Source organism: Macaca fascicularis, chromosome 4 (genome assembly GCF_037993035.2).
Source record: "Macaca fascicularis isolate 582-1 chromosome 4, T2T-MFA8v1.1".
NCBI lineage: Eukaryota > Metazoa > Chordata > Mammalia > Primates > Cercopithecidae > Macaca > Macaca fascicularis.
The window spans coordinates 63,015,920-63,266,410 of record NC_088378.1 but is presented as its reverse complement, the minus strand read 5'-3'; the positions used below and the strand labels follow the sequence as shown (position 1 = coordinate 63,266,410).

Below are 250,491 nucleotides of genomic sequence, written 5' to 3'. Positions count from 1 at the left end.
TGTATGGGCTTTCAAAAATTGCACTGCATATTAAAAATAAATAAAGTCCTTAAAATGGCCTATTAAAAAAGTTGCACTGTATCGTGCTGTGTCCTGGAATTCCCAAATTTCTCTGTGGAAATTGGAACCATTTATAAAAATTAAATGCAACTGTGTCCTGAATACCAATATATCTCCCACACATTGGTTTTTATACTTTCTCAGCCATCTAGTTAGTCTCTTTGTGAAAAGCTTTCATAATTACGTGAAATTAGCCATTTACCATGTGAAGAATGCACCAGAAAAAAGCAGTCAGGATTTCCATTTCACAGGAAATTTTCTGAAAGGCCTGAGATCAGAAACAGGAAATAAGTGCAATAAGGAAAGCCAAGGCGTGCCATAAGAAGGCTCTTGTGTAGCTCGTACAGTCTCCACAGTCGGAGAAGCTGCACGTTGCATCGCGTTCTAGCACTGGCATTTCCTCCTCACGGACACAACAGTTTGTCTTATGAAGTAATTATTAGTTCACATTTCTGCCAACCGTCTGTGAAAAATGTTTCAAGCTGCCCCTTTGGACAGGAGACATTCCCTCCTTCTCCTAGAGTCACATGTGTGGTTTAGCTCACTGTTAAACTTGCACTCCAAATTCTTTGGGTGGTACTCTATGCAGATAATGAAATAAAAAACAGGTTTGTTTGGAAGGTTCTAGTGATGGAGAAATGCATGTAGAAGACCAGACGGATCCTTTTAGACATAAGGAAGAGAAACAGCCGGGTGTGGTGGCTCACGCCCGTAATCCCAGCGACTGGGGAGGCTGAGGCAGGAGAATCGCTTGAACCTGGGAGGCGGAGGTTGCAGAGAGCTGAGATCACGCCACTGCACTCCAGCCTGGGTGACAGACAGAGACTTTGTTTAAAAAAACCAAAAACCAAGCATTCCCCCCTGTCATTATAGTACAAAATAAAGTTTAAGAACATTATTTTCAGAGTGTTCTTGTCAAAATCAGTGCAAAGACAATCCATCAGTTGGTCAAACCAACCAAACCCGATTCAGTGTTTGGGGTTGGGAGGCAGGTCTATGATTAATTTTACTTAGCAACATATAGTCTCTGCCCCTAAAAGGCAATAAACAATGATATGATATACCCGTTCAATGTTCAGCTGGCTGTGCCAAGGACCTTCCTCAGGTCATTGGACTGTTCTAATTTCTGCTTTCCTCATCTGCAAAATGCAGGGCTTGTCTCAATGATCTGTAAGTAGCTTTTCAGCTTAAAAAAATCATGGAACTTGACTGGGCGCAGTGGCTCATGCCTGTACTCCCAGCACTTTGGGAGGCTGAGGCGGGTGGATCACCTTAGGTCAGGAGTTCGAGACCAGCCTGGCCAACATGGTGAAAACCTGTCTAAACTAAAAATACAAAGATTAGCTGGGTGTGGTGGCAGGCGCCTGTAATCCGAGCTACTCAGGAGGCTAAGGCAGGGGAATCACTTGAACCCAGGAGGCAGAGGTTGCAGTGAGCCGAGATTAGGCCATTTCACTCCAGCCTGGGTGACCGGAGTAAAACTCTGTCTCAAAAAAAAAAAAAAAAAAAAAAAAAAAAAATCATGCAACTCATACCACCTAACTTTGTTGACACAGACTTGTTAAGCAGGTACCTGCTATGCGAGCCAGTGCTTTTATTCTTTCTTCTCTGTGCCACCCTCCCAAATATTACACAAACATTGTCTACCAGTTTAGAGGTAGAAGGAAAGAAGAAATAAGAGTAGCAAAACAGAAACATGTCTTTGGTAAATTATGTCTTTAAACTCTAGTTTTAATTATTTTTTCTTATCTTCTTCCTTCTGTTGAATAATGTTCTTCTTTCTTCTGTTACATAGTGATTGAGTCCATCATCTTTAAGGCATTTATTTATTTTTATGTATTTATTTATTTTGAGATGGACTTCTCACTCTGTCACCCAGGGGGAGTGCACTGGTGTGATCTCAGCTTACGGCAACCTCCGTCTCCTGGGTTGAAGTGATTCTCTTGCCTCAGCCTCCCAAGTAGCTGGGACTACAGGTGCACACCACCATGCCCATCTAACTTTTGTATTTTTGGTAGAGACAGGGTTTCACCGTGTTGGCCAGGCTAGTCTCGAACTACTGACCTCAGGTGATCTGCCCACCTCAGGATCCCAAAGTGCTGGGATTACAGGTGTGAGACACTGCACTCGGCCATTTGTTTATTTATTAATTCATTTATTCAACACTTAGGAGTGTGCAGTATATTTCGGGACAGGGCTGAGTGTTGAGAATGTGAAAATGTACCAACACCCTGACTTCATGTGGTTTTCCCTCTACTAAAATCTACATTTTCTCCGAAATAGTTCATTCACAGCGTTTTCTAGGCTCCTCCTCCTGAAAGGATGATGTAGAAAACATTTTAAAAACATAAAAGCCAAAAAAAAAAAAAAAAAAAAAAAAAGCCATATCTGATTGCTAAATCTCAAACCTAAATTTTTGAAGGGCAAATCTTACCCAAAGAGTATTTCAGGCCGGGTGCGGTGGCTTATGCCTGTAATCCCAGCACTTTGGGAAGCTGAGACGGGTGGATCGCCTGAGGACAGGAGTTCGAGACCAGCCTGGCCAACATGGTGAAATCCCGTCTCTACTAAAAAAAAAAAAAAAAAAAAAAGTACAAAAAAATTAGCCAGGCATGGTGGCGTGCACCTGTAATCCCAGCTACTCGGGAGGCTGAGGCAGGGGAATTGCTTGAAGCAGGGAGGTGGAGGTTGCAATGAGCTGAGATTGAGCCACTGCACTCCAGCCTGGGTGACAGAGTGAGACTCCATCTCAAAAATAAATAAATAAATAAAAGAGTATTTCAGGCTGTGTTCCGTGGCTCACACTTGTAATGCCAATATTTTAGGACGAGTAGGCAGGAGGATCACTTGAGCCCAAGAGCTTGAGACCAGCCTAGGCAACACAGCGAGACCTTGTTTCTACAATTTTTTTTTTTTTTTTTTTTGAGATGGAGTCTCACTCTGTCGTTCAGGCTGGAGTGTAGTGGCGTGATCTCGGCTCACTGCAACCTCTGCCTCCTGGGCTCCAGCGATTCTCCTGCCTCAGCCTCCCTAGTAGCTAGAATTACAGAGACGCACCACCATGCCCAGCTAATTTTTGTACTCTTTTTAGTAGAGACGGGGTTTCACCATGTTGGCCAGGCTGGTTTCAAACTCCTGACCTCAAGTGATCGGCCTGCCTCAGCCTCCCAAAGTGCTGGGATTACAGGCATGAGCCACCGCACCCAGCCTTCGTTTCTACAAAATATTTTTTTAAATAAAAATAAAATTTTTAAAAAGAACATTTCAAATTAATTTTTTCCCCTAATCACACTGGAGGGTTTTTAATAACAAAATTCATGAAAGGGTTATTATCTTTCCAAAAATTCTTCTTGTTCCATTGATATGGTTTAAATATTTTAAAGCGATTACCTGGATGTGTCAGCTTCCACCTCTATCTTGGATTTTAGCATTTGGATTTATCTTCGTGATCAAATCCATATTCAGGAAAGAGCTCTAACATAAGGTTGCTTTGCCAAACAATTGTTCATCTCACATGATTTGAATGGATTTTTAGTTAAGATTTGAAGATGAATCTCCACAAAAATGATGCAGACATTTTTTCCCCCCAAAGAAGAGCTCGTCAGACTCTGCGCTTGTTTAACATGGCGAGACCTTTAGTTAGTATTGGAAGGCCTCCCATACTAGGTGTGAGACAGGTTTTCCATGCTGTTTCTCTTCCTTATGTCTTTTTTTTTAACGGAGTCTCACTCTGTGGGCCAGGCTAGAGTGCAGTGGTGCGATCTTGGCTCACTGCAACCTCTGCCTCTTGGGTTCAAGAGATTTTCCTGCCTCAGCCTCCCAAGTAGCTGGGATTACAGGCATCTGCTACCATGCCCAGCTAATTTTTGTATTTTTAGTAGAGATGGGGTTTCACATATTGGCCACGCTGGTCTCGAACTCCTGACCTCAAGTGATCCGCCTGCCTCGGCCTCCCAAAGTGCTGGGATTACAGGTGTGAGCCACCATGCCCAGCCGGAATGCTTGTTAAAAATGCATAATTCTGGCCAGGTGTGGTGGTGGGCACGTGCAATCCCAGTTACTCAGGATGCTGAGGCACAAGAATTGCTTAAACCCAGGAGGCAGAGGTTGCAGTGAGCCCAGATTGTGCCACTGCACTCTAGCCTGGGCAACAGAGCGAGACCTTGTCTCAGATAAACAGAAAATGCATATTTCTGGCCCCACCTCCTGAGACTGTAATTCTGTGGTTCTGAAGTAAGGGTAAAGAATCTGAATCTTAACAAACACATCCAGGTGATTTGGATGCAGAAAGTGAATGTTGAGAAACAGGGTCTCAAAGCGTCTCTCCTCTACCCAAACCCACCTCCCAGGAACAGGAGTGGAAAGCACTACTGACGGATAGGCGGAGCTGCTGAAATACAGTCTGACACGTGTGAGTATCATGTGTATTATGCTTTGAAGAATACTTCTGCATCGTCGCTACTAGAATAATATATACATGATTATAAATAATGGCATGCAGGTGACAAGTGCTGTATTCAAATCATTTATTTTTCTTAAATATATCATGCTTTGTTAAAGTCAGGTTCATTTCTCAAGACCAAGCTAAATGCCAAACTCTTTTTTTTTTTTTTTTTTTTTTTTGAGACAGAGTCTCGCTGTCACCCAGGCTGGAGTGCAGTGGCCGGATCTCAGCTCCCTGCAAGCTCCGCCTCTGGGGTTCACGCCATTCTCCTGCCTCAGCCTCTTGAGTAGCTGGAACTACAGGCGCCCGCCACCTCGCCCGGCTAGTTTTTTGTATTTTTTAGCAGAGACAGAGTTTCACCATGTTAGCCAGGATGGTCTCGATCTCCTGACCTTGTGATCCGCCCGTCTCGGCCTCCCAAAGTGCTGGGATTACAGGCTTGAGCCACTGCGCCCGGCCATAAATGCCAAACTCTTAACATGACACTAGAGGCTAGGCGCAGTGGCTCATGCCTGTAATCCCAGCACTTTGGGAGGCTGAGGCAGGCAGATCACTTGAGGTCAGGAGTTCGAGAACATGTCAAAACCCCATTTCTACTAAAAATAAAAAATTAGCAGGGTGTAGTGGTGCGTGCCTGTAATTCCAGCTACTCAGGAGGCTGAGGCGGGTGAATCTCTTGAACCCAGGCAGCAGAGGTTGCAGTGAGCAGAGATCGGGCCACTGCACTCCAGCCTGGGTGACAGAGTGAGACTTGTCTCAAAAAAAAAAAAAAAAAAAAGGGCTGGGCGCGGTGGCTCACATCTGTAATCCCAGCACTTTGAGAGGCCGAGGCGGGCGGATCACGAGGGTCAGAAGATTGAGACCATCCTGGCTAACACGGTGAAACTCCCTCTCTACTAAAAACACAAAAAATTACTGGGCATGGTGGCGGGCACCTGTAGTCCCAGCTACTTGGGAGACTGAGGCAGGGCAATCACTTGAACCCAGGAGGCGGAGGTTGCGAGTGGTCTAGTTTTGCTCACAACTGTATCCCTAGCACCCACACTTGCTTTGCGCATAATCGGTCTAGGATAAATGTTTATAAATGAATTAAATACAAATAAAATGAAATAGTGTGAACATCTGGATAATGCTTCTGTGGAGGTAAATGTCAAATTCTTGCCATTATAACATTGATCAATCCTTTATTGGAAGAGTGATCATTTGTATGTTTAAGAATGAGTCAACTACAAGTCTACACAGAAATGGAAGGCAAGAAGTCCAATGCTTTAGAGGAAATTGGGCCTTTCTGTCTAGGATCAGTCTATACTTCTGAATTCCCAGTTTTTCATTACTCAAAACCACAAGTTTCTGTAAGGCTCGGTGTATTTTAATTAAACTCCAATGACAAGCACAGGCTTTCCAAACTTCTTACTGGTTTACACCATTATGCTTCAAAGCAGGCTTTAAAGAAAACAGAGAGGAGGGAATAATATTAACCCACTCATTAGAAGTTCACATTATACTTATGCAAAAAGAACCACAGAAGAGCGAGGTTGAGAGTCATCCTGAGTTCATTCAATGGCTCTTAGCAATGATCATGTCATTGCCCTTCAGGATTGGTGTTTTGTTCCTTTATTTCCCTGTTTCATATTCACAAAGTAAAGCTCTGTCTATGTGACTCAGCCTGTGAAAATGCTTAGCTTGGCAACCAACAGGGGTATTCCCCATACAGGCCTTAGCAAAAGTTCAGGAGAAACAAGAAGGCCAGCACTTGCACCCCCTTCCCTATGTGCCCTCTGTGGTGGTCCCAACAGCCCCTGCCAATGGCCACAGTGGGAGGTGGGGCTGGAAGGGAAGGTTGTGCTGAGCTAAGCCTTGCCTAGAGAAGCCGCTAGAAAACCAGATGGGATTTTCTGGGAGATTGACTTTTCTTCCCTTCCTTTCTCCCTTTTCTCCCCTTTCTCCTCTCCCTCCCTCCCTCCCTCCCTCCCTCCCTCCCTCCCTTCCTTCCTTTCTTCCTTCCTTCTCTCTTTCTTTCTTTCCTTCTTTCTTTTTCTTTCCTTCCTTCCTTCCTTCCTTCCTTCCTTCCTTCCTTCCTTCCTTCCTTCCTTCCTTCCTTTCTTTCTTTCTTTCTTTCTTTCTTTCTTTCTTTCTTTCTTTCTTTCTTTCTTTTTCTTTCATTTTGTGTGGTTTTTTGTTTGTTTTGTTTTGAGTCAGAGTCTTGCTCTGTCACCCAAGCTGGAGTGCAATGGCTTCATCTTGACTCGCTGCAACTTCTGCCTCCCAGGTTCAAGTGATTCTCCTGCCTCAGCCCCCCAAGTAACTGGGATTACAGGCGTGTGCCACCACGCCTGGCTAAGTTTTGTATTTTTAGTAGAGACGGGGTTTCACCATGTTGACCAGGTTGGTCTCAAACCCCTGACCTCGTGATCTGCCCACCTTGGCCTCCCAAAGTGCTGGGACTACAGGCGTGAGCCACCACGCCCGGCCCTCTTTCTTTCTTCCTCCCTGTCTCCTTCTACCCTCCATCCTTCCTTTCTTTCTTTTCTTTCCTTCTTTCTTCCTTTTTCTGTGGGCCTCTTGTAAGAATAACAGGATCGACAATCTCAAAGACATATTTAGCTAGCAAAGCTTTTTGTAGATAGCTTTGGCCTTCTCTTAAGTCTGTCACTGTCTCAAACTTGGCCCTTTGCAATCAATGTAAGAGATTCAGGTAAGTTACTTTAAAAAGCATAAAGAAACAAAGAGAAACTTCAACAATGAACCCTCACTAAGATAGTTGCACTTAACCGTTAATCTGAAAAGCATCACCCGACCCAATGGGAACCTGCAGAGAGTGTGACCTGCTACCCACAGTATCAGGTATTACCCTCAGCCACCAAGATAATCTTGGTTCAGGACACTGAGCCATCATTATACCTGAAATATATGCTATGGAATGACTTTTGGACTCTGAACACAATTATAACATTCACCAAGTCTGCCAAGTTTACCACAAGAAAAACATGTAGTTTAAATATTAAACAACTCAGGCCACACACAGTGGCTCATGCCTGCAATCCCAGCACTTTGGGAGACCAAGGGAGGCAGATCACCTGAGGTCAGGAGTTCAAGACCAGACTGACAAACACGGTGAAACCCCATCTCTACTAAAAATATAAAACTTAGTCAGGCGTGGTGGCTAACACCTGTAATCCCAGCTACTCAGGAGGCTGAGGCAGGAGAATCACTTGAACCTGGGAGGCAGAGGTTGCAGTGAGCCGAGATGGTGCCATTGCACTCCAGCCTGGGCGAAAAGAGCCAAACTCCGTCTCAAAAAAAAAAAAAAAGAAAAAAAATTAAACAGCTCAATTTCTTGGACAATACCCTCCTAAAGTATACCAAGAAATTCATTTGCAATCTGTAACCATTCGTTTCACAAACAAGAGTGTGTTCCCACTAAGGGGTCTTGAAGGTTATTCACCCCAGTAACGGTATGGTCCCCGTGGAAGCACCTTGAAGAACTGGATGGCTGCATTCCAGCCACAGAGCCATAAAGTTTAAAGTCCAGGAAGTGAGTTGATATCTTCATTTTAGTGTGCTATTTTCAAATTCCCAGGTCAGCATTTGCTAGTGAGTTTTAAAGGAGAATTCAAGAAGATCTGGAAGAAGCTCCAGGCTTGCTGTCTCTTGACTGTTTCAGAGTCATTCTGCTCCCAAGTGTCCAACATCTCCAGTCATCCTCAGTGTCCCCATGCTGCCATCTGTGAATAAGCGCATTGATTCGTGGTAGGTAAATGCCAAGCACTCAATCCAGGAAATTGTCATCTGAATGATTTACACACATGCCCTGAGCCCCATCGGGCACTAAAGAGATGGATGCTTTGAGCAAATCTTGCATGCATTAACATTAATTTAAAATAATCCGAGTTGGCAGTCAAAAGCATACTTTTCAATAAGTAGCCAACTTTTCTTCTGTTAAATCTTTAGGAGACTATATTACCAACTTCTGGGAAATTGTATTTGCAAGAAGCTGAGCTTGAGTAGGTTTAAGAATTTAGCAGTGTTAAGCTGCCACAAACGTGTAAAGTCCACGTATACATGTGTGATCAGCACATCGGACTGTGTCAGAGCTTCTGTGGCCCCCACAGCTGTCTCCGTTCAAACACAGCCACCAAGAGGGCTCAGGCCGCTCTCAAGATGGTGCCGTCCTGAGAGGGGGACTGAGGAGCGTGGCAGGGACAGAGGACAGGTTCAAAGTCTATGCAGAAGGAACCTGGACTGTGTGCTCTTGGAGATCGGAATCCAGTCAGGCGAGCAGATGGCTTGAGTGAGAGTGTCAAGTAACAGTGGGTGGCCAGGTGCCAAAAGATTGGACAGAGCTGTGAGGAAGGAGAGAACAACGTGATGGTGTGAACAGGGAAGGCGGGGCAGAGGTGAGCTAGGCTTACCTTGAGCCAGGCAGAGGCCCAGGACCTGGAGAGGACAGGTGGGGTGTTGAAGGGAGCAAAGGCTGGAACAGAAGTCGTGATGGGATGTGGAGTTCCCTGAAGGTCAGCTGGGACTGCCTGTTCTCTACTGGAAAGCCCAGAGATCAGAGGTCTCAGAAGAAGGAAGGAAAAGAAGCCAGTGTTTTATAGGGATGAGCACAGAGGCTGCACTCTGTAGGAAGGAGGAGCGCCAGCCTGGCAGTGGACAAAGCCTTCAGGATGCTGCTGACCTCTGGGTCCCTGGGCTCACTGATGGGTGTGTCCTCCCAGCTCTGCTCAAGGTCACCCACTGGGATATGGGAAGAAGATATCAGAATTTTGATTTGGGCCAGGTGCGGTGGCTCGTGCCTCTAATCCCAGCACTTTGGGAGGCCGAGGTAGGCAGACCACTTGAGGTCAGGAGTTCGAGACCAGCCTGGCTAACATGGTAAAACCCTGTCTCTACTAAAAATACAAAAATTAGCCAGGTGTGGTGGCATGTGCCTGTGGTCCCAGCTACTCGGGAGGCTGAGGCAGGAGAATCACTTGAGTCTGGGAGGCGGAGGTTGCAGTGAGCCAAGATTGCGCCACTGTACTCTAGCCTGGACAGCAGAGAGAGGCTCCTTCTCAAAAAAAAAAAAAAAAAAAAAAAAAAAAAAAAGAATTTTGATTTGTTTTTACTTTTAAAAATCTCAACTTTTTGAGTTTTTATTTTACATATTTATTAGGTGGATGTAAAAGTGATTGCTGTTTTCGCCATTCCTTTATTGGTAAAAACGGCAATTACTCTTGGAGCAACCTAATAAATGAACACATTAGTTTAACAGAAAGAGTATATGAGACTCGGCACGGTGGCTCATGCCTGTCATCCCAGCACGTTGTGGGGCCGAGGTGGGCAGATCACTTGAAGTCTGGAGTTTGAGACCAGCCTGGCCAACATGGTGAAACCCCGTCTCTACTAAAAATACAAATGAACAAATAAAAAAATTACCTGGGCGTGGTGGTGTGTGCTTGTAGTCCCAGCTACTCAGGAGGCTGAGGCTGGAGAATTGCTTGAACCCAGGAGGCAGAGGTTGCAGTGAGCTGAGATCATGCCACTGCACTCCAGCCTGGGCAATAGAACTAGATTCCGTCTCAAAAAAAAAGAGTATATAATGTGTAGACAATCAAAAATTGGGAGAGTGGAATATGTCTCAAATAAACACACTTTAAAACCTGGGGGAGCACATGCAAACATATTTAGTTAATGTGCATGAACAGAAGAGTTTGGGGGAAAATACTCTGCTTGTAGGGGCCTGAACTAACAATGCTGGCCAGTGAAGGGGTGACAGCTACAAGAGGAAAAAGAAACTCCACGAGCTCGGGGGTGCAGAAAATGGAAGGAAGCGTGGGATGAACCCCATCTCTCCGGCGCTTCATCTGGGAAATCAGGAGGGATATCTCTACCCCTGTCAGAGATAAGGATGGCGGGAGTTGATCCCACAAGACAGGTCGGAGACCCCCAGGACCGATGGCCCCTGTGGAAAGTCCTCCAAACCAGAAGGGAAAGTGTCAGAGAGGTGAAAGAAAAATGGGAAATTCAGCGTCCCAGACGTCGAGGGAAAAGAGACCTTCAAGGGGACAGGGTGGGCAGCAGGATGAAGGAGCTCAGATGGAATGACCCCGAGAAATGCCTCTTGGAATTCCATGACGAAGTCACTGAAGACTTTTCATAAATGGCTTCAGAAGAGGGGACAGTGTGGAGGCTGGACTGCAGGGGGTTAAGAAGGGAACGAGTGGAGAAGAAATGAAGGCACCAGGTCGTGTTTAGTTTTCAACTATTAAAATGTCAGTGTCAAAATCAGAACTGTAGGGGTGGGAGGGTATACTGTGAAGCTTTTTCCTTCATCTGGGACCCCAGAGGATTTCCTCATTACTATTTTAACAGTGGTAAGTGGTAGCTGTGGCTAGGGCAGTGGGACGCGGTGTGGGAAATGGTGAGGCCATAAAGTGCCCCGTCCTGTCCCAGAACCCTCCAGGCGGCTCAGGTTTGGTCTGTGAGTTTGTGTGTAGTAGAGAATATAAGAGAGCTCGGGCCGGGCACAGTGGCTTACGCCCATAATCCCAGCATTTTGGGAGGCCGAGGCAGGTGGATCACGAGGTCAGGAGTTCAAGACCAGCCTGGCCAACATGATGAAACCCCGTCTCTACCAAAAATATAAAAAATTAGCCGGGTGTGGTGGCATGCACCTGTAATCCTACCTACTAGGGAGGCTGAGGCAGGAGAATTGCTCGAACCCAGGAGGCGGAGGTTGCAGTGAGCCGAGATCAAGCCACTGTACTCCAGCCTGGGCGACAGGGTGAGACTTAATCTAAAAAAAAAATAAAAAAAAAATAAGAAGAGCTATAATTTTATAAAGGCAGAAGGGATATTTAATTCTCAAATCCATACATGATTAGAGGTCTGAAAACTTTTCCCAAATATCACATCCTATTTGATACTTTAATGTCAGAAGATCTGACTAGAAATAAGTGGTAGGAAGAAGTGTTAATTATTTGACGTCAGTATCAGACTCTCATCCACAAGCGGTTGGACATCTGGTCCCTCTGAGGTGAGATGTCTGCAGAGGTGACAGAGGTTTTTGACTCTTCCGATGGGTCTCTGGAAACCTGGGAGACACCACTGCAGTATTTTGGCTTTTCCCAGGTACGAAATTGTTTCCTATCCATTTGACAAGTGTGAAAATAGGTTCAAAGCCACATGTGAGAATTAATTACTGCTTATAAAATTCTTTGAGAGCTACAGATGAAAGGAGTGATTTAAGTGCAGAATATTATCATCTGCTAACGATAGAGTGCATTGAACTAACCAGTTTCTCCCAGAGAATAACCTATATCCTAGGGATAAAATCAGGAATTGTTTGGTTGGGTGTTTTTTGTCGTTTCTTTTTTTTTTCAGATAGGGTCTCGCTCTGTCGCCTAGATTGGAATGCAGTGGCATGATCACGGCTCGCTGTAGTTTCTGCGTCTTGGAATTATAAGATCCTCCTGCCTCAGCTTTCCAAGCAGCTGGGACTTACAGGTACGTGCCACCATGTTTGGCTAATTTTTGTATTCTTTGTAGAGACAAGTTCCCACTATGATGCCCAGGCTGGTCTCAAACTCCTGAGCTCAAGAGACCTGCCCATCTCAGCCTCCTAAAGTGCTGGGATTACAGGTGCAAACCACTGTGCTCTGCCAAAAGTCAGTAATTTTGGAAGCTGCATTACATATTTTAGGTGAAAAGCAATAATTACTGATGATTATTCAGTAGCTGTTCTTTCCATTTCTAGAACTATCTTAATAGTTCACATCCTTGGACACCTATGGGCCTCATAGACTCACAGCCTCTCAGGGTTGGAAAGGTCCTGGTGCTTTGCTCCTTAAACTCCCTTCATGAGTCTTCCTCCGCAGCTGCCCAGGCACGTGTGATACCTCTAGCAGAGGTCTCATTACCACCCATTCCCCTTTAACTCTGTCTAAATCAGCTTTAAAATTCTCATTTACCCTCTTCTGCATCTCTGCAAGCACAGGCATATTTTAGGCTACCGCTGTCCTAAATCTCCTCTCATATCCATCCCTGGTCATTCACGCCTCTTTTCCCAGATTTTTTGCACATCCTTTAAAAATCTTATTCCACTGGCAAGCCTCCAGATTTCCTGCAATTTTTTTTTCCACTGAGTGCTAGACTGACGAGATCCTCTTTTGATCAATGGAATCTGATGTTATAGTATCATTTTTTTTTTTTTTTTTTTTTTTTTTTGAGACGGAATCTCGCTGTGTCGCCCAGGCTGGAGTGCAGTGGCCGGATCTCAGCTCACTGCAAGCTCTGCCTCCCGGGTTTTTACGCCATTCTCCTGCCTCAGCCTCCCAAGTAGCCAGGACTACAGGCGCCCGCCACCTCGCCCGGCTAGTTTTTTGTATTTTTTAGTAGAGACGGGGTTTCACCGTGTTAGCCAGGATGGTCTCGAACTCCTGACCTCGTGATCCGCCCGTCTCGGCCTCCCAAAGTGCTGGGATTACAGGCTTGAGCCACCGCGCCCGGCCATAGTATCATTATTGACTCACGTAAATCATGAACTGCTAGTACCAGTGAGTGCAGCTGGTAAGAATAAAGTAATGATGGGGCCGAGTGTCATGGCTCAGGTCTGTAATCCCAGTACTTTGCGAGGCCGGGGCTGGTGGATCACCTGAGGTCAGGAGTTTGAGACCAGACTGGCCGACATGGCAAAACCCCATCTCTACTAAAAATACAAAAATTAGCCAGGCATGGTAGCGGGCACCTATAGTCCCAGCTACTCGGGAGGCTGAGGCAGGAGAATCACTTGTACCCAGGAGGGGGAGGTTGCAGTGAGACAAGATTGCGACACTGCACTCCAGCCTGGGTGACAGAGTGAAACCCTGTATCAAAAAAAAAAAAAAAGGAATGACGGGGTCCAGGCTGCTTGTCCAGACCTTGGCTCTCTCCTGCCAGATGGTCCAACAGACTTGCCTGTGCCTTGGGTTATGAGGAGAGGGACATAGTGTGGTTGGCTCAGCATAATCACAACATGGACCCCTGGAAAAACAGGAGCACCCACCAAAGGGACACCTGAGGCTGGAGCTCTGTCAGGGAGAAAAGGTGATGACAAGGAAATATAGGAGAGCTGGGCGTGGTGGTTCATGCCTGTAATCCTAAGGCAGAGGCAGGAGGATCACTTCAGCCCAGGAGTTCAAGACCAGCCTGGGCAACATAGCGAGACCCCATCTCTAAAAAAAAAATAAAAAAATAGCCAGGCATGGTGGCTCATGCCTGTAGTCTCAGCCACTTGGGAAGCTGAGGCTGCAATGAGCGACTGCACTCCAGCTTGGGTGACAGAGCAAGACCCTGTCTCAACAATAACAAAAGAAGAAAGGTGCCATAAGAAAGAGGGCTTCACAGAAATATGTCTCACCAGAGGGAGAAGAGGGAGAGTAAAGTGCAAAGATGAAGGAGAGAGGCCAGCATGGCTGCTCACGCCTGTAATCCCAGCACTTTGGGAGGCTGAGGCAGGTGGATCACCTGAGGTCAGGAGTTTGAAATCAGCCTGACCAACATGGAGAAACCCCATCTCCACTAAAAATACAAAATTAGCTGGGCATGGTGGCGCATGCCCGTAATCCCAGCTACTCGGGAGGCTGAGGCAGGAGAATCGTTTGAACCCGGGAGGCGGAGCTTGCAGTGAGCCATTGCACTCCAGTCTGGGTGACAAGAGCAAAACTACATTTCAAAAAAAACAAAAACAAAAACAAAAAACAAAACAAAACAAAAAAACGAAGGAGAGAATGTCCTCTGGGAATTACTCAAGGCAGCTCTTTCCCATCCTTTTTTTTGTTTTTTGAGACCAGTTCTTGTTCTGTCACCCACCCAGGCTGGAGTGCAGTGGTGTAACCATGGCTCACTGCTGCCTCAACCTCCCCAGGCTCAAGTGATCCTCCCATCTCAACCTCCCAAGCAGCTAGGACTACAGGCATGCACTACCACACCCAGCTAATTTTTGTATTTTTTGTATAGACGGGTTTTGCCATGCTGCCTAGGCTGGTCTTTAATTCCTGGGCTCAAGTGATCCTCCCACCTCTACCTCCCAACGTGCTGGGATAACAGGCATGAGCCACTGCTCCCAGCACTCCTCCCATCCTTGATCTCTCCATGTGGATCCTCAATGTGCTTTGAGGAGAGCCTCAATGTGCTCTGCAAACCCTTAAGTCTGTGAGTGCATGTGTGGCTATGGAGTAGGGGTTGCAGGCGAGTTTGCACGCCTCAGGGCAGGAAGGGGCTGGAACTTACCTACTTATTCTCCCTGGGCTCAGGTGCTCAGGTGAGGGAGAAAGCCAGGGCTGGCTGCTCTGGGGTTTGTACCTAATACTAAGGGATCTACCCCAGGTGCACACTCACAAAATCTCATTCAGAGTTCAAAGAGGTAACAAAAGGAATGTGTGTGTGTACTGCATGCGCGCCCACAGTGTGAGTTTGGCACACATGAAGACACACACCCATACGTTTACTCTCTCAAATTTTACAGTGCAAATTAGGAGGCTGGTTCTAATAACATGGCAATAAAACATCAAGGGTTTGTACTATAGTCTCTCACCAGGCATGGGAAAATGGTTTATCTTGGATCCCGAGGCAGACACTAATATAAAGAGAAAGTAATAGATGGAGGAACCATCCAGAAACAGTTCCAGGGCCACAGAATTTTTCTTCTTATCCACAACAAAGTCTCAAGAATGCAAGACCACAGGCACAGGCTGGAAAACTGCACAGAAGTGGAGTTTCCTGAAGGGAGAGATTCACATGGAAGCCTCAGTTCACAGAGGTCTCACCTGGAATTTCTCTGTGGAGGTTTGTACAGGAAGCAGCTGAGTGGCGCTCTTGAAATGAGAGAACGTCACAGAAATACTCCAAAACTATGACTGTCATCTCACCAGAAGACAACCAGTCCTTTTTCATGCATTTGACAAGACCATTTTCATATCAGTCAGGTATTTAACTTTGATGTTCATAGAAAAATTCAGTACTTTTACCAATAGCAAGAAGTTTTGGTTTCGGGGTTGTTTTTGGTATAGTTTGGGGTTTTGCTGTGTTGTCCAGACTGGTCTCAAACTCTTGACTTCACACGATCCTCTAACCTTGGCCTCCCAAAGTGCTGTGATCACAGGCGGGAGCCACCACATCTATCCTAACAAGAAGTGTTTTCGTGGGGTTTTTTTGTTTGTTTTTTTAAGACAGAATCTTGCTCTGTTGCCCACTGCCGGAGTGCAGGGGCGCTATCATAGCTCACTCCAACCTCGATCTCCTGGGCTCAAGTGATCCTCTCACCCTCAGCCTCCAAGTAGCTGGGACCACAGGCACGCACTGTCACGCCCAGCTAATTTTTCTTATTTTTAGCAGAGACAAGGTCTTGCTTTGTTGCCCAGGCTGGTCTTGAACTCCTGAGCTCAAGCAGTCCTCCTGCGATGGCCTCCCAAAGTGTTGTGATTACAGGCATGAGTCATAGTGCCCGGTCTAACAGGATGTTTGAAAAGAGCTTTTTCAAAAATAGAAATACACGCAAATTGTTACCCCCCCTCCAAATTAATGAAAAGGAGGCACCCTTTTCAACTTACCTCAAAAATCAAACTGTTTCGAGGCTGGGTACGGTGGCTAACGCCTGTAATCCCAACACTTTGGGAGGCCGAGGTGGGTGGATCACCTGAGTCCAGGAGTTTGAGACCAGTCTGGCCAGCATGGTGAAACCCTGTCCGTATTAAAAATACAAAAATTAACCAGGCGTGGTGGCGGGTGCCTGTAATCCCAGCTACTCAGGTGACTGAGGCAAGAGAATAGCTTGAACCTGGGAGGCAGAGATTGCAGTGAGCTGAGTTCACACCACTGCACTCCAGCCTGGGAAACAGCGAGACTCCATCTCAAAAAAAAAAAAAAAAACTGTTTTGAGGGAAATCGTTGTTGTTGTTGTTGTTGTTTTATTAAAAAATTTGTTTTGAATAATTTGGTACATTCTCACAAGAATTCATTGGATGTGTTGTGAGCAAAATGGCTTAAGAAACAGTTATGTTTCACGTTGATAGGATGTCACATCAAGCCACACATACGATATGTCTGAACTAATGGTCCTCTTCTCTGTGCTCCCGTGTCACATGACCTGCCTGTGACAATGCCACTTACATTGTCATTAGAGTTCCTGTGCGTAGCTACATGCCCCACCTCCAGCTTCCATCTCACTGAAAAGGTCTTGAAGGAGAAGACCAGACTTCCTCCTCCTTGATTCCCCTAGAACCTGGGCCAGTGCCTTGAAGAGAAGAGGTGTTCCAGGAATATCTGGGGAGGGTGTGGGAAATATGGTTGGACATGGGTAGGTTGGAGCCAGGTTACATAGGGCTTTAGAACCTGGACTTGACCCATCCTGGGTCAGAAGGAGCCACTTAAGGTTTTTGAGCAGAGGGTGATATGAAAACTAATTGTGGGTTGGGCGCGGTGGCACATGCCTGTAATCTCCGCACTTTGGGAGGCTGAAATGGGTGGATCACGAGGTCAGGAGTTTGAGACCAGCCTGGCCAATATGGTGAAACCCCATCTCTATTAAAAGATACAAAAATTAGCCGGGCGTGGTGGCGCAAGGCTATAGTCGCAGCTCCTCGGGAGGCTGAGGCGGGAGAATCACTTAAACCCAGGAGGTGGAGGTTGCAGTGAGTCGAGATCACACCACTGCACTCCAGCCTGGGTGACAGAGTGAGACTTCGTCTCAAAAATAAAATAAAACAAATTGTGGCACTTTGGGAGGCCGAGGCGGGCGGATCACAAGGTCAGGAGATCGAGACCACGGTGAAACCCCGTCTCTACTAAAAATACAAAAAATGAGCCGGGCGCAGTGGCGGACGCCTGTAGTCCCAGCTACTCGGGAGGCTGGGGCAGGAGAATGGCGTGAACCCAGGAGGCGGAGCTTGCAGTGAGCCAGGATCGCGCCACTGCACTCCAGCTTGGGCGACAGAGCAAGACTCCGTCTCAAAAAACAAACAAACAAACAAACAAAAAAACCCAAAAAACAAACAAACAAAAACAACAACAACAACAAAAAAAAACAAATTGTGTTGAAGTCCAGAAATGAGGCACTGGAGTGGGAGCCCAGAGCAGAAGCTATTGCCAGAGGTCACAAGGACAGAGACTAGAGGCAAATCTAAAGGATTTTCAAAGAAAAGCAGAACTTGGTGTCCCTTTCCAGGGGAAGAAGCATATGGAAGTGTCAAAGTTGGCTCTAGAGGTTGGATGGCTGAAAGAGGTGCCCTCCTCACAGAGACTAGGGCGAGGATTTGGGGCAGGGCAGAAGGTGGGGGAAATAAGTTCATTGTGGTTCATGTTCAGTGTGAATCGATCCCCCAGGGCACAATGTCCAGGCAGTAATTATAATTCAGAAGAGGAGTCAGGGCTGAAGATTGAAATCAGCAAGTCACCCTTGCTTGCAGTGACTTCTCTGAAAAGACAAAACGCTTCACCAGAAGAATAGGGGAGAGCTCTTAGGTACGTCTCCAAAATCTGCTTGCTAGGGTGGGATGAGTCACCCAGAAGGACCTGCCCAGGTGCTAAGGAAACTGGGAAGGGCTAGGTCAGGTGAGCCTGAGGGAACAGTTTCCTGATGGGGGGTGGAGGAGGAGGCAGCAGGATGTCCACAGTGACAACTTTGGAAGGAAGGAAAAGGAGAAGAAGGACCAAGGAAAGACAAGGCGGTGTTTTTAAAGGAAGTCATTCATTCATGGATGGTAGACAAGACTGCAGCAGAGCAGTTGGGGCAGATGCCAAACCACAGAGCACAGATGAAGAAGAAAGAAAATGTGAAAGAGCAGGAAGCAGTGGCTGGAGGTGACACTTCTGAGGAGGCGGTTTGCAAGCTACAGGAAGCAGTGGCTGGAGGTGACACTTCTGAGGAGGTGGTTTGGAAGCTACAGGAAGCAGTGGGATAAAGGAGGGGGTGATCTTCATCCTGAGCATGCTCGCCAAACACACTCATGCCCATTGCACACCCTGAGATGTGCACCCAGCTCTCTTCTCCAGAGGGAGGTCCACATGGCACACATCTGAATGGCCCAGACTTCTGGACATGTGGTCCTCTGTGCCCAAAGCCCCTGGGGTACCTGGGGAAACGCGCTGGCTGCCTTATGAGCGTGTGAAAGAAGTCTGGATGCCAGGCCTGAGCACTGAGCATTTCTTGGCCCACGTGCTGCTCATGGCGATTGTGTACAGAGAGCAGACTGGGCTGCAGGACCAGCAGGTGCACACAGAGGCCACCTCAAAGGGACATGGCAGCAGTACTGTGAGTCCCTCATTCTCCCTATGAGTGAATGCAGCTTTGGGCAGCATGACTGAGTCTACCCAAATTTAAGCATATCTGTGGAGACTGCTGGGGAGCCAGTCATGGAACACAGACTCTGACATCTCCTGAGTTGGAAGAGATTCAGGCTCAGAAGCTCCATCCTCAGCACCTCCTTCACACTCTGGAGGAAGCTGAGGGAATCCTCTCCCACCGCTATCTTCAGGTGGCATGGATATTACAGAGGAGTAGGAAGGGGACTCCCTGAAGGAACCTGTTCTATAGCTTTGGAAGTCTTCAAATGGCCTACAAGCTTAGAGGCATCTGGAATCAAAGCAGTAGTGACACCTTCCTGCCCTGGTGATTCTATTTAATGAAGAATAACTATAAAGAGAGCAAGATGGCCAAATAGAACCCTCTAGCTGTCATCCCTCCCTGTCCCCTCCAATCCCACCCCCCAAGAACACCAAATTGAACAATTATCCACAGAAGACAGCACCTTCATAAGAACCAAAAAATAAGGTGAGTAATCACAGTACCTGGTTTTAACATCATATAAAGGAAGAGGCACTGAAGAGGGTGGGAAAGACAGCCTTGAATTGCTTACATGACCCCTTCCCTTTCCCCTAGGAGCTCAGCATGATGCAGAGAATCTGTGTCCTTGGAAGAGGGAGAGGGAAGTGATTATGGAGCTTTGCATTGCAACTCAGTGCTGCCCTGATACAGTGGAAAGAAACAAAGGGCAGAATTAGGCTGGTGCCCATGGAGGGAGCATTTAGACCAGTCCTAGCTGGAGGAGAAGTGTTCGTCTCGGTAGTCAGAACCGGAGTTCCAGCAAGCCCTGCCACTGCAGGCTCAAGTGCTCCAGGGTACTAAATAAACTTGAAAGACAGTTTAGGCCACAAGGACTGCAATTCATGGGCAAGTCCTGGTACTGGGCCGACGTTGGAGCCAGCAGGCTTAGTGTGCATGCAACCCGGTGAAACACTAGCTGAGGTGCTCAAGGCCTGTCCCCCAACCCCAGGCAGCACAGCTCACAGTTCCAAGGGGAGAGGAAAGAGTAAAGAGGACTCTATCTTGCAACTTGGATACCAGCTTAGCCACAGTAAAATAAAGCACTAAAGTCCTGAAGCCCCCATTCGAGGCCATAGCTCCTGGGTGACATTTCTAGACCCCCCCTGGGCCAGAAGGGAACCCACTGCCCTGAAGCAAAAGACAGTCCAAGAAGAATTCACCACCGGCCATCTAAAAAGCTCTTGGGCCTTGAATAAATATCAGGTCACCACAGGCCTTGGGTGAGACCCAGTACTGTGCTGGCTTCAGGTGTGACCCAGCACACTCTCAGCAGTGATGGCCATGGAAGTGCTTGTGTCACCCCTCCCCCAAATCTAGACAGCTCAGCATGGACAGAGTGATTCCATTTGTTTGGTGGAAAGTAAGAGAAGGGTACAAGAGACTCTGCCTGGTAATCCAGGGAATTCTCTTGGATCTTATCCAAGATCACCAAGGCAACAGGTCTGCAAAAGTTATACTGTCACTGGGCTTGGGTTGCTTTGTACTGCACATATGACTGCAATGACCAAAGACTTAGATCACAACCCTCAATTCCCTTTGAATATTCGGAAAGCCTTCTCAAGAAAGACGGGTACAATGAAGTCCAAATTGTGAAGATTAGAATAAATACCTAAATCTTTAATATCTAGACATCAACAAACATCCACAAGTATCAAGACCATCCAGAAAAACATGACCTCACCAAATAAACTAAATAAGACTAATTCCAGAATGATAGCGATATATGACCTTTTAGACAGAGAATTCAAAATAGCTGTTTTGAGGAAACAGCAAAATCCAAGATAACACAGAGAAGGAATTCGGAATCCTGTCAGATAAGTTTAACAAAAAGATTGAAATAATTACAAAGAATCAAGCAGGAATTCTGGACCTAGAAAATTCAATTGATAAACTGAAGAATGCATCAGTCTCTGGACAGCAGAACTGATCAAACAGAAGAAAGAATTAGTGAGCTTCAAAACAGGCTATTTGAAAATACACAGAGGAGTCAAAAGAAAAAAGAATAAACAATAATGAAGCACACCTACAGGGGTTAGAAAATAGCCTCAAATAGGCAAATCAAAGAGTTATTGGCCTTAAAGAGGAGGTAGAGGAAATAGAGAGACTGGGATAGAAAGTTTACTTAGCAGGGTGTGGTGGCTCACGCCTGTAATCCCAAGACTTTGGGAGGACGAGGTAGGTAGATCATCTGAGGTCAGGAGTTCAAGACCAGCCTGACCAACACGGTGAAACCTCATCTCTACAAAAATTAGCCAGGCATGATGGCGTGTGCTGTAATCCCAGCTACTCAGGAGGCTGAGGTGGAAGAATCTCTTGAACCCGGGAGGCGGAGGTTGCAGTGAGCCAAGATCGTGCCGTTGCACTCCAGCCTGAGTGCCCAAGTGACAGAGCGAGACTCCATCTCAAAAAAAAAAAAAAAAATTAAAAAAAAAAAAAAGGAAAGTGGGGCCGGGTGCGGTGGCTCACGCCTGTAATCCCAGCACTTTGGGAGGCTGAGGCGGCAGGATCACCTGAGGTCAGAAGTTCAAGAACAGCCTGACCAACGTAGAGAAACCCCATCTCTACTAAAAATACAAAATTAGCCAGGTGTGGTGGCGCACACCTGTAATCCCAGCTACTCGGGAGGCTGAGGCAGGAGAATCACTTGAACCCAGGAGGCAGAGGTCGTGGTGAGCCGAGATTGCACCATTGCACTCCAGACTGGGCAACAAGAGTGAAACTCTGTCCCGAAAAAAAAAAAAAAAAAGAAAAAAGAAAGAGAAAAAGAAAGTTTATTCAAAGAGATAATAACAGAGAACTTTCCAAACCCGGAGAAAGATATCAATATTCAAGTGCAAGATTATAGAACACCAAGCAGATTTAACCCAAAAAAGACTACCTGAAGACACTTAATAATCAAACTCCTAAAGGTCAAAGATAAAGCAAAGATCCTAAAAACAGCAAAAACAAACAAACAAAACAAACAAACAAAAAAGAACTATAAGGGAGCTCTGACACGTCTGGCAGCAGATTTCTTAGTGGAAACCTTATGAGCCAGGAGAGAGTGGCATGACATATTTAAAGTACTGAAGGAGAAAACTTTTATCCTAGAATATTATATCCAGTGAAAATATTTTTTTTTTAATTTTTCTATTATTATTATTATTTGTTTTTGGAGACAGGGTCTCACTCTATTGTAAAGACTGGAGTGCAGTGGCACGATCTCAGCTCACTGCAACCTACACCTCCCAGGCTCAAGTGATTCTCCTGCCTCAGCTTCCCGAGTAGCTGTGATTACAGGCTTATGCCTCTACTACCCGGCTAATTTTTGTATTTTTAGTAGAGACAGGGTTCACCATGTTGGCCAGGCTGGTCTTGAACTCTTGACCTCAAATGACCCACCTGTCTCGGCCTCCCAAAGTGTTGGGATTACAGGTGTGAGCCACTGTGCCCGGCCAAAAATATCTTTCAAACATGAAGGAGAAATAAAGACTTTGCCAAACAAAAGCAGACAGATTTTGTCAATGCCAGATCTGTCCTGCAAAAAATGCTAAGGTGAGTTCTTCAATCTAAAAGGGGTGTTAACAAGCAATAAGAAATCATCTGAAGTTACAAAACTCACTGGTAACAGTAAGTACACAGACAAATACAGAATATAATAACACGATTATAGCTGTGATATGTAAATTTTTCATATCTTGAAAAGGAAGACTAAAAGATGAACCTATCAAAAATAACAACTACAACAACTTTTTAAGACACAGACAGTACAATAAGATATAAATAGAAACAACAAAAAGTTGGCTGGGCATGATGGCTCATGCCTGTTATCCCAGCACTTTGGGAGGCCAAGGCGGGCAGATCACTTGAGGTCAGGAGTTTGAGACCAGCCTGGCCAACATGGTGAAACCCTATCTCTACTAATAAAATACGAAAATTAGTGGGGTGTGGTGGCATGAACCCGTAATCCCAGCTACTTGGGAGGCTGAGGCACAAGAATTGCTTGAACCCAGAAGGGGGAGGTTGCAGCAAGCCCAGATCATGCCACTGCACTCCAGCCCGGGTCATAGAGCAAGACTCAGTCTCCAAAAAAAAAAAAAAAAGAAAAAAGAAACAACAAAAAATTTAAAAGTTGGGGAGAAAAAGTGTAGAGTTTTTATTACTCTTCTCTTTACTTGCTTGTTTTTGCAATCAGAGTTAAGTTGTCATGAGTCTAAAATAATGTGTTATAAGATGTTATCTGCAATCCCCTTGGTAACCTCAAATCAAAAATCCTACAATAGGTATGCAAAGCAAGAAATTAAAATATGCTTCCAGAGAAAAACACTTTCAAGAAAATAAATAAATAAATAAGAGACAGGTTTGGGTGGCTGAGGTAGGCAGATCAACTTAAGGCCAGGAGTTCACGACCAGGCTAGCTAACATGGTGAAACCCTGTCTCTACTAAAAATACAAAAAATTAGCCACGTGTGGTGGCACACGCCAGCTACTCAGGAGCCTGACACACAAGAATTGCTTGAGCCTAGGCACTGGAGGTTGCAGTGAGCCGAGATTGCACCACTGCACTCCAGCCTGGGAGACAGAGCAAGACAGGAAGGAAGGAAGGAAGAAAGAGAAGATCCCAACACAACCAGAAACAAATGACAAAATGGTAGTACTAAGTCCCTATTTATCAACAATATTCAATGTAAATGGATGAAACTCTCCAATCAAAAAAAAGAAAAAAGAAAGAAAAAGAAATAAAAACAAAAAGAGAGTAGAATGTTGCTTACCAGAGGCTGGGAGTGGGGAAGGGGAAGGTGGAAGGATTTGGGGATGGTTAATGGGTACAAAAATAGAGTTAGATACAATGAATAAGATCTAGTATTTGATAGCACAATAGGGAGATTACAGTCAGCAACAGCTTGTACATTTTAGAATAACTGAGGAGTACAATTGGAATATTCGTACCACGAAATGATGAATGCTTGAGGTGGTGGTACTCCATTTACCCTGATGTGATCATTATTGTATGCCTCTACCAAAATATCTCATGTGCCTTGTAAACATCTACACCTACTACGTACGCATTTAAATTTAAAATATTTTAAATTAAAAAAAATAAGCGTAGAAACCCTTAAGATGTCACAAAATAGTACAGTTGCATTCAACTTCCTTCAGCAAAACTGTCTAAAAGTTTGAGAAGATGTCCATGAGAACAATCAGTGTTGCAATTTGCATGGCTCTGATCTTCAAGGAAAAAATGCACAGTTGCATTCAACTTAATCTTCAGTATGATGAGCACTAATGAGACAATAGTTACATAGCCTTTTCCTCGCACTGGCCCTAGAGCTCCATACACATCACTCAACAGGCATGGAACCCAACATTAGAGGTATTTTCCTTACCTCCATTTTATAGATGAGGAAAGCAAGCTAGGAAGAGATAGAGTCCAAGAGCTGACGGTCAGTAAGTCGTAGAGTCAGGGTTTGAACCTTGCCCCAAGGATGAGGAAGTCCCTGACCTAGAAGGGTGCCCAGTGCAGTGAAGGGGAGGAGAAAGCAAAAATGTCATGTCGCCATGGTGAGTGTGGGGACCAGGTGTGTTCAGGCACTCTGGGTACAGGGAGGTGTGCAGCCCGGGGCAATGAGTCCCAGAAAGGCTGCCTGGAGGGGCTGACACACGAGCTGGGTGCTGCGTGGTAGACCGGGGATGGAGGGGCTGGTGGTTGTGCCAGACAGAAAGGACAGCAAGAGCAAAGACATAGAGGGGCCCAACAGAGGATGAGTCCAAGGATGACGAAGGGGCGTCACGCAACGCGGCTGAGGGGACTGTGGGGTTGGAGCCTGGGCTAGGACACCAGATTTTTTCCCTGAGGGAGAGGGAGGCCCATTCAGAGGATTCCCAGGGAGTGACATGGTTGGACATGAGTTTTATTTTAGGTGGAAGATGGTGAAACTGGAGAAGGGAAAGGAGACCTCAAACAAGGTCAACGCAATGGGCAAAGATGAGCAATGGGCAAAGATGAGCAATGGGCAATAAGTAAGTTAGAAGGCGGTTTCTTTATTTTTTTATTTTTTATTTTGAGATGGAGTCTCACTTTGTCACCCACGCTGGAGTGCAGTGGCGCTATCTCGGTTCACTGCAACCTCCGCCTCCCGGGGTCAAGCAATTCTCCTGCCTCAGCCTCCCGAGTAGCTGGAATTACAGGTGCCCACCACCACACCCAGTTAATTTTGTATTTTTAGTAAAGACGGGATTTTGCCATGGTGAACAGACTGGTCTTGAAAACCGTGACCTCAGGTGATCCACCCGCCTCGGCCTCCCAAAGTGCTGGGATTACAAGCATGAGCCATCACGCCCAGCCTAGAAGGCAGTTTCTTATAGTGAACTTATTTTCTCTCTATACAAGCAATGATGTGAGAGCCCCTGCATTGTACATTGTGCAGAGTCCACAAGCAATGATGTGAGAGCCCCTGCATTGTACAGAAGCTGTGAACATTCATTTTGAAAACAACAGAGGGAAGGGAGTCCCTTTTGAAATTTTTTTGAGGGAGCTTAGCCTTTCAAGTTAAACCACTTATTATCTAATTTTCTTTTCCACAGAATCTCTGCGGGGGCAACACCGAGAAGGAGCAGATGAGCAGCTTCCACGTCATGAAGCTGGTGCTGGAAAACTGCACTGTGAACCTCACCACACCAAGCATCTCACTTCTCGCATCTGAGAAAACCTCGGCTTTAAGGCCAAGGTAGCTAGAGGAGCCCAACGCAGGTGAGACGTTCCCCATCTCCCTGCTAACCTCAGGACAGCCTGCCCATTAGGAACTTCCAAAGACACGGGTACAAATGGAACTCACCACTGACCTGCTTAAACTTAACCCAGATAGCTGAAGATGAAAGACTTCATATTCTGCTAGAAGCTTCAAAGCTCCATTATCTTCCGAGTCATTCTGTCCTAGAAGAAAACAACAAATAGGCTCATTAAATTACCCACAGGTGAGGGATCAATCTGCAACATTAAATGAAAAGTTCCCATTGCATGGATAAGACGAGGTGCAATTCAGAGCAAACTACCATGATACTTCACGCAAAACCTTGTTTTTTGAGATTTTATGTACACAAGTAACAGCTAACCTGACTCTCCACTGGCTCTAAGGCTGGCTCAAGCATCATCTAATCTTTCTATATGATAGTAGCAAGAAATGATTATAGAGAAAATGTTGTAGGCATTGCATTTGATTAGACTCTGCAACTGAGATGTGTTCATTGAAATACTATCTCCTCATTTGTTAATACATTCCAGTGAATGTAAAACAAAGGACTCCAAGGTTCAAATCTGGGGTCATAGAACTTTGGAGATGAATGGGATACTCCTCCTCAAAGATGAAGAAATGAGATCCAGGGAGGCTGTCCCACCCGCAATCTAGCAGCCAGTTAATGACCAAGTCAGAAGTTCATCAACCAGGGCTCTGTCTGCTACATCAGACTTAACTTAGGGTCACAATTTTGAAATAACGGCTCTTATGAAGGCTTTTGATTCAGAAAATATTCCAAAATTCATGCTGGATTTACACTTTTTATTATTTTTTATTTTTATTTTTTTGAGACGGAGTCTCACCTTATTGCCCGGGCTGGAGTGCAATGGCGCAGTCTCAGCTCACTGCAACCTCTGCCTCCTGGGTTCAAGTGATTCTCCTGCCTCAGCCTCCCGAGTAGCTTGAATTACAGGTGCCCGTCACCACACCCAGCTAATTTTTTTTTTTGTATTTTTAGTAGAGATGGGGTTTCACCATGTTGGCTAGGCTGGTCTCAAACTCCTGACCTCAAGTGATGTGCCCGCCTTGGCTTCCCAAAGTGCTCAGATTACAGGCGTGAGCCTCTGCGCCTGGCCTAAACTTACTTTGTAATCTTTCTAGATGTGGAAGTAATTTACATTTTTGCAACAAAATGCTAATAATCAGCTCAAGTCACACTTTTTCATGTAGAAACGAGTCCCACCAGGGGGTCACAAAAAGGACTCTGCCCCGTGACCGCTCACATTTTCAGACAATGCCTGACCTGTATGTGCTGAGTTTCAGGAAGAAATTGCTGTCCCTGAAGGGCAATTTGCCTCCAGGATCCATAGCATCTTGGAAAACCTTAGCATGCCTAAGCGGGTTGGGAACTGAGGCTAATAGAGTTCAACCTCTCATTACACTTTTAAAAAATGCAGGGGAGTCAAGTGGTCAATCCAAGAAAGAGCTAGGTGTAGAAATCCAGAAAGAAATGCAGGTTCATTGAGCAGCTATTAACGCTGGGCTCTGTGCCTGCTGCTACAGGTGAATGATCTCATTCTTCTCACAACTGCCCCCCGAATGCACATGGGCACTTCTCCATTTTACAAATGGGGGCACGAAGACCCAGAGAGGCCGAGTTCTTTGGTTCAGTTAATATTTATCTGCACATCTCCTACATGCCAAGCACCAAGGTAGGTGCTGAGTATATAAAGGAGAAACAGACAAACTGTCTGTCCTCAGTGAGCTCACAATCTAACAGGGAGGAGAGAAGCAGATTCAGGCATTTTAATCCAAACTCAGTTTTCTTTTCTTTTTTTCTTTTTTTTTTGAGCAAATTCTTCTAGATCTTGAATCAGAACTAGAACTACGTTGTTCAAAGTGCAGCTTTTAATGTATTAAAAGGTCATGAGATTCATTTAGTGGGTCTTGATTATCATTAAAAATATATATACATGTACGTATGTATTTTTTGTTGTTGTTGTTGTTTGAGACAGAGTCTGCTCTGTGCCAGGCCACACCACGCCCGGCTAATTTTTGTGTGTTTAGTAGAAATGGGGTTTCACCATGTTGGCCAGGCTGGTCTCAAACTCCTGACCTCAAGTGATTCGCCCACCTTGGCCTCCCAAAGTGCTGGGATTACAGGCGTGAGCCACCGCGCCCGGCCTGATTAGCATTAAAAATATATAAATGAACAAACAAAGCAGAACAGAATAGCATAGACTAGAAAATAGTGTGTATATAGTAAAGGTAAGGAAACTCACAAGGGCATATGTCTATGTATCTCTATCAATCACATAAACCTCTGTGTGTACTGGTTTGCGATGTAAACTATATTTCCTTTTCTAGGCCATGGTGGAAAAAAGTGTGAAAGCTCTTGAGTTATAGAATAAAGTGACCAGTGCTTTATTAGAGGCTCATACAAAATGGTGAGGGCCAAGAGGAGCAAGTGTCTGCCTAGGGACTAACTCCTGACCTCAAGTGATGTGCCCGCCTTGGCCTCCCAAAGTGCTCAGATTACAGGCGTGAGCCACTGTGCCTGGAGTGAACTGGTACAATTTTGGTTTGTCACCAAGAGAAGTCTTTTAAAGGTGAGATGCCCAAATCGAATGCCCAGAGATAGGAAGAGCTGGAGAAGGAGTGTTAGGCAGTTCTAGGGATGAGAGAGGAAAACAGAGTCAGGGCTCCTTTCTCTTATAGCCTGGGACAGGGGATGGGCACCTGTCAGGCCATGACACCAGTTCTGTATTTGCATGAGAGCCCCAGACTCAAGAAGATGGACCCCCAATTCTAGCCCTAATTGCTAGAACTGTGGGAGCTGATGGAAGTCTACAAACACTGGTTAGCTCTGGACGGAACTTCCTACCATCCCACTGCCAAAAGAGTACAGGAGAGCATCAGAGTCCAGAAGGCCAGGAGGTTAAGGAGTCAGACTCAGGACCCTTAAAACTTTTTTTTTTTTTTTTTTTGAGACAGAGTCTCTCTCTGTTGCCCAGGCTGGAGTGGCGTGATCTCGGCTCACTGCAACCTCCACCTCCCAGACTCAAGCAATTCTCCTGCCTCAGCCTCCTGAGTAGCTGGGATTACAGGCATCTGCCACCGCACCTGGCTAATTTTTGTAGTTTTTTAGTAGAGACGGGGTTTCACCATCTTGGCCAGGCTGGTCTTGAACTCCTGACCTTGTGGTCCACCCGCCGCGGCCTCCCAAAACGCTGGGATTACAGGCATGAGCCACCGCACCCGGCACCTTCATACTATCTTAATCCCCAGAACGGAGGCTCCTTTGGGATGGCAGTTTACTGTGATCTCCCTTATCAGGATATAGTTATTAAATTTTCTGTTACTTTAATAAAACTTCCTTCAGACATCTTCTGGGTACCATGTTGGTAAGTTGAAGATTCAGGGCAATCCACTAGACTGTCACGTGGACATATTATCTCAGGTTTCTGAGTACGGATATGAGGCAAGAGAAAAAAGGTCCACCCACAGAGTAACCTGTGGCACTCATTCATACTGTAAGGCTCTCTGACGTGCAGTATGCAATGACGTGGCCATGAGAGGCAGCTCAGGGGCAGTCATATTTTGGTGTCTTGGTTATTGAATATTTATCTGTTAACAAGCAGTAATATGAGACGACATCAAGATAAATTATCTTATCTACGATTTCATCCATATTTTCCCCATACAGGATTATGATGATGACAAGAACTGGATACTATACAAAATAATCAACCCCAGAAACATATAGAAAAGTAACAACCAGATATTTATGTTTTATGTTTCTTCACCCATCATATGTGTCAGACAGTACAAATATCAGTACAAATAGACAGAATAATTAGGCCGGGCGCAGTGGCTCACACCTGTAATCCCAGCACTTTGGGAGGCCGAGGAGGGCAGATCACAAGGTCAGGAGATGGAGATCATCCTGACCAACATGGTGAAACCCCGTCTCTACTAAAATACAAAAAATTAGCCGGGCATGGTGGTGTGTGCCTGTAGCCCCAGCTACTCAGGAGGCTGAGGCAGGGGAATTGCTTGAACCTAGGAGGCAGAGGTTTCAGTGAGCCGAGATCATGCCACTGCACTCCAGCCTGGGCAACAGAGCAAGAATGGAGTGGAGTAGTTCAATAATGGCTCACTGCAGCCTCTATCTCCTGGGTTCCAGTGATCCTCCTACCTCAGCCTCCAGAGTAGTTGGGACTACAAGGCATGTGCCACCATGCCTGGCTATTTTGTGTAATTTTTTGTAGAGACGGGGTTTTGCCATGTTTCCCGGGCTGGCCTGAAACTCCTGGGCTCAGGCGATCCACCTACCTTGGCCTCCCGAAGTGTTAGGGTTACATGTGTGAGCCACGGCACCTGGCCAGGGCATGATCTTTTATTTTATTTAGAAACAAATATAATAGTTCATGTGAAACTGCTTCATGAACCAAAAGGTATCCTGTAAGTATTCACCATTTTCATTATTATCAATGCTAATAAATTATTTTCAAGTAAAATACTAAAAGTAACATACCTGTAACCCTAGCATTTCGGGAGGCCGAGGTCAGAGGATTGCTTGAGTCCAGGAGTTTGAGACCAACCTGGGCAACACAGCAAGACTCCATCTCTATTATTTTTACAAAAAAATAAAAAATTAAAATAAAAAGTAAATGAAATTGTATTCAATGTTTCCTGATTATGTGGTTTTGCACACATCTAAATTCCAAACCAAGGGCTCAGGTTTAACTAACACGTTCAAGGATTAACATTCATGATAAGGCAGAGAGTTTAATCACAATTGTTCTTCATAACAGAAGGGTAAGTAGACTCTGGTTACTAAGTAGTCCTATTGTCTTCATCTGATGGATGAAATAAGAGGAGCAGAGAAGCTAATGAAATGCCCAGGGGCACACAGTAGCAGAACCAGAGCAGAAAATCAGATACCCTGGCCACTAGAGCCCCTGCTTTTTCTTCTAATCTCGTTCACAGTTTGGGTTGTTGGTTTGCTTTTTCTTACAAAGTCAGAAGCTGGGCCGGGCGTGGTGGCTCACGCCTGTAACCCTAGCACTTTGGGAGGCCGAGGCGGGTGTATCACCTGAGGCCAGGAGGTCGAGACCAGCCTAGCCAACACAGTGAAACCCCATCTCTACAAAAATTAGGCATGGTGGCAGGCACCTATAATCCCAGCTACTCAGGAGTCTGAGGCAGGAGAATCGCTTGAACCCGGGATGCGGAGGTTGTACTGAGCTGAGATCGTGCCACTGCACTCCAGCCTGGGAGAGACAGCCAGACTCCATCTCAAATAAATAAACAAATAAATAAATAAATAAATAAAATAGGCCCTGTGCGGTGGCTCACACCTGTAATCCCAGCACTTCGGGAGGCCAAGGCAGGCCGGATCACCTGAGGTCGGGAGTTTGAGACCAGCCTGACCAACATGGAGAAATCCGGTCTCTACTAAAAATACAAAATTAGCCGGACGTGGTGGCGCATACCTCTAATCACAGCTACTCAGGAGGCTGAGGCCGCAGAATCGCTTGAACTCAGGAGGCAGAGGTTGCGGTGAGCCGAGATCGCTCCATTACACTCCAGCCTGGGCAACAAGAGCGAAACTCTGTCTCAAAAATAAATAAATAAATAAACAAAAATAAAAAGTTTCATATCCAAAATGCACAAGTTTTTCAGCTTTGGTTCTTACATTTAGGTTTTAATGACGTTCAGAGCAACTCAAAATGTCCTTTTCCAGCAGGATTAGTCAAGATAAACCCCAGGTAAATTCTACCAAATGGCAAAGCAGAGCCAGCAGTGCCATTCACTGCAGAATACCTGAGTCTGGGCTCCTGGCCAGCACCAGCGAAGGCCCCTACTGTACCTTCTGGCTTCACTCCAGAGGCAAGAAAAGAAAGCACGCCACAGAGCACACAAGCCAGGGTTATGCGATCCCAGCTCTCCAGAGTCTAACTTCACTCCTTCTGTAGCTGAATTTAAAACGTTGCCCTTTTCTGTTTATTTGCACAGAGGGCCGTTTAACATAGGAGCACAAAGAGTGGGGGAACACTACAGCCATGTGGACTAGAATGATTTCCAATCACAATAAACACTCCCAAAGAGGGAGGAAGATGGTACGCAATATATTTCCTCTCTAACATTCTTCAAAATAAATGCACAGCCTTGGAGGAGGCAACCTGACATGTTTCCACTAGACGAATGTGTGGGGAGAAAAACAGATCTTTGTACACTACCTGCACTGTGCCCAGGCCCCATTCCAGACCACAGTTTGGCAACTGGATCCCAAGGGGCTGAGTATCTGGAGATTGTCTACAATGCAGTTCGTCTGGGCTGCTCCGAAATCAACAAGGCTTCATTCCTTTCCGTTAGCTCTCAGCAGAGTAACATCCAGGAGGGTGCTGTGCTCTGACACATTGCGCAGAGCCTTCTGCATCCTCCAGGCTGAGTCTCGGGCCGCTGAGAACTGCTGTGATGGTTCGGAAACCCCAGTCACAGTGGGCCACAGCCAAGAGCCAGCCAAACCTAAATTCTGGGCTGTCACATTTTGGAGCTGTTCCCCCTGAAGCATGTGAGCAAAATCCACAAAAATTTTGAAGCAACATATGATTGTTGTGAAAGAATATCAGGGATCCTATTTTCTTCATCCACTTCTGTGAATCCATTCCTTCTAATGGCCGAGTCCACATGTCATTCTGCATTACTCACTTTGAACAAGACACAGAAACACCAAGCATCGTGGCATGGGGCACACTACATACTAGGAAGCCTTAAAACATCACCACCAACAAAAACGCTTGATTCGGCCACTGTTATCAGAAGAGGGTAGAAGACACCAGGTACAGTGGCTCATGCCTGTAATCCCAGCACTTTGAGGCCAAGGCAGGCAGATCACCTGAGGTCAGGAGTTCAAGACCAGCCTGGTCAACATGGCGAAACTCCATTTCTACTAAAAAATTAGTCATGGCACATGCCTGTAGTCCCATGTATTCAGGAGGTTGAGACACCAGAATTGCTTGAACCTGGAAGTCAGAGGTTGCTGTCAGCTAGGAGCGCATCACTTTACTACAACCTGGGCAACAGAGCGAGAGTTCGTCCTTTATGGCCAGGCACGGTGGCTCAAGCCTGTAATCCCAGCACTTTGGGAGGCCAAGGCGGGCGGATCACCTCAGGTCAGGAGTTCAAGACCAGCCTGGCCAACATGGTAAAAACCCGTCTCTACTAAAAATACAAAAATTAGCCAGGAGTGGTGGTGGGCTCCTATAATCCCAGCTACTTGGGAGGCTGAGGCAGAAGAATTGCTAGAACCCGGGAGATGGAGGTTACAGTGAGCCAAGATCATACCACTGCACTCTAGTGTGGAAGACAGAGTAAGACTCCACCTTTTTTTTTTTTTAAGTCTTTTAGAAGGAGAAAAACTTCTCTCATTTTTTAAAGACGTCCTTTACTCTTACTCAACACACACCTAACACTAATGACCTGACCATAGAAGGTTTCTATCAGATGATTAATCCTCGCAAGGCTATCAAATTCCCATCCTAAACATCTTTACTTATTACTCAAAGCAGCAGTCCATGAACTTGTTAAGCTGAAGGATAAAACGGACATATAGGGTGCGGGTGACCTATTGTTATTATTAGTGCTGTCCCCTAGAGTTGTGCAGTGCACAACCTGTGAGACCACATGCAGCAGCCCTGATAATACTTATTATACCAGTATATACTTTTCACTCATGTATTTATAAAGCATGTATATTATAAAAGCAACATGCATATTCTGTTTCCTGTAAAGATCAGTTCTTTTGTGTGTCCGTGTAAATCTTATTGGTCACCCAATGCTTATTTACTAAGTGTCATTATTCTAAATGAACGTCAGTCAGTTATGTTTAGTGTCCAATTGCTAGGATCTCTTTTCCTTTTCCTCTTTGAATATAAATATACTTGAAAATCATACTTAGTTTCACTTGAGGCATCAGTGACCTTTTTTTTTTCTTTTAAGACAGGTCTCACTGTCGCCCAGGTTGGAGGACAGTGGCATGATCATGGCTCACTGAAGCCTCAACTTCTTGGGCTCAGATGATCCTCCTACCTCAACCTCCCGAGTAGCTAGAACTACAAGTACGCATCGCCACACCCAGCTGACTTTTCTTTTTTTTTTTTTTGGTATTTTTTCTAGAGACAGGGTTTCGCCATGTTGCCCAGAGTGGTCTCAAACTCCTTGGCTTCAAGCAATCCTCCCACCTTGACCTCCCAAAATGTTGGGATTACAAGCATGAGCCGCCACACCTGGCCAACAATGATCTTTGATTTCACCAAAAATTGGGGCTGGATTCTAATACTGCCTTAAACATTTTACTTTTATTTTATTTTATTTTGTTTTATTTTTGAGACAGAGTCTCACTTGCTTGACCAGGCTGGAGTGCAGTGGCCCCATCTCAGCTCACTGCAACCTCCACTTCCCGGGTTCAAGCGATTCTCGTGCTTCAACCTCCTGAGTGGCTGGGACTACACGTGCGTGCCACCATGCCTGGCTAATTTTTGTATTTTTAGTAGAGATGGGGTTTCGCCATGATGGCCAGGCTGGTCTCGAACTCCTGACCTCAAGTGATCTGCCTGCCTCAGCCTCCCAAAGTGCTAGGCTGACAGGCCTGAGCCACCGCGCCCGGCCAAATTCTGCCTTATAAATGTCTCTCTGAAGTCTCTATTCTCTTGGGCCTTCTCATATCTCCTTTGAGCCATTATATTAGTTTCTTAACTGTTGTTACAACTTCTAGTCTCTAGCAAAACAATCTGTCCCATTATAGCCAGAATTACTTCCTAAAACACGGATAAGTTTAGGTCCCTCCTCTGTTTTAGAAACTTTAATGAATATATATTGCCTAGGAGATAAAGTCCAAACAAATCACCATGGTAGACGACCCGTTTATAGTCCACTCAGCTCGTCAGTCTGAGCTAACTTGACTTCCAGCACTAATCGGTATCCACTCAGGTATCCATTCAAGAAAAATCTATTGGGCCCTTGTAAAAACACAATGGAACGGAGGAATTACTGGAAAAAGTCAGTAAGACCCATTCCTAGATATCAGGGTGCAAACAAACGGGAGATACAGACACATAAATATGTCATGAAAATTTACCATGGTGAGTGCAAATTGGCCCCAATCTGGCGTACCAGCCTTATAGCCAGTAAATTGCCACTCACCCCTTTTTCCTGTATTCCAACAATGGTAAACTTTTTGTTATCCAAAACTGTACCATGTTCTTAGACACCCGCACATGTTTACTTCCTCTCTAGTGCTTAGAATGCCCTTCCCTATGTTACTGTCTGGCGTTCTCTTGGCACATGAGTGGGTTAAGAACCCAATGGCAAAGCGGTAAAGGTCAGCAAGAGGGAAGTCAGACCCTGGAGCAATAGGCCCGAGCCACACCGCATATAAAGCAGCCAGCCTTTGCATGCTGATGAAGCCCCACCTCAGCCCCCTGCACCTGTCCTCTTTCCCAGTGTGGGGGAAGATGGTCTCTGTGTGGCTGAGTTTAGCCAAGACCTCAGAAAACTGTGGTCTCAACAGAGGAGGTGGTAGATGGCAAAGTGGGCACAGGACGGTGGCACTCTATGTATAACATGACTTCTTTGGGGTGCCTTGCACAGCAAAAGATCCCCTGCAGCTAAATCCAGTATCTCTTGCTTCTTTAGGGCTTGGTAACTGAGTATTGGGGCTCTGTAAAAGTGGTTTCTAGAATTATTTAATTTTGCTTGGGATCAATATGTTAAGGCCACTGGTGTAAATACCAAAGAAGAAATGAGGAATTCCTATTTGAAATGAAGTACAAATGACTTTCCTCCTTCTCTTCGTTTTATCCTTCCATCCTTCCTTTCTTTTGAAACAGGGACAAACTGACTTGTATGACTGGTAGATGTCATTTTTGTATATATCTGAACACATTAAACAATCCATTTAAAAAATCCATTTCAACAAAGTGAAATTAACTTTAGAGTTACCAGCAAGAGGGTAAGATGTGGAAGCTGCCCTCAAGAAATTCGTAACTAGAGGTTACATTTTAGCTAGTTAGTCCCACCATCTCCCTCAAAGTAAGATATTCCAACCTATAGATATTTATTAGGGAGAAATGTAAATAAATAACTCAATGATTTAAGTAAATAGATCATAAGTCCACAACTCCCTCTAGGCTAAAACTGGTGACTTTCTCAAGAAAAAATGACTTAGCGAAAGCCGAAACAACAGAGAAGTAGACTAGAGTGTGTATGTCTGCAGATTCATTTCTGTATGTGAATGTTCACCAAGAGAGGTGGATGAGCATGGATATAGACGCTTGTCACTGCTGTGGCCACATCCAGGTGAGCCAAGAGGCTGCAGAGCAGGTGGAAACTGCTGATGCTCGCCCTGGCCAAAGATGATGTTGGGGTGGGTCTGTTGTCTTCCCCCACACCTGGGATCCACTGGCTCACCCACTCTGTGACTGGGGCTCCCAGGAGGCCCAGTCCCCTTCTTCCTGGAGCCCCTGCTGGTCCCTACACTAAGCTTCCCAGCACACACATCCCCATCCCGGAGATGGCCTGCTGTGATGACAGGACCGGCTCTAGAAAGCGGGGCTTGTTCCACATCCTTCTTACACTAACTCCATCTTTTCCCTGGGAGATGCTCTCAGGCTCTGCAGTTCTGTCAGGTTTTGTGTCTTGAAGTCTTCAAACTTCTTCAGGCAAAAACCTCATGAAATCAGCACTGGGGGATGTTATCTTCATTTCACAAAAGAGAAAGCTGAGATGCAGGGCAGCTCACCAAAAAGATATTTAGTCAGTAAAAGCCATTCCAGTAAGTTATGAGAAAAACCAAAGATATGCCATGAAAGTGTGAGGAAAGCACATTCCAGAGTGGTGGTTTCCCCCTCTGCAAAAGGCAAAGGCCTATCCACGCTCCCACAACGGCCATCACCATTTCAAAATCCGAAACAAAATGTGCTTCCTGACTCTTTTCCTGCGCAAAATAAACAGCACCACTTTTGAAATCATTATGTAAAATCAACTTCAAAGAAACAAGAAACACAGCCTAATAAAGGGCGGCAGGGGGAGTTTCAGAAGTACCATTCTCCCATATCCAACCCCCACCGCTTTTCCAACTGAATGCAATTTTTGCCCAGAGAGCAACTTTGTCTGCAGAGACTACCCTATGCTTGGGAAGGAAGAATGTAAGTAACAAGGTGCAAGCATCAGCATAAGTTTCAACTTCAAAAGGAATATAATCACCGTTTCGGTAAACTCGCCCCTTCCAGATAAACAACTGTGTTCCCAGGTTGAAGATGAGTCATGTCCCATCCCCAGAGTCCTCCAAACCACACATTCCTCTTCCTGTCCCTGGCAGTCATTTGCATACATCCCTAACCTAAACCAGGGCCGCTTATAAAAGGGCTTGTGTTGAACTTTCTTCTATTTAATTCCAGTGCTTTCTTCCAGCTACCCAATCTGTATGTAATTAAAATCGTATTGCAGCAAATGTTGAATGGTATGAAAAGTTTTACCATATGTATACAATTGACTAGTTGTAGAATTTGGCATGTCTGCAATGATCCCATTAACGAGGAGCGAGCCTGGCTTATTTTGGAGTGTATGTTATATGCTTTGGATAGGTTCTGTTTTTAACTTGTACTAACGCTGTCTGTGATGTTTAACCCTTTGTCAGCGGTCACCAAGAAGTGTTCCTGCATTTCAACAATGAGGACCACTGTACCCTAATCAAAACCTCAGTTCAAAAACTATTTGTCTAGTGGAGGAAGTTTCCTTTGAAAAATTTCCATTTTCTAAACCAAAACTAGCCTGCTCTGTCTTAACAAAGGCTGAGCAGATACCATCAGAGCCTCTGGGATCAAGCTGAACCAAATGGAGAAAATACAGATGCAATCATCACTTCCAAATACTGAGACCCAGGATGCTCCTTGAAGCTTGAAAGAAATGATTTTAGGGCAAAAAGAGGAAGTACTGTACTACTGCAGATAATAAAAATGTGAAACTTATGTCCCAAGAGGTAGCAGATAAAATATAAATAAATTCAAGAAGGAGTTAGCAAAGGTCATGCTGACAGATCTACCTTTGAGGAACATTCCTGACATTCTGTGACTGACACAAGGGAGGGAAAACATCTTTCCGTCTCATCACCCTCCCCACCACACCCACTTTTCCCACACAACAATTGAAAAAACTGGGGCCTTTGTCAGAGGAAGAACACAAGGTCAGATAAGCCTTTGGTCTGACTCTCTGGGTCAAGACTTGATATAATTTGTAGATAACGGAGCTGACTAGTTGCAATTTTGCTTTAAAGACATTCTTCAGTAACGACTGCAGAATGAGTTGAAGTCTTTCTCAACATGTGCCATGAAGAAACATATGTTCTTAATCTGTGGGTTTAAAATTGTTTTAGAATTACATCAATGAGACATGTCCTCAAAAGAAAAAGCAGGCCACCAACCCGAAACACGGGAGTATAAGAGCAGTGTAGGATAATACTTCTTTCTAGCTTAATGTCTTACAACAAATCTGTTGTAAAAGTTCTTTAAAAAGGAACGTTCATCTGGAGCTTAAAAATATGCATATAGGAGCTTTGGCAGAGGGTATTAGTTTCTCACTAGAGGCAGGAGCCCCGCTAAGCTGATCTGAGGATAGAGTGAAGGCAAAGGTACCTAGCACCTCCAGGAAAGGGAGGTGGAGAAAGAAATGCCCTCATTTCATTCATCAGATCAAGTTCTCACATCAGAATTCAAATCCTCAGTTCTCAGTGCTGAATGTTAAGCCACAGAATGTTAAGATTAGAAAACCACCAAATGAACCTAAACAATTCATCCCTTAAAAAGGAGATGGATATTGTGACCAAAATTTCTTCTTTAAAGTTGGGTACCTGGGTCAGGTATGGTGGCTCATGCCTGTAATCCCAGCACTTTGGGAGGTTGAGGCAGGCGGATCACTTGAGGTCAGGAGTTTGAAACCAGCCTGGTCAACATGGTGAAACCCCAACCCTACTAAAAATACCAAAATTAAAGGGGAAAAAAAATTAGCCTGGTGTGGCAGCACATGTCTGTGATCCTAGCTACTTGGGAGGCTAAGGCAGGAGAATGGCTTGTAACCAGGAGGCGGAGGTTGCAGTGAGTCAAGATCATCCCACTGTACTTCAGCCTGGGCAACAGAGCGAGACCCTGTCTCAAAAAAAAAAAAAAGAGGAATTGCTCTGAGACCAGTCTAGACGGTGCTGCCTCCATCACCACGCATGGCTTAACTGACACAGAAACACAAGATGCTTTCACCTAAACAAGGCCTCTGTGTTACCCGGACAGAGTGTTCACAATGTTCGAATCCCCCATTTTCTCAGCCCTGGAAAACTGTTAAATCCTATCAGTGCAGGAAATTGAAAAATTTGCTTCTCAGGAGATGGTTAGCCTGAGAACTGATAAGTGGTGGGGTGAGGGGAATCTGCCTGGAGCTAGGAGGATGAGGCTGGTCCTTGTGTTTCCATAATCCTATTAAGCAGCTCCTAGCCGAACTTAATCTGGTCCTGAAGTGGATGGCTGGAAGATAATAGCTCTTGGACTTTAAGTGTCACTTAACTATATAGGTAAAACTCTAATCTCTGCGCTTAAGGGCCCATCAGTGTAATCAAAATGAGGACTCTCAGAGGAACCTGCTTCCCTGGCAGCCTGGGGTTGTAGCAAACGGTAGTTACAAAGTGCTCCTTGGAGATAGGTGCCTTATTTGGGTGGAAGCAATTTACTCTGTTCACTAGAAACTCATCCTGTCTAGACAACAGGGTTGGTCTCAAGTGTTGGAGTAAAGAGGAAATCCTCCATAACTTGCCTGCCAAGGTAAAGACTCAGGTTCACCCTTGGAACAACTGTAATCAATCTCAAGACGTCCTCTGGGTAACAAAGGATGCTAAGACAGCTGCTGCTTCATTAGCCAGGAACACTAAATAGAAACCATCGTGAGCGGAACACCCATTGGCTGACTGCAGCTCAGCCCCTGCTGTGGATGGCCAATTTAGATGAATAAATGTGCTTTTGTCTAGTTGTTCCATCAATTACTAACAGAGGGATGTTAAAATTGCCACTGTGATGGTGGATTTGTCTATTACTCCTGTAAATTCTGTCAATCTTTTGTTTTCTTTCCTTTTTTTTTTTTTTTTTTTTTGAGACAGGCTCTCATTCTGTTGCCCAGGCTGGAGTGCAGTGGCACAGTCATAGCTCACTACAGTCTCAACCTCCTGGGCTCAAGAGATCCTCCTGCCCCAGCCTTCTGAATAGCTGGGACTACCGGAGCGTGTTGCCACATCCAGCTAGTTTTCAGTTTTTTGTAGCAACAGGGTCTCACTATGTTGTCCAGGCTGATCTTAAACTCCTAGCCTTAAGCGATCCTCCCACCTTCGCTTCTCAAAGTGTCGGGATTATAGATGTGAACCATGGTGCCTGGCCTGTCAATATTTCTTCAGGTATTTTAAGCTCTATTGCTGGACATATACAGTTTTATGACTTACATGTTCCTGGAGAATTGTCCCTTTTACCTCTGGTAATATCATCCTGAAGTCTATTTTATTATATATTAATATGGCCATTCCAGCTCTCTAAAGCATACTGTTTCTGTGACATAGTCCATCTTTTTTCTTTCAACTTATCTGTATTTATATTTAAAGGCAGCATATAGTTGGGCTTTTATTTCTGCAGCTAACAATTTATATCTTTAAATTGGACCATTTGGTCAATTTATATTTAATGTTAACTACTGATGTGATTGCATTTAAGTCTGCTGCTCAAATTTATTTTTAGTTTGTCCCGTATGTTTTTTAAATTCTTCTGCTCCTTTCTTACCTTCTTCTGGGTTAATTAAACATTATTTAGAATTCCATTCTTATTTCTCTATTGCCTTTTAGCTGTGCCTCTGCATTTTTTTAGAAGAGTTAATATGATATTTATTTATTTATTTATTTATTGGAGATGGAGCTTTGCTCTTGTCACCCAGACTGGAGTGTAATGGCGTGATCTCAGCTCACTGCAACCTCCGCATCCCAAGTTCAAGCAATTCTCCTACCTTCAGCCTCCCAAGTAGCTGGGATTACAGGTGTGTACCACCACACCCGGCTAATTTTTGTATTATTAGTAGACATAGGGTTTCACCATGTTGATCAAGCTGGTCTTGAACTCCTGACTTCAGGTGATCCACTCACCTCGGCCTCTCAAAGTGCTGAGATTACAAGCATGAGCCACCTCACCTGACCCTAATATGATTTTTAAAAGGACAAAAACAAATATCCTAATACCATCTGACTCAGGATATCAAATCAATGTATTAAATGATGTAATTGGTTATCTAGAAGAGCTGAGAATTCTCCCACCGTCACTCCTACCAAGTCCTTAAAAATAGGGAAAAGCAATTCTTCTAGCCCTTCTATGATTCTACACAGGAAAAGAATTTAGAGGTTTTTCTTTAAGTAATCTTTATAAAAATCGAACTCCCTGGACCTTCACAACTTGCATCCTAAACACTCAGATTTTGGCACTCCTGTTATGTTTCCTCATGGTTCTTCCATGAATTTCCTCCGTACTCATGCAGGACTGCAATGCATTCTCTGAAAATACTCTCCAAAATCAAGTGTCAGGCCTGAAGAGAACTAAACAAGTCTACGGCTTGCAAGGAGCGCCCTCTTGAGGGAGCCTTTATACAAATGTTGAAATCTGTCTGCTTTGTCTGAACTCACGGTTCCAGCATCAGGGGGTAATAAAATCAGTCAATACAGGAGATACACTGGCTAAATTACGGATGTAAATATCTTCTTATTAGAAGCGAGTTCTAACTCCTGAAAGTCAAGATAATCTCTAGCAGAATAAAAGCAAAAGCAAAAACAAAAAACAAAACACAGTACCTCACTAAATGTCTTCCTTAAATACAAAGTAATACAAAGCTACAAATACACTAACAATCAGAAAGACAATATGACTCCAGCATTCCGGTGCTTCTGTTCATTTTAGATATTGTTCCTTATCTTGAACACGGAAAGGTAAGCTTTCTCCAGAGACACAGCTGGTGGGTGTGGATGTGTCACACAGTGGTCAAGAGAAAGACTCCTGATCAGAGGCACCAGAGCTTAGAGACTGATTCTGACACTTCGCAGTTTGCGTGAACTTGGGGAAGGTTTTTGTTTGTTTGAGAGTGCCGTGGCACAATCACAGCCCACTGCAGCCTTGCCCCCTGGGCTCAAGTGATCCTCCCACCTCAGCCTCCCAAGTAGCTGGGACCACAGGCATATACCACTACACCAGGCTAATTTTGCAATTTTTTGGTATGGAGATGGAGGTTTCTGCCACATTGCCCAGACTGGTCTTGAACTCCTGGGCTCCAGTGATTCACCTGCCTAAGCCTCCCAAAGTGCCGGGATTACAGGTAGAAGCCCCAACTTCCCCAGCCTTGGGGAAGTTTTTTAATCCCTTTAAGTTTAAGCCATGTGCAAAATTAGGGTGATAAGAGAATCTACTTCAGAGGGTTGTGAAGATAATTAAGTAATAAAATGCACATAGAGCCTTGAGCACAGGATCCAGTGCAGAGGGAGCCTTTGTGGGTGCCGATGCTACTGATACTATCCATGATTATAAGACTCTAATGGGGCCAGGGACGGTGGCTCACGCTTGTAATTCCAGCTCTTTGGGAGGCCAAGCCGGCAGATCAAGAGATCAGCCTGGCCAACATGGTGAACCCTTTTCTCTATCAAGAACACAAAAAGGCCGGGCGCGGTGGCTCAAGCCTGTAATCCCAGCACTTTGGGAGGCCGAGACGGGCGGATCACGAGATCAGGAGATCGAGACCATCCTGGCTAACACAGTGAAACCCCGTCTCTACTAAAAAATACAAAAAAACTAGCTGGGCGAGGTGGCGGGCGCCTGTAGTCCCAGCTACTCAGGAGGCTGAGGCAGGAGAATGACGTAAACCCGGGAGGCGGAGCTTGCAGTGAGCTGAGATCCGGCCATTGCACTCCAGCCTGGGCGACAGAGCAAGACTCCGTCTCAAAAAAAAAAAAAAAAAAAAAAGAACACAAAAAGTAGCTGGGCATGGGGTCGTGCACCTGTAATCCCAGCTACTCGGGAGGCTGAGGCAGGAGAATCGCTAGAACCTGGGAGGGGAGGTTGCAGTGAGCCAAGATTGCGCCGCTGCATTCCAGCCTGGGCAACAGAGCAAGACTCTGTCTTGAAAAAAAAAAGGACTCTAATGAGCAGGACACCACCCAAAAAAAAAAAAAAAAAAATCACTAAATCTGCTTTTTGTGTCCCTGATTATTATACTCTTTCAACTTTAGTTTAGAAAAAAAAATACATTTTTTTCTGATTTTTTTTAAACCATCATTCAGGACATTGTCTGCTCACTTAAAACAACAGCAGATTTAAGGTGTTGTGCATATGATACTTGAACGAGCACAGTCAGTTCAGAGGATGAGCTGATTAAGTCACTTGCCCGATTTTCATGGTTCAACCAAAGCTACCGGCACAGTTCCCACGGCCACTCTCTGCCCTAAGCTATGGTGAGGCTGCCTCTCTGACTTGTTGCTGGAAATGTGGAAGGACCACATTCTGTTGAGATTGGTGATCTTGTTCCAAACTTCCCCTAACTACCAGCCTCGCAGCAGAACAGAAGTCATGCTTACTCCTTTGAACCTGCAGCCCCCGAGGTAATGCTGTCCCCGAGGTAATGCTGTTGCAAACCTCTTTGGTCAGCTCTGAGTCATCTATTTGTTTTTGTTTGTTTACTTGTTGGGCTTAGGTCTCCACCTCTGGCCAGAACACTGAAATGGCAAACAAAGCTGGGAAACTGGCAGGAAAGTCTGCAAGACTTGAACAATATTGGAGAAACGTGAAGGAACAAGAGGCAGAGAGGTGACGACCTCATTTTCCAACAGATGCAATGGTGCTGTTAGGAAAACACCCAAAAGGAAGCACCCACATGGGAGGATGGAGATGATGACAAGACCAGAGAGAGTCTTGGAAGCTCAAACACCACCGTGCAGTCAGGAGTTGTCTGGAAGTCCCAGCAGGGCATGGCAGAAATAACTTTGCCCAGCACCCTGTGCAATTGGGCAGGGCAGGCCCAGGGACAGCTAAGGGCCACCACTGATGCTTCTTCCCCAAGTGTGAGCTGGGGAACATCAGGTCACATGTAGCTGTAGGACAAACCCCAAGCATCCTCCCATAGCCTCAATTTTATTTAAAAATTCCTAGGAGGTGCAGTCGGAGAGTTAAGTAGTTTGATAGAGTACAAATCATGACTTGTATATGAAAACAAATCTATATGCAGGAATAAAGGGTAAAGTTCACACATAGTTTTATGGCCACACAGGAGTTTGTGATAAAACAAGCTATTTCATGCTTTTGGCAAATCTCTGCTCTGCCCCTGGCCCGGAGGACAGGGAATTTATTTTTCTCCTTTGCCAGTAAGAGTAACTGGGTGAGGGCCGGGTGCAGTGGCTCACGCCCAGTGACTCACGCCCGTAATCCCAACACTTTGAGAAGTCAAGGTGGGAGGATCACTTGAGGCCAGGAGTTCGAGAGTAGCTGGGCAACATAGGGAGACCCTCTATCTACAAAAAATTTTAAAATTTTAAAATTTAGCCAGGCATGGTGGCACGCACCTGTGGTCCTAGCTGCCATGAGCTCAGGAAAAGAAAAAGAGAAGAGAAGAGGAAAAGAAAAAGTACCTGGGTGGGGAAAAAGTCAGAACTGCTGCTCGAAAACATCAGCAAGCCCCCCATCTCAGATGTGTGGTTTTGTGAAACCTCTTTGAGGCTTACCTATTGACCACTCCAAGTGCTTCTGTAACCCGAACGCAGTTCAACTGATTAACCATTCCAGGTGTAACATTAACCGTGTTACAGTGATGCAGAACCAGAATTGCCCGGGCATGGGCAAAGGGAAAAGCTTTAACCCCCTGACTTCCCACCACAAGCCTGGCAGACCCGCTGCCATGGCATCACCTGGGACTGGTTAGAAAGTCCACAAAGGCTCGCGCCACCCCCGATCGGGGAACAGACTTGAGCACTGTTTGCTGTCCCCTGGCCAGTCAGTTCACAATACAGTTTTATCTTTTCTTATCATCTGGTACCATCGCATTGGCTTCCGGGCGAGAAGCAAGCTCTGTGCTGGGTAACACTTCTGACCCGGAAGTCTTCACCTAGGTAGCAGGGATGCTTGGGGGACATGTAGAAGCTTCCAGAGAGTACCAGATGTTGTCCCATGTGGGGAATCCAGACTCCCCCCATGTCCTTGCTACAGAACAGGCTACCAATCCCTCTACTGAGAGTGGCTCAGCCGGCTTTAAAGGTGAGCCGACTTGGAGGCACAGCGGGCTTACAGGGTAGAGAGGAGCAGTGTGCTGGTGACCAGCTGGACTTCTCTCTCCTGCTGAGGCCGAACTACAGCAGGAGACTGCATCATCCCACCTTCCTCTTAGGACCTGGGAAGGCCTGGGAAGATCCCAGAGGTGAAAACAGAAGCTATGCATAGCATTTCCCAGCGGTCTCACCACGACATCTTTTCAGATCTTGATCCGCCCTGGATAGGAAACTTAAAAGGGAAGGTGATAAGCCAGAAGCTTTTAAAATTAGGAATGTGTTACTCAAAGCCTCCTTGGCTTTTGTATCACAGCCACCTTGAGGCGTTTTCATTAGGATTGCTCGTGAGGCTTGTGGAAATGCTGTCTGTGGCCTCCTGAGGAAAGGAAGTGTGTGTGTGTGTGTGTGTGTCTGTGTGTCTGTGTGTGTCTGTGTGTGTGTGTGAGAGAAAGAGAAGAGATAGTCTGAAGTTCAAAAGTACTGGCAGGAAATACCAAGTTCTATTTTTAAAAAATTAACTTTCAATAATTACAGCTGACATCCTATGAAGTAGGTAAATATAATTATCCCTTTTCTGATCAGAAAACTGGCACTGCAGAGTTCTTTTTCTTTTCTTTTCCTTCCTTCCTTTCTTTCTTTTTTTTTTTTTTTTTTTTTTTTTTTTTTTTTTTTTTTGAGACAGAGTCCCACTATGTTGCCCAGGCTGGAGTGCAATAGCATGATCTCAGCTCACTGCAACCTCCACCTCCTGGGTTCAAGCAATTCTCCTGCCTCAGCCTCCTGAGTAGCTGGGATTACAGGTATACGCCACTACCCCCGGCTAATTTTTGTATTTTTAGTAGAGGTGGGGTTTCACCATGTTGGCCAGGCTGGTCTCGAACTCCTGACCTCAGATGATTCATCTGCCTCGGCCTCTCAAAGTGCTGGGATTACAGGTGTGAGCCACTGCGCCCAGCCTCAGATTTCTAATATTAGTGCTCTTCCCCATGATAAAGTGTCTGACTCTATAGAGCTCATCTGGGTCCGACTCCAGTCAGTAGAAATCTATTTTGAGAGCAAAGATTTTAGACCAAGGTCCTCTTTCAACTTATAAGTTTTAAAAAGGAAAAGTTTTTAATTGCATGTGTATTCTGATACAGGAATAATTGGAATGACAGAAAACCTTTTGGCCTCGGCAGGTCACATTGTGTGTTGTGTTGTCACTGTCCTGTGTCTGAGAGGTCGGGGGAGCTGAGCAAAGGGAGGGGGAACGGGGATCAAACAGGAAGGGAAACCGCAGACGCCCCCGCGGAAGGAATCTTCTGGAGAAAATCTCCTCCATGGGAAGGAGCTTAACAGTGTGAGGGAACTGCTCCCTGGCTTGCTAATGTTGAGGACAGCAAGACCCAGCCCCCTACTGTGCTCAAATGCTGCTGGAGCAGCTGCAGGCGAGAGTCAGATCCAGAAGCTTCCAGCCTGTGCCTCCAGCCTGGAGAACACATGTGCCTCCCTGCGCCGAGGGATGCCTAGGCCCCATTGCAGGTGCGCAGGGAGGGAAACCCCACTCCATCCTGACCCGCTTTCTAGTTTTCCCTTGGTGATCCTCAGAGGACACACAGCACTTATCAGAGAGACCCAGGTTGCCTGGCATGCCTCACCCTGTCCTTTCCTATTCTGTCTATTCCATCCTGGCTCTTATCAGGAGTCTGGCCCGTTCCTAACAGAAAAGCAGCTACCATGTATTGAGTCATCACCATGTTCCTAGCACTGTGCTGAGGGCTTTATCTAACAAACCTCACTGGATTAATTCTTGGCAGAGCTTCCATCTCTGTGTTTCCCTACATCGCCCCTGACCAGTGCATCCAAAGGATACCACGTGCTCATCCCCCTGGCTCTTCAAGATCCCCCAGATGACCACCACAGGGCTCCTTTGCTTTGATGAGTGCTTCCTTGTCTCAGAAAACGGCGCCATGCCCAGCCCGTAGGAAATTGGGGAGTCATCTTTGACTCTTCCCTCCTCGCAACCTCTATACCTGGCCCTCCAGGAAGTCCTATTGAGGCTAAAGACATCATTCTCTCTCTTAAAATTCCTCAGGCCTTCAGCCTCTTGTTTGTTTTCATCATTGCACTTATTAAAACTTGAAATTATTTTATCATTCTTTTGTTTTTTTTGAGACAGAGTTTCACTCTTGTCATCCAGGCAGGAGTACAATGGCACAATCTTGGCTCACTGCAACCTCCACCTCCCAGGTTCGAGTGATTCTCCTGCCTCAGCCCCCGGAGTACCTGGGGTTACAGGCACCTGCCACTACGCCGAGTGAATTTTTTGTATTTTTGTAGAGACAGGGTTTCACCATGTTGGCCAGGCTGGTCTCGACCTCCTGATCTCAGGTGATCCACCTGCCTTGGCCTCCCAAAGTGCTGGGATTATAGGCGTGAGCCACTGTGCCCAATCATTCTTGTTTTTGTGTTTGTGTTTGTTTTTGAGACAGGGTCTTGCTCTGTGGCCCAGGCTGGAGTGCAGTGGTACAATCTAGGTTCACTGCAATGTCCACTTCCTAGGCTCTGATGATCCTCCTGCCTCAGCCTCCTGAGTAGCTGGGATTACAGGCATGTACCACCACACTCAGCTAATTTTTTAAAACAAATTTTCATAGAGACAAGGTTTTGCTATGTTGCTCATGCTAGTCTTGAAGTCCTGGACTCAAGCAATCTAGCTGCCATGGCCTCCCAAAATGCTGAGATTATAGGCATAAGCCACTGTGCCTGGCCCCATTTTATCCATTTCTTGGTCACTTTTCCTATTAGAATATACAAGACATGCATGTTGCTCATGCATTAAAACATATGTCCCATGAGTAACAGTCTGTGCTTGTTCATGAGCTATATTCCAGTGCCTCATCAATATTTGTTGAAGGTTGAATAAATGACCCACCTGGTACTCAGATTTTGTTCTGCCCCCTCTTCCCACTCCACCTCATCAACTCTTCAGCTCTCTTGCTTTTAGTGGAAACACTCCCACCAACGGCCTTCCTACCAGAGGAGAGATCAGACATCCTACAGAGACCTTTGGTCTGGTCCCCAGTTCCCCAACACCTCCCTGAGAACTGCAGCACCTGGAGCCCGAGGTGGAATTCCTGGGCTACCTTTTTGTCTACTCGATGCAGCCCAAGAATGAGAAAGGGCATCTGAGATTCCCTGGGTTTGACCATTTTTTATCAACAACTCATTCGTCATTTCCTCTTCCGGACTGCCCAGATATCTGGCCTCTCAGAAGAGGAAGTTTTGGCTGGGAACTTCCTCCAGCATGTGAAGGCCTTCCCCCTTCACCCAGCTCCTGGCCTATTCTGGCTCTGAGCCTCGGGTGCTCACACCTCCAGCTGTTGACCTGTCCTTCCCTCAGGTTGTGCCTGGGTGATCCCAGGCTGGAAGGTCCGTAGGTGCACAGACATGGGGCTCAGCTCCAGTCCCCCCAGCTTCCACTAGCCGAGACACAGGACAAGTTACCCTCCCTTTCTAAATCCCACCAGCCTATGAGAGAGAACCCTCACAGACCTGTTTTAAGGAGTAAGTGAGGAAACATATCTAAAATGCTATTAATATCTAAAAGGAATAAGAGCTATTCTTTTGTGTGTTTGTGCCACTAGCTGAGTTTGTGTGAGGAGGGTGGGGTGAGACACAGTGCCTTCTCTCACAGAAAAAGCCCCAGTCCTGGTGCCCTCCATCCTGAGCCTACTTTTGTAGAAGGCTGGTCTCTGGTGAGGTCAGTTACCCCAAAGTGGCCCACATCCCCCACTCGCCAGTTACTTTCCCCATTCTCTTCCCTAGTGGGGAGGGGATGAGGAATTGTTTCAGGGACCAATCATCTGGCACTTAACCCAAGAACTTCCATTCTGTTTTTGTGGGCACATTTTAAAAATGAGTCAAGGCCATTTGCATTTTTATTAAGGTCTTCTGAGGGATCGGCCAGCTCCCTGAGCCAGGGACTCTGTGAATTTCATGAGTAAGTCATGCTTGCCATACCCAGACTGTTGATAAGGACAGAGAGGAGGGCTGGTCCTGGGTTTTGGGTGAGTGACGTTGTGAGCAGATGACTTCCATAAAAATAAAAATTGAATTGAATCCCATTAAATTAGCATGCATCTTTCTTCAGATCTGACGCGGTCACTGCACCATCTTTCCCACACAAGCATGTGGATTCTCTAAAGATGGTGGAAATCCCAAACCTAAAGTCGTCAGGAAGCAAGCGCGGGCAGCACAGCTGATGCAAAGGAGGAGCTGCGGACACAGCGGATCTGATTACTCCCAGGTGTGTGGCCCTGGGCCCTCTATTTCCCCTTCTCTCGTCCCACTTTCCACTTTCCAAATATTTCTCTGCACTAGAATGAGTAGATACAAGAGGAAAATGTGACATGTAAATCAGTTAAAAAAAAAAAAGATATATATATATATAGACTCAAGGCAAGCTTTTCAGCATCCTCTAAGGATTCGAAATCCGTGTCCTCTCTGGGTCCCTAATATACAAGGAGGCTTTGTCCTGTGAAAGGAAAGGAAAAACCAGGGCTTCTTGAGGGTAAGAAGAGCTCCCTAGATGCAAACTGCTGCCAGGTGCCTCCTGACAGCCATGCTGAGAAACGGAAGTCCATGCAGAAACAGCAAGAAAGTGCAGAACGCTGCCTTTGCGCCACGCTTCGTGCAAACATGCCAATGGCTGCGTCTAAAATGGGCATTCGTTCCCTCACCATCAGTCCAAGACTTGTCACAGTCCTGGTAACGAATGCCTGAAATGGATCTGGCTTGAATGACACCTTTTCACTGGCATGATCCTGAGACAGTCAGGCAGTGGCTTACAGTCCCTCAGGTTCCCTGCAGGCTGTCCTCGACAGGCACGCTGGGCCTCCTGTCTGGGAAATCAGGGTCCCCTCCCCACCGTGCTTCAAGCCAGAGGTCCTTGTAATGCTAGGAAGCTTCTGTCCCCTCAAGGCCAATCTCCTCTGGGGCTTTTAAAAATCATAACAAGGTACTTGGAGCTCCCACACCACTTTCCAGCTCAGCATCTGAAAGTTCCTTGAATGTGGTTCACGCCTGTAATTCCAGCACTTTGGGAGGCTGAGGCAGGAGGATGGCTTGGGCCCAATAGTTCAAGGCCAATCTGGGCGACAAAGGGAGACTCTGTCTCTACAAAAAGTAAAAAAATTAGCGGGCCATGGTGGTGCACACCTATAGTCCCTGTTGCTTGGGAGGCTGAGGTGGGAGGACTGCTCGAGGCCAGGAGGTCGAGGCTACAGTGAGCTGTGTTTGTGCCACTGCACTCCAGCCTGGGCAACAGAGTGAGACCCTGTCTCAAAAAAAAAAAAGAAAAATTAAAAATTTTTTTTCAAAAATTCCTTGTAAGTGGAAATTATTAAAACCAAGCCTCAGTAACTTAATTAACCCTGGTTGTCATTTAGGAGGAGGCAGTTTGTCACTCGCCTCTGTGATTCTGCCACAAGGTGTATTTTGGTTAAACATAAGGCCCAGCTAATGATTTTGTATTTTTTGTAGAAATGAGGTCTCTCTTTTCACCCAAGTTGGTCTCAAACTCCCGGCTTCAAGCAATCCCCCTGACTCGGGAGACTGAGGCAAGAGGGTTGCTTGAGCCCAGGAGGTGAAGGCTACAGTGAGTTGTGATTGCACCACTGCACTCAGGTCCGTGCAACAGAGTGAGACCCTGTCTCAAATATAGACATATATTAGGGACCACTATATATGTGCCTATACCAGGCACATTTTACCTCTGAAATTCAAAACTACTATAATAAAAGGGCTGTTACTGATCCTTACTTTAAAATTTTTTTTACTTCATTTTTATTTTCTTGTTTTTCAACTTTTTAATTTGAGACAGGGTTTTACTCTGTCACCCAGGCTGGAGTGTAGTGGCACAATCATGGCTCACTACAGCCTCAACCTCCTAGGCTCAGTATCCCCCGACTTCAGCCTCCTAAGTAGCTAGAACTACAGGCGTCTACCACCACGCCTGACTAATTTTTGCATTTTTTATACTGACGGAGTTTTGACATATTGCCCAGGCTGGTTTTGAACTCCTGGGCTCAAGTGATCCGCTCACCTCGGCCTCCCAAAGTGCTAGGATTACAGGCATGAGCCACCGTGCCCGGCCCTTCCTTCTTTTTAATACGACTCTCATTATTGTAAAAATGGAATTTGAAACAATCATTAAAAAACATTAGGGAGGCCAGGCACAGTGGCTCACGCCTGTTATCCCAGCATTTTGGAAGGCCAAGGCAGGTGGATCACTTGAGGTCAGGAGTTTGAGACCAGCCTGGCCAACATGGTGAAACCCCATCTCTACTAAAAAAATTCAAATTCAAAATTAGCCAGGCGTTGTGGCCCCCACTGGTAGTCCCAGCTACTCAAGAGACTAAGGCACAAGAATCGCTTGAATCCAGGAAGCAGAGGTTGCAGTGAGCTGAGATCACGACACCACACTCTAGCCTGGGTGACAAGAGCGAAACTCTGTCTCAAAAACAAACAAACAAACAAACAAACAAAACTTTAAGGAAATATTAAATAAAAAGCAATTCATTTCCTGAGACTTTAATAAGACATTTTCCTCTATTGGAAAACTTTCTCTACTTTGTCTCTTACCCAGATGAATTTTAGTCAATAATTCACTTCTCCATCAAATGCTTCTCTATCCCTTACCACATGTAAAGAGCACTGCACGGAACACAAAGATCAAACTCATCTTTTGTCCCTACGAGTATCACAGTTGTGGACTCTCCAGTGGCCACAGATGGACTGCAGGAGGTGAGTGAGTTCTGAACAAAACCCAAGAGCTGGACACACCTTTGGGTCACACCCTCACTGCACTGTTCCCGCTGCCGCTGCACTGACTATTGACATTTACTGAAGATGCATTTTGTCACAGGCCATGAGCTGAGACTTCAAACATATCCATCTGATATAATTCTCCCAACAACGCTGTGAGTGAGGCATTATCATTCTCTTCATTTTAGAGATGTGTAAAGAATTAAAATAACATGCCAGCCGGGCACGGTGATTCACGCCTGTAATCTCACCATCTAGGGAGGCTGAGGCGGGCAGATCATCTGAACTCAGGACTTCGAGACCAGCCTGGGCAACATGGTGAGACCCCATCTCAACTAAAAATACAAAAATTAGCTGGGCATGGTGGTGGGTGCCTGTAGTCCCAGCTACTTGGGACTCTGAGGCACAGAATCATTTGAACCTGGGAGGCGGGGGTTGCAGTGAGCCGAGATGGTGCCACTGCACTCTGGCCTGGGCGACAGAGCCAGACTCCATCTGAAAAAAAAATAAATAAATAAAATAACATGCCATGGTCACAGAGCTCGTGATGGGAGAGGTGGATGTGAGACACAGTTTCATGTGGTGACTCCAAAGCCAGTCCTGTTCCTGCTTACAGACACCCACATAGTACCAGCTCTCCCAGCAATGCATGGAACTCACAATAGTACTGCTCCCACCAACTCAGCACAGCCTCCTTGCAAAGCTGAACTCTAAGCGGTCTTTAAAATGTTCCTGGGGCCAGGCGCGGTGGCTCACGCATGTAATTGCAGCACTTTGGGAGGTCGAGGGGGCGCGGATCTCCTGAGGTCAGGAGTTCGAGACCAGCCTGACCAACGTGGTGAAACCCCATCTCTACTAAAAATACAAAAAAATTAGCCAGGCATGGTGGTGGGGGCGTGGTGGTGGGTGCCTGTAATTCCAACTACTCAGGAGGCTGAGGCAGGAGAATCGCTTGAACATGGGAGGCGGAGGTTGCAGTGAGCTGAGATCGTGCAATTGCACTCCAGCCTGGCCAACAAGAGTGAAACTCTGTCTCAAAAAACAAAAACAAAACCAAAACAAAACCCACAAATGTTCTTGGGCCAATGAGGAAGAAAACCAGTATACCATAAACCACTGAAACTGACCCAGTCGTGCCAAACAGCCGAATGAACTCATACGCCCTTTCATTTTTTCAGTGATCAACCATGGCTTCCTTCCTATATCCTTCTGAACTCTATGCAAACAGACCTCCCCAGTGAGGTCTTCCCTCACCATCACATATAAAATATTAGCCATGGCACCCCCACTGCTGTCCATTTCATCCTCCCTGCCCGGCTCTGTTCTTTATGGCACTCACGTTCAACCAAAATATTACATGAATGTCACTGTCCTTCTCTTCCCACAAGATAAAAACCCCTATGAAAGCAGAGGCTTTGTTTTGTACATTGCTGTATTTCTGGTGCTAGACAGTGTCTGGCACAAATTAGGTGTGATCTATTTAAAAAAATGGATACATTTTAAATGAACACAATTAAAACACCACGGATCCCAAAAATGTTGTAGAGCTCAGGGTTTAATAGACTCCTGCGGATGGTTGTAAAGTTCCTTTATTCTACCAAAACTTTACATACCTCTTGAGCCTACATGAAAATTACAGTAAAAAGAAACAGGACATACAAACTATCTTTGTTATTTTTTAGGCCTTTGCCTACTTTGCACTTATGGGTTTTTTTGTTGTTGTTGAAGTGTTTTTTTGTTTTGTTTTGTTTTGTTTTTTTGAGACGGAGTTTTGCTCTTGTTGCCCAGGCTGGAGTGCAACGATGCAATCTCCGCTCACCGCAACCTCCGCCTCTGGGATTCAAGCGATCCTTCTGCCTCAGCCTCCCGAGTAGCTGGGACTACAGGTATATGCCACCCACACCCGGCTAATTTTGTATTTTCAGTAGAGACAGGGTTTCTCCATGTTGGTCAGGCTGGTCTCGAACTCCCAACCTCAGGTGATCTGCCTGCCTCGGCCTCCCAAAGTGCTGGGATTACAAGCATGAGCCAACGCACCCGGACTGCACTTGTGGTTTAAATTCCTTTATGTCTGTCCAGATTCCTGTTAGCCCCCAAAATCCTGACTGATGTTTCACTGTAGGTTAAAATAATGAGAATTTCCAAACAGCAACAGAAGTTCTACCTTCTTCCGAGTACCTTCAGGAGACACAATGTCCTTAGCTAAAGAAAAATGGAAACCTCATTTGGTAGCATGCCAGCACCGTCTGCTTGGGGCTGTGATTATCCAGTGAACTAGTTGAACCTGTGGCTTAAACAGTCCCTTGCCACAGTTAATCCTTAAGACTTGCTATAAAACTGGGGGAGTAGAGGTTGGGGAAAACTGTGGTCACCTGAGTTCTAGTCCTGTTTTGCTTCTAACTGCCCACGTGGCTTTAAACAGTTCCTTTGACTGTTTCCTTATTCATAAACTCGATTCTTTGGTATTGGAGGGCTAGCAAGCTCTTATTGAATCAGACAAGAAGCCATGGCCCTCATCAAAGAAAATGTTAAATATGTTGAAGGTGTTTCCTATAATCTCAGAGCGTTCACTGTTAAGAACTCCTGGGGCTCCGGTGATGATCTAAGTTTCTTTCAGCTCTGACATTCTCTCTCTCTATGATTCTAACACACCACCAATCTCCCCTTATTGTGCCACCATAAGAGACCACTCACCAAGAACAAAATGAGATAGACTTTCTATCTTTCCCCAAGTCTGAGTATAGGAGTCACATTCACCCCAGTGACGTGTGATCAGCCATGTACCCACCAAACTCATGAAATCAATCAGTCCTTGCCAAAGAGTCCACTTCCCAATACCCCTCAGATTTATCTACCAGGCAGATCCTGTTCACAAAGCCCTGGGCAGACCCACCCCACCCTGGAAAAACAGATGAACACAATAGCCTTATCTCTGAGTATAAGGTGGTAACATTCTTTCCAACAAGCTAGAAATAGATGAACAATTCAATTGTCTCAGGGAAAGAAACCACATCCCATGTGACAGAGAGCCTGGCTGTCACCTACTTGTTTTCGTTTCCATTAAACTGACCTCACTTAATCATTCGCAGTGTTTCCTTGCCTTTATTTTACCTTAGGGATGCATGATGGCTATCATTTCCCGAGTGCCCAGCCTGTGCCAAACCCATTACATGTAGTATTACTAACCACCTCATGTAAACATGGTTTTCATTATGCAGATGGGAAAAACTGCCGGCACAACTGTCTTTATCACACAGAGAAACCAAGGTTGGGCGGGGTTAGATGACTTGCTCCAAATCACACAACCCACAGGAGGCCGAGCACTTCGAAACCTTTCCTTTCTTCCCTGTAGCCCAGGGATTCCCAAACTTGTTTGCATATTAGAATCCACCAGGAGAGCCTCTAAAACTCCCAATGCCCAGGGCACACTCTAGCAGTCATAATCTTTGCGGAAGGGACATAGGATTCAGGATTGTTGAAGCTTCCCAGGTGATTCTAATATGCAGACACGTTTGGGACCAACCCTGGAAGCAATGGCAAGCATCTTCAGCAACACACATTTACCAAATAATCCAAGTGGAAACCAAGGGCAAGGAATAAAGAAGCAGCAAACTGAAGACTGAGCTAAGAGGAGCTGAGGAGACGCACCTGAGTGAAGGAATGTGCTTTCTTTACGGGTGATGGAAGGAATTTGGTAAGAGAAGAAACTTCCTTGATGTAAGCACAGACAAATCCAATGGGATGCCGGTGTTTAGTGACTGTTTAAGGGATGAGCTAAAATACACTAACTGCATCTGTTCTCTTAAGTGGGTTTCCTTTTTGCTCTGTCCTTGGGAGGAGAGTGACTGTCGTTAATGTCAATTTATGTTAGAAGCTGGTGCTTTATGAACTGAGCTCTGTGCCTGGTGCTGCTGCGGCCCCCAGTCCAGCATGGTGAACCCTATGGGCATTAACCCAGACCCGGAGCACCTCAAGGTCCTGGTGGCCTTTGCAACAGCAAAGACTGTTAGGATTATATCTAGTAGAGCATTTACGTTAGTGCATTTAAAAAATGTATTCAAATTCCTGAAAAACTGGAGATCCATTGGAAAAACCTTAAGCCCCAACTATGCTAGAAAATAGTCTGTTGCTGTAATATCTTGGGGATCCTCAGCTCGAAGGTTTTGATGGTCTGATTGAGCATACTGAGGAATTATTACGTTTACTTGGAATTAAGTAGGATTTTAGTTGAATGGAAGGAACGTTATTGCTTGTGTCTTGACTGAAGTCAAAGAAACAATGATTAGCAAATGATTTGGGGGTGGTCATGCTTGTACTTATTCAAGTTAATAATCTGCTTTAAACAACATGTATTCTCTACAGTCTTCACATCTGGACAGAGATGTCTGGATTTCCAAAGGAAACCTACATATCATAAATCTGACATTCCATTTAGTTAAATTCCTGTACTTAAATCTGATGTATCCTTCTGCCTGAGAAAAAGATAGCAGCTAATGCTGAATTAAATCCACAATTCTCCGATTATCTATTGGCTTTAGTTTCTCCTTTTGTATTTAATGATAACATCTTTCTAAGTCAGATACAACTAGACTGAAAACATTCAATCAACCCTACTTCTATGCAACTGTTCATTGTGACGGGGATCTGGGAAAACTAACATTGTTTCTGTGTACTGCTAAGATGGCCCCAGGAAAACCAAACCAAGTTCAGAAAAGAATAACTTTCTTTCTATCCCATTCTCTTGCCATAGTCTATCCTTATTCCATGAAATACACATTTTTTTTTAATAAGAGATCTCTTGAGAAACTCTGAATTCTTTTGGTTTGATATAAATAGTTTCTTGTGTTCTGTCTGTAATTTTCCAAACGTTGTAAAGCCAAAGTCCTTGTGTTTGAAAGTATTTTGAGTTCCCCCACCCCGTTTACAGATGAAACGGGTCACTTCTCATGTTGAATTCAACGGCAGCATTCATGGATGGTGGGACCTGTATCCTTGCTAGAGTTTCAGGGTTTAGAAAAGAGGCGTTCACTAGTATATGTCAATATAATCTCTTGGTTCTCCAATCCAAATAAAACTATAAATGTGTTACTGGCTAGGAAACAGCAAAAGACTAAACAGTAAGAACTATTTTCTTTTTTACGATAGTGGCAAGTTGAGCTAATAAAGAACAAGTCATTTTTAGGAAAACTACTGATTTGCATCTGCCTCTGTGAGCTTCCTTTGCATTCATCTTCTGCTTAAGCTGCAGTACACACCCGTATTCCCATTGAACATGCACGTTCTACTGACGTGCTCAAGCATAATTTTAATGCACTGTTCCATCTCTGATCTCAAGCACCGCACTGTGTATTTAGTAAGCACTAGATACATACGTGTTGGATGAATGAAGGAATATTGGTATTTGGAGACAAATTTGCAAGATTCTAATAAAAAAAAACAAGCACAGGACCTGGAGTCAGTGTGAAGGAGGTGGGGCTTCGGCTGTGGCCACACCTGCCGTACATGAGGTGAGAACCTGGGAATCACTTTCTGGGGCACTGGAGCCCAGCTCGTGTTGCAGAACCCAGAGCCGGCCTCTTGGTCCCTGCGCTCTCCTGGCAGTCCCCAGCCAGGCCTCACCTTTGAGAGTTTTGCTTTTTTGTGGCCTAAGAGGATTCTAGTCACTCTGCTTATGGCCTCCAGTCCCATGCTATGTGTACTTGTGAGTGCACTCACATCACACAGGATAAAGAAAGCCCTTGGGCTGAGTGCGGTGGTTCATGTCTGTAATCCCAGCACTTTGGGAGGCCGAGGCGGGTGGACCACCTGTGGTCAGGAGTTCAAGACCAGCCTGGCCAACATGGTGAAACTCCATCTCTACTAAAAATATAAAAATTAGCCAGGCATGGTGGCAGGTGCCTGTAATCCCAGCTACTTGGGAGGCTGAGGCAGGAGAATTGCTTGAACCTGGGAGGTGGAGGTTGCAGTGAGCCGAGATCACGCCATTGCACTCCAGCCTGGGCCACAGAGTGAGACTCCATTTAAAGGAAAAAAAAAAAAAAAAGAAAACCCTGTAGTGCATGGACATTTCTGCACTCACATTACACAGGGGAAAGAAAGCCCGCAATTGCATGGACATTTCTGGCAAAAGTTACTTCCTTTTCCTCGTTAGCTTTTTCCTTTTCTGTTGTAATGAAAGGGTGGGAATGATGCTGTAAGAAGCAGGGAGGTCCCCCTTGCATTTCTGACTGCTGTGGCTCTTGGCCTGTGTGACACCGTGTGTGGGAACTTCTAAATATCAGTGCAACTCTCCACACAAGGTCCCTTGAGATACAAGATAACATTTGCCACAGTCTTCATAAAGCTTTGCAAAACATCTTTGCAATAGCAATTGCTTCCACTCAGTAATATTCTTCCCATCCCACGATCAAGCGGACAAAATTAACAAGAGGCATATTCAGGCTTTTTCCCAGTTGTGCAAGCTGAGAGTCACGGCCATCTGAAAGCCACATTTATTTCTAGCACTATGGATCCTTTAGTGGATTTTAAAATTTGCATTAATTTTATGAATGATATCTTTTTAGAAAATATATCTGAATACAGTACTTGAACTTGTAGTTTTAAAAGTTTGGACTAAAAATGCAAGTATATTTTTTCTAGTTTACAATCTTCTTTCCTAAGTCATCTACAATAATAGGCAATTGATTTATATCTTATAGGATTGAGAAATGATTTAGTTTTGAAATAATGTAAGAATGGATGAAAATGAGCATCATTTTATTTCCTTATAGCTCACAGATAGAATATATTTCTATGATATTAAAAAAAGTTTTTGAAAGAGATGTGTGCCTCAGAAGAAATAAAAGGAGTAAATATAATATTTTTCACAGATACTAAAAGGTACAGAAAACATCTATAAAACAGTAACTATGAGCCAGTCTATACACTGTGCCAGTCGACACACTGCGCCAAGCTGCCTCTCTCTGTAACCTTTAAAGAGTCCTCCAAAGGAAAGCCCAGTTATAAAAATGATTGGATTTGATGCCACCACCACAGTCTGGAATGTTCTTCAATTTTCATACATAGATGCAGAAATAGTGGATTTGGGGAAATCATTAATAATGAATGAAAGGAGGCATTCTTCTAAAGCATCAAATTTCATGACTTTCTTAACTGCTTATACTTTAAAATCATTTAAAACACAAATTACTCTGGATAAAAGTAATCATCTATGTGTAATTCCTTTGCGGAGGCCATTCTGAAATAGTTTCCCCCCCCCATGAGGAATTTATTAACCACAAAGAAATTGCCTAAGACCACCCATCTCATTTGAATGAGATCTCTGTATTGGAATTCAAGTGAGAGGCCAGCATTTACTCACAAAGCCAAACAACCCCCATGGGGGATTCTTTCTAATTGTGCAAATACCAAATAGCTTCAGTTTGTCAAAGTCACTTAATACTGTTTTAAAAACCAGCTCGAAATGCTTCGAGTCCCTGGAGGATGGTGACTTTTGAAAGCTTTCCTTTGCCATGGACTGAAGCAGGGATGGAGTGGGGACTGTTCAATATTCATGCCGATTCACACAGAGAGCCTGTCCAGATGCTCAGGTCGAGGGGAGCAGGAGCTTCTGAAAAGGGAATTCATCCAGGGAACAAAAGCATCAACCTCTGCCCCTATTATGCTGCCTTGGGATTTTAAAAAGATTACTCTTCCAACAGATGGGCCTTCGTGTGCACCTGGTCATTGGAAAAGCACCTCCAGCTAAGTGCTGACTGCATATGCACCCAGTGCTGAAGGAATGATCCTCTTTTAACTTCATTTGCTATTCTATTTCTCCTCTCACCCTATCCACCGAAAAGAACCTCAGAAACTTCTATTTTTTTTCCCCATTTAATTTCCCAAATCATTTGCTCATATGTGCACAAGAATGGTGAAGTTAGTCACAAATCCATACTGTTCCTTTGTGGGAGGTGGGGGCTTGACGGGGTGGGAAGTGGGAGCTAGATGGATGTTTGCCAATTGCAGGTTTAGTTACAAAAGAATAGAAGGAAAGGGATCTTTTCTCATTGCCATATCAAATTTGGTACAGGTGCCAAGCAAGATCTAAGTTTCTACATAGGCTCACATGTCTGTGTTTCTTTGGAGCTGTTTTATTTCTTACTGCAGTATGATGGAATACATAAAACAATATTCCAACACTACCAGGCAGAGAATCAAACAAATAAAGATCCTATTGAAAAGCCTATAATTGCCACTATATTACCTATAGCCTTCTCTAGTTTTCTACTTACTACTTGTAATAGCAAATACAATTATAATCAATTTAATAGAAAATCTGCTGTAAGGAGAAACTCAAGAAAGCTTAGATATAATCCTCAGGAATTAATTTTAATCCGTGTTATAGAATGCATATTCAAAAAGGCCTTGGCATTCAAAAATCTCTTGGCCTTTCAATAAATAAAAAGAGTGGTTGTTCAAATATAGAAAACAACAGTGAAAGGCTTCAACTATGAATGTATCTCTACATCTCTATACACACAGACTGCTCAGTTACTAGGCACAGACAGACCACAAAAGATGCACTAAGCTACACAGCAAAATAAATGACTAACAACCAAAATTAGTTTCAATTTTTATTATGAATGTCCAAAGTGACAGCATACTGTGAAAATGCTAGGTTCTCATTGATTAAATTTCAAGAGATCACAGACTACAGCATTCCAAGCACTTTAATTTTTGACAGAGCCAAAAACAAAGAAAAGAATGATAAAAATGTTCTTTTGGGTGTAAACAGTATTCATATTTGAGTTTTTGTATTTTTTTCTTCCCTGCAGGTATTGTGAACACTGATAATTTCCAAAACACAAATCCTGGTCTGGATACTTGCAGCAAACTTTTATAATCTCTGCCCGAAGAAGAAGCTAATAAGAAATGTACTTATAAAGTATGTTTATGATACCATGTGATATGTTTGTTCCTCCTCATTTCCTTATCTATCCCGCAAGGCTTCTTGTCTACCACCCGGGTACCTGCTGTTGGTAATTACAGGACAGGGAGGCTGAAGTCAAACACTCGGAAGACTGTACTGAATCCTGGATTTTCTGAAAGCTGCATTTACTTTTTTTTTTTTTAATGAAAGCTTAAGATTTTCAGTGTTTGAGAAAGTTCAAGGAGATACCTAATGATAACGGATTAAAGCCACCAATCAAGAACTACACAGTCTACACAGATTGTGTTCAAGAAAAAAAGCCTTGGTTTACTAAAGCTATGGTTCTAGTAATCTGTAGGTCCAACACAATATGACGTTTTTTTCTCCCCCCCCGAAGGGTTTCCTTGCCATCTGTCCTTCCCGTCACTGGTACTGGATGATGCTACAGATGGAGTCTGTTGCCACTGATATTGCAATGAAATCTGGTCCTGTGGAAGTGGGTATCTCTTACAAATGCAATACTGTTCATCTGAGTGGATCCCCAAAAAGAACAATTATGAACTAGAAACTCATAGAGTTTGTGTTTAAAATTTATAAAATTAAACCTGCTCCAACAGGTAATACAGGGAGGCATGCTTGCAACCTCTGGATTCAATCAGAAACAATGCCTGAGAGCACAGAGCCTTCTCAATAGGTAACGGTGGGTTCCTTTTAACGCTTCCTTAAACAAGATCCGATGTGATGCACATTAGAACTTTGAAGCACGTCTGTCTCATTTATTTCTACAAGGCCTGGGACACAGGAAGCTGCCAGGACTTCATTCATCATCATCTTGCCTGTTGACAAAAGGAACAATAACTGGTCATCACTGGTCCATGGAATAACTTTTCCTAGTTTTTTCCAAGATCATTCCTAAAGAAAAGATGGTGTCAATACAACAGCAAATGTTTCAATGTTTGATGAATTTCTGTGCTCTAAAATGCCATGCCTTCTTCCAACAGAGCAGGAAGAACCACGTCATGCAGTGTTCATTGCTCTCCAAATGCCGGAATGGTTCAGGAGACAGCCCTGTCCTGGAAGTCAGCTGACCCAGGCTCCACACATGAATCTGCCAACAACTAACACAGTCACCTAAACTTGTTGGGCCTTGGTTCCTTCCCATGTAGACTAAAAGGCTTCAGTGGAGCATGTCTAAAAAGAAGGCCATCCAGTGCTACCTTTTAATAGGATCGTGTGGTCCTGCCTTCTTAGCTCCTTACAGAGCATCACCAGGTACGACCATCTCAAGCTGCGGCTTACAAAATACCTACACCTGGCTGCCCGTGGTCCTTGTTCAGCTTGGAGCTGAAAACCAAGTGAATTTCCAGAGAAATTTCAAAATATCTATTAGCATCTTGAAGTCCATTAAAATCTTAAATGTGTGATGGCTACAAAATTCTGAAAATACACATCTCCATGTTTTCACATCTTTTGCCATCTTAAGGTCAAAGAAGTGTCTTTTTTTGGTCCCTGCTGGCTTTCTTAAATTAAGAAATAATCATATAAAAGTTGAAAAATACATTCATAAGCATAACGACATGGAAGCGTTCTGTAGGAGCCTACTATCTTGTTATATAATTCAACTAGTTGGACTCGTTAAAGTAGCTACGCCAAGTAACTTTACCAAGACACATGTCTGGTAGCAGAGATGGGACCTAAACATAGTTAAGTCTCACCCTAAAATGAATGCTTTTTTTTTTTGAGATGGAGCCTTGCTCTGTCACCCAGGCTGGAGTGCAGGGGCACAATCTCGGCTCACTGCAACCTCCGCCTTCTGGGTTGAAGCGATTCTCTTGCCTCAGCCCCGTGAGTAGCCGGGACTACAGGCACGCGCCACCATGCCCATCTAATTGTTTTGTATTTTTAATAGAAACGGGGTTTCACCATTTTGGCCAGGCTGATCTCGAACTCCTGACCTCAGGTGATCCACCCACCTTGGCCTTCCAAACTTCTGGGATTACAGATGTAAGCCATTGCACCCAGCATCATATATTTTAAGGCATCCTGTTGTCATGTGTGACAAGAGAGGTGGCTGAAATATTTTTCATCTTTCTACCGTGCTTTTGGCATAGAGGGAAATGTGTGAACGATCCACACAAAACTGGTGCCAAAATATCATCTATTACTTTGGATTATTCTAAGTGTTTTGTGAATGAGTTTATTCTTCAAACTTAAAAGCTGACTTAAACAAGCTGACTTAAAAGCTACCTAGGAAAGAAAAAGGCAATGAAGATAAACTCAGTCATTTGACTGTCAATAGCAACAAGACTAAAGTTACAGAGTCATTTTCTTAAATCTGGATAAGATTTGCCAGGTTGTAACCAGATCGGGCAGTTGTCCACAGCAAATTGGTATTCATGTGGTAAAGGCACAGAGATCACAATGGTGAACAAAAAGAAAATGATACAAATTCACTCAAATTATGGACCTGTAAAATGATCTGTAAACACAGGCACATATACTAACACAGACTAAATGTGTGTTTCTTTGTTGCCAAGTAAGAGAAATAAATGTTTCTGTTTCAACAAATGAACTTAAAATGTAAGTAAAATTTATTATGGGATTCTGGCAAGTATTTTTATGACCATGGCTTTCTGGGATGATTTTATTGCTGTTGTTGTTGTTTTTGAGACAGGATCTCACTCTGACGCCCAGGCTGGAGTGCAGTGGTGCGATCTTGGCTCACTGCAACTTCTGTCCCCTGGGTTCAAGTGATTTTTCTGCCTCAGCCTCCTGAGTAGCTGGGATTATAGGCACGCACCACCATGCCTGGCTATTTTTTGTATTTTTAGTAGAGACGGGGTTTCACCATGTTGGCCAGGCTAGTCTTGAACTCCTGACCTCAAGTGATCTGCCTGTCTCGGCCACCCAAAGTGCTGGGATTACAGGTGTGAGCCACCATGCCGGGCCTCTAGGATGATTTAGTATATATCATAAGTGCCTGATGGCATTGCTACAAGTACACGTGAAATGATTCCTCGCTGAAGATGGTGGGTATTGAAAAGTAGAAATGCAAGCAGCAGTACAGAGGCATGGAAATGATGGCTTGACAGTGTCTCTTGGAGAGTGCTTTAGTTTGCAAAGGCTTCTCATGTTTGTGCTCTGGTCCTTACAACAAGGGAGCCAGCTTCCGCGTGGGGAGGCAGCTGAGATGAGTGAGCTCAGGCGACCTGCCCAAGGCCAGTGCTCACTGTTTGTTTTTTTTAAAAAACAAAACATAACAAAACAGAACACACACACTGTCTCTTGCTCCCAACACTGAATACTGATGAATTTATTATTTCCTATGTTCTTCATCTCTTCTGCATAGTGTTATTACTACTATCGGCACTCATATATTAAGGGCTTTATAAAGAATTCTTGCAAAATGGATATAACAGAACATGACGACTGGATCTTGCGTGATATGTGATCAATGTCTCTGCATAATCAGGACTTGCAAAATAGATATAACTCTCTCCACAAAGAAAGAAACTGAGGGTCAGAGATGTGCTTTGCCCAGTGTCTCATGGCAAATAGCAGAGCTAGAATTCTGAGCCTATTAGCTTTCGATCCCCAGTTCCTGCTTTCTCCATTGTGCATGGTGTTTTGGCGTATGCTGAGCCACTAAGCAGACACCCACTATATATGCTATGCAGCTCCATTTTGAGGGGTCAAACCCAGCATGAGCTGCTGCATTCAAAGCCTACTCAAGTGGCTCATGCCTAAAATCCCAGCACTTTGGGAAGCCGAAACAGAAGGACTGCTTGAGGCCAGGAGTTCAAGACCAACCTGGCAACACAGAGGGAGCCTATCTCTACAAATAAATAAATAAATAAAGCCTAGTCTCTCACACACACTCACTCAGCTACTCCAGAGATCTGTGAAGTATCTGGATCAGAGATCCATGCTGAGGGGACATGACAAACAGGTGGGCTTACTTCAAACTCCATACACAGCTATAGTTCTTGTGAAGAAGTGCATTCTCACAGAGTCAGGGATCACCTTTTGTAAGCAGTTATCAGTGTGCACTGAGCTCCCATAATACTAGCTCTAATTTCATAGTAAATAAACAGTAGGAGGTCCAAATCCCTACTTTTCAAAGGGAATATGGTGCAAAGGATAAAACGTCTTTGAAATAAATTTGAGAAGTGGTAGTGTCGAGGTAGAATACCTGAAGGAAAATGAAAAATTTTAGAACCAGTTTTCTGCAGCACAAATTGCCATAAACGATGGATTTGCTATAACTGTCCTTGGTTTCTAAATGCATAGTACTGTGATTCTTTCATAAAATGGATGACAATGAAGGCAAATGGAAATGAAGGTGCTGCTCAAACAGATGTCACTGGCTGGGAGTCCACTGGTGTCAGGTAACTTACATCGCTTGTTTAATCCAGCCAAACAGACCTGAAAAGTATTAGGTTGGTGCAAATGTAATTGCGGTTTTTGCCATTTAAAGTAATGGCGGCTGGGCACTGTGGCTTACGCCTGTAATCTCAGCACTTTGGGAGGCTGAAGTGGACAGATCATGAAGTCAGGAGTTTGAGACCAGCCTGGCCAACATGGTGAAACCCCGCCTCTACTAAAAATACAAAAATTAGCCGGGCGTGGTGGTGCATGCCTATAATCCCAGCTACTCGGGAGGCTGAGGCAGAAGAATCGCTTGAACCCAGGAGGCAGAGGTTGCAGTGAGCCAAAATGGCGCCACTGCGCTCCAGCCTGGGTGACAGAGCAAGACTCTGTCTCAAAAAAAAAAAAGGCGGGGGAGTAATGGCAAAACCGTGATTACTTTTGCACCAACCTAGATGTATTCATTAAACTTACACTGCAAATGAAAAACCTGAGGTTCAAAGGGGTCAAATAACTTAGCCAAGATGACACACCTAGAAAGTGGCAGAGACTGGATTTCAAGCTAAGTACGCCTGACCCCAAAATTATATGCCTTTTCTTTCAAAGGCTGCTTCCCCTACATAGCTCAACAACCAGACATCTGGGCAGTCACCCTACACTGCAGCCCATGAGACTGTTTTTTTCTGAGATGGAGTCTCACTCTGTCACCCAGGGAGGAAACCTCCACCTCCTGGGTTCAAGTGATTCTTGTGCCTCATCCTCCCAAGTAGCTGGGATTACAGATGTGCACCACCACGCCCGGCTTTTTTGTATTTTTAGAAGAGATGAGGTTTCAGCATGTTGGCCAGGCTGGTCTTGAACTCCTGACCTCAGGTGATCCACCTGCCTCAGCCCCCCAGAGTGCTGGGATTACAGGCGTGAGCCACATGCCCAGTTGAGACTGTCTTGATGAGGGCCCAGCAGTGCTCAGAATTGCAGGGAGGCCCAACTGCTCCAAAACAGTGACAGCCCCTCTCACCTACAGAAATCCAACTAAGGGACAGTGGCCAGGCTTCCAGGTCAAGTTCATGAGGTCACAGAAGAGGGACAGAGGGAAAGGACCTGGCAGAGTGGCTCCTCAGAGAAACAACCACAAGGGGCCAACTGCATGAAGAGACATTGAGTTACCTTCAGTTTTTATTTTTTAGAGTCAGGGTCTTGCTCTGTCACTCAGGAAGCAGCGGAGTGGTGCAATCACAGCTCACTGCACCCTGGAACTCCTGGGCTCAAGTGATCCTCCCACCTCAGTCTCTGGAGTAGCTGGGGCTATTATAGTGTACCACCACACACAGCTAATATTTTTTTTGAGACAGAGTCTCTGTCACCCAGGCTGGAGTGCAGTGGCACAATCTCGGCTCACTACAACCTCTGCCTCCCAGGTTCAAGCGATTCTCCTGCCTCAGCCTCCCAAGTAGCTGCAATTACAAGTGCGTGCCACCATGCCTGGGTAATTTTTGTATTGTTAGTAGAGACAGGGTTTCACCATGTTGGCCAGGCAGGTGTGGAACTCCTGACCTCAGGTGATCCGCTGGCCTCGGCCTCCCAAAGTGCTGGGATTACAGGTGTGAGCCACTGAGCCCAGCCAACTTCAGTTACAATGTAGAGGCTCCTGTGATCTAGTTATCATCTGCCCCTCTTATCTGATTTCCAAATGACCTATTAGCAGGCTGTAAACTGCGTACAGCCTGAAGAATCATCTATAAATTACAGCTGAGAAAGAGAAGGCTAGGAGGACAATATGGAGATACCATCTATAGAGAGGCTCTGATCTTTTTAAAATTAATCTTCATTTTCCCCCAGTGAAACTCTTATGAGAGCTACCAGTAATCAGCAAAGCTGGCAACTGGCATCCTGACGTCCTCCTCTTCCTTTGTGCTCCACAAAAAATGAAGGCATGTCATTAAGCCAGGAGACAGAATTTCTCCCAGCACTAATGACACTGGATTAATAACCAGTGGGCTAAAAACAAGATGGAGCAGTACCAAGGAAACTCGGTTTGAATGAGGGCCTCTCCCAACCACATTCAGCTCCAAGCCTCAGCCAGCCTGCCCTGCCATGTGGAAGGGAGGGTGCCAGAGTTGCTCATGGATGCCAGAACCCAAGCTGCCTCATCCAGCTGATCCGTTTGGTCAGCCCATATGGGAGCAGAACGGCTGGCACCGAGCTGAAAGTATCAGTGTGTGCAGACACGTTTGAACATAATTTGCTAAATGTTTTATTGTTCTGTAGTTAAAAATCTACTTAAAATGTGTGGAGCTATGTCCCATTAGATTAGAACAATATGAAGTCATGTCTTTTCAAGTATCCAGTGTTAAGAATAATTACAATAACATCAAGGCAATCATTTCCTATTAGGGAAGTTTATTCCTGTGATGGGGGATACCCAGGGCTCCTCTGTTAACTTAGATCGTGTTTCCTGCATCCTATCCACACGTGCATCACTCGCACGATCCTTGAGAGTCCCCAAAGAAGCAACTTAAGTCTACCACCATGGAAAGAGGGATCCTATGAGCACTAAATCAGGAATTAGGAATTGCCAGGCACAAGGCTCTCATTTTAATACCAGAAAACAAGCTCAGAGGTTCTACACTTGCCCAGGAACATATGATTGAGAATCCAACTGATGCTCTGACTCTTGGTCCTACAATGCCCCTTGTTCATTTTATTCAAATATCTCAGATATTATATCCTGAAAAATTACGTCATTTGGCGCGAATAATCCAAATATTATGTGAACTTTGGGACCATGATGGATTGAGCCATTTCCATAAGTGTTTTCTGTTTTTGTTTTTAGACACTTATGGCAGCAAGTTTCTATAGGTGTTGGGAGTCCGGTGTTGTGAGCTGCTGAGAGGGAGGCACGAGGTCCCAGAGCACAGGGTCTCAGGGCATGGCAGAACCCCTCCAGCAGGCCCATGTATGGGGAGGCAGGTGAGCACACAGGGGAGAAGCATGCACTGGGGATCTGAATCAGATGCACTGGGTTTGCATCTTTGGTTTTGTTCTTTATTAGGCGTGCACTCCTTGGGCAAGTTCCTTAGCTACTCTGACTTTCCTTAGTTGTCAAATGGAGATTCACACCGCCCCTGAGGCTAACTGTGGGGACTGACTGAGAGGCTGGAAGGGTACCCGTTCTTCCTTCTGCCAGCTGCATTCTCAGGCAACCCTGGGGACCAAGGGGACGGCAGAGATGTCCATTGACACCTGCAGTTATAGGAGCAAGGCCAGGCTTTCCCATTTCCTCCAGCTGGGATGCTCTGCCCTTTCTGTTCAACTTGAGGGGGCTCAGTCAGCCACACCCCTCTACCTAAGGCTGCCTCCTCTGCAAGGCCTTCCCAGTAGGTAAGGCTGCCCAGTCACCAACCTCCCTTGGTCATGTCTCTGGGGAGAGCCCTGTTCACATCCTCATCTTCCCCCTCCTTTCCTTGACTGAGAGCTCCTCTGTTATTGATTTAAAAGGTGATGAAAGAGGCCACCACCTTCTCATAGGTCCGGTGGCAGTGAGCGTGCTGACCACACACTCTCCACCTCCCTAGACACTAGGGAATCAGGATATGCCCTTTCTCCACCCTGCTCCCCAGCCCCAGAAATTAAATGGGCCGCCTCTTTCCCCCTCCACCTCCCAACACTCTCCCTCCATCTCTGGGCCATTCCTACTTGGATCAGAGAATCACCACAAATAACTAGGAATCAAGACACCTGTGTTCAAAAAGAAAGTCAATGCTCATGCTCCTGTCGAGGTACAAGAAAAAAATTCAAGGAATTTCTGCTAACAGCTCACAGAGAACCACACCTGATTGTTTTTGACTACTTATGGCCTGACACTTCTGCACTTTGACACCCTGACACACTGGCCTTTACGGCGGGGGTTGGGAGATGGGACAAGAAGCTGCAAGAGAAAGAGGACAAACACAGGTTGTTCAAGGCACCAACCACTCTGTCACCTGACAGCAGACTGCCAGATTGATAGGCTAGGAAAGTAAGAATGCAGACTCCCCACAGCCAGGGCCAATGTCTGAATTCATCTTGGTAAGATTTAGACTCCCGGACCTGGGGCTTAACGGCCATTCAACATTCAATGAAATGGAATGATACTAAATAGCTATCCTGGAAGAGGAAAGTCTACCTGCTCAGCACATAATCATTTTAGGCCATTTGTATAAGGCAGATTCATGACACTGATTCCATGGGCAGTACAATCACCTCGACTGCTTAGAGGCCTTCAGACTGCAGGCTGATGCTGAGAGCTGATGCATTTTACATGAGAGCTGGCTTCAGATCCTTCTTCTTCTAGCTTAAAGGTGAAAATGTGTCACTTTAAGTTTCCAAGAATAATACTGTAAGATTAATGTATGGCAGGTCACATGATGTGCTGCTCTCACTTTAAAATCTGGCATGTTCAAACTATTTTTTAAATTAAATTAAATTTAATTTGAGATACAGTCTCATTCTGTCACCCAGGCTGGAATGCAGTGGCACGATCTCGGCTCACTACAACCTCCGCCTCCCAGGTTCAAGCGATTCTCCTGCCTCAGCCTCCCGAGTAGCTGGGTCTACAGGCACATAATCACCACGCCCAGCTAATTTTTGTATTTTAGTAGAGACAGTGTTTCACCATGTTGACTAGGCTGGTCTCGAACTCCTGACCTCAGCTGATCCTCCTGCCTTGGCCTCCCAAAGTGCTAAGAATGAGTGAAAGTGGTGGCATGAGCCACCACACCCAGCCTCAAACTATCATTTAATAGGATGTATTCTTCCCCCTTGAAGACTAGAGTGAAAACTATCAAGATTGTTGTTTAGTAGAATTGAACCCATCAGATGAAAATTTTTAATAATTTTAAATGTTAACTTAAAAAAACTTTCAATATTTCTTACAGGCATGCCACATTTATGCATCAAGTATGCGCTAAAAACTCAAGGCATTAATTAAATCTTATTTTTAGTGTGCTGGAAGAAGTAAATGTTCGAAGAAATCCTATTTTTTTTTTTTTTTTTTTTTGTGAGATGGAGTCTCGCTCTGTCGCCCAGGCTGGAGTGCAGTGGCCGGATCTCAGCTCACTGCAAGCTCCGCCTCCCAGGTTTACGCCATTCTCCTGCCTCAGCCTCCCAAGTAGCTGGGACTACAGGCGCCCGCCACCTCGCCCAGCTAGTTTTTTGTATTTTTCAGTAGAGACGGGGTTTCATCGTGTTAGCCAGGATGGTTTTGATCTCCTGACCTCATGATCCGCCCGTCTCGGCCTCCCAAAGTGCTGGGATTACAGGCTTGAGCCACCGCGCCCGGCCAGAAGTCCTATTGTTAATCTTTTTGTAGGCAAAGAAACTTCAAAAAGTGAGCAATCACCCATTTAAAAAAATCTTCGATTTTCATATATGCAGTTTGCCGAAACAAAATCAATCTGGTGTCCTCAGCTGTCTCCACAACTGAATTGGAGAGACTATATGGCCACCCATTTGAGCAGATGCTTTTTTTTTTTTTAAATAGCTGAAGAAACTCATTTGCAAACTGAATTAGTGGCAGAGAATTGACATGACTTAGTCAAGGAAATGATAAGTCACTCACTCTTTTGGGATGCCAGAAAATGCAGCCCAAGGGACAAGCGACCCCTGGAATACCTAGGACAGGATTACCTACCCACAGCCCTGGGTGGTGCAAGGTTAGGAAGGGACGAACGGCCAGAAAAAGTTCTTGCAGGGACCATGCCCAGCTGCCCTTGATGGGAGGACTCAGCTATGCCTTCACTAGATCTTTGCTTGTATGCATATACTTATAGAAACTAGAGCTTCATGTCTGTAAAGTGGGCACAATGTAGCAAATACAATAATTAGGGTTATTTTTACACTTGAAACCACAGAGCAAGGACAACTCAGCTAAGGTTCCTACTATCTCTAACCTAAGACTATACTTGAACTGCATGTCTCTCTCTCTTTTTTCTTTAGTGGAATTACAGTTTTTAGAAAGGCACAGTGTCGGCCGGGCGCGGTGGCTCACGCCTGTAATCCCAGCACTTTGGGAGGCAAAGGCGGGTGGATCACCTGAGGTCAGGAGTTCAAGACCAGCCTGACCAAACATCAAAACCCCATTTCTACTAAAAATACAAAATTAGCCGGGTGTGGTGGCGCATGCCTGTAATTGCAGCTACTCAGGAGGCTGAGGCAGGAGAATCACCTCAACAGAGGGAGGCAGAGGCTGCAGTGAGCTGAGATCATGCCATCCATTGCACTCCAGCCTGGGGAACAAGAGTGAAACTAATTCTGGAAAAAAAAAAAAAAAGGAACAGTGTCTTAGTTTAACAAGCTCACTGAGAACTAAAAACATGACCCAAATTAATGAACCACTAATAGATACTCTTTTTCTACAAACACAGCAGATTCATGAACAGTTTTCTTGGGCAGATCCAAAAGGAAAGAACAGAACAAGACATGATTTTTTTAAAAAAATGGGTGACTCCATAATCATATTCCTCAGAAGCCTTGGCCAGGATTTGGGGCAAGAAAATCGAGGCCTGGGAGCAGTGGCTCATGCCTGTCATCCCAACACTTTGGGAGGACGAGGTGGGCAGATCGCCTGAGGTCAGGAGTTAGAGACCAGCCCGGTCAACATGGTGAATTCCAGTCTCGACTAAAAATACAAAAAAATTAGCTGGGCGTGGTGGCAGGTGCCTGTAATTCCAGCTCCTCGGAAGGCTGAGTAAGGAGAATCGCTTGAACCCAGGAGGTGGAGGTTGCAGTGAGCCAAGACTGTACCATTGCACTCCAGCCTGGGCAATAAGAGCAAAAATCTGTCTTTAAAAAAAAGAAAGAAAAGAAAATCTCTTCCTTTCCTTTGCAGTGTTTGAGAGCTGAGGTATGCTGAATCAGCAACCCACAGAGAATTCCCTCACATGCTCAGAGATGAACAGCATGCAACATCTGCAAACACACCTCACACACAACACCCCCGGCAAGGCACGTGCACTCCATCACTGTCCAGGCCTGTACCTCTTCACAGAAGACCTTGACATTTGTGAGGGATACAGCTCAGATATTAGCAAATCCCCAAATTACAAATCCCATCATAGTATGTAATCCCCCCTCTTAAAATAGGTATGCAATGATGAGTAAAAAAGGCTGTGGTGGCCAGGCACAGTGGCTCAGACCTGTAATCCCAGCACTTTGGGAGGCCGAGGCGGGCAGATCACTTGAGGTCAGGAGTTTGAGACCAGCTTGGCCAACATGGTGAAACCCCGTCTCTACTAAAAATACAAGTGAGTCCGGCGTGGTAGTGGCACCTGTAAGCCCAGCTACTCGGGAGGCTCAGGCAGGAGAGTCGCTTGAGCCCAGGAGGCAGAGGTTTCAGTAAGTTGAGATCGTGCCACTGCACTCCAACCCGGTGACAGAGCAAGACTTCATCTCAAAAAAAAGAAAAAAAGAAAAAAGGCTGCGTGGGGTATGGATGGCAGCAATCAATGAGGCTGATTTACCCACCTGAGTGACACATGGCCACCCACCTGCCTTGTAGTCAATGCTGTTCACATTTGTGCCTTAGTAAAATTATAGTATTACATTATGTGTTGGTTTGTAATAGCTGAAATCCTAAATGTTAGCGCCAGGAATGCCAAGGTGCTCAGGCATTAGTTTGCAATTAGTTTCCTATTTTTCAAGCTGAGTCCAACATGTAAAACATGAGTGTCCAGCAGCTTGGATGGAAGCTGAATTGACCCAGTTCCTTAGGGGGCCCTATATATTCCTGTGTCACAGCCTCTGTGATACGGGTTGAAAGCCACTCATCTAATATATAACATATAATTGTTTGGAAAGGCTAGTTCTGAAATGATTTTAAACACTACCAATGAATCTGTTCAAATCAGGGACCACTACAGATGCAACATACTCCTGGTTCCACATAAGAAATCCCAGAGATCCCCTAAGATGACACTCTCTTCTTGTGAACTATGGGACATTTTCTTGATTGAAGGGTGCCCTTCAGGACTGCTTGTTGCTTTTTGGAGCCAGATCCTTGTCAACATCAGGCACCACATTCTGGGAGACTGAAATGTTTCCCTGGGCATGAAATTGTCATGTGTATTGTAGGAGAGCTCAATCCACTTTACACACAGTAAGTCAGGATTGATGACCGCCTCCATTCAGTATCAGGTAAAAATGTCAGAAACACAAGTTGGCTCTAAATAATCTTTTTTTCTCTTTCTTTCTCTCCCTTCATCATATATACAATGAGAAATGGGCCACAAAAAAATCTTAAGTAATAAGTACAGTTATTATTTGTATGTAAGTGCTAAACAAACTGTATAGTAAACGGACTCCTTTGTGTGCCAGTGGAAAGGCCAACTCTTTACCTGGCACTCCATCTACCACAAGGGGCTGCAAAACTGGGTGACATTGGATTGCAAGGAAGGACAGGGTTTGGCCAGGCATGGTGGCTCATGCTTGTAATCCCAGCACTTTGGGAGGCTGAGGTGGGCAGATCACCCAAGGTCAGGAGTTCAAGACCAGCCTGGCCAACCTGACGAAACCCCGTCTCTACTAAAACTACAAAAAAATTAGCTGGGCATGGTAGTGCAGCTACTCTGGAGGCTGAGGCAGGAGAATCGCTTGAATCCGGGAGGTGGAGGTTGCAGTGAGCTGAGATCATGCCATTGCACTCCAGACCGGGCAACAAAGTGAGACTCCATCTCAAGGGAAAAAAAAAAAAAATTACAGGGTTAGGTGTTCTTCCCTTAAGTGGCTTGGCTGGGAGACAGGAGGACTAACAAAATATTCCAACAGGTCCCAGGACAACTTCAGCACAGTCCTGACTGCAAACTGTTTATAAGAAAGTATTACACAACCAGAAAATTATGGCCATTTTCTTTTTTGTGATGTTTCCTTAACAGAGAACTGCTTATCCCTCAACAAGGGGCTCCATGCTATTGCGGCTGTAGCTGTTTGTGGTCTTCTCACTGCAGGTCAAATGGGAGGAACCGTTTGCAAGGGCATAAGATGAACTCAGCCCAGCAAAGGGCTTCTTTGCATCCATGACCCACAGTTGGGTTTGAGCTGTCAGCAAAGCTCACGTGGGGAAATCATCTTGGAAGGGCCTGATGGCCAAAACCTTTGTCAAAACTGTTGGCTGTCTTTCTCTTCAGAATTATGATAAGCTAGAATTTTCTCCCCTTCTGTAGCTCACGCTCTGGAACACCTCCCAGGATGCTCAGTAGGTATCGCTTTGGAGAAGGTGGACATAGCAGGAGCTGGACTTCAGCAGACACAATGCAGGGCAACAAGGGTACACAAAGCAATGAGACAGGAAAGAGGAAGCCCACTGCTAGGAGTCACAGAATAAAATGAGGAAGGCCCAGGGGACAGGAAGTGGGCATTCGTGTGCCACAATTTCATCTGCATTATTTATCTATTTATTTATTGAGACAGAGTCTCACTCTGTCACCCAGTCGGGAGTGCAGTGGAGCAGCCTCGGCTCACTGCAACCTCCACCTCCCGGGTTCAAGGGATTCTTCCACCTCAGCCTCCCAAGTAGCTGGGACTACAGGAGCCCACCCCACCCAACTAATTTTTGTATTTTTAGTAGAGATAGGGTTTCACTATGTTGGCCAGACTGGTCTCGAACTCCTGACCTCGGGTGATCCACCTACCTTGGCCTCCCAAAGTGCTGGGATTATAGGCATGAGCCACCATGCCCGGAGTTACTTATTTTTTGAGACAGTGTCTCACTCTGTCGCCGAGGCCAGGGCACAGTGGCATGATCTTGGCTCATTATAGCCTCCACCTCCCAGGTTTAAGCAATTCTCCTGCCTCAGCTTTCCTAGTAGCTGGGATTACAGGCACGCACCACCACATGTGGCTAATTTTTGTATTTTTCTGTAGAGATGGGGTTTCACCATGTTGGCCAGGCTGGTCTCAAACTCCTGGCCTTACGTGATCCACCCGCCTCAGCCTCCCAAAGTGCTGGGATTACAGGCATGAGCCACTGCATCCAGCCTCGTCTGCATTATTCTTAACATCATGTGTAACCATGCTTCAGGAGTCTCAAAACTGCTGGCAATAGGTTCTTGAGTGGAACGAAGGGATTCATATAAATATTATGCCTATTCATTTATTTCTTATTTAAAAAAAGGAAATTAAACTCGAGGTATAATTTAGATGGGGCACTATGTTAGCATTTGTCTTTAAAAAATTTATATCAAATCGTCAATTACATTTCAAAGTAATCATTTAAAGATTATCTCAGTGGATTTATTTTTGGTTTATTCTGTGACTCAGGCCTCTAATGTCTCTGGTATTTCTTAAACTGCCTAGGCAATTTTTATAGCAAAGGAACAATAAAAATTGTTGGTGGTGAATATTAACTCTGAAAAGATAGACTCATTTCTCATTTTGCACTTTCAAAAAGATTTTCACTACAACTATTTTTTTTTTCACTCCACCTTTTTTTTTTTTTTAAATCCAGGACATGTTCTCATCTGGTCACTATAACCACTTAAATGGCTCTCTCAGTGGAGTTAAATTTTGCTTTCACTTTGTTACATGTAAAAATGAGACTGTTAAGCCACTCTTAATAATATACATGTTTTGGGTTGTTTTTCTCGTAATGAGGCGGGCTTTTACTGAGTCATCTCTATCTCTTTAGAAAAGTCTTCTTTGGGTCCAAGATATGTTTTCTCTTGCAAAGAAAACAACACATCTCTTACATAAAATAAAATCCACAATCCTCATTTTCTAGCACTAAAATCTAAGCCCCCCACCCTCAACTTCCACATGCATCTGCAGGGTAATGCCAGACCATCTGAGAGGGGTGTCTCGAGTCATTTGCTAAGCTTGGTTGCAATGATAAAGTCTGAACCTGCAAATGATTTGTTTCAAATAATAAATCAGAAGGGCTCAAGGTTATTCCTGTAATAGTCATTCTTATTTCTATTTAATGTTTTCTTGGGAGGGAGAAAAAGAGTTGGGGTTTAGGGGAGAGTTGTATATACAAATGCAACTCTCCCCTAAAGAGTTCATGATATGAATTTCATGATATATATTTCAGTCCAAAAAAAGTTCTGAATGAACCTTGGCTCTAATCAGTGGTACTGTATTACCAGGGGCAAGGCTGACATTAGAGCTCAGATTTCTTTTAGGAAAACTGTAGAGAACGTTGAAAGGTCCTTGCATATGGCCAACGTATACCAGGAAACTAGGGGGTACGGTTGCCAAATGTAGCAAATTAAAAATATGAGAAGTAATTTTCAGCATACATGTATTCCAAATATTGCATGGGACATACTTATACTAAAAATTGCCTGTTGCGTATCTGCAATTTAAACTTAACTGGGCATCCTGCATATTATCTAGCACCCTACTAGGGAGTCAAGGGGCCGGATAGCTTAAGGACACCGAACTAGCATAATATGTTGTGTTCATTTCTACAGCAAGATGGGGGCGCTCCAGAACTGAAGATGGTTTTCAGATGTTTATCCTTTCCTATTTACCCCTGACTGTAAAAATACACCCTTTGCATGTTCTCTCCTTTTTTCCAGCAGGCAATAATCGTGAGCTTACAATACACTTGCCTGGGACTGTCCTAGAAGCTGGAAACAAAAGGTGAATAAAGCCCCACCTCTGACCTCTGGAGTGGACACACGGGTGGACAGACAGAGGGACACCAAGTGAGCAGAACCACGCTGTAAGAAAAAACTGATCAGGGGAAAAGAAGGGATGGGGGCGTGGGATGGGCCTGATTTGAGACAGGATGCTCTTTAGGGCTTTCTCTAAGACAGACAGAAAATGTGCAAGCGCTTGAGGAATGTGAAAAAGTGAGAGGAGAGGAGAGAGAAGGGAGGAGAAGAAGAGGAAGAAGGAGAAGCGGTGGCTGACCTGTGCAAAGTGAGACACTCTGGAGCCATCTAGTATCGAAAACAAGGGCCTTCAGGCCAATGCTGTAACACATAAAATGAGCATCCTAAGCAATGGAGATGGGCGCCTCCATTTAGGAAAGAGAGCCTGGCCTTCTAGAGTGTAGTTTTGGAAAGTCAGTAGTTAACGTTGCTTTCAAATTGCGTTAAGAAGGTAAACCTGTGACCTGGAAAAATATTCCCTGATTTCCTATAAGCATTCCCATTTTGGGTGGGAAGGAATGTGCGTACAATGACTAGTCCAACATGTCCCCATCAGAGTAATCAGCGGATCCCTGTCTATTCCTGAGAATATGTCAGAAACAAAGTTCCCATGGCTCTTGAATCCCTTCTCCTGTTCAAAAGGACACGGACAAATACCTGACCTTAGGTTCTGGTCACAGCAGCACTGACCAGAACCAGCAAGGCTGCCATCATTTATCAGTTACAGCTAATGACACTGCACCTCTGGCTTGTACCAAAGTTCTAAGGGAGGACTTTGATATTTACAATAATTGGCTGGGCACAGCGGCTCATGCCTGTAATCCCAGCACTCTGGGAGGCTGAGGTGGGTGGATCACTCGAGGCCAGGAGCTCCAGACCAGCCTGGCCAACATGGTGAAACCCAGTCTCTACCAAAAATAAAAAAATAAAAATAAAAAAAAAATAGCCGGGCATGGAGGTGGATGCCTGTAGTCCCAGCTACTCGGGAGGCTGAGGCACGAGAACTGTTTGTACCCGGGGGGCAGAGGTTGCTGTGAGCCAAGATGAAGCCACTGTACTCCAGCCTGAGTAACAGAGCAAGACTCTGTCACAAACAATCAATATTTACAACAATAAACAAATCCTTAAAAACTTAAAAAATATTAAAATGTCTATCCTTATCACCTTATCTGAAAAGAAAAAAAAATTAAAAGCTTTAAGGAAAAAATACAGCTCACTTTAACCTATAAAAACGTGCTCTGGGCCGGGTGTGGTGGCTCACGCCCGTAATCCCAGTACTTTGGGAGGCTGAGGCAGGCAGATCACAATGTCAGGAGATCAAGACCATTCTCAACATGGTGAAACCCCGTCTCTACTAAAATACTAAAAAATTAGCCGAGCATGGTGGTGAGCGCCTGTAGTCCCAGCTACTCAGGAGGTTAAGGCAGGGGAATCGCTTGAGCCCGGGAGGAGGAAGTTGCAGTGAGCCGAGATCGAGCTACTGCACTCCAGCTTGGTGACAGGGCAAGACTTTGTCTCAAAACCAACAAACAAAAAACCGTGCTCTGCTCTCTGGCACCCAGGAGTGTGGGCATGCAAATTAGGCCTACGGTCTCCTTGTGGTCTCCTTGTGCTGCCTCTCTTCCCAGGGCCTCTCATTTCAATCGAGTTCCTCCCTGAAGGATTAGAATGGGTCTCATGGAAGAAACTAGGTTGAAATGGATACCTTTGCCATACAAGATAACCCAAACTTTCCAGTTCGAATCATACTCCTAACAAGGAGACAATCTCAAATAGCACAGCTTTTACACCACCAACGCGGAGGGAGCATGTGATGATTTGAGTACCCACACTACACGAACATATAAATGATAGAATGAGGACCACATAACCTCAGGTCCAAAGGGGCCTAGACATCTTCAGACTGATGTCTCTTCAGATCCCTGAGTTGTCTCTCTAACTTCCCCAAAGGTGACCTTTGTCCAGGGAGTCTCTCCAGGGTCAGGGTCTCTCTCCCAAGGCCTCCATTTTCTTTTTCTTTCTATTTTTTTTTTTTGGGAGAGAGACTCACTCTGTTGCCCCAGGCTGGAATGCAGCGGTGCTATCTCAGTTCACTGCAACCTCCGCCTCCGAGGTTCAAGTGATTCTCCTGCCTCAGCCTCCTGAGTATCTGGGACTACAGGCATGAGCCACCACATCCGGCTAATTTTTATATTTTTAGTACAGACAGGGTTTCACCATGTTGGCCAGGCTGGTCTTGAACTCCTGAGCTCAAGTGATCCGCCTGCCTTGGCCTCCCAAAGTGCTGGAATTACAGGAGTAAGCCACTACGCCCAGCCCGACGTCTCCATTTTCTTTTCAGACAGTGCCAAAGGCTAAGAAGCTCAAACCTATGACCTCTGGTGTTACCAAAGATACATCCAATCCCTCAGGTGCACCTCGCTCATTTCAAGCCAGTGGCCTTAAAATCCCTCAAATGCTCTCCAGGGTGAAAACATTAATCCAAATTATGTGTGTGTGTGTGTATATGTATATATATACACACACACACACACACACACACACACATACATATATGAATGAAATCTCAAAGTACCTACAGCATTCTCCAATGGACATACTCCAGATTTGTCCTTCAGTGTATAGAAACTGGAGCTGATTTCAAAATTTCAGATGTGGTCTGATTTGCGTGGGACAGAGTAATATTGTTAAGGTAAGGCGTGTCACCCATCTCAGCTTGAACCACATTCTTCTGCTACAGAGGTCCAAGCCTTCCTTAGGCTTTTGTAGCCATGTTAATCTGCACTGACTCTCCAGCCTCTACCTCTTCCTCATGGGTCCGGATGAAATAGCATTTTATCACACACTCAGAACAAGTGAGTGTTTTGGACCCAAGTACAGAAGTCATCCAACGTTTTAGCTCCCTCTTCTGCCTTCACATCACCTGTAGGTTTAATGAACATGTCTTATATCCATGTCCTCATTCACACTGGTAATAAATAAGTTGAGAGGGCAGGTCTGAGGTTACAAATCTCTCTCTGTCTCCTTTCAGCCCTTTTAAATGGATCTGTGACAATCTCAAGAGTGCACGGAGAATGACAAACCTGCACAGGCGATGGCGCCTTGCCTTTGAAACCCACCTGCCTGCCTTCCCAGGGCAGACCTGCAGCCCCTGGTTCTCAGCTGTCCTCAGCGTCCCTTGCTCCCCACCCCCCATTTTGTCTCCATGCTCCTTTTTTTTTCATCCAGCTGGGCTTTTTTCCCTCCCTCTGAGCAAGGCTGTGGCTTCTGATCTCTGCTTTACAACTCTTAAGCCACGGCCAGATAAGGGGGTGTCTCACCTCATTCTCTACTTCATTATGAGATTGGGGTCTGAGGTCCACCCTTGCAGCCCTCCACCCCAGGTTGACATGGGTCCATTAATTGGCAGTTTGAGTAGCATGGCAGGTATGAGCCAGTGGGGCTGCACTGCCGTCCAAGCCCTGTTTCTCCTGCCTTTTTACAAAGAAATGTAGTGCCTTTCTCAAATACCTTACCAAAATCCTGATATAGCATCTACAACACTTTCTCATTCATCATTGAAGTAACCCTCTTTTTCAAAGCTGCAATCATTTTTTTGGCAGGAACTATTATTAGTGAACCTCTGCCAGTTCCGCTGGGGCAGAGAATCCCTTTTTAACAGCTGAAAAATCATTTAATTAATTCTTTTCAGCACTCTGCTGGGAATGATGACAAGTTCACTGGCCTGTAATTCTAGGAAGCTAGCTTTTTCTTTGCTTGAAAATCAAAACATTCGCCCACTTCCAAGCATCAGAATCCTCTCCTGCTTGCCACAGTTCCTGGTTGGCAGCAAGTATGAGGCCAACCTGGATGCCCTGGTTCCCAGGGAAGTCATTTTCAAGGCAACAGCAACTTTGAGAACAACTAGGGACAATCTCCTCATCTTCCCACCTATTTTAGGCTTTAAATCCTTCTGATATGGAGTTCTGGCTTTTTTATTAACAAAATGACACAGGCACTTGTTTTTACATGAGCCTCATCCTCAAACCAACTTCCAGCCTCCTGATTTGCCTTTACAGTTCTGTACCTCTCTTCCACATTCATCTTGAATTAGGTAGGAGTCTGCCTCTCCTGTGCTGGTCCTTTCAGATTTGGCCCATCAGAGAGCAGACTGTGGGCACAAGAACCTCCTTTCTTTTTCATTAGGATTATATGTCACCTTACACATATTAGCAAGATTATACTGTGAGTTTATCATCCCTCTTGTGTCAGCTTTTGCAATGACTGGAATGTCCACTCATCTGAAACCCATGCTGAAACTCAATCCCCAATGTGGTACCACTGAGAGGCTGGGCCTTTAAGAGGTGATTTGGTCATGAAGGCTCTGCCCTCATGAATGGGCTAATCCATTCATGGATGACTGGATTAATAGGTAATCATGGGAATGGGACTAGTAGTTTTACAAAAGGAGGAAGAGAGACCTGCGCTAGCACACTCAGCCTCCTTGCCTTGTGATGCCCTGGACCACCTCAGGACTGTGCAGAGGCCCCATCAGCAAGAAGGCCCTCACCAGATGCAGCCCCTTGATCTTGGACTTCTCAGCCTCCATAACTGTAGAAAAGAAATTTATTTATAAATAGCTGTTTTAGGTATTCCATTAAAAGCACAGTAAGCAAACTAAAACAGCTTTCCTCTTCAAAACTCTATCCATTAATTCATCTCAGAACCCTTTGAAATCTGTCTTCCAAAAAATGTTCTAGTAAGAGCAGCACTTTAGGTATATGTGATCAATGACATGTATTATGCACAGCCATATACTTAATAATGATAACACCCACCCATTTGCTTTACACTCTGCCTCTGCAATGGATTCCCATCAGCACCCTGGACAGACGGGCATCATTATCCCCATTTTTGAAGAGTGTAGGCCTGTGGCTCAAAGCAACCTATCGTGCAAGTGGCAAAATCAGGCTGAAAGCCCAGTTCTGGGGACTCCAGAACGCATGACGCCTCCTCTACCCTACACTGTCTCTTTAAAACAATTTTCTTTTTGCAGTGTTGTATTATATGGCAAACAGAATTCTCCTATATTTTTAAGAATAAAAAAATGCTTGGATTTAGAATCATGTGATTTATTTTTTCCATACTTACCTCTATCTTACACTATTTTCTACAGTATGCATTATTCGTATGATTTAAAAAATAGGATCATAATGATAAAAATAAATAGGAATATTCTGAGACCCAATTTTATCTACATAAAGGGACAGAGAAAGACTCTTAACATTTAACGAAAGTTTAAATAATTACAAAAGGGAAGTTTTGCCAAATTGAGAAGCTTCACAAGTGGAATTTTATTATAAAAATGGGAGAGAGACATACTTGCTTATTTTTTAAAGAGGCATCTAGTTGGGTGGATTGGGTGGGTGTGTGGACAGGCCTGGCTAAACTTAGGTCTCCGTCTCATACCACACGGCCACAGGTCCAGGGAGCCTGGGCTGACAACTCTCTTGTGTGCACCCATTTTAAACAAACCCCCAAGTAGATGGGACTTAGAGTTGACAGACAGATATGTCCATGACTGGAGTCTAGCTCCTCAAGCGAACAGGGGGGATGTTCTGTTTACCAGTCCTCTGCTATTCAACTCCTTCATGGCAGCAAGTATGACTAATATATGTGGGGACACAGTGGACTTGGGCCCATGTGCTTTTGTAAATTCATTACCTAATTAATTTGAACACATGGGGAGTTTTTCTAAATATATTCTAACAATACCGGGCGCGGTGGCTCACGCCTGTAATCCCAGCACTTTGGGAGGCCGAGATGGGCGGATCACGAGGTCAGGAGATCGAGACCATCCTGGCTATCACGGTGAAACCCTGTCTCTACTAAAAATACGAAAAATTAGCCGGGCGAGGTGGTAGGCGCCTGTAGTCCCAGCTACTCGGGAGGCTGAGGCAGGAGAATGGCGTGAACCCGGGAGGCGGAGCTTGCAGTGAGCCAAGATCGCGCCACTGTACTCCAGCCTGGGCGACAGAGCAAGACTCTGTCTTAAGGAAAAAAAAAAAAAAATATATATATATATATATATTCTAACAACATACACTGATTATATGTGCATTGTATAAATCTCATATGTACAAACTGGAAACATGGTTTTAAAGGAATATGGAAAATTCTCAGGCATGCTAAGAGACCTGTCCAAAGTTAGTTAGTTAAAGGAGAGAATTAGGACTAGAACCTAAAACTACTCTGAAAAACTTAATCTACATTGTTTTTAGACTAGTGAGTTAATTTAAGTAGCTTAGTTCTAAGTCCAGGCAAGTCTCAGTTTGGAAATCAAGTGTTCATGGTATACACTACAAATTTGTCAATTGAACTGTTATGTAGATTCATACGTATATTTCATATTTTAAAAAAGTTATATAGATCGATGATTTGGCAGCTGGCTGAAATAATTTCGTATTTGAAAATCTGTTGGGTGCATCTGTTAGCAGTTTTGAGTTTCTAATGCAGACTAACAATTTGGTGATAGCAAGCTGTCTTCTAATTAATGTTCCAGAAAACATTGTATTTCAAGATTTTTAGAAGGGGAGCCAAGTTTTTCTGGGATTTAGTTAAGTGAAGCATCATCATATTTTTTGCCTTTCATAAGTCTCTCATGTCTAGGATTAATAAGCAGTATGTCTTGAAAAGTGTTATCTGACTTTCTAAAAAAGATGAACTGGGGCTCATAAGTAGGTGGGTGACCTCCATTTACTCTTTCCCAGCCTAAAAGAGAAAGTCATTTAAAAGATGTAAAACTACCATCGCATTATATTTACATCATTCCCTTTCTCAAAATTATGGGATGTCCCTTGTCTTTTGCCTTTCGCGAAGTTTGAATCAAAGACTTCAGAAACATTCACCCTCTCAAAGAGGTCCATTTAGTTTTCTGGGCTGCTTCCCCACCCCTCACAGCCATCTTTTTGTAAAATCACATCCCCCACCGTCTTCAAAAGCCTTAAGACTAACCTTCCTGATGAAGCTTTTTAGCTGGATCCCTCTTGGCCACCAGACGGGGCCCAGGGAGTCACAGACAGTATAACACACAACATGCGGTTTCCATGCCTTCCCACCTCCTCGATCACTGCACCCGAGCTTCTAACTGGAGGAGGGCAAAGTCTTTTCCTTAACTTCTCAAGCATCCAATACAATGCCTGGCCACTCAATGATTTGCTGAATTAACAAATAAATGAACAAAGCCTACAGCCCAACTGATGACGAACATGGGCTCATTTTTTAGTTTCAACATTTCCTTTTCCTACATTATATGAAATAATAATGTAGAACATCTGAAATTCTACATGAATGCATTTTTAATTTGAAAATGAAAAAAGGGGTAGAAAAAGTCTCTTATAGCCTGACACATTTTCTACTTCATCTTACCATTTTTAGTTTATAAATTGTCACGTCTGTGAGAGTACAAGCTTTATGAATGTAGAACTAATGCCGTATCCAAACCTTACTGACTATAAAACTAGGGTAGTGTCATGCACAGGCACCCAAAAATTATTGAAGGAATGCCTAGAAGGCTGGGCAGGATGTTCTTTGCCTTCCTTTGGTGAGAAAGAAAGAAGAGGCAGATAATTGAAGAGAATACGTATATATGCAAAAGGCTATCCTTGGGTGAGAAAGAAGATGCAGATAGTTAAAGAGATTATGTGTATGTACAAAAGGCTATTACTAGAATTATCGTCAGAACAAGCAGTGAAAAAGAGGAAATGAGGAGCATGAAGTGGGCATTAACCTCATGGGAAGAAAACATGGGAAATGAAGTATCTTTTTACATGCTGATCTAGGCAGGTCCCCACACAGGCCACTATATGACAGCACAGTGGCTTTAGGGAGGACTGGGTGAAGGAACAGTAGTAGGTCAGTGATCATTTGGTCTCTGGGAGAGTCAATGGAGAGATGTTCCCGGCTCTGAGTGCTAAACTGCTACTGTGTGAAGCCAAATATAGGCGGTTCAAAAAACGAATCATTTTTGCCAGTTTTGTTGATGTTAAAATTGTTGTCTAATACCATCCATGCCAGTACAGAAAGAGCATTAGGTGAATTTTACTTTTATCTGTATATTTTTGTCACTTGAGTAGAACTAGAATCTCTACGGAAATACTTTATTTTTTGAGACGGAGTCTCACTCTGTGGCCCAGGTTGGAATGCAGTGGCACGATCTCAGGTCACTGCAACCTCCACCTCCCAGGTTCAAGCCATCCTCCTGCCTCAGTCTCCCAAGTAGATGGGATTACAAGTGTTCGCCACCATGCCTGGCTCATTTTTCCTGTTTTTAATAGATACAGGGTTTCACCATGTTGGCCAGGCTGGTCTCAAGCCCCTGGCCCCAAGTGATCCACCCTCCCCGGCCTTCCAAAGTGCTGGGATTACAGGCATAAGCCACTGTGCCTGGCCTCATCTACCGAAATACTTTAAGTATATAGTGGGTACCCAAGACCTATTTGCTGAATGAATGAATGGTTTCTTACCAAGTCCTTAATATTTAGAATACTCTAGAACTATGTCAGGTTGCCACAGTGGAAGTATTCTTGCATTCTGCTGCCAAAGATGTTCTGCCCTTTTACACGGATTATAAAAAGCAGAGTTTAGTGCTGATACACTGGCTATAATTCAAAACCATGTGAGAGTGGTCTCGTCACAGGTGATACTATTGATCAAACATTTATAGAGCATATGCTAGAACTGTCTCCAGAACAAGGTCTCCCTTCATCTTCCCATTTTTGCAAGCCAGGCTGCCTTGAGTATGAGAAACTGATTCAGGGGTGACAACAGTCTAAGGCAATATGGCACAGCCAAGATCTGATCCCCAATTTTCCAATTCCAGCTTCCTTTGAAACCCAGCTGTGACATCTGTATAGACGAATGCTACTTCCACTTCCTCATTTTTAACTGTTAAGTAACGATTCATTCAAAATTATACACTACCGCTTTGCTCCAAACTAGAGAAATCAGGGCTAAAATGCCTTTTTTTTTTTTTGAGACAGAGTTTCGCTCTTATTCCCCTGACTGGAGTACAATGGAGCGATCTCAGCTCACCGCAACCTCCGCCTCCCGGGTTCAAACAATTCTCCTGCCTCAGCCTCCCAAGTAGCTGGGATTATACGCATGTGCCAAGAGGCCCAGCTAATTTTTGTATTTTTAGTAGAGACGGGGTTTCTCCATGTTGGTCAGGCTGGTGATCCTCCCGCCTTGGCCTCCCAAAGTGTTGGGATTACAGGTGTGAGCCACCACGCCTGGCCTGAAATGCTATTATTGAGAAAGCAGACAGAGTACTGAGAATCCCACAGTCGCTTCATTACCTTACCTCCCTCCTCCTCGAGTGGCTCTTTCCCTCTAGAAGATTATAAAGGTAATACTGCCATCAACATTAAACGAACCCATAACCTGTGTCCCAGTCATTCTTCAAGCCCTCACTCTCAAGGCTTTACTTACTGTGTGTTCACACTCAATCCACACATCTACACCTTGGTCAGTCCTCACCCCACTGGATCCCCACCTTCCCCTGAGGGTGCACTAGCAGTGGCTGAGCCAAGTCTTCTCTCTTGGCCCCACTTACTGCTACCTGCCCTTTGCTTAATCACACTCATTAGTATCCCCAGCTGAGTCTTGCTCCCAGCCCCACTGAGCTCTGGTTTCTGCATTCTACAAAGACATGCAATATCCTCAAACAAAAAAAAAAAAGAAAGACAAAATTTCCCACTCCAAACACACACATACACAATTCTTCCAGCATTTTCCTTGCGCCATCAAGTGGTTTTCCTTGTAAAGACAGGAGTACAATTGTTAAGTGCTCCCTTATACTTAACACAAATGTCTGTGCCTAAGTTTTACTGTATACAAATATTCAACCTAATTGAGCACTTATGATTACATGTGATGAATATTTTCAGCTTAGTATAATAAAGAGTGGTAATTACAAACAGGATTTCCTTGCGGAATATCGGGAATGTTCCGGACTTTCCCCAAAAGTAGCTTTTATAACCTGCTTGCTGCCAAGTGTTTTTGCTGTGAAAGGAACACCACGGCAGCTGCACGGAAGGGTGCTGGTGACCACAAGCAGCCTGCTTAGCAGCGCACAGATATCTGGACTTTGGAAATAAGTCAGAACATAGCCACACGCATTCCTCATTCAGATTCTTGCAGAACCTTCAAGTCTAACATACAGAAGATGCTTTCAGTTTGTTCCTCAGATAGGAATATCAACACTATATACATACACACTATAAGGCTGATATAAAATGAAAAATGAAATATCCACCCAAATAATTGTGGTCTAGAGTTGTGTGAGACCTACTGTAGGAAAACAGGTTGCTTCTATACAGGGCTACTGGAGGTCAGCAGTGATCTTTTATTATTTTTATATTTTTGAGACAGGGTCTTGCTCTGTGACCCAGGCTGGAGTGCAGTGGTGTGATCACAGCTCACTGCAGCTTCAAACTCCTGGGCTCGAGTGATCCTCCCACCTCAGTCTCCCAAAGTGCTGGGATTATAGGCATAAGGCAAGGTGCCTGGCCAGCTGTGATCTTTTAAGGAAAATTAAAGCTTGCTATGGTGTATGTCATTATTCAAAGTAAAATCCAAGCCCTTTTCCTTTAATAGCTACTGTTGAGTGTACATTTTCCCTATAACCCATTCTTCTCTCCTGAATACTCTGTGGCATTTCCCTATAGGCCCAGATCCCTATGTCCTCGGGCAGCACAGTGATCCTCCTCCTTTCCCACCTCAAGTCCAGACCAGCTTGTGGATTGGCAACAGCTGTGGACTGGCAGGAGTGCAGGGTCAGGGAGCGCAGAGAGGCTCATAAGACAATCTTTAAAGAGATGACTAAGCCTAGAGCATACCTGGTCCTTCCAAACAAATACAATAATGACAGTCATTACTACTACATAGCAGGTGCTATGCTGGGAACTGACGTGAATTACTTTATGCAATCCCCAAACAGCCCTATGAGGGATGCACTGGTATTAGCATTCCTGTTTTACAACAGGGAGTTTAAGTTTAGACAATCTAAGTAAGTAACTCCCCTGAAGTCTCATGCTGTTGTGTGGCAGAAAGTGGATTTTAATCAGATCAACTTGCCTCTATTTTTTTTTTTTTTTTTTTTTTTTGAGACGGAGTCTCGCTCTGTCGCCCAAGCTGGAGTGCAGTGGTGCAATCTCGGCTCACTGCAACCTCCGCCTCCGGGGTTCAAGCGATTCTCCTGCCTCAGTCTCCCATTTAGCTGGGACTACAGGCACGTGCCACCATGCCCAGCTAATTTTTTTGTATTCTGAGTAGAGATGGGGTTTCACCATGTTGACCAGACTGGTCTTGAACTCCTGACCTTAGGTTATCCGGCCACCTTGGCCTCCCAAAGTGCTGGGATTACAGGTGTGAGCCACCGTTCCTGGCCTGCCTCTTTCTTTTTTTATTTGAGATACAGTCTCACTCTGTTCAGTGCGGGCTGGTATGCAGTGATGCAATCTCGGTTCACCTCAACCTCCACTTCCTGGGTTCAAATGATTCTCGTGCCTCAGCCTCCCAAGTAGCTGGGACCACAGGCGCATGCCACCGCGCCCGGCTAATTTTTGTATTTTTAGTAGAGACAGGGTTTCACCATGTTGGCCAGGCTAGTCTTGAACTCCTGACCTCAAGTGATCCACCAACCTTGGCCTCCAAAAGTGCTGGAGTTACAGGCATGAGCCACCATGCCCAGCCCATACTGCCTCTTTTACATGAAAGAATCTTTGCACTTATTTCAATTAAAAGAGACTTGCTACTGTTTTTATTCAACAAAAATAAGCTTTCTTAATTACACTGGAAAAACTCTAAAGTGTTTTTAAATGAAAAGATAAGTAGTGCACATTCAGAAAGCCATTTGGTGTCAAAAGGAAAAAAAAATGGTACTCAATGTTCTATTAAGTTGGTGCAAAAGTAATTGTGGTTTTTGTCATTACTTTTAAATGGCTAAAGCTGCCATTACCTTTGCACCAACTTAATATGTTTGCAACAAAAAAGTCAGGGCCATAGCCATATCTCTCATATTCCTAAAACATAAAAAAGATAAGTTGGTTCCTTGAAAATGAACCAGAAAAAAAAGTCAGGCTTCAGCATTCAAAGTGAATTTCTGGTTGTGTTTACACATAAAAACTAACTTGGAAATTAGATAATTTGTCACCAATAAGCATTAAATTTCAGTTTTTGGCAATGTTGAGTAATAAGATATTCCACATAAGATAATTTTTCAGAACTTCAATTACAACTGCAATGCAAATCTAACAGTCTGCAGTGGCAAATCTGGACATAGTAAGATACCAGGCCTTGGCCTGTCCTTGGTCTTTATTTGTTAAGAGTTTTTGGTCTTACTTCACAATGTAAAGCTGTTACTGCTTGCTGCTGTCAGCTCTGCACTAGATGCTGGTGTGGTCGCTGGACTAGACAGTGGAGTTTCTTGCTCTACAGGACACACTGTCAGCCTCATCTCTGTGATTACTGTGAACTAGAAAATCAAATGGGCTGGCTGTAGTGGCTCAGCCTGTAATCCCACCACTTTGGGAGGCCGAGGTGGGAGGATCACCCGCGCCCAGGGAATCGAGACCAGCCTGGGCAACACAGTGAGATCTTGTCTCCATTAAAAATAATAAATATCGGGAGGCTGAGGCAGGAGAATTGCTTGAACCCAGGAGACGGAGGTTGCAGTGAGCTGAGATTGCACCACTGCACTCCAGCCTGGCAACAGAATGAGACTCTGTCTCAATAATAATAATAATAATAATAATAATAATAATAATAATTAATAAATAGGCAGGGCACGGTGGCTCACCCTGTAATCACAGCACTTTAGGAAGCCGAGGCAGGTGGCTCACCTGAGGTCAGGAGTTCGAGACCAGCCTGGCCAGTATAGCGAAACCCCATCTCTACTAAAAATACAAAAATTAGCTGGGCATGGTGGTGCATGCCTGTAATCCCAGCTACTCAGGAGGCTGAGGCAGGAGAATCGCTTGAACCTGAAAGGTGGAGGTTGCAGTGAGCTGAGATCGCGCCACTGCACTCCAGCCTGGATGACAAAGTGAGACTCTGTTCCCCCAAAAAATAAATAGAAATTTTAAAAAATGACTAAGATTCCTAAAACAGTGTGTGAGAGATAAAGCTGAGTTCATTCTCAAGTGCATACATTGCACTGGACTTCACACGTGGGCTTTGGAAGAAATCTGTCTGCAATCATGCCAACCAGGAGGAAGCCGGCCCGGCTGACCCTGTCCATTTATCTGCCTGTCAATACCTGGGAGCTCTTGCCCATTCTCACACACATCCCACTAACACCCAGAAGGTCTGACACACCCTAACCAGCCCCTGGACCTGGCTGCTCACACACCTCCTCACCCCAGGCCATGATCGCCTGGCTTCCCCAAAAGGCCTGTCTCTTTTAATCCTCCATTTGCTCCTCCAAAACCGATCTTGTCACAACGACTTGGCTGTGCAGGAGTCTCTGGTACTCACTTTCTGGTTTTTACCAGCCGTGTTTAGGAATAAAGGAAGGTCCTGGGCTAGTAACTTTAAATAAGTACCTGACTGTTTGAATGGTTTTGGAACCAAACCATCGGTTTGTTTTGTTCTCAAGTGCTCATCACAATGAACATTCTGATGGTCTCTTTGAAGGCTACGATACTAGCAGAGTAGGCATCAGCCCTTCAAAATGCATAACTGACTCAGTGGATCACAACTCCCAAGCTGCTTCCTCACACAGAAGCACCACACTGAATTGAATGGTCCAATAAAGAGGTGTGTTAAGGATATGAGGTTGGAGAGAATTCTAGTTTGCACACTGTACACGTGCAGCCTATGCCTTTAGTTTAAAAGTAAAATTACAGTTTTACAGTGACCTGTTTATGTAGTTTGGACAAGGCTGATCAACTCCATGAGGGCAGGGCCACATCTCCCCTGTCCACTATGGTATCTACTGCTCCCCATGGCACCAGGGACCTAAAGGCACCCAAAAAAATGTTTGTTGAAATAGATGTCTAACTCAAGGTTAAGAGCCATTCTGGGGCATCAGCTACCTAGCAATCCTCCTCAAAGAAACGAGAAAGTTGCTACATCTGACTTCCACTTTAGAGTTGGTTGATACCCACGCCATACCTGTGTATATAGGGACACATGTCTGCCAAATTCTGACAACTCCTATCTCCTTTCTAAATGGTTCAAATCTCATGTGTTGTTGTATGACTTGTGATTACTGTATTGTATTCATCTGGTTTCACTAGTTAAAAGTGTGATGACCACACAATGTATTGTGCAGGGAAGAGTAGGAGGCATGCTAGAGTGACAGGCATGCTAGAGTGACAGGCATGCTAGCGTGAGGTGACCTGGGACATTCAGTCATGCTAATTTTAAGTAATGTGATAAAGAATCTCTGCTTGACCAAAGTGAATTTCACCTACATATCTTGGGCCTAAAATAATAAAAATAATTTTGAGTAAACAATTTTGAGTAAAAGTTCAACGTGACAAAGACACAGCAGTGACCCTGTTCTATTTCAGGTTATACCATCAGAGGCACAAATGCTAATGGGAGGTAGGCTGGCAGATTCCAAAGGCACCACTACAAGATTGCTTAAAGATAAAACAATTTACCTTCATTGGAAGCAGAAAATGTGGGTTGGAGAATTACAAGATTTTTTCCATATAACTTTAAACTTTTCTCAGTAACCAGGCAAGATTCCCGAGCCAGAATCTTTGAGCCAAAAATGTCCCTGTACAGTACCCTCATGGAAGTCAAATTAACAGGAAGATAAAAAGCCAGGACAGGCCGGGCGCGGTGGCTCAAGCCTGTAATCCCAGCACTTTGGGAGGCCGAGACGGGCGGATCACGAGGCCAGGAGATCGAGAGACGATCCCGGCTAACACGGTGAAACCCCGTCTCTACCAAAAAATACAAAAAAACTAGCCGGGCGAGGTGGCGGGCGCCTGTAGTCCCAGCTACTCGGGAGGCTGAGGCAGGAGAACGGCGTAAACCCGGGAGGCGGAGCTTGCAGTGAGCTGAGATCCAGCCACTGCACTCCAGCCTGGGTGACAGAGCAAGACTCCGTCTCAAAAAAAAAAAAAAGCCAGGACAACCGGACTCAACACTGTTACTGTAAAAAACGTCTATACCCATGTAACAAACCTGAGCATGCACCCCATGAACCTAAAAGCTGAAGTTTTAAATGGTAATAACAGACACTCAATAAATAGTTATTAAACAAACTACTGAGTATAAACACATTTTCCAAAATGCTTTGCTGTTTATATTCAGTGGGTCTGTTCTTTGAGACACTTTGCTCTGTAGACATAACTCTTACTGTAAGGGAATATATTCTAGTAAAATTCATTATACCTCAAATTTCATTTTATTTTTTTCTCACTGATTTCAATTATAAAGTGGGATTTCCCCTACTGGAAAAATACATTGGAAGAAGATGACTGTGCCAAAATATCTCTCTAATATTGAGATGGATGTAAAGTTTTATTATGTCATTTCAGAGAAACAGGATCTCACTATGTTGCCCACGCTGCTCTCAAAACTCCTGGTCTCAACCTATCTTCTTACCTAGGCCTCCTAAAGGGCTGAGATTACAAACATGCGACACTGTGCCTGGCCCCACTGAAATATTTCAGAATCTCAAATTTTCTATTCCTACATTCCTTAAGGAGGACATGTAAGGTGAAAAGAAATAACTTTTTATTTATCTGTTAAATTATAAGGAATATGAACACTCCAACCAGGCCATTTAATTTCAATTCAACAATATTCACTGAGAGCTAGACATGGTCACACATTTTGCTAAGCACTGGGGATATCAAGTTGCTACCAGTAATATCTAAAAATTAGCTCATGGATATACACAGCCAAACTGGCAACACTGGCTTCATAGGTTCCCAAATTGATAAAGGACTCTACAATAATCCATGAATAAAAATTATCTAGCAAAGTAACAGCAAATACCTCTGACCATGACAATAGTTTCAAATATTAAGACAAAATTATTTATACGTGTAGAATTCCTTCACTTGCTCTGCTGTCATTAATTTGCAAACTTTCTCTCCTGATCATTCTCCAATGAACGATTTATTATTACTACTATTACTTAATATAATTCTACTTAAGAACCTACATATAAATGGGTTCTGCAAAAATGGTACCAAACATGTATCTTTAATTTCCTAGATTTCACAATTTAGCTAATTCAAATTTACAGCTGTCACTTTTATATTTTGAGTTTATACTGGAGAATTATATCGAACTGCATTAGAATATTTCTCATGCCCCTTAAGCAAAATGTTATCAAAAGATACTGAACAAAACTGGATCCTTTGTCCTTGCTCATTCACTTTATTCCTTGTTTAAAAGATACTGAATGCAAATGCTTTCAACTGAAAAATTTTTTAAAGATATGGTTTTCTCATATATTTAAATTGGCTACTAAACCCCAAATGCCAGATTTTGAAAGCAATTTCCCAAATGTCACATGCAGCTGACAAGTATAGATTTAAAAATGATCAAGATGACAAAGACAAAGCCTTGTAGGACACAGAGCACACAGGAGCTTTAAGGAGCTTTGAACTTGGTCCAAGAGACACAATTATTTGGGGAGAAGTGGGCCTACATGGTGAAAGCTGGTCAAGGTACACATGAGTTTTAATATGAGTTTTAGTTATACTAAAAATCTCTCTAGAAATTCAATCCAGCTGAAATCTAAGCTATAATCACTAGGAAAACTAAAAATGTTCCAGACTAAAAGAACTTACTGGGTAGACATTGGCCATACAAATGAGTAAAATATTACATTCTTTTAGTTTGTCAAACTTAAATCGATGATCTTGAATACAAATAGATTCTGTGTTTTACAGTCAACCAACTGTCCCCTTTTTTAAAATCTTTGAGAATATGGCAGAAGTGAAATCAGATGGAGAAGTTGGTTACATGTCAGCAAGCTGAAAGAACATAAAAATAGCTTTAAACATAATTTGGTTGATAAAATATTTTTCAACAAGGATTTCCATTCTTTAATTTGATATAACTCATTACAAAATCTGTGTATAGTCAATAGATAAATGCTGGATCCAGACCCACAGAGGATTTTGTAGGTCCCTATACACTTTTCCAGGTTATTAAGAATTCATCTCATGCTGAAATCTACAGACTTCATTAGCAAGATGAAGTATTATTTTAGGCAAACAAAGTGAAATAACTCAAAATCTGAAAAGACAAATGGCAGAGCCTGGGATCTGAACACAGAGTCTGTGGTTATGAAGAGAAATTCACATCACAGATTGTGAAGAAAAAGGACACAAGCCCTCAGTAAATTTCCATCACAGGGTCAGCTACAAACTCTCTTAATTCAAATCATGTAGAATGGATGCTAAGAACACGGGAGTTGCCATCACACTCCTCAGTTAGAACCCACCTTTAGCCCAAATTAGCTGTATAACTTGGGCTAAACTTCGTTTCCTCATTTGTGAAGTGAAATAGGGCCTATTCTCATGTGGCTGTTATAAGGATAAATTAATTTATGTAAAGCATCCACTATAGCAAGTACTCAATGCGTAGAAATTACTACAATTATTATACAGTATCACTGACATCACCACATGATCAGTAACGCCTTCAAACCTTTCGTAGCCACACTCCACAATACTGGGATGAGGAGAAAGAGAGCAAGCCGCCACTTGTAGATATCTAGAAAAGTCCAGCGAGGCCCAGGGCACAGGTGAAATCCATACGCATTCTAGGCCATCGAGCCATCAGTCCGTGTCCTGGCTCTGCTGTGATTTTAGGTTTCTAATTAGGGATGCAAGATAAAATACAGGATGCCCGGTTAAGATGAAATTTCAGACATATTTATATTTTTTAAATTATTCATTATTTATCTGAAATTCAAAAGTAACTGGGTGTCCTGTATTTCCATTTGTGAAACCTGGCAACCCAATCTCTAATGCCCCTTTTCTATCCAATCTCTAATGCCCCTTTTCTCCCGCTCATTCACTTATAAAGAACCCGAGGGAATCCTGTTTTATCTTCAACTCCCCGACACTGAGAATGTGATTTCTAGCAACAAAACAAACAGCACCATTCATTTGCAAAAGCTGTATTAAGTTTCCCCAAATTTCCAAGGAATTTTTGCCCTATCGTGTCATTTGACGCTTACTGTAAACAGCTGCTATCTTCACTCCTGCTTTATAGATGATGAAACCATGCAGGAAGGCGAGCTGTCATCATTTCAAAACTGTTGCTAACCTAAGTCCCCTACAATCATTTGCCACATTATCAGATTCCACATATCTTCCCTCAACCACGAGGATTTTAAAAAGATTTATTTTGTATTATGAAACAAAGCACCTTAAACGTGCTTTGCAAATTCCCTCCTCTTCTCCCCAATTTGACATACTGAGTTCTTATTCATGGGCTGGAAAATCTTTCAACTGCCTTCTGGCTTTAATTTTCTTTGATCTATGACCCACAAAGTTGCTAAATCCCAAGGCCAATTCGTTCAAGAATCTCCGACAGAGTTTGTGCCTCCAGACTCAGCCTCACAGCCTGCTATTATTTGCCCTTCCTCTTGCAAGACAAATTCTACTATACTACAAGAATGTGAAGGTTCCACGGAGCTTGGAGCCTCTCACTACAACCATGTTGCACATCACCTGCAGCACACAGTTGCATTCAGCATCACGCTCAAGGGTGTCCACGGCCGCACTCAGCATCACGCTCAAGGGTGTCCACGGCCGCACTCAGCATCACGCTCAAGGGTGTCCAGGGCTGCGGGGAGCTGCTTCAGCTCATTTACCTCCAAGTCACCTCCCTCCCTAGCACGAGTCACTTCTTCGAGGGCAATCTTGGCTTCTCTCTGCACAAGGCACCCTCCTTTTCCTCCACAGAAACTTGTCTCTACCTCTGCCTCTTTCAGCACAGTAAAAAGAGCACATGAACTCTTGAGTAATAACACCTTCAAATAATATCCCTACACAGGTATGTTTACCCAGTCCTTGCTACTGGGTTATTTCTTGAATGGCTACTTTTTTTCCCTCCTTACTTTTCTACGTGTTTATGCCCAACAATGCTATCTGGTTTTTTCTTTCTTTCTTTTTTTGAGACAGAGTCTCACTTTGTCACCCATGCTGGAGTGCAGTGGTGCGACCTCAGCTCACTGCAACCTCCAACTCCCAGGTCCAAGTGATTCTTGTGCCTCAGCTTCCCAAGAAGCTGGGATCACAGGCATGTGCCACTATGCCCCACTAATTTCTGTATTTTTAGTAGAGACAGGGTTTCGCTATGTTGGCCAGGTTGGTCCCAAACTCCTGGTCTCAGGTGATCTGCCCGCCTCAGCCTCCCAAAGTGCTGGGATTACAGGCGTGAGTCACAGCGCCTGGACAGAAAATTAGAACCATGTTTCTACCTGGTTTTGGACCAGTCATTTTGTTTATTTTTCTTAGAGATGGAATCTTGCTCTGTCACTGGGCTGGAGTGCAGTGGGGCAATCATAGCTCACTGCAGCCTCAAACTCCTGAGTTCCAGAGATCCTCCCATCTCAGCCAACTGAGTAGCTGGAACTACAGGTATGCGCCACCGCGCCCAGCTAATTTTTATATGTATTTTTTAAAAATGGGGTCTTGCTATGTTACCCACGTTGGTCTTGGACTCCTGGCTTCAAGCAATCCTCCTGCCTCAGCGTCCCAAAATGCTGGAATAACATGCATGAGCTACTGCGCCCAGCTGCTGTCTGGTTTTGAATAAATAATACAAGACGGCAAAGGCATGGCTTTCATCAGTTTTATCCCATATCCAGCCCATTAGCAATACATATATATTGTGAAATGTATGCTTTTCTGAAATTCAGGCACTGCTAAAAAGAAAGGGAGACTTTAAATCTAAAGCTGCCCTCCCCAATTCCATTTCCATATATCTTCTAGAATACTTAAATCTTAAGAACGAATATTAACAAGAAGGGTCTGATACTTCTAAAGTCTGTAGTCTTAATTTTTCTCTAGAATCTAGATCATGAAAAAAAATAATAGTTACCATGTATTAAAATGCTTACCATGTGCCAGTTCTATTCTAAATATCACTACACTATTCCGCGATGTTATAAACTTTCTGAAACAGATGTAAAACTGAGGCACAGGGCAACTGGGTAATTTGCCTGATGTTGTAAGACCAGGTAGAGACAGAAGTTAGGCTCCAAAGATATGCTCTTTACCCATACAGCATCCAAATGCCCTAAATTAAAATGCTGTAGCTAAAATTTTACATGTGGAACAGGTCTGGGCAGAAGGAAGGGGATGTTCGTCTAAAATAACAAAGGTGAGGTAAAATCATTCTTTCTCCCTTTGACCTTGCATATGATCCTTTCTGATCAAGGCTGGGAGGTAAGAAAGGTTCTAGTGGTTAAGGAAATGATGTTCCAAATAGCAGAAAGGGGTATGCTGGGACCCAAAATAGAGGGGGAAATGAAAGACAATTTCTGGCTTTCTCAGCCTTTTTCCTGAGACCACTCCTGTTTCACATGACTCTACTAGTTAAGGAGGTAAGAATGTATCCATAATCTGAACCAGGGCACCTGCTGCTGACAGACTCCTATTGCCTACAAGAGAAACTACAAGCTCTTAGCTGGGCAGTGAGGGCCCCTCACAACCAGAGGGACCAAGCAGAGCCACTCCCTGCTCTGCATTCACTCCATACTCTTTCATGCCTTCGAGTAACCCCTGCAAATGCACTTCACTTCCAGCAAGCTGCAGGACACCGGTCAAGTGCCAATTTCTCTAATCGCCTTCCCCAATCCACCCCTTTCCATGGTTCATGGATGCATTTCCACAGCACGCTGCTCACATCTCTGCCATGGTGCCAATCACTCTGTCCAGTAATTACCTTCCTGACTGCACTGTGGATTCCTCAAGGGCAGAGATCTTGCTTTCTTTTAGTGTGTGCCTGGTGCTTATGTGTTTGCTGAATAAATGAATGAATGCATTCAATGTAGGCATGATACATTCATGTAAGTCTTAATCAGGTTAAAAGTTTAGAATTTTAAAATTATACAGAGTATTTTCCAAGCTTAGAGCTTCCATATACCCAGAAGAAATGCAAGTCATCCACAAGCATAAATTTAAGAAATTAATTTTTGCCCTCAAATACTTCTATTAATATGCAATAAAATTACTGTATTATTTAAGCATTTTAAAGAAGGAAAATATTGAGTAAAAATATTCCAGCCAGGCATAGTGGCTGAAACCTGTAATCCCACCACTTTGGGAGGACGAAGCAGGTGGATCACTTGAGGTCAGGAGTCCGAGACCAGCCTGGCCAACATGGTAAAACCCTGACTCTACCAAAAATACAAAAATTAGTCGGGTGTGGTGGTGCATGCCTGTAATCCCAGCTACTTGGGAGGCAGAGGCAGGAGAATCACTTGAACCCAGGAGGCGGAGGTTGCAGTGAGCCAAGATCGTGCCACTGCACTTCCTCCTGGGTGACAGAGAAAGACACCCTGTCTAAAACAACAACAACAACAACAACAACAACAACAAAAAACCCTTAATATTCCAAAAGTTACAAGAGTTTATCATAGTGGAAAAAGTTACTGAAAAGTGACCTAAATAGTATTCTATTTCCTGAGCCTCCATAAACAAATTATTTGCAAAATATGTCTTAATACAATGTCACTCTGGTAACTAAAATAAGTTCAGAAACTGATGTTTTCTCTCCAATAGTCTTATTTATTAAACTTATAAAATACCTGGAAAGCAGTGAAAAGTATTCCTTTTTTTGGGGGGATGGAGTCTCACTCTGTAGCCCAGGCTGGAATACAGTGGCACAATCTTGGCTTACTGCAACCTCCGCTTCCCAGGTTCAAGCGATTCTCCTGCCTCAGCCTCCGGAGTAGCTGGGATTATAGGCGCGTGCCACCACAGTTGGCTAATGTTTTGTATTTTTAGTAGAGACGGGGTTTCACCGTGTTGTCCAGGCTGGTTTCAAACTCCTGAGCTCAGGCAATCCACCCACCTCAGCTTCCCAAAGTGTTGGGATTACAGGCATGAGTCACCTGCCCGGCCGATTTTTTTTTATCTTGTAAAAAAACCAACCTGTAACTTAGACTTATAAAATAGGTGGTGATGCCGTATATTCCAGGAGAAGTTCCCTCTCTCCTAGCCATTAGACCACCTGGATTATTGGACATAATTCAGCACTCTAGACTCACTACACATAACAGACCCTAACACAGCTGCAGGAAACATATAAAAAAGAGGCCTACTTCGTCTTTGATAGCTGATTTATAGAAGTTAAAATACAATCATGTTTAAGAAATAGCTGGTATCATATCGTACTATGGAATGCTCTATTCCAGGCTGTTTCACCTTTGTGTGTGTGTGTTTTGGGGTGGGGGGGGTGAGAGGGAGTACTCACACATGAAACTCATTTAAAAATCTGAGCACAGGCCAGGTATGGTGGCTCACGCCTGTAATTCGAGCACTTTGGGAGGCCGAGGCAGGTGGATCACCTGAGGTCAGGAGTTTGAGACCAGCCTGGCCAACACGGTAAAACCCCATCTCTACTAAAAATACAAAAATCAGCCGGGCATGGTGGCACATGCCTGAATCCCAGCTACTCAGGAAGCTGAGACAGAATTATTTGAATCCAGGAGGCAGAGGTTGCAGTGAGCCGGGATTGCGCCACTGATTGCGCCACTGCACTCCAGCTGGGCAACAGAGTAAGACTCCATCTTTAAAAAAATAAAAAAATATGAGCATGGAGTTTTGGGTATTATGGTAATATGGCATATAATTTCAAGGAATATCATGGTCAACCTTATTATTAACACCCTTCGCCTAAGAAATATATGGCTAAGTTAATCAGAAAGGTGGTGTAGTTCATGGCCTTCCATCTAGTCTAGGGAACCCCTACCATCCCTAAAGAAAGGCCAGATGTTTATGAGACATCACGTTTGGGTAATTCCTCTGCCAGTTCACCTACCTATAATAGATGATAGCAAGATGGAACCAAAATGTCTCACTACAGTTGGTTTATCCCACCTACATAGAGGCAGTGACTATGTAGATAGTTGCTTAGGGATACGGGGTTTAAAAGGGTATAGTGAACATAAAAATTTTAACTATTACCAGTCTCACCTTTCAAGACCAAATTTATACCTATAAAAATGTGTCTATATATTTCTGTGCCACATATTGGTTTCCCTCACTCTGGATTGGTATGTGGGTAATAAACTTTGATTACATAGAATTTGAAAGTTAAGCCGGGCGTGGTGGCTCACGCCTGTAATCCTAGCACTTTGGGAGGCAGAGGCGGGTAGATTGTCTGAGCTCAAGAGTTCGAGACCAGCCTGGGCAACGTGGTGAAACCCCGTCTCTACTAAAAAAAATACAAAAAATTAGCCAGGCATAGTGGCACACACCTGTAGTCCCAGGTACTCAGGAGGCTGAGGCACAATAATCGCTTGAACCTGGGAGGCGGAGGTTGCAGTGAGCCAAGAGAGCACACTGCACTCCAGCTTGGGTGACAGAGCAAGACTCTGTCCCCCTAGCACCCCCACCAAAAAAAAAAAAGAAAGAAAGTTAATAAAGTTAATAGAGAGTCCAAATACAAATAAATTACTGCTTTAAAATTTTTAATTGCGTCTGTTGAAGACAAATGCACAAATGCCTTATAAATGACATAACAGATTTCTAATGTGAAAAAATACTATAAAAATTGGAATGCTATAGAGAAACATTGAAGAAAAAACTGTATTTTGTAACTTTCACTGAAACTAGGACATTTAATCGCAAAAAAAGCATCAATACAAGTTACTAAAAACAGCAACTAAAAATGTGATTATGTACTCCACAGAAAAAATTCCAGATTTAAAAAAAAAAAAAAAACTCATTGTACAAGAATGAGCAAAGGAAGAGCTTTAAAGAAAAAAAAGCAGAGAAAATTTAAATTATTAAAGATTCTATACACATCTGGTTTCTTGACATAGATGTTATTCATTGAGAGTTAGTGAACACACAGAATAAACTCTGTTTTGATCCTCAGAGAGCAGCCAATAGAGTGAAGTCTAAGAATTCAGCTACCATATCCCAGCATGAGTTCTACTTAGGAAAAAAAATGGGTATGTAATTATAGCAGATTGAGTATTTACTACATTCTATGTACTATTCTAAGTACTTTACCTATATAACTCAATGACTGCATACCACAATGCTATGAGGCAGGTACTAGTATCAAGCCCATTTTACAGATGTGGAAACAGGTGCAGAAAGGCTAACTGTAAGATAATCTCATGACCAGTAAGTGGCAGAGTCATAATTCAAATCCAGGCACTCTCTCCAGGACCCACATTGCTAACCACTGCAATGTGCCCTCTGCACTAACGATTAGAGTGTTAGAGCTGAAGGGACCCATGAAAGCACCTACATTGTATTCTCCTTCTGTAAACTGAGGCCCAATTACATTGTTCTACAATTCCCCACTGCTTGCTTCATTCATGACATTCCCTTATCACCTTTTACAGCCACCTTCACAGTAACTTGGGTCACTGCACAAGGCTGACTGGAGATTTACACATTTGCTTTGACTATCTGGTAAGGACACCATTGCAGTTTTATAACAAACCAACATTTAGTTCAGTTCTCACTCTTCTGTTATCAGAAACCTCTGTGGCAATAATCATATAAAACAATATTCTATGAATATTTTGTTGGTACACTCAGAGAATCAAACACTATGTAGCATGGACACTATAATAGTGTAAAGGTCTAAACAGTTTTAATAAGTAAAGTCTCATTCTTAAATAGATGACAGTACTGAAAAGAATACCTTTGAAATGATTTTGGATTTGCAAATTAAATGTTCAGAATAGATGAAAAAGTCTTCAGCCCCACCTCAGATGCTGAATCTAATGAATGTTAAAGTTCTCTCAAACTCTGAAACTGAGAGTTTGAATGGTTGTTTCTGTGAAATCATAGTTTCTGGCGCTTTGGCTGATTCACCTAAGTATACTACGGGACAGCGTGCCAGGGCTCTACTCAACCTCATCAGAATACACTCCCATTATGGGAACAGACAATAACAGGGACTCTCAGATGATGACAGGCAAGTGATTTTGTTAAGAGGTGAGGCGGGAGTGGGGTGGGAATTTGGTTAAGTTCCCAGAAAGATCAATGATGTTATTAGTTATAACATTCTAGGATAACTAGCTCATCCCTAGAAGCAAGCACTGGGTTTCCTTTTATAGGTGCACAGTGACCTCTACTGGTACAAGTATAGAATCCTGAAGTGCAATTTTCTCCATAAGTGATTTTCGAAGGCACAACTAAGAATATTTATTCTTTTAAAATGACACCAAAAAGAAATTATATAATTTTAAAAATACTTATTTTTTGAAACCTTTTATAATTTTGAATTAATGAGATCTCCTCCGCTACCAGAATTAGACATTTCAATTAAAGTTGTCCATACACATATCACAGAACGAAAAGAACTAAACAGTACTTTAATTTTAAAATCCTGCTGCTAAGTGTCATGGTGTCAAAACTGCTATAAAATATAACTATTTTGGAATAACTCCAATTTACCCAAAAAGTACCAAAGGTACCAATTATAGAAGAATTATAGAGTATATTTAAAATTTACAAAATGCTTTGAAACTTTCCATTGTCGAATGCTAAGTGGCTTACTTTCTCATGGATATTTTGCTTCCTTGATTTTAAAACAGTTAAAGCATTGGTTTTCTCTCTTAAATCCCAAAGGCTACCAGAAATAAACTGTAGGTAGGTTTATTGCATTTATAGAAACTTTCAATAGGCGAGTTCAACCTACATGTGAAACAATGCCAAGTGAGATGCTGACGTCAAAGACAGCCTCCATATATGTCATTATTTGTCATGCATAACAAAATACTGTACATGAGTTCAAAGGAAAATGAGTTTTTAAGAACCCAAAGCAGTATTTTTAATTACTTCAGGCTGAAATCATTTCCTTCAAACTCTATTTCTGTAACTTTCCACTGCAGAAAATGAAGTAGAAAAGAATTTAAAATGATACTTTTCAGTGAGGAACACTCAAACCAAATTTCATTCCAACAGCGGGAGAATACAGCTTCCTTCATCTTGCCCATTTTGTTTTTTCTTTAACAAAGTATAATAAAAATAGTTGCGAATTAGTGAGTTAAGACAGTTTTTGCCCAGAATACATACAACAGAGTTCCTTTCCAAGAAATTATTCATTGCTTAGATAAGAGTAATGAATTAGGAAAAAGGAAGACATTTTTATTTAACTTTGATAACTAGGATTTGCATATCTGTATGGCACATTTCTCTTTCACTATTTCTATTAATTAATCAGCCCTATTTGCTGTACTACACGGGAGGCACTGCTGGGGATACCAGGGTGACACGGCATTGTCCTTGCTCCTGAGGAACCAGCACTTAGGGAAAATATGATTGCTATACAAGTAGCTATAAGAACATATTTTATTTTATTATTTTATTTTGAGATGGAGTCTTGCTCTGGCACCCAGGCAGGAGTGCAGTGGCATGATCTCGGCTGACTGCAACCTCCGCCTCCCAGGTTCAAGCGATCCTAGTACCTCAGCCTCCTGGGATTACTGGTGTGCGCCATCACGCCCGACTAATTTTTGTATTTTCAGTAGAGACAGGGTTTCGCCACGTTGGCCAGGCTGCTCTCGAACTCCTGACCTCACGTGATCTGCCCACCTTGGCCTCCCAAAGTGCTGGAATCACAGGCATAAGCCACTGTGCCCAGTCTATAAGGACATATTTTAAATAATTAACCCTTAATAGATAGTTTTTACTAAAAAATGATCTAAACTTTTCATACAACTCCCTACCACCTCCCCTACCCCTGCCCCACATAACAGTATCTGTAGCCACCTTGCGGGGCCCTGCTTCTGCAGACCTGTCAATGTCTTCTCTCCTTTCACATTTTGGGCATCAGATGGGGAAAATTATGCTTCTGGCTCAAGGAATATCCATATTAACCACTGTTAAAGCAATTACTGGGCCAGGCGCAGTGGCTTATACCTGTAACCTCAGCAGTTTGGGAGGCCAAGGTGGGAGGATCACTTGGGCCAGGAGTTTGAGACCAGCCCGGGCAATACAGCAAGACCTCCGCTCTACAAATAATTTTTAAAATTAGCTGGGCATGGTGGTTCCTTTCTGTGGTCCCAGCTACTCGGGAGGCTGAGGCAAGAGAATTGCTTGAGCTCAGGCAGTCAAAGCTGCCGTGAGCTGAGATCATGCCACTGCACTCCAGACGCTGCCTCAAAACCACCCCCACCACTGAAAAAAAACAACTCACAATTGCCACCACACAACTCCTACTCAAATAATCCTATCAGTAAAATATGCCCTAGGATCACATAGTGAATAGACACACACTAACAGCTTTCAGTAGTGAAAGGTGAAGAGAAAGAGTGAAGCCCCATGGTGAATCCATCAGGGCCTGGCCTCTGTTTTGTACTCTCTATTCCCAGCCTACAGGATAATGCTTTACTCACATAAGGATGACACGGGACACTACGAAAGCAATTTTCTAAAAGTTAACTCTAATTCCCTGAAAACATTCATGGGTTTTAAAATTATTAACATTAAATCACAGCCGGCCATGCTAGCTCACACCTGTAATCCCAGCACTTTGGGAGGCCGAGGTGAGTGGATCACTTGAGGTCAGGAGGTCGAGACCAGCCTGGCCAACATGGTGAAACCCCCTCTCTACTAAAAATATAAAATTAGCCAGGTGTGGTGGTGGGCACCTGTGATCCCAGCTACCTGGGAAGCTGAGGCAGGAGAATCGCTTGAACCCAGGAGGCAGAGGTTGCAGTGAGCTGAGATTACGCCACTGCAATCCAGCCTGGGTGACAAGAGTGAAACTCTTATCTCAAAACAAAACAAAACATTACATCAAGAAATTCCATGTAACTACTATATCCCTGAGTGCTCTAAAATAACATGTCTAAGAAAAGAAAAACATCCTTCCAAACTCTGTCAAGACTGGGTAGAATAGGGAGGAGAACAGGAAACAGCTGAAATCCTCCTCAGTAGAGGACTGGAGCACCATGGGAAACTGCAGATACTGGGCACAACAGAAAAACAGGAAACGTGTTCCTCAGGAGAAAACTGGTTAACTAAATTATGGTTAAGCATATAGCAGAATATTATACAGGCATTACAAATGATGTGCAGCTTATATGCTCGGGAAGCATCTAGAAGAACACATGAGGAACTAACAGTGGTTGCCTCTGCAGAAGAAGAATTAGGCTGGCTGGCTAATTATGAATTTTTTACTTCATCTCCTTTGTTACGGGATGAATGAGTTATGATAAACATGTATTATTTTTAAAACAAAACAGACAAAAATATGAAATAAACACCATTTTGAATGACAAGAAAAAAAGGAAAAATGACTGTGCTGTGGATGGTAGAAAGAAACAGGTATTATGAGATCAGCGTGAGAGATGTTCATGACAAAAAAATAGGACAGAGTACCGAACTTTTAAAAATTTTGGTCAGATGAAGCAATCTGATAAACTCATTTGTCAAAGCAAACTAATATTAATTTGAAAAAATAAGAAATCACTGAATTGAGTAAAGTGACAGCATTCCTGGAAGGAAATAAACCTTTACATGAAAGTCACTCAGTGGGAGAATGTTAAAATGTTCATATTTTCTATTTCCACAGTTATCCTCACATATTTTCTTGTGTGCTTTAATCAAAGTATCACCCCAAATGTTAACCACTCCAAGAATCAGCAGTGAACAAAACTACATTGTCCTTCACCCGTGGAAGCTTTTGTTGCACAAATTTCAAAAGCCTTGTCAAAGGCAGAAACTAGTTAGCACAAAGAATTGATGTCACAGGATAAACAATTTGTACAAATCCTGAAGATACTCGAATGACAAGTTCTGTGCTTAGGACAACATTCTCCATGAGGACAAAGAAGGCAGTAAAAAAGTTTCAAGAACCACCACAATTCAAACATGTAACACTGCTTTTAAATACTGATCAAACGTTAAGGCTCCAAAATGCTGTAATTAAGATATTCATTTTTTCCTTTATTTTTTGAAAGCATTGTTCAAAAAACAAGAAAAGCAACTATGTTATCCAATATGAAATTCCACAATATGAATTTTCAGCTTAGCAACTAGTCTAGGTAATGATTAACTGGAATAAGGCAATGACAGGAAGAAAACCCAAACCAGGAAGAGCTGTCGCTACAAACTACAGAATGCTCACCTGCCTGAGGGGGACACAGGAGGGAGAGTCTGGGACCGAAGAGCAAGAATTCCATGTGGACTTGGAGTTCCTGATCATTCAGCAGTCATTCATTTCAGTTAAGGGTAGACTTTGCTCTCGTGAAAATGTGCGTGTGATAGAAAGTATATGAGGAACCTCAAGAAAGAGAGAAGGATAACTTTTTAAAAATTCCCTGGAAGATATTGGGGTAGGCTAATTTCAAAATCAATAAAAACAAGCAGAAAAGAAAGCCGGGACAATGAAAACTTCACTTATTTTACAGTATCATCTGAGACTGGCAACATATTTTACAGATTACATTCCCAAAGTGTGTGTGTGTGTGTGTGCGCGCGCGCGCGTGCGTACACATTCATACATGTATGCAACTATGCATTTAAAGACTCCATTTTATCAGCAATGAGAACAATTTCACAATTCTGCTGTTTTTGTGGCTGTAACCTTTACTGAGTCAATTCTCTTGTCCATTTTCAAAGACTTATCTTGGGAAACTAAAATAGTAATATTCCTAATCTTCTGGCAAAGCTAACCATGAAATCATCAGTAAAGAATTTGCCCCTCATGAGTCTATAACAAAGTCAAATTCCTGCACTAGTTAAATTATCTGGCAATGGTAAAATTCTGTTGGGGATTACAAAATGAGAGGAATGTTAATAACATTCCAAATAAGTCCTTTAAAATTAAAGCTACAAGGAACTTTAAATTAACAAGAGTATGCTCCAAGGGAGATGCATTTAGTACCACATAACTAATAAAAGTAGTTGACAGTCCTGAAGGTATGAGCATTTATCCTTTAAAGGTGTTGAAATGTTTTATATTCAGCTAAAAGATTTCATGCTACTATGACCAAATTTAATGAAGACATCTTCATTTCTGAGTTTTATAGCAGAGTCTCCAGATGCTCTATTGAAAAGCACAATGCAATCTAACAGCAGATTTGAAAATCAAATGATTTCTAGAAAACTGGTAACCGGAAAAACTGAAAACTGATTTTTGCTATAGCTAATGAATTTTTTAATCTTTTCACTTGGTAGTAAAGCTGTGTCAGGAACATTTTGTCTTTTGGCAGCTAGTAGGAATTTCAAAATCCCACTTTCTCCTTGGAAACGTATTGATTAGGTCTTTTTTTTTTTTTTTTAGAGGGAGTTTCGCTCTTGTTGCCCAGGCTGGAGTGCAATGGCGTGATCTGGGATCACTGCAACCTCGCCTCCTGGTTCAAGTGATTCTCCTGCCTCAGCTGGGATTACAGGCATGCACCACCACGCCTGGCAAATTTTGTATTTTTAGTAGAGATGGGGTTTCTCCATGTTGGTCAGGCTGGTCTCGAACTCCCGACCTCAGGTGATCCACCTGCCTCGGCCTCCCAAAGTGCTGGGATTATAGGCATGAGCCACCACACCCGGCCTGATTAAGTCTTTTATGGCTGAGGCTGTACCTAACACCCACCTTGATGGGATCCAGTTAGTCACTTGTTTCTCATTTAAATATACAACTAAGTTGCAAACTACAAAGCTACACAGTCTACATCAAGCTAACTACACTATATATAGTTTGATGTATAATCAATGTACATTATGATGCTACAAAATGCTTTCTCTTTTGAGAAAGACTTACATTTTTAAAGCCAGTGGAAAATAATCCAAATTAAAAATCAACACAACAGATATATAGAAAAAAAAGAAGAGCTAGGAACAAAACTGCCTTGTTAAAATGCTTCTCTTAGAAAGATGATAGCTTGCACATTTGCATCTAATCCACCTGACGCACAGAGCATTACTGCTGCTTCTGTCTCTTCTTGAACAAATACAGACCTTGGGCTTTACAGACTAATTCAAATGTATATAAATCAATTGCTTCCTTCCTGCTGTTGCTCTTTTCAGATAGCAGACAAGAGGCTCTAGTTTCAGGATGGCAGTCAGGATGGACACATAAGAAAGAAACATTTTAGTTTCAATGTTACCATAAAATCAGAAAGGAAAGCGGCATGCTATATTATATATTATAGTTCAGGTTCCATTTCTAACTCCACCTAAAATGAATATGAACACTCATTTTTAAGTGTTTGTCAGTCAAATAATAGTCTAAATTTATTCACATATGCACCAACCAAAGGCCAATAAACTTAAAAGGAAGCCAAGTGTAATAAAAAGGCAGCTATAAGGTCTCCTGTTTGAATTTTTACCCAGTAAGAAATAAATGATACTTAGTAATCCATCTTTCTCCCCCACTGCCATCCCTTCACACATCTAAAATAGGCTAACTTCACCTACTCTAACTTCTGAGATTGTTTTGGAGTTCCTGTTTTAATTTTTTGTTTTTAAGACTAGATAGTTAAGTTACTAGAATTTTTAGATACAGGTTCAATGGTCATTACAATATACTCTAAGGAGGGCTCTAATTATTATAGGGGATTTCAAATTTGCAGTTCAACAGGCAGAGTAGAAATCATTCGATTCTAGAAATTGGTATCATTAGCATTCTTACAGAAGAAAAATGGAATGAGATTTGACAGATTAAACACATATACCACAGGCTGGGCTGCTATGTGAATAGTATTCAACCCTTCAAAGGGGGAACCGTTTTACGAGGTAACAAGAATTGCTTGCACTGTAAGAAATAGTGCAAAACTAACCCCCAAACACCAGCAGATTATTTAATGTTCTTTTGGCTTCCACCTAGTAAGATACCATAAATAATATGGTCTACTGGGAAATGTCCCATGTAGAAATAACCTAATATATAAGAAATGAGAAGGTTCCTTGCTAGAGTAACTCTATAGAAAATTAGAATTCTTTCATCAGTGGGTCTCAAAATGTAGTATGCATATAAATTACCTGGATTGCTGGGTAAAGATGCAGGTTTCCTCCACCTACTCCCAAAGCTTTTAGCTCTATTAGGTCTTGGGAGGGGCTCAGCCTGAATTTTAAACAAATCCTTTGTGTATTCTAATACAGGTATCCATGGTCCACACATTGAGAAACACTGATCTTAAAGGTGTGAGACATCCTTTATAGCTGGCCTCTTCTGTAGGGTGATTCCACGGGGGCGGTGTGCTCTGTCCAAAAGTGTGAATTACCTGCCATTTCATCATTAACCTATAATGAAAATTTGACAAGGAAAGCTCTTGGTTTACAAAAGTCACTTATTAAAGTGAGAATTTGTGTTTTTTAAAAAAGAGATTATCCCCCAAATCACAAACTCACTGAATAACAGCTGATTGTCTAGAATCTATTATGATAGCTAGACAATCTATTGTAATATTAGGGTCCATGGGGACAATGAAGAGAGACATAGGGAAAATAGTGGGGGGAAAAAAGGCAAAAGGCAATAATCTACTTATAATTCTGCCTAGACCTAGCCTTATGTGTCATATAAAAGTGTACACTAGGCCGGGTGCAGAGGCTTACACCTGTAATCCCAGCACTTTGGGAGGCCAAGGCGGGCGGATCACTCGAGGTCAGGAGTTTGAGACCAGCCTGGCCAACATGGAGAAACCCCATCTCTACTAAAACTGCAAAAAATTAGTGGAGTGTGGTGGCAGGCGCCTGTAGTCCCAGCTACTCGGAAGGCTGAGGCAGAATCGCTTGACCCTGGGAGGCGGAGGTTGCAGTGAGCTGGGATTGTGCCACAGAACTGTGCCTCAAAAAAAAAAAAAAAAAAAAAAAAAAGTGTATACCCCACACAAGGGCACTCTGGAGCAAACCCATTAATTAGTCTCTCCAACCCCATTTTCATACCATACACAAAACTACCAAATTAATCTCTCCTTAAACATCAATTCATTTTTCAGTTAGAGAACCTATACTAAGTCCCCTGACTCCTCCTCTGGAGTCTATGTGAACTATGAACTACTCCGCTTCTGATGATGAAGATTCTGTATAACGCCATCTCACTTAACCAATCCAACCATAAGTCTGTCACCTTCTCCTAAAGTGGACTTCCCAGCTCCAGTCAGACGGAGCTCACATTTCATTAACTTTCGAGGGGTTGACTCTTAGGCTTTACACCTTTGCTCTAGTTGGTCTCATAACTGATCAGTATCCCTACATGCAAATACCTTTCACCCTTTCTCAGCCTTTAAGATAGTCCTTTGAGGCCTACCCCAAATCCCACTCCCACCATAAATCTAATCCCACCACTACATTCTTTTCTCTTCATATGGAGCATTTTGCACCTTCACCAAGTACTGAAGCACTTGGCTATATTCAACCTTGGGTTTTTTACACCATTCTTTAGCATCTTCCCCATCGCCCACCACCTTTCCAAGTTCCTTGAAGGCGGTAACACTTACAGAATTTCCTGGTATCTCCATCCCCACCCAATCTCTCACTCAAACAAAATGCTAGCATATAAAATTGGCTTGATAAATAGCTATCACAATTTATGCATTTAATTATCATCAAATTGCATCCCAATGAATACCTGTAAATTGATTTATTAAACAAATATCTGAGCAACCATCATACATCAAGAGCCATTCGGAGGCACTGGGGCTATCCTTAGTGCATTCTTTGTCCTCAACTATCTTATGTAAGCCCTTAAAACAAAAACTATCTTTTTTCTGCTACTTCATTACAGATTCTGAGCGTTAACCAGAGCGTTTTCTACTCTGTAAGTTACTGGCACCACTATGACAGCCGAGAAGAGAAGCTAAAACACCAGTTTCCCCCAGACCAACAATGCTGAGTCTTCTATTTTATCACATTAACAACATGAGATTAATTTAAGGTATGGAATTTACTTCCTGTGGGTGCCCTATTCAGTACCTAGTAGATACATATATTAGATGTCAGCTGTAATAATTTTCATTTTAAAAGCCACAAACTAAAGATACATATAAACTGCCATCGTTAAAGATTTCTATCACTATGATTACCTTTTTCTGAAATAATAAAAAGGACAGGACTATACACATAGAAAAAAGGCTTCTCAAGGATTAAAAGCTCTTATGAGACTTAGTATTTATTATTTTAAAAAATCATGGTAAAATGTATACAACATGAAATTTGCCATTTTAATGGCTTATATATTAAGAAAAATATTTAAATAGTACTGTAATACTAACTAAAACATGGGATTCTTTATTGCAAAAAACTCGCTATGATTAATACCTGAATTTGGAAACTAGTGTTAGTATCTTTTTTACATTCTACTGCTGAAAAAGTAATTAAAATATGCCATTAGTGGTTAAATCATTTGTATTTCAGGTAGTAAAATAAAATACAATACTTAATATTATACTTCCTAGTTTTTCTTTTTTTTTTTTTTTTTTTTTGAGACGGAGTCTTACTCTTCATTCCCAGGCTGTGGTGAAATGGCACGATCTCCAGTCACCACAACCTCCACCTCCTGGGTTCCAGCAATTCTTCTCCCTCACACTCCCAAGTAGCTGGGATTATAAGGCACCCGCCACCACACCCAGCTAATTTTTGTATTTTTAGTAGAGATGGGGTTTCATCATGTTGGTCAGGCTGGTCTTGAACTCCTGACGTTAGGTGATCCACCCGCCTAGGCCTCCCAAAGTGCTGGGATCCCAAAGTGCGGGACTGGGTGAGCCACCCCGCCCAGCCTATACTTCCTAGTTTTTCTGCATTATTTTCTTAAAATTCACAAATGGTTCCTAATAACAGTAGCCAAAAATCTTTATAAAGACAGCTTATTGAGAAAGCCTGGCCAACATGGTTAAAGCCCGTCTCTACTAAAAATGCAAAAACTAGCTGGGTATGGTGGCGCATGCCTGTAGTGCCAGCTACTTGGGAGGCTGAGGCGGGAGGATCACTTAAACCTGGGAGGCAGAGGCTGCAGTGAGCTGAGATCACGCCACCACACTCCAGCCTGGGTGACAGAGCGAGACTCCGTCTCAAAAAAAAAAAAAGCTTATTATGTAATAGGTACCTGCTAAGTACTTTACATGCATTACTCCTTTTTTTCTTAGTGAGGTATCAATTCACATAAATTTCACCTTTTTCAAGTGTACAACTCAGTAGTTCTAAGTATATTGACAAAGATGTGTAACTACCACCAATTTCAGAACATCTTCATCATGCTAAAAGGAAACTGTAACCATCGGCAGTCACTGTCCATTCTTTCCCACCCCCTCACCCCTAAGCCACTGGTAACCACTTATCTATTTTCTGTCTCTACTGATTTGGCTTCTCTGGACATTTCATATAAATAAATCATAATATGTGATCTTTTGTCTCTGGCTTTTTTGTGTGTGTGTGTGATGGAGTTTCGCTCTTGTCACCCAGGCTGCAGTGCAATAGCATGATCTCGGCTCACTGTGACCTCTGCCTCCTGGGTTCAAGTGATTCTCCTGTTTCAGCCTCCCGAGTAGCCAGGATTACAGGTGCACACCACCACGGCCAGCTAATTTTTTTGTAGTTTTAGTAGAGACGGGGTTTCACCATGTTGGTCAGGCTGGTCACTGACTCCTGACCTCAGGTGATCCACCCACTTTGGCCTCCCAAAGTGCTGGGATTACAGGCATGAGCCACCGCATCCAGCCTGTATCTGGCTTCTTTTACTTAGCAAAGTATCATCAAGATTCAACCATGCCGTGGCATGTGTTAGCACCATGCATTACTCTTTAGGTCTTCAAAACAAACACTTAAGCTCAATACAATAATTGGCCCATTTTACATTAACAAAAAAAACTGAGACAATGAGACATGAAGTCACTTGCCCTCCTTGAGTCTCTCTGAATTCAAGTTTATTCATTGCATTTCTATAGAGATGTGTAAATTGTAAACATTTGATTATATGCACACTTATATGGAATACAGTATATATAAAAAAGAACACTGCTACCTAGGCCCATGACTATAAGTCACAGTCTCTTTTAAATTTTTTATTTTCTAAAAAATACAGTAAGTGATCTCTATGGTGTTTTCAAACTCCAAGATATTGTTAAAACATTAAAGGTTTATTCACTTTCTCTTCAACTCTGATCTGGTGCCCAATCTTTCAGAATAAAAGACTAATTACTAACGATCATTGATATCGTGATACATTGTTGAGAATACGGCTTTATAAAGTATACAGTGAACCGAACAGGTCAATATGGCAATAACGTAGTTCACAGTATGAAAATGAACTCAGTATTTCCTTATATTGTCTGTAAATAATATGTTTATATTGCAACAAATCAGAAAGTAGCAAACATCATTTTTAGGGCTGCAGAATTTTTTTAAAAGTCTCTCTGGAAAGATCCTGACAGCTACACATGAGGACACTTCCAGGAAGAATTATGGACGAATTCTTGACGAACTGATCCAGAATGTTACATATAACTGAACACTTCAAACTCAGTGTAAAATCTGCCCAGCAGCAGTTAGTAGATAATCTTTCTGGTCTTCTGGTAATCTTAAGGATGGACTGACTTACTTAAAATTGTCTGTCAACATGTGTATGTGTCTGTCATAGGTAATAACATAGATGTAAATGGCAGCTGGTATATGAAGCACCCTAACTGAATACTATCTGTATTTGGAAAAAACAAGCCGAGTTGCTCAGAAAAGGCAAATATAATACATAAAAGACTGAAGAAGAAGGGATTAAAGCAGTCTATATATTTATTGTAAAGCAGAATACATATTTATCGCAACATTATGTTACGTTATCTTTAATGAGAAATAGCATTTTAAAGATGTGGCTTAAAAGAGTCTGAAAACTTCACTGAATTATATTTGAAAAAAAACACCCCAAGACATTTTAATAAGTCTTAAAACACAAATTAAAATACCAACGTAGAGTTTATATTTATAAAAATAAGAATCAGCATTGCCAAGCATGGTAACTCCTTAATGGAAACTAACCAGAAGTGAGAATTTAAAAAAAAATTTTAAAATATAGTTTGGGACAGAGAATTCTGAATCATATAATTTTAATTAAGGTAAACAGCCTATGTCATCAGCAATTGCTCTTCTAGAGTAACACTATAAAATAGGACTTCCTGGAAATGTTCTGTATTTGTGCTGCTCAATTTGGTAGCCACTAGCTAATGTGACTGTTGAGCATTGAAGGGTGACTGGTGTGACTGAGGAACTGAATTTTTAATTTTTTATAAATTTAAATAGCAATATGTGACTGAAGGCTACCATATTGGACAGTACAAGACTTGAATAACATGTGACATCATGCTGTAAAAGGACCCTACCATTACTGTTCTGGAAACTTTCAAAAGTTAAAGAGGAGACTAGGGTTATTCATGTTGGGTGCGCAGGGAGGGGACAACAGGAGAAAAGAAATGTCCAAAGAAACCTAAATTTGACCTCCACGATTTTAGCAATGTTTCCTTTAAATCCATGGACTAGGGCTACGAATATTTAAAAAAAAAAAAAAAAGGAAGGAAGGAAGAGAGAAAAGGAAGCAGAAATCACAAAGACAGAAGGAAAGATTCCCTAAGTAATTGCCAGTAAGTATTAGTAGCAGTCAACATTTATTATGCAGTCTGTTTTATGTATTGTACTAAGCACTGCACATGTATTTACATTTGACCCTCAAAATGAGTCTTCTAGGTACTTTTTATTTCCATTTTTATAGATGAGGATATTGAGACTTAGGAAGTTAATTTGCTGAAACAAAAAGGCATCTTCTAATGAAAATCTAGCAACTAGTGTCCTTTCTCTATGTTCTAGCTGTATCTTACAAACCCATCTGTTACATCAATTCACACATTATATTGAAATAGAGTTTACTGGCTGTCTCTCCCCTTTTAAAACGTAAACTCCTTAAAGGCAGGGACTGTGCTCTGTCAATACCATAATATCTTTCTCAATTACCTACTGTCACCAACTTTCATCAATCAAGGCATCTGAAATATGTTCTTCAATAAGTATTTGCTGAATTGAGTATGAATTTGTTTCTACATTCCAATGATAAACATGTGGTAACATACTCTCTTTCTCTCTCACCCTTCAGGCGTCTACATTTGAGTTTTGAAACGAGTTGAAAATCTGTTTAAACTATTTTGTAAACTATTCCAAATAATCTAGAAACTTGGAACTCTCATAATCTGATAAAAACATTTAACTGTAAGCTATTTTTTTCAGGCCCATTAATTTAAAATATCACATTTCCCATATTTTTAGAAATATTTTAATAGAAACTTTAATACTGTGACTGAAACATGTACTACACAAAAGCTGTGCCATATAACAACATTCACCTCTGTATGTTGATGTGTAAGAATGGAAGACATACCTCTTAAGGTGCTTGGGCTGAACACAGTGTTTACATTAACTTTTAAATAATAAAGTTTCGATGATTTCCAATCTTTTCATCTTATTTACCAATGACACTTTTTAAAGACCTTTCACATTTTACTAAATTCTATTCTCTCCTAATGGGCACCTTGCCAGTATCTACTAAAGCAGAATGAGGCCTAGGACAAACTTAGGGAAGCCTGTCAAAAAATCAGAAGAACCAAAGAAGTCTAAGAAGGTATTCCCTCAGTCCTAATCCACAGACTTCCACCTCGACATTTCATGAAATTCAACCTATAGGCAAAACAAAAATATTCATATGAGACATGCTCTCAAGGCTCTAATATTATCAGAGATGGTATCAAATAAAACTTAAATACACCATGGAACAGCTCTAGTTAAAAAATGATCTCGCCTTCAGAAACAACTGTACATATGGCTTCTGCTAACTGTTGTCTAGGAGGAAAAAAAACATTATTCAGTTTAACTGCTATTTTTAAATGTTTTACTTTTCTTGTCACTAAGCTGATTTACAAAATTCTTTTAATCTGTAGTAACATCAAAAATAAGACTTCAAATATACGAAAACCCATGTTTGTTGGGGAAACGATAAATGAACTACAACTAAATTTTATCACACCTATGAATCACTTGAGGATCTTTTAAAAATGCAGATCCTGATTCGGTGACTGGGATGAAGCCTAAGATTCTGAGCATCACAAGCTTCCAAGTGATGCTGAAGTTGTTGGTGCAAGGCTTTGTGTAACAAATAACTAATTTTTCCAGATCTCAGTGGTTTGATTCTTCTAGGTTTTGTTTTGAAGACAAGGTCTTGGCTGGGTGCAGTGGCTTACGCCTGTAATCCCCACACTTCAGGAGGCCAAGGCAGGTGCATTACCTGAGGTCAGGAATTCAAGACCAGCCTGGCTAACATGGTGAAACCCAGTGGCGGCAGGTGCCTGTGATCCCAGCTACTTGGTACTGAGGCAGAGACTGCAGTGAGGTGAGATCGTGCCACTGCACTCCAGCTTGCGCAACAGAGCAAGACTGTCTCAAAAAAAAAAAAAAAAAAAAAAAAGACAGGGTCTCATTTTGTCACCCAGGCTGGAGTGCAGCGGCGTGAACAGAGCTCACTGAAGCCTTGACCTTCTGGGCTCAAGTGATCTGCTTACCTCAGCCTCCCAAGTAGCTGCAACGACAGGCGCACACCACCATACCTGGCTAATATTTTTAGGTTTTTTTGTAGAGATGGAGTCTTACTTTGTTGCTCAGGCTGGTCTCGATCTCCTGGGCTCAAGCAATCCTCCTACCTCAGCCTCCCAAAGTGCTGGAATTGTACTGTGCCAAGTCTCTTCTCATTTTTTAAATGTTCGTTTATGCTTTCAACAAATTTTTACTAAATGTGTACTATGAGTCAGACATTATAAGCATGAATAAGATCTTTGTCCTCAAAGAGCTCATTTGGTTAAAACAGAAAAAGCAAACAGGTCAACTAAGTAGGAGTCTACACGGTGGAGATGGGGACAGCATTTCAGGGAGAAAAACAGTCAAGCAGTAAAAGCACTCTGGAGGAACTTCTAAGAGTATCAAATTGCTGAAACACATGGTATTTACAGCAGAGACCAGAGAAGAAACTGGAAACAGTTAGGTTATGATGAGTCCAGCAAGTCAGAATAAGCAGTTTAAGTTTTATTTGGTAGGTTATCACAGAAATGAAGAACTTTTAGTAGGTATGTGTGTTCAGATGTGTATTACAACATTAATGATTGTATAAAGTAATAGCAGCTAACATTATGTACCCAGAACTGTTCCAAGTGCTTTACATGTACTCAGTCGCTTAACCCTACATCAACCTTATAAAATTGGTACTAATGTGTTCATTACCACTGGGAATTTTGAAGCACCCAAAACAAAAATGATTCGCCCTCAATTCAAACTCCGGTAATGTAGCTCCAGATGCTACGCTCTCTTTTTACCTAGGAAAATTCTGGAAAAAAATACTCTGGTAAGCACTGCAGATGTCTTTGTCAGTACTGAGCCTGGAAGATAGTTTTGAAGCCACTGCAACCATCAATGAAGGACTGAATCAAGGCCGGCGCGGTGGCTCACACCTGTAATCCAACACTTTGGGAGCCCGAGGTGGGTGGATCATGAGGTCAGGAGTTCGAGACCAGGCTGGCCAACATGGTGAAACCCATCTCTACTAAAAATACAAAAATTAGCCAGGCGTGGTGGCAGGCTCCTGTAATCTCAGCTACTTGGGAGGCTGAGGCAGGAGAATCGTTTGAAACTGGGAAGGTGAAGGTTGCAGTGAGCCGAGATCGTGTCACTGCACTCTAGCCCGGACAACAAGAGTGAAATTCCGTCTCAAAAAAAAAAAGGACTGAATCAAGGCCATGGAAATGCAAATTTCAGTTATATTTAGTAAGTAAAAATCCTAACCACTTTGTTACTAAGGGATGTTACGAGAGCAAAAGAGAATAGTTTCCTAGTCTCTAACTTGGGAAATGGAAAGAATGGGAATGTCAACCACTGGGAAAAGAGAAAACATTTTTGGTGGGAATTTGGAAGAGAAAATATAGAGATTAAGCTTAAGATGCTTATAGGGTATCTAGGTAGAAAGTTAGGCAGACCTGGGTATCAAAGGTGTACTCACTGGTATGTTGGTCCTAAGGGAGCTCATGTGGGCAAGAACACATGTGAATAGATGGAACCACATGGGAAGTTGTAAAATTCAGAGAAGAAACACCGATGATGGGCACAGGAGAGTGGTTTGTAAAGTCAAGGGAGTAGTTTCAAGAAAGTAGTCACTAACATTAAATGTTGTGGTGCTATCAAGTAAGACAAGCAGTGAAAATGGCTGCTAAATTTGGTCAATAGATCACTGGTGACTTTGGAAAGAAATTTCAATGGATTGGTGGGGTAAAAAGCAAACGATAGTGCACTAAGGAATAAGAGATGAAGAAACTGAAATAAATGAAAACACTCTTTCCAAAGATCATTCTACAAAAGAACAAACAGACCAGTAACTAGAAAAGAGAGAGGTTTTATTCTTTTTTATAAGTGAGAGATGTGAGCACGTTAATAGGAACACTTGGTGTCAGTGAAGAGGGAGAGGTTAAAAAAAATACAGGAAGGCTGGATGCAGTGGCTCATGCCTGTAATCCTAGCACTTTGGAAGGCTGAGGCAGGCAGATCGGCTGAGGCAGGCAGATCACCTGAGGTCGGGAGTTCAAGATCAACCTGACCAACATGGAGAAACCCTGTCTCTACCAAAAATAGAAAATTAGCCTGGTGTGGTGGTGCATGCCTGTAACCCCAGCTACTTGGGAGGCTGAGGCAGGAAAATCACTTGAACCCGGGAGGCAGAGGTTGCAGTGAGCTGAGATAGCACCATTGCATTCCAGCCTGGGCAACAAGAGTGAAACTCCATCTCAAAAAATAAAAAATAAAAAAAGTACCGGAAAGAGAAGATATTTGATGAAGCAGTGTTCTGAGTGAACCAGAATAATGAAAAAGTTGCTTAGAACCTACAGCATGATATGTCTAAAACTAGAGCAAGGTTTCCCGGCCTGGGCACTCCGGACATGTGGAGACAGTTCTTTGTTACGGGGTGGTGCTGCCCTATGCACTATAGAATATTTAGCAGCACCCTAATCTAATATTCACTGGATGCCAGCAGCACCCCACACCAAGTTGTGATAACCAAAAAGTGTCTCCAAAAACTGCTAACTGTCCCCCGGCTGGAGAAAAAGCAAAATCAACTCCAGCTGAGAACCACTGGTCTTGAGGCAGAGACCAGATTATTTAAATGAGCTGAGAGGTTACTAAAACAAATTACTATAGTCCCATCTACTAGTTACATAAGGAAAAGAGGCAAGTTTCTCTGCTGGGAGGGAAGTAAGGTGGTAAAGGTGGCATGTGTTGTGGTGAGTAGAAAAGTTTTGGAATAACTTGGTGAAATTCACCTATGGGAAGGCAAAACTGGGTATCAGAAATACTTTTACTCCTCCTAGACTTAAAAGGCAAGTGTATGCCTCGTCCCTTTATGGGCTCTCCAGAAAACAGTACACAAAAGGAACCTGAGGCATGAAGAAGGAACTGAAGGACCTTATCAAAATATTATTTCCAACAACTTAAGAAATAGGGTCATCCTGAAAAGTGTTCTGACCCTTAGAGGACCCACCTTTTTGTTTGCCCAAACAAGAGTTTTAAGGTTAGAAATTGAATGTATCTTTTTTAACCAGAGCATACTATTTCATCATAATTTTGTAAAGTCTTCAATAGGATGGCTTCTATATTTTATTTACCCCAAACCCTATCCATTACAATCAACACTTTGATTTTTAAGACACAAAAATAATCTGGTGTTTAAAATTAGGCATCATCTTTGAAAAATTGTCACATGAACTTTCCTATACTGCTGGAGATGAGTCTGTATTATTATCTGTGCTCGGTATACAGAAAAACTAGTATTTGTACCTTGTGTCCTGAAAGCTTAATTACTGCACACTGTAAGAAACAACAGATCCAAAGATGTTCTAACTAACTGAATCTCCCTTCAACCTTATCTTCAAAATACAGTCTTTTTCTTAAAAATCTGTTTTAACAATCTTAAGTTTCCTGAGAAGGTTGAAAATACACTTGCTCACAATACAACTTATGAGTTCCATGGCACTCATAAAAGTGAAGAGACCAGATGTAAGATAGTAACTCCTAGTGTTTGTCAGCATTGTTAACAAGGAAAGTGATCTGCAGAGAAACTTATGTCTTTAAATATCCCCCAGCCGGCACAGTGGCCCCCAACTGTAATCCCAGCTACTTGGGAGGCTGAGGTGGGAGGATCAACTGAGCCCAGGAGTTCAAGGCTGAAGCGAGCTATGATTGTACCACTGCACTACAGACTGGGTGATAGCAGAATCATTAAAAACAACAATAACAAACCAAAAACCTCCCAAGATACAAAACTATAAAACCGTGCCCTAGAAAGTTCTTTTTCCTACAATCACAAAGTGACTGAAGCACCTTTATGTGCAGCTCACAGAACTGAATCTGCACTTAGCAATATTTTCCTTAAGAGAGCTAATGCATCTCAACATGAGTATCACTCTAAAATATGCTGAAACAACAATCTCAGATATGACAGATTCTCACCTGTGATAAACCTCAAAATCTGCACATTTTCAAAAATATAACATTTTCTATTAGACAGAAGCCAACTTTGGTCATAATCAGTTTCACTATGGCTAAATAAAAACCCTGGAGGCTCTACAACCATTTGAAGTTAACTTGAGTATGAAAAGAGAAGTGCTTTGGATACATGACCAATTATCTTCCAAACAGAGAAAATTCAAGCTGAATTCTCTTTCAGATCTGCTACATGTACTAATGAAAGGACAAAAAAAAAAAAAAAAGATTCCATATTCCAAAGACCAATGTGGGTGATATCATTCAAATGTATCTCTAACTGCAACCTGACCTGCACACTTGATGCCTCATTTGATGGTCTAAGATAGGGAGCATTTAGAAAAAGCCCATGAGCTTTACCCAAAATCTGACTCCAAAAATAATATGCAGGCCTATATCCAAGTAGGCAAACACATTTACTGAAGGCAATCATGTTCACACAGCACTCATGGTCATCTCTACAGCTGTTATGTCTCTAGTCTCCCAAAGGAAATAAAAATGATTTGGAAACATGCCAAAGAGCAGTCTAGACACAAATAATTCAATTATAGTTAGCAAATCTAAGGCTTTCAATACCCAGCTCACATCTTAAGCTACAGACAGAAAAACAACTCTGTATCTATTGTTACAAGTTATTAAGTCAAATTACTTCAGAGCCAACATTAAGCAAATCAGATTTTATTACACTAGACACTTCAATTAATTAAAAATACTAGGTTTGAACTCACTGACTGGGTCAAGTTCCAAAGTGAAAATATTTATGAGACTGTTTTTATGTTTTATTTCATTGTTTTGAGACAGAGTCTTGCTCTGTCACCCAGGTTGGAACCCAGTGGTGCCATCACAGGTCACTGCAGCCTTGAACTCCTGTGCTCAAGCAATCCTCCCACCTCAGCCTCCCAAACAGCTGGTACTATAGGTGCACACTACCACTCCTGGCTAATTTTAAAGTTGCTTTTAGTAGACAGGGTCTCACTATGTTGCCTAACCTGGTCTTGAACTCCTGGCCTCAACTGATCTGCCTGCCTTGGCCTCTCAAAAGTGTTAGGATTACAGGCGTGAGCCGCAGTGTCCAGGCTGTTTTTAACATTTCTTAACAATATGGATCTAATTTTTTAAAAAGTCAGAAAGGCCATATGCATTGATTTCCATGTTCACAGGATATTTTAGTCTAATACATTTGGAACACATTAGATATTCATCTCTGGGCCCATTATTTCATAAACACGAAAACTTGATTTCAAAAAAAATCTGGATATATTAATGTGGTAAACAATGCTTGTGCTTTTCTAAAACAATCTTTGTACTGGGTTCTCACTAGTTTTGTTTTCTTTTGAAAATAACACAAATATATGAGTCCTTTTCTGACTTCAATTCTGTTCCCTTATAAAATTTCTTCTTTCAAAGCAGTTCAATAAAAATAAATTGCCCCTTTAACATTTTTTAAAAAATAAAGTTTTAACATCTGAAAAAAATTAACTGGGTTTAAAGGCCATGTATTAGTATGTTTTTAACAATGATTTAAAACAATTTTGACAAGGTCAAAACTAAAACAATTGGCAAAAGTTGCAGTTATTCCATTTAACATCTCCATTAAGGATTCCTTTCCCTATACAGAGGTGAAAAGGCTAAAATATCATTAGGGCATTATGACATCTATAAAATTTAGAGCTAATAAATGTTTTCTATATTCCTTTAAAAATACTAACTCAGGAACATAAACATGTGAATGATTAAGTTGTGCAAGATGTGACTTTTGCATCTCAAGGCAAGTGAAGACAAAGAATGGTATTGGTATGTGGTGTGAATCAAGGGGCAGTAACATGTAACAATTCACAAATCATCCTAAGTACTAAATTGTACAGTACAAACTAAAAGGACACTGCAAACTAACATTAACGACTGTTAATAAAGGCATACAATTTGATGTGGTAAATTGCTCCATGATCAGCAATGAAGAATAGGTTTCAGATCTAATGCTAAAACTGTGACTTACAGTGGCTGCCTGGAGAAATGTGAAAAACATTGGCTAAGCAGTAGAGTTCTGGGATAGATTAATGGATATGCCACAGCTGTAAGATAGAGCATATCTGTCTCTTGGGAGAGGGAAAGAAATGCTGGTGCACCTTTTACGTTTTATTTTCAAGGATCTAGACAAAAACCAGAGTGTGGTAGCACAAGAAGGTAAGTTCCAATACTGATGGACATTACAATGTTAACTTTCCCCAGGCTCAGGGTTTTTTCTGTTGTTCAAGTTGTGGGAAAGGAAGTATGTGAGTCCGTCTTTTGGGGCTTGAAAGATTCTTAATTACAGATGAAAACTAAGAGCAGAAGGATTTGGGAAAGCCAGAAGCAAAGGTGTTAGGGTCTTAATAGTCCTGTTACAGAGGTAAATTACAGATTGTACTGTCTTTTGAAAGCAGAAGGGTAGAGCAATCATTAGGGTGGCACGAAGGCATTGAGAGTGCTATGCATTCTCATTTACTCAGTAAGTTGTAATATTAAAGAGGGCCCAAGGGTGTGCATCAGGCTGTATGGGTAGGAGTATCCTCTCTAGGATACTTTCTTTCCTGGGCTTAATTCCCCAACCAGATAAATACTTGATTTTTAAGATTTTGGGTTTTTAAAAAAATCACCCCAAGAAACCTTCTGTTTAACATGCCCTATATGTACTCTTAATATACAACTAGCTGAACGTTATTTTTATTCCCATGAATCAATCCTGAACATGCGCACTGACTCATTGAAAAAAAGTACTTCACTTTGCATTCATCAGCATGATACAAAGGAGTTGAGAATAGTGGTTAACAAACCATCATATCCAATAGTAAGTCCATAAAATAGCTTTAAAAAGTCACAAAAAAGCACAATAGAAGAAAGGTTTCTCCTTGCTTGAAACATTGACTCAAAAAGGTCAAAGGCCAATAGCGGACACATGCCTGTCCACTGCTTTTTCACTCAGCCATGGGTACATCTGCTCTCTCTCGGAAGCCTTGTACAGTCTCAATGAACTTTTGGCAGCTGGTCCAAACAAAGTAGATAAAGCAAATCCCCAAAATGAACCACAGTACCCAAGCAACTAAGAGCACTGGGTACTAATTTGAAAGAGCACTGTTAGGCTATAATCAATCAGAATATGAATCAATGACTCAAAAATGACTGAAGGCTAGTGTATTTTTTAGCCAGCTCTCAGTAGTATACTGCTTTGAAAATTATAGGTGGTTCTCTTGCTTACTCTCCTCTACATTGAGTATACATTTAGTACTAATCTCTGGTTACTGGAGAATTTACAGATATCATTATTCTATATTTTATTTATTGAGACAGGGTCTCCCTCTGTTGCCTAGGCTACAGTGCACAAACATGGCTCACTGCAACCTCAACCTCCTGCGCTTAAGTGATCCTCCCACCTCAGCCTCCCGAGTAGTTGAGATTACAGGTGCACACCACGACTGGCTAATTTTTGTATTTTTTGTAGAGACGGGGTTTCATCATGTTGTCTAGGCTGGTCTCAAACTCGTAAGCTCAAGTGATCTGCCCACTTCAGCCTCCCTAAGTCCTGGGATTACAGGCGTGAGCCACCACCCCGCCCAGATGTCATTATACTAATGAAGACTGAGTTGTTCCTGATGAGAAAACGTATCAGGCTTCAACGATCTAGTTCTTGCTCTCCCTGTAAGTGGACTGAAGTAAAAATGGTTTGATAGTCTTTTGACCCGGAAAATGACACAAAACCATGCAAATCAAGAGGTTCAAGTTGTTATGTTCACTCAAGAACACTCGTGAAAACGCCCAGGCCATTAAAGGCAGGCATATACAAAAAGATTACCAAGTTATCTGAAAGATGTCACTTTACAGAAACAATGTGTACCATTTTGACATTACAGGGAGGAGTTGGTAGGCGTGCCCAGGCCAAACAATGGGCTAGACACAGGGCTGGTGGCCCCCAAAAAATGTTAATTCTTCCTGCACATGTTTAAATACACAGGGAATAATGCTGAACTCAAGGGTTTAGATGTAAATTCTCCAGTCACTGAGCACACCCAGGTGAATGAAACACCCAAGATGTGCCAGCCACTGTCCTTTCAGAGCTCACGGTCAGATTAATTTGTATGTAAGATCCCTCAGCTACATGGAGATGATCCTCGCAGGAAAGAAATTATTCCTAAACCACAATTGTTCCGTGGCTGCACAGAAAAAAAAGACATCCCAGAAGAAACTGATGTAACAAAACTTATGACACGGGCATACATTCAGAATAAAATGCATGCATATATAAGTTAAAAAAAAAAACCTAAATGCTGAGAATTTGGTAAACAGATGTGAGACTTACGTAGAGAAAGATGATACTGGTTTTAAGTTGTCTAATTCCTGAGAGAATACTCAAGGCACCGTAATAAAAAAAAGATCAAAAGAAAATCTACACGGCTTCCTTGAAGGTTAAGGATAAGGTACAGAACACGCATATGCACGCATGCATATATGTGTATGTGTCTACAGACACATGTATTTCCAACTATGAGCTGTATTAGAATATTAGAAACTAATTTGAAATGTTAAGCTAAAAATGTAAATAGCCAAGGGAGAAACAAAAGTAAAGTCAGATTACTCGTTGAGCAATTAAAAGTCCTTATCATGAAAAATTAACCTGGCTCAGGCCAGGCATGGTGGTTCACACCTGTAATCCCAGCACTTTGGGACACCAAGGTAGGCAGATGGCTTGAGGTCTGGAGTTCGAGACGAGCCTGGCCAACATGCTGAAACTCTGTCTCTACAAAAAATACAAAAATTAGCTGGGCGTGGTAGTGCATGCTTGTAATCCCAGCTACTCAAGAGGCTGAGGCATGAGAATCTCTTGAACCTGGGAGGCGGAGGTTGCAGTGAGCCAAGATCATGCCACTGCACTCCAGCCTGGGCAACAGTGTGAGACTCCATCTCAAAAAAAAAAACAAACAAAAAACCCTGCTCACCCATTCCCAGCTGTAATAGATGCTCTTGTTCAGTGTGCCTAGGTAGGTATTTTACAAACAACTAGACAAAAGGCAGTGTTCCATAATTACTTTCTTTTTCCACCAGGTCACCAGCCACTTGAAGCCACAAAAAGGAATGAAGAGCAATCGTAACTGCTTAGAACAAAGGGAAAAGTGGCAAAGTATTCCTCTGGAAAAGCAAAAACAAAAATACCTACAAAATACCGGAAAGGACTTAATGACTAACTACAAAGTGTTAGCCTCATTCAATTATATGAATGTAGATATCATGACTATGCAAGATATGGCAATACGATTCCTACATATCCTCTTAAAATCACTTCCATCTGATGCTTGCTGGCTTAGAAAAATACTAAGGTCATACTCTTGTTTACAGTCATTGGATAACTAGAATACTAACATAGCTAAAGAGGTTGGTTGGGACAAAATACCTAGTGTCTTTATTTCCATAACTTATAATGAACCCTCCCCTACATCAGAATTTCTCCTTCATCCATTAACACACACACCCTTACTATTAAGTGAAATGTGAGGGCAACAATATTATCCCCGAAAAAGTCCACCTGTTATGTTTTTAAGCTCTGACAAGAAATTAAATGACTGCTTTACATTTAAAAGTACAGATAAGTATCATCGTTGGGGCTCTGTGGTTCCTACTGGGGCCAAGATCCCTAGTGTTTTCCTAAACCGTCTATTACGAATGACTAGATTCCAGTATTAGAATATACGTATCTAGAATCCCTACATTTCATAACTGCACAGATTTTGCTATCAGTGCTAGTTAAATAAGTTCATTTCTCTCCCCAAATAGATACCTCTTTTAAGGTCTCAAATTTTGACAGACTTTGGGATAAAATGGCTCTAAACATGCTTTGCAAATTCTCTGTATCATATGGAGAAGTATAACAACCTTTAAAAACTGTCTAAATATGGTGTTTCATACAAGGGACTGAGTCAGACACAATTTAAGGAAATGGTTAATTTATTTCAGTGATAACTTCTTTATCATGAATATTTTCATGGGAAACTAACTCTTTTTTCCATTTCAAAAGAATCGGCCTCTTTCAAGTCCCACAGAAAAAATCTACTCTTAAAACTTTCCTACTTAATTGAGTAAGAAAATCAGCTACACTTCTTAACCAGTAAATTATTACTATCTCAACATATTTAGACAATTAACAAAAGGAAGGAAAACTTTCTAATCATTTTTCCTGAAATTACATCACAGTCATCTCTCCGTGATAGACCCACCACCTGAGATGACAGGAAGCAGGTCAATAGCCTAGTGAATTAGACAGCTGTGTTGAAAGGTTGGTACTAAGGACCAGAAACACAAATAGAGCTCAAAAAGTTGAGGCTTTGGAGATAGAACTATACAACTCCATTTTTCCCCAAACTTTGGGTTGTATACTCAAATTTGCATACCTAATTCCTTAACTGGTTGCAATTAATCTACAACACTTAGATGTCCCAGTCTCCAATAGCCATTATTGACAAAGCAACAGTGAATACCTACATAGTACCATGTGCCAAGCAGTGTTTTAATTGCTTTGGTGCTCTTCAAAAACAAAACAAAACAAAACAAAAAACAGAATCCTCCATTCAGATTTCTATATAAGTTATAGGAGGCCGGACGCGGTGGCTCACACCTATAATCCCAGCACTTTGAGGGGCTGAGGTGGGCGGATCACAAAGTCAGGAGGTCGAGACCAGCCTGGCCATATGGTGAAACTTCGTCTCTACTAAAAATACAAAAATTAGCAGGGCATGGTGGCGCGTGCCTGTAGTCCCCGCTACTTGGGAGGCTGAGGCAGAATTGCTTGAACCCAGGAGGCGGAGGCTGCAGTGAACCAAGATCGCACCACTGCACTCCAGCCTGGGTGACGGAGCGAGACCATCTCAAAAAAAAAAAAAACCTTATGGGGTCCTTGTTAAAAGGCACCTACTTAGTAAGGACCTATATACTTACATAAGTTGGATTTCAGTCAGACCCAAAGCTGTTTTTTACTTAATCAAATGAATTTTGCTAGATAAACTGTGAGAAAATGTAAAAAAGTATTAACCTTCTAATATATAAAATATTGAACAAATTGGTTAATTTATTTGGTAAATAAAACAACCATTTCTAATATGACACTGAAATGGCAAAATGATAGCCACATCACACTAGGGAGAAAATTTTAATAAGCAGACAAAACAAACTGCTAACATTGCCCATTCTTTCAAAGCACTAACATACAGAAGTGAAAAGATACAACTTACTGCACATTTTCAGGGTAGCTATGTTTACTGAAGTCTAAAAACTCCACCTTTAAAAGTCAGTATTATTTCTGGATGGAAGAAAAATCCACAGTAACTAGTTTTTTTATGTAATACTAATATTATTGGGTTTTCTTTGCAAATTCCTTTAGTTCAAGTATTACTAAAGAAACATAGACGTATGGACATTACAAATTCAGCTAAAAAATTAGGTAGTGCTGACTATCCTGTTTAATGGTAATATATGTATTAGGTATTTAAATTTCGTAACACAATTTTAAAATGGAATTTCTAGAAAGATGCATTTCATCACTCTACAGTGTGCCTGCCTCTTCCACTGTGTTGTGTGTTTAAGATGTTTGTCAATTTACCCAATTTTGTCACAGGCTGTTATCAACTGAATTGTGTCCTCTCACCCCCAAAATATCTGTTAAAATCTTAACTACCATGTCTGAAAATGTAACCTTATTTGGAAATAAGGTCATGGTAGATGTAATTAAGATGAGACCACACTGGAATAGGGTAGGCTCCTAAACGAATATAACTGATGTCCTCATAAGCAAAGGAACACTCGAACACAGACATGCACAAAGGTAAGATGAAGCAAAAACATACGAGGAAAGGCAGCTGCAGGGTGATGGAGGCAGATACTGGAGTGATGCATCTACAAGCCAAGAACACCAAGGATTGCTGAGAAATGCCCCAAGTCTGGAAGAAGGAAGGAAGGATTCTCCTCTAGAGCCTTCATAGAGCATCACCCTGCTGGCACCTTGATTTTGGACTTCTGGCCTCTGGAATTGTGAGAGAATAAATGTTGTGTTAAGTTACCCAGTTTTTTCTATGTTGTTGGAGGAGGCCCAGGAAACTAATTACACACACCATCTCTTAAAATCTACCATTCTAAAAAAGCATCTTTTACGGTAAAGCACTGAAGTCAGCAAAACCTGGGTTCAAATACCTATGCAAATCAAAAGCTGTGTAACCAACCATAGGCATCTTTTGAATTCGCCTCTTTACTTGTAAAGAAAAGATAACAAAGCCTACCAAATAGGGTATTTCTGAAATATATTTTATAGAATGCTTGCCACATTACAGGTTCAAGTCTCTCCACCCTCAAAACCCTCTCTCCTTGTAGAGAGTGCATTAAACCTATGGTAACAGACTATTTCGCTAGCCAAAATGTATGAAAACAGAGGGCTGTAATTAAAATATTCAATAAATTTTACTGAAACCCTTGCTAACGTATAAACTTAGTTCAGTAATAAAGACTCGTTATTAAAAAATGCTTGTTCATGTGCAAGAACATTTATTTCATGTAATAAGATAATTACTTTTACGAAGATTAGTGGAAATATAACTCATAAACTTGATAAACACATTCTTCAATGTGGGGATTAGGTAAGAATATGGCCACAATGGTCAAGAGTCATCTGTCCAAGGACTCTTGAAAAAAGTTATCAAAGGCCAGCATCATGACATGCTGTGGATTAAACCTTGTATGAAGATAAAGTTTAGTGACTTGAATAGAAGACTTGAAAAAAAAAAATAAAACAAAATCAGGTTATATATTCTAATAAGGTAAAAGAACTGTAAATTATCCACTGCCACCAAAGACGAAGACTAGTTTCTAAACTCTTCATATGAATGTAAGTGGTGAATAAACACTAACACTAAATGCTTACTATGTGTAAAAATGACACATTTTGTTTAATTCAAGCCATGGAATATTCCTAAAATAGGAGTTTTATGCACAAGAAAATGGTACTAAGTTTCAGTTATACATGCAGTGTATAAATGTTAAATTTTGGAAAGAAGCTGCCAAAACCAAATCCTAAAATATAGATTTGTAAGCAATCACTGGCTCTGCTTTACCAAGCATTTTAAAAGATATGAGTGTTAAATTTTATTTAATTTGCAGGAAAAAAGTGTATTCAAAAAGAAATCTTAACATAAATGCCTGCCTCCAAAATAGCCAGTTATTAAGAAATTTAAAAATATTATGCCATGGTATAACTTTAAGGGGAAAAAAAAAAAAACTATCATGAAAATAGGGACCAGGTGCCTATAGGGGCTCATGCCTATAATCCCAGCATGTTGGGAGGCGGAGGCAGAGGCAGAGGCAGAGGCAGAAGGGATCACTTGAGCCTGGGAAGAGTTCAAGGCTGCAGAAGAGTTCAAGGCTGCAGTGAGCGATGATTGCACCACTGCACTCCAGCCTGGATGACAGAGCGAGATCCCATCTCAAGAAAGAAAACAAAAAAGAAACAGAAAAAGAAAAATGAAAAAGAAAGAAGGGAGATCTAAGAAATCAAACTTAAGCAATTAGCTATAGGAAAAGGAGATAGCCCCATCTATGTTTGTAACAATGAAAACAATTTGGTGGTTAATTGTGGCTGTAAACATACAGCTGGTTGGGTTATGTTTTTCTGCATATACACTGCCTAATATCTGGTGAGTCTCTATCACGTCAGGCACTTTATCAGATGGTACACACTAATTTTTGAATCTGGTACACAGTGTTTAAATCTTCACTACAATACTTAAAAACTGTGAGTCTGCAAAGTAACTTAAATCTGTGACTTGGGTTTCTTTTCAGAAAAACAGTGAAGTAATAACTACCTTACAGGATTGTCATAAGGATCATATTGTGCAGGTAATACAATTATTTCAGTTCCTGTCACATAGCATGTGTGCATTTAGTATTAGCTAATATTATCTTTAATAATGAATTAGCTAATAAGAAATCATGTTTAGAGGCTCAGTAACTTGTCCAAAGCCAGACATCTAGCTGTTGTTAAAGGCAGTTTTAAAAACCCAAGGGCAATAAAATTTGTGCTATTTTAAAAAGTGTTCCAATAATGTTAAGTCTTTCCATTCCTCTTAGTTTTCTTCCTCAGCTGGTCATTTACAGAACAGAAAGCTTATTTCATAGACTTGAGGTAATTAAATGCTAGAAATGATGTCAGAAATAATCACTGAGTGAAGGGGCAGCAAATGACTTTCAATGCAAACAACAAATCCAATTGATAGTCCTTGCCTGGAATGATGGGGTCAAAAAGGAGCCTGGAGTGCTCTATGAGAAGGATTTGGAGGCTAATTCTGAGAAAGGCAGAAAAATAAAACAAAACAATGATAGCTGCCCACAGGGGTGGGGATGGAAGTGGCGGGAGAGGGTAGGGAACAAACAACACAGGACGACCAGGTGCTGTATTTCCACCACTGCTGTTCAAATACAATATACTTGAACTATCTATTGAGCTCCATGCAAAAACACTCTCAATAACTGAAGCGTCTAACGTCTTCCATACAATATGAAATTAGCCCATTAGCACAATTCCATCCCTTGATATACAATATATATTTTACAAATTAATTAGAATATTTGTTCTGTATTGTGAATAAACTTGACAAGAAGAAGCCCGAGTCATTCTAAGTGTATATATGGGAGCAAAAGAGCCTGATGAAAAAGGAGGAACTTAAGTGGAGGGGATGAAAAATGCCTAAGCAAAGCTCATGCCCAAATAAATCACTGATTTGCATTAGTTTTGACATGCATATCTAAGTAGTCTTACTAATAACATTACTTCTAGACCCTGAACACTTAAAGTATTGTTCCAAAGAGATTCTTTCTATAATCAAAACATTTAATTACATGTATCAAGTAAATTTTCCTTGAGGTATTCCATTAAAAAGTTTCACTTGCGTAACAAAAAAATACTTCCCTACAAAACCATCTCATATGCTTCCTTCCATCCCTTTCTTGCTATAACTCATCTTTAGATTAATGCTTAAATTTAAGCTGTGATAACTGACTTCTCTACTTTTGATTCATCCTCCAACACCAACTGCCAGTTAACTGTATGCTTTGTTGAAACACTAAACATACTTTCATGTAACTAAAATATCTGGATTTTAAAAAATGTTAAGAATCTCAAGTGCACAGTATAATAAAGACGTATATATTTTAATATATCTAAAATGGTGGTATGTGGGGATTTAAAAAACCATATATACACAGGAAGGTGCGTGTACGCATTTATTTTATATATATATATTTATCACCCTCAGGAGATCCTGAATTAGTAAGTCTGTGGTGATCATCCTCTACTCCCCATCCCCCCACCAAAATATTTTCAGAGAGCTCCACAGGTGATTCTGTTATATATTTCCTGCCTGAGGACCACAGAGAGAGGACATCTCAAATTGCTTTCAATATTTATGTGCCCGTATTTAAAGTACGCCTTTCCACCAAAAGAAAACAATCTGGGTTCTTAATTTTAAAATGTTCTAGTTTTAGAAAGTTTCGCTGGATATCAAGACATCTCTCTTTTTTAAACCTTCCATTAAAAATTATACTAATATTTTTCTTCAGATGTAACAAATTTTCAGTGTCTACAATTTGTCAGTTTAAAAGATATCATATATAAAACGACAGCATGAACAATATTAAAGATTTATAATTCTGTGCCACACCATAGTATGACCACTTCAAATAATTTAGACCTTTATTTTGCCTAACTTAAAAATGAATATAAAGATACTTGCCTTTCTATATATTATGTAAGTAAGATATTTTTAAAGAGAAATATGTTAAAGTTTTCTTTGTAAGTTAAAAGCCAAGTATTTTATTAATATAGCACCCAATAAAGTAATGATGATGAAGGCACATAAGGTATAACGAAGTTTTAATATTAGAATCTTCTTGTTCATTACAGGTTGTGCCCATCTAACAAATATATATTATGTTGGATATATATTTATGTTAGATAGCTTATATATATATATATATAAAGAACAGAAAGCTTAATAGATATCTTTTATATATATATATAAGATATAATAGTGAGGAAAAACAAAATATTCTCTAAATCACTTGGGGTGAGGGGTGGGTGTGTGTGTGTGTGTGTGTGTGTGTGTGTGTGTGTGTGTGTATCGAACTTTAGACTGGGCTGGGTGCGGTAGCTCACACCTGTAATCCCAGCACTTTGGGAGACCGAGGCGGGTGGATCACGAGGTCAGGAGATCGAGACCATCCTGACCAACATGGTGAACTCCATCTCTACTAAAAATACAAAAAAAATTAGCCGGGGCATGGTGGCAGGTGCCTGTAGTCCCAGCTACTTGGAAGGCTGAGGCAGGAGAATGGCCAGAACCCGGGAGGCAGAGCTTACAGTAAGCGGAGATCACAGCACTGCGCTCCAGCCTGGGTGACAGAGCGAGACTCCATCTCAAAAAAAAAAAAAAAAAAGTTTAGACTGGTAGAAAATTTATTCAAATTAACTGAGTAACAGTAATGTTCATATACTCTCACTAAACTGAAAGTCCATTTCAATAATACTGTATTTATTTGATACTAAGAAACTTCACATTTATCTCTGAATTAGGAATGTATCTATAATCACTAGCATGTCATATTAGAAACACTGTCTACTTCTGAATGGTGTTTCTTACAATCAATGGCACCTTATATCCCACGAAATACAGTGTTTATTTAAAAAGTACTTTTTCAAATTAAAAAGATGACTTCTCCTTTTTAAATTTACAAAACATCCCCTAACCCCCAAACAACCCTAAATGTGTGGCTCCTTAAACTATAATATTTCATGAATGAAAAATGGCAAATAAATTTAATGAAGCAACTAAACTCTCAGGACAAAAGGAACTGCTCTGGTAAGAATGCAATAGCTTAAATAATGAATGCATTTTTATCAATTAAATATTATATGGAGTTACTTCCAGAGTTTTAAATAATTTCACACTTCTAGTATTTTCATCTTCCGATACTTTCAAATTATTTGTCTACCCTTTATTGAAGTAAAATTAAAATAAAGGAACATTCTACCTATAATATGATGCAAAGTAAGTTTCTATCAGTGTATGCATTTATGCTAAGAACACAAGTTAATGTTTAATGAAATGTTTAAATACAGACAAAAATGTAAAAATCAGGGGTTCTGTTTGCTAATACTGCAGAAAGGCATATCACTAACATGTCACAAATTAAAACACTACGTGATTTGGTGTCTAGTTATCACTGCTTGCAACACTTCAAACCAATGTATTAAAGTGGTTAGGTTACTCCTTGCACATTTCTAATTGCTAGTATTCTAGTGACAGAATTGTGACCAAAAGCATAAAAAATGTGATAGGTCCTATGCCAAATGTATCAAAGTAAGATAATTAACTTTTCTCCCCATCATTTAAAAAATGGCAAATGCAATTATGAGTTTTGAAAATTCTGAATGAAGATAATCTCCTTTCACTTAAATTCTATACAACAAAAAACAAGGACATAAGAACAAGCACATGATAACTTCTTTCAACTATTTTAAAAGAGTGTCATCACACATTTCCAAGATTGGTTTCTAGATACGGTAAGGATAACTGGTTAGGTAATTTTCACCACTAGAATCTTTAAACCAGTGCAATGCTTGCACATTTTTTTTTAAGTACACACATGAAGGCCCAACAGTGATAAAAAGCTTGGCATCAAAAATCACTAGAAAGTCTTATGCTTTTTATTGCTACTTAATCCAAGTGACTGTCACTTAATTTTAATAATGGTAAACACAACTAAACTAGTTTGAGAGAAATCTCAGCCAATACAATTTCCTTAAGGGCAAAGCCAATATTTCCTGAACATTAAAACTTTGCATCCATGTAAAAGATTTTCCTCATTACCCTAAGGAAAAAAGAGCTGAAACCAACTCAAATTGTTGATTGAACTGAATTACCTTGGAAATAAATACCATTTAAATATTTTTACTCTTTACTTTTCTAAATAACTAAATACTGTACTATCTCTGTTCAGAACTTGTAAGTCGTCTTTTATTTTTGGCCAGGAACCTTAAAGTTTTTATAGCTCTCTAGGTCATCAGAGCTAGGCAACACCAATCCAATTTTAAATGTCTGGTGTATTCTATCATTTCTTGGAGCTATCTTTGCTTAGAAATTTTGGATAAACAGAGCAAATGATGAATTGCTGGGAAGGCACTGGAAACAAAATGACTATTCATAGAACCAAATAAAAGCCTTCCATTAGAAACTAAAAAACACCAATGGTGTTATATCTGTGTATGTAAGTAAAACCTAAACGAGAACAAACAGCAAATAAAAATTAAAAGCAAAAACAAACAGGAAGCCAACCCCCAATTTTTTCCTACTCAGTTTACCTTGGAGGCTACAGTGTTATCCAGAGTCCTACAAAACACATAATGGGTATTTTGTTCCTGGTATACATACTAATGTCTTTAAGTCCACCAGCGCCACTACACATTTTGTGTAATTAAGAAATTAACTCCAGGCACGTGACCAGTGAGTACTTTAGTGTCAGTACTACCTATGCAGAATAGCAAATATAGTGTGAAACAAAGCAATGCAAGCATTTATGTGAAATTTGGCTCCATGCTAAAACTGGCTTCCTGCTTATCTGTATTAAAAATAGAACTGCCAAACTACCAATGTATCTCTTTATAGTATCTCTTATTTTACCTTCATCAAGACTAAGAGCTTTAACTATAACCCATGTTAATTACCCACATTCTCCAATTTTCTACCAGATTTTAAAGAATATTTTATTATCCAAACTTTTTCAACTTTCTATTTTCTCTGTATGTGCATGAAGACGGACATACAGAGAAACAGAAAAAAGCTACACGACTTCCACAATAAACATACACAGATATCATACACATACTGAGGAGGCTGCATGATTTTTATATCAAAGTACATGCTTTTTCCACCACAGAGTTCTTCATTGTTGTTACGATAGAAAGCTTTTGCAAAATATAAGCACATGCTAGTAATAATTCAAGGTTTTAAGAATTTATAGGTTAAAAAAATACAATTCCTAGAACACTGTTATCAAACAAATAAGTTTTATTGGCATCTAAAAACAAAATTCACCCAACATTGAAACGTACTTTAATATTTACGTTGTTGTTTTCTTGTGTCTTTTTTACTCACTGCAGTATGAGGAACAAATCACAAACACTTACTTTGGAGAAACAGAGACCATAGTGTAGATTTTACAAAATCACTTTTTAAAATCTCTGTATTGTGCTCCTCAAATACCTAGAGCCAGTCTTTGCATAAAATATCACAGCTTTATCTATAACCTTAAAATTCTGCAGCAGCCTAAAGATATGGATAAGATATACCACGACTTGCTATTCTGAAATATATCTATTACCATATCCAACCTAATGATAGTTATCTAAAAAATTCTTTCTTCCATAGGAAGTCTCTGACAAGCTGTTATTCATTTCCTTGACGTTAAAAGAATCTGGGGCCAACATTTATATTTTATCAGAAAAATAAAAAAAAAAGTTTACCTACCATGTTCATATTAAGAACAATGTCTATACAAGTCAGTTGTACAATTATTTTAAGAGAAAGGTGAACATGAACATCAGATTAACTTAATTCTGGCAGACAAAAGTGAACAACTATGGTCCAGTCAGCCATTATCTATTACAGAGAGATGACAACTTTACAAAAGGTATCTTTTACCTACTGAGTGATGATTATGTCCCCTCAGTTTCTGTGCTTTCTACCACTGGTTCACTTTCTATATCAGCAACTGTGTCACTCTTCTCCTTGTTTATTTCATTTGAAGATGTCAGTTTTTCATAAAGTTCAGGATCATTCTGTACTGGTATAGGTGGTGGCTGAGCATGTCTCTCTGTATTTTCACCATTAACCTGAGGCACATTATCACCTTTTCGTTGAGAAGTGGCCCCCTCAAAATAATCAAAAACCCGAGCATGAGGAGGGGGAACCCAAGTGTTTTGAATTCTGTCTCGTCCAAGACGATTTCCGTTCATTTCTCTGCAGAAATCAAAATCTCTGTCATCCCTGTCCCTTTGCCTCTCCCAGGGTCTTCTGCGGTCATCAAAATCTCTGTGAACTTCTTGTCCAAATCCTCGGTTCCAAGGACCACTTCTAGGATCAAATCGATAGTTTCCAGACCGAAATCTACCTCTTTCTTCATGTAAGCCTTTTGGACCACCATAGACCGGTAGAACCCGATGCTCTCTCTCATCAAAATCTCCTCTATGCCCCCAGGGCTTCTCAGGATTAAAGCCAAAGTGGTCTCTTCGACCAAGATGATCTATACCTGGCCTCACAAGATTCTCTCTTATATCTACAGGAGGTCTTCCAAAATGATCCCTACCATCTAGTGGAGGCCGTCCAGGACCTTCTCTTGGATCTATAGGCCGCCCAACCACATCTCTAACATCCACAGGGGGAGGTCTACTAATGCTTTCCCTGGTTTCTATAGGAGGAAACCGGTAATCTCTATCTCCTTCCTGTTGAATGTTATCATTCCCAAGTGGTATCCTTTTTTCTGGGTTAGCAACATTGTCTATGCTTTGTCTTCCAGGAGCTAAAAAAGGTCTTTCTGGCTGACTAAAAATATCTCCTGGAGGAAAAGGTCCACGGGGTGGTGGATGAAGAGCTGAATCAAGTACCGATGGGGGTGGGATTCCCCGCTGGGGTGGAATTCCAGGCTGTATTAAAGGGAATCTTGGCCCAGGTGCCTGTGGTATTAGTCCTGGACGAATGTCTAACATTGGCATTGTGGGCATCCTTTGATTAGGGATACTTAAAGGGGGTAAGTTTTGAGGTCCAGCTGGTGGCTGTGTTCCCAGAAGTCCAGAAGTATTTGGAACATTTGGTGGCTGTACTCCTACAAGTCCAGAATTGTTAGGTATATTTGGGGGTAGCACTCCCAAAAGTCCAGAACCACTTGACACACTGGGTGGCTGTATTCCCAATATTCCAGAGTTATTTAGAATATTTGGTGGTTGGGCTCCAATAATCCCAGAACTACTGGAAACATTAGATGGCCGGACCCCAAGAATTTCAGAATTACTTGATACATTTGGTCTTTGGACTCCCAGAATTCCAGAATTGCTTGTCACATTTGGTGGCTGTCCTCCTAAAATTGCAGCATTACTTGAAATATCATTTGGAATCACTAAAAAAAAAGAAAAGAGAAAACTCAAAATAACAGTCAAAAGTTTCCAATAATTTTAGCTTAATCAGCTACTTGTATCCCCCAGTAATCAAGGTACATTAGCTACTACATGAAATCTTTTTAAGTTAAAAAAAATGTCAGGTATTATACTGATTTTCCACCTTTAATAAAAACCTTTCTAAACCATAATTCTTTTTTTTTTTTTTTTTTTAAGAACACAAGTGGAGATTTAAAAGGCTTTAGGACAGGAAAGAAAAGAAAGGAAAGCACATTTGGAAGAGACTCAAACAGGCATCAAGGTCAAGTGCCTCTAAACCATAATTCTTAATGTACCAACAGTGAGACTACAGAAAAAGGACTTACTGCTTTCAAACACCATATTTATCTTCTAGAGCTAGCTGGATAATACCTATTAGAAGTAAGTTCCTGGTAGAAGTTATTTACACCCAATACTTGTTCATTTTTATCTTCCGGTAAGTATACAGATTTTGTGTAATATTATTTTGACAACACATTGAAGTAGTTCCAATAAGACAAAAAAAAGGGGTGGTGGTGTGAGGGTCTTAATGGAACTGAAATCCAGATTATCCTGAACAGAAGGCCACTTTTTTCAAATAGAAATTTTAGCACATAGTGATCTCTTTTTTAAAAAGTGCAATATTTCAGCATTTGTAGATTGAAGTGGTTACAAATGCATGCTACCCCAGAATTAAACAACAAATACAGAGGGGCAACCTAGCTTAGACTTAATTTTTTTTAAATTGTATTATTATTTACCTGATCTGGTGTTTTCACCAGAAGAAATCTGGTGGTCTATCAGATGAGGTACTTTTTCTTCAGGCTCTGCCTGTTTAGTTGGAGCATTAAAAACATTTCCAGCTGGCAGAGCGGAAGTAGCAAGATTGCTGGCAACAGAGCCACCCGGTATAACAAGGCTACCAAACCCAACATCTTTCACAGTTTCCGGGGTCATGGATAATGACGGCTGCACTAAAGCTGTTTAAAGAGGAGAAAAACATATTTCAGATTTAATGAGTCAATTCACGTGCTAAGTTTTCTGGCAGTTTGAGTATTTAATTTATAATGGCATCTCTGTATTACTAAGCACACTATATATAATAACCAATGCTCAAATGACAAAATGAGTCATCATGAAGAGGCTAAATTACATTTAGAAAGCTTTATCCAAAAATAGGGAAAACTAACAATTTTCAGAAATATTTCACCAAAAATGTTAAGACCAGCACTCAAAAAAAAGTAAATTCTAGTAACAAAAAAATTAATAATTTTCTAGGAATGCCAGATAAGTGAATGTCTAAACATACAGAACTGACTAGTGCAGACTGAAATGTATGAGTATGAAAATCTGCCCAATCCCCCTGCAATTACAATGTACTAAGGTCCTAACATTCATTTAACATTACCTTTTATCAAATGAAGGTAGAAACTCATCAGATGAGAATACATAAGGTGGACTACAAATATGAAGCTATAAACTTTCCATCTTAAAGAATGGGTAGAGATATCCCTAAGGGCATTTGTCACACATATTAAAAACCACAACCAGAGGAATATAAAATAATAACACAATTAAAATTTTTAGTACAATTTATGTCACTTAGAACACTGTAAAATCATACTTGTAGAACTTAGGAAATGTTTTATCTTCATATGTAACTCTAGATTACCCGGGAAAAACTGTTAGCATACAAGAGCTACAAAAATAAAACCATCTGTGGTCATGTATGAGAATTAAGAGAATTAAATGAGACAGCAAAGGCAACTGGGATAGCATCTGGCACACAACTATTTCTCTTTTTCCATTAATTGACTGCATATTTTCCAAAATTAGTGAACTAGGAAAAAATTGGGAGGTGGGCTCTCGTTACCCTCTGTGAATAGTGAATTCAGAAATGACTTCTCAACACTTTGTCTAATTTTCAGAAAGAATAAACAATTCTTCCTAATGAACCAACAATAACAAAAAGAAACACTTTTAAACCTATCTTTTTTTTTTGAGATGGAGTCTCGCTGGGTTGGCCAGGTTAGAGTGCAGTAGCGTGATCTCAGCAAGTGATTCTCCTGCCTCAGCCTCCCGAGTAGCTGGGATTACAGGCGTGAGCCACCACACCCGGCTAATTTTTGTATTTTTAGTGGAGACAGGGTTTCACCATGATGGCCAGGTTGGTCTTGAACTCCTGATCTCAGGTGATCTACCTGCCTAGGCCTCCCAAAGTGCTGGGATTACAGGCTTGAGCCACCACGCCCGGCCACTAATTCCTACTTCTAGGTTTTCTTAAAACAATTCTGACCCACCTTGGCCTCCCAAGGTACTGAGATTACAGGCGTGAGCCACCATGCCCGGCCAAATTTTAAAGCTATGTAAACACTGAAAGGGAGACAAAATTTAAGAATACAAGGAAAATGAATTAGATAATCAAAAGTTAAAATCTTTATATATCACATACACTCTTCAAGTCTAATTTTTGAGGTAGTCTTCCCTAAATTACTAAAGGTTTTTTAGAAGCTTGGAGAATTAATGTACAAAAAGAGTAGACTAGAATGAAAAAATTATTAAAAGGGTATATTAAGCATTTCTGTAACGTCCAATGACAGGAAAAAGGAAATGAATAAATGTCTGTATTTACTGTTATGTTGCATTACTTTTGAAATGTCTACTCTAGTAAAGAAAATACAGATATCAAAACCAAGTAGGCTAGAGTGTATATCCCATAAAAATGTAAAAAAAAAAAAAAATCACATATGAAACTGGCACCACAACTACAAATGAAAAGATTTATTTCAGTTAACCCTGATAAACAGTAATTTGATGATACATTTTTTTATTAAACTTTTAGGTTCAGGGGTACATGTACAGGTTTGTTATATAGGTTACTCACGTAACAAACAAATATTTATAGATACATGCACATGTACCCCTAGTTATGTTATACACCTTTGGGATAAAAAAAAGTGGGAGAAAAATCTTAGTTTCATCCAGCAGCCTTGTTGGCAGTAACACTACTTTCAAACTACTATGTGTATGTCTGTATTGTACAATAATGAAAAGCAATCATGTTACTGTTTTCAGTATATGAGAACACAGGCAAATATAAAAATCAAAGTAGCTAATTTGTTAATAGTGCTTATTCATTTTCTTCTGTTCAAAATGCACATTTTCTAGTTCTGTCCACTAAAAGTTCCTAGACTCAATGAAAACCCAAGAGCAAAATGAGAATCTAGTACCCAGAGTGAATTCTCTAGATACCGTACGTACCCCAATAGGAAAAATGGCCGACTCTCAGATTGGAGGGAGGAAAACACAAGATTTGTCTGGGATATACTGGGCCAAAAAGCTAAGTAGCTCTCAAAACTAATGTGACAGGGAGGCAACACAGGTCTCCCACCATCCAAAGATGAAACAATTTGCACTTCAAAAAAAAAAAAAAATGCAACTGACTAGAAGTAAAAAAATCCATTAACCCATAAACACTAAAGAAACCGAAGGAGAAAAAAAAGGGAGGACTGGGGCAGGACTGGACTAACATTAAGACATTTAATACACATAGCAAAACAAAAAACACAAATAGGATGAGAGGACCTTCTCTGAATTTTGACTAAAATAAAACCAATCATAAGACAATTTAAGACAATCAAGCAAATTTAAATAAGAACTATCATTTACCATTAATATTTCAGAAATTATCTAACATGCATTTGTCTTAAAGCTTTCATAATAAAAATATTAACAGTAATTCACAAGAATGAGAACTGACACACTGAAACTAACACTACCATGAGTAAAGAAAACTCTAAAAGTAGAAAACTTACATGTTGGTACTACTGGTGGAATTGCAGGGGGTGGCACAACAGGTGGGGGAACTGGAGGCGGCATGAAACCTACATGGAAAAAAAAGAACCCAAAAAATAGCACAAGAAAAATTACTTACTTTAAATCAAAGATTCAAATAGCTACAAACGAAACTTCATATTCTTAAAATGGACTACAACCTCATATTTATATATTTTTTTTCTATTTTAAAAATGGCTTTTATATATGCTGCCTTATTTGATCCCTAATAAGCTAGGTAAAGCAAAGAGATCCTGATTTATGAGAACATTCTATTTATTTACCCATTCAAGTCCTGTAGCATGCTCTATGGTGCTGTAAAATCAAAGATTAATAGGAGCCAGGTAAACTGTTTATATATGCCATTTTATTTATTTGATACGCGTGTTTACTCACTAGATCAAAATGTTTCTGTTTCTTTGGATAACACATATTATGTTTTAAGCATTGAAGCAAATCTTCTATTTAATATTGACTTTTTAATGATTTCAATTACATTATTAATTTTAGATACCGAGTCTATGTTTCCCAGGCTGGTCTCAAACTCCTGGCTTAAACCATCCTGCTACTTCAGCCTCCCGAGTAGCTGGGACCAGAGGCAAACGCCATGGCGCTCAGCTTTTTAATCATTTTAAATATCACACTGTAAATCTGCTTCTTTGCACTTTTTGAAATACAAAGCTACCATTACATTCAACTAGAAAATAATGACTAAAATAATTTTAAACTATAAAATCTACTTTGATATTCAAGGTTTGTTCCTCTTCTCACAATCCTGATTGTAACTAAGTTTTGTGGTAAATTATATGATACACATATTTAATATTTTTAATAAGATATACCTTTTGTACATTTAAAAAAGTGGCTAAAAGTAAGAAAAGAATAAAAATACATGATTTTTCAACAAATTAATAAGGAACGACTTTATAAAGCCTATATGGTTATGATTTTTGAAATAATAACTTAAAAATTTCTGAAATATTTAATTTTGAAATCACAGAGAAAATTAAACTTTTCAATATTTAAAATAAAGTTATTAAAATCTGTATCAATTTCCTATTACACGTTAAACTGTAATTTAAAACATTTACAATTACATGACCTATAAATTACAACCATTCTCAGACAACAAATTTATTTTTTAGTCTTGCTAAAAACTCTACCCAACATCTAAGAACTTAAGTTACAGAAGTCAACATACTGTATTTCTTCTCTTATAATATGCAAATAATTAATGAATTCAAATACATTTTAATTTGGAAAAACAATATATATATTGTTTTGACCCAATAAACTTGATAACAAAATTCCTGAATTAGAGTTTCTAGGTAAAAACTGTAACTTAAACGGGTATCTCATAAAGTAAATACATATAACTGCTTACATTGTTTAAGGTGGAGCTTTTAGGCTGGGCACGGTGGCTCATACATGTAATCCCAGCACTTTGGGAGGATCTCTTGCTTCCAGGAGTTCACAAGTATCTCTCCATCATTCTTCTAACCTAATCTCCCATAGTCTAATAATAAAAGCTTTCTTTTTTTTTTTTTTGAGACAGGGTCTCACTCTGTCACCCAGGCTGCAGTGTAGTGGTGCGAACACAGTTCATTGTGGCCTCCACCTCCTGGGCTCAAGCCTCCTGAGTAACTGGGACTATAGGTGTGTACCACCTCGCCTGGCTACTTTCTTATTTTTTGTACAGACAGGGTGTCACTTTGCCTGGGCTGGTCTTGCACTCCCGCACCCAAGCAATCCTCTCACCTCAACCTCCCATGGTGCTGGGATTACAGGTGTGAGCTACCATGCCCAGCCTAAAACCTCTATCTTAAACTATATATTTAGTTGTGTTTAAGTAATCTATACCTGGAAAATCTAATTCAAGAAACTTTTTTTTGGTTTATCAGTAATTTATTAGGTCAGTACTTGCTTTGGCAGCACATACCCTAAAATTGGGATGATACAGAGATTAGCATGGCTCTTGTGCAAGGATAACACACAAATTTGTGAAGTCTTCCATATTTAAAGAATAAAAATAATTTATTAGGTCAAAATGAAGTATTACAAATTCAATTAGCCTTTTAAATATAATTTCTAATGTCTAAATGGAGCCTACTGATTCTTAGGAGGGACAACGCAAATTTTCTGATGAAATGCTGATAATTATTAGAGAACATATAAAAACTGCAACAGAAATTTTACATTAAGAGTAGTAATTCTTTTTTTTTTTTTTTTTTTTTTTTGCCTTTTTTTCTTTTTGAGACAAAGTATTGCTCTGTTACCCAGGCTGGAGCGCAGTGGTGTGATCTTGGCTCACTGCAACCTCTGCCTACCAGGTTCAAACCATTCTCCTGCCTCAGACTCCCGAGTAGCTGAAATTACAGACCTGAGCCACCACGCCTGGCTAATTTTTGTATTTTTAGTACAGATGGGATTTCACCATGTTGGTGAGGCTGGTCTCAAACTCCTGACCTCAAGTGATCTGTCCACTTTGGCCTCCCTAAGTGCTGGGATTACAGATGTGAGCCACCATGCCTGGCCATGGTTTTCAATTATTCTAAAGAAATTCTATTTTTCTGTGCCAGTGCTTCTTTTCCCACCAATCTGCATTCTGAGAACAAGTTAGAAAAGAAAACTCTCTGGCCCCTACCACAAACCGAGTAAAGCAAAAACAGTGGAGGCTGGGTCCAGCAATCTGCGCTGTAACAAGCCTATGCATGCTAAGGTCTCAGAACCACTGCTCTATGGTATTTAAATCTGAAAGAACAACAACTTAAAGGATAATCTAAATAGAGTTCAAATATTAAAACAAAAATTCCTTACCAGGTGGTGGTTGTGAAGGGTTAAAACTTGCTCGTAAAAAAGGAGGTGGAGGAATCGGACTAAATCCAGGAGGAGGAACCGGCATCGACACAGGAAATGCTGGTGGGACTAAACTAACTGTAGGCACGGCTGGCGCCACTGGAATCTTTTGTGGACAGACAAAAAAGTTCAGTCATCAGTTTATTCACCTGCATCTTGGAACAACTAAAGGCAAATTATTCTATTTCTCTTTCAGGATGGTAACAAACACTATTAAAAAGGGTTTTATGCCCCCTTTTTGTATACTTGCAAGTGAACCGACTTAGGGTAAAAACAAGGCCATGTTATTCAACAGATAGTTTTTACTTGGAGATTATGAATTTGATCTTTCATTCAAGTGATGTAAACTAATGGTCACCTAGTTCGAAACTGAGTATTATGCTCCATTTTAAATTGCCATCTCCCACTCAGTAACACCTATGCTATGCAACCTAACCACCATTAGGAAGCATGTCAATAACAGCTTTAGAATGGCTTAAATTTCTCATAAATTTATTTTCTAATCCTAGCATAAGTACCTTTTACTCACTCTAGGTACAAGTCGCAAGTATTCATCTGCACCACAGCTTTAGCTCTGTTCTAAATTTCACGTTACATCAAGTGTCTGTTCAACATCCCAAGTGTGCTGACAAAAAGATACTTCTACCTAACACGTATGAAACAACTGATTTTCCAGTCATCCTTCCCAAAAGAACTCTTCTCACAGTCTTTCCCAGTCTCAGTTAATGGTAACTCTATCTTTCCAATTTCTTGGACTAAAAACCTTGCCTCTGCTTTTGCTCATAATAATCCCAAATCCAATCACACTAGGAAAAGTCCTGTTAGTTACAACACCTTCAAAATACACCTAGTATCTGACCATTTCTCATTACCTCCACTATTTTCTCATTACCTCCAGTGCAACAGACACTCCAGAAGTCTATTCTGAGCCATCACCAGCTCTCATCTGGATTGCTACAACTGTCTTTTAACTGGTCTCCCTACTCAAAGCTCACTACAGCCTAGTCTCAAAGTAGTAACCAGTGCAATTCTTTAAAACTGTAAGCCAGATCAAGTCACTCCTCTGCTCAGAATCCTCCAATGGCTCCTCATCTCTCTCTCTTTTTGTCACATGTAAAGACCCACCATCCTCATCTCATTCCAAGTGAAAGCCAAAGTCCTTAGAAAGATTTATCTTCAACTAACTTGCCTTTCACTGGCTTTATTCTAGCCCACTTAACACTCCTGGACCACACCAACATATTCCTGGTGTGGGACCTTTGCACTGGTTGTTGCCTCTGAACAGAATGTTCTTCATCAGATATCCACATGGTTAATTCCCTTAGTGCTTTTAAGTCATTGCTCAAATTTCTCATTTTCAATTAGGTCTATCCTCACCATTCTATTTAAAATAGATCAGCCTTATGCTACCTTTTTCCTTCCATAGGATCTCATAATCATATTTATTTTACATTTTCTGTCACCACTATTGAGAATAAAAGCTCCAAAAGGGCAGAGATTTGTGGGGGTTTTTCACTGATACCTAGAAGAGTGTCACAGAGCCAGTACTCAATAAATATTTGTTCAATAAACATATTTAAATACGAATGACATCATTTCTAAAAATAATTTTTCAAAAAGTATTTGATTAAACTCATTAAAATAACTTACTGTTCTATCAATTTGACTCCTCAGAAAAACATGAATCTAAAAAAATCCTGTGAGTTCTCAGAAACAATATTTCCATATTTATCTTTATTTTAATGTGTTAAGCACAATGATACCACAGCATTAGCAGACTTTTTTTTTTTTCCAAGAGATTTAAAAGAAATATTCTTTTCCCTAAAACTACTGACAACCATTTATTCTGATATGGAGATTTTCATTCCGGTTTGATAAAGTAAATACATGATTAAAAACAGAAATGTAAAAGAACACATTAAGGAAAAAAAAAAAAAAAACAGACCCACTTCAACACTAACCTGCAACATAGCAACAGGAGGAGGGAAAACCTCTGCCTGGGTTGTGACCACTGTCTCCTTTTCAACTGGAGTTGGGCTCTGAGTTGTCTGGACCGTCTCTTTAACAGGTTCTGAGCTTTTCACAGTTTCCCACTCTAAACAAAATATTTGAAATTGATTTCCTTTGGATAGGTGCAACTTTTCATTTTCTTCTTTGTATTCATTTATTTCACATCTAAATTCTTCATCTACCTTGGCACATCTTTAAGATATACCCAAAACTGTAGGTGCCACTCTAGACTTCTGCCCAGAATAATCTGATTAGGATACTATGGAGTTCAAAAAACCATGACACTTGAGACACAAAGGAAAGACACTAAAATATTTCATCTAAAGAAAACACTTAGAAGGGATATAATAGACACGTATATCTCAATGGCTGGCTGATATAAGAGGAACTAACCATATTCAATTTTTTAATCACAAAATACAACAAAGGAAGACCAACTAGAAGAGTATTAATCCAATACAATGAAATCCTTCTGAAAACACAGCTATGCAAAAAGAGAACAAAGAAGCTCTAATGGTTCCTCTCTCATGCTTCTCCATCTCATTCAAAGTAAAGATCAAGATTTATATGACTTTGCCCCTCTGTGCCTATCTGCCTTGATCTCCTACTACTCCTTCCTCACTCACTCTGCACAAGCTATACTGGTCTCCTTATTTTTGAATACAAACATGGCACTTGCTGTTCCCTCCGTATAGAATGCTCTTTCCCCAGATGGCTGCATGCCTTACACTTCCAAATATCTCATCTCCATTAGATCTTCTACAAGCACATAAAAACTGCAACACCTCCACGCCCACATTGCCCATCTCCCTTCCCTGATTTTTTTTCTTTGAACTTACTGACACTAAAGTACTATATTATTTATCTATTTTGTTTATCTGTTTTCTTCACAGATAATGTGTGAAACATGCGCTAGTAAACTTTATAGCATTTGAGGCTTTATGGGCCATGTGTTCTCTGCTGCAAGTGTTGAACTGTTATTGCAAAAAAAAAAAAAAGTAATATAAAATAGGTAAACAAGTGAGCATGGCTGTGTTTCAATAAAACTTTACAGAACAGGCTACCAACAGGATTTGGACCATGGATAGTAGGTTGCTGACCTCTGCGCTACACTCTACAAGAGGAAGAATTTTTGTCTATTTATCTCACTGCTATAATTCCAGTTCCTAAAATTAGGCCTGATACACAGTACAAAGTAAAATATTTACTAAGTGAAGATACTGGAATAAGCAGCCATTGGCGCGGGTGGGGTGAAGAGTAGGCCTGACAGGAAGAATTTAATAGAAACAAAAATGGTTCAAAATTTTGCATTGGTCTGAGAAACAAATATTCGGAAAATTAGCTAATTCTGATAAACGAGCTAAGGTGTGAAGAAAAAAGGTGTGTATATACATTCCAGTTCTTTTTCAAATGTTTAGATTTCCTATTGGTTATAACTGCAAATCATTTTGTCAATTTTTAACTGAAATCTTTTAAAATAAAAAGACAATTTTTGGGGGAAAAAAAAAAAAGCAGGCTGGATGATCATTTGGTATTGTAAAAGGCATCCCAGAAAGTATTTAACATTGTATGAATCTGAACCTCCCTAAACTAAGATTCTATTCCTGCTATTTTCAACATGGATACTACTCAAAATAATCTGCAAAGTGTTTCAAAGAAACTTCCCAAGTTCCCACTTAAACTGAAGCAATCACAAATATTTAGTTTTAAAAATCCCTCCTACACACAACTCTCAAGTATAAAAATGGAAAAAAAAAAAACTCATACATTTAAAAATGCTACATTTATATAGACTTCCACACTTTCTAATCTATACTTTGACATCTATGAAATAGGTCCCATTAAGCATGTACACTAGGGCACAGGAATGTATCTTTTCTCTTTTTTGGGAGATGAATCCAGGATACACAGTTAATGCTATCACCCCAAATTCATTTCGGCTACAACCTTCTAACCATACTTTTTTTAACAATAAAAAGACCTTAAAATTCTTACCAGTATTTACAGTCTCCTGATCAATCATGCCTCCTTCTGCAAAACCTTCCAAGTCATCCACTTTAACTTTTTCCCATGGTATATATGTAACTCCAAGATCCACATCCCAGAATTGTTTGTATTCTGTTTTTACACCTTTGTTTAAAGCCCAAGCGATCTATTGTAAATGGGAAGAGGAAAAAAGAAAGCTTATATACACATACTATAAAAACAAGGTTAAAAGTTAGAAATTTTATTTAAACAATGTAAACACAATAAAATTGGTTTTAGAAAATAGCTGGAAAAGCAGAGCTGGAAAACTAATTGTAGCCAAAAAAATTTTTTTCCAGTTGTTTTTCTTTGTCTGAGACAGGGTTTCACTCAGTCGCCCGGGCTGGAGTGCAGTAGCACAATCATGGTTCACTGCTTCGACCTTGAGGGCTCAAGCGATATTCCTGCCTTAGCCCTGCAGTAGCTGGGACTGTAGGCAGGCAACACCATGCCCAACTAATTTTTTTATTTTTTAGTAGAGTTAGGGGTTTCATCATGTTGCTTAGGCTGTCAAAAACTCCTGAGTTCAAGTGACCCGCCCACCTCGGCCTCCAAAAGTGCTGGGCAGGTGTGAGCCACTGCGCCTCACCAGTTTTGTTTTTTAAAATGAAACTTACATTAGACATAGTATTTACAATAAAGGATTCCTACTTCTTATTGTAACTCTAATAGTGCAATGCACTTCCAAAGAAAATCCAAATCCACTTTTCACCATAAAAATGTCAAACTACATCAGGGGTGATTAGAACAGCATTTTTCTTCACTTTTTGAGACAGGGTCTCATTCTGTCACCCAGGCTGGAGTGTAGTGGCATGACCATGACTACAGCCTTAACTTCCTGGGCTCAAAAGATCCTCCCACCTCAGCCTCCCAAGCAGCTGGGACCATAGATGCATACCATCACACTCAGCTAATTTTTACGTTGTTTTGTAGAGATGAGGTCTCATGTTGCCCAGGCTGTTCTTAGACTCCTGGGCTCAAGTGATCCTCCCACCTCAGCCTCCCAAAGTGCTGGGACTGCAGGTGTGAGCTGCCACACCTGGCCCGTTATTTTAGAAAAAATCTTTTATTCCAGAGGAGACTAGGGACACTTTAGTTTACACAAGAAACTTAGCCATGAATGAAAACAGATGAGCATATATTGACTTTAATGAAAGTAGTTATTCTAAAGTTTTTAATTCAGTTGCAGAAACTGATGAGATAAACTTCAAATAACAGAAAGCAAATTTTGAGTTAATCATAGAAAGTAATGGAAAGATACTCAAAACATTCTCAGTATAAAGACTAGGAAGAAAATAAAAATATTCTGATCTCTTCAGAAGGGCCTGGTTTATATTTTCAAAAACATGTCAAGAAAAGAAACCAATAATATAATTAGAAGGTATAGTTAAGGAATATTGGGAGGAAAAGTGAATGAAAGACAATACTATAAAATGAACACGTTCGGCTCATAGAATGGTGCCCCAGTTGACTCAGAAAGCTGTGCAAGTGTAATTTCAAGGAAGTAATTGAAGTTTTCGTTATTGGAATTATTCTTACCTACATCTAATTCTGTAACTCAATGAACTCAAACAATAAGTTTCTGATGAGGTTTGTCCATAACATTTAAAAAGAATTTAATACAGAGACATTCTAATAATCCAATAAAAGAGCTTGTGACCCTTTTGTGAAAAACTCAGACTTTAACATAACAGACATTAAAAATACTGCCCCCCCAACCCCAAGTTCCACTCCACCAAATCTCACCTTAATGACCTTGGACCCAATTTTATACGATCCAGAACTGAGTTTCTGAAGAGCTCGAAATGCATCTTGTCGATGAACCATGCAGACATAAGCACAGCCCCTGGGAGGAATCATCTAATAAAAAAAAATTTTTTTAAGAAATGGTATAAGAAGACAAATTCATTCCGGTATTTTATGGTTTAAATGACACAAAACATTGACTACTTACTAATACTTCAATTTTGATAGATTACTGACTTATTTTCCCCTTTCTTCCTCCAGCTGTTTATTAGTAGGTACAATTCATGTACAATTAATAACTCAACTTTTAAAATCCCAAAATTCAAAACTCAATTAGGTATCATAAGCCATGATACATGAAATCTTAAATATCATATGGCAATATTTTTTGAATACAGAAAAAGAACTATTAAAAACAAAACAAAACAAAATGTATAACTTCATATATATAATGCCACCAGATAAAAAGAAAGTAGTAGTATATGGTCAAAATATTTGAAGGCAACAATTTATTCCCAATATTACTTCAATTTTTCCAAATGTTATACTGAGTAATGCAAAGAGGATTTTTCTTTTGGGGAATTATCTTATCCTTAATATAAAATCCATAATCTGAAAGAATTGATAAAAATTTTCAGTCTTATAAAACTTTATTTTGTTCAAGTGCTTCTGGCAAAGGTTTTGACAAGAAGAAAATAGCCTCAGTATTAAGATTTGAGACTGATTTATAAAGCATTTAACTATTCTACAACTACCAGACCATAAAATTATCCTTAATATATTAACTCAGAAAACTATGCACAGCATTTCTTTCTGAGAAACTCAAAAGGCATTCTATCATTTTATTTTCACTCAATACCTAAAATAAGCCGTTATCTGTTATTAAAGCTTACACAGAAACCTTTTCCTCGGCCTTGCTAACACTTCAAGCTACTGTCCCTTTAATATTAATATCAAACTTCTTAAAAGAGAAGTCTATCTAAACCTTGACATTCTTCTTTATCTATTGCAATCTAACTCTAATTCCTCACCAACCCACTGGAAAATACTCCACTCTCTTCAAGCTCACCAGTGACCTACTAAATGCCAAACTGAATGGACTTTTTTGTCTTTGACGTCCCCAAAATTAAATGAGTAGATTATGAATCTTCATTTCACAAAATAACTTAGTGCTTATTATTTATAAGTACTATGCTCTCAAAAAGTAATACAATAGAGGAGAGGGATAAGGCAAACAGATGCTCAAGCGACCACGATACAATAAAGACTACAAACATGATCAACAAACAGGAAAATACAAAATGTTACTTGGACACAAGGTGTGTTCAGAGCAATGATTCCTGCTGTGTGTCAGAATCACCTATGTATGCAGCTGTGCACTTTGCTAAAAATTTGAAGACATTGAGCATGGGCATCCCTAATTTTTCAAATGTCAAGACATATTACTGATATGCAGCTAGAACTGAGAATCAGTAGTTTAAGGGTAGGGGTAAACCAGAAAGAAACTTCAGAGAAAGTCTATGATTACAGACTCTGAAAGATAGTGATGTTTTTACAGGTAAAATCTAAAAAGACAAAAGAGTAAGAGAAGTCGACAGCACTCTTGTGGTATATAGACAGAAATCTGAAGTACCCAAGTTGAAATCCTTAACCAATCACCTTTTTATCACCTGTGTAACTTAAGCAAATCACGTTGTTTCTTCATTAGAAAATAATCATATTTGAATTACTTAACCAGCTTCTTAACGAGGCTCCAAAGAGATCATACACAGTCAAAAGAAAGATGCAAAATGGTTCAACTCAACTCAAATAAAGAATTCTGTTACTATTACAGAAAAGTCAAGTTTGGCCATTTAAGGAAGACTGGGAAATAAGACTAGAAAGGAAAACTGGGCAATTTTCTGATAAATAATGATAAAAAGATCCCACAGAAATAAAACTGTAACCACAGGGAATGAAATCAGAAGCCTGATGAATTCGGTCTCCTCATACTTCCTGCTTACCAGTATGGATAGATGAATGGATGGATAAATGTCTCCCCAAACAAATGACTACAAAACATTTCATCACACAGCAGGAGGAAGGAAGACAGAGAGCACATAATTTTTAAATAAAAGAACAATTAAAATAGCAAACCAAGATGTCTGACCTTCAGGGAAAAGCATCAGGCCTCATGAAGAATAAAACAGACTCAAAGGAGGAGACTGAGTGGTGCAAAACTAGTGCAAGAATCCAGAGTGAAAGAGTTATGCTCAACTTACTAGCAATTCGCTGGCCATACTAATTTTCTTACCTGACATTTGCTCTGTTTGATAAAAAAGAGAGTAAAAGAGCACAAGACAGTGAGAAGAAAAACGCAAAAGAAACTGGGATCCCAAGCCCAGCTGTGTCTCCACGACTGTTTATGTAATCATGTGCAAGTGACAACAATTCTGTGGAACTCTCCATTTCCTTAGACGCATTTTTTAAAAAAAGGAATTAAACTAGACCACACATAGGGTTCCTGCTAACTCAAACATTTGATGATGTTAGGAACCAAGCATGCTACACTGTTATAAAACTCAAGAATATTTTGTTAGAATTCCACTAAAAAATAAAAATAATTAAGGAGAGAAACAGCACCAAAATAAACACAGACATTATCAAAGTAACCAGACATTATCAAAGTAAAGCAATCCTTTTAAATATGTGTATTATTTAAGGCAGACATTACTGGGCTAATTACGAACAGAAGTGACTCTTTGTATTAATAAAAACCTCCTTTTTTTAAACCTTAAATTATTAAGAACTAATACTTGCATTAATGGATTCAATTTGTCCAAACTCTTCAAACAGGTTGGTTAAGTCTTGCTGTGTTGCCTTCTTGTCCACTTGCCCAACCCAGAGAGTAGTACTACATACTGTCAAGACATAAGAGACAAATGACCTAAATCATATAGACACAGTTACTTCTTTCAAAAGTAGCTGAGGAAAAAGCAGTAATAAACATAATAATTAAATTTAAGAGAATATATTTTTAAATAATTGTCAATGAACACTTGCATCTGTTATGTTTAAAATCAACTAAAATCACAAGTATTAATTCACATCTCTGCCAACTCAACCACTTGCATGTCACCTGTTTTCAAGCTTGCCTGCACACTTGAATCATCTGTGGATGCCAGGGTCCCACTCTAAAAGGATGAGTGGCATGCAGTATCAAAGACGGGGAACTGAGAGTTGTAAAATTCCCTAGGTGATTCTAATGTGTAACAAAGTTTCAAAACTACTTCTCACCGTAATCCCATTTGTGAACCTTTCCTTTTCTTTTTTTGAGATGGAGTCTCAGAGTCTCACTCTGTCACCCAGGCTGGAGTGCAGTGGTTCGATCTTGGCTCACTGCCAGCTCTGGCTCCCATGTTCACACTATTCTCCTGCCTTGGCCTCCCGAGTAGCTGGGACTATAGGCGCCTGCCACCACACCCGGCTGATTTTTTGTATTTTTAGTAAAGACAGGGTTTCACCATGTTAGCCAGGATGGTCTCGATCTCCTGACCTCATGATCCGCCGGCCTTGGCCTCCCAAAGTGCTGGGATTACAGGCGTGAGCCACTGCGCCCGCCTGTGAACCTTTTAAGTGTCTTTCTGTGCTGGAAGGACTAAGTGAATGTGTCTCTCTTATCAAGAGATAAATCTGAAAACAGCATCTTATCCTTAAGGAAACAATCCTTTGTGTAAAGATACAAAGGAAAAATGGCCAAATCAGAACCATCCCTTAACCCCTTGAAAGACTTAAAGATACTTAACTGTTGAAAGCCACATCCCCTTAACAAATATTAAACATGAGACATCTTGCCTACTTTCAGCTGTACTGTTCATGCCTCCATGAATGCCTCCTTTTACAGAAGACATTTATTTAAAAAATATTTATAGCTGATACCTTTGCAGAATTTTCATACATTGTATTTGGATTTATGTCAATGTCCACATTTCTGGCTACCTTTTATCTATAATAAGACAGGTTTAAGGCAGGTTTTACCCTATGGCTAATTTAGTCCCTTAGCAAGATCACTACACTCAGTGCCCTACACTTTTCAACCAGGTCTCTCCACTGTGGCTAGTCAGAACTCTAACATCTTCTAGACCTCTGTAAGCTTTAGGAATCACTTAGTGAACACAGGGTCCCTGGTCATTGTTCTTTCCCTGCAAGCTGTTTACCTCCTGTAAGTCTTATCCTATGTATATTCAATTTAATCTTCCACTAAAGTCTCAAGGAGCTCTGCATCAAGTTTTTAGTTGTTTTTTTTTTGTTTTTTCCCTGAGACAAGGTCTCACTCTGTTGCCCAGACTGGAGTGCAGTGATGTGATCTCGGCTCTCTGCAACCTCCACCTCCCGGGCTCAAGTGATCCTCCATCCTCAGCCTCCCGAGTAACTGGGACTACAGGTATGCGTCATCATACTCAGCTAATTTTTGTTGTATCTTTAGCAGAGATACAATTTCACCATGTTGACCAGGCTGGTCTCAAACTCTTGGTCTCAAGTGATTTCAAAGTGCTGGAATTAGAGGCAAGCCACCATGTCTAGCTTTGTAACAGTTTTTTATTGCTGCTATAACAAAATAACATGAACTTAGAATAAAACAAATATATTATCTTATAGTTCTGAATATCTACAATGGGCTGCATTCCCTCTGCGGGGCTCTAGGGGAGAATCTGTTTCCTTACCTTTGCTACGTTCTACAAGTTGCCTGCCTTCCTTGGCTCATGGTCCCATCCTCTGTCTTCAAAACCACCTCCACAACATTTCCCAAATTCTCTCTCCTTTCATTATCACATCACCTTTTCTCTTCAACGTACTTGGCTTCCCCCTTATATACCTGTGTAATTAAACTGGGTCTTCTGGATAATCCAGGTTCATCTCCCCACCTCATGATACCTAATTTAAAAGGGTCTGAAAAGTCCCTTTTACCATACAATGCAACATATTTAAAAGTCCCAATGATTTAAATGTAGATACCTTTTAGGGGGCCATTATTCAATCTACCACAAACCCTTAACAGAAGTCTGGAGCTCTATCATGGAATAAATTCCCCCGCCCCTTTATTTTTGGAGACAAGGTCTTGCTGTGTCACCCAGGCTGAGGTTGGAGTGCAATGTCCCAATTATAGCTCACTGCAGCCTCCAACTCCTGGCTTTACGGCATCCTCCCTGTCTCAGCCTCCACAGAAGCTGAAACTATAGGCACACATCACCATGCTTGGCTAAGTTTTTATTTTTAGTACAGACATGGTCTTGCTATTTCCCAGGCTGGTCTCAAATTCCTGGCCTCAAGCAATCCTCCTGCCTTGGCCTTCCAAAGTGCTGTGATTGTAGGTTTGAGCCACTGTACTCAGCCTTAAGGATTCTTTTAGCTTTTTTGTTTGTTTTGTTTTGTTTTGAGACAGGGTCTTGCTCTGTTCCTCAGGCTGGAGTGCAGTGACACAATCATATCCCACTGTAGCTTCTCGACCTCCTAGGCACAAGTGATCCTCCCACCTCTTGCTTGAGTAGCTGGGACTACAGGTGTGAACCACCTTGCCCAACTAATTTTTTTTTTTTTTTTTTGGGTAGAGATGGGATCTCACTCTGTTGCTCAGGCTGGTCTTAATCTCCTGGCCTCAAGCAATCTGCTGGCCTGTGCCTCCCAAAGTAGCTTGGATTACAGGTGTGAGCTGCTGCACCTGGCATTCCCTTTTTTCTCTTTATTACTGTTTCTGCATATTCCAGCTGCCTTAATCTCCCTGAACTCTGTTCCATATTTCCTATCTCTTTCAATATTATCTCTCTACACATTTTTCCCATAGGGAACTCCATATTTTTCCCCAAAAAGCACTAATGATTCTTGCTATCCCATGCAGAAGGGACACTTGATTCCTGGAATGTTGTTATTCATTGGTGCTTTATATCCCCTAGACTATTCAAGAAAAAAAACCATGCATTCTAAAATCCATGCTAAGGATCAAAAAATAGTATAAAACACTACCATATCTTTAAAATGTGTTAAGAAAGAATACAAACCACAGCAAACTGATACTGCTTTTGAATAAGGAGAGTTATGAGTTAAACAATCAGATTATTTTTCACTGTTCAGGCATACCTTGGAGCTACTGCAACTTTGGTTCTGGACCACCACAATAAAAGCAGATATCGCAATAAGGTGAGTCACATAAATTGTTCTTCCCAGTACATATAAAAGTTATATTTATACTACACTATAACCTATTAAGTGTTCAATAGCATTTTATCTTAAAAAAACAATGTATATACCCGAATTTTAAAATACTTTATCACTTCAAACAAACAAACAAAAAAAACTAATGCTGACATAGAGACAAAGTGGGCACCTGCTATTGGAAAAATAGTGCCAGTAGATGTACTCAACACAGGGTGGTCACAATCCTTCAATCTATTTAAAAAAAAAAAAAAAAAAAAAGCAGTCTCTTCGAAGCACAATGGAGTGAACTGCAATAAAACGAGGCATGCCTGAATTTGGTTATGCGCTTTTTATTCATGTGCTTTTTATTTTCTTTCTTGCTGTTTGTTGTACCCATGAAAATAAAGCAGAAATAAAGAATAAATTCCACAGTTAAAAACTATGTAAACAGCATACGTATGTTTATTGAAGCACTATTCACAACAGCAAAGACTTGAACTAACCCAAATGTCCACCAATGATAGACTGGATTAAGAAAATGTGGCACATATACACTATGGAATACTATGCAGCCATAAAAAAGGATGAGTTCATGTCCTTCGCAGCGACATGGATGAAGCTGGAAACCATCATTCTTAGCAAACTATCAAAAGGACAGAAAACCAAACACTGCATGTTCTCACTCATAGGTGGGAACTGAACAATGAGAACACTTGGACACAGGGTGGGGAACATCACACACTGGGGTCTGTTGGGGGGTGGGGGCTAGGGGAGGGATAGCATTAGGAGAAATACCTAATGTAGATGACAGGTTGATGGGTGCAGCAAACCAACATGGTACATGTATACCTATGTAACAAACCTGCATGTTGTACACAAGTACCCTAGAACTTAAAGTATAATTTATAAAAAAAGAAAAAACTTAGATGACGGGTTGATGGGTGCAGCAAACCACCATGGCACCTGTGTACCTATGTAACAAACCTGCACGTTCAGCACATGTATCCCAGAACTTAAAGGAAAATAAAATAGAAAGTTAAATAAATGGTTTAAAAAAAAAAACAAAACTATGTAATAAACAGTGACATCAAGAACATGACAAATTAAGTGAGAAACTAAATGAGAGAGACTCCACATAAAATCCTTACGCTAATATTGGCAAATAAATAGATGATTCTGAACGTCTTAATGGTAATCATACGAGAAAGCACAGTAGAGATTTTTATGGTCAGACCTTTGATATTATTTCTTTTAACAGCCAGCACTAAAATGTTTGGATATATACCCTCACCCTAAGGGATAAACAAACTTCTAGAGCAAGAATAATCATTATCAGGTTGACACTAGCTCTCACAACCAGATAAAATTCAGGCAAGATAGCCAAGGCCTATAAAACTGCCAAAACTTAGTAAGAAGATGGCTATTGCCTTTTATTACAGGTCTGGGTTTCCAAGATGCTCTAGTAGCATAAATTATACCAATTATTTTTCTAACTCCCTATCAGAGGGAATTTACATGGAAGTCTTCAGAAATTAGATAACACAAACGATGTTTAGCTCTTCGGAAAGAATGACAATTTGCTTGATTTTATGTACTTCTTTGCCTGTATGTAAACTCTTAGTTCATCTTAAAAGTCATAACCCACCAAGAACACCCTAGGCAGAATTTGGCACTAATTAAAACTTATTTTGCTGTGCTTAACATTCCTACCAAGTGAAACCTCCCCACGCCTAATCCAAAACCAAACCCCACCACTACCAAATCTGTTCTAACCATACGTAAATGACTAACACGTAACCGTGCCAAGTTTGTACAGTAGGAATTATCCTGTACTGCTAACCTATAATGTTATAATTACTTTAAAAATTAGATATAGCTAAGTATATGCTTCCTTTAATAATTACTCCTACAGACCTGGTGGCCATAATTGGTTAGAATACTATAGACAGAAGCCACTGTGTCCATGCTACAGATACCAGCCTAGTCTGCTTTTTGTATCATTAGTTATGTATTTTCTAACTTGCATTTGAAAAACAATCAACCCTCAATGACCTTGGTATTTGAATGCAATCTGTTCTTCCTTTTTCTTCTCTTCTCTACCATGTTACAAAAGCCAGAGACAAAATTACTCATTTACCAAACCACTTTTAAACTTCTTAATCTGAAAATAAAATTTGGCTGAGAGACTTTGTAGCAGATAACTATTTTTAAAGTATTAATTGAAACCAAAGCGTTGTAGACATATGTTACTTACCACTCAGTGTTTTAGATCTAATTGGAGGTAATCCCTTTTTCTGTCTTTCTTTTTCCCTTTCTCTGGCTCTCCTTTCACTTGAATACGACCGTGATGATTTCCTCTTTCTTTCTCTTGAGCGGGAGCGTGATCGCTTTCTGTGTTTACGCTTTCTAGAGCCAGACCGTGACCTAGACCTTCGTTTTCTTGGTGATCTACAAAAAATTTTTATTTTACTTCTAATGACAATGTTTTCTTTCTATCAAATCTCTCACTTCTAAGTGAGGGAAAAAAACCCAACAAACAACAACAAAAAAGTTGTCTTATATTTAGTGACAATATCTTAAAATATTCTGAAGTACAATCAAGTCTCAAAAATGCATTTTACTTAAATCCGTGTACTGCTTAGATCCATATTAGTTGGCAGTGATTCTGACTATGGGTGACTATTCACAATGAAGAAGAAAAAAGATTTTAGAAAGGGCCTTACTTTCTCTTAGTGTACTGCAACTCAATTTTTCAAACAGAACACGAATGAAAGACCAAAGAAAACTGAAAGACCATTTAAGTGACAGAGCATTAGGCCACTACATAATTCTGCTTAGTAGTTTCCAACCTATAAAATTTTATGGTGCTTGTAGAAGGTGACACTGAAACACTTTCTTTTTTGCCTCTCAACCACATGCCATTGAGCTCTCTTCAAAATGCTTAGTAAGATGCTGCTAATGACAAAGATATCTTCAGCATTAAGATTGTTACTGCTTCAGGAAAATAATTTAGTGATACGAGGTGGGTCTAGAGAAAGTTGAACTGACAGGCTCTCATTTGCAGTAGATAAATATAAAGAACTTTGTGACAAGAACAAGAAATGAGTGAAAAACTCATCAAACGTACTGCCCCTCTCCCAGCATTTACTGTTCAGATTTTCAGGGGCATTCAGATGCAAAAAAATAGGATACAAAAACGTTAAAGACTGATGCCTTTAAGTTAAACTCATGAAGAAAACTATGTTTTATAATGGTTTGGTATTATAATGTTTATAAAAATAAATTTTGTAGTTTTATTTTTATAACCATTTTGGGTATCATTGTGAGATGAAATGGAATCCAGGAAATATGGCCTGATTTAACTGTTGTTCAGGGGCAACAATATTCTCAGTTGGGTGTCATCATAATATTAACTAAAATAAAATATAGCTCAAAATCCCAGTCTCATGATATGGCTGCCAATCTTATGTAAATTACTGAAATAAATGGCCAGATATACCAATTAAAACAGAACAAAGATTATCTTGTCTTTGGAATAACTTTTTTTCTGAGAGACTGTGAAAAAATACGTCATCCCAAGGAAAACATTTCCTTTCATCCTGATGCAAAGAAATAAAACCAACATTTTAAAGTTCATACAGAGCTATTATTAAATATCATTGTAGAACCTTGAACGAGATCGTGAATGTGTTCTTGATCTTGAGCGAACTGCTACTTTCTTAGCTTCTTGTTCAAAGACCTCCTCTTCCACTCCATCTTGCCCTTCATCTATATCCATATCCTTGAAAGTCAAAAGAACAGCAAACAAACAGAAAGGCTGGTTGAGACAGAGTTATACACTGACAATTCTGTTTTTAAAAATATTCACAATAGAAGCATTAATGCCTAATACAGGGGTGTCCAATCTTTTGGTTTCCCTGGGCCCCATTAGAAGAAGAAATGTCTCTGGCCACATGTAAAATATACTAACACTAATGACAGCTCACGAGCTTTAAAAAACAAACAAACAAACAAAATCTCGCATGTTTTAAGAAAGTTTAATTTGTGTTTGGCTGCATTCGAAGCAGTTCTGGGCCACGTGCTTGGCCTAGTGGCCACGCTTAGGCCTTAGACAAGCTTGGACTAATAAGTGAAACAATTACAAAGTGGAGCTTAAGCATGGGAAAAATATATTCAGGGCACTGCTTGTATAAAATATTTTATATGATTTCTTTAGCTACTTTTAGAAATTTATGACCCAGAAAAGCATTTACTTTTACCTGCTGCTGAATATCTATGGAATCATCCAAATTGACTTCAGGTTCAAGAAAATGCTGCTGACTACTCCCTTGTGATGGTGACGCTGAATGCTCTGACCCAAATGTTCCTTCCTGACTATCCTGAGGAGTGGCCTATTGAGAACATACACAAACACACAAAGATTGGGAGATACTTTTTGTTATGAAAGAAAATGTAAACACAGCAAATATCACAATTACATGTTTAAAAAGAAGCGCCATACATACAAGAAATTCCATGTTAAATCATTTATAAAGTAATCAATCCAAAATTAAACAGTTGTATAAACTCAAGTTTATGTAAAAGCAGGGAAGAGCTCCATAAAAGGAAGGGACTAAAATATTAAAATGGTAAAATCAAATAAATTTTTAATTGTGAAAATATAAACTACAGAGGACTAATAAAGAAATTATAGCATGAAAAATATATAATGGCAGTCAGTTAAATGAATCTAGATTTTCACTGATAATTGGCATTAATAAAAAATGCTATAAAGAAAAAACAGGCTGGGCACGGTGGCTCACACCAGTAATCCCAGTACTTTGGGAGGCTGAGGTGGGTGGATCACGAGGTCAGGAGTTCAAGACCAGCCTAGCCAAGATGGTGAAACCCGTCTCCACTAAAAGTACAGAAAAATTAGCAGGGCATGGTGGTGGGTGCCTGTAATGCCAGCTACTCGGAAGGCTGAGGCAGAGAACTGCTTGAACCTGGGAGGCGGAGGTAGCAGTGAGCCGAGATCTGCATTCTAAATCTGTCATAGGTTTTATACTATCTACCTTAAGAAAACAGTTATAGTTTTCTTGTTACCACTCTCTTTTCTTCATTAGATTCATTTTTGAACAATGAGGTTTTTCAGAACTTCTATTCCTTTCAAAGGCATCTTATTACTGCAAGCTGTGAAATTTTGGAACAACATATAAAGTAATTAAGCCCAGAGTTCTCTTTCGGTAGGTGAGATTCTTAAGACAGACTTACTCTCTCTCAAGTTTATTTTTACCTCAATAACACGGTGTTAATTACAAGCTAATCAAGATACTTGATTCTACTAACAGAGATACCATTAAAAAAAAAAAAAGTACTACCATGATTTCAGTGCTTCTGCTAAACCTTCTAAAATAAAACTATGACTAAAGCAATTCAAAAACTGTTACATTTATAGCTCAACAAATCTGTTGTTTGGATAAATTCTTCCATCACGACTATCCCCTGCCTCTCTTAACAGTTCTGTGATTTTTGTATTATTATATCACTGATGACCTGTTTGTTTTGAGTTACAACTTTGCTTTTTCTTTAAACAACAGCTAAATGTTCTTAATTGTGTTCTATCTTCAACTTCTGGGTTCTCAGGCAGATATATTTGCTTGACATAAAATACTGCCCCTACTCTGGCCACTTATACCAGAATTGTTTCCTCAAAAAAAGGTATGAAATTCCATTCTCATAATTCAAGGCATGAGTCCCAACGCAGCAAATATCATTAACATCCATTTTATATTACTGTTTGCATTAAAAGGTCAAGTTCAGACCCCAATGTCTCAAGTTTGCTATCTTCTCCATCTAAAATAACTGTTCCCTCCTCCATGCTCCCAGAATCCTTCACTTGTCCCCCTATGACAAAAATAAAGAATTCTGCCAGGTGTTCACACAGATGTATGTGCTCCATTAGAGAAGAGGTTACCTGATGCCACAACCTCATTTCTGTTCATCTTTGTATGTAACACTTGCCTAACAAGTGACATACACTTAAAAAAATTTTGTGATATTTTTGTTAAACTCATTAATGCCAAAACTTTTTTAATATTAGGAAGAAGTATGCTGGGGAGGGAGAGGGGGTTTCCTAATACTTTTATTCTGAACAGTTTACATGCGTAACTATTTCTCACGTACAGCAGAAAAAGGATTTGTAATAAATTTAATACTGGCTCTACAACTTAACATATTTTATCAATTCTAAAGTACAACATTTTGTCAATGATTATCAAATTTGTAAGATAAACTTAAAGGATCCTTACAACTCAAAAGGATGTTACATTTAGTTATTGATGTCTTAAAATTCTTAGCTATGCATAAAATAACAGCACGTTTTAAGTCAGATAATATATAACATTAGCTGTAAACTGCTGCATGAGATGTTTAATCTCACCCAGCTTCAACTTCCTCTGGAATACAATCAACTTCCTCTGGAATAAAATGGGAGTCATAATGCCCATCTCCTGAGGGTTAAACGTATCCAAGCCTACCACATACCTAATAAAGCTCCTGCTACATGCTAACAGCAATTACGTTTTAAAAATTAAAAATAATCTACATGGCCATCATCATTGTCACCAAGAACATAACCATCAACTTGCTTGATAGGGAACAGAGAGAAAAACACGTTAAGTTTTAAGTGGTAATTCTGAAACCCCTCCATCCTATTCTCTACTTCCAGTATACTGAAATTAACTTCTACAATGTAGATTCATAAGTTACCAGAACATAATTTGATTATAGAAAAAACCATAAAGGTCCTGAAAAAAATAGATCTTACTAACAATAGTTGAAAAAATATCACCATAACAAACTTTAGAAAGAAATAAAGTAGCTGGTAAAAGCTAAATAGCTGAGAAAATACTCTATTAAGACCAATTAAAAAAAAAAAAGTCAACCAACAAAAATGCCAATTTATAGAATATAAATAGTAATAACTCTAAAGACCACAAGATGGGGTTATAAACCTTTTGAGGCTGTTGCTGCTCCAAGAGCTGCTGTCTGAGATGTTCTAGGTTTTGCTGTTGTAGTTGTTCTGCTATCTGATGAAAAATGGAATTGTTCACAGATTCTGAAACGTGAGAACTAAAAGGAAAAACAGGTAGAAACATATTTTGAAACCCACTCAAGATACTATGAAAATAACAGAGTATTCAAAGAAAACAAAAAAGTCAATTCAATAAAACATATTCTACTGCATTTTTCTTTTGCAATTTTAATACTAAAAGTACAATACTTGAGAACATTAATACATTAAAAGAAAAATACATTCTTCAATTGTATATCAATAGATGGATAATGTGTCAGAGATGCTCTGCTGAAGATCTGATATTACCATCTCATGCTATTAAATACATGTAAATTACTGCTTTTTCATTAGAGCATATTAAGAAAACCTCAATAAAATATTTACATAAAGTTTAAATATTTAAACATTGTTACTTTAACTCCTTCTCTTACTATGAGATAGAAAAATAGTCTATCAATCAGTATGTGTGAAATCTACCATTGTAATTGACCATAAAATTTATAAAATATTCTTCCTTTAGAAAACCATATACATTATTAGGTATGTTAACAGAGGTAGACACTGTTTAAATAAGAAAAAATAATAGTTTAACTATATTCTCGGAAATTCACACCTGGTATACACCTGGGATTCTGGGTGCCACAAGGTAAGACATTAACAATAAAGAGGGCATCCCAAAAGAGCCAAACAGGATGGTGAGAAGTCTTGAAACAGTTGGAAAAAAGTGTACTTCATCTGGAGCAAATAAACCTAAGGGGAAGAATGATACCTATCTTCAAATAATGAAAAGCTACATCTCTAAAGATAGCGGAGTAAATTTGTTTCCTTGCTTCAGAGAGCAAAACGTGGGTCAGTGTGTATTAACAGAAAATAAAGGAAACAGGATTCAGTTCGACAAAAGAATACACAATAACAATTAGTTAACTTCTCATCACAGAAAGCATTAAAATAGTGGATAATAAACTGTACCACCAGGACTGTTAAAGGAGATTCTTACATTGTTTAGGACACTGATCAACATGATTTCAAATGCTGCTTCCAACTTTGCAATTCATAATCTAAGATCTAGTTTTTAAATTTTGTCAAGGGGAATCATTTTACTAAAATGATACATTTGTATTTAACATATTTTAAAATTGTATGTTTTTGTATATTACCCCAATATATACAACTAAGAACTTCTGTTTAAAACAACAGACCCACAGACTTTCACCATTCATCCTTCCTCCATTCTCCCAACTTCTACCACTGCCCCCTCCAACATCTCCCCGCTACTAGTCCATTCACATACCCTCACAGAACTTTGGGCACTGCAGAATTGTTTAGGAAAAAAAAGTAACTGATTTAATAAAAACATACAACACATTTCTTTACCAAAAAAAAAAAAAAAATCCTTATAACTCCAATCCTTAATTCTGATTAGGTTGATGTGTTCCCACAATTTCATATGCTTTCTAGAAGTCGCCTTTGGCACTAGAAGCAAGCTTCATTCCTAGTATTCCAACCACTCTTACAATTAAGTTAAATAACTTAAAGCCTAATACAGAAAATACTACAACCAGATTTACCAATGTGTATCAATGTTCTTATAGGGAACTTTGATACAGTCTATTTGCAAAGATCTGAGAAAAGACTCAAAATAATACAAAGAGACAACAAGACATATCTCTACCCCCATTGTATAATGTTAGAGGTTCAACAGCTTGAGATAATAACCCCCAACTTACTAAGTACACTTAGTAATTCAGATGGCAACATCCCACCCAATATAAAACCTATGGCTATAAAGAAAAAAATTCTTACAGTTGTGAAGTTGGAATTTCTTTTTTGGGTTCTTCACTATGCTCAGAATCTTCCCCAAAATCAAACCTATCCATCAACTTCTGGGGAAAGAAGGAGAAACGGGCGTATTAAAAAGTGCTTCACACAAATATGTTATAAATGCTATTTTAAATGTCAATGGCATTCCATTATCTCTATCATTTAATATGTAAATACAAGTTTTGTATCACTCTATACTATTATAAACTGTTTTGAGATATTTTCTTTAAAGCATTTTGATATGCATTATCTTATGTAACAAAACAAATTATGATAGAGGCAGGATAAACACTAATACTCAAATTTTACAGAAGACTAAGGATTAACACAATTAGGTGGTTTTCCCACAGTAATAAGCTTGATGAAACATCTAGGGCCATAATCAATGGATCTATTCCTAGTATGGTTCTCATCTTAGAATGCTGTTATTCTTCTGAATGCTCAATTTAAAGGCTTTTTATGTAGTCTAGCTATTTAGTGTTAGACTAAATTAGACTTGGAAGCTGCTGGCCATAAACGTCTAAGTAATAATCCAATAAATCAGTATTTACTTTCCTATAAAAATAAAAGTACCAATTTTAAAAATATGAACACCACTTCCAAGCAGTATGATACTCCCATAATTAATAAGCATACTAAGAATATCACACGCTAAATTATACATGAAAGATTTTAAGTTTTAGAAACACTATCTTTTACATTTAGGCATCTATTTATTATAGTTATAGTCTAGCGACTAACTGTAGAGAAGTTTTCCTTTAAACATTTTACATATTGATTACAGAATTTTAATTTTTGCAGGTCCAAATTACAGAACACAGAGCATTATAGTAAAATGTGGCATCCATGAAAGAAATCAAACAAGTTCAGAAAATAATCACTTGCCTCAATGGTGAATACCAGATTTTACTGACTAGTTATTTTTAGTCAAATGAAAATATTTTAAATGTTTCAAGAAAAAAAAAAAAAAAAATTTTTTTTTATTTTTTTTAAGGCAAGAGTCTTGCTCTGTCACCCAAGCTGGAGCATACTGGCTCAATCTCGGCTCACTGCAACCTCTACCTCCCAGGTTCAAGCAATTCTCCTGCCTCAGCCTCCCCAATAGCTGGGATTATAAGCATGCACCACCTGGCTAATTTGGGTTTCACCATGTTTGCCAGGCTGGTCTCAAACTCCTGGCCTTAAATGATCCGCCTGCCTTGCCCTCCCAAAGGGCTGGGATTACAGGTGTGAGCCACTGTGCCTGGCCTAAGAAAAATTTTTTTAATTACTTAATTTTTTCAGAAGTTTGAACCTTTTGTGAAATTCAGACTGTCTTACACAGTGTACAGGGGATATTAAAAGTCTATAATAAAATTTACTTATAGAATTAAAATTCATATGCTAGTATATATTTAATAATTCATATAGACTTGATCTGATATTTTAATTTCTACCTTGTTAAAGGAGACTCCCTGTTCTAAGGGAGTAAGAGTGTTGGCAGCCGCAGCTGCAGCTGTAAGTTGTGCCGTAAGAGCTTGCAACTGAACAACAAGACCAGCATCTAGGGCCTGCAGAATGGAAGGCTGGGGCTTCTGTTGTTGTATCTGTAAGGTTTGTATTAATTGTTGAAGCTGGAGAGAAAAAAAAGTATATTACAAAACAGGTGCTGGGTTTTTTCTGTAAGAGTGACCACCTAAAAGTTTTTAGTCAGTAAAATTAGTCATTCCACACACTCTTTGAAAAAAATACATACTATTAATAAGTTAATTTTTTTGAAGTTTTTTTGTGTACCTTATATAACACAGTTCTTGATAAGTTTGTCTTACTTCTGGAAAGTCAGGGAATTTTAAACAAAATAAAGGGATCTGTGACAACCAGATAAAGAACTCATCACAAGCTGACACATTTTTCACTAAACTTCTCAACCTTGTTCAATCAACTCTTTAAACTCAGTAAAAGGATGAGTACTGAAAATAGCAGCAGCTTTTGCTATTATTCAGAATTACCATCTGAGCACGTATTTCCTGAAAGCTGGAGAGTCATTAAGAAATCTGTTTCTCAGAGTAGAGTCTGGCAACTAGTTATTAATAATAAAGCGTCACCTAGAGTTGAAGGCAACTCTTGTTCCCACTATGTACCCAACCCTGTTAAAAAACAGACACAACAGTAAGATCATTAAGAGATTCCCTAAGTAAGAAAATCCTATATACATCCCAGAAATAAATGATAATCAATCTGGTTATAAGCCTGAGTTAAATCCAAAAATCATTAGTTTAAAAGAGAAAAATAAAGACAGCAAAGCTACTGATAACCAAGACAACTGTACTCTTCAAGTTCAACTTCTAGGAGGAGAAGACACAAAAACTATGTAAGATGACACGGAAGTACTTTCATGCCTACTTAGTAACATTAGGAAACAAACTAGTCACTTCACTATCAACTAAACATTTTCTTTTCTTTTTTTTTTATTTGTATTGTAAGATTTATCGCACTTTCTGCACTGTTTGGGGTGTGTGTGTAGGGTTTCTCTGTAGCTTACTAGGGTGAGATTATTCCTTGAGGACTGTTTCACACATCCATGTGAAGAGATCACCAAACAGGCTTTGTGCGAGCAACATGGTTGTTTATTTCACCTGGGGGCAGGCGGGCTGAGTCGGAAAAAGGAGTCAGCAAAAGGTGGTGGGATTATCATTGGTTCTTATAGATTTTGGGATAGGCGGTGAAGTTAAGAGCCATGTATTGGGGGCAGGGGGTGAAACATGTATTCACCAAGTGCATTCTCAAGGGTGGAGAGAATTACAAAGAAACTTCTTTAAAAAAAAAAAAATATATATATATATATATATATATATATATATATATATATATATACTATAAGTTCTAGGGTACATGTGCACAATGTGCAGGTTTGTTACATATGTATACATGTGGTATGTTGGTGTGCTGCACCCATTAACTCGTCATTTACATTAGGTATATCTTCTAATGTTATCCCTCCCCCCTCCCCGCTCCCCACAATAGGCCCCGGTGTGTGATGCTCCCCTTCCTGTATCCAAGTGATCTCATTGTTCAATTCCCACCTATGAGTGAGAACATGCCGTGTTTGGTTTTCTGTTCTTGTGATAGTTTGCTGAGAATGGTTTTCAACTGCATCCATGTCCCTACAAAGGACACGAACTCATCCTTTTTTATGGCTGCATAGTATTCCATGGTGTATATGTGCCACATTTTCTTAATCCAGTCTGTCATTGATGGACATTTGGGTTGATTCCAAGTCTTTGCTATTGTGAATAGTGCCACAATAAACATATGTGTGTGCATGTGTCTTTATCGCAGCATGATTTATAATCCTTTGGGTATATACACAGTAATGGGATGGCTGGGTCAAATGGTATTTCTAGTTCTAGATCTTTGAGGAATCGCCACACTGTTTTCCACAATGGTTGAATTAGTTTACAGTCCCACCAACAGTGTAAAAGTGTTCCTATTTCTCCACATCCTCTCCAGCTCCTGTTGTTTCCTGATTTTTTAATGATTGCCATTCTAACTGGTGTGAGACGGTAACTCACTGGGGTTTGATTTGCATTTCTCTGATGGCCACTGATGAGCATTTTTTTCATGTGTCTGTTGACTGTATGAATGTCATCTTTTGAGAAGTGTCTGTTCATATCCTTTGCCCACTTTTTGATGGGGTTGTTTGCTTTTCTCTTGTGAATTTGTTTGAGTTCTTTGTAGGTTCTGGATATTAGCCCTTTGTCAGATGAGTAGATTGCAAAAATTTTCTCCCATTCTGTAGGTGGCCTGTTCACTCTGATGGTAGTTTCTTTTGCTGTGCAGAAGCTCTTTAGTTTAATTAGATCCCATTTGTCAATTTTGGCTTTTGCTGCCATTGCTTTTGGTGTTTTAGACATGAAGTCCTTACCCATGTCTATGTCCTGAATGGTATTACCTAGGTTTTCTTCTAGGGTTTTTATGGTTTTAGGTCTAACATTTAAGTCTCTAATCCATCTTGAATTAATTTTCCTATAAAGAGTAAGGAAGGGATCCAGTTTCAGCTTCTACTTATGGCTAGCCAATTTTTCCAGCACCATTTATTAAATAGGGAATCCTTTCCACATTTCTTGTTTTTGTCAGGTTTGTCAAAGATCAGATGGCTGTAGATGTGTGGTATTATTTCTGCGGGCTCTGTTCTGTTCCATTGGTCCACATCTCTGTTTTGGTACCAGTACCATGCTGTTTTGGTTACTGTAGCCTTATAGTATAGTTTGAAGTCAGGTAGCGTGATGCCTCCAGCTTTGTTCTTTTGGCTTAGGATTGTCCTTGGCAATGAGGGATCTTTTTTAGTTCCATATGAACTTTAAAGCAGTTTTTGGATGGCACTGAATCTATAAATTACCTTGGGCAGTATGGCCATTTTCACGATACTGATTCTTCCTCTCCATGAGCATGGTATGTTCTTCCATTTGTTTGTGTCCTCTTTTATTTCACTGAGCAGTGGTTTGTAGTTCTCCTTGAAGAAGTCCTTTACATCTCTTGTAAGCTGGATTCCTAGGTATTTTATTCTCTTTGAAGCTATTGTGAATGGGAGTTCATTCATGATTTGGCTCTCTGTTTGTCTGTTACTGGTGTATAAGAACGCTTGTGATTTTTGCACATTGATTTTGTATCCTGAGACTTTGCTGAAGTTGCTTATCAGCTTAAGGAGATTTTGGGCTGAGACGATGGGGTTTTCTAAATATACAATCATGTCATTTGCAAACGGGGACAATTTGACTACTTCTTTTCCTAACTGAATACCCTTTATTTCTTTCTCTTGCCTGATTGCCCTGGCCAGAACTTCCAACACTATGTTGAATAGGAGTGGTGAGAGAGGGCATCCCTGTCTTGTGCCAGTTTTCAAAGGGAATGCTTCCAGTTTTTGCCCATTCAGTATGATATTGGCTGTGGGTTTGTCATAAATAGCTCTTATTATTTTGAGACACGTTCCAACAATACCGAATTTATTGAGAGTTTTTAGCATGAAGCGCTGTTGAATTTTGTCAAAGGCCTTTTCTGCATCTAAAACTACTAAAATGACAGAAACACCTTATTTCCCCTTTACACTTTTTAACTGCTCCTTTTGACATCTCTATTTTTCCCAATGGCACTGTTATTCTTTTGGTTACCCAGGTAAAAAACCACTGCAGTACCCAATTTTCTTTCTCTGACTTCGCAGTCTATCAATTACTGTCTTACTGACTCTATACTATTCCTTTCAAAGCTGCTTCTCCTTTCAAAAATATTTATTTTAATAGGCATATTTTAAAATAAGAACACTTGCTTTATGAACAGTTTCCAAAATATTACCACAAAATAAAATTACTAATTCTATAATTTCATCTAATACCCAGTTAATATTCAGTTTCCCAATTGTCTCAAAAATGTAGAAAATAGATTCAGCCTAAGAGTTCATACTGGTTTTCTAAAATATTTTTAAGTCTAGAATGGCCCCACGTTTTTGAGATTGTATTTTCAGAAAGTATACAACCTTACTATTTTTCATAATCATTACCCTCCTTTACAAAACCACTACTACCAAAAGAAAGATATTCTGTCTCTAGACTTCTTCTCTCTCTAATCCATGTGAGGTACTGTTAAGATCATGTGACTTCAACACAAAAAGTCCCTGGTGATTCCCCATTGCTTAGCAAATGAATCCTTTATTTTTGACCCCACCATGTATAGTTTTCACAACCCAAGTCACACTTAAGTCTGCCATTAATAGCTTACACAGACTTTCTTTTCTTTCACACAAAACTCAACTCCACAATATCCTTTGTATATCCAACACTGTAATGCTTCTGTACATCTTTCATTCATTCCACAAAAAACATATTGAACACCATCTACAACCTAGACATTGAAGAGGCAGCAGTCAACCACCACAAAAAATTCTTGCCCTAGTTTAGCATACATTCCAGTGGGAAGAGGTAGAAAAAAAACCAAGTAATTATATAACATAACAGAGGGTAGTAAGTGCTAAGGAAAGAAGCAAGCAGAGGCGAGAGTGAACAGGAGTGTAAAGAATGAGAGGTAGAGTTTACAGTTTTAAATAGCAGTCACCGCCGGGCAGGGTGGCTCACGTCTATAATCCCAGCACTTTGGGAGGCTGAGGTGGGTGGATCACTTGAGGTCAGGAGTTCAAGACCAGCCTGGCCAACAATGTGAAACCTCATCTCTACTAAAAATACAGAAATTAGCTGGGTGTGGTAGCAGGTGCCTGTAATCCCAGCTACTCAGGAGGCTGAGGCAAAAGAACTGCTTGAACCCGGGAGGCAGAAGTTGCAATGAGCTGAGATTGCTCCATTACACTCCAGCCTGGGTGCCAGAGCAAGAACCTGTCTCTAAATAAATAGCAGTCACTGAAGGCCTTATTAAAGTGACATTTAAACAAAGACTTACAAGAGATGAAAGCATATGAATAGATGAGGAAAGTGGGTTTTCAGTATCAAAGACATCAAATGCAGAGATCTTGGGGCAGGATTACAGGTAGCTGATGTAAGAAATAACAAAACGGATAGAACAGGTCACAGGAGAAAGAGGTGAGAAAGCGAAGCAAAGGATAATATAAAACCAGGGTAGGGATGGGCAACATAAGCAAGTCTTACTATTAGTTAGAGAAGTCTATGAACTGGGGGACAGAAAATGTCGGGAAGGTAACAACAGATCAAACTGAGAACATACAAGCACCAATGAAGTGATTGCTGAAATTTGTGCTTTTAGTGCAGGCGCGATGGCTCCTGCTTGTAATCCCATTGACATGGGAGGCACAGGTGAGAGGACTGCTTGAGGCCAGGAGTCCGAGATCAGCCTGGGCAACATAGTCACATCCTGTCTCTATATAAAAATAAAAAATTGACTGGGCACAGTGGCTCATGCCTGTAATTCCAGCACTTTGGGAGGCTGAGGTGGACGGATCACCTGAGGTCAGGAGTTTGACACCAGCCTGGCCAACACAGTGAAACCCCATACCTACTAAACATACAAAAATTAGCTGGGTGTGGTGGTGGATGCCTGTGATCTCAGCTACTTGGGAGGTTGAGGAAGGAGAATCACTCTGGGAGGCGGAGGTTACAGTGAGCCAAGACAGCGCCATTGCACTCCAGCCTGGATGACAGGGTAAGACTCCGTCTCAAAAAATAATAAAATAAAAATAAAAAATTGACCAGGCTTGGTGGCTACAGGTGTAGTCCCAGCTACCTGGGAGGCTGAGGTGGGAGGATCGCTTCAGCCCAGGAGTTCAAAGATGCAGTGAAATACAACTGCACCACTGCACTCCAGTCTGAGTGACAAAGCAAAATCCTGTCTCAAAAACAAACAAACAAAACAAGTTGGGCTTTTACTCTGAGTGAGACAGGGAGCCACTGGAGGATTCTGAGCAGAGGAGTTGCATGAACTCTCAGGTATGAAAAGGGTCATGCTACCGGCAGTATTGAGAACAGACTGTTGTGGGGTAAGGGTGGAAGCCCCATTAAGAGGTTTCTGCAATGAACTAGGTAAGAAATGATGGTGGCTTGATTCTAGGAACTAGTGATAGAGGTGGTGAGTTAGTGATTCAGAATATATTCTGAAGGCAGAGGATTTCTTAACAGATTGGATCTGAAGAACAAAGGGAAGAAAGGAATCAAGGATGACTCTTAAGCTTTCGGGTACGAGCAAATGGAAAAATCGCATTTCCATTAACTGAGATGAAGATGTAGGTGGAGCAGGTTTTGTTTGAAAGACTGATAATTCATTGTTTACTCTCAATTGTCTCTGTTTATGTAGCTCATCCTCAGTATCCAGTTCTTACTCACCCTTTAAAAAACAAATTCAATTGTCATCTGTACAACAGAACTTTCCTGAACCAACTGTTCAAGTCAAAGTATTATCTCTAGTTCTGAATTTCCAAAGCCCTTCTTTTCTAAACTTCTCCCACGATTCTTATTAATTTTAAATTTAATTACATTTATGTATTCCAATTTGCCTTGATTATTAAACTTTAGGCTTCCAGAGGCCAGAGAATGTTTTTTATCTTGTATACTCCGGAACAAGGTACAGTGCCTCAAACACTGCAGGTCACAGTGAATGTTTGCTGAAGGTTGAGGGAATGAAAAACAACCAATGAAGTGATACAGTATCACTGGACTTCAGAGACCAAACAAACTCTAAAAAATTGTAGTTTGATTTGAATAGTGAAGGAAGGATGAGACGTATGAAAATTGGAGAAGTAGATGATAAAGTAAAAGGGAGTGCAACACAAGCCAAGAGAATACTTGCATTAATTTAGAGAAATCTATGAAACTTTGTAATCTAAATAATGAAAAGTGTTAGAAAAAAATAACAGGTTACATTGAGAATAACTCTAAATACCACAAAGTTGGATTTTCTTCTATGTATGATAACGTAATTATTGCATGTTCCTGAGCATAAGTTTAAGACATACAAGATCACTGACAGGCTGGGCATGGTGACTCACGACTGTAATCCCAGCACTTTGGGAGGCAGAAGCGGGCAGATTACAAGGTCAGGAGATTGATACCATCCTGGCTAACACGGTGAAACCCATCTCTACTAAAAATACAAAAATTAGCCGAGCGTGGTGGCGGGCGCCTGTAGTCCCAGCTACTCGGGAGGCTGAGGCAGGAGAATCACTTGAACCTGGGAGGCAGAGGTTGCAGTGAGTCGAGATCGCGCCACTGTATTACAGTCTGGGCGACAGAGCGAGACTTCGTCTCAAAAGGAGAAAAAAAAAAACAAAAAAAAACCACAAAAACCATCATTGATAAAGATTAATCTTGCAAAGAATTGAAATGACGGATCAAAAAGGGATCAAAAGCTATTTAGAAGAGTACATCAACAGTCCAAAAATGAAGAACCAGGGTAGTAACAGAAAAATAAAAAGTAAGCATAAACTTCAATAAACCTAAATCTAAAATGAGCAAAAATACAACACAAAGTGAGATGTGCATGCCAAAGTTAGTTTTTAAAAAAATTACGTACAACTACGAAAAACAAAATAGATGGTTTCTAATCGTAATATTTATAATAACGTTTATTCAGGAAAGGTAGGGTAAGTGAATACAAATAACCAAAAAAGAACTGAAAAATGTTATCAAAAATTAATCTCCCAGAACACACCAAACCCTAGAGGGATTTGTGGGTTCGGTTTTGTCTTGTTGGAGATTTTTTTTTTTTTTTTTTGAGTCTCACTCTGTCACCCAGGCTAGAGTGCAGTGGTATGATCTTGGCTCTCTGCAACCTCCACTTCTCAGGTTCAAGTGATTCTCCTGCCTCAGCCTCCTAAGTAGCTGGGATTACAGGCATGTGCCAACATGCCCAGCTAATTTTTGTATTTTTAGGAGAGAGAGGTTTCACCATGTTGGCCCGGTTAGTCTTGAACTCCTGGCCTCAAGTGATCCACCCACATGGGCCTCCCAAAGTACTGGGATTATGAGTGTGAGCTACCGGGCCTAGCCCCTAGAGGCTTTTTGATTAAGTTCATCCAAACCTTCCAGAGGCAGGAAGTAATCAGGTTGTACTGCACACAAGACAGAAAAAGGTAACCATTTCTAAATTGATCTCAGAAAGCAAGTAATAATCCTGATTTAAAAATAGAATAAGGTGATAAAAACTAGGGACCCATCTCAGTAGAGCTGCAAAATTGTTGCAAATAGAAACTAGTTGTGAAATAGTTAACACTTCAAAGCAAAACAAAAATTACAGAATATCTAAATGTACTACCTCAAAGGATAGTGTGAATTTGAAAGTGAGAAAGAGAAAGAGAGAGAGAAAAAACGTGTCTGTGTGTGTGTGTGTGTGTGTGTGTGTGTGTGTACACAGGACTGCAATGCTGAATCATTATAATAAAGTCTAGTAATCGAAAAACCATACTATTATATCCACTAATAAAATTTTAAATCAAAGTCCCATAAAACACTATCATGTAGAAAAAGCAGAATATGTCCCTCATAGAGAACACATATCTCGAAACAAAACCAACATCATAGTGGGACAAAAACGGGGTATTTCTATTTGAGTCTGAAAAAAGTAACAATGAGTATACTATCATTATTTCTACTATGATCTCTTCCAGAACTTAGTGCAATACATTAAGAAAACTATATATAAGTACTTAAACTGAGGACACAGAATTATCATTAGTTACAAATAATATAACTGGAAAATGAAAGAAAATCAGCTGAAAACTAAGAGAAACTGGTATTGACTATAAAAATCCAATCTATTCAACTATATTCATAGAAATAAATCTAAGAAATGTGAAGAATCTACATTAAAAGAGCTACAAAGCTTACGAGAGATAAAAGATTTAAACAATAAAAGTATATGTATAGATACAATAGAAAAACTTGATTATTATAAAGACAGCAATCTTTCTCATTCCTCGAATCAATTCGTACACGTTGTGTGATTCCCCTCTATTCCAGAAGTTCTAGCCACAGAAGTCTTCTTCTATTCCTACAATACACCACATTGCTTCCCATCTGAGGACCTCTATACTTGCAATCCTATTTCCTATCCTCCTGTCCCGCCGTGACTAGTCCATTTGAAGTCTTGATTCAAATGTCACTTCCTCAAATACACCTCCTGTTGGCTACCCTCTCTACTCCTGACCCCTTCCCCCAAATTGAGTCACTATAGATTTACCTTTTCTTAATGTCACTAATCACTACCTACGATAATTTTGTCATATTTTTTTTTTTTTACCATCTGTCCCCCTTAAGATAGGAGGTCTTCTCTAAGATACGACTCCTGTCTTGTTACTGGAGTGTGCTAGCATCTAATAATATTTGGCAAAACTATGTGCTAATTCCATATTTTGGTACAGAATACATTTTTTATAAAGTAATTTTTAATGACATGAAAGCATTCATGATGCACTATTAAATGACTTAAGTAACAAAGTATACATAATGGTCCCATTTTTATAAAACTAAAAAAAACACATATTCTCTAGGTGGTATGTTACAAAGTAATACATCAGGAAAATACTAAATTCTAAATCATTCTTGACATAACAGAAAAACTGCTCACCTGCTGGCCTTGAGGACTTTGCAAGATCTGAGCCACAGCCGCGAGTGTATCTGTATTTGTTATCTGAGATACCCACGGATCAGGTAAGCCTTGGACCACATTGGCCGGAGTAACAGGTGTCACAGGAGTTCCTTTAAAAAAGAACATCACACTCCCCAAATAAATAAATAAGTAAAAAACTAAGACTTGAAAAAGCAGAATTTATTACTTTTATAAAATACATGCACACATATTAAGTTTTTATTTTATTGTGTCCACTTTGAAAAATCACTTAAAATCCTTTACAGAATTAGGTAGGTTAAACACACACAGAGATCCCGAAAGGATCTGTCCAAATTTGTCCTCCTCAATTAACTCAGTTACTACAGTGTCCACACTTACGCTTGGGAGATAGTGTTCCAGGAACTCCAGTGGATCCCTGAAACCAGAGCTAGCACCAAACCCTATATATGCTATGTTTTTTTCTGTATGTTCACATATACCTATGATAAAGGTTAACTTATAAATTAGGTACAGTAAGCAACAATAATAGATTAGCAACAACAATAACTAATAAACTATACTGTGAAAAAACTTATGTGAATATGGTCTCTCCCTCTTTTTCTCTATCTGTCAAAGTATCTTATTGTATTATACTCACCTATTTTCAGACTGTGGTTGACTGCAAGTAATTGAAATCATGGAAAGCAAAACTGGATGTGAGGAGACTACTGTACTTTTAAAAAGCCTACAATACTTAACAGCCATTAAAAATCTTACTTTAGAGACAAAAATTCAGTAACATGAGGAAATACTCAAAATACAATCTTCAATAAAAAATTTTTATGATAAGTATACATAACATAAAACCATGTTTGGGCCAGGTACGGTGGTTCACGCCTGTAATCCCAATGCTTTCAGAGCCCAAGGCAAGAGGACCGCTTGAGCCCTGCAGCTCGAGACCAGCCTGGGCAACACACCAAAACTCCATCTCCAACAACAACAACAAAAAATTAGCCAGGCATGGTAGTGCATGCCTGTAGTCCTACCTACTTAGGAGGCTGAGATGGGAGGATCACTAGAGCCCAGGAGGTTGAAGCTGCAGTGAGCTATGATCACACTACTGCACACCAGCCTGGGTGACAGCACAAGGTCTCAATAAACAATACATCAATTTTTGTTCACACACACACACACACACACACACACACACACACACACAAAATATATACGAAATGCTAACCAATTTAATTAACTATGATTTTAAAAAAAAAATTTTTTTTTTTTTTTTGAGTCAGAGTTTCACTCTTGTTGCCCAGGCTGGAGTACAACGGCGCGATCTCGCCTCGCTGCAACCTCCACCTCCTGGGTTCAAGTGATTCTCCTGCCTCAGCCTCCCCAGTAGTTTGGATTAGAGGCGCCTGCTACCACACCCAGCTAATTTTTTTTATTTTTAATATAGACAGAGTTTCACCATATTGGCCAGGCTAGTCTCCAACTCCTGACCTGAGGCGATCTGCCTGCCTCGGCCTCCCAAAGTGCTAGGATTACAGGTGTTAGTCACTGCGCAGGGCTGGAACTATGATAAAAACTTTTATCATAGTCATTTAAATGCCTCAAGAGAACATGATTTTGAAATTTTGGTTTTGTTAAATAATTATTTCAGGGTTTCTTTAAAAAATATTAAATCCCCCTAGTATCCTATAAATACCAAGCTGATACAAATCCAAGTATAAGAAGTTACAGACAACCTAAATCAGGAAAAACCTAACTGACACACCAAATTTCTAAGGTTCATTGTATTTATGTTTCTGTGAATTAAAAGAAAATTAGTTTTCTACATTTTAGAAATAATTACATACAAATATAATATCTAATTTTATTTTTCTCTACAAATATTTTCTTTCAATTATCTAATGCTGGACAAATTTTCCTGCACTGTCGAATTATTTTTTACATGAACAGTCATCCAAAATGTATGAGTAGAATATTTAGACAACAAATCTATAATAAAGCAACATACCTGGAGTATTGCTCATAGCAGTGGTAGTGCTGGCCAAAACAGGTGTGACAACAGGAGGTGGAATCCCAGCTGCCATATCCAAAAGAGGCTGAATAATCTCACTCTTAAATACATTATTCTTCTGCCATAAGTTTAGTACTCTCACTATTTTACTCTAGAGAAAAAAAGAAACATGACATTTTGTTTTTTGCTCTCAAAACCTTAGTACAGTCATTTCATAGAGGCTATCTGGGCCCTGGATGGAAAGGAGAAATTAACAATACCTCAATGGTACTTTCTAGCCCTAAAATTCTATGTTTCTATCATTTTGCATTTGCTACCTTAAGGTGCTTAAAAACATGTTAATGCTGATAGACATGCAAATTAAATGAAAGTTCCATTTAGTTGAAGGCAGAGATGACATCTAGGCTTCCTCTCTTATGTCACTTCTAATGATATGGATGGTAACACTGGCTGGAGACCTGTCTTAAGTATTCTGAGGGTGAGCCAGGATTCATCTCAGTACTAACGTTATATTTATAGTTGATTTTAACTTTGTCTTACACAATGTCTAACTTTTGAACAAACAGGTAACTTGTAGTACAAACTCCTTATCTAATGTGACTTTCAAAAAGTTTCATTTTACAAACTACTTGAGGAGAGGGCATTTCCTCATGGAAGAATTTAATCAAATTACTTCCTTTTTTGAGCATCCTGCCATGAATGCTAATTCCCTACTGACACTTTGAACCAGAGATGGACAAACTTCTGTACAGACAGAATATGAAGCTTAACCATTTCTTCTCTCTTCATTCCCTCTTTTATTTATTCTTTCCTGTTCCCTTTCCCCTTGCAGAACGTCAGTGTCACACTGGCATTACTTAATCTGGCCCTCAGAATGATGAATCATGCTCCGTATGAATAATGTTCTACATTATTTCATTTCCTAAAATTTGAGTCCTTTACCATTTTGTAAATTAAAAAAAAAAAAAACATAAAAAACGTGCTTGCTACTGGCAAGCAGACTTTGACATCTTGAACCATCTCATTTTCTCTTCTTGATATGCCCCTGAACCACAGCACTGCATCCTATTTTATATTCCTCATAAAGAGTCTCAACAATGCCCATCCCAACCCACACTCTAATCATTTTACCACCAAATAAATCACATTTTTGTTTTAGTGTCAACCTCTTTCTGGATTACTCAAATAGTCAGAGTTCTTCGTATTTTTTGTAAGGTTCCAGTCAGTCATATAATATTTATGCAGCTGCTATAAAATTCATGAAATATTTATGATCTATATAACGTTGCTGCTGATCTTGGTCTCAACCAACATTAAAAAAAAAAAACAAAAAAAACCTTAGTATCCTCATTTATAAAATAAGACAGTATACCAGAAGGATTCTCAGGTCCCTTTTCTCAATCTCCAAACTGTATTAGACTGTTTAAGCTGGCTAGTATTTTAAATGTCTAGCCACTCTCAAATTTTGAGCACCTTGGGAGGGAGATATACGCTTTGTTAGTTACAGCTCTTCTTATAGCAATACTATAATGTACTTCTATTTAATTACTTATACCCTAATCTCAGTCATTTCATATGAAAATCTATTTCGTTGGGAAATTCTATTTACCTACTGCCTGTCTCTTGTTATACTCTGCGTATCATAAACTTGAAAAGACTAGTTATTAGTGACTTCTATTTCTTGGTTAATTCTGAAATCTAGTAACATAATTAGCAGTATTTAGAGAAAACTTGGTAACTAGAAAAATTCCTACTTATATGTCTCCCTTGGTTGTATTAAAGTTTTACATATCCTGAAAGTTTCAAACTTACAGGCAGAAAAATATGCCCAGTGAAAAATAATGTCTCAAGATGTTCTACAGTATTTTATAAGAAGGATCAGCAGTTCCATCTATTATACCTTGCTTCTGAAAATAAACATTTCACTCAGAGCACACACGTCAAGAGTAACAATATCCTGAATTCATATTATCACTAATAAAAGCATAACAGTTATTATGTAATAACTATTTTGATACTATCACCAAACAATCTGATTCACAATTATGTACTATTATGTAGTAACTATTTTATTGATACTATCACCAATCACCAAACACTCTGATTCACAACTGTTTAGCACATAACTATTCTGCAAACAAGTACTAAGACCTAGTTACTACTATTGTGATGCCACTTATTCCATTAGGAAAAAAAAAAAAATGACAGAGGCTAAAATCAAGTACAAAAAAAGAACATTCTGTTAAATGTATATGTTTTACAAAGTAAAACAGCAATTTTCAGAATAAAGATCTCGTTCATCTTTAAATCCCTCATAATACTACGGTGACATATTTTAAAACTATGTCCAAACTATATTAATGTGCAAATGTGTGTATTTCAAATGAGGCATAAGAAAATTACAGAGACTGCTTCACACTTTCTGATTTGACTATTTCTCCACTCTAAAACATGAGCACTTGGAAAATGCCTTATATTCTTCTGCTTTATATAAAAATCTTTCAGTTTCCAAGCCACCCATCATATACTTTAAAATTGGCCAGCACCTAACCACTATCATTCTATATATCTACATACAATGTCCCTCATTTATGACTGAGATTGCAATGTTAATCTATACTCTCCCCCTATGGTTAAAAGAAAGCCCTGTTCCATAAGCCCTAGTATGAGATATTATATTATGAAATCTACACATCCAAGAAAGATTTAATCATCAGAGCTGACTGAAATCCAAGTCCAAACTAGTGAAATTTCTAAATCAAAGTAAAGTGACTTCTAAAAAAATATATGTATAAAATTTCAGATTAGTACATTACTTCAAGTAGGAGTCTAAGGTACCTATTTTAAAAATCAATTATGACAGGTCACTTAAAATTGGAAGCATTCTAGGTCAGGCGCGGTGGCTCACGCCTACAATCCCAGCACTTTCAGAGGCCAAGGTGGATGGATCACGAGGTCAGGAGATCGAGACCATCCTGGCTAACAAGGTGAAACCCCGTCTCCACTAAAAATACAAAAAATTAGCTGGGCGTGGTGGCGGACGCTTATAGTCCCAGCTACTCAGGAGGCTGAGGCAGGAGAACGGCGTGAACCCGGGAGATGGAGCTTGCAGTGAGCCGAGATCACGCAACTGCACTCCAGCCTGGGTGACAGAGTGAGACTCCATCTCAAAACAAATAAAATTTTAAAAAGTAGAAGCATTCTTTTGTCTGCACAGAATTATTAAAGTACTAAGGTAATTAAAAAGAAAAATCGAAAACTTTCTGTCTCGAGGAGTATATCCAAGAATAGTTCACAAAGAATATAGCATAATAAATTTATCTCCAGCTGGGCGCGGTGGCTCACACCTGTAATACCAACGTTTTGGGAGGTCACGGTGGGCGGATCACAAGGTCAGGAGTTTGACACCAGCCTGGCCAACATGGCGAAACCCCATCTCTACTAAAAATACAAAAGACAACTAGCAGAGTGTGGTGGCAGGTGCCTGTAATTCCAGTTACTCAGGAGGCTGAGGCAGGAGAATCACTTGAACCCAGGAGGCAGAGGTTGCAGTGAGCCAAGATCATGCCATTGCACTCCAGCCTGGGTGATAAGAGCAAGACTCCGTCTCAAAAAAAAAAAATAAATTTATCTCCATAGCTATCCATTATAACAAGATTTTTTTCTGATTCAAGACTATATAATAGTTATGAAAAATAACTACTTAATCTTGTTATACTCAATATAAAGGTGAACCATTTGTGGTGAGCTTTGAAGTTCTGTGGTTCTTCCATAAAACAAACATCAATCTTCATCTATTCTCATCTTTCCATACTTAATCAACAATGCAATCAACGCTGTCAGAAAAAGCACACCTCAATTTCCAAATCAACATCCAAAATAAATAAGCTAACCTCTCAGAGCAAGTAAAAGGATAAGCAACTCCTTTTCATGCCTGCTCATGATCCAAAGCTTTCTTTTTACTTGCTATTTATAGAATATTTACACATTTAGATCTTACACATACCAGACTTAGTAGTGTGATTAACAAAATTCTACCGTAATAGAAGAATTTTAATATGCAGTTAAGTATCAACTCATGTCAAATAATTCCGAACTGTCTGCGTGTGAATAAGTTTCATGTAATTGCAAAAGCTTATTTTAGCCATTTTATTTAACACCAATTGCTTCAATAAATTAAAAAGTAGCAAATCTGCTACATCTTTCTGTACTCTCTAAGAAATTCAAAGAACAAAATGGAACATGGACACTGTAATAATTAAATATTCACATCTGAAATAACTAAGAGCAAATGAGAACATAAAGATATATACAGTCCTGTGCCACTTAATGACAAGGATATGTTCTGAGAAATGGTATCATTAGCAGATTTCATCATTGTTTGATGTGTACTTACACAAACCTAGACGGTACAGCCTACTACACACCTAGACTATACGTCACATTCTATTGCTCCTAGACTACAAACATGTACAGCATGTCACTGTACTGCATACTGCAGGTATTTTTAACACAATGGTATTTGTGTACATAAATGAGAAATGGTAAAATAAAAATACAGTATTATCATCTTAGGAGACCACCACTGTATATGCGGTCTGTCACTGAAACATCATTATGTGGCACATGACTGTACTAAGATAATATGAAGACTAATTAAGACCAAGAGGGTACTGTTATCTACTTTAAAACAAACAAACAAAAAAATCAGCAGCATACCTTGTCATCCCCAGGGCAACGATATAAATTCTGGAAAGTGCTAATGATGTTATTACTAAATCTGGGTGCAAACACATCCTTTTCTTGACCAAACTGATGTCTGGATTGTCGCACAATGGAGTCAATAACATAAAGTCCAGGTACTTTGTATTCTGGTTTACACTGATGAAAAAAGAACAATGAAAAGGGAAGGAAACGAAAAGGTAAAATTCTTGATAGACAAAAATCATCATAAATCCTGTGTAAATACAAAGACACTGCCTATGCTGAGGTAATGAATATTCACACATTGACTACTCCAGTATCGTCAGTTTCTGGAATGGCATTTTAAAGAATCTACTCTGACTACTCTATACATTCAGAAGTTCTAAAATAGTACTACATAGATTCAATGACATAAAATGATAAATAAGGTACCATTATAATTTTTAAAATTTGTTTAATCATTGTGAAAAGCTACATGGAAGAAAGAAGCAAATTCAGGAAAGAAGGGCTCTAGCAAACACACTGCCAACATGCCTCAGACTTCATCTGGAACACACAACAAAAGGGTTCCTATACAAATGAAAAGAACAATGCCAAATGGCAAATTATAAAATTGTAAATACAGAGGCCAAAGTTTCCATTTATTTCCCAAACATGACATCTATAATTCTGGGGATCTATCATGTGTCATCCAGCCTGGAATGCAGTGGTGCCATCATGGCTCACTGCAACACCGACCTCCCAGGCTCAAATGAACTTCCATCTCAGCCTTCCAAATAGCTGGGACAACAGGTGCACAGTGCTAATTCCTGTATGTTTTTTTGGAAGAGACTTGGTTTCACCATGTTGTCCAGGCTAGTCTCAAACCCCTGGGCTCAAGCAATCCTCCTGACTAGATCTCCCAAAGTGCTAGGAATACAGGCACGAGCCACCGTGCCCTGCCTCCCCTACTTTCTGAACATAAGCTTTTTTAGCCTATGTAGTTAGGCAAGCACAATGAAGAATCCTTTTACTTGCAAGCTTTCTGCGCAGTATCTTTAGATACACAGACGTTAACATTTTGTGGGACAGAATTTCCTTCATTGGTAGATTAGGCATTTTTGCTACATAAAATGGCAAAAAAACTATTTAGTATGATTTAATATTTTAAATAATTTTAATACTTGGAAAACCTGGCTAAGTCATCAACTAGAAACCTGAGAGAAGAATCAAGACAAAGAAATCTGCAATATTTTAAAATTTTCCTCTTTAAATACCATTAGACTCAAAACAAGAATTCCTAAGACTCTCTAATTGAAACCGCCTTTGCAAAAATTTTAACTCTGGAAGTTACGACAGTGAAAGCGAGCAGACCTAACCAACTCCATCTTGCTTCTAACTTTTAAGCTGTCCTTGTCATTCCTGGGCCTGGGCCGAAATAACATTGGGAGGGGATTTAGTTTATGGTTTGATTCAGAAACAAAATTAATATTTAATAATAGTCTTTTCCCAAAAAGACCCTCTTCTTGCCTGGGTTACAGTCTGCCTTTGTAAGACTAACAAATTAGCTACAAGATTAGAAATTACAGTTTAGGGTCACGCAGCGTCTGAACCTCCCCAAATTGCTCCTGAGTATAACATCACTATCATAAAACCTAAGATCAGTGCTTGAGACATTTTGCAGACCTTTCACTGGATGGATCAGCTGACATTACCCAGACTGGTAATCTGGCTCAACCAGTTCTGCGATCCCACCCAGGAAGAGAAGACAGTAAGAAAACCTCACTTCGACCTCCCTATGATTCCATCTGCAACCTGACCAACAGCACTCCCCACTTCCTGAGCCCCTACCCACCAAATTATCTTTAAAAACTCCAATCCCCCATCCCCGAATGCTCTTGGAGACTGATTTGAGTAACAATAAAACTCCAGTCTCCTGCACAGCCGGCTTTGCGTGAATTGCTCTTTCTCCACTGCAATTCTCCTGTCTTGATAAATTGGCTCTGTCTAGGCAGCAGGTAAGGTGAACCCACTGGGCAGTTACACAATGGCATAAGGTATTTTTACTGTAAATAACTTTCTAAAGCATATCATATTAAGTTTTTATAGATACACCATTTTTCAACTATATTCTAGTAATTTCCAATTTCTTGTTTTATAGAGAAATAGCCTTTTTAGGGGGAGAAAGATAAGAACGAATAGGGAGAATGCACCCTTAAGTATATTTCCATGATTTTTCATTTTGTCATCCAAGTTATCATCTGCAGGTTAACATCTGTTATGGTTATTTGTCAAAGAAACTTCTAAGTAAGTTGGACCATACACTTTGCAATATACAAATACACCTTAAATAATTATCCTATTTTTAGAATTTGTGCTCCCGCCTGCAGGTACTAAAAGGTGATATTAATTTAAAGACAACAAAGCTAGAGTGGTAGAAACAGAAGCATGTGGCTATACCTGCAAAGCACTGAATAATACTAATGGTGTGGCATGTAAGAAAGATGGCTCGATAGATTAGAAAAATTTAAATCTAACAATACCAAGTGCTGACAAAAATGGGAAGCAACACAAACCCATGCACCATGAGGAGGAATGTAAATTAGCACAATCATAGTAAAACTAATTTAGTATTATCTAGCCACGGTGAAGAAATGCATACCCTGTAACCAGCAATTCCACTCCTACAGAAATGCAAGCTGTATCAGGATACTTATAATCCTACATATGTAAATATTACACTGTTCACAGCAATACTGTACAGAATTGCAAAAACTAGAAAACACACACAGTGTCAACAGGAGATGTGGGCAAGCTGCTGTCTATTCACATAATGGAAAATATACAGCAACAGATAGTAATAAATACTGCTACACACAAGGATGAATCCTAGACACATGATGTTGACTAGGAGAACTGTATAAAAAGAATACATACCATAGGATTACCTTTAAGAATTTAAAATACATTAAACCACTTTAAGAATTCATTTTATACAAAGTAAAACTATAATGTCAAGCAAGGATGTGACACAAAAGTCAAACTGTGGTTACCTGGGTAGGGGGTGTGCAAGACATGATTAGGAAGACGTACTTGGGGCTTGTGGGCTTCAAAGTTCTACTTCTTGAAATAAGTGAGAGTTACATAGGTCTTCTCTTTATAAAAATTTGGCTGTATATATTGTTTTCTGTACTTTTCTACAGATGTACATAGAAATTTCACAATAAAAAGAAATACAGTTGTCCCTCAGTAGCCTTGGGGGACTGGTTCCAAGACCCCTGCAGATATCAAAATCCAAGGATGCTCAAGTCCCTTATATAAAATGGGCAGTATTTGCATATAACCTACGGACATCATCCCATATACTTTTAAATCAACTCTAGATTACTTTGAATACCTAATACAACGCCTACACATCGCTTCATTCACATTGTACTCAGCGTACAGGAAATTCAAGCTTTGCTTTCTGGAATTTCGTGGACTATTTTTTCCCCAAATTTTGATCCCAATAGGCTGAGCCCATGAGTTGGAACCCACAGATACGGACGAGTGACTGTAATTATATAAACATCCCTGGTTTCTTAAATAAAGCAAGAAGCAAAAGTTTCTCTAATCATAATGATTAAGAATGATAAGCTTAAGATATATTTGAAACGTAAATTTAAGAAGTGTGGAACTTACGTTGATCTAAAATATCCTAGGGAAAAGGAGCTTTAATAAAAGTACATATGAAAAAGTGAGAATCTGGAAATATACTCCTTTCAAACTGTTTGTGCCCATGTACAAAAATCTTTTTGTATCCTACCTCCAAGGGTAAAGGTACACTTATGATAAAAGTCCAGTTACAGAATACTGCACCCTACATGAAAAAAGATATATATATATCTCAAGACACCAGAGGTAAGTAAATATAACAGCCATCTTTCTTTTTCTTTTATTTTTTTGAGACGGAGTCTCACTCTGTCACCCAGGCTGGAGTGCAGTGGCACGATCTCAGCTCACTGCAACCTCTGCTTCGTGGGTTCAAGCAATTCTCCTGCCTCAGCCTCCTGAGAAGATAGGATTACAGGCGTGTACTACCACGCCTGCCAACTTTTTGTATTAGTAGAGACAGGATTTCACCATTTTGGCCAGGTTGGTCTCAAACTCCTGGCCTCTCAGGTGATCTGCCCACCTTGACCTCCCAAAGTGCTGGGATTATAGGCGTGAGCCACCACGCCTAGCTCAGCCATCTTTCAATGTGGACTCAATCCTTCCTCTGGAAAAATATCAAAGACCAGAAGCATAAATGTTTGGCTTCACTGAAAAATACATATCCACTGCAAAATATCAACCACCATAACAACCATGTACATAAAGTTACCAGATCAAGTTTCTAGAAAACAAAAAACTTTCATGATGATAATCTTTAGACAGTTTAGCACCATCTTTTCATTTATTATTTACAAAGTAAATGTAACCTGAAAATCACCACAAATAAGCCACATTTCTTGCTCTTACTAAGTATGCAGCACAGGAAATGTGAAGAAGGTAATGATAGCCAAAAACTTACAGATTAAGGCAACAGTAACTCATCTACAGACCATTTTCAGAGCCAGAAAGATGAAATTTATTTTCGACTTCACCGTATCTAAGAGTAGCCACAGTACCATAGAATGTATTTCACTATAACAAAGCATCTAGATTTTTTCAGAATAAATAGTTCTGAATGATAATATTCAATCTTATTCTGAATCTAGTGGACAGATTTGTTTGTCGTATTCACGCAAAAAAGGCAGGGGATTTCATACAGACAAAAAGAGTTGGGTAAACTCTACATATTTTTGGAACAGAGCTGAGGATTTCATTTTCACATTTCAAACTAGCAAATGAGAACAGAATGGTTAGCTATGGATGGTAGAAAAGTCACCAAATCATGAGGGCTCTGGCTCAAAAAAAAATTTATTGCCTTTAGGATTCAGGACAACTAAGGTAAGTTAGTTATTTATAATGCAAATATAGGGATCTATGATGGTTAACACTGAGTGTCAACTTGACTGGACTGAAGGATACAAAGTATTGATCCTGGGTGTGTCTGTGAGGGTGCTGCCAAAGGAGAATAACATTTGAGTTAAATGTTCCCAGTGAGCTGGGGAAGGCAAACCCACCTTTAATCTGGATGGGCAACATCTAATCAGCTGCCATCAAGTATAGAGCAGGCAGAAAAATATGAAAAGGAGAGAATGGCCTAGCCTCCGAGCCTACATCTTTCTCTCGTGCTGGACGCTTCCTGCCCTCGAACACTGGACTCCAAGTTCTTCAGTTTTGAGATTCAGACTGTCCTTGCTCCTCAAGCTTACAGACAGCCTGCTGTGGGACCTTGTGATCGTGTAAGTTAATACTTAATACTTAAACTTCCCTGTGTGTATATGCATATATACATACACGCACACATATATCCTATTAGTTATATCTATACGTACCCTGTATACGTGTGTATATATACACATATCCTATTAGTTCTGTCCCTCTAGAGAACACAGCATGAAAACAGAAGTTCTAAAACGTGTCTTCTAAAGTTTCCTTATCTGTTTGTAACTCCAGCCTTTGCTGCTGCTGTCGTCCTCGTTTTGTTTTTTTTGTTTCTTGTTTTTTTTTTTTTGGACAAGCTTTTGCTTTGTTGCCCAGGCTAGAGTGCAGTGGCACAATGATGGTTCACTACAGCCTCAACCTCCTCCTGAACTCAAGCCTCAAGCAATCCTTCCACCCCACCCACATAAGCAGCTAGGAACACGGGCACTTGCCACTTTGCCCAATTACTTTTTGTAGTTTTTAGGCTGGGACAGGGTTTTGCCGTGTTTGCCCAGGCTGGTCTCAAACGCCTGAGCTCAAGCAATCCACCAGCCTTGGCCTCTCCCAAACTGCTAGATTGCAGGCATGAGCCAGAGTGCCCAGGTGTTCCTGTCTTATAAAGCTAAGACACAATCAGCATATGAACTGATTTTTGGCAAAATCAATTAGGACAAGGCCAGAGGCCAGAGTATTCTTTAGAGTAGTTTTCTTGGCCTAAAGGAAATCATATTTACTGTTAATTTTTCATTTACCGTCATCTATTACTGCATAAATCTTTCATGACTAAAACATGGGTTCATGGATAATATATGACCAAACTGCAGCCACACTTCTCCTTTATACAATTTATGCTATATGAAGAGAATATAAAACGGTACGGCCATCTTGGAAAACAGTTTGTTAGTTTCTTATAAAATGGAGACATGTACTTACTATCCCAAAGAAATGAAACTTACACTCACACACAAAAAAACTCTGGGTATACAAGTGTTCCTAGCAGCTTTATTCATAATAACCAAAAACTAGAAACAATCCAGATGAACCCCAATAAGTGAATGATTAAACTGTGGTAAATTCACACCCTGAAATACTACTCAGAAATAAAAAGGAAGGAACTATATGTCTTTTCTGGTTACTGTAGCCTTGTAGTATAGTTTGAACTCAGGTAGCATGATGCCTCCAGCTTTGTTCTTTTTGCTTAGGATTGTCTTGACTATATAGGCCCTTTTCCTATTCCATAAAGTAGTTTTTTCTAATTCTGTGAAAAATGTCAATGGTAGTTTGTGGGAATAGCATTTAATCTATAAATTACTTTGGGCAGTATGGTCATGTTCACGGTATTGATTCTTCCCATCCATGAGGACAGAATGTTTTTCCATTTGTGTCCTCTCTGATTTCCTTGGGCAGTGGTTTGTAGATCTCCTTGAAGAGGTCCTTCACACTCCTTGTTAGCTATATTCCTAGGTATTTTATTCTCTTTGTAGCAACTGTGAATGGGAGTTCATTCATAATTTGACTCTCTGCTTGGTGCATATTGTTGATGTATAGGAATACTTGTGATTTTTGCATCCTGAGACTCTGCTGAGGTTGCTTATCAGTTTAAGGAGTTTCGGGGGCAAAACCACAATGAGATATAGTCTCATGCCAGTCAGAATGGTGATTACTTAAAAGTCAAGGAATAACCAATGCTGGTGAGGCTGTGGAGAAACAGAACACTTCTATACTCTTGGTGGGAATGCAAATTAGTTCAACCATTGTGGAAGACAGTGTGGCAATTCCTCAAGAATCTAGAACCAGAAATACCATTTGACCCAGCAATCCCATTACTTGGTATATACCCAAAGGAATAGAAATTATTCTACCATGAAGACGCATGCACACGTATGTTTACCACAGCACTATCCACAGTAGCAAAGACATGGAATCAACCCAAATGCCCATCAATGATAGACTGGATAAAGAAAATGTGGTACATATACACCATGGAATACTATGCAGACATAAAAAGGAATGAGATCATGTACTTCGCAGGGACATGGATGAAGCTGGAAGCCATCATCCTCAGCCAACTAACACAGAACAGAAAACCAAAGATCCCATGTTCTCACTCGTAAGTGGGAGTTGAACCATGAGAACGCGTGGACACAGGGAGGGGAACAAAGCACACCAGGGCCACCTGGGGGTGGGGGGCGAGGGGGGGGACAGCATTAGGACAAACAGCTAATGTATGTGGGGATTAAAACCTAGATGATGAGTTAATAGGTACAGCAAACCACCATGGCACAGGCATACCTATGTAACAAACCTACATGTTTTGCACTTGTATACCAGAACTTAAAGTAAAATTTTTAAATAAAAAAGGAAGGAACTATTTGATACATGCAACAATAGATTTCAAAAGAATTACGTGGGCAAAACCAGGCAATCTCAAAAGGTTACATTTTGTATGATTCCATTTATATAACATTTTGAAATGCAAAATAGAGAAAGAGAACAGGTTAATGACTGCCAGGCCTTAGGGATTAGGGACGGGGGGGAGGAGGAGGTGAGTCCAGTGTGACTATAGAGTATATAAAAGGGAAACACAAGGCATCCTAGTGGTGAAGAAACTGTTCTGTATCTTGACTATGGTGATGTTTGTATGAATCTATATATATGATTAAATGCATACATATACAAATGAGTGCAGGTAAGACAATTAAAATCTGAGTAAGGTTAGTGTCAATAGGTGACTGTATCATGTCCTGATTGCAGTATTTTACAATTCTACAGAACGTCACCACAGTGGGAAACTGAGCGAGGGGCACATGGGATCTCTACATGATTTATTCCTTATGATTTAATGACATGTGAATCTATAATTAGTTCAGAAGTAAAAGTTTAAATATTTATATATATATATTTTTTTATATATATACACACACACACACAACTTATTTTAACCATTACACAAATCTGTTGCTGGATCTCTGATTTAAACAGGGTAGTAGCAAAGCATTTAAGTTTTTCCCCATAGACTGACTGGCTTCTTCAGAATGACTGTAATTATCTCACGATGGAATAACTTTGCTCATTCCAGGTCTTCCTAAGATTCTAACACGTTTTATTCAAAGTACCCTACCCCAAATGAAATCAGTCAACAAGCATTTATCCATAAATTCACTTTTACCTTTTAAACCTTTACAACTCAAATTGTGGCTTGTGAAGAAACATCATCTAGGAGCTGCTACAAATGCAGAATCTCAGGCATTTTTAACAAGATTCCTAGGTAAATTCCTACTTATAAAGTTTATGAGGCACAGTGTAAGACATTAAAACTTTTCGGCTGGGCACTGTGGTTCACGCCTGTAATCCCAGCACTTCTGAGAGGCCAAGAGGGATGGATCATTTGAGGTCAGGAGTTCAAGACCAGCCTGGCCAACATGGTGAAACCCCATCTCTATCAAAAATACAAAAAAAATTAGCTGGGCATGGTGGCGCATGTCTGTAATCCCAGCTACAGGGGAGGCTGAGGCAAGAGAATAGCTCGAACTCGGAAGACAGAGGTTGCAGTGAGCCGAGATCATGCTACTGCACTTCAGCCTGGATGACAGAGTGAGACTCCGTCCAAAAAACAAAACAAAACAAACAAAACAAAATCAACAACAAAACAAAACCAAAAACAAACCAGACATTAAAACTTTTAAAGAAAGATCTTTTATCAGAACAACAATCTCTGAGAAATGCTTTTAAAAGCGTAAGACCAAATAAAATGTTCCAATCACTAACATTTTTCAACTTTAAGTGAAACAAACAGCATACTTGTTATTCAACCCTTTATCTTAGCTTCAAGTTACCTAAACCACTTAATCCCCAAATATGTTTTATCGATACTACATACACACACACATTTTTTGAGACAGGGTCTCACTCTGTTCCCCAGGCTGGAGTGTAGTGGTGTGATCCCAGCTCACTACAACCTCTGCCTCCTGGGTTCAAGCAATTCTTGTGCCTCAGCCTCCCCAAGTAGCTGGGATTACAGGCATGCACCACCATGTCAGCTAATTTTTGTACTTTTAGTAAAGACAGGGTTTTGTCATCTTGGTCAGGCTGGTCTTGAACTCCTGGCCTCAAGTGATCCACCCACCTTGGCCTCCCAAAGTGCTGGGATTACAGGTGCGGGCCATTGTGCACAGCCTATCAATACCATATTTTAAATATTGAGAAAACAAGAATTTTAAAAAAGAAAAAGGAACTGAATCACATAACGGCTAACTGACTTATTCAAAGTTACCTAGCCAGTTGAATGACTGAAATCTCACTTCAAGTCCCGCACTTTCTCCCAGGTGAAGAACATAAACAAACTGCAACCTTGCTGAATCCTTAATGCCACATGACACTGATTCTCAAACTGGCTCTGCTTACATTTAGGCACATGAACATAGGCAGAATACAAACCTAAGTAAAATTATATGAAAGGCACTTTCATTTTATTTCTTAATTAGCAAATAAAATAACTGGAATCATTTTTTAACAGTCCATCAAAACAACTTAAACTTGGGTATTTGATCTAAAGGAGAAGAGTACAGGCATTAATCTATAATTATAGCACATGTATGGAAAATTATATACTTACTTTCTGAATAAACTTCTCAACACTCTGTACCACATGTTTATAGAACTAAAAGAGGAAAAAAATGAAGTATGGTTTTAAAATCAGTTTGAGGAGACTGAAATTTCCTAACCACAGGTTTTACATGTTCCAAAGGTCTATCAAAACAATTATCTTAACCAAGAATTCTGAGACATTCTTGTCACTCACCTTTATATGCAACTAGCTGTGCTATATAATTAGTAAAAGGCTTCTCTGAAGTAGATGTATGATCAGTATGTCCAAAGTGCATTACCTTACCATAGATATGAAATAATGCTATTGAAGACCTTCTGAAAGTACACTTTAACAAACAGTTGTGTTGACAGCAAAATACTTGCCATAAATACTGGTGCGTGTATGTTCTTACATTCACGAAAGGAAAAGTACAGATTTCATATAATATTATCAGTTAAATCAAGGGAAATTCAAAAAATCAAATAACTACAAGTAACATTAATAAATGTATGTAAGGTAGTTGTTTTCAACTTCATTTATCTCCTGCTTCTCCTGGAAAATGAACTACAAGAATACAAAATAAAACATAGAAATGTATAATATCCTAATGCATCAGACAAAATGAATCAGCAGAAGTGAACATGCAGATTAAAAATTAGTAATGGGCCACTATCACTTTTAAGAAAACTTAGAAAATTTAAGTTTCATAAAATATAGCACTATGAATAAACTTGAAATAAATTATAAAATTAGCATAAAGAATTGTGCGTAGGCCGGGCGCGGTGGCTCAAGCCTGTAGTCCCAGCACTTTGGGAGGCCGAGACGGGCGCATCACGAGGTTAGGAGATCAAGACCATCCTGACTAACACGGTGAAACCCCGTCTCTACTAAAAAATACAAAAAACTAGCCGGGTGAGGTGGCGGGCGCCTGTAGTCCCAGCTACTCAGGAGGCTGAGGCAGGAGAATGGCATAAATCCGGGAGGCAGAGCTTGCAGTGAGCTGAGATCCGGCCACTGCACTCCAGCCTGGGCGACAGAGCGAGACTCCGTCTCAAAAAAAAAAAAAAAAAAAGGAATTTGTGCCTAATAAATTTTAATGCCACAATAACAATACCATATTGGCGTATTATTTCTGTTTAAAGAATCTGAATTGTGCTTCTCTTTATACTTTTTTTTGTTTGTTTTGGAGACATAGTCTCACTCTGTCCTGCTGGTGTGCAGTGGCACAATCTCGGCTCACTGCAACCCCCACCTCGTGGGTTCAAGCAATTCTACCACCTCAGCCTCCCAAGTAGCTGGGACTACAGAAGCAAGCCACTATGCCTAATTTTTGTATTTTTAGTAGAGATGAGGTTTTGCCATGTTGGCCAGGCTGGTCTCCAACTCTTGACCTCAAGTGATTCGCCCACCTCGGCCTCCCAAAGTGCTGGGAGTACAGGAGTGAGCCGCTGTGCCCGGCCGTCTTTATACTTTTCTTCTCATGAATTATGGATTTTAAGGACATTCCCTTAGACTGAAGAAATATGAACATTCAACTAAACCTCAGCACTAAATCCAGTATTTATAACAAAAATAAAGGAAAACATCATGAACTCATATTCACCAAATCAAAACCTACAAGTTTAAGTTTGGCTAAAGTTACTTACAATCAAGTAAGTTTACTCAATGGTTTAAGTTACTTAAGTAAAAAAGCTAAAACAACTACTTAAAGTTATTAGGCTCTTTACAGGCCCCTGAACATTTAAAAATCAATATGCAAAATATTAAATAACTACACATTGAAGGAACAATTCTTCCGGAAGACATCTTGACAGTGTTCTTTGCTTCTAGTTACTATACACAATTAGAAAATTGCTTCCTAAATCTTAACTGAAAGTTTATTAATTCTCATAGGCCTTCTTCCACAGTAGGTTTTCTGGGAGGTTTTGTAGACAGTGCAATGTTAACCATCACTCATTAATCATTTCTATATAAAAAACAATGACTTACTTCAATATGAAACACAGTATCATTTAAATCTGATTAATAAAATGCAGTGTTTTCTATATATATATACACACACACACAAAATGCAATTTAAAGAAAGTAGTGAAAAACAGCTGGTCTAGACTCTTCAAAAATGTCAAGTCACAAAAAAAACGGCTGGGTGACAGGACAAATAAGTATAATGTGTGATCTTGACTGGATTCTGAAAGAGCAAGGTTGATGGGAACAGCTACTAGTCAACAATGCAACAACATTAAAATGTAACGATGAACTGTATATTAGATAATTATATCAAAGTGAAATTTTTTGCATGTGATTGGTGTATTATGGTTCCCTAGCAAAATGTCTTTATTCTCAGGAGTTTCAAAGTCAAGTATGTATCAAGGATTGTTATTACGAATGAAGTTTGAAACTAACTTCCACGTGTAGCAAAATGTTAACAATCAGCAAATCAAAGGGAAGAATATGTCCTGCTCACCATAGTAATTTGCAACTTACGTTTAAATTTTTTCAAAATTCAAAACATTAAAAACAATAAGTCAAAACAGTAAAATATATCATAATAATAAAGATTAGACTCTTTAAAAAACATTACTTCTTTAAAAAAAAAAAAAAACTAAGAGCCAAGATCTCACTATGTTGCCCAGGCTGGCCTCAAATTCCTGGGTTCAAGCGATCATCCTGCCTCAGCCTACCCAGTAGCTAGGACTAACAATGTGTGCCACTGTGTCCAGAGTTAGACTCTTGACTGACAGAATTCTGGATTAAAATTCTAGCTATAGTTACTCCTACTACTGCAAATTACTTAATTTCTCTCAGACCCGTCTGACATCTGAAAATAGAAAACACTGTTTGCACCTATGCCTCATTAACTCTATTAAGAAAGTACTCTGCTCAACAAGCTATGAAAAGTGCATCAATTACTAATTGTCACAGAAAAAAATACACGTTTGCATAGTTTCAAATGATCATGACCATAAAAATCAGACAATGTAGAATAAAGTATAAGACAATAACATTAATCCATAGTAAGCCTATCAAATACTCTAAAAAATCATGTCTTTGAAAGATTTTCTGGCTTCAACGTGCTTATAGCTACTGTCATTCTCTCTCATTTCCTGTCACGTAAGTACATGGATTTTAACTATAGATGTAAGATACTAACAAGTCTGAAAACTAAGCTTTAGCCACTAGAAAACCGCAAAATCAACTAATGATCTGAATTTTCTCCCACTAGTAATTACTAGTAAATGGAAATTTGTTAAATCTAACACATTGTTGTTATTTAAAAGATAATTTAAATAGTTGGTGCTTTTGGTTACAGTTAATATTTTAATTCAGGGCAGGAAAACATACCACTGAATATTCATAGGTTAGAAATCTACTAATTAGAAATAAGTACTCATTTATTCTCAATTTTAAGAGGCCTACTAATTCAGGGAATCTCAGCCCCGGGCACAAGAACTTCTTGGGGAAAAATCTATGGCTGAGCTTGAAAAGACCCTTCTGCCAAAAAGTTCCTATAAAATTGTGTGCATACGTGTATTTCTCTAGAGAGGATCCAACCTTTTCCTAAGATTTTCAGAAGTATTCATGAGTTAACATAGGTTCAAAACCTACTTTATGAGAGCAAAGGTTAAATGTCTATGGCCATTTCCCACAGTTCAAATCCCTGATACAAAGAGTCACAATTGTTTTCCTTAATGGCCTAACTTCAAATCTATAATATTAATAGAATCAACAAGAAAAAATGAATATATCAATATATAGAAACCTTTTACCACTCAAATTTCAAGGTTCTGTCAAGTCAGTGTGGCAAAAGACACTGTTAAACACATTCTCCATAATGTGGATATATGCAAAATATTATCTGTCTAAGAAAGGTGAGGAAAAATGACTGCTTCAAAAAATTTATGGAAGAATGCTTAAGGAAGAACATTTATCGAAATGTTAAATGTTCGGGAGGCTGAGGCAACAGGATCACTTCAGTCCAGGAGGTCGAGGCCACAGTGAGCTATGATCGTGGCACTGCAGTCCAGCCTGGGTGACAGAATAAGACACTGTCTCTTAAAAAGCGTAATAATAAACATTAAATGTTTATCTCTAGGTGGGAAAGTCTACAGGTGACAGATTTTCTGTGTTTTTCCACAATTAACACGTGTTAACTCTGTAAAGTGAAAGAGAACATACAATCCATAAAAATTATCCCCCATCAAACTATTAATATAGTTTTTTCTTTTGAAAATAGAAGAGTCAAATTTATTACTCACCTTAATAGCTTTGATGGCGGCCTTAGTAATTTGGGTCATTTTTGCTTTCGAAATGGGTGGTTTATAGTCATTCAGGGAATACAGCTGATGAAAAAAGAACAAATTTACATACAGCAAAACTCTCCAAGCAATTACATGAAACTACCAAACATGTTCATTTTTATATTCTCAATGAAACCAACTTACTGCTTTTCTTTTACAAATCAAGCTCAACATCATTACCCATCAGGCAAAGGCAAATCAAAACTATAATGAGCTACCACTTCACACTTACTTGCTTATAATCAAAAAGACAGTAACAAGTGTAAGCAAGGATGTGGAGAAACTGGAACCCTCATACAATACTGGTGGGAATATAAAATGTTGCAGCAGCTTTGGAAAACAGCTTGATAGTTCCTCAAAAGATTAAACACAGTCAACATATAACCCAGCCAATTCCACTTCTAGGTATGTACCCAAGAGAACTGAGAACATGTATTCACAAAGAACTTGTACATGATACTTTTTACCATCTGAGGGTTGAGAAAGAAAGAAAAAAAAAAACCTGTACACATGTGGTCACTGTAGCCTTATTCATATAAAATTCATTTAAAATTCATTAAAAAGCAGACATCCAAGTATCTGTCAGTTAATGAGTAAACAAATGTATCTATTCAAAGAAATATGAGCCATAAAAAGAAAAAAAAAGTACTGATACATGTTACAACCTGAATAAACCTTGAAAACATTATGCTAAACTGAAGAAGCCAGGTGAAAAAGGCAACATGTATATAATTCCATTTATACGTAATATCCAGAAAGGGCAAATCTATTGGTGGTTGTCTAGGGCTGAAAGAGTTGGAGATAAATGAGGAATCACTGCTGATGAGTGTTTCTTGTTGGGATGATAAAAATGGTTTAAAATGGAATGTGACGATGGTTGCACAGAATCACTGAATTGTATACTTTAAGTTGACTGATTTTATGGTATGCACCTCAATAAAACTTTTTAAAAATCAAGGGCTCCGGCTGGGCAAGGTGGCTCATGCCTGTAATTCCAGCACTTTGGGAGGCCTAGGCAGGTAGATCACCTGAGATCAGGAGTTCAAGACCAGCCTGGACAACATGGTGAAACTCTGTCGCTACTAAAAATACAAAACTTAGCTTGACGTGGTGGCAGGCACCTGTAATTCCAGCTACTCAGGAGGCTGAGGCAGGAGAACTGCTTGAACCCAAGAGGCGGAGGCTGTAGTGAGCAAAGATTGCGCCACCGCACTTCAGCCTGGGAGCCTCCAGAGAGAGACTCCATCTCAAAAAGAAAAAACAAAAAAAGGGCTCTAATGTTTAACAATAATCACACCCCATCTGCCAATTGATTGATTGATTGATTGAGACAGGGTCTCACTGTGCCACCCAGGCTGGAGTTCAAGGGCATGATCACGGCTCACTGCAGCCTCTACCTCCTGGGTTCAAACTATACTCCCACCTCAGCCTCCCAAGTAGCTGGGACTATAAGTGCGTGCCACCACACGGGCTAATTTTTGTATGTTTTGTAGACGTGGGGTTTCACCATGTCGTCTGGGCTGGTCTTGAACTCCTGGGCTCAAGCAATCTGCCTACTTCGGCCTCTCAAAGTGGTGAGGTTACAAGCATGAGCCACAGTGCCTGGGCTACCTCCAAATCTTTGTTTTGAAATTTCTCATATAAGCAAAGGGAAAGAATCCTACTCAGAGTGAGGAAATTAGGCAACAGACAACTAAGCTTAAATGAATACTGATTAAAACTTCTATTGTATGCATAGATGCTGATTTTTAAGTATAATACTGTAAGATATTAATTAGAAGTTTGGAAACTAAACTTTGGCCATGTTGGCTAGGCTGGTCTCAAACTCCTGGGCTCAAGTGATCCGCCTGCCTTGGTTTCCCAAAGTGCTGGGATTACAGGCGTGAGCCACTGCGCCTGGCTTACTTATATGTGGATTTTTCCAATAAACATTAGAAAATTTTTGAGAGATTTTTGACAATTTAAAAATACATGCAGAGGAACTGTGTAGCCTAGCAATATTGAAAAAACAAAAAAGGCATGTCATGAATGCATAAAATATATGCAGATACTAGTTTATTTTAGTTTAACATTTACTACCATAACATACATAGCATCATTCACAGGAGAGAGAAACATAAACAATGTTAAAGATGTAATATTAATCATAACCGCAAAAACCTCTAGTATAATAATTTCACAGCCACCTTCTGTTGCTATTGCAGTGAGCTCAAGTGTGAGTATCCACTTAAAATGCCATGTGATGTTAACCATTTCTGCATGAGCAGTTCATCTCTCTAATAAATTGCTATCATAGTAAAAAATTGTATCTTGCAGTTCTTGAAGATTTTTCATTGTGTTTCGTGCAATAACATAAACCTTGAATACCAGCACAGACCCATGGGAAGTGGCACTAGTGATGCTGAAGGCGTTCTCAAGAAGCAAAGTTATGACATTAAAAGAAAAGCGCTGACTTGCTTGATATGTACAGTAGGTTGAGGTCTTCAGCTGCAGTTGCCCACCTTTTCAAGATAAATGAATCTGGCATATGAGGACCATTGTCAAAAAAGAAAAGGAAATTCGTGAAGCGTCACTGCAGCTATCCCAAAAGGCCAAAAACCTCGAACATTTTGTGAAATACCTTTTTATTTTGTATTGAAAATGCAGCCTCTGTGTGGGTAAATTGTTATAAGAAAGGCATACCTACAGACTCTAATATGATTAAAGAAAAGCTAAGTCATTATATGATACCTTAAAGCAAAAGGGAGGTGACAGATCTAAAGCTGGAGAATTTAATGCCAGCAAAGCATCGTCTGATCATTTTAGAAAGAGGTATGGCTTTAAAAATGTCAAGATACCAGAAGGTCAAGCATGGTGGCTCATGCCTATAATCCCAGCACTTTGGGAGGCCAAGGCCGGCAGCTCACTTAATTCCAGGAGTTCAGGACCAGCCTGGGCAACATGGCAAGACCCCGTTTCTCTAAAACATACCAAAAAAAATTAGACAGGTGTGGTGGCCTGCGCCTATAGTCCCAACTATCGGCTGAGGTGTGAGGATCAGTTGAGCCCAGGAGGCAGAGGTTGCAGTGAGCTATATCTGTGCCACCGCACTCCAGCCTGGGTGACACAGTGAGACTCCCATCTCAAAAAAAAAAAAAAAAAAAAAAAAGAGAGATAACAGAAGAAGCAGCTTCTGCCAAACAAGAGGCAACACATGATTTCCCAGATATCATTAAGAATTTAAGAATATCATTGAGGAGAATGAGTATCTTCCTGAACAGGTTTTTGCAGATGAAAGTAATTTATTCTGGAAAAAAAAAACACACACACACACACAAAGAACAATTATTGGTAAGGAAGAAAGGCAAACACCAGGATTTAAAGCAGGAAAGTATAGGCTAACTCTACTATTTTGTGCAAATGCAGTCAGGCTTATAATCAGGACTGCCCTTTCTATAAAGCTGCTAACCTGAGCCTTGATAGGAAAAGATAGAAGACATTGGCTGGCTACCAGTCTTTTGGTTATACAGAAGGAAGGCCTGGGCAAGAAGAACACTTTTTCTGGACTGGTTCCATCAATGCTTTGTCCCTGAAGTCAGGAAGTACCCTGCCAGTAAGGGACTGCCTTTTAAAATTCTTCTCATACTGGACAATGCCCCTGGCCACCCAGAACTCCATGAAGGCATCAAAGTAGTCTACGTGTCCCCAAACGAGACGTCTCTAATTCAGCCTCTAGATGAGGGGGTCATAAGGACCAAAGGCTCATTATACACTGTAGTCTACAAAAGGGATCATCAATGCTGTGGAACAGAACCCCAACAGACCATCATAGAAGTCTGGAAGTATTACACCACTGAAAATGCCACCACCACCACAAAAAAAGCTGTGAAAGCCGTGAAGCACAAAACAATAAATTCCTGCTGGGCAAAACTGTGTCCAGATGTTGCACATGACTTCATAGGATTTATAACAGAACCAATGAAGGAATCATAAAATTGTGGATATAGCAAAAAAAAAAAGGGGGGGCGCTGGAGGGAGGTGAAGGGTTTCAGGATACGAATCTTGGAGAAATTCAAGAGCTAATGGACACCACATCAGAGGAATTAACAGAAGACAACTTGATGAAGAAGAGTGCTTCCAAACCAGTGCCAGACGGTCAGGAAGAAGCAGAAGAAGCAGTGCCAGAAAACAAATCTACTTTAGACAATCTGGCAGAAGGGTTACAATTATTCAAGACTGCTTTTGATTTATTTTTAGAACACAAACCCTATGACACAGGCACTAAAATTAAAGCCAACAGTGGAAGAAGAATTGGTGCCATGCTTAGAAACATTTTTAGAGAAATGAAAAAGCAAAAAAGTTGGACAGAAATTATGATTTCTGTAAAGTTACACTGAGTGTATCTGCCTCTCCTGCCTACCCTTCCATCTCCTCCACATCTTCTGCCTCTGCCACCCGTGAGACAGCAAGACCAATCACTCCTCTTTCCCTTCCTCAACATGAAGACAACAAGCGTAAAGATTTTTATGATGATCTACTTCTACTTAATGAATAGTAAACATACTTCCTCTTCCTGATAATTTTCTTAGTAACATTTTCTTTTCTCTTACTTTAAGAATACAGTATATAACATATATAACATATAAAAATATGTGTTAACTCTTTATGTTATTGGTGAGGTTTCTGGTCAACAGTATGCTATTATTACTTGGGGAAGAGTCAAAAGTTACATGATTTTCAGCTACACAGGGGGTTGGTGCCCCTAAACCTCCCATTGTTCAAGGGTCAACTGTACATACGCTTCCAACTAACTATTTCTCCAGAGTCTCTAAAATCTAATTTGTTAAATCTGATCATCAGAAAACATCATTTCATCTAATTCTTCACTGAATGCCTTTACTAAAATTTAATATTAAGTTCTCAACTTTAAAGGTTGATAAAAATTTCTAATAGAACAGTGTCTTTTACTGATCCTATTAAATAATTAACCTACTTAAATTCAGAAATTAGAGAGTGATTCAGTTAGCTTGGTGCTTACTTTTTATCAAAGATGTGTGATTTAACAAGTTTCCTGCTTCTTTCCTTGGCTTCTAGGGATCTTGCCGATATGTTTATTCTACCATCTGAACACACATTTCAAATGTCTACTGACATCTATTTCTCTGCTGTATTTAACTAGTTCCGTTGGATACAAAAATAAACTGTTTTCTATTGTGTTTAATTTTGTTAACTAAGTTGTTTCACGGTTCTTTATAAATCGGTTGGAGTATAAGTTTACTCAACATTTACTGAACTAATGTGAACCCAGCAACATGACTTCAGAAGCACTCTGCCATCACATAGTTTCCAAGTAAATATGTCCAAAATTTAGGTGTTCTATACAGTTCACTACTGCTCAATCCCAAGCAACAAATTTAATCCTCAAAAAGACCTCTATCTGACAGTGCTGGTGGTATAGTGGTAAGCACAGCTGCCTTCCAAGGACCTCCATCAAAGACCATTTGTTGAGAATTTTATGAATGACACTGTAACAATCAGTACTTTAGAAAAAGAATATGATGATGATGCTGGCCCATTAGAAGCTTTTCATAAATGTCCTTAAATAATGTACATAAAGAGACTATATTTAATTTAACTTCCTTACATCTACAAGACATGACTGCCTGGTACACAGCAAGCATTCAATAATAAACCTTCATTATCCAACTGATAATTTATTAATATTGCTATAACACACTGCTATTAGGAACTACAAAGCTTCATTCCAATTCTCATTCTAATCAGATAATGTTAACCTGCCTCCAAGAATTGGGAATGTTATTCTCTTCATATTCTCAAAATCTGATCCAGGATAGAAAATCATGGTTCTACACTGAAAAATGCTGAAAAAGAATGAAAGCTGATTCTGGGACCTTTCTTTTCCTTTGCCTGCTGATTCCACCTCTATGCTTGGGTGAGAAGACCATGGCTACATGCTCTGTAGGCTTGTGCTCTCCAGCTACCCAGTGTTCTCTATAGGTTTCCATCTTACCAGTCTACTTCTTGGGATCTGGCTCCCTGCTCCCATGTTTTTCAAAGTCTTAAGTGGCTGCTGATCCCTGTTAGTTTGTTCCATCAAATTATACCTTTTCTAGGGCCACTGGTGCCTGCTGTGCTATTACTCTCTCTGAACTCTGCTTCCTAAACGACAAGTTTATTCCCCACCTATGCCATGTTCTAATATTATCTAATGTCAAATGACCAAACCCTCTACTTGTGCAAATTCTCTATGCTCATCTGACCTCAGGGATTGAAATAACTTACCAGTCTTCACCTGTCCCTTCCTTTGGCCACTCAAGACTTATCATTTCAATGAAAATATACTAAACAACAGAGCGAGGCTCTGTCTCAAAAAAAAAGGAAAAGAAAACACACTAAAGAAGAGCCTTGGTTTTCAGTCTAATTCATTATTTATGGTTCAACTCCCAACATGTACATTAAAGAACGTTCCTTAAACTTGTAAAATTTTAAGTTTCTATACTACCACTTGTAGGCACCACAGTAAATGCGTATTTTTAATCTGAAGACTTATATAAGTCAAATCAACTTCTAATTCCTCAAGGTTTGAGGAATCTTTTACCTAAACTGAGACAGCTACTCCATCACAAAACTTATCTCTAATCAAGATCTTAAAAGCACTCATCAATTAGGTCCAGCATCAGCAAACTTTTTCTGCAAAGGGCCAGATAGTAACCACTTTAGCCTCTGCAGGTCATACTGTCTCTATTACAATTCCTCGGCTCGGCCCTTTGTAACAGGAAAACAGCCATAAACAATTTATATATGAATCAGCACAGTGTGTTCCAACAGAACTTACAAAACCAGGCCAACCCCTGGATTCGGGGAGCATTCTCCATCCTACAGATGTGGTTTTTTTTTGTTTTTTGTTTTTTTTCCTTTTCTGATAAACACTGCAATCTCACACCCCCGGAGAATATATCTATGTCCTCCCCTCCTCTATGCATTAAATGAAACTCATTACCCAAAACCCAAAATTTAACAAAATGCTGTACCTTCATGCTTGTTATTTTAAGTAAATGTCTTCACTTCAAAAATTTTTGTGCCTTTCCCAATTTTAGCAATATTAAATGAATTCTACCATGACCTTAAAGGGCCCAACTAACAGCTTATTATCAGTTATATCCCAGAGAACCATCAACAATTTGCTCATGTACAAAGTTGCTGGTTCTATGGTCAAAGGAATTAACCTTAAGAGTGAACCTAAAATAACTAAATGTAATCAATCCAGTCCATCTTTCTTAACAATGGTCCTTTAAGCCCTTGAGAGTACTGATGAGAATCCCCCAAATCTCCAAAGAAATCAGAAACTTCATAAAAGTTTCTGCAGCCAAGACAATCTTGATACTTTGAATTCAAGACAGCATGTGAACCAGATATTTCCCTTTTCTTCCTCTTATTGGGAGGATAATAAAGAACTCAAGAAAGAAAAAGGTATAAAAATTCACAATGAAAAGCAGAATGAGGAGGGGAGAACAATCAGCAGAGATGTCACAAACTTCCAGAAAATGGAAATGTGATAAAAAGATTGGTAAATGATGACATAAGAAGGAAACCATAAGCTATAATACACATAAGAAAATATAACCAAGGAGGAAAATACTTTGTCATGGAGAATTCCAAAGTCTCACCACTCCAAATCAAGGTATTAGAGGGCAGGAATGACACAAGCGAACTAGTACATCATCTGCTGCTGCACAAAATCAATAAATAATGTCTAAAACTGACCACCCCAGAAACAGCATTATAAAATTATTATTTTGTGATATGAAGGTAACCACCAGAACTAAAATGTTAAGAATTAAAACTACACTACAGATAAACTGTCAAATAAAATCCCTTATTTTATAATCAGAAATAATATGGCTATATTTGTAAGTGACAGTAACGTAACTTCCAAAGCCTCAAGGTGAAATATTTGTATTATAAATAAAAATGTAGCTCACAAAAAATCTTAAAAGGAAATACTACAAAATGATAATTGGTTTTGTTAGAATAACTTTGGTAGGCAGAATTCTAAGATGGCCCCCAAGACTTCTACCCTGTACACGCCCTATATAATCCCCTCTATATAATGACCATCCTTCAGTGTGGGTGGGACCTATGAACACGACCGGACAGTCACTCCTATGGTAACTATTGTAGTAGACCACAGATGGGACCAATGGCTACTAGGACATGAGGGTAGCCCCTAGAAACTGAGTAACCCCTAGCCCACAACCAGTAAAACAAAAAAGAGACCTCAGTCCTACAACCATAAGGACTTCAATTTAGCCAAAAGCCTGAATGAATTTGGAAGAAGGCCCGAAGTTTCAAATGGGAGCCCAGCCCTGGATAACACGTCCATCATCCAAGTGAGATCATTAGCAAAAGACCTGGCTAATCAATGCCTAGATCCTAACCTGTGGAAATTATGAAACAAATATATGCTGTTTCTAGCCACAAGCTAAGTTTGCGACAATTTGTTACACAGCAATAGAAAACTAATACAGTAGAAAAAATATGTGAATGCTTTTTAAAAATTTTCTAATATGTGTATAAACTTGAAAGTTTTCATATTTTTGTGAAACTTTTTATTAATAATTCATAGTAGAAATTAAATTTTAAAACAATATTTCTCGGGTTTTTCCTAAGTTTACAAGTGAAAATAAAAATTCAGTATTTTGCATATAGGAGTAAAAAGTAAATAACAGATTTGTTTCACTAATAAACTGATTTCGCTGATAAAATGGGACCAAAGAATGGAAACTGTAGAAATAACAGCAGCAAATTCCATATTAACAAAAGCATGTTCTAAAACAATATGACAAATAGTGACTTTTATAGTCCCTTAAAATAAAAACTCCTTTCCAAACTTTTTCTTCCTAAGGTTTTCAAATTTATTTATAAAAAATATTGAATATAAAACTTTAAATATAAGCTTTGGTTAACTTTTGATATAGCAATATTCCTGAGTGATCAGAATTTTTAAAGATAAAGAGCAAAGGCCAAAAGGAGATGTTACAGACATACTGAGGGAATCCTCCCAGATCAGGTTTTTGATAAAGGCAAAGCTCCTCCCTTTTATTCTAAAAAAAGGGCCAGTCTGAAAACTTCCAAAGTGGTTGTTTGTTTGTCTGTAGAAGCAGTTTTTCTCTATTGCCCAGGCTGGAGTATGGAGTGCACTGGCGCAATCTCAACTCCCTGTAACCTGTAACCTCCACCTCCAGGGTTCAAGCAATTCTCCTGCCTCAGCCTCCCGAGCAGCTGGGATTACGGGTGCCCACCACCATGCCCAGCAAATTTTTGTATTTTTAGTAGAGATGGGGTTTCACCATGTTGCCCAGGCGGTCTCAAACTCCCAACCTCAGGTGATCTGCCTCCCTCAGCCTCCCAACAAAGTGTTTCAAAAGCATCTTTGGAAAAAACAGAACACACGTAACTGCAAACAAAGCACATAAAATCTGAAATGTTACAACTAATAACCCACTATCAAATGTAAGAAATAATCTTTTAAGAAAAATGCTTAGAGCCAAGCACAATGGCTCACACCTATAAATTCCAAAACCACTCTGGGAGGCAAAGGTGAGAGGATCGCTTGAGGCCAGGAGTTCAAGACCAGCCTGCACAGCACAGTAAGACTCTGTCTCTATAAATATTAAAAAAAAAAAAAATCAATGGGACATGTGGGTGCATGCCTGTAGTCCCAGCTACCTGGGAGGCTAAGGCAGGAGGATCATTAGAGCCCAAGAGTCCAAGGATGCAGTGAGGCTTTATCACGCCACTGCACTCCAGCCTGGGTAACAGAGCAAGACGGTCTCTAAAAAAATTTTTAATAAATAAATTCTTAGAACTTTTTTGTGGTATAAAATATTTTAATATGAAAAATTGGAAAATACAAAAAAACATGAAGAAAACATGTAAACCATCTATAATCCCACAATTCATTACTCATTCAAAATACGTTCATGAGCACTAGGCCTCTGTCATGAAACTTAGTCTGCTTTTAGAGATAGACAATATTCTAATAAACTAATAGACACAGCAGAGTGTAGTTAAGTATACAATAAAGATAATGTGGTGAAGAGTGTGAGATACCGTATGTATTTCTCAGAATTTCAAATCCAGAACTTTAAAAAAAAAAAAAGTATAAGACATTACAAAGGGAAGTGATGTTTATTTTCCTAAAATTGTAAGCCTGAAATACGCAAACATCTGTCTAGCAAGATTAAATCTATCTAATCTTTGTAAAGGAGAAAAAAGAAATCCTCTAGCTAATTAATAAAGAAAAGAAAAGAAAAGAAAATGAGCCAGAATTTTATTTTATTTATTTAGAGACAGAGTCTTGCTCTGTTGCCCAGGTTGGAGTGTGGTGGCACCATCTTGGCTCACTGCAGTCTCCACCAGCCGGGTTAAAGTGATTTTCTCACCTCAGCCTCCCAAGTAGCTGGGATTACAGGCATGCACCAACACATATGGCTAGTTTTTTAAATTTTTGGTAAAGACTGGTTTTTCGCCATGTTGGCCAGGTTGAACTCCTGACTTGAAGTGATCTGCCCACATCAGCCTCCCAAAGTACTGGGATTACAGGCGTGAGCCACTATGCCCAGCCCAGAATCTGATTTTCTGAAGTGCTTATAAATTTATTATGATGGCCAGGCGTGGTGGCTCGCGCCTGTAATCTCAACATTCTGGGAGGCTGAGGAGAGCAGATCACAAGTTCAGGAGATCAAGACCATTCTGGCTAAAATGGTGAAACCCCATCTCTACTAAAAAACTCAAAAAAATTAGCCAGGCGTGGTGGCGGGCGTCTGTAGTTCCAGCTACTCGGGAGGCTGAGGCAGGAGAATGGCGTGAACCTGGGAGACGGAGCCTGCAGTGAGCCAAGATCACGCCACTTCACTCTAGCCTGTGCAACAGAGCGAAGACTCCGTCTCAAAGAAAAAAAAAAAAAAAAAAAATTATGACATCTGGAGATTTTAATATCCAGATGTCATATTAGTATGAATAAAAATACTTTTTAAAAGATTATGATGACAAATCCAAATGCTCATATGCTTTCAAATTATCTTTATGGGCTACAACTGTTTTCACATAAATAATTAACATTTGTATTATTAAGCAGGATATGCCATTTTTCAAGCATGGCAACTGTCTAGGATTAACATTACAGTTTTGAATACTGTTAAAAGAGATCTATTTTTGAAACTAAGTTAGTTTAAAACTACTTTGAAACAAAGAAAAATTGTAATCAACTCTCCCCAAAACCAAAAACTCATCTGAGTAAGTCCTTTAATTCAACACACAAATGGGCATGTCCTTTCTAAACCCTTGGAATAGAGGGAACTAAAAAATCCTCTAAAAAAGGTATATAGGCTTTACAGTGCCAGCCAAGACAGAGTAAACCAAACTACAAGGTCTTGCTTTCTCACTGATGACAACTCAAAATCCCCACCTCAAGACAAAAAGCAACTACCTGAGTAATCTGGAAGCAAAACAGCAGGCAAACTGGAAACCAGAGTCAAACCTAAAAAATGACCAGTGAAAGCTAAGGTGGCGGGGTGGGTGGCTGTGTGTGGGAGCTGAGGTAATTTCATAGTGTTTGGTATGATCTATGATCTCCCAGCTTTAATCTCAGTGCTAGAACACAGAAAAGTGCAGCCAACACTAGTGGGAAAAACCTAGGAGAAACCCCATTCAGCCAGAACACTAGGAAAAACGACTCCTCCATGCTGTAGAGGAGGAGGAGGGAAGGAAAAAACAAAAATGTTTCCCCTTCTTCCTTTTTACTTCTGGCCTTGCCAAGGGTTTGAGGGCAGACTCTGTTACCACACTAGCACCTAAAATCTCGAGAAGATCCATCTGTAGCTAACGGAAGAGGAAACAGGTCTCTATTATCCAAAGAAGGGTGAGAGTTCCTATTTTTCTTTTTCACTACCTCACTCTGAAGGCTGAGCTTGGAAAGAAACATGACTTTTTGGCCAGAGAAACAGGGAAAAAAGAACACTGGCATCTGGAGAACGGATGGGAATCCTAGAAAGAGACAGAGAAGAGGATCCCCTAATTTTGTGTATGAACTACGTTCTGGCCTCATCTTAGAATTATGCCTGCATGAAACAGACCCAAAGAAGCACAGCTCTTTGAACTACAATCCACAGAAACCACTGCCCAATTCCTAAACTAACTGGAGTGGAAAGTATGCTGTGCACACCTGAAGAGAAGAAATGCTTTGAGAACTGAACTGACACTGGAACCACCACAAAATGGCAAGACAGAACTCGCATCCTGAAGTTAACCAAACTGACTGCCTGATAAACTAAAATCAACATCCTTCAGAGGATTCTGATGAAATCTTACAACATAATATTAAAAATGTCGCCAGCATATAAATGAAACTTGGCAGGGCACAGTGGCTCACACCTGTATGCACGGCACTTTGGGAGGCCAAGGCAGGCGGATTGCTTGAGACCACGATTACAAGACCAGCCTGGGTAATATGGTGAAATCCTGTCTTTACCAAAAATACGAAAACTTAGCTGGGAGTGGTGGCACACACCTGTGGTCCTAGCTACTGAGGAGGCTGAGGTGGGAGAATCACTTGAGCCTGGAAGGCAGAGGTTGCAGTGAGCCAAGACTATGCCACTACATGTACTCCAGCCTGGGTGACAGAGTAAGACTCCATCTCAAAAAAAAAAAAAAAAAAAGTGAAAATTACTTTACATAAACCAGGGAATCTGTCCACTGCTGGAGGGAAAAAACAATCAACAAATGCCAATCCCAAGATGACACAAATGATGGAGTTATCAAACATTTTAAAGCAGTTATAATCATCCAGTGGCATATATACATGTGTATGTCTGTGTGTGCACACATATGCAGATACACAGATCTACCTATCTTTCCATCTATCCATCCTATCTTTCCATCAATCCACCCATTTTGGAAAACTTTGACTTTAACTGATAAACCTCAATAAGTAGCAGCCAATAAAAGTTTTTTTAAGTATCTTCCACAATGTGTTACATATTAGGTATTCAAGTATGTGATGATTTGACTTTGATACAGTAGTTTAATAAAAAGTTTCAAAGGTAATCAGGCAACCAAATACGAGCTAGCAAAAGAAATTTATCCAGCTTTCTTACACTTAGGTTCACTTGAACAGAGCAGATCAATTTTACTCAAAAAAGTAGAATGCCAAAGCCATGGCTGATGATAAAAATTTATCTTAATTTTTCCCTCAGAAATTTTTGACAAGTTTTGCAATCCTGTACCTATAATCCTATGCCAATATTCATAGGTATAAAAAATATACTTCTTGGCCGGGCACGGTGGCTCATGCCTAAAATTCCAGCACTTTGGGAGGCCAAGGCAAGCAGATCACTTGAGGCCAGGAGTTTGAGACCAGACTGGCAAACATGGCAAAACCCCATCTCTAGTAAAAATAAAAATTAGCTGCGCATAGTGGCGTGCAACTGTAGTCCTAGCTGCTCAGGAGGACTGCTTGAACCCAGAAGACAGCGGTTGCATCACTGCACTTCAGCCTGGGCAACAGACAGAGACTCCGTCTCAAAAAAAAAAAAAAAACAGAACTTATTTATTTATTGAGACAGGGCCTCACTCTGTCACCCAGGCTGGAGTGCTGTGGTGCAACCTCAGCTCACTGCAACCTCCGTCTTCCAGGCTCAAGCGATCCACCACAGCCTCCCAAGTAGCTGGGACAATAGGAATGCACCAACATGTTCAGCTTTTTTGTATTTCTTGTAGAGATGGGTTTCGCTATGTTGCCCAGGCTGGTCTTAAACTCCTGAGGCTCAAGCGATCTGCCCTCCTCCGCTTCCCAAAATGCTGGGATTACAGGCGTGAGCCACAGCATCCAGCCTAAAGAACGTATTTCAATGCAACAGAATGTTTCACTCTGAAATAATCCCCAATATCATTTGTTATAGTATAAAATAATCAACCTTGTATACAACGTATAAATTTGAGAGTTAATCATCCACGTTCTTACTCAAATACTTTTATTATCAAGGTATAATCAACTAAAAACAACAATTGGGGAATACAAAACCAAATTCAGCTGATTAACAGGCCAAGCCAACATTCATCTAACTACTGAACAACAGCACTATATTCTGTCCTTTAGAAAACAAAAAATAACATGAAGACCCTCACCTCCATTTATCTAACAATCTACTGAGGTAGAGGGGGAGAGTGATATACATGTCATTATTATAATATAGAGAGTTCTCAGCCTTTCGAGATTTTTGACAATTCAATAATGATTTCAAAGATCTCTAAAACGTAATCACAAGTAATTCTGCAGAGACACTAATTCAAAATACATGTATTAAACTTAACTATTAGTGACACAGCATCTTTGTTATTCTCTCCTCACACTCCCATATGCATTTAACAGAGAAATAATACTGTATACACAAGTGGTATTTAGGACCTCAAACATTTTCCTCATTAACACAAGATCTCATGACATAATTTAATGTCAAAATAAAAATAACGGGGGAGGGATATATAAGTGAAATAAACATCCAGTTAGAAACCACAAGCACAAAGTTTAACAAGAAAATGTAAGTGAAATAGACTGACTGGGAAAACAGCATTCCAGTTACAGCTATTATTCCGCTTCCACACTATTTACATTTATAACATACTCATCAATAAATCTTTCTTTACAGTGATTTACAAAAAAGTTAAGAGGTGGCTATTTCCTAATGGAAATGTATTAGAATCTCAACAGAACTCTGTGCTTTCCTACTACAAAATCACTGAGTTCCTACACCAACAAGATACACAAGTGGGAATATATAATGCACAGCTTTGCATACAGTAAATCTTCCTGTTTCACAGCATCATTTATAAGCACTGTATATAATAAGCATATTCCTATTTACAGTCTTATAAAATAATCTTATATAAAGTCTCAAATCCATAGCTCAGGAACCTGTACAGTTGAAGGCAAGGAGAAACTGAAAGGTTTTTAGAAATACAAAGTGATTCAAGCAAAATCACTATTAAAATTAATAATAAAATTAATCTAATAATCTGGGCCAGGCATCTCAGCACTTTGGGAGGCCAAGGCGGGAGTACCACTTGAGGTCAGGAGTTCGAGACCAGACTGGACATGACAAAAACCCATCTCTACTAAAAATTAAAAAATTAGCCGGGCATGGAGGTGTACATCTGTAATCCCTGCTACTCGGGAGGCTGAGGCACGAGAATCGCTTGAACCCAGGAGGTGGAGGTTGCAGTGAGCCAAGATTACATCACTGCATTTCAGTCTGGGCGACACAGCGAGACTCTGTCTCAAAAAAATAACAACAATAATAATAATCTAATAATCTAAAATATCTAGTTCTATAGGAACTAGAGAAAAAGAGTATAGTAAATTAGGAGCCAATTAAAAACTGACTGCAACAAACCAAAGGAGAAGTGATGAGGATAAGAGCTAAAGTGTTAACACTGAGAATAAAAACAATGAGAAGGATGCAAAATATACATTTAAAAAAAAATAATTCATTAGATTTCATGACTGACAAAGATATGGATGAAAGAGTGGCATTTAAAATAATTCCAAGTTTTCAACTCTTGAGTATTTATGAACATGATTTTACTAATGATAAAAACAAAAGTCTAAAAGTAAGAAATTTGTGGAGGAAAGGCAAGTTTAGACATGAGGTGACAACAATGATTTCAAATGCACATGTAAACAAAATACCTTGAAGATATGAAACTGAATCCCAAAAGAGAAAATTTAAAAATACAAGTAATTTCTGAAGAGAATAGTTGAAAAGATAAGGAATAAATGCTGAAAACTAAATAACAAAGGGAGAATAAGTAGAAGAAAAGCCTACAAGGCCTAAGGGTAAAACCATTTCAGAAATGAGACTAGCCAACACAAAAATTTGAAAGAGAGAGCTGCATGAGAAAAATGATAAAGACAGTAATATACTTTTCATCTGTGAGGTCCACTGTCAATTATTAAACACTATCCCAACTCTTTTTGCTTTCAGAATGGCCTGATAAGATTATTTACTATTCTCGTTTTATAAATGTATAAAATTAGGTTAAGTGACTTAACTAAAATCAACGAGGTTGTAAGTTATGGAACTGTGTCTCAAACCCAGTTCTTCTAACTACCTAGGCACTCAGATGTAGTCTAGTTTCCAAAACAACACAAAAAGTCCACTAGCTAGCAACGTCACCGAATCAGATGATGGATGACTGTGGTGACACACCATTTAATAGCAACAACCTAAAAACCAAGAAGACTTTAAAAACAAAAGATTATTAAGTTTTTGAGTCTTCTGATCAAATAACAGCTAAATAAACCGCATTTAAACATGAATTTGAAGCAGACCTCAACAGGGCTTAAGGATCTTCAAACTCTTAACGTGAAAGCTACCTTTCTCTAAGTGATTTAATTCAAGCAGTATTAAAATAGACTCACTCCACCTTTCTCCTAATGGCTAAGACACGTACTGTTTGGGTTTGGAGAAAATATTACAAAAACAATATGGAGACCAGGCACAGTGGCTCACACCTATAATTCCAACACTTTGGAAGGCTGAGGGGGGAAGATCACTTGAGCCCAGGAGCTCAAGGCTACGGTGAGCTATGATCATGCCACTGCACTCCAGCCTGTGTGACAGAGTGAGAGTTCAACTCGAATTAATAATAATAATAAGGTAATAAATGCTCACTGTGAAAAAAATTAAACTATTCAAAGGTCTCATTCACCGCACCCTATCCACCTACTGCTTTCTTCAGAAATAACCGCTGTTAAATGGCTGGTAGGCCACCTTTCAGAGTTGTCTATGTGCATCTTTCTTTATAAATATGTATAAATATTACAAGTATGTACATTGTATACACGTATATATGCAAAATAGACACTTCATACATTTATTTATTTATTTATTTTTGAAGCAGAGTTGCAATCTTGGCTCACTGCAACCTCTGCCGCACAGGTTCAAGTGATTCTCCTGCCCCAGCCTCCCGAGTAGCTGGAATTACAGGCGCCCGCCACTATGTCCAGCTAATTTTTTTTTTTTTTTTTTTTGAGATGGAGTCTCTCTCTGTCCCCCAGGTTGGAGTGCAGTGGCACGATCTCGGCTCACTGCAAGCTCCGCCTCCCGGGTTCACGTCATTCTCCTGCCTCAGCCTCCTGTAGCTGGGACTACAGGCGCCCGCCACCGCGCCCGGCTAATTTTTTGTATTTTTAGTAGAGACGGGGTTTCACTGTGGTCTCAATCTCCTGACCTTGTAATCCGCCCGCCTCGGCCTCCCAAAGTGCTGCGATTACAGGCGTGAGCCACCGCGCCCAGTCAGCTAATTTTTTTAAATTTATTTTTGAGACGAAGTTTTGCTCTGTTGCCCAGGCTGGAGTGCAATGGCACGATCTTGGCTCACTGCAACCTCCGCTTCCCAGGTTCAAGCAATTCTCCTGCCTCAGCCTCCCGAGTAACTGGGATTACAGGCATGCGCCACCACATTTGGCTAATTTGTGTATTTTTTAGTAGAGACGGGGTTTTACCGTATTGGCCAGGCTGGTCCCAAACTCCCAACCTCAGGTGATTCACATGCTTCGGCCTCCCAAAGTGCTGGGATTACAAGCATGAGCCACCGCACCAGGCCTTAATTTTTGTATTTTTAGTGGAGACCGGATTTCACCATGTTGGCCAGCCTGGTCTCGAACTCCTGACCTCAATGATCCGCCCACTTCAGCCTCCCAAAGTGCTAGGATTATAGGAGTGAGCCACCGTGCCCGGCCCACTTTATACTTTCTGGTTTAAAAAAAAAAAAACAAAACTGTACTCCTTTTTACTGCTTAAAACTGATGTTCTTCAAAGCCTTGCTGGGTTTATTAATAAAACAATGAAATTCTTTTAACTGATGACCAGTAATAATATTAGTCTAAAATACTGGCCAGGCACGGTGGCAAGTGCCTGTAATCCCAGCTACTCTGGATGCTGAGGCAGGAGAATCGCTTGAACCTAGGAGGTGGAGGATGCAGCAAGCCACGATTGCGCCACTGCATGCTAGCCTGGGCAACAGAGTGAGACTCCATCTCAAAAACACAAACAAGCAAAACACATTACAGTCTGTATTTTGTAACTGTCTGCTGTTCAAAAGTCTCGTTCAACTATTTCCCCAACTTGAAACATATGCTGAACATAATCTAGCACATTCTTTACAACTCATAGTCTCTATAACTTTTACCCACTATTAAATTACGTTATAATATGAAGATACTTTCCAGGGCAACTGAGATATCCACAATGACACTACATGTTCCCCAGTTGCAGCCTCTTAAAAAAAAAAAAAAATTAAAATTCCTAGTATTCCCTAATAGAATAAAAGATGTTTAGCTTTCCAAAGACTTTATAAAATTATTAGATTTTTAAATATTCAAACCAACTGACAGGTAGTCAGGAAATATACCATTATTTCTATTTTTAAATGAGGCTAAGAAAAGATTAATTAGAAAACTTGCTTATCAGGATTAGTACATAAGGGATCCTAAAGGTCATCTTATCTAATCTCATTTTATAAATGATAAAACCACCATCTCCTTCCTGGCAACCAACTGTCATCTGTCACATGTTACTTTACAGCAACCATATTAATTTTGAAGCCTCTTCAGGCTTTAAAAGGCCTCTACTAGGAACCTTCTAAACAGTAGTTTGCAAAAATCTAAATGAAGTTGTCACAAAGTAGCCATCATTGTTAAAATGTGAAAATTAGAAATATACTACAGATACATTAAGGATATAGACTTAAAGAATAACCACACTCCTCTCTTTAAAAGGAGGTACAAAATACATGAGCTTTGGACTCAAAGGCTTTTTAGTTTTCTGCAGAGTGAGTTGCTGGAGAACTGCTGGCCAAGTGGGTGTTACTGTAAAATACTTCCTTGCCAAGGAAAGCATATTTTCTCTGGAATCCTATTCTATGAGCAGGAGAGGAGCAGCACAGTATTCTGTCCCAGAGTTAACAAGAAATATTAATAATCTATTAAGAATCACCAATTCCCACTCCTCCCTCCACCAAACATAAATACTACCAAGATCACACTCAAAAAATCCACAGTGAAAATAAAACAGCAGTAAACAAAGAGGATATAAATGTGTTCTAATTAGGCCACTAACTATATGCACCTAGTAAAGGTATGACTGAACAAGTTTAATCATTTCTGAATCTTGATTCCTCATCTGTAAAAAGAGTCTTTCTGATATGTCTTTCAGGTCTAAAATTTGTAGTTTTGGCCGGACGCAGTGGCTCATGCCTGTAATCTCAGCATTTTGGCAGGCCAAGGTGGGTGGATCACCTGAGGTCGGGAGTTCGAGACCAGCCTGACCAACATGGAGAAACCTGTCTCTACAAAAAAAAATACAAAATTAGCCAGCCACGGTGATGAATGCCTGTGAAATCCCAGCTACTCGGGAGTCTGAGGCAGGAGAATTGCTTGAACTCGGGAGGTGGAGGTCGCAGTGAGCGGAGATGACGCCATTGTACTCCAGCCTGGGCAACAAGAGCGAAACTCCGTCTCCAAAAAAAAAAAAATGGTGGTTTTTAGATATCAGGTTTAAGCAAGAAAGTTAACAGGGAACCCAATTATAGAACCGTAACCAACTATTCCTATAGCTACAAATGCATAACATGTTTGTGATGGCCTTTAGCCACCCTATTCTAAAATGAAAGAAAACAGAAACAATTCTCCATGGGAGAAAATAAAACACAAAAACACACTGGTGTATATATGAAAATGATTTCATTTTAATTTTCCTGGGATCCACACAGTCCACCTTCCTTTAATTTCAATTCATTCCCATGTCTTTTGTAAACATCAAAATGAAAACTAAGTTTCACCTCCTTTTAATTTAGTACTATTAACAATGAAATGGCCAAAATGAGGACAAGAAAAAGAATAATTCATTTATAAAGCTTTTTGCAAAAAAATACCAAAATTGTATTAGCTGGAATTTCCCAAATAAACATAGGTTCTATATCTAATGATACAGTCTTTAAACGCACAATTCCATGTGCACAATTGCTTACAGGAGATGTAAAGCAAAGAATTATGTAACTAAGAGTAAATAAAACGCTGCACAATACGAGTGACCTTAATGTTAAGAAATTCTAATAAAATCTCATTAAACAAAATTTGAATCCTTAATTTCATTCACAGGCCATTCAATTTACTACTTAAGTTTTAATTACATACAAGAACAACTGGTTGTACAGGCAGAATTTAAAATTGAGCATACTTCACGCAGAGTTGCTTTTAAATGTCTTATACTCACAAACCCAACCATAATAGGGATGGGGGAAAGGGAGGCAGGGAGGACAAACCTGAGGATGAAAAGATTCTACAAGATTTTTCCTCTAGGCTAGATTTTCTTCTTTTCCTATATTATCACCCTGAACAACTATACTGTCCCCTCAATTTTCATTTCTAGCCTGTTCTCTCCAGGTGCCCAACCCATATATCTAGCTAGGTATCTCCACCTTGATGTTCCACAGACAACAAATATTCAAGATGCACAAACTACTGTACCTAACAAAACAGTAACCATAATAGTCTTTGGGTGGTTGAGATAAAGGTGATTTTAAGCTTCTTTCCATAGTGAGGAACTTTCTTTTATTCTTGGTGGGATATTAAAAAAAAGAAAAATCTCCCATCTACCCTATCCCCCCCAAATTATCTTTCTCCTCAATCTTCTTTCTCTCCCTGATTTGGCCATCTTAGTGACTGGTATCATACCCTTAAATCAACCTAGTCACTTAAACAAAAGCCTTGGCAACACCCATCTTCCTCATATCCATCTTCCTGTTATTACTAAACTCTATTGCAGTCATCCCTTCTTCTCCCTATTAGTATTACTTTAGTTGAGCCCCTCATCTTCTCTAGACTAATTTAACCTTCCTATCCCAAACTCATCCCGCCATTGCCCCTCCCTGCTCCACAAAGATGCTAATAATTTTTCTAAAACAAATTTAAAACTTGTGCTTTCATTTAAAGCCCGTCAGACTCTCAATTCCCTTTTGATTTAGAAGGTGATCCTATGCATGCTATATAAAGGCCCTTCATCAGAAAACCCAGGCTTAATTCTCCAATCACTTCTCCCTACCCTATGCCCTACCCAAAGTTGCAATTTCCTTGAATATGAGCTTCTATGTTTTGCACACAATGCCTGCACCCTTTCTACTGTATACATCAGTGTACACAGTAGAACGTACACAACATATACATAGGTGACACCATTACTCTTCATATCACAATGCTCATCACATTACTTTTCATCATATTCCCAGTCCCATCCCATCAGAAAGAGCTTTCTGAGGAAAAGGGTGTGTAGGTATACAATGTTGCGGACTACCTTGCGAACTGGCTGACAGATGGCAAGTAAGTAACAAAGCTCAAACCACCAGCAACTTTCCATGCACTCTTTCCAACCACCAGATGCTACTACTATTAAAACCTTTGTAGGCTCTTATTGTATTACAGCAATTTGAAAACTGTTTTGTAATTAAAATGAAAACATCAACAATTCTATAGGACTACTAAAACAAGAGCTTTTAGGCTGGGTGCAGTGGCTCATGCCTGTAATCCCAGCACTTCGGGAGGCTGAGGCGGGCAGATTGCTGAGGTCAGGAGTTCGAGGCCAGCCTGATCAACCAGAAGAAACCTCATCTCTACTAAAAATACAAAATTAGCCAGGCACGGTGGCACATGCCTGTAATCCCAGCTACTCAGGAGGCTGAGCCAGGAGAATCGCTTGAACCCAGGAGGCAGAGGTTGCAGTGAGCCAAGATGGAGCCACTGCACTCCAGCCTGGGCAACAGAGCTAAACTCTGTCTCAAAAAAAAGAGATTTTATTCATAGGCCTTCACCCATAGGATTATTTGGAATTAATAAACTGTTACAGCTCTAAGGGGACTGAGACATCTAATTCTTTGCTTTTGCAAATAAATCAAAGTACTGATTAGGGAATTTTGCACAATGATGCTGCAGCCTCTAACCAACTCCTTTAGGATTTTACTACTCTTTGGCTAAGTTGCTCACAACTTTCATTCTTGAAATTACCATCAAAACAGAGACAGGCTTCTAAAAACTTCTGAGTTGTCTCATAAAATGAGAATAAGAATTTGGAATTTCTTGTTCAACAAAAATTACTATAAAAATTGAAACCTTATTTCTTGATGTTAAAAAAAAAAGATATTAATTATCCTTACAAAGGCTAATTTAAAAACCACTCATAGAAATCATTTCAGAAAAAAAAAAAAGTAACATGGTAAAAATTCATCTTGACAATTTTTATTCAAAGGTGCTGATATTCAGCCAGAGGCAAGATGGATAATCTGTAAACAGTTCTTGAGCTTTTATTAACATTTAGTAAATAAATACTAGTCCTATTAGTAAACTTTGTCCCTATTTTAAGAAAATAACATAAGCAACTATATCCACAGCGGCTCTCAATGTTGGATAGTAATCATTCTCGTTATTATTTGTTAATTAAAGCCTTTTCATGTATGTAATATTTTTTAAAAGGTCTATAATGCACATGTACTTATCACTAAATTAGGTATGGGTTGTTTGTGCCAATTAGTGCAGTTTTATTTTATTGTCTTCCTTTAGTGAGTTAGCGCAGTAACACGTTGAAATCATAATGACTAAGAATCAGTTTCAAATAAATATTACACTTCACAAAAAAGGAAGGATGGAAAGCAATGAGCTAACCTTTTAAAATGTTGCCCCCTTTGCTGAATTTTTTAAATCAACTTTCGCAACAAGAATCCTCTCTGCAATTAAAATGTAAACAACTTTCAGTAAATAAAATGGCACTAAATGAGGAAAAACAAGAAACATACATTTCTAGTACACGTACACAGACACACAGACACACAGACACAAATGAATGTAAACTCCACGAAGGCAGAGGCTTGTTTTGGTTTTTCATTTGGTCTGTTTTGTACACTGTTGAATCCTAGTGCCTAAAATAGTATCTGCACGTGGTCAATGCAAAAAAAAAGTGTTGAATATTTCCATCAGGCAGCTTTTCAAGTGGTTTTGCTCTGTTTTTGATTTAAGATAAGCACTATAAGGCCTTTATGAGCTATACTGTTATGCTCAATTATAATTCTCGTTTACAAGTAGCATGTTATTAACCAAGTTCTCAAGTTTCTAAGTTTACTGCTGGGCCCAGCAAAGTACAGCCTTTGGCCTGTTTTGGTAGGCCCTCAAACTAAGGATGGCATATATATATATATATATATATATATATATATGGGGGTTTTTTTTTGTTTTGAGACAGGGTCTTGCTCTGTCACCCACGCTGGAGTAAACTGGCACAATCTCAACTCACTGCAACCTCCACCTCCCTGGATTAAGTAATCCTCCCAAGTAGCTAGGACTACAGACATGGATTACCATGCCTAGCTAATGTTTTTGTATTAATATTTTTTGTAGAGACATACTGTTTCACAATATTGCCCAGGCTGGTCTGGAACTCCTAAGCTCAAGCTCAAGCGATCAGACTGCCTCAGCCTCCCAAAGTGGTAGGATTACAGGCCTAAACCACCACACTCAGCCGACGGTTCTCTATTTTAAGCTTTGTAAAAGACAAAGAATATACAAAGAGGCCCACAACACCTAAGATATTTACTAATGCTCTACAGACAAATTTTGCTGCCCCCTGGACTGGAGATTCCACTCATAAAAGAATAAATTTTCTCTAAATATATACTTTCTTTCACCCATCAGTAGAATCTGCACTATTGGATCTCTTACCTAAATCCTTCTCCAGATCTAAGCCCCTGAAATTCAGAATGTTATCTTAAGAACGTTAAATAAATGCTTTGCTGTTTTGGTTTTTTATCAGAGCGTAAGTAGTTATGACATTGAAGCTAGGAAAAAGTAAATGATTAAAGTTAATTTATCTTTAATGTTTCACATACTAAAAAAAATAGCAAACAAGGACAAGGATGAAAAGAGGAAAAACGTCAAAATGGAATACAAACAGAAAAACTTGAACCTAACTGTATTTCAAATTAATAGCAAAACCACTTTAAGTGGGGGAAAAAACTAACCAAGTAATGTTTGTACATAGTATTTTAACTACATAACCTTAGGCAAAAACAAAAAATGAATTACAAACAAATATTAAACTCTAATTAATAGGTTTGTTTTCAGATATAGGCTTTAGCAATTCTGAAACTACTTTCTATGTATTTCAGGAATGAACAAATAATAAGTAAATATATTGTAGATAACAAAAGCCAGGTTTCTTGCTGTCAAAGAGAGAAATTACAGATTTGGAAAGAAGGAAAGCTAGAATGAACCCTACTGTTATTTGACTGGAATTGAAGATATGATGATGAATTCATGGCTTTTTAGATAAACAGATACAAAACAGATGAGAAAGAATGTATGTACATATATATAAAATTTACAGTTCTATCTAGTGATAGATATACATAAACTAAAAGAAACTAGAGAAATGGCTGATTCCCAGGCTGGGGCGGGAGTATTTTATTACACTAGAGAATAAGACAACTCAAAAAATAACGAGTACTTGTCTAAAGGACAAAGGAGCCAGCTTGCCTAGTCAAAACTGAGACAATCAAAGTATAAAGATAACTCAACTAATAATAAAAAAATGCATGAGTTTAGCTGGGTGCGGTGGCTCACGCCTGTAATCCCAGCACTTTGGGAGGCCGAGGCAGATCACTTGAGGCCAGGAGTTCAAGATCAGTCTGGTCAACATGGCAAAACCTGGACTCTACTAAAAATACAAAAATTAGCCAGGCATGGTGTTGTGTGCCTGTAGCCCCAGCTAGTCAGGAGGCTGAGGCACAAGAATCACTTGAACCTGGGACGTGGAGGCTGCACTGAGCTGAGATCATGCCACTGCACTCTAACCCAGGTGACAGAGTGAGACTCTGTCGTAAAAAAAAAAAAAAAAAAAAAAAACATGAGTTCATACTAATATAATATACACCTACATATATAAATAGGAAAGCTTGTAGAGAATGCAAACTAATAAATACAAAAATGATAGACTCAGAAAACCACCACTGGGCAATCACCATTAGTTCTGATTCATTTAAGAACAGAGAAGATGCTAAAACAAATGGTAAAAATTTGACGAGTAGCAAGATATTTGCATCTAAGTATCTCCCCAGAAGATACTATTAATAGTTACAAAGGAAACAGTAACTATACAGTAGGGAAACCTACAGATAAAAATTAGCACCCCAGCCTGAGCAACATAGCCAGACCTCCTCTCTACTAAAAATCTAAAAAATTAGGCAGGCATGTTGGTGTGCACCTGTAGTCCCAGCTACTCAGAAGGTTGAGGTCAAAGGACTGCTTAAGCCCAAAAGTTCAAGGCTGCAGTGAGCCATGATCACAGCACTGCACTCAAACCTGACCAAGAGAGCAAGATCCCTGTCTCTTTAAAAAATAATAATAAACAAAAGCTCAACATCCCTATTAATGGAATACATGGATAACATGATTCCTGATATCGTACACTGAGAGGAATACAATATTACTCCTGGAGTGTTCCTGCCAAAAATATAGAACCCAAACCTAATCATGAAGCAGCAGCAAATCAATATTAAAGCAATTCTAAAAATACTGGCCTATTTTTATCAAATATCATCTCAAAGGTCATACAAGAAAAGAGGAGTAACCAATCAATTCACATTAAGGGAGACTAAGACAAGAGAACGTTAAGGTGTGATGTAGAATTTACTCCAGTAAGGACATTACTGGTATGATTACTGAAACCTGAATATGATCTACAGACAACAGTACTGTATCAAAGTTAATTTCTTGATTTTGATCATTGTACTACAGTTAAATAAAATGTGCTTGTTTTTAAAATATACACAGAGTTATTTAGAGGTAAGGGGTACCATGAATTGGAATTTACTCTCAAAATGTTCAGAAAAGAAATATTTTCATTTGCATGTGAAGAGAGAGAAAAAGCAAATATGGCTACAGGAGGTAGAGAAATCTGGATGAAGTATACACAAAACTTCTTCATCATTCTTACTATTTTTCTATGAATGTGAAGTCATAAAAATTAAAAATGAGAAAATAAATTTGTATTTGGACATTACACCAGTAAAAACAAAACCACCAACCAAAAAAACCTATGAAAAATTGAATGATGGTTCTCCTTTACATCTAGCACCAAGGATTGAGAACTAGGTCCTTCTAATCCCTGCTCTAATGCTTACAGAATTGCATTTCCTTGGAAAAATCACAACTGTTCGGCCTCAGTTTCCTTATCTGTAAAATGGGATAACCCCTATCTAACCATTATCACAGAGTTAAACTAAAGATCCACGGAAACATGATAATGGCTGCAGAAAAGAGCGCAGAGTATAAAACACTGCATATTATAAAGTGGATCACTTTTTTCTAATATCTACCTTTTTTTCTTTTTAATTTTTGTAAGTATACAGTAGGCACACATACTTGTGTACATGAGATGTTTTGAAAAAGTGGTTTACTTCCCTCCCCCAGCCCCCACCCAGCCAGAGTCTTGCTCTGTCGCCCAGGCTGGAGTGCAGTGACGTGATCTCAGCTCACTGCAACCTCTCCCTCCCTGGTTCAAGAAATTCTCCTGCCTCAGCCTCCTGACTAGCTGGGATTACAGGTGCACACCACCACACCTGGCTAATTTTTACATTTTTAGTAGAGACGGGGTTTCAACATGTTGGCCAGGCTGGTCTCAAACTCCTGACCTCGTAATCTACCCACCTTGGCCTCCCAAACTGCTGGGATTACAGGCATGAGCCACTGTGCCCAGCAAAGTGGTAACTTCTAACAAATGTTTGGCAAATTAAAAGTACTTCATAAATATGTAAGACAGATTTTTGTTATCATAGTGAGCAGTTGTTACAGAAACTAGACATTTGCTACATCATGTTTTGATTTGTAAAAAACAAAATTACTTATTCAAAACTCAAAGGGCAAAAAAGATTAAATTTTTTTTTTTTTTACTCCAGAGGATTTTACTCATATATTTAAAATATTTCAATAAATTCAAACACTTATGCTTATTTTTTCTTGACCATAAAACTTTATGGTATCAAAAACATTGCTACATCAAAGAAAGCCATTAACTAGGACTTGGTCAACCTCTGAGACAGTGATCACTGTATAGAAATCGTTATATTATTTCCCAAGTTCTACACACTAAAGTACATGGCAAAGTATTCTTTCTTTGATAAGCTACTCAAATGAACCCTGAGGAATCACATCAAATTCAGAAAATATTTATAAAAGGGACATCAATTTTCTCAGATACTTAAACGTTTGCTTTAAAAATGAAAATACTTAGGCCGGGCGCGGTGGCTCAAGCCTGTAATCCCAGCACTTTGGGAGGCCGAGACGGGCGGATCATGAGGTCAGGAGATCGAGACCATCCTGGCTGACACGGTGAAACCCCGTCTCTACTAAAAAATACAAAAAACTAGCCGGGCGAGGTGGCGGGCGCCTGTAGTCCCAGATACTCGGGAGGCTGAGGCAGGAGAATGGCGTGAACCCGGGATGTGGAGCTTGCAGTGAGCCGAGATCTGGCCACTGCACTCCAGCCTGGGCGGCAGAGCAAAACTCCGTCTCAAAAAAAAAAAAAAATGAAAATACTTATTAGTTTGTTCTTCTAAATTCATAAGGCTTTGGTCTCCACTTAACAATAGTTGCTTTTTAAAATCATATGCATGTGGAGACTAATGATTCTCGCTGACAAAACATCCTTAAATCTGTATAAGAAATAGTTAAGATTCCAAAATATCAAATGGAGATTTTAAAACATATATAACAGACAATTTTGTATAAAACTTAATGTAACTAATCATATTTTCCCATTGTTTGAAAAATCATTTAACTAAGTCTACCTGCTCAGTCTCTATTCTGAGCAGTGGACAGGCAATCTGGACTCTAAGAGGAAAATGCTAAGAACAGATCAGGCTGCAACCAACATAGTCCTTAGCAAAGAAGCAATGCTGGAGTCAGTAGTGCCTGCACAGCCTCTCCAGCTCTGCAGCAAGTTCAATACACAAACTGGTAACAAGACAAAAGGAAAAGGATCACAACAACACAGGCTCCAAAAGGGCATGATTTCTGCTTGTCTGGTTTGCCACTATAACCCAGGAGATGGAAAAAAATCCCTAGGCCACAATACATGTTCATTAAATATTAGTTACATGCATAAACAAATTAAAGAATGAAATCCTAGGTCTTTCAAGTCAATCAATATAAATTACATTAAGTTGCAGAATTATTTTAAAAACAAATTTGGCATACATCAACTTAATAGTCAAAACTGTCTTTAGAGAACATGAGCAACCTAGTACCCATTCTGACTAAATAAATAAATGTCAAAGTTCCTGAGATTTTTCCTGACCTATAGTAGGTATTTTAATACATTTACATAGCATTCCTTAAGTTTAAAGGATGGCTGTATCAGAAACTCTTATAAAACAAAATTAGAAAGACGAAACAAATGCATATAATCAAAATCAGAAGCAGCAAATGCATCATGTTTACCATCAAATATGAGACAGAATCCATTTAGGTAAGAAATCACAAGCTATAAAAACAGTTCTCATCAGCATTTATTTCTCATAACCAATAGTACCTCTACCACAATCTGCTGCCTCTATAATTAGAAAATCAAAATTTCGATTTAGTCTTTGTTTATTCCTATAGCATATACGTCAATAATCTGTCATTTTATAGTTCAAAGAAATTCTTTAAGAGGTACATTACTAAATTAAGAGGTCTGCAATTCAAATAGTTCTATTTCTTTTGTAAAATCACATGGAGCAGAATACAAGTAAACACAACAAAAGTTTACACATGACTTATGCTCACTATTGAGCATAAAACTTTTTTCTCCAATTAACCTATTTTTTGTGAAGCAATTCAACTTATTCCCTAGACGCTCTCTTTTAAGACTACCAATCTATTCTAAGTGACAAACTTCATTCTGCTTCCCAAGTACTAACCATATAATCAAATATACTATTCCACTACCAATTGAAACCTAACATATTCCAAAGGGCCTGCCTTATGTGGGTTATCATCATCTTACTATGCTTCTTGTGTCCATGCTGCTGGAAAAGCAGTCTGTACAAGCAGGAGTAGAGGCACAATCCTGAGAGAGAGGAGTAGAGAAAGATGTTGAGAAAACAAAACCAGACAAAATGAGCTCACTTAAAAGTTCAGGAGCTCAGCCAGTGTTCAAGGTCAAGGTTGATTACATTCTTTCACACCATATGAGTTAGAAGTTGTCCAAAACAGCATAACTGGCCTTAGAAACAGGTATCTGAAATTGTACATACAAGTAGTAATATTATCACTAATTCTAAGCCACCTATACCCCTTCTGAAAAAGAAGCAAACGGGCCAGGCGCGGTGGCTCACACCTGTAATCCCAGCACTTTGGTTCGCCGAGGCGGGTGGATCACTTGAGGTCAGGAGTTCGAGATCAGCCTGGTCAACATGGTGAAACCCCGGCTCTACTAAAAATACAAAAATTAGCCGGGTGTGGTGGCACATGCCTGTAATTCCAGCTAGTGGGGAGGCTAAGGCAGGAGAATTGCTTGAACCCAGGAGGCGGAGGTTGCAGTGAACCGAGATTACGCCTCTGCACTCCAGCCTGGGCGAAGAAGCGAGACTCCGTCTCAAAAAAACAGCAAGCAAATGATCACAGAATATGACTCTTTAGGACACTGGGGCTATAAAGTCCCCTAAATGTTAATCAAAATTACTGTAACAAACTCCATGCTAGTCTAGAATGAAATAACTGAACTCCATGAAACATGCATTTCCATCGTGCCCAAAATTTTTTTATATTTAATGATGTGTATTTAACACTCTCAAATCATGCAGTCTCTCAAAACCGTTATCAGTTTCAATTATCCTTGTATTCTATTTTTAATGTAAGAAACAAACTTCTATATGTCATTTCAAACAGAAAAACAGAGCAAAATCAGACATGAAAATAACATAATTACTAGACAACATAAAACTCACAATGGATCTAAACTAACTGGAATCTTCAATGGACTACTCCCCTCCCCAATTCTCCTCCCCAAAGTAATAACCAGATGTTCAGAAATGTTAACTACCGTAGCCAAGGTCATTTAGCTACCTAGGATTGCATCCATTCATTCAAGAAATCTTTACTTAGCGGCCGGGCACGGTGGCACACACCTGTAATTCCAGCACTTTGAGAGGTCAAGGTGGGTGGATCTCTTGAGACCAGTTCTATACCCGCCTACCAGCCTGGGCAACATGGCAAGACCCCATCTCTATTCAAAACACAAAAATTACCCAGGCATGGAGGTGAATGCCTGTGGTCCCAGCTACTCAGGAGGCTGAGGTGGGAGAAATGCTTGAGGCAGAGAGGCAGAGGTTGCAGTGAGCCCTGATGGCACCACTGCTCTCGAAACTGGATGACAGAGCAAGGCCCAGTCTCAAAAAAAAAAAATCTTTACTTTACATATATACTGTGTATTAGGATACCGTGCTATGAACCAAGGACATGAAACAAAGGAAATACAGTCACTGTCCTCATAGAGCTTATCGTCTAGTGGTAAAGACTACTAAAATTACTTAAAATTGCTATGATCACTGGAAGAAAAAGCACAGTGTTTTAAGACAGTTTAACAGGAGACCTAAATCAGTCATTCTGAACCAGGGTAACCATGCCCCGCAAGAAACATTTAGCAACGTCTGGAAACATTTTTGGCTGTCGTAATTGTGGAGGGTGCTAGTGGTATCCAATGCATAGAAGCCAGGGATGCTGTAAACATCCTGGAATGCATAAGACTGCTCCCCAAGCAAACAATTATCCAGCCCAAAATATCAATAGTTCCCAAGATATTTAGATCTTGGGTTCTCATATGAGCAGAAAGGGGTTAGTGAAAGATTTCCTTCCTTTATAACACTAAGTATGCTACATCTTTAAAGGACTTTCACAAGGTAAAAAGAAAAAAATACAGCCTGACTGACAGAATTAACCAGAACTCCCACTAGAAAATGATAATAGGAAAGGAAAAGCAGAGACAGATTCCCTGGTAGATGAAAATAAAAGACAAACGCAGTGTTTTATAGCTGCTTCCCATAAATTCCCTATCCCGAACTGTCGACAAAGGAAAAATATACAAACTAAAAACAAATTTCACATTTGTATTATGCCCTCTACCTTTTCTACTTTTCTCTTCTAACCCATGTCTACTACCAGATGTTGGTGAAATTACAAAAAGTCCTGTAGTTAGACAAAATACCCACACTGAATACAAAATTGGAAGTAAAATAAAACGGAGATGGAAGTTCACTTTATAGAACAGAAAAATGTAGTGGATATTAAATTGATTCTGGAAAGCCTGCATCCTGGAATAGTTTAAAGATTAATCTATCCGAAAGGATCCCAAAGACAAAAAATACTAAGAATTTAGGTATCCTAAAGACAATTAAAGGTAACAGAATCCTCTAAATTTATGAACTAAGGTAAATCCAGAAATTAAACTGAAATTACTCTTCTGACATATCTCAAACCTACATATCTGGTCCTACATCTTCCCACTTAGCCTATTCAGAGCAGCAAGAGAAATAGATCATGGGGGAAAGGCTACATTGTAATACACTAGCAATACAAAGGACCTGAAAAAAATAGATCACTGACTGGTATTTCATTATGTTAAAGATTAACTGTTAACTTTTTTGAGGTGTGATTAATGGTAAAGGGACTGTGTTTGTTTGTTTGAAGTACTTAAAATTTAAAAGAATCTGGCCAGGACAGTGGCCCACCCCTGTAATCCCAGTACTTTGGGAGGTCAACGCAGCAGGATCATTAAAGGCCGGGAGTTCAAGAACAGCCTGGACAACATATTGACACCCCCCACTCATCCCTACAAAAAATTTAAAAATTAGGTGTGCATAGTGGCGCATGCCTGTAGTCCTGGTTACTTAGGAGGCTGAAGCAGGAAGATCACTTGAGCCCAGGAGTTCAAGGTTACAGTAAGCTATGATCCTGTCCTTGCACTCTCTAGCCTGGGCAAGAGAGACTCAGTCTTAAACAACAACAACAATCTGCTATGTTTTAAAATGCCCTCTCGAACTAAAGTAAAGAATGGGTCGTGCACTTGCCACTGTCTCACGACCCCTTTTCAAAGAAACAAAAAAGGAAACAAAAAAATAGAACAAGATCCTACCAGAATGACCTCCAAACAGTGATCATTCTTAAATACTGAGTATAGATATGCAGCTCACATAAAACTGCTGCATTCCAGCAATCAATGCAGTCCCAAAGTAATCCACAGATTTAGGCAGTTCAATCTGCGACCCTTTTCACTAGGAAGAAATGCTAAATCATTACAAGTGCCACCATCTTAGAGCAGCAGCAACTGCAATAGCTTGCTCTGGTAATTCTCTTACGGTTAACTGCTCACCCACTGACTCTGAGGAAATCCTGTATTCTAACCTGAACTTCAGTCTTTCATCATTTCAGAATTGAAAGTAGGCCGGGCGCGGTGGCTCAAGCCTGTAATCCCAGCACTTTGGGAGGCCGAGACGGGCGGATCACGAGGTCAGGAGATCGAGACCATCCTGGCTAACACAGTGAAACCCCGTCTCTACTAAAAAATACAAAAAACTAGCCGGGCGAGGTGGCGGGCGCCTGTAGTCCCAGCTACTCGGGAGGCTGAGGCAGGAGAATGGCGTAAACCCGGGAGGCGGAGCTTGCAGTGAGCCGAGATCTGGCCACTGCGCTCCAGCCTGGGCGACAGAGCAAAACTCTGTCTCAAAAAAAAAAAAAGAATTGAAAGTAGTGGTCATGGGATTAAACTTTCATCACAGGGATGATGTTTAAATAGAAATTATTTTTTTCCCACAAAATGAGCACAGGGGGCACTTAAAAAAAATAAATTCTTGAGCCTAAATATCATTTAACTTGTGATAAGAGAAATTTACCTTGGCCGGGCGCGGTGGCTCAAGCCTGTAATCCCAGCACTTTGGGAGGCCGAGACGGGTGGATCACAAGGTCAAGAGATCGAGACCATCCTGTCTAACACAGTGAAACCCCGTCTCTACTAAAAAAATACAAAAAAACTAGCCGGGCGAGGTGGCGGGCGCCTGTAGTCCCAGCTACTCGGGAGGCTGAGGCAGGAGAATGGCCTGAACCCGGGAGGCGGAGCTTGCAGTGAGCTGAGATCCGGCCACTGCACTCCAGCAAGGGGGACAGAGTGAGACTCCGTCTCAAAAAAAAAAAAAAAAAAAAAAGAGAAATTTACCATATAATTCCTGCACAATTAAAGGATCTTCTGACACACTAATTTTTAACACAGAAGTGAAAGGTCAATTTCTTTGAGAAATTATGGTAGGGTGGGTAGACATGACAAAAACAACTCATACATGCCTTGCATAAAGTCTGGGATTTTCATAGCTGAAACTCATCCACAGTTTGCAGATTAAAAATCTATATTATCAGGGTTTTCTTTTTCTTTTTTTTTTTTTTGGAGCAAAGTCTCACACTGTTGCCCAGGCTAGAGTGCAGTGGCTATTCACAGGTGCAGTAATTGCACTCTGCAGCCTCGAACTCCTGAGCTCAACAGATCCTCCCACCTCAGCCTTCCAAGTAGCTAGGACTACAGACACACACCCACAACTCACAAAAATCTATATTCCTAAAGTCTCTGGCATCTTCCTGTTTTCAAACCAATGATCTCCACAAAATTAAAACATGGGGGTGATAAAATTCAGTCTGGAAAAACCTGAGCCTTAGCAAGCCATAAAAGGTAAGTATTTCATATTTTAAACATTTAATTTGGGGCAAGCACCATGGCTTAGGCCTGTAATCCCAGCACTTTGGGAGGGGAGGTGGGCAGACCACCTGAGCTCAGGAGTTCAAGACCAGCCGGGGCAACATGGCAAAATCCTGTCTCTACAAACAAAACAAAACAAAACAAAACAAACAATTAGCCCGGCGTGGTGACCTGCCGACAGCAAGTACCTGTCTCAGTATTTTTGATTCAGGGTTGCACTGTTGCCTGGGCCAGAGTGTAGTGTGGTGGTGTAGCTCAGTGCAGCCTCCACGTTCCTGGCTCATGAGATCCTCCCACCTCAGCACCTGCCCCCTCCTTTACACCCCTTCACCCAAGTTGGGACTACAGGCATGTGCCACCATGACCAGCTAATTTGTGTTGTTGTTGTTTTGTAGAGATAGGGGTTTCGCCATGCTGGCCAGGCTAGTGTGGAACTCCTGAGCTCAAGTCATCTGCCCGCCTTGGCCTCCCAAAGTGCTGGGATTACAGGCATGACCCATGGAGCCCAGCCTATTTTAAATATTTTAAGGTGAACTATCAAAATATCTTATTGACAAACATTCCTGATTATTCTTAAGAGCTAAATTTTGATTCCTTACAAAGCAAATGGAATAATTCAATGTTTCAAAGATACCTTTAAATTTAGCAGAGAAAGTTGTGGTGGATTAAGCCCAAAGATAAACACCTTTAAAAGCCAAATTGACTATAAGCATCGAAAACATCCTTTTCTCCTAATCCTGTTAACTAGAATTCCTTTTTAATTTTTGTAATTTGTAACACATAATTTAATGGAAAACAATCATTATTGAACTATTTCTCAGCATATGCTTATTTGCAATAACAAAATGTTTACTACACATTAGCAAATATTACAACATTCACAGAAACTGCATTCAAAATAAAAAACAGTATTATGTATTGTGTTTGTGTTTAAACAAAAAAAAAAAAGTATTTTTCTGAATCTTCTTCAAATATATTTCCCTTCCTCAACTCTCTGACTCCGTACTGCTATTTTTAAGCTAACCCCACTTTGAAACATGGTGAAACTAGACCATATAAATAAATAAGGAAGTTACAAGACTTAAGTTCTTTGAAATCCATAAAGGGAAAGGGGAGAGTGCTACATACACTAAAACGGGACTACCACAAACCTCAAGTTCCTGTAAAATGAGAAAACAGGTGAAACACCTATCTAAACATGTAAATGTTAGGCCTTCTTATCCTTAATTAATATTAAAACAAAAAACTGGCATTAACATTTCTTCCCTACTGTGACCAACCACAGTGCACTAAACACTTGTTCACATCTAATATTTGGGAGCTACTGTTTAAAACGTCATGGATGGGCCGGGCACTGTGGCTCATGCCTGTAATCCCAGCACTTTGGGAGGCCGAGGCGGGTACATGACCTGAGGTCAGGAGTTCAAGACCGGCCTGGCCAACAAGATGAAACCTCATCTCTACTAAAAACACAAAAAATTGGCTGGGCATGGCGGCGGGCGCCTGTAATCCCAGCTACTCCGGAGGCTGAAGCAGGAGAATCGCTTGAACCCAGGAGGTGGAGGCTTCAGGGGCCAAGATCTCACCATTGCACTCTAGCCTGGGCAACAAGAGCAAAACTCCGTCTCAAAAAAAAAAAAATGTCTTGGATGGCCCTTTGAGGGGGAGGACCACATTATTAGGAACCCCCGCAAAGACAGACACCCATCAAAGTGTGTGGGGGGAGGGGGGTGGCGGGAGGAATTAAATCCAATGATGGCAACAAAAAAATAAAATAGTAACACCCCAGGCGTGGTGGCTCACATCTGTCATCCCAGCACTTTGGGAAGCCAAGGTGAAAGGATCGCTTGGGCCCAGGAGTTCAAGACCATCCTGGGCAACATAAGAAGTCCTCCTCTCTATAAAAAATAAAATCGGTGGGCGTGGTGGCTCTGGCCTGTAATCTCAGCTACTTGGGGGGCTGAGGTGAGAGGAGGACCCCTTGGGCCCGGGAGGCAAATGCTGCGGTGAGCCAAGATCACACCAGTGCACTCCAGCCTGGGTGACAGAATGAGACTCCTTCTCAAAAAAAGAAAGATAGCTATGAAAAAACTGAAACTCCAGGCACGGTGGCTCACGCCCATAATCCCAGCACTTGGGGAGGACGAGGCGGGCCGATCACTTGAGGTCAGGAATTTGAGGACAGCCTGGCCAATATGGTGAAACCCTGTCTCTACCAAAAATACAAAAATTAGTCGAGCGTGGTGATGCACGCCTGTAATCGCAGCTACTCGGGAGGCTGAGGCAGGAGAATCGCTTGAAACTGGGAGGTGGAGGCTACAGTGAGCTGAGATGGTGCCACTCTAGCGTGGGTAACAAGAGCGAGACTCCACCTCAAAAAAAAAAAAAAAAAAGAAGAAGATTCCCAAGTGTATTGCTCTAATTTATCAATATTAAAAATAAAAAATGTAGTATTAAAAAAGAAAATGCTTTCTAAAAAAAGTTATATATCACCGTTTTCTAAAATAGCCCAAATATTATCTACCGTTTAGCCTCTCTGCTAAGATTTCCAAATACTGTTTTTCTTTTTAAAGAAATTGAAACAACATAAAATTATGCAACGGCATTTAAAAGTACTGTCCTATATGGGCCGCCACAACAAAAAGCCTAGTATTTTAAGACGTAAATATTACAGATACTCTTTAACAATCATAGTATTTAATAAAGTATTAACATTTCAAGAGTTCGTAAAATTTATGCTAATTTAGTTAGCAGCATAATTACATTTTTTCTTTTCTTCTTTTTTTTTTTTGCTTTGTAGACAGAGTCTCACTCTGTCACCGGGCTGGATTGCAGTGGCGCCGATCTGGGCTCACTGCAACCTCCGCCTCCCAGGTTCAAGCGATTCTCCTGCCTCAGCCTCCTAAGTAACTGGGATTACAGGCGCCCGCCACTACGCCCAGCTAATTTTTTGTTTTTAGTAGAGACAGGGTTTCACCATGTTAGCCAGGCTGGTCTTGAACTCCTGACCTTGTGACTGGCCTGCCTCGGCCTCCCAAAGTGCTGGGATTACAGCCGTGAGCCACTGTTCCCGGCCATAATTACACTTTCTAAGGCTTACGGGTAGGGGTACTAATGCTGACTGTGCAGATGTGTACTTGCTATGTTTAATGTTTACATTAAGGCATATTGAAGTCAGAGTTTAAAAAGAAACTGAATACATCTTACCAAAACCTGTCTTCTTCCAGACTAGTAAACTCAACTACACTGTGAAAACTGGAATATGCTTTTTAAAATCTCGTTTGACACGTGAATGAGCCAGCGAGAAATGTTTCCCCCAGAATCTTCCATCTCTCGATGCACAGATCTCTCCCTACCATTTGTCTTTATGTCGTGATGGATTAGAAGAGGAGGGAGTAAAAATAGAAGATACCGCAGAATAACCTTTGCCTGTCTACAAATCATCCAATTAGCTCAAGTCCCTAGCTGGCAGGTTACCTAGTCAACAATGTCTCAATTATAAACACTACGTGTAACGTGACCACAGATCAACACCCCGTAGGTTCATTTCCCCCACCGCCCCCAATCGGTGTCAGCCTCAATGAGGACCCGGGAAGGTCTGGAGAGTGATGTCCAGCGTCCACTTAAATCCTCAAAGGCCCAGGAAGGAGGTGGGCGGGCCAGGCCTCGGAGGAACTGACCTCGAGGGACCTGTCGGGAGTCTCCGGGGGAGGGCCCAACCGGGTCTTTCCCTCCAAGCCCGCAGCCATTCCATAGGGCGCCGGAGACGCCAGAACCTCCCTCCGTCCCAGGGCGGCCCTCCCCCAACCCTCCTCCCGGACCCGGGGGAGGGGCACCCAGAGGAGAAACACCCCTCCCCCACGGGCACTGCTAGGCCACCGCTCACCCCACCCTTAAAAAACCCGCAGGCCCGCGCCCACCCTCCGGGCCCCGGCCTCGACACGGGGTGGGGGCGGTGCGGGCAGGAGCAGGGGAGCCGGGCTGCCATACCAACCTCGCTATTGAAGGTCTTCACGGCCTCCATGTTGTCGCTGCGGAGGCCCCGAGCCCGGCGGCGGAAGAGGCGGCGGCCACTGCACTGGGTGGGGAGAGCGAGACGCGGGCTGCTGCGTGGCCGCGAGGAGGGGGCGCTGGCGGGAGAGCGGGCCGCTGCGACCTCGGGGCGGAGTGGAAGGGCACGCGCTGGCGGGGAAGGGCTCCCTCAGCGGCAGCGCGGCCCCGGCATGGCCGCTAGGGCGGGGGGGAGCGCCGTTCTAGGGAACAGAGGCGCTGCCGGGGCGGGTCGGCGGCGGACGGGGGGGAGGGGCTGGGCCGCGGCGCCTTCTCTTCTCCGCCGCGCTCCGTCTCGGTCCCCCTCCCTCTAGCCCCGTCCCCTACACTCTCCACCCCCTTTTTCCCCTTCCTCCGACGGGCTCCTGTTTCACCTCCCTGCCGCTCGGGCCGCAGGAACCAGCCCCGTTCGGCGAAGACAGAGGAGGAAGCGCTGGCAGCAGCGGCTGCGGCATCCAATATGGCGGACTCGAGTCGGGCCGCGCAGCTCGGGGATCCGCGACGCCGGCCAGCGCGCCCCCTGGCGACTGGACCGTGCGAGCCCCGGCGGCCGCGCGGAAACCATCGAGCGGGCTGGGGCCAGAGCGTCGCCGCCCGGAGGCCCGCCTAGGCTCCGCTGCGTTCGCCTTGCCCCCCTGGGCCGCCCGCGCCTCGCCCCCTCCCCGCGCCCAGCGGACGCGGGAGCGAGCGCTGCGGCATCTCGGGCAACACCGCGGCGGGTTTGTACCGCGGGAGGAGGCAGCTCCAAAGCGCGGCTCTAAGAACCTAAACGTGCCCAAGAAGCGGCAAGTTTAGGAAATGTGCGCATTTCCCTTGTTTCCCGGTGGATTGGTCCTTTTGCACAAGCGGCAGGGTTTCGTTGCTTTTCAGAACTTTACTGGACAGTCGCCCTAAATATCCGCAGCCCCCGCCAAGAAAAAGTTCCTGGTCACGTATTTGGTGACTGAACTCAAGCGTTTTAATTGCACAGGGAGGGAACATTAGAAACCAAAATGTTGGATCCGGGTTGGGGCAGGCGGCGCTCCTTGCAGGAAATGCTGGCTGCATAGGATCCAGGGACTGGAGTGGCACAATGAGTGCATTTGTCTGCAAGGCGGGAAGGGGACCCTAGAATGCAGAACACTTGAATAGGTGAAAAGGGAACCCGTCTGTTTCGGAAGATGAATTGTTCTAAAGGAATTTTGCCCTAGGATACTTGGAGTAACGGTAAATACAGTATTTCTTAGATGGACTAGGAGATGCTGCTAGTCAAAAGCCTTCTCTCTCGTGCAGCGCAAAATAAGGTACCAATTTAAAAATATTTATTGATGTTAAAAGACATGGATGTATCGTGGAACCCTGAACACTGCTGTCCTCTTGTTGAAAGTCATTTTTCAACAATCACTCCCAAATTCACTCGGAGAGAGGAACATGAGGGCAGAATCGTACTTTTGGAGAGTTTAGGAATCCAGGTAGTTCCTAAGAGCTATGCCCAGAACTCCGTGAAACTGAGAAAGTAAGGCCCTTCTTGAGGTTTCAGAGCCTTCACTCTACTTCATTGGCAGCTTTAGTATAGGGGCTGGCTACTGAGAATTTAACAGGGATAACTCACTAAGTGCTTTTATTTTTACTTTCAAAATCTCAAATTCTGTCACAGATTTCTCCACCGCCTCCCATCTTCAGGCCTAGCCATGATCTTTTACCGACACTTGCAGTAGCCTCCTAACTGGTCCCTTGCTTGTCTTCCTGACATTTCTAGACAGTAGCCGAGGGATGTTTTTCTTAGATAAATCAGATCAGGTCACTCCCTTACTTAAGTCCCTTTGCCCATCTGATATCCTCATAACTTCTCACCATGGCCTGAAGGCCCGGCCCAGCCTGCCGCAGCTCACACCTCCTTCCCTTGCTCCCTGGCTCTCCTCCTGCCACACTGGCCTTTCTGTTACTTGACAACAAGCAGTGTTTTCCTAGGTAGGACGATTGTGTCTCTTCCCACAGGGTGCTGTTGCTTTTGTCCTTTCCATAGTTGACTCCTCCTCCTTCAGTCTTCCTGAAAGAGGTCTCCTCATCACTCCGTCTAAAGGAGCATTTTCTGTGGCTTGAGAAAGTACTGCACTCAGTTCTGTGCGTGCCAGATTCTCACTATCAAAAGTCACTGCTTTGAAGCCGGGTGTGGTGGCTCTCGCCTGTAATCCCAGTACTTTGGGAGGCCAAGGCGGGTGGATCACCCAAGGTTAAGAGTTCAAGACCAGCCTGGAAAACAGTGAAACCCCGTCTGTACTAAAAATACAAAAAAAAAAAAAAAGCCAGGCGTGGTGGCACGCGCCTGTAGTCTCAGCTCAGGAGGCTGAGGCAGGAGATTCGCTTGAACCTGGAAGGCAGAGGTTGCAGCCTGCCGAGATCGCGCGACTGCACTCCAGCCTGGGCAACAAGAGTGAAGCTGTCTCAAAAAGAGAAACAAAAAGAAAAGAAAGAAAAAAAAAAGGCGCTGCTTTGGCCTGCGAGGGATTATTTATTCGGTCATACATGAAATGAATGTTGATGGAATTACTTAGGCCTGAGAAATTAAAATGCAATACAAGCTAAAGGATAAAATCAGTGGTTAACATACTTCACAATTTGATTTAATAAAGCTTCCACATTCAGGATGGTAACAGAGGGCATAGTTTGATCAGGGGAAGCAGGGGGGTAAGATCCAGAGAGCAACCTAAACACAATGGTTTTTTTTTTTTTTTTTTTGAGACGGAGTCTCTCTCTGTCTCCAGGCTGGAGTGCAGCGGCGCGATCTTGGCTCACTGCAACCTCCGCCTTCTGGGTTCAAGCGATTCTCAAGCCTCAGCCTCCCGAGTAGCTGGGATTACAGGCTTGTGCCACCACACCCAGCTAATTTTTGTATTTTTAGTAGAGACAGGGTTTCACCATGTTGGCCAGGATGGTCTTGATCTCCTGACCTTGTGATCCCCCTGCTTTGGCCTCCCAAAGTGCTGGGATTAAAGCCGTGCCCAGCGTTTTTTTTTTTTGGTTTTGTTTTTTGTTGTTGTTTTGGTTTTTTGAGACTGAGTTTTGCTCTTGTCACCCAGGCTGGAGTGCAATTACACGATCTCGGCTCACTGTAACCTCCGTCTTCCGGGTTCAAGCGATTCTCCTGCCTTAGCCTACACGATCTCGGCTCACTGTAACCTCCGTCTTCCGGGTTCAAGCGATTCTCCTGCCTTAGCCTCCGGCGTAGCTAGGACTACAGGCAACTGACATCAGGCCCGGCTAATTTTTGTATTTTTAGTAGAGACAGGGTTTCACCATGTTGGCCAGGCTGATCTGAAACTCCTGACCTCCGGTGATTCACCCTCCTCGGCCTCCCAAAGTGCTGGGATTACAGGTGTAAGCCACCTCACCCAGCCTAAACACAGTCTTAATATGAGAAGGCGATAAAGCAAGAGAAGGGTTAGAGGGGAGCCCAGGGATCCAGTGCAATGACTATATACAAAATTTATACACAACTACATATTTACAGAGTGTGAAAACAATACCCATGTGTGTGTGTCTGTGTGTGTGTGTGTATGTATGTATGTTAGGATTCTGAATGCCAGTATAACCAGCCAATTTGAGCTAGTTTAAGTATAAAAGAATAATTCATTATTACAATACAGGTTTTTCTCATGTGGTTCAAAAGTCAGATATGTAGCTGAGTCCAAGGGAGGGACTTGAACCAAAATAGAAAACCTAAGAGGCAATGTAATCTCTGCTTATCTGTTTAATTTTTCTATTGCTTTACCCAGTTCTCCGTTTTATCTAGTGGAATCTATTACTTTTGGTTTTATAGTTCTAGACAACTAGAGGACCTGAATGAAGACCTCTTCCTTGCCAGGTCCAAATTCCCAAGGGAAGAAATAAGGAATTTCATTGACCCCACTTGGATTAGGTGACCATCACCAAGAAACTGAAGACCACTAATTTGGTTCTGAAAAGACTGATATGAAATCGTGGTCAGGAGTACTCCAATCATTGGAAGAGATATTTCATAATCTAAAGTTTCTGGTGTTCTCCTGTAAATGTTGTTATCATCAGACTGTCCCCAAGGACTAAATAGTTTTTGGTAGTAGCTTATAGAAATTAATTCAGCCATGGCCAAGAGGTCCGAGTCAAAAATAGTCTAGAGCAGTAGTCACCATAGAACTTTCTGGGGTCATGGAAATGTTCAGCCGGGCGCGGTGGCTCACGCCTGTAATCCCAGCACTTTGGGAGGCCGAGGCGGGCGGATCACAAGGTCAGGAGATCGAGACCACGGTGAAACCCCGTCTCTACTAAAAATACAAAAAATTAGCCGGGCGCGGTTGTGGGCGCCTGTAGTCCCAGCTACTCGGGAGGCTGAGGCAGGAGAATGGCGTGAACCCGGGAGGCGGAGCTTGCAGTGAGCCGAGATCGCGCCACTGCACTCCAGCCTGGGCGACAGAGCGAGACTCCGTCTCAAAAAAAAAAAAAAAAAAAAAAAAAAAAGAACTTTCTGGGGTCATAGAAATGTTCTGAATCTGTGCTGCCCAATTCAGTAGCACTAGCCTTGTGTGGCTATTGTGCACTTGAAATATGGCTAGGGCAGCTGAGGAAGATAATTTCCAATTTAATTTTACTTTAATTGACTCATGTTTAAGTATGTGGCTAGTGGCTACCATATTGGAAGGCATAGGTCTAGCTAGAGGGTACTCACTCCCATGGATAGGGCACTTTTTAGATAAGGGATAATTGTGAGGTAGCACTAAACAAACAAACAAAAAAAAAAAACCTGTGAATTATTAGCTGTTAGAAGGAATAATATATGTTTATGAGGTACTTTTAAAATGGGGCAAAAACCTGGAGCATTGTCTAAATTAAAAGTAATTCCCATCCAATTGGAAAAAAGAAAACTTAGGAAGCAAACATTCCAGAATGCTTAGTAAATTCGGGTATAGAGACAAATGAATTATTATACTACCAACAAAATGATTTTTACAAGATTGTGGGAAACTATTTGGCCGTTCCTCAAAAAATTAAGCATAGAATTGCCGTATGATCTAGCAAGTTCACGTATGTGTATGTAGCCAAAAGAACTGAAAGCAGAGACTTAGACATGCATGTTCAGAACAGTGTTACTCACCGTTGTTAAAAGGTGGCAGCAACCCAAGTGTCCATTGATGGATGAATGGATAAACAAAATGTGGTACAATGGAATATTCAGCCTTAAAAATGAAGGAAATTCAAGGCCCAGCACAGTGGCTCACGCCTGTTATCCCAACACTTTGGGAGGCCAAGACAGGCAGATCACTTGAGGTCAGGAGTTCGAGACCAGGCTAGCCAACATGGTGAAACCTCATCTCTACTAAAAATACAAAAATTAGCCAGACGTGATGGTGCGCTCCTGTAATCCCAGCTACTCAGGAGGCTGAGGCAGGAGAATCGCTTGAACCTGGGAGGCGGAGGTTGCAATGAGTTGAGATCATGCCATTGCACTCCGGCCTGGGCGACAAGAGCAAAACTCCTTCTCAAAAAAAAAGAAGGAAATTCTGATACATGCTATAACACAGTTTAACCTTGAAGACATTGTGCTAAGAGAAAAAAAGCCAGTTATAAAAGAACAAGTACTGTATGATTCCACTTATATCAGGTACCTAGAATAGTCAAACTCAGAGAGACAGAAAGCAGAATGGTAGTTGCCAGGGAATGGGGGAGAGAGAAACCAGGAGTTGTTATTTAATAAGTACAGAACTTCAGGTTGGGAAAATGAAAATTTCTGGAGGTGGCTGGTGGTAATGGTTGAACGACAGTGTGAATGTACTTAATGCCATAGGGCTGTACACTTAAAAATGGTTAAAAATAAGTTTTATGTGTATTTAATCACAATTTTTCAAATTTAAACAAATGGTTAGAATAGGACTAGAAATATAAGAGAAATGTATATGATAAGACTAAATACAAGGGCGTAGAAAACAATGTATTTAGCTCTAAAAGTATGTATGTAAGGCCTGAAAATTATATGAAAAATAAAAATTGTATTAATATACTGGGATTATGAGATTTTTAAAAATATTTTGTCCCTTTCTAATAATTCAGTAATTTTCTATCTCATTTTTTTAATGGGCACCATATAATTCACAAAGTCACCAAATTTGATAGTGAAACCAGGCATCCTGAGAGAAGCATAAGATATTAAAAGTAAACATTTTACTTTTACCAACTTCATTTAAAGTAAGTAGGAATTTGGGGTTTGATAAGTCTTTTGTTGACTGATAAAAGAGGGAGTTCTTGCTGGGTGTGGTGGCTCACGCCTGTAATCCCAGCACTTTGGGAGGCCGAGGTGGATGGATCATTTGAGGTCAGGAGTTTGAGACCAGCCTGGCCAACATGGTGAAACCCCATCTCTACTAAAAATACAAAATTAGCCGAGTGGTAGTGGCATGCACCTGTAATCCCAGCTACTCAGGAGGCTGAGACAGGAGAATCACTTGAGCCTGGTAGGTGGAGGTTACGGTGAGCCGAGATTGCACCACTACACACCAGTCTGAGTGACGGAGCAAGACTCTGACTCAAAAAAAAAAAAAAGAGGTAGTTCTTCAAATGGCCAGAGGTAAAACAGCACACATCACTAGTAGTAGTAGTCAGAGAGAGATCAAGAAAATTTAAATTTATAGGCTTTATAGTTTAAGTACTGATTTAATGTTAAATTTAAATAGTGATTTTATATTAAATACTGATTTAGGTTTAACATTTGTTCCCCAAGGAGTACACTAGCAGATTCATGACTTTCTCTTTATGATGAATCTTTTTTTTTTTTTTTTTTGAGACAAGGTCTCACTGTCACCCAGGCTGGAGTGCGGTGGTATGATCTCAGCTCACTACAACCTCCGCCTCCCGGGTTCAAGTGATCCTACCACCTCAGCCTCCCATGTAGCGGGGACCACAGGCGTGTGCCACCATGCCCAGCTACTTTTTGTATTTTTCTTTTTTTGGTAGAGACGGGATTTTGCCATGTTGGCCAGGCTGGTCTTGAACTCTAGAGCTCAAGCGACCTGCCCACCTCAGCCTCCCAAAGTGCTAGGATTGCAGGCCTCAGCCACTGCACCCACCAGTGAATCTTTTCTTAATTCTAACACATGTGTTCCTGACCCACTCTACAAACACGATTTCTTCCCGGGCTTTCCAAATCACGCTACTAGAAGTCGCTTGTGAGAAGGTGATATTTTGCATACGTTAAAGTCTCATGCTGCTTTTGTGAGGTAACAAATTATGCTTAGTATAAAAATTTAGGGGCTGGGCATGCACAGTGGCTCAACACCTGTAATTGCATTGTTTTGGGAGGTCCAAGTGGGTCACTTGAGGCCAAGAGTTCAAGACCAGCCTTGGTAACATAGTGAGACTCCCATCTATATATAAAAATTTAAAATCAGCTGGTCGTGGTGGTACACACCTGTAGTAGTAGCTACTCAGGAGGCTGAGGCAAGAGGATCGCTTGAGCCCAGGAATTTGAAGCTACAGTGAGCCATGATAGTTGCTACGGTTGAAGGTTTAGGAGTTTGCATTAGATTTAGTAAAGGGCCTTCATTGGTGACTTTAGTGATAACAGCATCAGCGTAATAATAGGGGAATCAAATTGCTTTGGGATGAGAGTGATTTAAAGTTTTTTCAAGAGTTGTAGAGAGGAGATTTTTTTAAAAAGTTGTAGAGAAGAGAAAGAGAAAATAGTAGTTAAAAGGGCTAAAGGGTTAAGAGCATGGTTGCTAAACTATGCTCCAGTGTGTCCTGAGGCACAGCAACAAATTCAAAGGAATGAACCATAGAAGGAGCAGAGAAGATGTCCATGGAAACGTACCAGTGCTTCAGTCACCACAGGAACTACTCAAGGGAATTCACAATTTCAATATCAGATTGTACTACATTCCCTTCAGTGAGGTCTTGTCTTCGTGCAGTTGGGTTTCTGACACTTGTTGGGATAAAAGGGAAATATTGAGTGAAAATTGATGTGTGCAGAAAAGAGTGGAATTTGTCCAATCTGATTTCAAGGCTTTGAGAGTTGTGAAGTGCTGGACAAGCATACACATTCCATTGTTATGTCATTGTGCTTATTTAAAAATGAAAAAAATAGGCCGGATGTAGTGTAATGCCTGTAATCCCAGCACTTTGGGAGGCTGAGGCAGGCAGATCACGAGGTCAGGAGTTCAAGACCAGGCTGGCCAATATGGTGAAACCCCATCTCTACAAAAAAAAAAAAAAAAAAAAACAAACACACACACAAAAATTAGCCAGGCATGGTGGTGCGTGCCTATAGTCCCAGCTACTGGAGAGGCTGAGGCAGAAGAATTGCTGGAACCCAGGAGGTGGAAGCTGCAGTGAGCTGAGATGGCGCCACTCCACTCCAGCCCAGGTGACAGAGCAAGACTCCGTGTCAAAAAAAAAATTTTATTCTATTTATGTGTATTACTTTTTTTAAGTGGTTACTAAGTTGCTAGGACATAAGAACTTGTTAAATTGTTTGGATCTTGGCAGGCATCATGAAAAAAATGGTTTGGGACCAGCCGCAGTGGCTCACGTCTATAATCCCAGCACTTTGGGAGGCTGAGGTGCCCAGATCACAAGGTCAGGAGTTCGACACCAGCCTGGCCAACATAGTGAAACCCCATCTCTACTAAAAAATACAAAAAATAAGCCGGGTATGGTGGCGGGCACCTGGAATCCCAACTATATAGGAGTCTGAGGCAGGAGAATTGCTTGAACCCAGGAGGCGTAGGCTGCAGTGACCTGAGATCGTGCCCTTGCACTCCAGCCCGGGCAATAGTGTGAAACTCTGTCTCAAAAAAAAAAAAAAAAAAAAAATGGTTTGGACTGGCCAGGTGCAGTGGCTCATGCCTGTAATCCCAACACGTTGGGAGGCCAAGGCAGGTGGATCACCTGAGGTCAGGAGTTCAACACCAGGCTGGCCAACATGACGAAACCCCATCTCTACTAAAAATTCAAAAATTTGCCGGGCATGGTGACACGTGCCTGTAATCCTAGCTACTCGGGAGGCTGAGGCAGGAGAATCACTTGAACCTGGTAGGTGGAGGTTGCAGTGAGCCAGGGTTGCGCCTCTTTACTCCAGCCTGGGCAACAGAGCGAGACTCCATCTCAAAAAAAAAAAAAGTCTGGACCTAATAATTTGATAACAGAACTATTAAGTATTGACACCAGCCATGGCAAAAACTGAGATACTAAGGGCACTGTTACCCAGAAAGTTTGAGAACCTCTGGGTTAAGATTTTGTATTATTCGGTTTTTTTTTTTTTCTGCTTTTAATATGAAGACACTACAGAGCTACATAAAGTTTTTAAAAGCAGCTGTTAAACACAGACAGGGCCGACATGGTGCTCACACCTGTAGTCCCAGCACTTGGGGAGGATGAGGCAAGAGAATTGTTTGAGTTCCAGAGTTTGAGACCAGCCTGGGCAACACAGTGCAACCCCGTCTCTACAAAAAATACAGAAATTAGACAAGCATGGTGGCACACACCTATAGTCCTAGCTACTCAGGAAGCTGAGGCAGGAGGATTACTTGAGCCCAGGAGTTTGAGGCTGCAGTGAGCTGTGATCACGCCACTACAATCCAGCCCAGCCGACAACTGAGACACTGTTTTTTAAAAAAGCATATACCGGCCGGCGTGGTGGCTCACACCTATAACCCAGCACTTTGGGAGGCCGAGGTGGGCAGATCACCTGAGGTCAGGAGTTCGAGACCAACCTGGCCAACATGGTAAAACCTTGTCTCTACTAAACGTTCAAAAAGTAGCTGGGCAGGGTGGCGGGTGCCTGTAATCCCAGGTACTCAGGAGGCTGAGGCAGGAGAATCACTTGAACCCAGGAGGTGGAGGTTGCAGTGAGACGAGATGGTGCCATTGCACTCCATTCCAGCCTGGGCAACAAGAGCGAGACTCCATGTCAAAAAGAAACATATACCTTACCACCTTGCCATTTTTGTTTTGATTTATTTTAAAAGATTTGTGGATAAGAATGGATTAGTAATCACCAAGAGTTATAAAAGAGAATTGAGTGTGGACTTTGAAAGAATTAGGATTTGAAGCACAAAATGATGGTGAAATGGGACCTAATCTTATCTGCAGGGTCAGGACACCCCGCATAGTCTTTAGGATCTACAATCATGGCCCTCTTAACTCGCAGGGACAGTTGACACCATAAAATGTCAGATTTCTGGAAGAATGGCAGACCAGAGTTCCTAAATACTTGTGTTGTATAACTATCAATACTAATTAAAAGTTACCTTTTTTTGTACTTTTTCTTGTTTGTTTGGCTTTTGTTTTGTTTTGTTTTTTTCATTTTCATGTCCATCCTAGTGGATGAAAAAAGGCATCTCATTGAGTTTTGTTTTGCTTTTAGACAGGGTCTTGCCCTGTCATCCCGTTGGAGTGCAGTGGTGCAATCATGGCTTACCGCAGCCTTAACCTCCTGGGATCAAGTGATCCTCCTGCCTCGGCCTCCTGAGTAGCTGGGACTACAGGTTTGTGCCACTATACCTGGCTAATTTATTAGTAGTAGTAGTAGTATTTTTTGTAGAGACAAGGTCTCACTATGTTGCTCAGGCTGGTCCTGAACTCCTGGGCTCAAGCAATTCTCCCTGTTTGGCCTCCCAAAGTGCTGAGATTACAGGCATGAGCCACTGCGCTTGGCCAAATTTTCTTTTGTTAGAGACATGATCTGACTCTCAAACAGGCTAGAACGTAGTAGCATGATCATACCTCACTGCAGCCCCAGACTCCTAGGCTCAAGCAATCCTTTCCCTTGACCTCTGGAAGTGCTGGGATTACAGACGTCACCACCATGCCTGGTCAAATTTTCTTTTTAAATTCATCTTTCATTTGATAGAAATGAAAAAGAATCCTCAAAGGCCAAGCAAGTGGAAGCAGGAATCCAGAGAAATAAGGAAGACCTGAAACAGCAGAATACTGTGAACATCTACCAGTCCCTGGTGTCACCAAGCTTCGATTTTGATAGCCATCCAAGACAAGTATACAGGACATGAGATGACCAAGTTATGGCGGTCAGTTATGGAGGTCAAAGCTTGTCTGTAGGTGTGGGTGGGGAGCAGCAAAGAAATGTACCTTTCTCAACATTGGAACTAATGAAGAGAGAGGGAAAAAATTCCTCTGAACCACAAGTCAGACCCCATGGAAGTTTGTGGTCCAATTCATAATTCTTGGGTGAAGTGAAAAACCTCAAGCAAAGAAATTATGCTAAGTTGGTACTGGTTTGACGTGCCTCTAGGCAATTGACAGAGGAACTGCAAATTCTTTTAGAGGAAAGCACCTTTAGGTGGGGTGCAGTAGCTCACGCCTATAATCCCAGCGCTTTGGGAGGCCAAGGAGGGCAGATCATCTGAGGTCAGGAGTTCGAGACCAGCCTGACCAACATGGCGAAACCCCGTCTCTACTAAAAATACAAAAATTAGCTGGGCATGGTGATGCACGTCTGTAATCCCAGCTACTTGGGAGGCTGAGGCAAGAGAATCGCTTGAACCTGGGAGACAGAAGTTGCAGTGAGCTGGGATCACGCCACTGGACTTCAGTCTGGGCGACAGAGTAAGACTCTGTCTCAAAAGAAAAAAAGAAGGAAAGCAAATAAGATCACAATTAACCATTTAACAAGAAAACAAAGCATCATGAGTAAAAACCAACAGAAGCAAAAGACAGCAAAATCAGACCAGAAAGTTTAGCTGGTGGAACTGACAGATTCGGAATATAAAATTTTCAATAGATTTTCTGGAATATGATGGACTAGGTTATTCAGACCAGCCCCATTACTGAAAAAAAAAAAACCAACAAATGCGGGCTAAAAGAAACAAATCTGGCCAGGCAGGGTGGCTCACACATATAATCCCAGTGCTCTGGGAGTCCCAGGCAGGAGGATCACTGAAGCCCAGGAGTCTGAGGCACCGTGAGCACTGATCACATCACTGCACTCCAGCATGGGTGACAGAGCAAGAGTCTATCTCTAAAACAAAAACAGAAAGAAAGAAAAAAGGCCAGATGCAGTGGCTCATGCCTGTAATCCCAGTACTTTGGGAGGATGAGGTGGGTGGATCACCTGAGGTCAGGAGTTCATGACCAGCCTGACCAACATGGTGAAACCCATCCCTGCTAAAAATATAAAAATTAGCCAGGAGTAGTGGCTCACGCCTGTAATCCCAGCTACTTGGGAGGCTGAGGCAGGAGAATCGCTTAAACCCAGGAGGCAGAGGTTACAGTGAGCTGAGATCACGTCACTGCACTCCAGCCTGGGTAACAAGAGGGAAACTCGGAAGAAAGAGAGAGAGAGAGACAGGGAGGGAAGGAGGAAAGAAGGAAGAAAGGTCTTAAAAGCTTTGAAATCACTAAAAGCAGGACAAATCCTAAAAGTAACAACTCAGGCAAGTAGAACCCTGAAACTGATTTTTCCTTGAGAGCAGTTTCCATTTTAGACAAACTTGAACTTTGTGTTTGATAGTCTCCTGGGGTAAAGGAGGCAGGAGTCAAAGCCTAGGGACCATGCATGTTGGGAAGGCTAATCTGGGAGTCTCCTCCCATCAAGCTGGGCCCTCAAAGGGCTACAACCCAGGATTAGGGCAAAACAGAAGTAAATTCATTCCTTTCTCTACCCCAGGGGACTCTGAGAAAAATTCCTTTGTCTAAAGAGAGCAAAGAGGGGACAGTGCTGAGAAGTGTAACACAACCTAGCCTCTGCGTGGGTGTGTAGCTCAAAAGCATATTACCTGGCCAGGTGTGGTGGCTCATGTATGTAATCCCAGTACTTTGGGAGGCCAAACAGGAGAATCACTTGAGCCCAAGAGTTCAAGATTAGCCTGGGCAATAGAGGGGGACCTCGTCTCCACAAAAAATACAGAAAATAGCCGGGCCTGGTGGCCCCCATCTGTGGTCCCAGCTGCTGGGCAGGCTGAGGTGGAAGGATAGCTTGAGACCAGCGGGTGGAAGTGGCAGTGAGCTGAGATTGCACCACCGCACTCAGCTTGGGTGCAGAGCAAGACCCTGTCTCAAAAAAAAAAAAAAAAAGTACATTACCTTAAGCCCTAAATGTAGTTTAAAGTGTTCCCAGAATAGTGCCCATAGACACCTAGGATAAGTCAATGCAAGGCCTCTCTGCAGGACTGCACCTTCATCTAAGGCTATAAGGAAATCCTGCAAATAAATTCTCAAGGATAATGAGTGTATTAATTTCCCATTGTTGCTGTAACAACTTACCATAAACTTGGTGACTTAAAATAACACACATTTATTATCTTACAGCTCTTTTTTTTTTTTGAAACAGAGTTTCACTCTTGTCACCCAGGCTGGAGTGCAATGGCATGATCTTGGCTCACTGCAACCTCCGCTTCCCGGGTGCAGGTGATTCTCCTGCCTCAGCCTCCCGATTAGCTGGGATTACAGGTGCCCATCACCACGCCCAGCTAATTTTTTTTGTATTTTTAGTGGAGACAGGGTTTCACCACGTTGGCCAGGCTGGTCTCAAACTTCTGACCTAAGGCAATCCACCTGCCTTGGCCTCCCAAAGTACTGGAATTACAGGCGTGAGCTGCTGCACCTGGCCTATTATCTTACAGCTCTTGAAGTCATGAGTCCATACTTGTCTTATTGGACTAAAATCCAGATGTCATCAGGGCTGCTTTTCTTCTGACAGGAGCTTCTAGGGCAGAATCTACTACCTTGCCCTTTTCCAGTTTCTAAGAGCCGCTTGCTTTCCTTGGCTAGTGGTCCCTTACTGAATATTTAAAGCCAGTCAGGATGGCTCAAGTCCTTCTCACATCAAGTCTCTCTGCCATAACTTCCCTAGTCACACTTCTTTCTCTCACATCTCATGCCTCCCGCTTTCATTTATAAGGACTTATTTATGTGATTACACTGAGTTCACACAGGTAATCCAGGATAATCTCTGCAACTCAGGACCCTGAGTTTAATTACATCTGCAAATTCTCTTTTGCCATTCATGCAGATTAGGATGTGGACGTCTTTAGGGAGGGCATTATTCTGCCTACCAAAATGAGTATTACATATTACGTAGTAAAAAATAATTAAGCTGATGAGGAAGCCATGTACCATGAATGAAAATCAGCATAAAAGACAGATGAAACATACATACATACACATATAGATCATGAGCCAGTTGGACTTAATGTAGGAATGTAGAATTGCTTTGACATTAGAAAAATCCATTGATGTAATTCACATTAAGAAATTAAAAGAGAAAAATCATATTATGTCAGTAGATACAAAAAATGCATCTGATGTTGTATCAGTCCATTCTCACACTGCTAATAAAGATATACCTTTCCTGTTTGGCTGGGCGCGGCGGCTTATGCCTGTAATCCCAGCACTTTGGGAGGCCAAGGTGGGTGGATCACCTGAGATCGGGAGTTCGAGACCAGCCTGACCAACATGGAGAAACCCCATCTCTACTAAAAATACAAAATTAGCTGGGCGTGGTGGCGCATGCCTGTAATTCCAGCTACTTGGGAAGGCTGAGGCAGGAGAATCGCTTGAACCCGGGAGGCGGAGGTTGCGGTGAGCTGAGATTGCACCACTGCACTCCAGCCTGGGCAATGAGCGAAACTCCATCTCAAAAAAAAAAAAAAAAAAAAAGACATACCAAGACTGGGTAATTTATAAAAGGTTTAATTGACTTACAGTTCTGCACGTTTGGGGAGGCCTCAGGAAACTTACAATCATTGCAGAAGGAGAAGCAAACATGTCCTTCTTCACATGGCAGCAGGAAGGAGAATTGCTGAGCAAAAGAGGGAAAAAGCCCCTGATAAAACTGTCAGATCTTGGGAGAACTCAGTCACTATGAAGAGAACAGCATGAGAGTAACCACTCCCGTGATTAAATTACCTCCTGCTGTGTCCCTCCCATGACACACAGGGATTACAGGAACTACAATTTAAGGTGATATTTGGGTGGAGATACAGAGCCAAATCATATCAGATGTGATTAAGCATCATTTATTAAATCAAAATATTAGTTGTCAGTGGCTGCTATTAAAAATTACTACAAATTTGGCAATTAGACAGAATTTATTTTCTCAAAGTTCTGAAGGCTAGAAGTCCAAAATCAAGGTGTTGGCAGGGTCAGCTTCCCTTCAGAAGCTCTATGGGAGAATCTGTTCCTTGCCTTTCTCAGCTTCTGGAGCATTCCTTGACTTGTGGCTGCATCACTCCAATCTCTAACTCTGTCTTCACATGGCCTTCTCCTCTATATTTGTCTGTGTAAAATCTTGCTCTGCATGTCTCTTAAAAGAATTTGTGGCTGGGCTCACATCTGTAATTTCAGCACTTTGGGAGGCCAAGGCAGGTGCATCACTTGAGGCCAGGAGTTTGAGACCAGCCTGGCCAACATGGTGAAACCCTACCTCTACTAAAAATATTAACTGGGCTTGGTGGTGCATGCCTGTAATTCCAGCTACTCGGGAGGCTGAGGCACAAGAAATGCTTGAAC

At 40.8% G+C, this 250,491-nt stretch overlaps 1 protein-coding gene and 1 non-coding gene across 25 annotated transcripts; one reads left to right on the top strand and one right to left on the bottom strand.

The window, feature by feature from the left end:
• Positions 1–7,050: 7,050 nt before the first annotated feature.
• On the bottom strand, positions 7,051–235,496 carry SCAF8 (SR-related CTD associated factor 8). Of its 24 annotated transcripts, XR_006697355.3 has the most exons (25): positions 234,965–235,496; positions 226,237–226,299; positions 197,048–197,131; positions 192,819–192,863; positions 182,909–183,070; positions 178,187–178,340; positions 176,185–176,315; positions 166,566–166,742; positions 165,112–165,191; positions 163,247–163,364; positions 160,511–160,642; positions 159,920–160,032; positions 158,506–158,699; positions 152,880–152,980; positions 150,081–150,194; positions 148,305–148,461; positions 146,261–146,394; positions 144,261–144,405; positions 141,425–141,493; positions 138,371–138,589; positions 136,123–137,593; positions 108,803–109,063; positions 105,951–106,106; positions 25,671–25,761; positions 7,881–8,229 (listed from the first exon to the last, which is right to left on the bottom strand). XR_006697355.3 is itself a non-coding variant. In XM_015448999.4 (22 exons), the coding sequence occupies exons 1-21, from the start codon at positions 234,992–234,994 to the stop codon at positions 136,137–136,139; spliced, it is 3,879 nt and encodes a 1,292-aa protein (XP_015304485.1). In that variant the 5' UTR covers positions 234,995–235,496; the 3' UTR covers positions 60,343–61,487; positions 136,123–136,136. The 24 variants fall into 24 exon arrangements, 13 of the variants coding, with proteins under 13 accessions (XP_015304485.1, XP_073893412.1, XP_073893413.1 ...); XR_001490104.4 differs by lacking the exon at positions 105,951–106,106 and having other exon boundaries at positions 7,790–8,229; XR_012433559.1 differs by lacking the exon at positions 226,237–226,299.
• LOC123573172 (U6 spliceosomal RNA) lies at positions 143,360–143,463 on the top strand. The gene has a single exon (XR_006697915.2). It is a non-coding gene; the product is annotated as a U6 spliceosomal RNA (small nuclear RNA).
• Positions 235,497–250,491: the final 14,995 nt, after the last annotated feature.

What these genes read in the sequence shown, in the direction of transcription:
- SCAF8 (XM_015449002.3), bottom strand. Translation starts at nt 235,475, where the DNA reads ATGCCGCAGCCGCTGCTGCCAGCGCTTCCTCCTCTGTCTTCGCCGAAC. An exon ending in CCGCCATCAAAGCTATTAAG is followed by an intron (nt 192,864 to 197,047) that starts GTGAGTAATAAA and finishes TTCCTCTTTTAG; the next exon opens with TTCTATAAACATGTGGTACA. An exon ending in AGGGAGTCTCCTTTAACAAG is followed by an intron (nt 165,192 to 166,565) that starts GTAGAAATTAAA and finishes TTCTTTCCCCAG; the next exon opens with AAGTTGATGGATAGGTTTGA.